Below are 288,358 nucleotides of genomic sequence, written 5' to 3'. Positions count from 1 at the left end.
CGAATCCTGCTTTGAGCAGGGGGTTGGACCAGATGGCCCAGGAGGTCCCTTCCAACTCTACGATTCTATGATTCTATGATAGGTAGTATAAAGGCCATTTTTGCCTGGTCCTTCTCTGATATGGGCTCTTGCCATTAGCCACTGGCGAGATCCAGCTTCGAGAAAAATTTGGCTTTCCCCAATACAGACAGAGATTCCGCAATCCGGAGCAGAGGGTATGAATCCCTCACGGTGCAGGTGTTGAGTTTACGGTAGTCTACACAGAACTTTAGTGTCCCGTCCTTCTTTCGCACCAGCACAATGGGGATGCCCACGGACTTTGGCTCTCCCTGATGATGCCCGCCTGTAGTATCTGACCGAACATCTCTCTTACTTCCTGATATAACTGAGGGGGAATCTGCCAATAACATTCTTGAATGGGTGCCGTATCCCCCGTTGGTGTTTTGTGGGTAATTGCTGTAGTGCAGCCAAAGTCATCCTCATGTTTCGCGAACATGGATTGGTATCGCCGCAGTAACTCTTCCACTTGTTGTACCTGGGTGGGGGTGAGTTCAGATAGTTTGGCGCACATCTGTTCCAGTATGCGTCGACCCTCCTGGATGTATTGAGGTTCGGCTGTCGGAGAAGTGGTGACCTTTACTGACCACAGGTTTTCTGGATTTACTGCCAACTGTATGGTCTGTGGATGTATAATTTCTTGAGGTTATTCCCACTACCCGTGCCACTTCACCCCTGTGTGGAAGGACAAATTCCTGATCTGTCAAATTAACACAGCATACAGGAACCGTCCCTTCATGCACCATGGCCAGTGTCCGGCAGGGCTGTGGAGTCGGAGTCATGGAGTCGGAGTTAGTTTTGGTCGGAGTTGGTAGAAATGTACCGACTCCGACTCCAGCTTTAAAAAAAAATGTATTAATATTTCATAATTGAACTTTCATCTGAATTTTATAAATGTTACTCAAATATATATGTTCTATCAAACTATGATCAACAGTGATAAGCAGTTCTGCTGGAAATAGAGACATTTCTTACTTCTTGTGTGTCACTGTTCTCCACTGCCCTTATCTAATCTTATACTTGGTTAACCTCATGCTGCCCCAACTCCCCTACTTACAATGTATGAAACTGAAAGTGAAAATGTGTTGCAAATTCTTAGTAGTAAAGCTCCTCCTCTAGACTAGATGTTTGGTGTGTGTCTTCCAAGCATTTCACAGCTGCTACTCAGAAGAGGAAGACAGTAAGAAGTATTATCCTTTCAACAAACTTTGCATCAGTTAACTGTGAGTACACGAGGAATAACAGTATTAATGACCACTATATCAGTTGTACGACCTGACAATTTTGTACAATTGTTTTTGGGAAAAACAATTGTCATTTGGATTGTGAATGCAGAATTAAAAACCTGAGATTGTCAAAGAAGCGTCACATTAAATCAGCTGTATTTGAACATTTCACCATCACTCAAGATAAAAAAACATTATGTCTGTCAGTGTATGACAAATGATCCAGACGAAAATAAATGCTGTGAAGCCAAGATCAGTGCATATTCAGGCAAAGATAAAAATGCTCCTACCAGAGCTTCTAATCTAAAGAGACATTTACAGCGCTTTCATCCAGAAGTACTGAAAGCAGTGGATGAGAAAGACTGCATCCAAACCAATGAACCAGTGCCCAGCTCTTCCAGCCAAACAAAGGAGCAGAGAACTTTGCAGCCATCAGTTGCAAGATATTTTGTCAGTGACAAAGTTACTGTGACAATGACAGTAGATACATTTAAAAAACAGATCATAGAGCTTGTTGTAAAGGATAGTGTGCCTATTTCATTATTTTCACGACCAGCTTTTATGTGTCTGAATGGGGAAATGGCCCGCAAGTTTGGTGTTTCTCTGGAGAGAGAGAGTATTAGAAAATTAGTAATCGAAGAAGCTTTAAAACAAAAGGAAGAACTTAAAAAAACTCTCAAGGGACGCTTTCTGTTTCTTAAAATGGATGCCTGTACACGTCACAGAGTGAACTATTTTGCCATCAATGTCCGATTTGTTTGTGACAAAAATGAAATAGTTACCAAGACATTGGCAGTAAAAGACACCAAAGCTCATCACACCAGTGAGTTTCTCCAGGTCTTGGTGGAAAAGGTTCTGCAAGACTATGAGCTTAAAAAAGAGCAAGTTCTTTCTGTCGTAACTGACAATGCTTCAAATATGATAAGTACTATTAAGCTATTGAATGAGTGTAATGATGGTGACCAGCAGCTAGAAGAACATTCTGGGTCCACAGACACAGAAATGTTTGAAATAGAGGAACACAGTATTGTAACTGAGGAGCAAACTGAAGTTGCTTCAGATGAACAGCAACATGATAGTTTAGATGATCTTGTTGAAACTGTGTCAATACGTTCTTTCATTCATCTCATGCGCTGTGTTGTGCATACTCTACAGATGGCTATAAGAGACAGTCTGCAAGAAGGACATGCTGCTGCACTGATTGGCAAGGTGAGAAAATTGGATACTGTTGCCAGAACCCCTAAAGTTGACTCAATTTTGAAGAGACGTGCTGGAAAAGGGGCAATTATTGATCAAGCCACACGATGGGGCAGTACTTACTTAATGATTCAGCGCTTGGTTGAACTGAAAACCTTTCTTGTAGACATGGCTAACCCTCAACTGACGCTAAATGAAAGTCAGTGGAATCAGGTGACTGAGCTGGAAAAATTGCTACAGCACCCATTTACAGTGACTAAAAAATTACAAGCAGAGGACTTAACTCCAGGTATTTTCTTAATGGAGTGGAAGAACCTGATGTTTCGCCTGTCCCAAAGAGGAGGGTTAATTGCAAGTGGCATTGCTACATCAATGAAACAGAGAGAGGAGCTACTATTACAAAATAACATTCTTTTGGCAGCTGTTTATGTAGACCCAATGCATCGGATTCTTCTAGATGATCAACAGCTAAGCAAAGGAAAAGAAGCTCTGTTTGAAATAGCAGTAAGGATGAAAGGGTTGCAGAACAGTCAGGAGGAACAAGAAGAATTTGGTCGTCCTGCCACATCTTCACCCTCATCATCAACTGATGAAGAATTTAATTTTGAAAAATATTTGGATCACAAGGACCGTGCAAAGCGTTCCTGCATAGAAGAAGAGTCATCCCCATCAAGGAACACAGCCAGTACATTTCAGCAGAATTTTTCATGTGCACTAAAAGAAATTGAGAAATTTGACCGTTCATCAAAAATAACAGTGCAACAAGCGATTCCTCTGTATCCTGACATTGTCAGAGATGTTGCCCGAGTGGTTACTGCTTTGCCACCAACACAAGTTAGTGTAGAGAGGTTGTTCTCTGCTCTCAAAATAATTAGATCAGATTTGAGGGCATCCATGAAGGAGGATCTGACAGAGGCAATACTTTTTCTGAGGACAAATTTATAGATTTCTTCTTATTAACTGCATAAAAGTGTTTATTGCATATTTACTTACAGTTTAGAAAAGTTTATAAAAGTTATTTGCTATATTCTAATTGTATTCTAATAAATGTAGTTTTTGCTCTAAGTGGTCTGATTACTTATATGATGGTGAGAAACTGAATAAGCACGATGTTTAATATTTTACAACAGTAAATTTGTTGTTATGAATTGGCCATTTATGAAGGAGTCGGAGTCGGAGCCGGAGTCGGAGTCGGAGCCTGATAAAATCCAGGAGTCTGAGTCGGAGTCGCAACTGTGGCTTACCGACTCCACAGCCCTGGTAAAGGTACAAAAAACACAACACTTGGTAAAGTACACAGGTGGTATAAAGGTAAAAAAACACAACACTGTTATTACCCTCAATTGGTGTAAAGGTATCAAAACTAAAAGAGGAAAAATTGCTAAAGTTTTTCAAAGGAACCTTGGTAAAAAAAAAAAAAAAATTATACCTTGTCATCTTGCCAGTCGACTCTTCCTTCTGGTGACAGAAAATAATCCACAAATGTGTCCCTCATTCTTGCCACTGAGCCAGTACTCCGAACACTTGTCTGCTGATAATCCCACAAGGTGGTTTGGCAAACATTTTCTTCCATGGAAACAGGTTCCTTTGAATGTACAAATTTGTGCAGGATGACACACGCCTTCACCACCTCATCCACAGTCTCAGTTTTAATTTTTATGGCCGTAAACAGCACTCTCCATTTTGCAGTTAAAATCCCAAAAGCGCACTCCACCACTCTGCGCGCTCTTGTCAATCGATAGTGAAATATTTTTTTGCGGTGTGTCAATCCACGACTACCATATGGCTTGAGAAGATGTTTGGAGAGTTGAAATGCGTCATCACCAACACACACAAATGGCATTGGTGGGCCTGTTGTTCCAGGGAGTGGTCTTGGAGGTGGGAAATCAAAATTGTCTCCATACAAACGACGGCCCATTGCGGACATCTTGAATCAAATCAAATCAATCAAATCAAATTTATTATCGCCAAGTACATATTACATATATACAAGGAATTCTTTGTGGCAAAGAGGCAACATAATATATAACAACAGATACAACAAGTAACATCTAACAAGACAGATACAGTATATAGTCTACACATGACGATTTAATTGTTGAACAGAGAGTGGATGGAAGCTGTTCATATGGCGGTTGGTGCTGCATTTGGGGACTCTGAAGCGACGTCCTGAAGGGAGTAGTTGGAATGAGGAGTGTCCCAGGTGAGAGGGATCGGATGAAATTTTCAATGCGTGGGATCGAATACTCTTATCATAAAGATCCTGGATTTTAGGCAGGGGGGAACCTATAATTCTCTCTGCTGTTCTGAAAGTCCTTTGTAAGCGGAGTTTGTCATGCGCAGTGGCTCCCCCATACCAGACTATCAGAGAGGAACAAATCACAGATCTGATGACAGCATTAAAGAATAAGATCAGCAGATTCTTAGACAAACCATATCTTTTCAGCTGACGCAGGAAGAACATCCTCTGTTGTGCTTTTCTTATAACAGCATCCACGTTTTTCCCCCATTTAAGATCATGAGAGATGATAACACCAAGGAATTTGGTCTCTGTGACCCTAAGAACCACTTCGTCATGGATGTAGATTGGAAGTATCTCATGTTGATCTTTCCTAAAATCCACAACCATCTCAGCAGTTTTTTTAGTGTTGAGTACAAGATTATTGGCTTTACACCAGTCACATATTCTTTCCACCTCACTCCGATACAAGTCTTCAGCATTTCCCCTGATGAGACCAATCAGTGTCATATCATCGGAAAATTTCAAGACTTTTACCGAGTCTGCTGAAGAGATGCAATCATTCGTATAGAGAGAAAACAGTAACGGGGACAAAACACACCCCTGAGGTGCCCCGATGTTTGTGACCAAGGTGTCCGAAGTGAATGGTCCAACTTTTACACTCTGTATCCTGGCTGTCAGGAAGTTATAAATCCACAAGCATAAGTTAAGAGGGACTCCAAGAGCTACCATTTTCTTATGAAGTAAATTCGGATCAATGGTATTGAACGCTGAGCTAAAGTCCATGAAAAGAATCCGGACATATGAGTGCCGTTCATCTGTATGATCCAAAATGTACTTCAGTGCCAGATTGACAGTGTCGTTTGCTGAACGATTCTCCTTATAGGCAAACTGAAGCGGGTCCCATAGCTTCTGCGTGAATTTTATCAGGTGGGACATCATAATTCTTTCGAAGACTTTCATAGCTACAGATGTGAGTGCTACTGGTCTATAGTCGTTCAACTCAGAGGATCCCACTTTCTTGGGGACAGGGATAATTGTGGAATTTTTCCAACACTGAGGTACAACGCACTCTTTCAGTGACATATTGTATATATTTGTCAGTATAGGGGCAAGCTGGGTAGCACATACTTTCAGACACATTGGAGATACACCATCAGGGCCAGGTGCCTTTTTGACCTTAAGTCCCTTCAGGATGCGTATCACCTCTGCCTCGGAGATCACTACTTGGGTGTTGCACAATGAATGATCACCTGAGAATCATTTGATCGACCATACGCACCAATGTCCACAGCAATAAATTTGCATTTGGAGTCTGCAATGGCCATCAGTACAATGGAGAAGAATTTCTTGTAGTTGAAAAATTCTGATCCAGATCCAATGGGTTTCACAATCCTGATATGCTTCCCATCCACGGCACCAACGCAAATTGGAAACTGGCAGATTTCTTGAAAGCTGTCCGCAATCTCCAGCCACCTCTCCTGTGTTGGCTCTGGGATGTACTCCTGGTGTAGACAATCCCACAAAGCCCGGCAGGTCTGTTGGGTAATTCCAGATATTGGTGAAATCCCAAGGCGGAACTGGTAATGGAGGGAGGTGAAGGATTCTCCAGTTGCCAGGAATCTGGTAAAAAAAGGGAAAAAAGTAAAATTAATACAAACTACAAGCCATAACATAACAATAAAAGCCTGCAGAATCTGAAAACATGTAAAAAATAGATCACTTACCGAAGGGTCACCATCAAACGCTCCGCTCTGCGTCTCTTTTGCGTTGGAGACGCAGGATTCGCAGTCTTCTTTTCTCCCTCTGGAGAGCAATAATTGCCAACCGATTGCAGTGAAAATCAAATTCCACACAGAAGCTGTTAATATTCGCAATAACTCCTTCCATCGCTGCCACTAGCTCTAAAACCTTTCAAAGATATTGTATTACAACACCATAGATATATTTCTCCCTAGTTTCCAGGAGCCAATCACATTTGGGAGCATTTTCCAAGAGCCAATCATATCTGGGAGCATCCCATTTTGGAGGTGTGGAAAAACGGATCCATCAGAAAACGGATCCAACGGATGCCAGCGGATGGTACGGATCCGTACAAAAATCAGTCTAGTGGATCCGTCAAAAAACGGATCCGTACCATCCGCTTGCATCAGTTTTGACACATTTTTAGCGGATCCGCCATTTTCACTTTTTGGCGGATTTTGACTGATCTGGAAAAACTGATGCGTGAAACAGGCCTTAGGGATCGTGACACTGTGGAAGAGGTGATAAAAATCTTGGAGGATATGCATGGTGACGCCACGGAGCTAAGGCACCTCAGCATGCCTTTTTTCTAGCGGGTCCAAGGGAAAAGTGAGACCATTGCTTAGTATGTTACTTCATGCTATGCACTGACGGTCCAGATCACCAAAAATACCCAAGATGGGAACTGAAGGCTGGGTCCCTTGGACAAAGTGATGCGGGACCAACTTGTTGCTGGACTGAAGGATCCCTCTCTGAAGCAGACTGTAATGCAGCTGCTCTGCATGTATGTACAGACTCCACTAGGGGGTGTTGGTGAGAGAAGAGAGGTCGCACCTGCAGCACAGTGCAGCTGCACAGTGCCACCAGGTGGCGATAGAGAGTGGTCAAAACGAGCCAAGTCAGTAAAGGTCAGTAAGGGTGGTGTTTAAAGGGGAAAACAGAACTCATGGTCAAATACAAGCTGAGGGTCTAAACTAGATGGAAGCAGAAGTACCAGAGATGTGAGACAGAGAGCGATGTCAGAGTTCAAGCTGAGTCATACACAGAGGGGAATACACCCCAGAATAACACTAAGTCTGGTATAGAGAACAGTCAGGCACAAGTAAGGGAAGGCAGAGGTAATAAGAACACTGGGGTATAACTGGAAGGCTGCTCAAGCCAAGGATCAAAGCTATCACTGACACAAGCTTCCTGCAAGAACACCACAAAATAGCCACCCCCAAACCAAAGAGAGGCAGAAATAGTTATCCCCGCCATGAAGAGGAAAAGAAGAAAGCAAAACCCGACCTGGGTCAGTACAAAGATCTTAAAGGAGCACCCATGCCTGAATTCCGGTCTGGGCTTTATTGAGGTCGGGGCCAAAGTTAGAGTCTTGGAGAGAGAGGCTCCAGTTCTCACCCTCGTGGTCTGGAGTCATGAAGGGGTCTGTTAAATATTAATAATTCGTTAAATATTTCTTATTACACCCAGTTCTGTAGAATGCTTTAGCTTACATGACATAGGCTATTTTTAAGCTTGGCTCATGGTAGAAATGTCAGCTCACTACATATTTAAGTTTAGCCTTGAGGTAAATGTCAAACTCCATATATGTAGAGACCACGTGCTTTAGGAGACGTATATAATTCATGGCTAACTGTAGAGGTCGCTCTTCTTCTTCCCACACCATCATGAGACACAGACGCAAGATGACATAACTCAACAGCTGGTATGTTACTTTATTACGAAGAAGCCGAACTGAGAGACAGACGCCATTTGCCATGTGAGATCCCGGAGAGAAAGAAGAATACATGCTGCTTTGCTATGAACAATGGACAATATCTCTTTCACTTATTTTTATTCACCTGTTTTTCTGTAATAACCTTTCTTTGATGGAAGAATCCAAATAAACCACTATATTTTTATCTGGTAACTAGTCCTGAGTATTTTACAGGATATGCATTATTTTACATTGGAGAGCCAGCCAGATCTGAATTTTTGTACTTTTTTGCGGATTTCCCTCAACTTGCCCACACGGGGGATTGGACTTTGCTAACGTCAAATCATATGTGCAAGTTATCGGGAATTCCACTACTTACAAGAATCACACAGAACCTAGAAGTAAGAATTGCCAGATAGATTGAGAAGTACTACAAGTGCCAAAGTGCCAGACGTGCTGAAACCAAGACAACAGGAACCCAGCGTTGTCCATCAAAGGAACAAGCTGAGACATTTCAAGGTAAGATAAAATGGATGTCATTAATTGTCTTGCTAAGCAGAGTAAATTGAAATTTAAGTCTGTAGACAATTCTAATTCAGAAGTTTTATGGTTAAGTTTATATGCCGAGTGTGAACTCGAGAATCAGAGGTTAGATTCTAAGTTTTTCAATAGAGAAAGAGAGAGATTAAAAAATATTCTACAGATGGTAGATATATTTCATAGATCTGTGTCAGAGAAATCTAAAAATGATTGTTGTGATGTTCCCGAGATTCACTGTAATGTGGAGAAACAGTTACAAGTAGCAGCTATTGAAGGTGACCTTGCAGACGTGGAACAAGATGGAGAAGTAGGAGGAGACTTCAGAACTGACGTAGAGGACGTACAAGGGAAAGACGTACCACTAAAAATAGACGACTCACAGGCCCAAATCCGAAGGAAAACTTTGATAAAGATATGCCAAATAATTCCTGCTTATGACAACAAAATAGATGTTTGTAGAAACTCTGAGATTTTTGAAAGTTGTGCTGATAAATTTGATTTATCTAACGAGGAGAAGAATCAGTTGTTCAAAATGTGGATCCCTGTAAATTTTGCTAGGAGATTGTCTTTAAAGTTATCTGGTGAAACACATGAGAATTTAACTGATAAAGACAGATTAAAAATTCTCATTTTTTGTTCATCAAATGAAAATCATCCAGATATTGATATTCTTCAAAAATTAAGAATTGGTCGGAAGGAATGTATTTTTACGTTCATGTCCATATATGAACGTTTGTACAAAATGCTGAGTGAGAATGTCAAAACACCGTCCCTCATAAGGAGTTTTGTAAGCAAATTTTGGTTTCTAAATCCTGCATCTCGTGTTATTGCGTCACAAAAAGATTCTTTGTTTGAATGTGCGCAATCCCTTGATTTTGCCAGAAAACACGAGAATCGTGAGAGGAAAGTAAATTGTGCTAATTTTGTAAAGACAGGCAGAGTAAAATCTTATCAGAAGCCTGTATTAGCAAAGCCTTCTAAAATGAGTTTTCCCCAAAATCAAATCTACGAAGAAAGAAAAAGAAAATCACATGTTTGTTATAAGCCATATGGAATGATGCAAAGGAACACCGAAAAGACACAAATGGAATTAAGAAAAATGATGAGTTCTGATTTTCTTTCTGTAACAAAGATGGCCGAATTTAACAGACAGAAACAGGTGGTGAGTGACATCATGGCCTGTAAACTGAATACTCTGCTCCAAGAATCTATCAGCTTTAAAATGGCAAGAACCTTTCAGGATATTTTTTGCAGAGAAATAAGTATAGGTGTAGGAATTGGCTAGGAAAAAAGTAATATATATTGTGTAACAGTGTTATACAATTAGTGAGTTATATGTAATTATTTTATAGAGTATAATCCTGTAGTTTTATGGTTTGTGGATATATACATAGTCATACAGTATATATAGAGTGTTTGTAGAAGTAGAAATAGTAGAACTGTATTTTTTAATGAAAATTAAAATCTACATCAGTAATAATATTTAGAATATGAATATGATATTAACCTTATTTTTTATGTTTCCTTAGAATTTTCATTTCAAAGCAGGACTTAATCGAGAAAAATTCTCTTCCAAGGATTTATGCCTTTATTTACACAGGAAGTTGCAATATTGCATGATTTTATATATCTAACCCTTAAAAGGAAATAACTAATTGCTTTTTAAAATGTTCTGGGTGTGTGCTTTACTGCATGGTTTGAATGACAACCACAGCAGGGGAATTTGAACCTTGTTCTAATAATACAAGTATACCAGTATACTATGTCCCTGTTCCTTAGGAAAAGAATTTTTAAGGGGGTCTCAACTTTTGCAAACCAATGGAATTTTTTTTCCAGGCCTAAATGTCAAGTATAGCTATACATATACATATATTTATGTCATGTGTATTTGGGGAATATTCAAAGAAATATTAAGAGACTAAATTGAAATAGTTTACAATGCATTGATAATTAGGATAATTTGGGTTAAAATACGTGTATTCATCACACCTTCATATGTGAGGTATTTGGTTTAAAGTTAATATGTGACACAGTCTGAGTGACAGTGACTGAGTGTATGAGCAGCTGCTGAGCGAGTAATGTGATACGTTTGTATGAGGCCTCAGGATTCTGAATGAGGAAAGAAAAAAAACCCCAAAAGCTTTTATCTTTAGGAGAAATATGCAGATCAGTTAAATTATTAGAATATTAGGATATATAATGAAATATTATCTATACAACATATATTTCTATATTTCTATAGTAATTATTATTTCTTGATTTAGTTAATTGTGGATAAGTGCAAAGTGCAATTGCACATCAAAATGGTTTATGCAAATTAATTTTTCCAAAGGATAATTTTATGATATTCAAATTAATTTTAATGGTTACACATCTTCAGACAAATAATGGTATAAGCAAGTATAAATTTACATAATTTATACATTAATTATTTTTAATTTTGGTTTTGATAAATGAATTATTTCATAGAACAATATTTTTTGGTATTAAGGGGGAAAATATGTTTTTGATCCTGACTACATCATCACATTTGATTAATACTTCTTCTTCACACATTTTAATAGGAAAAAATATTAATAAGGTGCAATGGTATAAGTATTGGGTATAATAACAAGTATTATAAAGAGTCATTTCTTTACACTAAGAGGAATTACATGCAAAGTTGCATAATTTGAATATTTTGGTAACACAAGTTTATGACAATTATGAAATAATCCAGATCATGGAAATATTAAGGGTATATGTTACTGAAGACATAACTACTCTGCATCAACATAAAGGCCTTATTCTTATTTTTATTCTTATTTTTCATTATTTTTAATTCTTTCACCAATATTTAGTAAAGTAATATCTACTGAGAATATTGCTTCATTAAATATAGCAATTATATGGTTCTATTACTAAGGAAAATGTTTCACTTCTGAGTTATATGCAACAATTCTTTTATTCATTCATTCGCTCACTCATATATTCTTATTTTGGTTCATGGCTTTACATTCCTACATATTATTAGTATAATGAATATATTCCTTATTAATAAAGATGATAACACTGGTTACATAAAACACAGTGACACCTATGGGTTGAAAAAGGTAATTACACCTATGACATAAAAAAAATGTTCTATCACATGAAAAATGCGGATAATAATGTATTATCGTTTATTATTTCAAATATTGAAATCCATATATGGTACAAATTCTGATAATAATTATATGGATATTACTGATTGCTATGGTACGCTGTGATATTATGGGATAGGGAAATTACCAGATTTGGTATAGAATAGGGAATGAAGACTTCAAGCAAGATACTGAAATTATGTTAATAAAGACTTTTCACATTTCTAAACTTCATTGATTTTTATCAGTTGCAAGAAGAAGAATGCCGCGATCCAGAAGTCCCAGAAGGTAACAAAGCTATGATTACTGAGTAATAGACTGTGTTAATTACAAATGCAGTATCCACCACCGACAGTCACAAGTGCAGTATCCACCACTGACAGTCACAAGTGCAGTATCCACCACTGACAGTCACAAGTGCAGTATCCACCACCGACAGTCACAATTAAAGTGTCTAACCTGACAACCAGAGGACGATGATCCTATGATGCTGAGATGAACGGTGTTATCACGTTCTTATCAAGTTCCAGAGGTTTTCAATCACCTGAAAAGCTTCAATGTAAAGCTGGTGAACAATGAAGGTAATTAACCCTGACTTGTGTCCTGTGCATTAGGACAAGGACTGGTTATGGTGCTATGTTTAGCAAGGAAGAGTCATTTTAACCCTTGCTTTGCTGACCAAAGACGTCACACCTGTTCAAAGACCAGTACCGATGGAGGATTCCAGAATATCCAAGGCGAGCCAATATAAGCCCAGGTTTTTAAAGATGACACTGCACAGATATTAAAGCTGCATAGACTTTGTTTTCGTATTAACATTTGAAATTATGGACTTTGATTTGATACACAACACAATTTCTATATGCTATAGAAAAACTGTGTTTTTAAAAGAACCAAGAAGAAGACAGAAGACATCAAAATGAAGACCAGATGACACCAGATGATGATGACTGGACCTGAGATGCTTCAATTTAGACTTAGGGAAGTATAATTATACATATTTTATATGAATATTGTTCACGGCTTACCATAACATGAATTCACATCAATTATGTCATTGAGTACTTATAACGGTAATCTAATATTATTATTATTATTATTATTATTGATATTAAATTATTTTGTCAAAGAAGAAGAAAAGAAGAAAAAAGATCATTATATTTGAGGGTTCCAATTAATGTCTGTCTCCCTCAAAAGGGGGAATTGTTAAATATTAATAATTCGTTAAATATTTCTTATTACACCCAGTTCTGTAGAATGCTTTAGCTTACATGACATAGGCTATTTTTAAGCTTGGCTCATGGTAGAAATGTCAGCTCACTACATATTTAAGTTTAGCCTTGAGGTAAATGTCAAACTCCATATATGTAGAGACCACGTGCTTTAGGAGACGTATATAATTCATGGCTAACTGTAGAGGTCGCTCTTCTTCTTCCCTCACCATCATGAGACACAGACGCAAGATGACATAACTCAACAGCTGGTATGTTACTTTATTACGAAGAAGCCGAACTGAGAGACAGACGCCATTTGCCATGTGAGATCCCGGAGAGAAAGAAGAATACATGCTGCTTTGCTATGAACAATGGACAATATCTCTCACTTATTTTTATTCACCTGTTTTTCTGTAATAACCTTTCTTTGATGGAAGAATCCAAATAAACCACTATATTTTTATCTGGTAACTAGTCCTGAGTATTTTACAGGATATGCATTATTTTACAGGGTCATGTCTGAGTCAACACGTACTGAGTCCGACTGGGTACGGGAGATATGTTAAGAGATTTGGGACATTCGAGGTGAGCTGTGCAGCAACAAGGGGACCCTTGCCGCCAATCCTCTAGCTGATAACCAGACCTCACGTGAGGGGAGGTCAGAGCGGGAAAGTCGCTCCTTTCAGAACACATCATGTCGCGTACGTAGCCCATCGGCGGAACGCAAGCGCGAGTGTTGAACCTGTGGTGGAAGGGGATACATTTCAAGACACTGTCCGAATCAAGAAAGGAGGAGATGGGGTGTCCATTAAACTAATGCAACCCACGGTTGTGGAGAATATTGTGGGGTTTCGAGACTCAGAGGGAGAAAAGAATTCTGAGGATATTGTCTCTGAGAGACCCATTGTCTGGGCTGAATTCAATGGGCAACGCATTCACTGTTTGATGGACACGGAGGCATATTTCTCGAAGTTGCTTGCTCCAGAAAAGAACACGGCATCCGAATGGTGGCATCTAATCAACTGCCTATCCCAGGAGCAGGAGTAGTGTGGATGTCTGTCCGGGTGTGCGGGAAGGATCTGGGCTGAGAAGGAATAGTGTTGACAAAGGGGTCCGGAGGCTGAGGACCCACTATTACCCTGGGCATGAATGTGCTAAAAGAAGTGGGCAATTCTTAGCTGAGGGCCCAGATAAACAATTGGACCCGTGCCACACATGACCTGGCAAGAAAGAAGGTGTTCCAGCAACTAGTGCGAGTCAGCAAAATTCAGAAGTTACCTGTTGCCTCCCATTTTGATACAGGAAAGATCTGAATATTTTTCTGCTGCCTCCTAGTATCTCGGCGAAGTACTGATACCAACAGAATCCACAGTGACACTATCAGTGGGACAGACTGTACTCACTATGCTATTACAGGCCCATGTATCCTTAGAGGATGTGGACATCCATATTGAGCCTATAGAGGGAGCCTATAGAGGGAGAAGAAGCGATCTCTGGATTATTGGTTGCCTGCACCCTGGCCAACGTGCAACAGTGACGAGTACCTGTGCGCTGTAAAAATTTAAGAGGAGCTATTCTACAGTTGGTGCCCTGATAAGAAGTGGCCCAAGTCTGTATAATGCTGGAAGATCTCCCCAGAGCTGAAGCTATAGGTCTGACACCTGTGGGAAGAGACCCATGGACCTTTGCGGTGTCGCATGATAGTCAGGAAAACCGAAGCGAACCACTGGCTGGACTTAACCCCTTGGAACAGATGGAGGCCAGCCTCACAGAGTTAGATAAGTTGTGCAGGCTGAACAGTTATTACAGAGATATTGAGATGTGTTGGCACAGCATCAAGATGCCTTAGGGTGCATCCATGCTATTCCTCATGCGATCCCTACAATTACCACTGCTCCCATTCAAGAGAGGTATCGGCAGGTCCCACCTCAGATGTACCAGGAGGAGAAAGAACTGTTGGCCCACATGCTGTGCAATGGTGTGATCTGTGAGAGTCAGAGTCCCTCGGCGGCCCCCCATTGTGTTCGTTCGGAAAAAGAATGGTAGCCTGCATGAGCCTCTGCATGGACTACTGGAGGCTGAAAGATTGTACTTCTAACCCTTGCCCAGAATTGAGGAGTCCCTATCTGTGTTAGGAAAAGCCAAATATTTTTCCTCACTTTATTTAGCCAGTGGCTACTGGCAAGTCCTGGTGGCTGAGAAGAACTGCCAGAAAACAGCATTTGTCCTCCCTATGGGCCTGTTCGAGTACAACCTGATGCCATTCGGACTGACGAATGTACTAGGAACCTTTCAGCGGTTTATGGAAAAATGCTCGGCAGGAAATTTGAAGCCACATTGATCTGTCTGGATGACAATCATTTATTCTGCCACGTTTGAAGAGCATCTTCACCGGCTGGAGTAGCTTAGCAAATTGGCCCACGCCTACCGACCTGAGAGAACTGTGAGCATTCCTAGTGCTGGCCGGCTACTACTGCAGGTTCATAAGGGACTTCGCCAAGATTGCGGTACCACTCAATGAATTGTTGCGGGGCATGGCTGGGGGAGCCAAATGTCAATCCATTCAATGGGGACCATGACAAGAGGAATCATTTCAGGCATTAACTTCTCACAGCTCTTCATGCTGTACACCGATGGAAGTCTATAAGGACTGGGGGCACTATTGGCAGAGTTACAATAAGGAAGAGAGCAGGTGATTATGTATGCCAGAAGGTAACAGAGACAAATAAGAATCCGGACAATTACAATTCGTTCAAACTGAAGATGCTGGCGCTGGTATGGACCATGACTGAGAAATTCACAGTATAAATACAGTATTTGTTGTGGTTAGAAATACACGTGTGGATGGACAACAACCCACTGGCCCACCTAGAAAATGAGAAGCTGGGAGCGCTAGAACAGCGTTCGGCCGCTAGGATGTCTAAATACCAGTACAAGATGTCCTAGCAGTCCCAGAATACTCAAGCAGACCACTTGTCCCGAATCACCCAAGCCGGACTGAAGACAGACATAGATGAAGAGCTTGAGGCACATCCTGGATTTTAGGCAGTTTGCTGCGACTGTAGTAACCACTCAGGAGTCTAGAGCAGAGCCCAGACCCATTCAAATTCTTGTCCGTTCAAGGGACTAAAGGATACACTTGCAATAGTCCGATTCGGAGCTGACAAGGCTGAAGAAGTGGGTCGCTCTGGTGCAAAGGCCTGATCAGGAAGCTAGCGCTGCTTCAGCCTCAAGTACCCTGCAGATCTTGGGCCAGTGGGAAAGGCTCTGCCTGAAAGATGGCCTGCTGTGTGGAAAGATTCAACTCCCTTGAGAATTTGATGTTACCTGGCAAGTAGTGGCCTCCAGAAGCGCTGATAGTACAGCTGGCTAAAGATGCTCATGAGAGGGGTGCCCACTTCAGTGTAGAGAAGACCCTTTAGGGCCCTGCAACAACTGGTCTATGGCCTCAACTGCGGCAGAAGGTCGAAGGAGTTTGACAAATATGTCACGGTTGTAAGCTGAACAAACCCCGGAACAGAGGGCTAATATTCAGGCAATCTGAACCTCTGCACCTTTAGAGGTCCTGATGATCGACTATCTGATGATTGGAACTTCATACAATGGCTACGGGTATTGATTGGTGAGGACTGATCACTTCATCTAGTTCATAGTGGTGACTCCCACCCTGGATCAGACAGCCGAAGTTAGAGCCATAGCCATCTGTCAGAACTTCATTGCATATATGGATGCCAGAAGCGAATTCATTCCAACCAAGGGACCTGCTTCCAGGGGCGAGTGATGGCTGAACTATATTCTAAGGAAATGACAAATCCAGAACCTGGTTGACCAGAAGTTTTGGGAAGTTGAATATTCAAATCGATCCCCAGTGTCAGGAGGACAACTTCAGCCAGGGGACTGGGTATTGGTGGAGGCCAAACGACCTGGGAACAAGTTGGATCATCGTTGGGAGGCGCTACCCTACCGAGTGGTGAGGAAGACTCACCCGAATAACTCAGTCTACAAGATTTTTCCTGAAGGAGATGATGTCGTAGCACCTCAGGTGTTGCACAGGAATAAGCTGCGACCCTGCTCTTCTGAAACAGAAGACAATAACGAGGCATGGCTCCCAACAGAAGTGACTGAGGTCACGCAAAGCGGAGTCTTAGAGGAAGAGAAAGAATGACTTGCATGGCCAATGAGTTCACTAGAGATGTCATTGCTGCTCTCGAGTGGGAGAGAAAACTAACTTGGAGTCAGTTTGCCACCTCCAGCGGCTGAGTCTCCAGGTACCCCAGACGCACCTCTACAGGAAGAGTTCAGGTGGACTGATCTGGCCAATGACGGAATTCCCCGTCTGGTCTCACATACATCAGAATACCAAGGAGTTCAACTGTTGGCCGAACTCGGCCTACCTGTGGGGAAACTCCGAACTCGAAAGAATTAGGCTATGTACACACGTTTCGGAATTGCCACAGAAATTTCCGCGGGAATTCCATTCCACTGGAAATATGCGAGAAAACCGCATTTTAATTCCCGCCTATTTCCCACAGAAAAACTAGCGATTAGCAAGCGTAATTAGCTTGCAAAATGTTTGCGTTTTCCAAGCGATCTGTAGCATCGCTTGGAAAACTGATTGACAGGTTGGTCACACTCTTCAAACATAGTGTTTGACTACTGTGACCAACTTTTTACTATTGAGGCTGCCTATGCGGCATCAGTAGTAGAAAGATCTAATGTTTAAAATAATTTTAAAAAAATCAATCGTGTTTTTCTCACCTTCCGATGTCCCGCGAAGCGTCCCGGTCATCGCGATGCTCCCGGCAGGTCCCGTTCCCAGTGATGCATTGCGCCAATGACCTTTGATGATGTCGCTGTCTCGCAAGACCGCTACGGAATCGTAAGACCGCGACGTCAAAGGTCATTGGCGCAATGCATTACTGGGAACGGGACCTGCCGGGAGCATCACTGAGGCCTGCTGAAGCTGCGAGGGACAGCAGAAGGTGAGCATGTGACGATCTTTTTATTTTAATTCTATTTTTTACAGGGACATGGTATCCAGTGCCTGGAGGAGAATCTCCTCTCCTCCAGACCATGGGTACCATCCGCAAATGTTCTGCTTACTTTTCGCATGGTGGGCACAGCCACATGCAGAACAATGCATTCCTATGTGTGAGGATTTTCCCGCGATTCCGAACAAAGAATGAGCATGCTGCATATTTTTCCACGATGCAATTCCACCGCGGAAAAAACCACAGCATTAGCACAGCATGTGTGGAATGCCATAGGATTGCATGGGATGCTCTTTTTTGCGTTTTAGCGTCAAAATCGCGCTTTTAAAATCACCACAAAAAGGCAAAAAAAACGCTACATGTGAACACAGCCTTACACTCACCCGAGGACTGGCAAGCAAAAAGGGGGAGGAATGTAACAAGAAGCCACAACATATCTGGAGACTCTTGCAGGAGGTGCCATTGATGAGAACAGGCTGCCATCTGCTGGTCATCTGAAATCAAGTGGAACCAAAGTATGCTAGAAGGTTTGCAAGTGGAGTGACCTCATATGCTGGACTGGATCAGGTGACCCACAGGAAAAACTTCTCTGCTATAAAAGCTCTGCGCACCCATACATGAGGAGATTTGGCACCAGGGAAGAGAGTGGGGCAGACATGCTCCAGAAACACCGCTGAGACCAGCGTTGCAGACCTCAGGGGGAGTCTACGCCACCCAGGTGTTGTTCACCACATGGCAAGGTCTGGATTCCCCAGAAGATATCCCCAAGAATGGCTTACACTGGTCAGATACAGAAGCTGCGCCCTGCGCTGGTCAATTCTGAGGCTCGACTATGCCTGTCAAGAGCTGAAGCCCAGTCCTCTTCACCTTGAGCCTGAGAGACTTCCGCCGATGGTCAAGCCGAGGAGAGCCGTGTGGAGAATGCGACAGGAGAGTCACGCCTGGGATTGAAGAGGAACGGTGCAAGTAAGCAGGGCCATCACTTCCAGTTATCGACAATGGTCAGCTGGGATTAGGAGTACAGGTTGGGAGGGGGACGGTTGGTGCGTGGGAGGCTCAATGGGCTTTAATAAACTGCATCAGGAAGAGACTTGCAACCTAGCGGGAAAACCCGGGGACCCCCACTAGGGCCAGAGCTTTGAGTGAGAACACACGTGGTGACTCCCAAGTCTAGGTGCACCACCTTTGTGAAAAGGACACAAGTGTTAAATAGTAAAAGACTTTCTTGTTTATTCTAATCCTGTTATTCCTTCTACTGAAAAATTGCACAGCTACTAACACTAACTGATAGTTACTGCTGTATATAAATAGCATTATATCACCCCCTGGCCGTTTCCACCTCGTGATCTCTGCTCGTTGCATCCAGACACCTGCATTACAATGTCATTTGACATCATCAGAATCTCTCACCTCTCCAGTGAGACGGAAGAGGATCTCTAGGGTGAGGTGTAACATCCTCTCCACCATCTTGTCTCTGTCCATATCCATCCTTGATGGGTCAAGGCAGATTGTGTTGTAGATGTCAATGTGAAAGATAATATTTATCAGGGACCTGAATGGAAGGATGGTGAGATTATGTAAAATCATACAAAATACTATGGAAAAAACCCCCAACAACTTACTGCGTTGATGATGCTAGCTGACAGCAATAACCTTATATGTAAAGTTCAGACTGTAACATCATTACAGGCGCCTCTTCATGGTCTTCCCTCTTCTTCCATGCAAGGACACCGGTTTGCTCTCCCTCCATGCAGGGACGCCGGCATATTCACCACCCCAGTCACGCAGAGTGGTCCCCGGCATGTTCCCTGTTTCCTGGCCTGTGTCTGCGCACCGCACCTCTCAGTGCGCGCTCCCCTGTTCTTAAGGGGGCAGCTGTTCCACATAGTAAAATGCCTCCAGACAACAGCTGGGAGGCATTTAGTTTAAGACTACACCTGCAAGAAGGATCCCAACCAATAGCTGGGAGACATCTTGTTTTAAAGGCACCTTCCCCAATAGGGTGATGTCAAGCACTACAGTGGATTATTAGTAAGCGAGGGGGTCTCTGAGGGAAATTGTGAGTTCCCCTGGTACTGATGTGGCCAATGTCCTGAACCCGTAGTCCCTGGTCCTGGTGAGGCCAGTTCCTGAACCTTTTCCTTGGTCCTAGTGCAGCCAGTGCCTGAACCTTGTCCACATCCTGTGAATGGCCAGTTCCTGAATCAGTATCCGAGACCTGTGTGTCTGAATGTGTGATATTAGAGTACCCCGTATACCCAGACTGCTACAACCAGTCTCCGAATTAGGCCGGGGAGTGTGATGTGAGAAACTCGCACGAGTCTCTCGCATCAATACCCGGCACTGCCACTGGCACTTGCGACTGGAGTGTACGGCTGTATGTATTTCTATGCAGCCGCACATTCCGGTTCCGAGTGCCGGCAGCAGTGTCGGGTATTGATGTGAGACTCATGCAAATTTCTCACATCACACTCGCTAGTGTAACTCCAGCCTTAGTCTGTGTCAGTAACCGTTCTATAGAGGATCCAGAACTTACTAGTCTGAAAGGAGCCCTAGTCCTATCCGTGTCTGCATATCTGACCCTTGGGGTAAGCAGCTGCAGTACCGTGGTACCTGGTGGCTACCTGCAGCCAAGACTTACTCCACCATCAGGAGCTCCAGTGAACACCTGGTATACCGCTACACCCCTCCTAGATAAGCCCGGCACAGTGGGCCCACGAACCACGTGCACCATCTGCGTGCATAACACAGACATTAAGTATCTTTCTCATTTCAGTTGGGATCACAAAAAAAGTTAAAAATGATTATAGAGTAAGGGAATATTGAACAATACAATTCAATACACGGCCTATTGGTTTCTGCTGGAAATCCAAAGAGAAAGCGGGACAAACTATGTATAGCCGCCACGGCAAAATTCCTGACATGCCTGTTGTGAGTTCATTTTCCCCTTTACCACTGAGGCCCGATGAACTCCCTCTTCTAGTAAAGAAAGATAGTGAGCCTGATTATCAGGCATCTGGGTCTAATGATGATGATTGGCTGAGTGGAGTTTCTGACTGGATATAAGGCTGTCCACGCCCGTCTGCTCTGCGGGTGATTTCTCTGTGGATCCTTGGATACCAGTCTGAATTCCTGCTCTCCAAGAGCTAAGTTTTCTGCTCTGCCGTTTGCATTTGTACGTTGTTTTTGTTTTGCTGGATTTCTGTCATTCCCTGCTGGGGTGATCTGAATTCCTTTAGCTCTGTCTTCAGAAAATACCTGAGTGCTGATATAGTTTTTGAAGCCTAGCTGCTTCAGGGCCTTTTTCCATATCAGCCTGTTGGCTTATGTCTTTTCAGGGTTTTTGCAGATTGCAGACAGCAGCTGTCCTATCCTGTCCTATTTTAGTGAGTTTGGGCCCCATTGTTTGCTCAGCCTATCTTTCTATCTGTGTGTGTGTTTTTTCATCTTGCTTCACCGTCATTATATGTTGGGGGCTGCCTTTTACTTTGGGGTCTGCTCTGGGGCAGTTTAGTTTTCCTTTTCTGTCTTTAGGCTATTTAGTTTCTCCGGCTGTGATCGAGGGGTCTAGGGCACCGTAGGAACCCCCCACGGCTACTGCTAGTTGTTGTTAGGTTCAGGGGTCTGCAATCTGATAGTTGCTAACTTCTCCGGTTTTCTGGACTTAGCTGCTATTTTTGTGTCTGCCTCCTACGGTGACTCATTCATAACAGAATCACCCGCCGAACCGCAGATCCTAGGGTACTCAATAGCAGGAAAGAATTGTAAAAAAAAAAAAAAGTGTGTATATTTTTTCCTCTATATCTCTGAGGCCGTAGGGGGGGGGATTTTTTTTTCTCTCAATGGAGATAAAGCAATTGTCTGATCGTGTGGAGCAGCTCGCTGCGGAAGTGCGGGGAATTTCCGCCTACCTTGCTCATTCTCATACTGCTGAACCAAAGATTCCCACACCTGATGTATTTTTTGGGGATCGGTCTAAATTTTTGAATTTCAAAAATAATTGTAAATTATTTTTTGCCTTGAAGCCTAACTCGTCAGGGATCTCCGCGCAGCAGGTTAAAATTGTCATCTCTTTGCTGCGTGACGATCCCCAGGATTGGGCGTTTTCTTTGAAACCTGATGATCCTATTCTGACTAATGTGAATGCATTTTTTCAAGCCTTGGGGTTGTTGTATGACGAACCTAATGCCATTGATCAGGCTGAAAAGACCCTGCTGGCATTGAACCAGGGTCAAGATTCTGCAGAATCGTACTGTCAAAAATTCCGAAAGTGGGCGGTACTTACTACCTGGAATGATAATGCCTTGGCTGCTCTCTTTCGGAAGGGTTTGTCAGAAGCCGTAAAAGATACTATGGTGGGATTTCCTGTTCCCTCTGGTCTTGACGATTCTATGTCATTAGCCATTCAGATTGATCGGCGTTTGCGCGAACGCAAAACTGCACGAGTGGTGTTGCCACTTGTTGAACGAGTGTCTGAGCCTATGCAATGTGAGTTTTGTCCAGAGAGCAGCGTCAGGAGTTCAGAAGGCGTAATAAGTTGTGTTTTTTCTGTGGAGATGCCTCGCATATTATTTCTGTCTGTCCTAAACGAGAGAAACGCTTTGCACACACGTTTTCTGTTGGTGGTGTTCAACCTAAGTTTCTTCTGGCTATTACTCTGATCTGCTCCCTGTCCACATTTTCCGCCAAGGCTTTTGTGGATTCGGGAGCAGCTCTAAACCTAATGGACTTGGATTTTGCTAAACGTTGTGGATTTCCGATGACACCTCTGCAGACGCCTATTCCTTTGAGGGGGATTGATGCTACTCCTTTGGCAAAAAATAAACCTCAGTTTTGGACCCAGGTGGTAATGCGGGTCGCCCCAGACCATCAAGAAAATGGCAGATTTTTGGTGTTGCATAATCTGCATGATACCATTGTTCTGGGGTTTCCCTGGTTGCAAATTCATAATCCAGTTTTGGATTGGAAATATGTGTCTGTGGTGAGTTGGGGTTGTCGGTGTGCCTTTAGTGAGGCTCTGGTGTTTTCCACCTCTCCTCAGTCGCATGATGTTCCTGATTATTTGGCGGACTTTTATGATGTATTTAGTGAGAATGAGTCTGCGTCTCTGCCTCCTCATAGAAGTTATGACTGTGCAATTGAACTGAGCCCGGGGTGTAAATTCCCCAAGGGTCGGCTCTTCAATTTATCTGTACCCGAGCACGAGGCTATGCGATCCTATATTAAGGAGGCGTTGGAGAAGGGTCATATTAGACCATCCTCGTCACCCTTAGGTGCCGGTTATTTTTTTGTAGCCAAAAAAGATGGATCATTAAGACCTTGTATTGATTATCGTGCCCTCAACAAAATTACTGTTAAATATCAGTATCCGTTACCCCTGATTTCGTATCTATTCTCTAGAGTTAAAGGTGCTTGTTGGTTTACCAAGCTTGACCTCAGGGGGGCGTATAATCTTATTCGCATTAAGCATGGGGATGAATGGAAGACGGCGTTTAATACTCCGGAGGGACATTTTGAGTACCTGGTGATGCCTTTTGGGCTCACTAACGCCCCTTCTGTCTTCCAGTGCTTCATGAACGATATTTTCCGAGATTTTGTCGATAAATTTTTGATTATCTAGCTGGATGATATTTTGATCTTCTCCAAGGATTGGGATTCTCATGTGGAACATATTCGGACTGTGTTCCGGATCTTGAGGGAGAATTCCCTGTATGTCAAAGGATCTAAATGCCTTTTTGGAGTACAGAGGATTTCTTTTTTGGGATTTATTTTGTCTCCGTCAACTATTGAAGTTTTTGGGTTTTGCTAATTTTTATTGGAAATTTATAGCAAAATGTTCTAGTATTGCCAAGCCATTGACTGATTTGACTAAGAAGGGTGCTGATGTGTTAAATTGGTCTCCAGAGGCTGTTTCTTCCTTTCAGGAGCTGAAGCGAAGATTCACCTCCGCCCCGGTTTTGCGGCAACCTGATGTCTCACTTCCGTTCCAGGTAGAGGTGGATGCTTCTGAGATTGGTGCAGGAGCTGTTTTGTCCCAAAAGGATCCTGTAACATCTAAAATGAATCCCTGTGCTTTCTTTTCCCGAAAGTTCTCTCCATCTGAACGTAACTATGATGTGGGGAATCGGGAACTGTTGGCCATGAAATGGGCATTTGAGGAGTGGAGACATTGGTTGGAGGGAGCTAAGCATCAAGTCGTGGTCCTCACTGACCACAAGAATTTGATTTACCTAGAGTCGGCTAAGCGCTTGAACCCTAGACAGGTGGGCCTTGTTTTTTACACGTTTTGATTTTGTGGTTTCTTTTCTTACTGGAACTAAGAATGTCAAGGCAGACACCCTCTCTAGGAGCTTCTTTGCTGATTCTCCTGTGGTGACCAAACCTGCTACCATCTTAGGCGAAGGGGTAGTTCTTTCTGCCATCTCGCCCGATTTGAGACGTGCTCTGGAAGAGTTCCAGGAGGACAAACCTGAGCGTTGTCCCAGTGGAAAGTTGTATGTTCCTGACCAGTGGAAGAGGAGAGTGATGTCTGAAGTTCATTGCTCTGCTTTGGCTGGTCATCCAGGTATTTTTGGTACTAGAGATTTGGTGAGTCGGTCTTTTTGGTGGCCCTCCTTGTCTCGTGATGTCAGGAATTTTGTGCAGTCCTGTGGGACTTGCTCCCGGTCTAAATCGTCTTCACGCTCTGGTGGGTTGTTGATGCCTTTGCCTGTCCCCAAGAGGCCATGGACCCATATTTCAATGGATTTTATCTCCGATATGCCTGTCTCTCAGAGAATGACTGTTATTTGGGTGATTTGTGATAGATTCTCTAAGATCGTCCATCTTGTACCACTCCCTAAGTTGCCGTCTTCCTCTGAGTTGGTACCCCTGTTTTTGCAACAGGTGGTTCGCTTGCACGGGATTCCTGAGAACATTGTATCTGACAGAGGGGTTCAGTTTGTGTCTAGATTTTGGAGAACTTTCTGTTCCAAGCTGGGAATTCAGTTGTCCTTCTCCTCTGCTTTTCACCCTCAAACCAATGGGCAGACAGAGAGAACAAACCAGACCTTGGAGTCATATTTGAGATGTTTTATTTCCGCTGATCAGGATGATTGGGTTTCATTTTTGCCCTTGGCCGAATTTGCTTTAATTAATAGAGCTAGTTCTGCCACTTTGATGTCACCTTTTTTTTGTAACTTTGGGTTTCATCCTCGATTTTCTTCAGGGCAGGTGGAGCCCTCTGCCTGCCCAGGTGTTGACACTGTGGTGGAGAGAATGCACTAGATCTGGGACCAAGTGGTGGATAAGTTATCTCTCTCCCAGGAAAAGGCCCAGCGGTTTTCCAACCGACATAGGACCATTGGTCCCCAGTTTAAGGTTGGTGATATGGTGTGGTTATCATCAAAAAATATTGCTATGAAGGTGGCTTCTCCTAAGTTTAAGCCTAGATTTATTGGACCATGTGACGAACAGCCCACGGCCGTTCGTCCACTTACGGGCGACGACTAACGGGGGTCCCGCTGCCACCAAAACGCGACGGACAGCGGACCCTGTGTCACCACTATGTCACGATCCCACCACTGACACCGGTGTATCAGCGGACGGAGGGACGTGACACAATGCCAGCACACGGCTATCACAGGCGCAGTGGGGCTTATCTTAGTTATCCCACCACTGGCACCATGTGACAAAAATATCCAGCCAGCTAATCTCGCTCTACAATTTGCCGCAGGGGGAGTTTAATTTGGATGCCCCACCACTGCTATCAATCTTCCAAGTACTGCGGGGATTTATGTATATCCCACTTTCTCAGTTCCACTTTGGAACTCGCAGCTCTCCGGCGCCCCCCTTACCCTCAGGTCAGTCAGGGAACTGCACCTAGGATAATTAGTCGCCGGACGGGCTGCCTGTTGTGAACCGGCAATTAGGCTTCTGCAGTAAGGGAATTATCAATGCTGTGGCTGAAGCCCCTTACTCAGCAATATAAGACCCTTCTAGACTGCCAGCAAGCCGTAATAGCCGTACACAACGCGCTGCCACCAGTCACGGTTACTTAATTCACAGTGTTAAATTAAGAGGGTCCATGGCAAACCCCTTGAATTAGTAGCGATTATCTATCAAAGGCGTATAGTTCGATTCTTAGAGCATGGAGACAGATCTAAATAATTTCATTTATTTTCCGAAAGAGGACAGTGATTACAGATAAAAGTTGCTATAAAATTGAGACATAAAATATGTACAGTACAGGTATAAAATAAAAGAGGAGAAAACAAAGAGATTACACTCACAGTTCCATATTGTTCCTTAGGCAGACCATGCGGCTTTAAGGGGGGAGGAGCCACACGTCTCCATTCATCTGGAGTTCTTGTCAGCACCGACTCTGCAGCTGTTCTGACCTGGTTTGCCCAGGAAATGCCTTATAGACTTTCCTATGTGACATCACGGAGAGGTGCATTCTGGGTTGATCCCACCTCTCTTATCCAAGTTATGTTTTGGCTACAAAACTTAGATTAGCTATAACTTTATGGGAGAAGCTGGTATGGACTCATCAGTGGTATCATGTTTCCCAGCGTAATGAGCCCATCAAGAAAACATCAAACATCTATGCGATATGACCGTCCATTTGGGCGCAAATCATATCTCATGTTCTGGGCAGGGTGGAACTTTGAAAGAGACACGGTATCGAAGCTGGGACCGCTCAGGTTACAAAAATATGATTTTCATATCTCTACTGGGTATGGTTTTCGTAATATGACTTTTATGTTTCCCATATACCGGCATACAGCCTGTGTTTTTCCGAACAAAGGGATCCCTTCCCCCTGCTCTTCGAGAGGAAGTTGGTTTAAGGTTTCAGAGCTAGCCCAGGCAGGGGGGCACTGGTCAGTGTGTGAGTGAGCCATGGGCGAAAAGAGGAGGGGGGAAGGTGCTGCATGAGCTGACAGCCTGCATTGGCATAGAGGGCTGGATTTTTCTGGAAAGTTACAACAGAAAACATCATATTTTGTAGACAAAACCCCATACCTCACAGACATTGTACATCACACCTCCCCCCTTAAGAGGGCGCTAAGGAGGCATTACCTCTCGGTAATCGGCCATGCGCACCTCAGCGGGTTCGCCCCGGCGGGACAACCCATCGGCATTGCCGTTTTCGCTGCCCTTCCTGTGTTTTACAGTGAAGTCGTACTGTTGAAGGGCAAGGCTCCAGCGGAGCAACCTTCCATTGGTTCCGGACACTGTGTGCAACCAGCTCAGAGGGTTGTGGTCGGTTACCACCGTGAAGGCGCGCCCATACAGGTAGGGCTGCAAACGCTGCAGTGCCCACACCATGGCCAGACACTCCTTCTCGATGGTCGAGTATGCCACTTCCCTCGGCAAAAGTTTCCGGCTCAGGTACAACACGGGGTGCTCTTGGTCCCCCGAGTCGACCTGGCTAAGCACAGCACCGAGGCCAAACTCGCTGGCGTCGGTCTGTACCAGAAACGGGCGACTGCTGTCGACTGCTCTCAACACTGGAGAGTTGCACAGGGCTGCTTTCAAAGCTTGGAAAGCCGCCTCACAGTCATCTGTCCAGTTGACTGTTTGGGGTAGCCTCTGCTTGGTGAGGTCAGTCAAGGGTTTGGCAAGGGCGCTATAGTCCTGTACGAACCGCCTATAGTACCCTGCAGTGCCCAAGAAGGACTTCACCTGTTTCTTGGTCCTGGGGGTGGGCCAGGACACGATTGCGTCCACTTTTTCTGGCTCCGGACTCATGGAACCCCCGCCTACCCGGTGCCCCAGGTAGTGGACCTTGTGCATGCCTATCTGGCACTTCCCCGGCTTGATGGTCAGGCCTGCCTGGTGAAGACGCTTGAGCACCTCCTGGAGGTGCTGAAGGTGTTCCTCCCAGGTGGAACTGAAGACGGCAATATCGTCTAAGTATGCCACGGCGTACTCCTCCAGTCCCCGAAGCAGGTGGTTGACCATCCGCTGGAAAGTGGCAGGGGCATTCTTCATGCCGAAGGGCATGACCGTGGACTCGTACAGTCCAAAGGGGGTGATAAAGGCGGATTTCTCCTGCGCCTCAGGGCTCAGGGGAATCTGCCAGTATCCCCGACTCAAATCCATGATGGATATGTAGTTGGCGTTTGTCAACCGCTCGAGCAGATCCTCGATGCGCGGCATCGGGTGGGCATCAGAGGTTGTGATGGCGTTGAGCCCCCTGTAGTCCACGCAGAACCGGGTGGTTCGATCCTTTTTAGGCACGAGGACTACAGGTGAAGCCCACGCACCTTTTGACCGTCGAATCACCCCCAGCCTTAACATCTCATCGATCTCTTGGCGCATGACTTGTTGCACCGTTTCAGAGATCCGATAAGGTGTTCGCCGTAATGGGGCATGATTCCCGGTGTCCACCTCATGAACCGCTAACTCCGTCCTCCCAGGACGGTTGGTGAACACGGGCCGGAAGAGTTCCAGGGTGGCCATCAACTGCAACCGCTGGGACACGGTGAGCGAACCACTTATCTCCATGTCCTCAATGGACCCATTGGCCTTGGCCTGGGCCAGCATGTCCAGGAGGGAATCTTCCTCCCCATCCTCTGGCAGATTGCAGACCGGTAGGACGCAAGCTTCACGTTCGTAGTGCGCCTTCAGCATGTTGACGTGAAAGGCCTTGCGCCTACCCCGAGCATGGTCAAGCGTGACCACGTAGGTGACCGGGTTGAGCTGTTGGTGGACGACGTATGGGCCTTCCCAGGCTGCCTGAAGCTTATCCGTTGGTACAGGGACCAGCGCCCACACCTTTTGACCCACCTGGTAGGTCCGCTCCCGGGCGTTCTGGTCGTACCAGTGCTTCTGGTCAGCCTGAGCCTGCGTCATGTTGTCATGCACCAACTGCGTCAAGGTCTGCATCTTGTCACGGAAGCGCATGACATAATCCACGATGGACACTTCTGTGGGGTTTGGCTCATCTTCCCAGGATTCTCTTATCAACCCAAGGGGTCCCCGGACTCGCCTGCCATACAGGAGCTCGAAGGGGGAGAACCCGGTCGAGGCCTGCGGAACTTCTCTGTAAGCGAACAGCAGGTGTGGGAGGTACCGCTCCCAGTCGCGCCCTTGGGTCTCAACCAGTATGCGGAGCATCTGTTTGAGGGTACCGTTGAAGCGTTCACACAAACCATTAGTCTGTGGGTGATACGGACTCGATACCAGGTGCGTCACCTGCATTTTCTCACAGAGAGCCTCCATTAGGCGAGACATGAATTGGGGCCCTTGATCGGTAAGCATCTCCCTGGGAAATCCTACCCTTGAAAAGATGGTCACCAGTGCGTCAGCCACCTTATCTGCCCTGGTTGAAGACAGAGCTACTGCCTCTGGGTACCGGGTAGCGTAGTCTACCACGGTGAGAATGTATCGCTTTCCGGAGCTGCTGGGGACGGACAGCGGTCCTACAATGTCCACCGCGATTCTCTGGAAAGGCTCCTCTATCACCGGCAAAGGAATAAGGGGAGCCTTAAGAGCAGGCCCCGCCTTACCCACTTTTTGACAGGTGGCACAGGAGCGGCAGTAGTGTGTTACATCTGTCCCCATCTTGGGCCAATAGAAGTGTTGAGACAGCCGTGCCTTTGTTTTGCTGATCCCCAAGTGTCCAGCGAGTGGAATCTCATGGGCAATCCGCAACAACTCAGTTCTGAACTGATAGGGGACGACCAGCTGTCTTTCCCTCAACCACTCCTTTTTAGGATCTCCGGGTACTGTCTCCCGGTACAACCTTCCTCGTTCCCAGAACACCCTCTCCTTATCAGACTTGGAGGTGGGCGTCTCGGCGAGACCTCTCAATTTCTCCAGGCTGGCATCTGAGTGCAGAGCAGCCTGGAACTCCATGCTGGAGGCTGCCAGAAGGGACGTCAGGGTCCCCTCTTTACTGGGACCCTCTGGAACCGGCTCTGGGTTCACCTCTGGTTCAGTCTCTCCTGTAGCAGCAGAGGGTCCAGAAGACAGTGCGTTACCTGCGATCTGGGCACTCTGACTGCGTGTGACAGCTGCTATGTATGCTGTCTCCCTGGGGATTTCTGCAGACCCACCAGCCGGTGCTGCCCTGGGCTCTACCTCCCCATCCACCCCCAACACTTTAGGAGCAGTGCTACTTATGGGCCAGTTACCTTCCTCGGTGGCACTGGTCAGCTGCATGGCATTACCTTCCTCATGGTCCCCATGCACCTCCCCATTCTCTTGAGCACCGTTGCTTGCTCCTGCCAGGGGTTCCTCAGCCGTCTCACTCCGCAGAGTGACGGGGCTGAGCACCTCGGTACCTGTGGACACATCTACCGTTTCAAAGAAAGGGTTAACGGGTTCAGTCGGCACAGATACATCAACATCATCATTCCTAGGAAAAGAATGGTTATCAGTTTGCTTTGGTACAATCACATCAGCATCATACCTTGGGAAAGAATGGTTGTTAGTTGCATCATTACTCATCAAGGCATTAGCAGGTAACACATTCAGTTTCCCATCATCAACATCATCAGGGTTAACGTTACCCTTATTATCAGTTTGGGGAAGGGTGTCAGGGACATAGTATGCAACCATCCTCCCCAAGTCAGTCCCCAATAAAACATCAGTGGGCAAATTTTCAGACACTCCCACCTCCCTCAACCCGCTCCCGGCACCCCAGTCAAGAAAAACTCGTGCCACTGGCAAGGGACAACGGGTGCCTCCAATCCCGGTGACAGTCAGGGTTTTCCCCTCAACAAACTCTTCAGGGGCCGCCAGTCCAGGACGGATGAGGGTTCGTTCAGCCCCGGTGTCCTTGAGGCCTGTAGCAAGACGGGCCCCCACCTGAACAGGTTGAACGTTGTCGTCAGCCCTCCCAACCACACCTCCCACCAAAAGAACAGAGGCGTTGGGCCCGGGGGCCTTGGCTGGGGGGTTCTTCGGCCTATTCGGACAGGTGTAAGAGAAGTGACCAGGCCGCTGGCAGTGGTGACACAGGCGACTGTCAGTAGCCGGCCTGTTGTTGGCAACAGGGACAGGGCCTCCGGAGGGACGGCCAGCTGGGGCATTGGGGTTGGTTGCTGGCTTACCCCCTTTCCAGCTGGTGGTGACTGGCCTCCGCGTCTCGGGCTTCCGGTTGGCCTCGTGGTTGTCGGCGATCTGCGCCGCTTTGTCCGCGTTCGTTGGTTCGCGGTCCAGGATGAACTGTCGGACCTCAGCTGGGCAGAGATGCAGGAACTGGTCTTTGATCATCAGGTCCCGTAGCTGCTCAAAGGTTTCAACGGACAGTCCATGGATCCACTGGTCAAAGTGGGTCCTGAGTCCTTGCACCACATCACTGTAGCTATCGTGTGGGCCACGTTGGAGGTGTCGGAACTTCTTTCGGTATACGTCAGGTGTCAGCCGGTATTTGGCGATCAGCGCCTGCTTTGTGGCGTCATAGTCGTCATCGGCTTCTGGCGGAAGAGAAGCAAATGCCTCCAGGGCTTTGCCTTTTAGCCCTGGGGTCAAGTACCTTGCCCATTGGTCTCTAGGCAGCTGGTACTGTCTGCAGGCTTTCTCAAAGGCTCGCAGGAACGTGTCCAAGTCCCCATCCTTTTCCATCACGGGAAAATGCTCTGGCCGGGGTTTAGGAGTCTGGACGCTGCTGGGCTCACGGCTTCGGGCTGTGGGGGCATTCCACCCCCGCTGGAGCATCTCCAGCTCATGGGCCCTCTGAGCTTCTGCATGGCGCTCACGTTCGGCTTGGGCCTCCTGCCGATATTGCTGGATCAGCCTCACCCGCCCATCCCTGTCTTCGGCGGGGAGTTCGTCCAAGGCCATTTGCAGATAGGGGTCCACCCCGTTCTGGTTGAATGTGGGGCCAGCGCTCAGGAGTGGAGCCTCTGCTGCAGCCCCATGGCAACTTGGGCCAACTTCTGCGCTCGCTGGATTCTGGTCGTTGTCCAGCTGCACTAGAGCCGCGATCATTTGATCTTTGGTTCCTCCTGCGGCGTCTATGCCTCGGTACGTGCATAACCCAGCAAGGGTGTCCTTTTTCTGCTTCTGTTACCACTCCACTGTCATCGCCGCCATGGTTGCCAAATAAAAGATAGAAAAAGAAAAACGAAGAAACGGGAGGGGGATACTTGCAAGTACACACTAATGTCTCAGGACTAGTAACCACTGAGTCTGTTCTCCAAAACCTATGATGCAGGATTCCCGCAGGAACCGTGCAGGTCTTTAGTGAGAGGAATGATTGCTCAAACCAAATCACTAATGCTCTAGGATTATCCCACCGCTCTGCCACCAATATGTGACGAACAGCCCACGGCCGTTCGTCCACTTACGGGCGACGACTAACGGGGGTCCCGCTGCCACCAAAACGCGACGGACAGCGGACCCTGTGTCACCACTATGTCACGATCCCACCACTGACACCGGTGTATCAGCGGACGGAGGGACGTGACACAATGCCAGCACACGGCTATCACAGGCGCAGTGGGGCTTATCTTAGTTATCCCACCACTGGCACCATGTGACAAAAATATCCAGCCAGCTAATCTCGCTCTACAATTTGCCGCAGGGGGAGTTTAATTTGGATGCCCCACCACTGCTATCAATCTTCCAAGTACTGCGGGGATTTATGTATATCCCACTTTCTCAGTTCCACTTTGGAACTCGCAGCTCTCCGGCGCCCCCCTTACCCTCAGGTCAGTCAGGGAACTGCACCTAGGATAATTAGTCGCCGGACGGGCTGCCTGTTGTGAACCGGCAATTAGGCTTCTGCAGTAAGGGAATTATCAATGCTGTGGCTGAAGCCCCTTACTCAGCAATATAAGACCCTTCTAGACTGCCAGCAAGCCGTAATAGCCGTACACAACGCGCTGCCACCAGTCACGGTTACTTAATTCACAGTGTTAAATTAAGAGGGTCCATGGCAAACCCCTTGAATTAGTAGCGATTATCTATCAAAGGCGTATAGTTCGATTCTTAGAGCATGGAGACAGATCTAAATAATTTCATTTATTTTCCGAAAGAGGACAGTGATTACAGATAAAAGTTGCTATAAAATTGAGACATAAAATATGTACAGTACAGGTATAAAATAAAAGAGGAGAAAACAAAGAGATTACACTCACAGTTCCATATTGTTCCTTAGGCAGACCATGCGGCTTTAAGGGGGGAGGAGCCACACGTCTCCATTCATCTGGAGTTCTTGTCAGCACCGACTCTGCAGCTGTTCTGACCTGGTTTGCCCAGGAAATGCCTTATAGACTTTCCTATGTGACATCACGGAGAGGTGCATTCTGGGTTGATCCCACCTCTCTTATCCAAGTTATGTTTTGGCTACAAAACTTAGATTAGCTATAACTTTATGGGAGAAGCTGGTATGGACTCATCAGTGGTATCATGTTTCCCAGCGTAATGAGCCCATCAAGAAAACATCAAACATCTATGCGATATGACCGTCCATTTGGGCGCAAATCATATCTCATGTTCTGGGCAGGGTGGAACTTCGAAAGAGACACGGTATCGAAGCTGGGACCGCTCAGGTTACAAAAATATGATTTTCATATCTCTACTGGGTATGGTTTTCGTAATATGACTTTTATGTTTCCCATATACCGGCATACAGCCTGTGTTTTTCCGAACAAAGGGATCCCTTCCCCCTGCTCTTCGAGAGGAAGTTGGTTTAAGGTTTCAGAGCTAGCCCAGGCAGGGGGGCACTGGTCAGTGTGTGAGTGAGCCATGGGCGAAAAGAGGAGGGGGGAAGGTGCTGCATGAGCTGACAGCCTGCATTGGCATAGAGGGCTGGATTTTTCTGGAAAGTTACAACAGAAAACATCATATTTTGTAGACAAAACCCCATACCTCACAGACATTGTACATCACAGACCTTACAAGATTTTGGAGATTATTAATCCAGTCTCTTTTCGTTTGGCTCTTCCTGTCACATTTAAAATCCATAATGTGTTCCATAAGTCTTTGTTGAAGAGGTTTGTTGAACCTGTTGTTCCTGGGGTGGCACCTCCAGACCTTGTATTGGTTGAAGGTAACATGGAATATGAGGTAGAGAAGGTACTGGATTCCCGTCTGGCTAGACGGAGACTCCAGTATTTGGTTAAGTGGAAGGGTTATGGTCAGGAGGATAATTCCTGGGTCTCTGCCTCTGATATTCTTGCCAAAAGATTGGTGCGTGCCTTTCATCGGGCTCACCCTGATCGCCCTGGTGGCGTGGTTGAGGGTTCGGTGACCCCTCCTCAAGGGGGAGGTACTGTTGTGAGTTCATTTTCCCCTTTACCACTGAGGCCCGATGAACTCCCTCTTCTAGTAAAGAAAGATAGTGAGCCTGATTATCAGGCATCTGGGTCTAATGATGATGATTGGCTGAGTGGAGTTTCTGACTGGATATAAGGCTGTCCACGCCCGTCTGCTCTGTGGGTGATTTCTCTGTGGATCCTTGGATACCAGTCTGAATTCCTGCTCTCCAAGAGCTAAGTTTTCTGCTCTGCCGTTTGCATTTGTACGTTGTTTTTGTTTTGCTGGATTTCTGTCATTCCCTGCTGGGGTGATCTGAATTCCTTTAGCTCTGTCTTCAGAAAATACCTGAGTGCTGATATAGTTTTTGAAGCCTAGCTGCTTCAGGGCCTTTTTCCATATCAGCCTGTTGGCTTATGTCTTTTCAGGGTTTTTGCAGATTGCAGACAGCAGCTGTCCTATCCTGTCCTATTTTAGTGAGTTTGGGCCCCATTGTTTGCTCAGCCTATCTTTCTGTGTGTGTGTTTTTTCATCTTGCTTCACCGTCATTATATGTTGGGGGCTGCCTTTTACTTTGGGGTCTGCTCTGGGGCAGTTTAGTTTTCCTTTTCTGTCTTTAGGCTATTTAGTTTCTCCGGCTGTGATCGAGGGGTCTAGGGCACCGTAGGAACCCCCCATGGCTACTGCTAGTTGTTGTTAGGTTCAGGGGTCTGCAATCTGATAGTTGCCAACTTCTCCGGTTTTCTGGACTTAGCTGCTATTTTTGTGTCTGCCTCCTACGGTGACTCATTCATAACACATGCCCATAACTGCACCCCAGACTCATTTACCATTTTTTCCTACCCTGCCAGGAGCATATGTGAGAAGGAGGCATGAAGGCAGAGACATTCAGCAGACTGCCCAGGATGACAGGACATAGACCTAAATCTGTGACTGTTCTGCTGTATTCGGGATGGTTGGGACTTATGGATTTATTGTTCATTCCTTCATAGTTGGAGCAGCCAGAAATTTTTCATTTTTACATAAGGTTCACTATATGAGGTTTTGCCTTTTGAGTGAGACGAGCTATAGTTTATTTTTTAAAGGCCATTGTGCTAAACACGTCTGTTAGGCTGTGTTCACACATAACCTGCAACGTTTAGGCTTTCACGCACTTCTTCTATATGGATGTAAGAATTCCCTGGACTTTCCTTTGTGCTTGTTTGCCCTGATCCAAGATGGAGTCTTGTATCTCGCCCTGTCATGGTACTTCCTGGTTATTATTAGCGGTCTTACCCCACTCTTCGGTCACTTAGAACATTTCCATATTGTGCTGAATTTTCCTTAATATTGCAGAAAGTGTACTGCCAGTTCTGCTTTACCTGCATTATTCCATATTGTGCTGTGTTACTGTGGCAGGAAGGGCTCTGTCTAGTTTTGTCACTCTTGTGCAATATACTAATTTACATCAACTTTGGTCTCAGTCTCATTGTCCCACGCAATCAGATTCCGTAGTACCCATATAATTATTACAATGGACGTGGGAAGGATGCCTAAGCTAAATGTTATTTTTTTTTACTATTTTGTGCTGTGTGACTACCTGGATTAAAAGTATAATTATTCAAAAATTGAAAATTGTTAATTTTTTTTTACATTTTAGTCAAAATGGCTAATTTTTTTTCATAAATAAAAGCAAAACATATTAACCTAAATTTAACGTTAAAAAAATGCAATGATTCATGAAAAAACAATCTTAAAACCACGGAAATCTGTGGAAACGTTTCCGTGTTTTGCCACATTCTGTAAATTGACATGTTAGATTTGAAAATTTTGGCTTGGTCAAAAAGCGGAAAAAGAAACTGCAATAAATCATTATTCTAATTGTTCTTTGTTATTTTATAGAAAGAAAAAAATCTCTGACTTTAATTTCAACTCTAGAATGCAAGTACATAGGAATACACTGGTATATAGAAATGTATCTCTGTGTACCAGTACAAGAAGTTGTGTGTTTGAATCACCAGGGCCCAGACTTGAAGAAAAGTGAAGAATGAGCTAATTACAGCACAGACATACCGGTATCCCCCAGAGTCATAGAAGGAACTACTGAGCACTAACCACAGTGAGCTGGAAGGAGGAGGCGGCAACTTACAGACACAGAGTGAAAGGCGGGACGTTACCCTGAACACCCGGGACAGCGCCCCCAAATTGGGACTGTGCTGATAGATGGTTGGAAGTAACGAATAATGGGGAATCTCCAGCACCGACTTCCACCCGCAGAGCCGCACTCCACATAGAGAATAATTGAGCCTCCAGCACCGGCCTCCACCCGCAGAGCCGCACTCCACATAGAGAATAATGGAGCGTCCAGCACCGACCTCCACCCACAGAGCCACACTCCACATAGAGAATAATGGAGCCTCTGGCACCGACCTCCACCCGCAGAGCCGCACTCCACATAGAGCATAATGGGGCCTCCAACACCGACCTCCACCTGCAGAGCCGCACTCCACATAGAGAATAATGGAGCCTCCAGCACCGACCTCCACCCGCAGAGCCGCACTCCACATAGAGAATAATGGAGCCTCCAGCACCGACCTCCACCCACAGAGCCACACTCCACATAGAGAATAATGTAGCCTCCAGCACCGACCTCCACCCGCAGAGCCACACTCCACATAGAGAATAATGGAGCCTCCAGCACCGACCTCCACCCACAGAGCCACACTCCACATAGAGAATAATGGAGCCTCCAGCACCAACCTCTACCCACAGAGCCGCACACCACATAGAGAATAATCGAGCCTCCAGCACCGACCTCCACCCGCAGAGCTGCACTCCACATAGAGAATAATGGAGCCTCCAACACCGACCTCCAACCGCAGAGCCACACTCCACATAGAGAATAATGGAGCCTCCAGCACCGACCTCCACCTGCAGAGCCGCAATCCACATAGAGAATAATGGAGCCTCCAACACCGACCTCCAACCGCAGAGCCACACTCCACATAGAGAATAATGGAGCCTCCAGCACCGACCTCCACCTGCAGAGCCGCAATCCACATAGAGAATAATGGAGCCTCCAGCACCGACCTCCACCCGCAGCCCGCACTACACAGAGAATAATGGAGCCTCCAACACCGACCTCCACCCGCGGAGCCACACTCCACATAGAGAATAATGGAGCCTCCAGCACCGGCCTCCACCTGCAGAGCCGCACTCCACATACAAAATAATGGAGCCTCCAGCACCGACCTCCACCCGCAGAGCCGCACTCCACATAGAGAATAATGGGGTCTCCAGCACTGACCTCCACCCGCAGAGCCGCACTCCCCATAGAGAATAATGGGGCCTCCAGCACTGACCTCCACCTGCAGAGCCGCACTCCACATAGAGAATAATGGAGCCTCCGGCACCAACTTCCAGTCGCAGAAGCCACACTCCACATAGAGAATAATGGAGCCTCCAGCACCAACCTCCACCCGCAGAGCCGCACTCCACATAGAAAATAATGGAGCCTCCAGCACCGACCTCCACCCGCAGAGCCGCACTCCACATAGAGAATAATGGAGCCTCCAGCACCGACCTCCACCCACAGAGCCGCACTCCACATAGAGAATAATGGAGCCTCCAGCACCGACCTCCACCCACAGAGCCGCACTCCACATAGAGAATAATGGAGCTTCCGACACCGACCTCCACCCGCAGAGCCACACTCCACAAAGAGAATAATGGAGCCTCCAGCACCGACCTCCACCCACAGAGCCTCACTCCAGATAGAGAATATTGGAGCCTCCGGCACCGACCTCCACCCGCAGAGCCACACTCCACATAGAGAATAATGGAGCCTCCAGCACCGACCTCCACCCGCAGAGCCGCACTCCACATAGAGAATGGAGCCTCCAGCACCGGCCTCCACCCGCAGAGCCGCACTCCACATAGAGAATAATGGAGCCTCCAGCACCGACCTCCACCCGCAGAGCCGCACTCCACATGGAGAATAATGGAGCCTCCAGCACCGACCTCCACCCGCAGAGCCGCACTCCACATGGAGAATAATGGAGCCTCCAGCACCGACCTCCACCCGCAGAGCCACACTCCACATAGAGAATAATGGAGCCTCCAGCACTGACCTCCACTCGCAGAGCCACACTCCACATAGAGAATAATGGAGCCTCCGGCACCGACCTCCACCCGCACTCCACATAGAGAATAATGGAGCCTCCGGCACCGACCTCCACCCGCAGAGCCGCACTCCACATAGAGAATAATGGGGCCTCCAGCACCGACCTCCACCCGCAGAGCCGCACTCCACATAGAGAATAATCGAGCCTCCAGCACCGACCTCCACCCACAGAGCCGCACTCCACATAGAGAATAATGGAGCCTCCAGCACCGACCTCCACCCGCAGAGCCGCACTCCACATAGAGAATAATGGAGCCTCCAGCACTGACCTCCACCCGCAGAGCCACACTCCACATAGAGAATAATGGAGCCTCCAGCACCGACCTCCACCCGCAGAGCCACACTCCACATAGAGAATAATGGAGCCTCCAGCACCGACCTCTACCCACAGAGCCGCACACCACATAGAGAATAATCGAGCCTCCAGCACCGACCTCCACCCGCAGAGCCGCACTCCACATAGAGATTAATGGGGCCTCCAGCACCGACCTCCACCCGCAGAGCCGCACTCCACATAGAGAATAATGGGGCCTCCAGCACCGACCTCCACCCGCAGAGCCGCACTCCACATAGAGAATAATGGAGCCTCCAGCACCGACCTCCACCCGCAGAGCCGCACTCCACATAGAGAATAATGGAGCCTCCAGCACCGACCTCCACCCGCAGAGCCGCACTCCACATAGAGAATAATGGAGCCTCCAGCACCGACCTCCACCCGCAGAGCCGCACTCCACATAGAGATTAATGGGGCCTCCAGCACCGACCTCCACCCGCAGAGCCGCACTCCACATAGAGAATAATGGAGCCTCCAGCACCGACCTCCACCCGCAGAGCCGCACTCCACATAGAGAATAATGGAGCCTCCAGCACCGACCTCCACCCGCAGAGCCGCACTCCACATAGAGAATAATGGAGCCTCCAGCACCGACCTCCACCCGCAGAGCCGCACTCCACATAGAGAATAATGGAGCCTCCAGCACCGACCTCCACCCACAGAGCCACACTCCACATAGAGAATAATGTAGCCTCCAGCACCGACCTCCACCCGCAGAGCCACACTCCACATAGAGAATAATGGAGCCTCCAGCACCGACCTCCACCCACAGAGCCACACTCCACATAGAGAATAATGGAGCCTCCAGCACCAACCTCTACCCGCAGAGCCGCACACCACATAGAGAATAATCGAGCCTCCAGCACCGACCTCCACCCGCAGAGCCGCACTCCACATAGAGATTAATGGGGCCTCCAGCACCGACCTCCACCCGCAGAGCCGCACTCCACATAGAGAATAATGGGGCCTCCAGCACCGACCTCCACCCGCAGAGCCGCACTCCACATAGAGAATAATGGAGCCTCCAGCACCGACCTCCACCCGCAGAGCCGCACTCCACATAGAGAATAATGGAGCCTCCAGCACCGACCTCCACCCGCAGAGCCGCACTCCACATAGAGAATAATGGAGCCTCCAGCACCGACCTCCACCCGCAGAGCCGCACTCCACATAGAGATTAATGGGGCCTCCAGCACCGACCTCCACCCGCAGAGCCGCACTCCACATAGAGAATAATGGAGCCTCCAGCACCGACCTCCACCCGCAGAGCCGCACTCCACATAGAGAATAATGGAGCCTCCAGCACCGACCTCCACCCGCAGAGCCGCACTCCACATAGAGAATAATGGAGCCTCCAGCACCGACCTCCACCCGCAGAGCCGCACTCCACATAGAGAATAATGGAGCCTCCAGCACAGACCTCCACCCACAGAGCCACACTCCACATAGAGAATAATGGAGCCTCCAGCACCGACCTCCACCCGCAGAGCCACACTCCACATAGAGAATAATGGAGCCTCCAGCACCGACCTCCACCCGCAGAGCCGCACTCCACATAGAGAATAATGGAGCCTCCAGCACCGACCTCCACCCGCAGAGCCGCACTCCACATAGAGAATAATGGAGCCTCCAGCACCGACCTCCACCCGCAGAGCCGCACTCCACATAGAGAATAATGGAGCCTCCAGCACCGACCTCCACCCGCAGAGCCGCACTCCACATAGAGAATAATGGAGCCTCCAGCACCGACCTCCACCCGCAGAGCCGCACTCCACATAGAGAATAATGGAGCCTCCAGCACCGACCTCCACCCGCAGAGCCGCACTCCACATAGAGAATAATGGAGCCTCCAGCACAGACCTCCACCCACAGAGCCACACTCCACATAGAGAATAATGGAGCCTCCGGCACCGACCTCCACCCGCAGAGCCGCACTCCACATAGAGAATAATGGAGCCTCCAGCACCGACCTCCACCCGCAGAGCCGCACTCCATATAGAGAATAATGGAGCCTCCGGCACCGACCTCCACCCGCAGAGCCGCACTCCACATAGAGAATAATGGAGCCTCCAGCACCGACCTCCACCCACAGAGCCGCACTCCACATAGAGAATAATGGAGCCTCCAGCACCGACCTCCACCCACAGAGCCGCACTCCACATAGAGAATAATGGAGCCTCCAGCACCGACCTCCACCCGCAGAGCCGCACTCCACATAGAGAATAATGGAGCCTCCAGCACCGACCTCCACCCGCAGAGCCGCACTCCACATAGAGAATAATGGAGCCTCCAGCACTGACCTCCACCCGCAGAGCCACACTCCACATAGAGAATAATGGAGCCTCCAGCACCGACCTCCACCCGCAGAGCCGCACTCCACATAGAGAATAATGGAGCCTCCAGCACAGACCTCCACCCACAGAGCCACACTCCACATAGAGAATAATGGAGCCTCCGGCACCGACCTCCACCCGCAGAGCCGCACTCCACATAGAGAATAATGGAGCCTCCGGCACCAACCTCCACCCGCAGAGCCGCACTCCACATAGAGAATAATGGAGCCTCCAGCACCGACCTCCACCCGCAGAGCCGCACTCCACATAGAGAATAATGGAGCCTCCAGCACAGACCTCCACCCACAGAGCCACACTCCACATAGAGAATAATGGAGCCTCCGGCACCGACCTCCACCCGCAGAGCCGCACTCCACATAGAGAATAATGGGGTCTCCAGCACCGACCTCCACCCGCAGAGCCGCACTCCACATAGAGAATAATGGAGCCTCCAGCACCGACCTCCACCCGCAGAGCCGCACTCCACATAGAGAATAATGGAGCCTCCAGCACAGACCTCCACCCACAGAGCCACACTCCACATAGAGAATAATGGAGCCTCCAGCACCGACCTCCACCCGCAGAGCCGCACTCCACATAGAGAATAATGGAGCCTCCAGCTCCGACCTCCACCCGCAGAGCCGCACTCCACATAGAGAATAATGGAGCCTCCAGCACCGACCTCCACCCGCAGAGCCACACTCCACATAGAGAATAATGGATCCTCCAGCACCGACCTCCACCCGCGGAGCCACACTCCACATAGAGAATAATGGAGCCTCCAGCACCGACCTCCACCCGCAGAGCCGCACTCCACATAGAGAATAATGGAGCCTCCAGCACCGACCTCCACCCGCAGAGCCACACTCCACATAGAGAATAATGGATCCTCCAGCACCGACCTCCACCCGCGGAGCCACACTCCACATAGAGAATAATGGATCCTCCAGCACCGACCTCCACCCGCAGAGCCGCACTCCACATAGAGAATAATGGAGCCTCCGGCACCGTCCTCTAGCATCCGCCGTCTATCCCAGCCACAATGGCGCCCCTTCCCTCCCGAGCCTGTGGGGTATCGGCACTCAGGAGACACGGCGCACTGTGCGGCCTCAGCGCTCCTGTCACCTTTAGGACAATGATACATTGGGGGGAAAGTCACATTTCTGTGAGGAAAACAGTAAAATTGTCATTTCTTCCTTCCACATTGCTGAAATTCCTGTCACACTGTCCGAATTCAGAGATTGTCCTGTCAGAAAGGAGAAGACAGGGAGCGAAAGGGTTAATAGGACTCACAGGAGGAATCGGCCCAGAAAGCAGAAGATCCAGGAGTGTCCGCCACATATATGACTGCTCTGTGCACACAGGACCTGTGATGAGGTCACAGGAGGGGAGGAGTCAGGGGTCACATGATCAGGGGCCTCAGTGTGTGCAGGACTCTGCTGTGCTGGTTGTCATGGTGCTGGATGAGGGGAAGTTTCTGTGTGGGGTCAGGAGGGGTTTACAGGGTGGATGTAGCAGAGCCGCGAGTGTACGAGGTGTACGGAGCGGAGCCGCATGTGTACAAGGTGTACGGAGCGGAGCCGCGTGTGTACGAGGTGTACGAGGTGTACGGAGCGGAGCCGTGTGTGTACGAGGTGTACGGAGCGGAGCCGCGTGTGTACGAGGTGTACGGAGCGGAGCCGCGTGTGTACGAGGTGTACGGAGCGGAGCCGCGTGTGTACGAGGTGTACGGAGCGGAGCCGCGTGTGTACGAGGTGTACGGAGCGGAGCCGTGTGTGTACGAGGTGTACGGAGCGGAGCCGTGTGTGCATGAGGTGTACGGAGCGGAGCCGTGTGTGTACGAGGTGTACGGAGCAGAGCCGTGTGTGTACGAGGTGTACGGAGTGGAGCCGTGTGTGCATGAGGTGTACGGAGCGGAGCCGCGTGTGTACGAGGTGTACGGAGCGGAGCCGCGTGTGTACGAGGTGTACGGAGGGGAGTTGTGTGTGTACGGAGCGGAGCCGCGTGTGTACGAGGTGTACGGAGCGGAGCCGCGTGTGTACGAGGTGTACGGAGCGGAGCCGCGTGTGTACGAGGTGTACGGAGCGGAGCCGCGTGTGTACGAGGTGTACGGAGCGGAGCCGCGTGTGTACGAGGTGTACGGAGCGGAGCCGCGTGTGTACGAGGTGTACGGAGCGGAGCCGCGTGTGTACGAGGTGTACGGAGCGGAGCCGCGTGTGTACGAGGTGTACGGAGCGGAGCCGCGTGTGTACGAGGTGTACGGAGCGGAGCCGCGTGTGTACGAGGTGTACGGAGCGGAGCCGCGTGTGTACGAGGTGTACGGAGCGGAGCCGCGTGTGTACGAGGTGTACGGAGCGGAGCCGCGTGTGTACGAGGTGTACGGAGCGGAGCCGCGTGTGTACGAGGTGTACGGAGCGGAGCCGCGTGTGTACGAGGTGTACGGAGCGGAGCCGCGTGTGTACGAGGTGTACGGAGCGGAGCCGCGTGTGTACGAGGTGTACGGAGCGGAGCCGTGTGTGTACGAGGTGTACGGAGCGGAGCCGCGTGTGTACGAGGTGTACGGAGCGGAGCCGCGTGTGTACGAGGTGTACGGAGCGGAGCCGTGTGTGTACGAGGTGTACGGAGCGGAGCCGTGTGTGTACGAGGTGTACGGAGCGGAGCCGTATGTACGAGGTGTAAGGAGCGGAGCCGTGTGTGTACGAGGTGTACGGAGCGGAGCCGTGTGTGTACGAGGTGTACGGAGCGGAGCCGCGTGTGTACGAGGTGTACGGAGTGGAGCCGCGTGTGTACGAGGTGTACGGAGCGGAGCCATGTGTGTACTGAATGGAGCCACGTGTGCTTTCATATGACAGCATGAGCTAGCAGCTGTGATTGGATGTAATAAGTTTACCTCCGGTCACTGGCGTCAGCTGATGGGACTACTGCTCCCATCAGCCCAAACCTGCTGCCGTTAACAGTATTCTTCCGCTGGCTCCTTTGCTGTAAATAAATATTTTAAAATATAGAATGGCGTGAGTTCCCCTGTATTTTTGATAACCAGCCAGGCAAAACTGACAGCTGGGGACTGCAACCCTTTAGCAAGGCTGGTTATTGAGAATAGAGGGGTCCCCATGCTGTTTTTTTTAATTATTTAAATAAATAATTGTAAAAAGCTGTGTGGGGTCCCGCCATTTTTGACAAGCAGCCTTGCTAAAGCTCACAGCTAGGAGCTGGTATTCTCAGGCATGTAAGGAGACATGAATATTGCCCCCCTAGACTAAAAATAGCAGCCTGCAGCCACCCAGAAAAGGCACATCTATTACATGCGCCAATTCTAGATGCTTTGCCCAGCTCTTTCCAGCCTTGTAGCGTTGGCTAGAAGGGTAATATTTGTGGGGTTGATGTCCCTTTGCATTGTCCAGTGACATCAAGCCCAGAGGTTAGTAATGGAGATGGTTAGTAATGGACACCCTATCCAGTACTGATCCTGGAAACAAGAAACCAGGTTGCATACTCATTGTGGTTACCGCGGGTCACTGAGGCTGCATTCCCAGCCAGGCCAATGAACTGCGGTGACCTCCCTCCGGTGAGATCACCGCTAGCACAGTGAAAAAAGTCTCATTGTCAGAGGCGAGTTCACCTCTGCACTTGCGATTGAACAGCGGGCGGGGAGGGGGTGGGTTATGCATGCGCTCCAATAGAGAGCTCGTAAGTGCCATCTTGGAAGTTGGCAATATTACAGAAAACCCAATGAAGTTCATGTATTAAGAAATCATTTACATATATCTGTTTATATCTACACCCCTCTATAATGCTATTTGTCCTAGTATTTATGCCTTCTTAAAGTAGAGTGTTATATGCTTCTTATTTGGTTGTAAATCGCCATCTTGTAGATCTCTTAGAGTGCTACAGCCATTATAAGGTATAACAAGTACAGTGCATAATAAACCATCATTTGTGGTCAGGCCCCACAAGAGCCACATGAATAACAGCCCCAGGAATATTAGATAGAAACGTCTGTGAAGATGGCGGCACATAGTGACTCCACACTAGCAGATCGCTGAGAGGTTTTGCCCTTTTTGGTGTTATGGAAGAATTGGGAGGTAAAATATTACTCAGCGCGGTATCAGAAAGTGAAACTGGCCGGTACCGTGTGAAGATGTCCGTCATTTCTCTGCAGGGTGCAGGGTAAGGTGTAATTAGTCTTACCTGCCTGTTAGTATTTCGCTGGGCTGGTATTAGGAGCCGCTCTCGTGGCTTTTGCCTGTTCAAGGCCTCGCTGATGTCATTTTTGTAGTGACAATCCACAATCTTCAATTCTAATGCTTGATGGTCAAAGAGTTTGTCTGTTGAGCAAATGTGATGTCACCTGTCCCTCGCATGTTGCCCCTCATTTACAAACATTAACGCACTCCCCCCGCAGTGACATCACTGGAATTAATTATATGCGAACACATGTAGTGGATCAATAAATTAGAATTTCAAAATATTCACAAAATTCCAAAATGTAAACATTGTTTCACATAGCAAACAGAAGAATGACATAAAGGCAAGAAGAAAAAATAATATAATATCATAATAAATAATGTAAAACAATAATCTAACATTAACCCCTTCACCACCCCTTGAGTTTTTTGTTTTCCGTCTTCCCAGAGCCATCACTTTTTTACTTTTCCATAAATATCGCCATGTGAGGGCTTGCTTTTTTGTGGGACAAGTTGTACTTTTGAAGGGCACCATTGGTGTTACCATATCATGTACTGGAAAATGGGGAAAAATTCAAAGTGTGACGAAATTGCAAAAAAAAAGTGCAACTTCACAATAGCTTTTTTTTTTACCGTGTTCTCTAAATGACCTGCCAATATGATTCTCCAGGTCATTACGAGTTTGTAGACACCAAACATGGATAAGTTCTTTTTTATTTAAGTGGTGAAAAGAATTCCAAAGTTCGTAAAAAAAATAAATAAATTGTCCCCATTTTCCCAGACCCATAGCGCCTCCATTTCTCGTGACCTTGGGCTGGGTGAGGGCTCAGTGTTTGTGTGCCGAGCTGACGTTTTCATTGATACCATTTTGGTGTAGATCCGATCTTTTTATCGTCAGTTATTGCATTTAATTCAATGTTGTGGAGACTAAAAAAATGTAATTCTGGTATTATGATCTTTCTTCTCACCACACCGCTTACAGATCAGATTCATTCTTTTTATATATTGATGGATCGGGCGATTCTGAATGTGTCGTTACCAAATATGTGTAATTTTTAATTGGTGTATTTTGAATGGATCAAAGGAGCGGGGATTTGAATTATATTTCTTACATTTTTTATATTTGTAAAACCCTTTCTCTTTACTGGCTCAGTAATCTGCGTGAGACACTAGAAGCTGCGATCATCCAATCGCCTCTGCTGCACATAGCGGCGCTCCAGCCTGCCGTGTGTAGCCACAACGCTCATCTGATCGGTTTTGTTTTATTCTTTTGCTTGCTGTGTGAAACAATGTTTACATTTTGGAATATTGTGGATATTTTGATATTCAAATTTATTGATCCACTTCATGTGTTTGCATATAATTAATCCTAGTGATGTCACTGCGGGGGGAGTGAGGTTTTTTTTATTAGATGATTTGACAATAATATGCAATCCAACATACACAGAAACCATACATTCTATGCATATATCCAGACAATACAATGTTACTCTCATCCACTTTCACTTTAACCCTTTGAATGTTAAAATACTTCATTTGAACCATATACAGAACTAGCGATGAAACTATAAACAGATATTAAGACCTCAAGATCCCCAAGTTACAAGCTACCTCCTCAACCTTGTGCCATATTGTACCTTTACATGCCACCATTAATTGCCTGATCTCTGCTTGTGGATAGCTACATTCAATAAAAGTCCTCCATTTTTGAAAAATGTTTCCGTATTCTTTTCTTTTTGGGATTCTGTATCTATTTCGTCCATCACCATTAGGGATTTTATAGCATCTATCAGTTCTGAAACACTCGGTGGTGTCTTCTCCAGCCAGTGTCTCAAGATACATTTCATAGCTGCCAGCAGAACAATATGTACGGCATCGGGAGCAGAACAATATGTACGGCATCGGGAGCAGAACAATATGTACGGCATTGGGAGCAGAACAATATGTGTGGCATCGGGAGCAGAACAATATGTATGGCATCGGGAGCAGAAGAATATGTACGGCATCGGGAGCAGAAGAATATGTACGGCATCGGGAGCAGAACAATATGTACGGCATGGGGAGCAGAACAATATGTACGGCATCGGGAGCAGAACAATATGTACGGCATCGGGAGCAGAACAATATGTGCGGCATCGGGAGCAGAACAATATGTACGGCATCGGGAGCAGAACAATATGTACGGCATCGGGAGCAGAACAATATGTACGGCATCGGGAGCAGAACAATATGTGCGGCATGGGGAGCAGAACAATATGTTCGGCATCGGGAGCAGAACAATATGTACGGCATCGGGAGCAGAACAATATGTTCGGCATCGGGAGCAGAACAATATGTGCGGCATGGGGAGCAGAACAATATGTACGGCATCGGGAGCAGAACAATATGTACGGCATCGGGAGCAGAACAATATGTACGGCATCGGGAGCAGAACAATATGTACGGCATCGGGAGCAGAACAATATGTACTGCATCGGGAGCAGAACAATATGTACGGCATCGGGAGCAGAACAATATGTGCAACATCGGGAGCAGAACAATATGTGCGACATCGGGAGCAGAACAATATGTGCGGCATCGGGAGCAGAACAATATGTACGGCATCAGGAGGACAATATGTCCGGCATCGGGAGCAGAACAATATGTCCGGCATCGGGAGCAGAACAATATGTACGGCATCGGGGGCAGAACAATATGTATGGCATCGGGAGCAGAACAATATGTACGGCATCGGGAGCAGAACAGTATGTACGGCATCGGGAGCAGAACAATATGTACGGCATCGGGAGCAGAACAATATGTGCGGTATCGGGAGCAGAACAATATGTACGGCTTCGGGAGCAGAACAATATGTGCGGCATTGGGAGCAGAACAATATCTACGGCATCGGGAGCAGAACAATATGTACAGCATCGGGAGCAGAACAATATGTACGGCATCGGGAGCAGAACAATACGTACGGCATCGGGAGCAGAACATATGTACGGCATCGGGAGCAGAACAATATGTACGGCATCGGGAGCAGAACAATATGTACGGCATCGGGAGCAGAACAATATGTGCGGCATTGGGAGCAGAACAATATCTACGGCATCGGGAGCAGAACAATATGTACAGCATCGGGAGCAGAACAATATGTACGGCATCGGGAGCAGAACAATATGTGCGGCATCGGGAGCACAATAATATGTACGGCATCGGGAGCAGAACAATATGTGCGGCATCGGGAGCAGAACAATATGTGCGGCATCGAGAGCAGAACAATATGTGCGGCATCGGGAGTAGAACAATATGTACGGCATCGGGGGCAGAACAATATGTACGGCATCGGGAGCAGAACAATATGTGCGGCATCGGGAGCAGAACAATATGTGCGGCATCGGGAGCAGAACAATATGTACGGCATCGGGAGCAGAACAATATGTGCGGCATTGGGAGCAGAACAATATCTACGGCATCGGGAGCAGAACAATATGTACAGCATCGGGAGCAGAACAATATGTACGGCATCGGGAGCAGAACAATATGTGCGGCATCGGGAGCACAATAATATGTACGGCATCGGGAGCAGAACAATATGTGCGGCATCGGGAGCAGAACAATATGTGCGGCATCGAGAGCAGAACAATATGTGCGGCATCGGGAGTAGAACAATATGTACGGCATCGGGGGCAGAACAATATTACCGGAATCGGGAGCAGAACAATATGTGCGGCATCGGGAGCAGAACAATATGTGCGGCATCGGGAGCAAAACAATATGTACGGCATCGGGAGCAGAACAATATGTGCGGCATTGGGAGCAGAACAATATGTACGGCATCGGGAGCAGAACAATATGTACGGCATGGGGAGCAGAACAATATGTACGGCAACGGGAGCAGAACAATATGTACGGCATCGGGAGCAGAACAATATGTACGGCATCGGGAGCAGAACAATATGTACGTCATTGGAAGCAGAACAATATGTGCGGCATTGGGAGCAGGACAATATGTACGGCATCGGGAGCAGAACAATATGTACAGCATCGGGAGCAGAACAATATGTACGGCATCGGGAGCAGAACAATATGTGCAACATCGGGAGCAGAACAATATGTGCGACATCGGGAGCAGAACAATATGTGCAACATCGGGAGCAGAACAATATGTCCGGCATCGGGAGCAGAACAATATGTACGGCATCGGGGGCAGAACAATATGTATGGCATCGGGAGCAGAACAATATGTACGGCATCGGGAGCAGAACAGTATGTACGGCATCGGGAGCAGAACAATATGTACGGCATCGGGAGCAGAACAATATGTGCGGTATCGGGAGCAGAACAATATGTACGGCATCGGGAGCAGAACAATATGTACGGCATCGGGAGCAGAACAATATGTGCGGCATCGGGAGCAGAACAGTATGTACGGCATCGGGAGCAGAACAATATGTACGGCATCGGGAGCAGAACAATATGTACGGCATCGGGAGCAGAGCAATATGTGCGGCATCGGGAGCAGAACAATATGTACGGCATCGGGAGCAGAACAGTATGTACGGCATCGGGAGCAGAACAATATGTACGGCATCGGGAGCAGAACGATATGCGCGGCATCGGGAGCAGAACAATATGTGCAGCATCGGAAGCAGAACAATATGTACGGCATCGGGAGCAGAACAATATGTACGGCATTGGGAGCAGAACAATATGTGCGGCATCGGGAGCAGAACAATATGTACGGCATCGGGAGCAGAACAATGTGTACGGCATCGGGAGCAGAACAATATGTACGGCATCGGGAGCAGAACAATATGTACGGCATCGGGAGCAGAACAATATGTACGGCATTGGGAGCAGAACAATATGTACGGCATCGGGAGCAGAACAATATGTACGGCATCGGGAGCAGAACAATCAGGAACTACATCAGGAACTGTAATCAGGAACTACATACTGTAATCAGGAACTACATCCCTGATTGTAGTCTGGATCTACCTGGTTTTGTTATCTACAGAGCTGACCGTGATTGTGTAGCTTCAGGTAAACAAAGGGGGGGTGGGGTATGTCTCTACATCAACACTAGCTGGTGCTGTGATGTTAACATACTGGGAAAAGGCTGCTCTCCAGATCTAGAGTACCTTGCACTCAATTGTAGACCATTTTACGCTCCAAGAGAGTTTTCATCTATGGTTCTGGTTGCAGTATATATTCCCCCTCAAGCATCTGTTAAAGCTGCTATTGGTGAATTAGCTTGCAAAATATCAGAATGGGAGAAAGGATCTCCTGAAGCATTTGTGATCGTAATGGGGGACTTTAACAAAGGAAAACTCAACCTGGATCTCCCCAAATTTACTCAACATATAAACTGCTTCACGAGAGAGAACAATACGCTTGATCACTGCTATACTGTCTTAAAAGGGGCCTACAGGGCAGTGAGGAGAGCAGCAGTGGGCTTTTCAGATCATTGTCTAATTCATTTAATTCCAGCCTACAGGCAAAGGTTGAAAACATCCAAACCTACAGTTTATACAAAGAAGACATGGTCTGAGGAGGCAAAATTGCAACTACAAGCATGCTTTGAATGCACGGACTGGGAGGTATTCCAGGAAACATGCTCGGGTCTGGATGAATGGGTTGATGCAGTGTCCTCATATATCCGTTTTTGTGAAGACACGTTTATTCCATCCAAATCTGTCCACTTTCGGGGAAACAACAAGCCGTGGTTTACAAATAAAGTCAGGTTGATCCGTAAGAGAAAAGAGGAGGCTTATAAAGCAGGCGATATTACTGAATTCAAGAAACTTAGGAACTCGCTATCTAAAGAGATCAAGTTAGCCAAACACGAGTATGCAAAGATTCTGGAGGAAAGGTTCTCATCAAAAGATACTAGATCTGCATGGAGAGGATTAAGAGAGGTCACCAATTATAAAAGCCACCCCACTATAGTGAACCCCAGCAGAAGTCTGGCAGCAGAGTTAAATGAATTCTACTGCAGATTTGAGGCAAGCTCTACACACAGTGGCTATTCATCTCTAAGCTCCTCAGTCTGTTCATATAAAGATCATTCATTGTGCAACACCCAAGTAGTGATCTCCGAGGCAGAGGTGATACGCATCCTGAAGGGACTTAAGGTCAAAAAGGCACCTGGCCCTGATGGTGTATCTCCAATGTGTCTGAAAGTATGTGCTACCCAGCTTGCCCCTATACTGACAAATATATACAATGTGTCACTGAAAGAGTGCGTTGTACCTCAGTGTTGGAAAAATTCCACAATTATCCCTGTCCCCAAGAAAGTGGGATCCTCTGAGTTGAACGACTATAGACCAGTAGCACTCACATCTGTAGCTATGAAAGTCTTCGAAAGAATTATGATGTCCCACCTGATAAAATTCACGCAGAAGCTATGGGACCCGCTTCAGTTTGCCTATAAGGAGAATCGTTCGGCAAACGACACTGTCAATCTGGCACTGAAGTACATTTTGGATCATACAGATGAACGGCACTCATATGTCCGGATTCTTTTCATGGACTTTAGCTCAGCGTTCAATACCATTGATCCGAATTTACTTCATAAGAAAATGGTAGCTCTTGGAGTCCCTCTCAACTTATGCTTGTGGATTTATAACTTCCTGACAGCCAGGATACAGAGTGTAAAAGTTGGACCATTCACTTCGGACACCTTGGTCACAAACATCGGGGCACCTCAGGGGTGTGTTTTGTCCCCGTTACTGTTTTCTCTCTATACGAATGATTGCATCTCTTCAGCAGACTCAGTAAAAATCTTGAAATTTGCCGATGATATGACACTGATTGGTCTCATCAGGGGAAATGCTGAAGACTTGTATCGGAGTGAGGTGGAAAGAATATGTGACTGGTGTAAAGCCAATAATCTTGTACTCAACACTAAAAAAACTGCTGAGATGGTTGTGGATTTTAGGAAAGATCAACATGAGATACTTCCAATCTACATCCATGATGAAGTGGTTCTTAGGGTCACAGAGACCAAATTCCTTGGTGTTATCATCTCTCATGATCTTAAATGGGGGAAAAACGTGGATGCTGTTATAAGAAAAGCACAACAGAGGATGTTCTTCCTGCGTCAGCTGAAAAGATATGGTTTGTCTAAGAATCTGCTGATCTTATTCTTTAATGCTGTCATCAGATCTGTGATTTGTTCCTCTCTGATAGTCTGGTATGGGGGAGCCACTGCGCATGACAAACTCCGCTTACAAAGGACTTTCAGAACAGCAGAGAGAATTATAGGCTCCCCCCTGCCTAAAATCCAGGATCTTTATGATAAGAGTATTCGATCCCACACATTGAAAATTTCATCCGATCCCTCTCACCCGGGACACTCCTCATTCCAACTACTCCCTTTAGGACGTCGCTTCAGAGTCCCCAAATGCAGCACCAACCGCCATATGAACAGCTTCTATCCACTCTCTGTTCAACAGTGAATCATCATGTGTAGACTATATACTGTATCTGTCTTGTTAGATGTTACTTGTTGTATCTGTTGTTATATATTATGTTGCCTCTTTGCCACAAAGAATTCCTTGTATATATGTAATATGTACTTGGCGATAATAAATTTGATTGATTGATTGATTGATTGAACAATATGTACGGCATCGGGAGCAGAACAATATGTACGGCATCGGGAGCAGAACAATATGTACGGCATCGGGAGCAGAACAATATGTACGGCATCGGGAGCAGAACAATATGTACGGCATCGGGAGCAGAACAATATGTACGGCATCGGGAGCAGAACAATATGTACGGCAGCACTATATATGTTATTATTTGATTCATTTATCAGGCTACTGAAATGAATAACACATGCCTGTACATTTTTGGGTATCCCAACCTTCCAGATTCTCTGTATGTAGATAATTACCTCGGCCCAGAATCTTTGAATAATTGGACATTGAAATAGCACAGAAAGAGGACTTAAAAATCCTCCAATAATAGAAAACAGAAAAAGAGCAAAAAGGTTTACCCGTCCAGGCCTCCAGACAAATGCCCTATCAGGATGCAGTGGACCCATATAGTTAAGATGGCGGCAACACAGGTGCAAGAATACCGATGACACAACCGCTCACAGCGGAGGGGGAGGTTGCCTGGTATGTTAATGCACAATAAAAAACTTTTATCCGGTGCTGTTCACACTATGGCAATGCACAGCATCCAGGCCAGCCTAGTAGTGACACCCTTCTATTAGCTTAGGCGGGCTGCCCAGCGCAATCAAAATGCATGCCATGTGAACAGACACCGCAGTTTACAAGACCAAATGGGCCCCACTGCACCCTGAATAAAAAGTGCAAAAAACACACTAAAAAATGTGGAGTATTAGCTGATATTTTGGCCAAAATACATGAGCCCGTAACCTACGCCAAAGGTCTTCACGTTTACGGGTACCTAACACTAAATCCTAACACTGAACTGCATCCTGCAAAAAATGAAATGATAAGTGCAAAAAATTAATGCATACAATGCACTCTTCATATCATTTTTTGCAGGATGCAGTCGGGCCTCTTTCTGTTGGCTTGGTCTATTGGGGCGTCTGTCACTGTGTGTTGCATATTTTAGTGCTGTAGCAGCCCGCCTGATAATACTATGGATATGCATAGGCAGCCTCAATAGTAAAAAGTTGGTCACACTTGTCAAACACTATGTTTGACAAGTGTGGCCAACCTGTCAATCACATTCCAAGTGATGCTACAGATAGCTTGGAATGCGCTTGAATTCTGCACGCAAAAATCGTGTGAAAAACAATTCGCATGCGTTTTTCCCACGGCGGGAGTTGCGGAAATGCTGTGGACATTTCCGCAACATTTCTGCAATGTGGGCACATAGCCTCAAAGTCATGCAAAACTAACCATTTTTAGCAAGTACATTCTCCCAAACAAAGAGAGTTTTAGATTTCTCCATCTTTCCAATTCTAACAATATTTTTTCAATTTAACTAGAATCATGTAATCTATATAGAGATCGAGCATCTCTCCCTATTTTCACCCCTAAGTAGGTTATATGTTTCTGTGCTACTGAGACTCCAGCAGTTTTCTCAGGATCAGCTATTTTTGTGTCAGATATAAGAGCTGGCTGTGACGGGAGTATTCTCCAGAGCAAGGAGGGACAACAGGCCTGGGAACGATCCAACAGATTTATTGACCAGAAAACAGGAACAACACGAAGGTAATTTGCAGAGTCCCAAAATAAGTCCACAGGAAACTGATTCGGGGGCACCTCCCGACAATCCTTGTGCCAGATCACAAAACCATAGTCCTTTAAGAGTCCCAGAAATCCACCACGATCACACAGAGGCCGAGGCTTCCTCAGACAGCCTCGACCTTCTCTTTTAGCATCCAACTCACATCTGATCTTAAAACAAGAATGTATTGTCAGGGCTCCTGGGATCAGCCCATCTGAAGGGGGGTAGGGGTCACACCTACTATTCAATGGTTTGGTCCATCAGAAGATTCTAGAAATTTAAGGGCTCCACTGAGTCTACAGGGTGTGTATTGTAGGTTATCTTCTGCTTAGGAAATCAATAGCCAAAGTTCCACTAGCTGTTGACACAAGCCTAAATTAGATTATGGTCCAGGTACATCACAAGACATTGCAAAGTATTGGGGGAAGGAGACATGGTTAATTTACAGCAAATGAACCAGAGAAAAGTTAAATGACATATTATACAAAATACAGGACAGGGCAAGACTACAAATCATGACAATCCCTTCCCCTCCCAATTTGTGTACGTACTAGGGACCTCTACAGGTCACTGGTTAAGTACACACAGGCATGGCTGACAGGACTCAGGGCTCCTCTTGCCTGGACAATCCATCTGCATTTTGGTGTTGGCTGCCTCTTCTATACTGTATGGTAAAGTTATAGGGCTGCAGTGCCAGGCTCCATCGTAGTAAGCATCCATTGTCCCCAGAGACTCTGTTCAGCCAGGTGAGGGGATTGTGATCAGTAACCACAGTGAATTCTCGTCCATACAGATACGGCCTTAGTTTCCTAAGGGCCCACATTACAGCCAGACATTCTTTTTCAACAGTTGCATAGGCCACTTCTCGGTCCAGCAGTTTCCGGCTGAGGTAGGCAATGGGGTGCTCGTCCCCAGCTGCATTCACCTGGCTGAGTACAGCTCCCAGTCCATAAGCAGAGGCGTCCATCTGCACAATGAATCTCCTCTTGTAGTCTGGAGCAGCCAGAACAGGGTCACAGACCAGAGCGTCCTTCAGCTGGTTAAAAGCCTCATCACAGGCTGGAGTCCAGATCACCAGCCGGGGCATCGTTTTCTTGGTCAGGTCGGTAAGAGGCTTGGCCACAGTGCTGAAATGAGAAACAAATTTTCGGTAATAACTGGCAGTGCCCAAAAAAGCCATAACTTGTTTCTTAGTTTGGGGTACAGGCCAGTCTCTAATAGCCTGGATTTTGGCAGGTTCGGGACGGAGCTTCCCTCCTCCTACTCTATGCCCTAGGTACTGAACTTCACCCATCCCCAATTGGCATTTATCTGGTCGAATGGTTAGGCCTGCTGCAAGAAGCAGGTCAAGAATAACGGCTACTTGGTTCAGATGTTCCTCCCATGTCTGGCTGAAGATGGCGATATCATCCAAGTAGGCACAAGCAAAGTCACCACATCCCCGGAGGATCTGGTCCATCATTCTCTGGAAGGTGGCCGGGGCATTCTTCATTCCAAAGGGCATATTTAGGAATTCATACAGACCAAAGGGGGTTATAAAAGCGGACTGTTCTCTCCCTTCCTCCGTGAGAGGGATTTGCCAGTATCCCTTACTGAGATCAAAGATAGTGACATATCGGGATCCAGCCAGTCGGTCTAGAAGTTCGTCAATACGAGGCATTGGGTAAGGATCACTGACGGTATGGTCGTTTAGTCGTCGATAGTCCACACAAAATCGAGTACTCCCATCCTTCTTGGGTACTAACACCACAGGAGAGGCCCAAGGGCTATGGGAGGCCTGGTTTACCCCAAGCTGTAACATCTCCTCCAGTTCGTGCTGCATGGTGTTTCGAACTGATTCAGGTACCCGGTAAGGAGCCTGTTGTATGGGACGGATGCCCTGAGTGTCCACATGATGTTGGGTGACGGTGGTTCAACCTGGTTGGGATGAGAAAGCAGCACGTCTCTGTTGAAGCACTCCCAGCATCTGGTTTTTCTGTAAGGAATCCAGGTGATCTCCCAGAGGAACCTGTTCCACAGTGGATGGGGCTCTCGCTGCTTCCACGAGATCAGGTAGGGAGTCCTCATCTTCTTGACCGTCCTCTGAAGCTAGCCGACAGCTTGCTATCATTGGAAGGGTCCGGTCATGGTACTCCTTAATCATACTCACATGGACAGTCTTTTGTCTTAGCCCCTGATCATCTAAAGCAAGAAGGTAATTGGTGTCATTCAGTTTTCTGAGAACCCGGAAGGGACCCTCCCATGTTGTCTGCAGTTTATTCTGCCGATGGGGAACAATCATTAAGACCTGTTGTCCTTCTACAAACTCCCGGTAGCGTGCTTTACGGTCATACCATGTCTTCTGTCTGGTTTGAGCCATCCGCACATGACTCTGGGCAAAACTAGCAAGTTGGGCCAGGGTTTCTCGCAGCTTTAGGACATAAGGGACAACAGGGGCCCCTGTATCTTCAACTTGCCCCTCCCAGTATTCCTTGAGCAGGGTTAAGGGTCCTCGGACCTTTCTTCCATAGAGTAGTTCAAAGGGGGAGAACCCAGTGGACTCCTGGGGAACTTCCCGATAGGCAAACAAGAGATGGGGTAGGTACTTCTCCCAGTTTGAATCTCTGTCAGTGAAGGCCCTCAGCATATTCTTTAGAGTGCCATTGAATCATTCACAAAGTCCATTTGTTTGGGGATGATACGGGGTCGTGCGGATCGCTCGTACTCCACAGGTGCGCCACAGACACTGGACCAGCTCTGACATGAACTGGGAGCCTTGGTCGGACAAGATCTCACTGGGAAATCCTACTCTGGTGAAAATGGTAACCAGGGCCTCGGCCACCTTGGCTGCAGAAATACTTGACAAGGCCACCGCTTCTGGATATCGGGTGGCATAGTCCACAACAGTGAGAATGTACTGCTTTCCAGATTTACTTGGTTTAGCCAGAGGTCCAATGATATAATAATAATAATAATAATAATTTTTATTTATATAGCGCCAACATATTCCGCAGCACTTTACAATTAAGCGGGGACATGTACAGACAATAAATTCAATACAAGTTAAGACAATTCAAACAATGACATTAGGAGTGAGGTCCCTGCTCGCAAGCTTACAATCTACCAACAGCTACTCTTTGAAAGGGTTCTTCTATTATAGGGAGCGGTTGCAGGGGTGCCTTTGGGTGATCTCTGGGTCGCCCTCTACGCTGACATATGTCGCAAGTTCGGCAGAAATGCGCCACTGCTTGGGAAATCCCAGGCCAATAGAAAGATTGAGTCAATCGCCTCTCGGTGCGGGTTTTGCCTTGATGGCCAGCAGTAGGAATATCATGAGCAAGGTGTAATAGGGGAATTCTGTATTTCTGAGGAACAATCAGCTGTTTGCTATAAGTCCAGGGCTTATCTAGGGAGTCGGCATTGGTAACCCGATACAGAAGTCCATTTTCTCTGATAATTCTTTCTCCATTCTCCCCTAGCTGCCCTATTTCAGCTCGAGCTCTAAAACTAGCTAGGGTGGGGTCAGTCTCCACTTCTTGTCTAAACTGAACTTTATCCCAGGTAACATTCATATTATCCCCACAAGAAGAATCACTCACCGGCTGTGACGGCGGTTCTGGGGGCCTCATTTCCATGGAAGGGTTGTACACGTCCACATTTGCTGCTCTCTTGGCTTGACTTCGGGTTACCGCACCGACAAAGTGGCAATGAAGATTCCCCACATCATTTCCTAGAAGAACATCTGCAGGGAGGCCACTCATCACACCGACCATGCATTGTTTGGCCCCAAAGTCATAATCCAGGGTCACACTCGCTCTTGGAATATATCTCTGGGTACCTCCAGCCAATTCAATGGCAATTCCTGGTCCCTTTTGAATTGCTTCTGGTTGAATTACTCGGGGATCGGCTATGGTGAGAAAAGCCCCAGTGTCACGGAAGCCAACAACTTTTTGACCATCCAGCACGACCTCCTGTAGATGTTTGTGCTGAAGATCAGAAGAACAGGTGGCTGGGGCTCGCACCCCATAGACTCCTGGTAGGGAAGCCAGGATATCAGAGTCACTTGGCAAGTCATCAGGCACTGAATCCATCTCTTCTCCAGGTGAGGGGGTCTGTAGATAATGAACAGGCAAAGGCGGTCTGTAGGTGTTCTGCCTCCGTACACCTGGACATTGGAATTGCATATGCCCGGGCTGCCCACATCCATAGCATCTGCGCTCTGGGATTCTTCCTCCACGTCGTAGTCCCAAAGGTGGAGCAGGAGTAATGCGAGGCACAGTCACACGAAGGTCACCATGAGTTGATGGTCTAGTGGGATGGTGAATATTGGGGGCAGAAGGACCAGGGGCCGCCAGCGTTGGGGGGCTGGTAGTGTTTTTCTCCCTGAGTAGTAATTTTTTCCACTGAGGCTTGATGGTGAGAGCCTCATCAGCTAGAGCTGCAGCTTCCTCCACTGTTGCTGGTCTCCTTTCACGCACCCATTCTCGTATCTCAGCGGGGCACTTAAAATAAAACTGCTCTTTTAGGATGACCTGCAGGAACGTTTCCCAGGTTATGGCCTCCTCTGCCTCCAGCCAGCGATGACATATATGTTTGAGTTTGTGAGCATACATCTTGAAGGACACTTCCTCATCACAGGCTAAAGTACGGAACTGAGTCCTGTAAGTGTCTGGGGTCACAGCATAATGTTCTAGAATAGTCTGTTTAATCTCCGCATACTCACAGTTCAACCGAGGGTCCATAGCTCTATAGGCTGCGGCAGCTCCACCCTCTAAGAGCCCCACAAGATGTCGGACGCGCTCCCTTTCCGGGACTTCCATTAATCGACACTGATGCTCAAAGTCCTGGAAGAAGCCCTCAATGTCACCGGAAGCCTCATTAAACGGCTTGAAGTCTTTGCGGGACACTCTGGGGAGTTCCCTCATGGGGGATGCTGTGGGTACAGTCTGTCTGGAGCTTCTCGCTGCCTCCAAAGCGATCTCCCTCTCCAGCATTGCCCTCTGCCCCTCCAGCAATGCCCTCTCCTCTATCCTGCGCTGCCTCTCCTCGGCTCTGCGCATGACCTCCATCTTATATTCTATGGAGACCTCTTCTCCCAGCAAGGCCATCTCCTCCTCGTACCACACAACCCACTGACTTTTTTGGGTATTTACCTCCGGCTGCCGTCTTTCCTCTCTTTGCTGTGAGGATCCTTCCTCAACATCATCTTGCAGGCGAACTGCTTCCAAAGTCTCAATCAGCTGCTCCTTGGAGAGTCCCTTGTAGCTGACTCCCAGTTCACGGGCCTTTGTTTGTAGGTTCACCGCAGTCCAGTTCTTGTACTCTGCGGTGCTGGTACCCGATGTTGATGGGCCGTTCTCCTACATTCCTTCTGCTCCGATCCCACCGCTGCCACCAGTTTGTGACGGGAGTATTCTCCAGAGCAAGGAGGGACAACAGGCCTGGGAAAGATCCAACAGATTTATTGACCAGAAAACAGGAACAACACGAAGGTAATTTGCAGAGTCCCAAAATAAGTCCACAGGAAACTGATTCGGGGGCACCTCCCGACAATCCTTGTGCCAGATCACAAAACCATAGTCCTTTAAGAGTCCCAGAAATCCACCACGATCACACAGAGGCCGAGGCTTCCTCAGACAGCCTCGACCTTCTCTTTTAGCATCCAACTCACATCTGATCTTAAAACAAGAATGTATTGTCAGGGCTCCTGGGATCAGCCCATCTGAAGGGGGGTAGGGGTCACACCTACTATTCAATGGTTTGGTCCATCAGAAGATTCTAGAAATTTAAGGGCTCCACTGAGTCTACAGGGTGTGTATTGTAGGTTATCTTCTGCTTAGGAAATCAATAGCCAAAGTTCCACTAGCTGTTGACACAAGCCTAAATTAGATTATGGTCCAGGTACATCACAAGACATTGCAAAGTATTGGGGGAAGGAGACATGGTTAATTTACAGCAAATGAACCAGAGAAAAGTTAAATGACATATTATACAAAATACAGGACAGGGCAAGACTACAAATCATGACACTGGCATTTACTTACATTTATTTGCATCCTGAAAATGAGCCAAAATATGTCAATTTATCGAGTAATCCCTGCAAGTATCTCCCCGTGTCTGCTATAAACAACAGCATATCGTCTGCAAAACATGTTAGTTTAACTTCTACATCCCCCATCTTTATGCCTTCGAAACACTCTGAATTAATCAAAAATCGGGCAAGAGGTTCTATGGCTAAGGTGAACAATACCGGTGATAGTGGCGCCCCTGCCTTGTTCCCTTTTGCAGGTGAATTGTCTCAGATAGAAAACCTGGGGGGTGAATCTTGGCCTGTGGTGCAGTATACAAAGCAGTAAGATAATTTCTACAAGTCCCTGTTATTCCAAACTTATCCAACACATTATATAACCATCCTCATTGTATGTTCTCAAAAGCTTTCTCAGCATCTAGTGCCAAGAGAGCTGAATTTTCCTTCCCTTTCCCTTCCCGATAGAGACGATCTTGGACCGCTAATACTGTTCTAATATTTAATACCGCTGCCCGTTTTTTATGAAACCTACTTGATGTGAGCCGATCAAGTCTGGGAATAATCCAGCGAGTCTATCCGCCAATATTTCTGACAGAATTTTTATATTCTGGTTTATCAGCGGAATCGGTCTACATGACCCTGGCTTTCTCATCTTTTCCTTGTTTGTGGAGAACTTTAATATAAGCCGTGTTTCCCGAGCAAAATGTTGTTTTGTAACGTGAAATTAAAAACTTCGACTAGAGTATTAGTTATATCATCCTTCAGCAATTTATAGAATTCCCCTGGAAGTCCATCCGGGCCGGGGCCTTATTACTCTTCACATGTGTCATCGTTTTGACTAGTTCTTCTTTCTTTATTAATCCGTTTATCTTCTCTCTGTCTGTTTCATTACGCTGAGGCAATTGTAAGGAGTCAAGAAAGCGAGTCCCCTCCGCCATATTCGCGTCTCCATCTTTGTATAAGGCTGAATAGAAATCGCTAAGAATTTTATTTATTTTTTGGGTCACCCTGTATAATACCCTCAGAGTCTCTTACATTATATAAGGGATGTGCCTTTTACCTTCTATCTCTATTGGAAACTGGCGGATTATTGATATATTCTGTGTAACTTACTCTAGTTTTCTGACTTGCTTCATTATAGGCTATCCTCGTTTTCTTTTATAAAGAATTGACATCTCCAATTATTCTCCCCCTCACAACAGCCTTTGCTGTATCCCGGTATAAATGCACTGAACCCCTATGTTCTCTATTATCTAAGTCAAATTCTAACCTCCAATTTTTTATGATTTTATGAAAATTTTCATCTTGTGCCAAGAACGTCGGAAATCTCCATAAGATATCAGAGCCTTTTGTGAAAGTGTCCTGCAAGGATAACGAAACCGGGGTATGATCCGAAATAATTGGATCTAGAATGTTAATATCATTCAGCCTATTCACCAAGTCATGAGAGATCAGAAAATAATCTATTCTAGACCAAGAGTTGTGAACCTGTGAAAAATGAGTAAATTCTCGATCTATTGGATGAGATGTACGCGAGATATCTACCAACCCCGTGCTTTCTAGGAATGGTGCCACCACTCTGTCACTTGATCTACTACTGTCTGTCTGTTTCACTCCAGATCTGTCTTCAATGTTACTCACAACTGTGTTACAATCACCACCATTGATTATCTTTTCCTCCTCGTCTTCCAATATTTGAGTTTCCAGCTCTCTAAAAATGCTTTATTGTTCCCATTTGGAGCATATATGTTATATAATCTAACCCTGCCCACCGGGGTGCCTAATAATACTCTTATCTTCCTTCCAGATTTATCTGAATCCCAAGATATTACTTTACACTTCGCCTGTTTGCTTACTAAAATCAGTACACCTGCTATCCTATTCACCGACGGAGATCCCAAAACAGAACCCACCCACATTATATCCATCCTGCAGAAATCTTGCTCTTTTATGTGCGTTTCTTGTAGCATCGCAATGTCTACTTTAAGTTTCTTAAGGTGTCTCAAAACTATCGTTCTTTTATGTGGGGACTGAAGCCCTTTGACATTCCGTGTTACTACTTTCATATTAAATGTATAAAAAGAAATTAAACATTTTTTAACGAAACAGTCTGTTGAATTAAACAGTTTAAAACCTAAAGAGTATTAAGTCTTTTTCTGACCTCACTTTTTTCGCACATGTATCTGTGGGCACTCTGTAAACCCAGCCTTTCTTTCACCAAAGCTAGACTTTCCCCCTCCTTTATAACAAAGCCTCCATCTCCTCCATTTTAATCCCCAAAATCAAACAATTTATTATTTTGCAATGCGTGCCTTAGGAGAAAAAAAAAAGAAAGAATTTGCCATCTTCTAACAGATTTTGCCATCACCTCTTCCTTAATACGACAGATTGTTATAGTCTCTCTCCATCTGGGTCTCATCCAGGGATTCGTCCGCCATTATTCTGAAGCAACTTCTTCATATATTCTCTGGCCATGTCCGGTGCATTAAAGCATCCTCTACCTCCTTCTGGGGGAAATATCTTCAGAGTAGCAGGAAATTGCAGCGCGAATCTGACCTTTTTTCCCACCAGTTCAGTACACAGATCACTAAATGCTCTCCTTTTCTTTGTGACTTCTACGGAATAATCGTTGCATAATAAACCTTTGTAGCGTCTAATAGTGATCTGAGTCGACTTTTTTCTGTCATGTTTTAGAAGGGCAGATTTATCCACAAAGTCCAGATATTTCACAATTACCGGTCTCGGTCTACTAGAAGGAGAGGGAGAATTGTGCTGCTGCGGCAGAGGTGGACCCACTCTGGGGGCTCTTTCTACTTTCATACTGTTTTCTATCCCCAATGATCTGGGAAGTTCCTCCATACAAATCTTCATTAAATGAGTAGGGGGGATAGATTCTGGGAGACGTATTATCCTTAGATTGTTTCTCCTCTATCTGTTTTCTAGATCATTTCCTTTTTCAGACAATTGCAGGCTCAATTTTGTGGCTTTTCTCAGCTTTAGTTGTATATTCTGAAGTTCATCCTCTGCTGCACTCAATCTGTGCTCAGCTATATCAAGCCTTTCAGACCGCTGGGTGATGGAAGCCTGCGGCTGCTGCAATGTTGCAGAAACTGTTTGTTCGAGACTTTTTTATGTCTGGTGCCAATATTTTAGCCACCTCTGCAGCCAGAGCTTTATATGGTATATTAAGTCCTGCTGGTAGTTCCCCCTCTTCCTCCCCCGTCTGTATCGTATGCGGTGCTGTGCCCGAGGACTTACTAGATTTCTTTGCTTTTGGTGCATCCGGCGCCATCTTGTTGCACGCCTCTAGTGGTGTGTGGGGATTAAAACTTTTCCGGGACCCGCTTCTGTTAAGAAATCTCTCCATACGCCGATGGAGATGTCTGGAGAGTCTCACTGACAGGCAATTAGCCAGTCGCAAGGTTGAATAGGTCCCAGGAATCACACTGGCAGAAGCTGGTTTATGGAGCTCTTGTCACACCGGAAGTTCCTGATATGTGTTTTAGCGCATTTATAAATATTTATATCCCTGTTCATTTTAGTTAACATTTAACAAAATTCAGTAAAAATACCTATTTGAATAAAAAGCATAGTGAGCTCCTACTTCACTGCCAGAAGAGCAAGCACCGAGAACGGAGAAAAAGAAGGAGCCGATCGCCACATCAGATGGAAGCTCTGGGAAGGAATTCCCCTTAGTGCCGAGCTCAAAGAGTAAGATCAACTCAATTCAATAATGTCTCACATTTCACTCTGCTCACAACAGCATGAACAGGAAACCAGAGAGGTAATATACCAGGGTCGTGGACAGGAAACCAGAGAGGTAATATACCAGGGTCATGGACAGGAAACCAGAGAGGTACTATACCAGGGTCATGAACAGGAAAGCAGAGAGGTAATATACCAGGATCATGGACAGGAAACCAGAGAGGTAATATACCAAGATCATGGACAGGAATCCAGAGATTTAAGATATCAGGATCATGGACAGGAAACTGGAAAGGTAAGATATCAGGATCATGGACAGGAAACCGGAGAGGTAAGATATCAGGATCATGGACAGGAAACAAGAAAGGTAATATACCAGGGTCATAAACAAGAAACCAGAGAGGTAATATACCAGGGTCATGAACAGGAAGCCAGATAGGTAATATACCAGGGCCGTGGACAGGAAACTAGAGAGGTAAGATACCAGGGTCATGAACAAGAAACCAGAGAGGTAATATACCAGGGTCATGAACAGGAAGCCAGATAGGTAATATACCAGGGCCGTGGACAGGAAACTAGAGAGGTAATATAACAGGGTCATGGACAGGAAACCAGAGAGGTAACATACCAGGGACATGAACAGGAGACCAGAGAGGTAATATAACAGGATCATGGACAGCACACCAGAAAAGTAATATACCAGGGTCATGGACAGGAAACCAGAGAGGTAATATACAAGGGTCAAGGATAGAAAACCAGAAAGGTAATATTCTAGGGTCATGGACAGGAAACCAGAGAAGTAATGTACCTGGGTCATTAACAGGATACTAGAAAGGTAATATATCAGGGTCATGGACAGGAAACCAGAAAGGTAAGATACCAGGATCATGGTCAGGAGACCAGAAAGGTAATATTCCAGAGTTATGGACAGGAAACTAGAGAGGTAAGATACCATGGTCATGGACAGGAAAACAGAGAGGTAATATACCAGGGTTATGGACAGGAAACCAGAGAGGTAAGATACCAGGGTCATGGACAGGAAACCAGAAAGGAAATATACCAGGGTCATGGACAGGAAACCAGAGAGGTAAGATACCAGGATCATGGACAGGATACCAGAAAGGTAATATACCACGGTTATGGACAGGAAACCAGAGAGGTAAGATACCATGGTCATGGACAGGAAACCAGAGAGGTAATATACTAGGGTCATGGACAGGAAACCAGAGGTAAGATACCAGGATCAAGGACAAGAAACCAGAGAGGTAAGATACCAGGATCATGGACAGGAAACCAGGGTCATGGACAAGAAGCCAGAGAGATAAGATACCAGGATCATGGACAGAAAACCAGAGAGATAATATACTAGGGTCATGGACAGGAAACCAGAAAGGTAATATACCAGGGTCATGGACAAGAAACCAGAGAGGTAATATACCAGAGTCATGGACAGAAAACCAGAGAGATAATGTACCAGGGTCATGGACAGAAAACCAGAGAGGTAATATACCAGGGTCATGGACAGGAATCCAGAGAGGTAATATACCAGGGTCATGGACAGGAAACCAGAAAGGTAATATACCAGGGTCATGGACAGGAAAACAGAAAGGTAATATACCAGAGTCATGGACAGGAAATCAGAGAGGTAATATACCAGGGTCATGGACAGGAAACCAGAAACGCAATAAACAAGGGTCATGGACAGAAAACCAGAGAGGTAATATACCAGGGTCATGGACAGGAAACCAGAGAGGTAATATACCAGGGTCATGGACAGGAAACCAGAAAGGTAATATACCAGGGTCATGGACAGGAAAACAGAAAGGTAATATACCAGAGTGATGGACAAGAAAAAAGAGAGGTAATATACCAGATTCATGGACAGAAAACCAGAGAGGTAATGTACCAGGGTCATGGACAGAAAACCAGAGAGGTAATATACCAGGGTCATGGACAGGAATCCAGAGAGGTAATATACCAGGGTCATGGAAGGGAAACCAGAAAGGTAATATACCAGGGTCATGGACAGGAAAACAGAAAGGTAATATACCAGAGTCATGGACAGGAAATCAGAGAGGTAATATACAAGGGTCATGGACAGGAAACCAGAAACGTAATAAACAAGGGTCATGGACAGAAAACCAGAGAGGTAATATACGAGGGTCATGGACAGGAAACCAGAAAGGTAATATACCAGGGTCATGGACAGGAAAACAGAAAGGTAATATACCAGAGTCATGGACAGGAAATCAGAGAGGTAATATACCAGGGTCATGGACACGAAATCAGAGAGTTAATATACCAGGGTTAGGGACACGAAATCAGAGAGGTAATATACCAGGGTCATGGACAGTAAGCCAGAGAGGTAATATACCAAGGTCATGGACAGTAAGCCAGAGAGGTAATATACCAAGGTCATGGACAAGAAACCAGAGAGGTAATATACCAGGGTCATGGACAGGAAACCAGAGAGGTAATATGCCAGGGTCATGGACAGGAAATCAGAGAGGTAATATACCAGGGTCATGGACAGGCTACCAGAGAGGTAAGATATCAGGCTCAAATTTATGAGGTCCAGAATAAATGTTTGAATCATTTCTTATGTACTGATGTGTATTTTTGTGGCAATTTAAATGTATAAATATTTTAACCATGTTAATATTATGTAGATTTTATTTTAGTTGTTTAAATGAAAATAATTATAAACTCAAACTTCACAGTGTGAGGAGCAGGTGCAGAGGGCAGTAAATCACCAGAATGAGCCGAACGCTGCATCACTTTCGAAATTGAGGTGAACGGAGTCCAATATTTTGGGAATTCGTTCTGCTCACTAATAGCAGTATGGGCCGGAGACCAGAAGCACAGTGTACTAGGGCACAGAGAGAAACATGGGTTCCAGGACATATGGGCCCCCGATGTCCTGTTAAAAAACTAGAAATCAGGAATATCAAGGAATTTATGGAAAAAAGAAGACAAGAGAAAATGTTGATGGGTAAGTTTTTCATATTAGGCTCAATATATACCTGGCTTGGTTTTAATAAGGTGGAAATATAATTTTCCCACCAGGTTCAGGAATTGTCAAGGAAGTTATCGATTGTAACCAGAACCTTTGAAATTTCGGTATATTACAGACCCACTTTTTAGTTTGACATATGTTAAATCTACCGATCTGAAAGAACAACTGCCCATAATAATATATAATATTCACCATAAATACTGGACGTGAGGCACCATGTATCTTATCAATGGTATCTAGTGGAGCAGAAGCTATCCTCCAGGAACAACAGATCGATATAGTATATCATTAATCTGCACAGAGTTTATCACTATAGTCGGATGGTAGATATAGATCTAGATGGGAAAAGATGGCTGGGGGGGAAAGGGTGAGGATGGAAGTAAGATGGGGAATTGTGGCCAGGGAGAGAGCACAGTAGGTGGTCATCCGCGCTGATTCTACCGGCAAGAATCTACTTATGGGAGACAAAGAGGGGGAAATACAATATATTTGATCATATATATTATATTTATACCTAATTTATAACCCACTTGCTGATTGTCTCTCTTAGGCCAGACACATCCACAATCACAGGGAGTGAGTGTGAGGACAAAATAGTATTGTGACCCGGTCACTGCTTCACATAGAGTCTTCATTGCTAGTGCACAAATCCAGAAGCAGGAGAACGTGGCGAACCCCACAATGTCCACATACCAAAGAGGCAGACACAGACAAGACCGATCTATAGAGATGGAACATTACCCAGAGGCGCTCTTTTAAGCACGTTTCGCTTGTAATGCTTCCTCAAAAAGGGGTTTCTACAAGAGAAACGCGGGTAATGTGCAGTTTGCCCCATTCTGCTGCTTCTGGATTTATGCACCAGCAATGAAGACTCTATGTGAAGCCGTGACCGTGTCATGCCCATAATGCCACACATGCCCTATGGAATCGGCTTTATTACATTCATTGTTTGTACTATTTTTTGATTGTTTCCATGAGCACTGTCACTTTATGAGTCTACAATGTAATATTTATTCCTGTGTGGATTGTAAACACGTTCTATATATTCTTTGTATCTGGATTTATTGTGAATTGCTATTTACAATTCGGCGGAGACCTTACACCTGAGATATGTGACGATATAGGATGATATGCTATATACAGTGCCTTGCGAAAGTATTCGGCCCCCTGGAACTTTTCAACCTTTTCCCACATATCGTGCTTCAAACATAAAGATACCAAATGTAAATTTTTGGTGAAGAATCAACAACAAGTGGGACACAATTGTGACGTTGAACGAAATTTATTGGTTATTTTAAATTTTTGCGGAAATGCAAAAACTGAAAAGTGGGGCGTGCAATATTATTCGGCCCCTGTAACTTAATACTTTTTTGTGCTCCCTTTTGCTGCGATTACAGCTGCAAGTCGCTTGCGGTATGTCTATCAGTTTTGTACATCGAGAGACTGAAATTCTTGCCCATTCTTCCTTGGCAAACATCTCGAGCTCAGTGAGGTTGGATGGAGATCGTTTGTGAACAGCAGTTTTCAACTCTTTCCACAGATTCTCGATTGGATTCAGGTCTGGACTGTGACTTGGCCATTCTAACTCCTGGATACATTTATTTGTGAACCATTCCATTGTAGATTTTGCTTTATGTTTGGGATCATTCTCTTGTTGGAAGACAAATCTCTGTCCCTGAGCCCCCCACGGCAGCGCAATGTGCAGCGCTGCTGCGGGGGACTCCTTTCCTCCAGGCCCCCGGGTCCAAGATGGCGACGGGGGCCTTCGGGGGCCTGGAGGAAGCTGGCTTCCTCAGTGCCTGCAAAGCGCAGGCATGAGGAAGCCTTGTGCACTGCCTGTGACAGATTGCTGATCTGTCACAGTGATCTGTGATGTGACAGATCAGCGATCTGTCACAGGACAGTGATGTCCCACCTGGGACTATGTAATAAAGTAAAAAAAAAATTAAAAAAAAGTGTAAAAATAATTTTAAAAAAAATCGCCAAATAAATTATTAAAAAAAAAAAAAATATTCCCCAATAAATTCATTTTTTGAAAATAAAAAAAACCCAAAACAATAAAAGTACACATATTAGGTATCACCACGTCCGTAACGACCCACCCTATAAAACTGTCCCATTAGTTAACCCCTTTAGTGAACCCCTTAAAAAATAAAAATGAAGCAAAAAAATAATGATTTATTATCATACCGCCAAACAAAAAGTGCAATAACGCGCGATCAAAAAGACGCATATAAATATCCATGGTACTGCTGAAAACGTCATCTTGTCCCGCAAAAAACGAGCCAAACACAGCATCATCAGCGAAAAAATAAAAAAGTTATAGCTCGCAGAATAAAGTGATGCAAAAATAATTATATTTTATATAAAATAGTTTTCATTGCATAAAACCGACAAAACATAAAAAAACGACCTAAATGAGGTATCGCTGTAACCGTACTGACCCGAAGAATAAAACCGCTTTATCAATTTTACCGCACGCGGAACGGTGTAAACGCACTCCCCCAAAAGAAATTCATGAAACGCTGGTTTTTGTTCATTCTGCGTCCCAAAAATCGGAATAAAAAGCGATCAAAAAATGTCACGTGCCCGAAAATGGTACCAATAAAAACGTCAACTCGTCCAGCAAAAAATAAGATCTCACATGACTCGGTGGGTCAAAATACGGAAAAATTATAGCTCTCAATATGTGGTGATGCAAAAACTATTTTTACAATAAAAAGCGTCTTTTAGCGTGCGACAGCTGCCAAAAATAAAAACCGCCATAAAAAGTAAATCAAACCACCCGTTATCACCCCCTTAGTTAGGGAAAAATAATAAAATTTAAAAAATGTATTTATTTCCATTTTTCCATTAGGGCTAGGGTTAGGGTTAGGGTTAGGGCTAGGGTTAGGGTTAGGGATAGGGTTAGGGCTAGGGCTAGGGTTAGGGCTGAGATTAGGGTTAGGGGTGTGTTGGGGTTCGGGTTGGAGTTAGAATTGGGGGTTTCCACTGTTTGGGCACATCAGGGGCTCTCCAAATGCAACATTGCGTCTGATCTCAATTCCAGCCAATTCTGAGTTGAAAAAGTCATATGGTGCTCCTTCCCTCCCAAGCTCTGCCATGCGCCCAAACAGTGTTTGACCCCCACATGTAGGGTATCAGCCTACTCAGGACAAATTGCAAAACAATTTTTGGGGTCCAATTTCACCTGTTACCCTTAGGAAAATAAAAAATTGGGGGCAAAAATATCATTTTTGTGGAAAAAAATGATTTTTTTTATTTTCATGTGCTCTCCACACATCTAGATAAGTTCCTTAGGGGTTCTCATTTCCAAAATGGGGTCATTTGTGGGTGTTTCCACTGTTTAGGTACATCAGGGGCTCTCCAAAGGCAACATGACACCCGCAGACCATTCCATCAAAGTCTGCATTCCAAAACGTCACTACTTCCCTTCCGATCCCTGACGTGTGTCCATACAGTAGTTTTCTCCCACATATGGGGTGTCAGCGTACTCAGGACAAATTGGACAACAACTTTTGGGGTTCAATTTCTCCTGTTACCCTTGGGAAAATAAAAAAATTGGGGACTAATTGATCATGTTTGTGGAAAAAATACAATTTTTTTATTTTCATGCCCTGGCATTATAAACTTCTGTGAAGCCCTTGGGGGTTCAAAGTCCTCACCTCACATCTAGATAAGTTCCTTAGGGGGTCTAGTTTTCAAAATGGGGTCATTTGTGGGGGGTTTCCACTGTTTAGGTACATTAGGGGCTCTCCAAAGGCAACATGACACCTGCAGACCATTCCATCAATGTCTGCATTCCAAAACGTCACTACTTCACTTCCGATCCCCGACGTGTTCCCATACAGTAGTTTTCTCCCACATATGGGGTATCAGCATACTCAGGACAAATTGGACAACAACTTTTGGGGTCCAATTTCTCCTGTTACCCTTGGGAAAATAAAAAAATGGTGACTAAAAGATCATGTTTGTGGAAAAAATACGAATTTTTTATTTTCACGCCCGGGCGTTATAAACGTCTGTGAAGCACTGGGGGGTTCAAAGTGCTCACCACACATCTAGATAAGTTCCTTAGGGGGTCTAGTTTTCAAAATGGGGTCATTTGTGGGGGGTTTCCACTGTTTAGGTACATTAGGGGCTCTCCAAAGGCAACATGACACCCGCAGACCATTCCATCAATGTCTGCATTCCAAAACGTCACTACTTCACTTCCGATCCCCGACGTGTTCCCATACAGTAGTTTTCTCCCACATATGGGGTATCAGCATACTCAGGACAAATTGGACAACAACTTTTGGGGGCCAATTTCTCCTGTTACCCTTGGGAAAATAAAAAAATGGTGACTAAAAGATCATGTTTGTGGAAAAAATACGAATTTTTTATTTTCACGCCCGGGCGTTATAAACTTCTGTGAAGCACTGGGGGGTTCAAAGTGCTCACCACACATCTAGATAAGTTCCTTGGGGGGTCTAGTTTCCAATGGTGTCATTTGTGGGGGGTTTCCACTGTTTAGGTACATCAGGGGTTTTCCAATCGCAACATGGTCTCCGATCTCAATTCCAGCCAAAAACGTCAAATGGCGCTGCTTCCCTTCCGAGCTCTGCCATGCGCCCAAATAGTGGTTTACCCCCACATGTGGGGTATCAGCATACTCAGGACAAATTGCACAATAACTTTTAGGGTGCTGTTACCCTTGGAAAAATAAGAATTGAGGGTGAAAAGATCATTTTTGTGGAAAAAATATGATTTTTTAATTGTACGGCTTTATGTTATAAACTTCTGTGAAGCCCTTAGGGGTTCAAAGTTCTCACCACACATCTAGATAAGTTCCTTAGGGGGTCTAGTTTCCAAAATGGTGTCATTTGTGGGGGGTTTCCACTGTTTAGGTACATCAGGGGTTTTCCAATCGCAACATGGTCTCCGATCTCAATTCCAGCCAAAAACGTCAAATGGTGCTGCTTCCCTTCCGAGCTCTGCCATGCGCCCAAATAGTGGTTTACCCCCACATGTGGGGTATCAGCATACTCAAGACAAATTGCACAATAACTTTTAGGGTGATGTTACCCTTGGAAAAATAAGAATTGAGGGTGAAAAGATCATTTTTGTGGAAAAAATATGATTTTTTAATTGTACGGCTTTATGTTATAAACCTCTGTGAAGCCCTTGGGGATTCAAAGTTCTCACCACACATCTAGATAAGTTCCTTAGGGGGTCTAGTTTCCAAAATGGTGTCATTTGTGGGGGGTTTCCACTGTTTTGGTACATCAGGGGTTTTCCAATCGCGACATGATGTCCGATCTCAATTCCAGCCAAAAACGTCAAATGGCGCTGCTTCCCTTCCGAGCTCTGCCATGCGCCCAAATAGTGGTTTACCCCCACATGTGGGGTATCAGCATACTCAGGACAAATTGCACAATAACTTTTAGGGTCCTGTTACCCTTGGGAAAATAAAAATTGGGGTGAAAAGATCATTTTTGTGGAAAAAATATGATTTTTTAATTGTACCGCTGTACGTTATAAACTTCTGTAAAGCCCTTGTGGGTTCAAAGTTCTCACCACATATCTAGATAAGTTCCTTGGGGGGTCTAGTTTCCAAAATGGGGTCACTTGTAGGGGGTTTCCACTGTTTAGGTACATCAGGGACTCTCCAAACGTGACATACTATGAAAAGTATAATATTACAGGGTATATACACTAGTCTCCTTAATACTGCGTTGATCCAGGGAGCTAGTCTGATTGCCGTATGTGGAGTCGGGAAGGAATTTTTTTCCCCAATGTGAAGCTTACTGTTGCCACATGGGTTTTTTTTGCCTTCCTCTGGATCAACATGTTAGGGCAAGTTAGGATAGGATATGGGTTGAACTAGATGGACTTAAAGTCTCCCTTCAACCTTAATAACTATGTTACTATGTTACTATGTTACATGGCGTCCGATCTGAATTCCAGCCAATTTTGCATTGAAAAAGTCAAACGGCGCTCCTTCCATTCTGAGCTCTGCCATGTGCCGAAACAGTCGTTCCCCCCCACAAATCAGGTATCAGCGTGCTCAGGACAAATTGCACAATAACTTTTGCAGTCCAATTTCTCCTGTTACCCTTGGTAAAATAAAAAAAATTGAACCTGAAGTTTTTTTTTGTGAAAAAAAGTTAGATGTTCATTTTTTTTTAAATATTCAAAAAAATTCCTGTGACGCACCTAAAGGGTTAATAAACTTCTTGAATGTGGTTTTGAGCACCTTAAGGGGTGCAGTTTTTAGAATGGTGTCACTTTTGGGTATTTTCTATCCTATAGACCCCTCAAAGTGGCTTCAAATGTGATGTGGTCCTAAAAATAAAATGGTGTTGTAAAAATGAGAAATCGCTGGTCAACTTTTAACCCTTATAACTTCCTAACAAAAAAAAATTTTGGTTCCAAAATTGTGCTGATGTAAAGTAAACATGTGGGAAATGTTAGTTATCAAGTTTTTTGTGTGCCGTATCTCTGTGATTGAAGGGCATAAAAATTCAAAGTTGGAAAATTGCGAAATTTTCAAAATTTTTGCCAAATTTCCATTTTTTTCACAAATAAGCGCAAGTTATTTGAATGAAATTTTACCACTAACATGAAGTACAATATGTCACGAGAAAACAGTGTCAGAATCACCAGGATCCATAGAAGCGTTCCAGAGTTATGACCTCATAAAGGGACAGTGGTCAGAATTGTAAAAATTGGCCCGGTCATAAACGTGCAAACCACCCTTGGGGGTGAAGGGGTTAAGAGTTGATTTCAGTAGAAAACATTTCCCACATTAAGAACAGGAAAAAGGTTTCTCCCCTGTTTGAGTTTTTTTGCCCTGATGACATTCACCCTCGGGTATTATGGGAGTTAAGCAATGTGATAGACAGGCCTCTATTCCTTATATTTAAAGACTCTATAGAAACAGGGTCTGTTCCTTTTGATTGGCGGCAAGCAAATGTGGTACCAATATTCAAAAAGGGGTGTAAAAGGGAACCTGGAAACTATAGGCCGGTAAGCTTAACATCTGTTGTGGGTAAAATTTTTGAAGGGTTTCTAAGGGATACCATTATGGAATATCTCAATGTTAATAAATGTTTAACTCCATATCAACATGGATTTATGAAGGATCGCTCCTGTCAGACTAACCTGATCAGCTTCTATGAGGATGTAAGCTCTCAAATGGACCCAGGAGAATCATTGGATGTCATTTCTCTCGACTTCACTAAAGCATTTGACACTGTCCCACATAAAAGATTGGTAAGTAAGATGAGAAAGCTTGGGCTAGGGGAAAATGTGTGTAGATGGGTAGGTAGCTGGCTTAGTGATAGAAAACAAAGAGTGGTTATTAATTGTGCATACTCAGATTGGGCCAGGTGTTATGAATGAGTCACCGGAGGAGGAAAAAACAAAAATGCAAGCTAAGTCCAGAAAACAGGAGAGGTTGGTAGCTAGCGGATTGCAGACCCCTTGTTAGGAATCTGTGTCCTGCCATACGTATGCAGAGATCCAGATCCTCACATTTGTCTCCAGAGGCTAAGTCCTTTCAGCCAGCTTCTGTGCATGCTCCCATTGGAGTTCAGGAGTCAGTTGCTCAGGTCCTGCTTCTGATTCCATTGGTTCAGCTCAGGGCTCTGGAGATTTCCGGAAGGTCCCGGTCACTATAAAAAGTGCACATGGCTGTTCCGCCATGCGCTAGTATTTTTCATACTGCTGCTGTGTGTATGGTGATGGATGCTTGGACTGGTGACTGACATTATGAAACCCCTTCCCTCTGATAATACGTTTGTGTGAGTGATTGGGCATCAGTCAGTATTAGCGCCAGCGCGCTCAAGCTTCATCTTTGCCAGCAGCTAGCGTCGTGCATTGTGCTTGCAGCATAGCCATGCTTTTCCTGCGGCTCAGCTATCGCTGCGCTGCGGTTGCAGTTTGTTGGACGTTCGCAGTTGCGACGTTCCGCTTTTCAGTTTACGGTAGGTCTAGATGGAAAGTCCTGACGTCTAAGGCTACTCCTGTGACTTTTAAATACCGTGTCCGCTCCGCTGGAGTCTGTGACCTAGAACAGACTCAGTGGTTTTGCATGCTTTAAAGCTTGCAGCTCTGTGTCTCTAACAGAGCTTGCTTTAGTGCACTGGGTGCAGTTAAAACCCTGTGCACATTACCGCCCTTGTGATCTGCCCCTCTAGCATCGGTTTTTACACCTGCCACACGGTGGACCCCGGGCGGCGAACACGCTTTATTTATATTTTTATTTAGCGTGTTCCGCCGTCCCTAACACAATACTAGCGCCAGGGTCTGGCTAGAGATGGCAGATCAGCAGCAGCTGTTACAGCTTGTGCGTCAGCTCGAGGCTCGTCTTGCTACCCTGGAGAGGTCTCTCGCAGCTGCGCAGGCTACAGATGCTGCCGTACAGGCACTCACAGATGCGGTAGGACGTATGTCCATGTCCGCCCTTGCACCGACAGTTACGCGCCTCCCGTTGCCCGATAAATATGCTGGGGATGGCGCCTACTGTAGGGGTTTTATCAGCCAGTGCTCGATACACCTGGAGCTGCTGACTGCGCAATTCCCTACGGAGCGGGCTAAGGTGGCTTTTGTTATCTCCCTACTGTCTTGCAAGGCGCTGGAATGGGTTACGCCTCTGTGGGAGCTTGGTGACCCCGAGATTCGGTCCCCGGCTAACTTGCTTACTGCCATCAGGCAAGTTTTTCTCGGTCCTCGGGTCACGCATGATACGTCCCTGCAGTTACTCGCCCTTACTCAGGGGTCACTCTCGGTTAGCCAGTATGCCGTCCATTTTCGGACACTGGCGTCTGAGTTGGAATGGTCCGACAAGGCCCTAATCCCCGTTTTTTGGCGAGGTCTAGCGGAGCATATGAAGGATGCTCTCTCTACTAGAGAGATTCCCACTAGCTTGGAAGAGCTAATCTGAGTCTCCTCACGTATCGATCTCCATTTTTCGGAACGCGGTATGGAGCGGGCTCACTCCAAGCACAAATCCGTTTCGGCTTCCAAATTTTTTGTACCCCTTGAGTTAGACGAGCTGGAGGTTCTACCTCCTGAGCCCATGGAGGTGTCTCGCACCAACTTTAATACAGACTCTGACCAGGAATCCATCTGCGGTTGTCACCATGTCTGTGCGGTTTCTCCGGAAGCCAGCTCCCCACAAAGGTTGGAGTCTGAACCGGCTGTCGAGACCTTTGTCCCTCCTCATCTCAGGGCTCAGGTGCTCACCTGGGCGCATGCGCCTAACACGCACCACCATCAGGGCTATATGCAGATCTCAAAACTGTTGGCTGATGTGTATTGGTGGCCCCATAGAGTTCGGGACATAAAAAAATTTATTCAGGCTTGCACCTTATGTGCTCAGTCTAACCCTCCTAGACAGAGGGTGGTGACATCTGCCGACACACGGCAGCGTGCCTCTGTCACTCCCGCTCCTACTATCTCCCAAGTGTCCCTCTTGAAATCTGGTGACCTCGGTTCCTCTGATGCCTTCCAGGTGTCTCGGGTTACTATAACCCCTACCTGGACACCAAGCTCGCCCTCAGACGAGTTTGAGCCCTATGCCACCGTAGGGCACAAGGTATTCCGGAGGGCTCGGGGAGGAGGGGGCCTTAGGAGGGGGGGTAATGTTAGGAATCTGTGTCCTGCCATACTTATGCAGAGATCCAGATCCTCACATTTGTCTCCAGAGGCTAAGTCCTTTCAGCCAGCTTCAGAGCATGCTCCTGGAATGTACTCCCATTGGAGTTCAGGAGTCAGGTGCTCAGGTCCTGCTCCTGATTCCATTGGTTCAGCTCAGGGCTCTGGAGATTTCCGGAAGGTCCCGGTCACTATAAAAAGTGCGCATGACTGTTCCGCCATGCGCTAGTATTTTTCATACTGCTGCTGCGTGTATAGTGATGGATGCTTGGACTGGTGACTGACTTATTATGAAACCCCTTCCCTCTGATAATACGTTTGTGTGAATGATTGGGCATCAGCCAGTATTAGTGCCAGCGTGCTCAAGCTTCATCTCTGCCAGCAGCTAGCATCCTGCATCGCGCTTGCAGCATAGCGGTGCTTTTCCTGCGGCTCAGTTATCGCTGCGCTGCGGTTGCAGTTTCTTGGACGTTCACAGTTGCAACGTTCCGCTTTTCAGTTTACGGTAGGTCTAGATGGAGTAGTCCTGACATCTAAGGCTACTCCAGTGACTTTTAAATACCGTGTCTGCTCCGCTGGAGTCTGTGACCTAGAACAGACTCAGCGGTTTTGCATGCTTTAAAGCTTGCAGCTCTGTGTCTCTAACAGAGCTTGCTTTAGTGCACTGGGTGCAGTTAGAACCCTGTGCACATTACCGCCCTTGTGCTCTGCCTCTCTAGCAGCACTTTTTACACCTGCCGCACGGTGGACCCTGGGTGGCGAACACCCTTTAATTATATTTTTATTTAGCGTGTTCCACCGTCCCTAACCCCCCTGATCCTATTCACAACAACTAACAGTAGCCGTGGAGCGTTCCTATGGTGGTCCAAGATGCCTCTTCACAGCCGGAGAACTAAATAAGCCTAAAGAAAGAAAGGGGAAATCTAAACTGCCCCAGAGCAGACCCCAAAGCAATAGACAGCCCCCAACATGTATTGTCAGTGAAAACAGATGAAAACACAAACACAGACAGAAAGACAGGCAGAGCAAACAATGGGGCCCAACTAACTAGATAGGAAAGGACAGAAAAGATGCTGGCTGCAATCCGCAAAAACCCTGCCAAAAATGTCCCAACACGTCTGAGAGGAAAAAGCGGCCCTGAAGTCACTAGACTTCAAAATCCCTATATCAGCACTCCGATATATTCTGAAGACAGAGCAAAAGAGATTTAACCGATCAGGGACAAAAATGGAAATTCAGCAGAGCCCCAGCCGGGGCTGGCAGAACACAAAACTAAGCAAATCAGACAAAATCTTATGGAACAATAACAGAGCAAAACTTAGCTTTAGAAGACAGGAACTGAACTGGAGGCCAGAGCTCAGAGCAGAGAAATCACCAGCAACCCTACAGGGCGTCGGCTGCCTTATATCCACTCAGAGATTCCGGATGTCCAATCGCAATCCCCCTGTTCAGGTGACAGGTTTCTCCCATCCAAATCAGTTTCACCACCTCCTTTCACCAGCAGAGGGAGTTCATCGGACATCAAAGGTGAACGAGAAAATGAGCTCACAACAGTACCACCCCCTTGAGGAGGGGTCACCGAACCCTCATCCACGCCACCAGGCCGATCAGGATGGGCCCGATGAAAAGCACGAACCATTCTTTCGGCATGAATATCAGATGCTAAGACCCAAGAATTATCCTCCTGGCCATAACCCTTCCACTTAACCAGATACTGGAGTCTCCGTCTAGCCAGACGAGAATCCAGTATCTTCTCAACCTCATATTCCACAATACCTTCAACCAATACAGGGTCAGGAGGTGCCACCACAGGAACTACTGGTTCAACAAATCTCTTCAACAGAAACTTATGAAACACGTTATGGATCTTAAATGAAACAGGAAGAGCCAATCGAAAAGAGACCGGATTAAGAATCTCCAAAATCTTGTAAGGTCCAATAAATCTAGGTTTAAACTTTGGAGAAGCCACTTTCATAGAGATATTCTTTGATGACAACCAAACCATATCACCCACCTTAAACCGGGGACCAATCGTCCTATGCCGGTTGGAAAACCGCTGGGCCTTTTCCTGGGAGAGAGACAACTTATCCACCACTTGGTCCCAAATCTGGTGCATTCTCTCCACCACAGTGTCAACACCTGGGCAGGCAGAAGACTCCACCTGCCCTGAAGAGAATCGAGGATGAAACCCAAAGTTACAAAAAAAAGGTGACATCAAAGTGGCAGAACTAGATCTATTATTTAAAGCAAATTCGGCCAAAGGCAAAAATGAGACCCAATCATCCTGATCAGTAGAGATAAAACATCTCAAATAAGACTCCAAAGTCTGGTTTGTTCTCTCCGTCTGCCCATTGGTCTGAGGGTGAAACGCAGAGGAGAAGGACTACTGAATTCCCAGCTTGGAACAAAAAGTCCTCCAAAATCTAGAGACAAACTGAACTCCTCTGTCAGATACAATGTTCATAGGAATCCCATGCAAGCGAACCACCTGTTGCAAAAACAAGGGCACCAACTCTGAGGAAGATGGCAACTTAGGGAGTGGTACAAGATGGACCATCTTAGAGAATCTATCACAAATCACCCAGATAAGTCATTCTCTGAAAGACAGGCAGATCAGAAATAAAACCCATTGAAATATGGGTCCATGGCCTCCTGGGCAAAGGCATCAACAACCCACTAAAGCGAGAGCAAGGTTTAGACCGGAAGCAAGTCCCACAGGACTGCACAAAATTCCTGACATCACGAGATAAGGCGGGCCACCAAAAAGATCGACTCACCAAATCTCTAGTACCAAAAATACCTGGATGACCAGCCAATGCGGTGCAATGAACTTCAGACATTACTCTCTTCCTCCACTGGTCAGGAACATACAATTTTCCAATGGGACAACGCTCAGGTTTGTCCTCCTGAAACTCTTCCAGAGCACGTCTCAAATCGGGCGAGATGGCAGAAAGAACTACCCCCTCACCTAAGATGGTAGCAGACTTGGTCTCAATAGGAGAATCAGTAAAGAAACTCCTAGAGAGGGCGTCTGCCTTGACATTCTTAGTGCCCGGAAGAAAAGAGACCACAAAATCAAAACGTGTGAAAAACAAGGCCCACCTAGCCTGTCTAGGATTCAAGCGTTTGGCCGACTCAAGGTAAATCAAATTCTTGTGGTCAGTGAGGACCACGACTTGATGTCTAGCTCCCTCCAACCAATGTATCCACTCCTCAAATGCCCATTTCATGGCTAACAGTTCCCGAATACACACATCATAGTTGCGTTCAGATGGGGAGAACTTTTGGGAAAAGAAAGCACAGGGATTCATTTTAGATGTTACCGGATCTTTTTGGGACAAAACAGCTCCTGCACCAATCTCTGAAGCGTCCACCTCTACCTGAAACGGGAGTGAGACATTAGGTTGCCGCAAAACTGGAGCAGAAGTGAACCTCCGCTTCAGCTCCTGAAAAGAAGAAACAGCCTCTGGAGACCAATTCAGCACATCAGCACCCTTCTTAGTCAAATCAGTCAATGGTTTGGCAATACCAGAAAAATTAGCTATAAATTTATGATAAAAATTAGCAAAACCCAAAAACTTCTAGACAGCCTTCAAAGAAGTGGGCTGAACCCAATCATAAATGGCCTGTACCTTGGCCGGGTCCATTTCAATAGTTGACGGAGACAAAATAAATCCCAAAAATGAAATCCTCTGTACACCAAAAAGGCATTTCGATCCCTTGACATACAGGGAATTCTCCCTCAAAATCCGGAACACAGTCCGAACATGTTCCACATGAGAGTCCCAATCCTTGGAAAAGATCAAAATATCATCCAGATAGATGATCAAAAATTTATCCACAAAGTCTCGGAAAATATAATTCATGAAGCACTGGAAGACAGAAGGGGCATTAGTGAGCCCAAAAGGCATCACCAGGTACTCAAAATATCCCTCCGGAGTATTAAACGCCGTCTTCCATTCATCCCCATGCTTAATGCGAATAAGATTATACGCCCCCCTGAGGTCAAGCTTGGTAAACCAGCAAGCACCTTTAACTCTGGAGAATAGATCAGAAATCAGGGGTAACGGATACTGATATTTAACAGTAATTTTGTTGAGGGAACGATAGTCAATACAAGGCCTTAATGAACCATCTTTCTTGGCCACGAAAAAAAAACCAGCACCAAAGGGAGAAGAGGATGGTCTAATATGACCCTTCTCCAACGACTCCTTAATATAAGATCGCATATCCTCATGCTCGGGTACAGATAAATTGAAAAGTCGACCCTTGTGAAATTTACACCCAGGGCTCAGCTCAATTGCACAGTCATAACTCCTATGAGGAGGCAAAGACGCAGACTTATTCTCACTAAATACATCATAAAAATCAGCCAAATAGTCAGGAACATCATGCGACTGTGGAGAGGTGGAGAAAACAGGAGTGTCACTAAGAGCACACTGACAACCCCAACTCACCACAGACACAGATTTCCAATCCACAACTGGATTATGGATTTGCAAACAGGGAAACCCCAGAACAATGGTATCATGCAAATTATGCCACACCAAAAATCTGCAATTTTCTTGATGGTCTTGGGCGACCCGCATTACCACCTGGGTCCAAAACTGAGGTTTTTCTTCGCCAAAGGAGTAGCATCAATACTCCTCAAAGGGATAGGAGTCCGCAGAGGTGCCATAGGAAACCCACAAAGTTTAGCAAAATCCAAGTCCATCAGGTTCAGAGCCGCTCCTGAATCCACAAAAGTCTTAGCGGAAAATGTGGACAGGGAGCAGATCAGAGTAATTGCCAGAAGAAACTTAGTTGTGCACACCCACAGCAAATGTGTGTGCAAAATGTTTCTCTCGTTTAAGGCAGACAGAAATATTATGAGAGGCATCTCCACAGAAAAAACACAGTTTATTATGCCTTCTGAACTCCTGACGTTGCGCCCTAGACAAAACTCTATCACACTGCATAGGTTCAGACATTTGTTCAACAGGTGGCAACATTTCTCGTGTAATTTTACGTTCACGTAAACGCCGATCAACCTGAATGGCTAATGACATAGAATCATCAAGACCGGAGGGAACAGGAAATCCCACCATAGTATCTTTTACGGTTTCTGACAAACCCTTCCGAAAGAGAGCTGCCAAGGCACCATCATTCCAGGTAGTAAGGACCGCCCACTTTCAGAATTTTTGACAGTACAACTCTGCAGAATCCTGACCCTGGCTCAATGCCAACAGGGCTTTTTCAGCTCGATCAATAGCATTAAGTTCATCATACAACAACCCCAAGGCTTGAAAATATGCGTCCACATTAGTTAGAATAGGATCATCAGGTGTCAAAGAAAACGGGGATCGCCGTGCAGCAAAGAGATGACAATTTTAACCTGCTGCGCAGAGCTCCCCAATGAGCTAGGTTTCAAGACAAGAAATAATTTACAATTATTCTTAAAATTCAAAAATTTAGACCGATCCCCAAAAAACACATCAGGAGTAGGGATCTTTGGTTCAGCAAAACGTGAATGAGCAAGATAGGCAGAAATTCCCCACACTTCAGCAGCGAGCTGCTCCACACGATCAGAAAAAATTCCTCCTACGGCCCCAGAGAAAAAGAGGAAAAAAATATACATTAAAAAAAAAAAAAATTCTGACACTTTTTTTTTTTACAATTCTTTCCTGCTATTGAGTACCCTAGAATCTGCGGTATGGCTGGTGATTCTGTTATGAATGAGTCACCGGAGGAGGAAAAAACAAAAATGCAAGCTAAGTCCAGAAAACAGGAGAGGTTGGTAGCTAGCGGATTGCAGACCCCTGATCCTATTCACAACAACTAACAGTAGCCATGGAGCATTCCTACGGTGGTCCTAGATGGCTCTTCACAGCCGGAGAACTAAATAAGCCTAAAGAAAGAAAGGGGAAATCTAAACTGCCCCAGAGCAGACACCAAAGCAATAGACAGCCCCCAACATGTATTGTCGGTGAAAACAGATGAAAACACAAACGTAGACAGAAAGACTGGCAGAGCAAACGATGGGGCCCAACTAACTAGATAGGAAGGACAGAAAAGATGCTGGCTGCAATCCGCAAAAACCCTACCAAAAATGTCCCAACACGTCTGATAGGAAAAAACGGCCCTGAAGTCACTAGACTTCAAAATCCCTATATCAGCACTCAGGTATATTCTGAAAACAGAGCAAAGAGATTTAACCAATCAGGGACAAAAATGGAAATTCAGCAGAGCCCCAGCCGGGGCTGGCAGAACACAAAACTAAGCAAATCAGACAAAATCTCATGGAACAATAACAGAGCAAAACTTAGCTTTAGAAGACAGGAACTGAACTGGAGGCCAGAGCTCAGAGCAGAGAAATCACCAGCAAACCTACAGGGCGTCGGCTGCCTTATATCCACTCAGAGATTCCGGATTTCCAATCGCAATCCCCCTGTTCAGGTGACAGGTTTCTCCCATCCAAATCAGTTTCACCACCTCCTTTCACCAGCAGAGGGAGTTAATCGGACATCAAAGGTGAACGAGAAAATGAGCTCACAACAACCAGGGTTACTAGTGGGGTACCACAGGGTTCTGTATTGGGCCCCCTACTATTTAATATATTTATTAATGATCTAGTGGATGGCTTACACAGTAAAATATCAGTATTTGCAGATGATACAAAACTATGTAAGGTAGTTAACACAAAGGACAGTTTGCAACTACAGACAGATTTGAGTAAATTGGAGAATTGGGCTGAAAAATGGCAAATGAGGTTTAACACAGATAAGTGTAAGGTTATGCACATGGGAAGGAGAAACAGATGCTACAATTACTTACTAAATGGGAAACTGCTGGGGAAATCAGGCATGGAAAAAGACTTAGGCATCTTAGTCAATAAGAAGCTAAATTGGAGTGCCCAGTGTCAGGCAGCTGCCACCAAAGCAAATAGGGTCATGGTATGCATTAGAAGAGGTCTGGGGACACGAGATGAAAACATAATTCTCCCTCTGTACAAATCACTCGTCAGACCACACTAGGAGTATTGTGTGTAATTTTGGACGCCGATGCTCAAGAAAGACATTACTGAACTTGAAAGGGTTCAAAGGCGGGCTACTAAAATGATAAATGGAGTTGGTTCACTACAATACCCAGAAAGGTTATCAAAATTAGGTCTATTTACTCTAGAAAAGAGAAGACTTAGGGGAGAACTAATAAATATGTTCAAGTATATCAGAGGGCAATACAGAGATCTCTCCAATGAACTGTTTGTACCAAGGACTGTGACAAGAACAAGGGGGCATTCTCTTCGTTTGGAGGAAAGACAATTTCTGCACCAGCATAGAAGAGGGTTCTTCACGGTAAGAGCAGTGAGGCTCTGGAGTTCTCTTCCTGAGGAAGTGGTGATGGCCAACTCACTGAATGAATTTAAGAAAGGAATGGATGCTTTTCTTGTGAGTAACAGTATAGAAGGTTACGAATAACAGAATATTATAGGTAGATGGTTGACCCAGCTTAGGGGAAGGAATTTTTTTCCCTATGGAGAAAATTGGCTTCTACTCTGTGGGTTTTTTGCCTTCCCCAGGATCAACAATGCAGAACAGCTGCACTAAAAATAGGCTGAACTAGATGGACATAAGGTCTTCCTTCAGCCTTCAAAACTATGTTACTATGTTACTATGACTAAGAAGAGATGATTTCCTCACAAAACATTTCCCACATTCTGAAGAGGAGAAAGGATTCTCCCCCGTGTGAGTTCTTTGATGCTTAAACAAATCTGATTTCCAGTTAAAATACTTCTCACATTCTGAACAGGAAAAAGGCTTCTCCCCTGTGTGTGTTCTTTGGTGCTTAATCAAATTTGATTTCTGGGTAAAACATTTCCCGCATTCTGAACAGGAAAAAGGCTTCTCGCCTGTGTGGGTTCTATGGTGACTAACCAAATCTGATTTCTGGTTAAAACATTTCCCACATTCTGAACAGGAAAAAGGTTTCTCGCCTGTGTGAGTTTTATGGTGAGTAACAAAATGTGATTTATGTGCAAAACATTTCCCTCATTCTGAACAGGAAAAAGGCTTCTCCCCTGTGTGAGTTCTTTGGTGCTTAAACAAATCTGATTTCTGGATAAAACATTTCCCACATTCTGAGCAGGAAAAAGGCTTCTCCCCTGTGTGAGTTCTTTGGTGCTTAAACAAATCTGATTTCTGGATAAAACATTTCCCACATTCTGAGCAGGAAAAAGGCTTCTCCCCTGTGTGAGTTCTTTGGTGCTTAAACAAATCTGATTTCTGGCTAAAACATTTCCAACATTCTGAACAGGAAAAAAAGCTTCTCCCCTGTGTGAGTTTTCTGGTGTGTAACAAAATTAGATTTCTTGTTAAAACATTTCCCACATTCTGAACAGGAAAAAGGCTTCTCCCCCGTGTGAGTTCTTTGGTGCTTAAACAAATCTGATTTCTGGATAAAACATTTCCCACATTCTGAGCAGGAAAAAGGCTTCTCCCCTGTGTGAGTTCTTTGGTGCTTAAACAAATCTGATTTCTGGCTAAAACATTTCCAACATTCTGAACAGGAAAAAAGCTTCTCCCCTGTGTGAGTTTTCTGGTGCTTAAACAAATCTGATTTCTGGCTAAAACATTTCCAACATTCTGAACAGGAAAAAAAGCTTCTCCCCTGTGTGAGTTTTCTGGTGTGTAACAAGATTCCCTTTATGGTTAAAACATTTCCCACATTCTGAACATGAAAAAGGCTTCTCTCCTGTGTGAGTTTTCTGGTGTGTAACAAAATTAGATTTCTGGTTAAAACATTTCCCACATTCTGAACATGAAAAAGGCTTCTCCCCTGTGTGAGTTTTCTGGTGTGTAACAAAATTAGATTTCTGGTTAAAACATTTCCCACATTCTGAACATGAAAAAGGCTTCTCTCCTGTGTGAGTTTTCTGGTGTGTAACAAAATTAGATTTCTTGTTAAAACATTTCCCACATTCTGAACATGAAAAAGGCTTCTCCCCTGTGTGAGTTATTTGGTGTGTAACAAGATTCCCTTTATGGTTAAAACATTTCCCACATTCTGAACATGAAAAAGGCTTCTCTCCTGTGTGAGTTTTCTGGTGTGTAACAAAATTAGATTTCTGGTTAAAACATTTCCCACATTCTGAACATGAAAAAGGCTTCTCTCCTGTGTGAGTTTTCTGGTGTGTAACAAAATTAGATTTCTGGTTAAAACATTTCCCACATTCTGAACATGAAAAAGGCTTCTCCCCTGTGTGAGTTTTTTGGTGACTAAGAAGAGATGATTTCCTCACAAAACATTTCCCACATTCTAAACAGGAAAAAGGCTTCTCCCCTGTGTGAGTTCTTTGGTGCCTAACCAAATCTGATTTCTGGTTAAAAAATTTCCCACATTCTGAACAGCAAAAAGGTTTCTCCCTTGTGTGAGTTCTTTGGTGCTTATCCAAATGTGATTTCTTTGTACAGCATTTCCCACATTGTGAACAGGAAAATCTATTGTCTGTTATGTGAATTTTTTCATGTGTAAGACAAGTCTTTTCAAGAAAACTATTTCCATATTCTGAATATGAAAATAGCTCCTTTCCTTTAGAATCAATTAATTTTTTAATGCTTATATCGTGACTTTGATTTTTCTTAGTAGTTGGTAATGAACCAAAAGATGGGACCTGTTTCAAAGTATTAGATGACAGATCTTGGCTATGAAGGGATGATGGTATATCTGGAGTAATGGCATTAACTTCAATTGGGTCCTGTGATATCTCAAGATCATCAGATTTAAAAATTGAAGATGTCAGCGTTCCCTCTGATCTCCTGGTACAGTCATCTGCTAAAAATAAAACCAATTAATAATTTTGAATAAAATATCTTCACATTTTATACTTTTGAACATTTCTACTTAAGCTGTCCATAAAAAATACAAGCTTTTTAAAAATACTGAATTATTCTCCAAGACAATGACAGTTCACAGTCTAATCGAAAGCCTCATAGCATGAACCAGCGCATCATGGTGTTCAATGGTTTGTTCATTCTGCTTCCCAAACATGGAATAAAAAGCCACCAAACAATGTTATATAGGTAAAAATTATACCAATAAAACTTCTACTCATCTCACGGAAACACAAGACACCACTAAGGTCCATCATCTGTCAGAGGAAAACCAAAAGGTTTCCACAATATTTGTGGGTCAAAAGCTCTTGAAAAGCAACATGGCTTCCATAAACCGATCCAGCAATATCCGCTCTCCCAAAGTCAAATATCCACTCTCTTCTGAGCCTTGTAGTGCGCCCAAACCATATTTAGCATCCGTATATTTGGCATTACTATAGTGAGAAGAACCCACTTAATTTACGGTGTGTGTTTCCTGGAGCACAATCTGGGCATTATGTGTTGGATAATAAAATGGCAAATGTGCAATTTTCATGTTGCAACATCCAGTGCGAGCTAATTTCTGGAAAGTGTCACTACTCCCATAGAATAATTCACTGAGGGTTATATTTTCCATAATGGAGTCACTTTATGGGGATTTCTACTGCTTTAGTTTCCTGTAATTTTGTTATATTAGGGCATCTGCAGATGGTGTGTCCCCTCTCCACTGGAATCTGCTCCTGCGATGTTTGATTCCATCACCAAGCAGCGCCTTATTTATTGTGCAGGCGTTGCTGGTAATAGAAGAGACGTCGAAACCAGAAGCTCTGGGTGGCGCTGGCTCTGTCCAGCCACTAAGATTAGGGTGCCTGAGACCAGTAGTTTCATCCAGCCTGGCAGTATGGGTTTATGTGCTGTCCAGCAATCTGGTAGCAATCTACTACCCGCTTAAGCCAATTAGAAAGCACCAAACCCTACTAAAGCTTGAAGCCTATTCCCGGAATCTGCCAGATACAGCCTTGTTCTCCTCTGGTTCAGTCCTCTGTGCTCAGCTGGTGTATTTGTTTCCTGGTGTAATCCCAGCCCGCTTACTGACTACACTTGTGTCTTCTGATTTTGTATTTTCTCTGCCCTCCTGGTTATGACTAACTACCTGACTATTCTTCTTGCCATCTCACTCCACAGAGTAGCAGGTAACACCATGGTCCAAGCCTAGGGGTCTCTGTGTAAGTCCAGATCCATGAAGAGGGGTTAAAGGATGATGAGCAAGGCAATCACTGGGATCTGGAAAATAGAGTAGATGGAGCCAAGCCTTCTCATGGTGGCCATCTTCTGATCTGCCAGGTGATCACTAACAGTGCTCCCAATACATCGTGTGTGTAAACTATTCCATCAAGATCTGTGTGCGAATAGCTAAATGGCGCTCCTTCCTTTCTTACCCCTACCATGTGCCCAGAAAGTAGTGTACAACCATATATAGGGGATTGTTGGATTGAAGAGACATTGGGAAATAATTTGTAAGGTCCATTTGTTTCCTATTATCCTGGTGAAAACTCTCTGGGTAATTAGAGTATGGGGCTCGGTGGTTCTTGGCAATCTAAACTATCGTAAGGGCCAATATTTTCTGTCAGATGAGTTTCAAGAAGAAAGATTAAACATTCATAGAGAACTTTTTATAATAGTGCAGAGCTGATGTGTCTTAAATTTAGATCTCAGCCATTTGGCAGAGGTAATGGAGACCTTATTTTAAAGGCTACCAGGTAGTTGCAGACTCACATAAGTGAGGCAGGCCGATCCCACCATCATCAGACTACCATACAAAATGAACCTGTACAAAAAGAACTAGAATAAAAAAACATGTTGGAGGTATTTTTTGGATTATAAGACGCACCCCAAATTTTGAGGAGAAAAATAGGAATATTTTTTTTTAATAACATGGTGGCGCTTCTTATAATCCATGCGTCTTACTGCTATGGTGAAGCGGGGTCCCAGGGTCACTGCTGGAGGAGGCAGGAGTGGGGAGTGATGCTGCAGGCCGCAGGGTGGGATGAGGGGGTGTCCGATGAGCAGTGCCCCGCTGCGAGTGTTTGGTGCTGCTGGGGTGCCTGGCGCTGCTGCCTGGGGTGGCCACCGCCAATGCTGCTGCCGCTGCTCTGGGTGTCCGCCGCTGCTGCTGCCTGGAGAGTCCGCCGCTGCGGGGAGACTCTGCTGACTTTTCGTGAAAGTCCAGAGCCCCCCGCATGTCCGTGGTTTCCTCCTGTGTGGTGGACTCTGTGAATATGGCTGCTGGGGGGCGGCACATGCGCAGATGGAGATCTCGGTAACAAGATCTCAGGATATGAGATTTCAGCCCTGAAATTAGATCTCAGGATTCTATGAAGCCAACAGCATCATTACCCTCCGCTTTCTCTTATAGGCCAATCATAATATTTTTCATCAAGTGATTTTCTAACTTGTCAGCACATTCTACATACGCTGTCATTTGGCTTTATAGTTACATATCTGGGCAGGTAACGGTCAGCGTCTCCTAATCCCAGGGGGTAGGTGGATCCTCCAGGTTGTAAGTTCTATAGAAAAGGGCTTTCAATGTCCAAAGTCATTTGAACAGTTTTGGGTGGAGGAGAATGTTGTGGTCTAGAGGCAAAATGGTGACCATGGTAATACGGCCGGACTACACCACCGATAAAGCAGCCACAGCCGGTGACTGAGAGGAATCTGTGACTTCTCTGCATTCAGTGGTTACTACTCACCTGGGTAGTCATATGTGGGAATCTCCTCTTTACACCACTCATCACCCCTCACATATGTCTCTGTAGTATTAATATGGGTCAGATCTTCACCCTGAAACAAATATTGTAAAAGTCACAGACAGATGGAGAAGTCCCATCTATGATCAGCTCTAATCCTGCCATCTCCACCGTTCTCATTACACAAGTATAAAACATATAATACTGGTGGATAAAACAAGACTGAGCACAAGACCTTCACAGCCGTCTACACATCATAGGGGAGATCTCCTGACACCTTCTCTCATCTACCTGATGATCCTGAGGAGCACTGGGATCTTCTTGGTTACAGTCCTGTGGAAGAAGAGGACGGGGACATCTCTCTGGTGTTGTCCTCTTACTGGATAGATCTGGAGGAAACACATACAGGGACTGAATTCATTCTCTACATACAGATAATTATAGGCCGTGTGTATTTAGTCCTGTCTATTACCTGGAGATGTGAGGGGCTGGGGAACCTCCATTATGACGTTCTTGTACAGATCTCTGTGTCCTTCTAAATACTCCCACTCCTCCATGGAGAAATAGACAGCGACATCCTGACACCTTATAGGAACCTGACACATACAATGATACCGTCATCCCCCCGATCCCTTCATAGTGTTACAGTATAATGTCCCAGCAGTGTCACCTCTCCAGTCAGCAGCTCAATCATCTTGTAGATGAGTTCTAGGATCTTCTGGTCATTGATGTCCTCATGGATCAGGGGGTGAGGTGGAGGCCCCGTGATTGGGCTCAGGGGTCTTCCCCATCCCTCAGACACAGGGTCCTGACAGCGATCACTAGAGGTCTTCTTCACCACTGTGTAATCCTGGTTATGGAGAGACACAGTAATAAATCTCACTACAGACATTCCCAGAGTCCTCACCTCTCCAGTTCTGTCCATCTGTTATTCCCATAGATAAGAATGATGTAATGTGACGTCCTCAGAATCTCTCACCTCTCCAGTGAGACGGAAGAGGATCTCTAGGGTGAGGTGTAACATCCTCTCCGCCATCTTGTCTCTGTCCATATCCATCCTTGATGGGTAAATCAGGAAAATTCTCTTTTGTAGAAGATCTTCACTGAGAGGATCCGATATTGTAGAGACCTGAATGAGAAGAAGATGATCCGATGTAACATCATAAGAATCCTGTGTAATAATACAATTACTGGAGATAATAAGGGAAACATATGAGGAGATTTATTATCTTACAGGGTTTAGTTTTCTTCCCTGACATCTACTAATAAAACCTATATATTTAGGCCACAGACAACAAGCAGTTTCCTCCTCGGAGTCGGCAGCTGAACACGTTCCTCATAGACTCATCTTCCATAACGCTAATTCTCGTCTCATTACCGGCACTGGAATCGGCATTAGCAATACTGCAGGAGATATTCATTACACGCGACATGAGAAATAACTCCTTCATGATGAGGACAACATCTTCATCTTCTACTGCGGCTCTAGAGACAGATTTGGCCAGAGTCGGTCACTGCCTCCATCCCCACCGGCCGTCTATATGAAGGTTTCCCGTCTTCCCCGCACTGGAATCTTCTCTCCCGTTAGATCTCAGCTCTGAGTCACACACAGAAGTTTGAGGCTTTTCTGGAAGAACAGGACAGGAGAGATCTGAGGCCGATGTCTCCATGTACAGGGTTTCCCCTCGGGATAAGAGGCTTTTCTATCCCTTTCCCCCAATTAGAGGGGACACCTGTGGATATCGGGGTCTTTACCGGCTGCAGTCCTGGGGGGATTTACTCGGTAACGTGGACGTTGGACAAACGTCACCATCAATTCCCATCAGAGTGAAGGAACATCGCTCCTCTATTCAGCTCTATGGATCCAGGATGAAATCCACTGCGGCCCCTGCAAGAAAAGAGCGAAGTCTGGTGAGACCCCCGAGGCCGGAGATTTCTACAGCTGCTCTGTGCGCACAGGACCTGTGATGAGGTCACAGGAGGGGAGGAGTCAGGGGTCAGGTCACATGATCAGGGGCCTCAGTGTGTGCAGGACTTTGAAGTTTATGTGTGGGGTCAAGAGGGGTTTACAGGGTGGATGTAGAAAAGCCGTGTGTGTACGAGGTGTACGGAGCGGAGCCATGTGTGTACGAGGTGTACGGAGCGGAGCCATGTGTGTACGAGGTGTACGGAGCGGAGCCGCGTGTGTGTGGGGAAGGTGACTTTACGGACAGATGTGACTGGTAGAAGGAGGGGACGGTTTGTGCACTAGGGACAGAGATTGACAGGTTAGAGAGGTAACAGTAGGGAAAGACAGAAAAGGGAGTGCAGTACTGTGAAATGACCACAAGATGGCAGGGGAGAGTAGTACAGGACTTTACATCAGCTTAGGGCTATAGAAACTGCATAGTCATGGGGGGCGGGGAGATAGGAGCCGGGGTGGGAAATTCCCCTGTGAGAGGGGATAAATAGAAGAAGGCGGGGCTCCAGGAGAGTCTAGTCCCGGGAGGAGCTCAGAAGAAGACGGAGAAAGTGAGAAGAGCTTGGCCAGGGGGACGGACAAATGAGAGACAGTCAGGGGGTGGCCCTGACCTGACGGACTGCAGGACAGGCAAGGAGAAGAGACAGTCAGGGGGAGACCCTGACTCAACGGACCGCAGGACAGACGAGGCCCCGGGGGTACCGATTCGAAGACGACCTCGGGCAGGTGAAGCGCTGGGGGTAGATTGGTCTAGGACAGCCCCCAGTGAAAGATCCGCGAGATGCATTACTGGAGCTGAAGAATAGGTACCCGGGCCTGGTGATACAGTGGTGTAAAGACGCTGCGGTGCATGTTTGGTGGTCGTCAGAGGACGACAAATAAATCCGGAACTGTTACAAGTGGAAGTGGAAGCTGTCTCCGTCTCGTCTTTGCCTCGTCTGGTAAGCAGTGGTCCACCCCCCTAGCCCAGCCCCCTACCACATGTGTACGAGGTGTACGGAGCGGAGCCGTGTGTGTACGAGGTGTACGGAGCGGAGCCGTGTGTGTACGAGGTGTATGGAGCGGAGCCGTGTGTGTACGAGGTGTACGGAGCGGAGCCCTGTGTGTACGAGGTGTACGGAGCGGAGCCGTGTGTACGAGGTGTACGGAGCGGAGCCCTGTGTGTACGAGGTGTAAAGAGCGGAGCCGCGTGTGTACGAGGTGTACGGAGCGGAGCCGTGTGTGTACGAGGTGTACGGAGCGGAGCCGCGTGTGTACGAGGTGTACGGAGCGGAGCCGTGTGTGTACGAGGTGTACGGAGCGGAGCCCTGTGTGTACGAGGTGTACGGAGCGGAGCCGTGTGTGTACGAGGTGTACGGAGCGGAGCCGTGTGTGTACGAGGTGTACAGAGCGGAGCCGTGTGTGTACGAGGTGTACGGAGCGGAGCCCTGTGTGTACGAGGTGTACAGAGCGGAGCCGCGTGTGTACGAGGTGTACGGAGCGGAGCCGTGTGTGTACGAGGTGTACGGAGCGGAGCCGTGTGTGTACGAGGTGTACAGAGTGGAGCCGCGTGTGTACGAGGTGTACGGAGCGGAGCCGTGTGTGTACGAGGTGTACGGCGCGGAGCCGTGTGTACGAGGTGTACAGAGCGGAGCCCTGTGTGTACGAGGTGTACGGAGCGGAGCCGCGTGTATATGAGGTGTACGGAGCAAAGCCGCGTGTGTACGAGGTGTATGGAGCGGAGCCGCGTGTGTACGAGGTGTACTGAGCGGAGCCGTGTGTACGGAGCGGAGCCGTGTGTGTATAACGTGTACAGAGAGGAGCCGCGTGTGTACGAGGTGTAAGGAGCGGAGCCGTGTGTGTATAACGTGTACGGAGAGGAGCCGTATGTGTACAAGGTGTGCAGAGCGGAGCTGTGTGTGTACGAGGTGTGCAAAGTGGAGCCGTGTGTGTACGAGGTGTACTGAGCAGAGCCATGTGTGTACAGGGTATACAGAGCGGAGCCGCCTTTGTGCGGACACCTCTTTGTACTATGTATATCCCCATCTTCAGTTACAGACTCTTGTGTACACTATACACCCGTATACCCCCAGCTTCAGTTGCAGACCCCTGTGTACACTATACACCCGTATACCCCCAGCTTCAGTCGCAGACCCCTGTGTACACTATACACCCGTATACCCCCAGATCAGTCGCAGACCCCTGTGTACACTATACACCCGTATACCCCCAGATCAGTCACAGACCCCTGTGTACACTATACACCCGTATACCCCCAGGTTCAGTCGCAGACCCCTGTGTACACTATACACCCGCATACCCCCAGCTTTAATCGCAGACCCCTGGATACACTGTACACACCCGTATACCCCCAGGTTCACTCGCAGACCCCTGTATACACTGTACACACCCGTATACCCCCAGCTTTGGTCGCAGACCCCTGTATACATTGTACACACCCGTATAGCCCCAGCTTCGGTCGCAGACCCCTCTGTGTACGCTGTATATACCCGTATACCCCCATCTTCAGTCACAGACCCCTCTGTGTACGCTGTATAAACCCGTATACCCCCATCTTCAGTCACAGACCCCTCTGTGTACGCTGTATAAACCCGTATACCCCATCTTCAGTCACAGACCCCTCTGTGTACACTGTATACACCCGTATACCCCCAGCTTCGGTCACAGACACGTGTACACTGTATACACCCGTATACCCCCAGGTTCAGTCGCAGACCCCTGTGTACACTGTATACACCCGTATACCACATCTTCGGTTGCAGACCCCTCAGTGTACGCTGTATACACCCGTATACCCCAGCTTCGGTCACAGACCTCTCTGTGTACACCGTATACACCCGTATACCCCCAGCTTCAGTCGCAGACCCCTGTATACACTGTATAAACCCGTATACCCCCAGGTTCGGTCACAGACCCCTGTGTGTGCACTGTATAAACCCGAATACCCCCATCTTCAGTCACAGACCCCTCTGGGTACGCTGTATAAACCCGTATACCCCCATCTTCAGTCACAGACCCCTGTGTACACTGTATACACTCGTATATCCCCAGGTTCGGTCACAGACCCCTCTGTGTACGCTGTATAAACTCATATACCCCCATCTTCAGTCACAGACCCCTCTGTGTACACTGTATACACCCGTATACCTCCAGCTTCGGTCACAGACCCCTGTGTACACTGTATACACCCGTATACCCCCAGGTCCAGTCGCAGACCCCTGTGTACACTGTATACACCCGTATACCACATCTTCGGTTGCAGACCCCTCAGTGTACGCTGTATACACCCGTATACCCCCAGCTTTGGTCACAGACTCCTCTGTGTATGCTGTATACACCCGTATACCCCCTGCTTCGGTCACAGACCCCTCAGTGTACACTGTATTCACCCGTATACCCCCAGCTTTGGTCACAGACCCCTCTGTGTACACTGCATACACCTGTATACCCCCAGCTTCAGTCACAGACTCCTCAGTGTACACTGTATGCACCCGTATACCCCAGCTTCGGTCACAGACACCTGTGTACACTGTATACACCCAGCTTCGGTCGCAGACGCCTGTGTACACTGTATACCCAAAGCTTCGGTCACAGACCCCTCTGTGTACACTGCATACACCTGTATACCCCAGCTTCAGTCACAGACCCCTGTGTATGCTCTATATACCCATATACCCCCAGCTTTGGTCACAGACCCCATGTCTCACACACTGTAGAACTGATGCCAGACACACGGTGAAACTGCGGTCGTCCGTCTCTCGTCTCTCGCACTTATACTGATAACATAAGATGGAGTCAGACGAACCCTCCTACAAAACGTGAGAACAAAGTCATTACTACAGGACTGTGTGAGAAAGGGATTTATTCTACAAGAAACGCTGGGGCCACAAAAGAGGGAATCCGGGCCCCGTGGCTGGATACTCCGGACCCCCAGCGTGTTAGGACCAGACGGGGTCTTTGTCCCTGGAGCTTCTCTACTCAGGATAATGAGACTCTGATCTTGGTCATCCGTATGGACAATGGAAATGGAATTACAAAGCTTCTCATAGACTTTCCATGTTAAGCACGGACGGCACATGTACAGCACACGGATGGCACATGTACAGCACACGGACGGCACACGGACAGCACACGGACGGCTCATGTACAGCACACGGACAGCACATTTACGGCACACGGGAGGCACATGTACAACACACGGACGGCACACGGACAGCACACGGACGGCTCATGTACAGCACACGGACAGCACATTTACGGCACACGGGCGGCACATGTATGGCACACGGGCGGCACATGTATGGCACACGGACAGCACATGTACAACACATGGACGGCACACGTACGGCACACAGACGGCACATGTACAGCACACGGACGGCTTATGTACGGCACACGGACGGCACACATACAGCACACGGACGGCACACGTACAGCACACGGATGGCACATGTACAGCACACGGATGGCACATGTACAGCACACGGATGGCACGTTTACACGGACCCATAGACTTGTATTGGCCCTTTGTCATCTGTGCTGCTGGGGAAACACGGACATGAGAGCAGCACCATAAGTCAAATAGGGGACACGTGGCATCTGTGATAAACATGATAGGTCGTGTGAAGGGGCCGTACAGTCACATAATATAAGGTGAAGCCACAAGACCCCTGCAGCTCAGTGCTGAGACTGATGGAGACCCCCACAGCCACAAGACCCTGGCAGCCTATTGCTAAGACTGATGGAGACTGCCAAAGCCACAAGACCACTGCAGCCTAGTCCTAAAACTGACTGAGACTCCAGGAGCCACAAGACCACTGCAGCCCAGTGCTGAGACTGACGGAGACTGCCCGAGCCACAAGACCACTGCAGCCCAGTGCTAAGACTGCCAGAGACCCCCGGGGCCACAAGACCACTGCAGCCCAGTGCTGAGACTGCCAGAGACCCCCGGGGCCACAAGACCACTGCAGCCCAGTGCTGAGACTAGCAGAGACCCCCGGAGCCACAAGACCCCTGGAGCCTAGTGCTGAGACTGGCAGAGACCCCCGGAGCCACAAGACCACTGCAGCCCAGTGCGGAGACTGGCAGAGACCCCCGGAGCATCAGTGCTGGAGCCGTGGGGGATTTATCAGTTCATGCTAATTATTTTTACATTCTCAGAAATCCCCTGTTGTGTCTGTTCACACTCACCATTGTTGCTGTGGATTGATCTACAGTGTTGGCAGGAAATTTTCTGCTTTTTTGCAGCCTTTTCACTTGCATTTTTGTGTCCCATTCATTTGAACAGGGAAAAAAATGATGCAGAAATGCTGAAAGACGACAGCAACAGATTTATAAAAAAAAAGTGACGGTGTCCATGTCTGGCCGGTGTCCTTGTCTGGCCGGTGTCCGTGTCTGGCCGGTGTCCGTGTCTGGCCGGTGTCCGTGTCTGGCCGGTGTCCGTGTCTGGCTGCTGTACGTATCTGGCCGGTGTCCGTGTCTGGCCGCTGTCTGTGTCTGGCCGCTGTCCGTGTCTGGCCGGTGTCCGTGTCTGGCTGCTGTACGTGTCTGGCCGGTGTCCGTGTCTGGCCGCTGTCCGTGTCTGGCCAGTGTCCGTGTCTGGCTGCTGTACGTGTCTGGCTGGTGTCCGTGTCTGGCCGGTGTCCGTGTCTGGCCGCTCTCCGTGTCTGGCCGCTCTCCGTGTCTGGCTGCTGTACATGTCTGGCCGGCATCCGTGTCTGGTCGGTTTACGTGTCTGGCCGACATCCGTGTCTGGCTGCTCTCCGTCTCTGTCCGCTGTCCATGTCTGGCCGGTGTCCGTGCCTGGCTGCTGTCCGTGTCTGGTTGCTGTCCGTGTCTGGCTGCTGTCCGTGTCTGGCTGCTGTCCGTGTCTGGCTGCTGTCCGTGTCTGGCTGCTGTCCGTGCCTGGCTGCTGTCCGTGCCTGGCTGCTGTCCGTGCCTGGCTGCTGTCCGTGCCTGGCTGCTGTCCGTGCCTGGCTGCTGTCCGTGTCTGGCTGCTGTCCATGCCTGGCTGCTGTCCGTGTCTGGCTGGTGTCTGTGTGAATTTGTTTTTTTTCTGAAATTGACTGATTTATTTCCTTAGGCCGGGTGCACACGATCAGGAATTGGCAGCGCTTTGGATGCAGCACATGTCCGCTGCCGGCTATTGAACATAGGTGACTCCACATGTGATCACTGAACCGTGCGGATTCACTGCATCCAATACATTGTACGGGTGAGGTTTATCACATCTCCAAAAGATAAATAGACATGTTGTGATCTGGAAAGACGCGCCCCATGTCCGTCTCTAAAGATAGGGAATGTAGATTGTGAGCCTCATTGGGGACAATGCCACTAATGTCTGTAAAGCGCTGTGGAATTAATAGCGCTATATAAATGAGTAAAAATAAATATATAAACTGCGGGGGCTCTGGCCTTCCACAAAATGTCGGCAGAGCCCCCGCAGCACCATACACCCACAGCGACACTACACCTATTATTGCGACTAGAGATGAGCGACTTTGCCTTTTTTCGGGTCGAGTCGGGTTTCGCGAAACCCGACTTTCTCAAAAGTCGGGTCGAGTGAGATCGGCCGACTAACGGAAAAAGTCGGGTTTCGTACAGACTGAAACACGAAACCCAATGTAAGTCAATGGGGAAGAAAAGTCGGGAGTGAGAAAAAGACAGGAAACACACCTACAGTGCCCATTTGAATGCCAAAACCATAAATTCTTATTCCTGAAGCTTGTCACCCTTTATTTACTTCATAATACAAGTTACGCATTGAAAAATGGGGGTTATTTGGTTAAAGTTGCGGGGGGGGGGTAGGGCTGGCTCCAGGATTTCATGTGCCCTGGGCCAAAGAGCGTCCCTTTAACACATACCACAACTCATGATGCTCTGATACGGCAGAGAAATAGTGGTATAGTACAATGAAAAATACTTCACTTCTTACATCTCATGACTGATATCCATTTAAAATTCTCCAATAGCTCCAAAAGTGGACAGTATATTACTCCATACAGTATTATGGCCACCGCATAGTGCACTATACAGAGTAATGAGGCCCATCTATTTCTCCCTACAGAATCATTGATCCCATATAATGTTTGAAACAGTATATGATGAGCTCCACATAATGCTACAGTATATGTTGGTCCACATGGATGAAGCTCCACTGTCTTATGGGCCCAAATAATGCTCCATACATAATGGACCCTATTTCTAATGCTCTAGTGTATAATGGGCCCTGTACATGCTGCTCCAGTGTCTGATGTCCACCTTTGAAATGTTCCAGTGTATGGTGGGCCCCATCTATCATTCTCCAGAGTATAGTGCTCCCCAAAAATAGCAGTCCCAACATTGAAAACAATGAAATAAGTCTCCTCGCTATGGAATCCCTGTACTAGTCAGGACTCCTTGTCGTCCCCATCTTCCATCCCACTGCACTTGGCTGTTTAGGCAGAGGGCATACAGACGTGATGTCATTGCGCTCTCTGATCAGAATATCAGTGTCAGGAAACGCGGAAGACGTCATGGCGGTGGAGCAGGGAGAGGTAAGTATTTCAACCTTGCAAGTGCTGTGATCCTGAGCAAGCAGGGGGGGCCCACTCGTTGGCGACGGCACTGGCACAGGGCCCCTGATAGTACGGCGGTGTTTCTGACGGCAGGTGGGCTGAACCTGTATTTTCATCTGCAGCTTCCTCTTTGTCACCGTGTAAGGTGGAACATTATATGAGAAGTGTAACCTGAGTTTCATCAGGGTCAGATTCAGGCTGTGTAGAGTGCGAGGGGAATGTAGTGGTCTGGGTCAATGTACCAGCAGAATCATTGAGCAGTGGCTGGGCATCAGTGCACTTGTGGCGCCCCCAGGAGTATGGTCGCCACAGTGGCATAACCTTCCTCCTAGGGAGTGTGATGTCATGCTTGGGAGCAACGAAGGATCTCTCTAGCAGGTTAACTGACTGGGCGGCATGATTCCCATGACTCACGACCCTCCAAACAGCGTCCATGAAGGCAACATTTTTGTTTGACGTGGCCAGTATGGTTGCAAAGCTGAACCTTAAAGGAATGTCCAGAAGGGCACCACCAGGAGTGGAGCCTGCGGCGTAATTGGACTCAACACGGGCAACCTCAACCTTGCTCTGCTGTGCTGTAATCGGCCCCTTCCCACTCACTCTCAACTTCTAACCTGACTGTAGGGAGAAAGAGAGAAGGGGGCTGGAGGGGGGTTTGGGAGAGACGCTCTGGGACTACAGGGGATGCACAGCGTTATTCACTGCTGTACACCCTCTACTATAGAGCGAAATTGGGATTTATATCATTGTAACCGGTTGTTGTATTGTTTACTGGTTTTTATTTTTTTTATTATTTTTCTCACAATGTTTGTATAAGAAAAACAAAATGTTAGTAATTCTTTGTTTTGTTCAATAAAAATTATCTGATTGAAAAAAGAAAGACGATAAAGTTGTTAATAGATGAAACGTATAGAAAATACCAAGATCACATGAGAAGGTACTCGTACGAATCCACAGATAAATGTGGTCTCTCATTGGCAAGGAGGTTATATCCATGCATGCAAGGGACATACGTATGTATCCAAAATAAAGAAAATAAAGCTGAGGCATGTTGTTGCTGTTATAGCTCGCTCTATAATATCCATGGATAATACCACGACATGCCACCTAATATTCTGGAAAGACAAATTGACAAATATATTATGGACGCTGCTCTTCCTTCCTTACAGACCCCTGAGCTGGAGGAACTAGACAAAGCTGTCACTGAGGAAGAGATCGGAGAGGCCATTAAATCATACCCTATCGGGAAGAACCCTGGGCCAGATGGAGGCAATAATAGATTTTATAAGAGGTTTGCACCCCAGTTATTACCATTTTAGGAGAAGTGTTCAGTAATATCTCAGAAGACTCCCTCTCTGCCCCTTAATTACTTGAGGCTGACATAACATTGTTTTTGAAAGCCTGGAGAAGAACCAAATGTCTGCCCTAATTTTCATCCAATATCACTAATTACTGTAGATGTGAAAATATTCTCTAAAGTGATTACAGCCCGGCTCTCCCACTACCTGCCCCCAATTGTTACCGACCATCAGGTTGGCTTTATTAAGGACAGAGAAGCTTGTGAGAAAACATTGTTATTAATGTCAAATGCGGAAACCCCGGGGATCCCAATGTGCCTTGTTTCTGCCGACACTGAAGAAGCGTTGGACATAGTGCCCGGACTTTCTTCAAGATCACTCTATGACATATTGGGTTGGGACTTTTCTTGTTATGTATCATTCTCTCCTTATACACTGACCCTAAACTGATAATTAGGGGAGACGGCCTTCTATCCGACACATTATCTATTAATAATGGGACGAGATGTTAAATATTAATAATTTGGTTGTTAATTTCTTATCACACTCAGTTCTGTTCTGGCAATTGCCTTCCACTGACACTGCATGTGCTATTTTAGCAAATGGTAAATGTCAACTCCACTACATATGTAAGATTAGCTCATGGTAAAAGGTCAACTCCATATGTGGAGATCACGTGCTTTGAAAGATGTATATTTAAGGTGGGGGCTTACTCTAGAGGTCGCTGTTGCTCCCTCCCCATCTTGAGACACAGACGCGAAGATGTCATCTCTGCACGTACATAGCATTGAATGGACAGACAGCTGATATGTAACTTTACTACGTAAGAAGCCTAAGAGAGACAGACGCCATTTGCCATGTGAGATCCCAGAGAGGAAGAATACATGTTGCTTTGCTATGAACTAATGGACAATCTCTCTTTCACCTATTTTTTATGTTTTTCTGTAATAGTTATTTCTCTGATGGAAGAATTCAAATAAACCACTACATTTTTATCTGGTAACTAGTCCTGAGTATTATACAAGAATACGCATTTTTTACATTGGCGAGCCAGCCAGGATCTGAATTTTTGTACTTTTTTTGCGGATTTCCCTCAACTTGCCCAAAAGGGGGATTGAACTTTGCTAACGTCAGTCATATGTGCAAGTTATGAGGAACTCCACTACTCACAAGAATCAGACAGAACCTAGAAGTGAGGACTAAGAATTGCCAGATGGATTGAGAAGTACTACAAGTGCCAGACGTGCTGAAGCCAGACGTGTGAAGACAAGAGCCCAGCGTTGTCCATCAAAGGAACGACAAGCTGAGATATTTCAAGGTAAGAAATATGGATGTCATTACTTGTTATTCTAAGCAGAGTAAATTGAAATTTAAGTCTGTAGATGAGTCTAATTCAGAAGTATTATGGCTCAGCTTATATGCAGAATGTGAAGTGGAAAATCTAAAGATAGATACTAAGCTTTTCAATAGAGAAAGAGATTAAAAAATATTCTACAAATGGTATATTTCATAGGTCGGTGTCAGAGAAATCCAAAGATGATTGCTGTGTGAAGGAAAATAGTGATGTTCCCGAGATTGGCTGTAAAGTTAGGGAGATTGAACAAGACTGTAATCAAGTGTCTGTAGCAGCCATTCAAGGTGACCTTGCAGACGTGGAACAAGATGGAGAAGTAGGAGGAGACTTCAGATTTGATGTAGAGGACGTACAAGGGAAAGACGGACCACTAAGAATAGACCACTCAGAGGCCCAACTCTGAAGTAAAGTAAGGAAAAATGTGTTAAAAATATGCAAAATCATTCCTGCATGTGATAACAAAATCCATGTTTGTAGAAACTCTGAGGTTTTTGAAAGCTGTGCTGAGAAATTTGATTTAACTAACGAAGAGAAGAATCAGTTGTTCAAAATGTGGATCCCTGTAAATTTTGCTAGGAGATTGACTTTAAAGTTATCTGGTGAAACACATGAGAACTTAAATGATAAAGACAGATTAAAAATTCTGATTTTTTGTGCATCAAATGAAAATTATCCAGATATTGATATTCTTCAAAAATTAAGGATTGGTCGGAAGGAATGTACCTACACATTCATGTCCATATATGAACGCCTGTATAGAATGCTGAGTGAGAATGTCAAGACACAGTCCCTCATAAAGACTTTTGTAACCAAATTTTGGTTTTTAAATCCTGCATCTCGTGTTATTGCGTCACAAAAAGATTCTTTATTTGAATTTGTAGAACTGTATTTTGTAGTGAAAATTAAAATCTACTCCAGTAATATTTAGAATTATGAATATATTAACCTTCTCTTTTATTTTTCCTTAGAATTTTCATTTCAAAGCAGGACTTAATCGCGAAAAATTCTCTTACAAGGATTTATGCCTTTATTTACACAGGAAGTTATAATAATTGCATGATTTTATATATTTAACACTTAAATAATATTCATATAACTAACAATTTAAAATGTGTTCTGTGTGTATGCCTTTACTGCATGGCATGAATGACAACTACAGCATGTGAAATTTGAACTTTGTTCTAATAATAAGTATACCAGTATACCATGTCCTTGTTCTTTAGGAAAAGAATTTTTAAGGAGTCTCAACTTTTGCATATCAAAGGAATTTTTTTTCCTAGGCCTAAAGTTTCAAGTATAGCTATACAACATATATTTATGTCATGTGTATTTGGGGAATTTACCAAGAAATATTAAGATACTAAATGTAATAGTTTACAATGCGCATTGATAATTAGGATAATTTGGGTTAAAATACACCTTCGTATGTGAAATCTGTGGTGTGAACTTATATGTGACACAGTCTGAGTGACAGATGATGCGTGTATGAGCAGCTGCTTAGGAGTAATGTGATACATTTGATGTATGAGACGCCTCGAGGTTCTGTATGAGGAAAAACTTTGTCTTTAGGAGAAATATGCAGATCAGTTAAATTCTTAGAATATTAAGATATAATGAAATATTATCTACACAGCATATATTTCTAGATTTCTTTAGTAATTATTTCTTGATTTAGTTAATTGTGGATAGGTGCAATCGCACATCAAAATGGTTTAAGAAAATCTACATTTAAATTAATTTTTCCAAAGGATAATTTTATGATATTCAAATTAATTTTAATGGTTACACATCTTCAGACAAATAATGGTATAAGCAAGTATAAATTCACATAATTTATAAATTAATTATTTTTCATTTTGGTTTGATAAATGAATTATTTCATAAAACAATATTTTTTGGTATTAAGGGGGAAATATGTTTTTGATCCTGACTTCATCATCACATTAGATTAATACCTCTTCTTCACACATTTTAATAAAAAAGAAATATTAATAAGGTACAATGGTATAAGTATTGGGTATAATAACATTAAGTATTATAAAGAGTCATTTATTTACACTGAGAAGAGTATTACATGCAAAGTTGCATAATTTGGATATTTTGGTAACAAGTTTATGACAATTATGAAATAATCGAGATCATGGAAATATTAAGAGTATATGTTACTGAGGACATAACTACTCTGCATTTGGTATCAATATAAAGGCCTTATTTTTATTCTTGTTTTTCATTTTCAATTTTATTATTCTATTTTTATTTGAATTCCTAAATTTTTATTTTTTCTGTCAATCAAGAAAAAAACCATCAATATTTAATAAAGTAATGTCTAGTATAGAATATTGCTTCATTAAATATAGCGATGATATGGTTCTATTACAAAGGAAAATGTTTCAGTTCTGAATTCTATGCAACAATTCTTTTATTCATTCATTCATTTATATATTCTTATTTTGGTTCATGGCTATACATTCCTACATATTATTAGTATAATAAATATATTCTATTAATAAAGTTGAATAATAAAGATGAAAACACTGGTTACATAAAACACATTGACACCTATGGGTTGAAAAAGGTAATTACACCTATGACATAAAAATGTTCTAACACATGAAGAATATGGATAATAATGTATCATCACTTATTATTGGTTTATTATTGTTTTTGAAATCCATATATGGTACAAATTCTGATAATAATTATATGGATGTTACTGATTGCTATGGTACGCTGTGATATTATAGGTTAGGAAAATTACCAGGTTTGGTATAGAATAGGGAATGAAGACTTCAAGCAAGAACTGAAATTATGTTAATAAAGACTTTTCATATTTCTAAATTCAATTGATTCTTACCAGTAGCAAGAAGAAAAACACCGCGATCCAGAAGTCCCAGAAGGTAACAAAGCTATGATTTCTGAGTAATAGACTGTGTCAATTACAAGTGCAGTATCCACCACTGACAGTCACAAGTGCAGTATCCACCACCGACAGTCACAAGTGCAGTATCCACCACCGACGGCCACAAGTGCAGTATCCACCACAGACGGTCACGAGTGCAGTATCCACCACTGACAGTCACGAGTGCAGTATCCACCACCGACGGCCACAAGTGCAGCATCCACCACCGACGGCCACAAGTGCAGTATCCACCACAGACGGTCACGAGTGCAGTATCCACCACAGACGGTCACGAGTGCAGTATCCACCACCGACGGCCACGAGTGCAGTATCCACCACCGACGGCCACGAGTGCAGTATCCACCACCGACGGCCACAAGTGCAGTATCCACCACCGACGGCCACAAGTGCAGTATCCACCACCGACGGCCACAAGTGCAGTATCCACCACCGACGGCCACAAGTGCAGTATCCACCACCGACGGCCACAAGTGCAGTATCCACCACCGACGGCCACAAGTGCAGTATCCACCACCGACGGCCACAAGTGCAGTATTCACCACCGACAGTCACAAGTGCAGTATCCACCACCGACAGTCACAAGTGCAGTATCCACCACCGACAGTCACAAGTGCAGTATCCACCACCGACAGTCACAAGTGCAGTATCCACCACCGACAGCCACAAGTGCAGTATCCACCACTGACAGTCACAAGTGCAGTATCCACCACTGACAGCCACAAGTGCAGTATCCACCACTGACAGTCACAATTAAGTATCTAACCTGACAACTAGAGGACGATAATCCTATGATGCTGAGATGAACGGTGTTATCACGTTCTTACCAAGTTCCACCTGAAAAGCTTCAATGAAGGCTGGTGAACAATAAGGTAATTGTCAGGAAGCTACAACCCTGACATATGTCCTGTGCATTAGGACTGAGCAGTGGCAGATTAAGTGGACTATGGGCCCGGGGCTGTTCATAAAACCTGGGCCCCTGTACCCCCCTTCCCACCTGAGCGCTGCGGTCCCCGTGCGGGAATTGACAGCCGTACGGACCGCAGCACTTGGTTTGCTGCGGGTCCATACGGAAAACCCGCCACCATTCCACCACGTGTGGACACGGCCTAAAAAGACGTTGCACATAAGCTGTAGGCCTATGGCCAATACGCACAAAATCGCCCAACGTGATCCTGGCCATAGGGGATCCACTTTAATGTCCCCACTTTAATTTGAAGTCCCCTTACTTCATCCATTGCAGTCCCCTATCACCCACTCACTTCATCTGCAGTGCCGCTTCATCATTTGCAGCCCCTTATCCCCCCTTCCATTTCATCATGTGCAGTCCCCTTCCCCCCCAACTTCCTGTGCAGCCCCACTCCCCCATCATCATGTGCAGCTAATTTTACCCCCACTTCATGTGCAGTCCCCCTTACCCCCACTTCATGTGCAGTGCCCCTTACCCCCAATTCATCATGTGCAGTCCCCCTTACCCCCAATTCATCATGTGCAGTCCCACTTACCCCTTAATTCATCATGTGCAGTTCCCCTTACCCCCAATTCATCATGTGCAGTCCCACTTACCCCTTAATTCATCATGTGCAGTCCCACTTACCCCTTAATTCATCATGTGCAGTTCCCCTTACCCCCAATTCATCATGTGCAGTCCCACTTACCCCTTAATTCATCATGTGCAGTCACACTTACCCCTTAATTCATCATGTGCAGTCCCACTTACCCCTTAATTCATCATGTGCAGTCCCCCTTATCCCCCACTTCATCAAGTGCAGCCCCACTTATCCCCCACTTAATCATGTTCAGCCCCACTCACCCCCCTTCATCATATGCAGCCCCACTCACCCCCCCTTCATCATGTGCAGCCCCACTCACCCCCCTTCATCATGTGAAGCCCCCACTCATCCCCCCTTCATCCTGTGAAGCCCCACTCACCCCCTTCATCATGTGAAGCCCCCATTCACCCCCTTCATCCCGTACAACCCCAGTCACCCCCCCTTCATCCTGTACAGCCCCACTCACCCCCTTCATCATGTGAAGCCCCCACTCACCCCCTTCATCATGTACAACCCCACTCACCCCCTTCATCATGTCTAGCCCCACTCAACCCCCTTCATCCTGTGTAGCCCCACTCACCCCCTTCATCACGTACAGCCCCCAGTCACCCCCTTCATCATATACAGCTCCAGTCACCCCCCTTCATCATATACAGCCCCCAGTCACCCCCCTTCATCATATACAGCCCCCAGTCACCCCCCTTCATCATATACAGCCCCCAGTCACCCCCCTTCATCATATACAGCCCCAGTCACCCCCCCTTCATCATATACAGGCCCCAGTCACCCCCCTTCATCAGATACAGCCCCCAGTCACCCCCTTCATCATATACAGCCCCCAGTCACCCCCCTTCATCATATACAGCCCCCAGTCACCCCCCTTCATCATATACAGCCCCCAGTCACCCCCCTTCATCATATACAGCCCCCAGTCACCCCCCTTCATCAGATACAGGCCCCAGTCACCCCCCTTCATCAGATACAGCCCCCAGTCACCCCCCTTCATCATATACAGCCCCGTCACCCCCCCTTCATCATATACAGCCCCCAGTCACCCCCCTTCATCATATACAGCCCCCAGTCACCCCCCCTTCATCAGATACAGGCCCCAGTCACCCCCCTTCATATACAGGCCCCAGTCACCCCCCTTCATCAGATACAGGCCCCAGTCACCCCCCCTTCATTGTGTACAGCCCACTCACCCCCTCCCCCATTTAATTCATTTTATAAATAAAAAAGTTCCCCATACTTACCTCACAGCCGGCTCGCTCCCCAGCAGCGCCTCTGCTTTCAGCATCCTCCGGGACATGTCGGGCGTGCACGATGACGTCATTGCGCATGCCCGACATCTGACCCGGAAGTGCAGCCGGAGGGAGCCGGAGCTGAGCAGCCGAAGATGACTGCGACGGCCGTGCACAGCTCCCGGACCCGGCCGGCCCCATAGACTGACGCGGGCGGCTGTCTGCTGCCGGCGGCGTCACAGCACAGGGCACGGCCGGCCCTGTACAGGTGCTGGGGGAGTGGCCCGGGGGGGGCATTTGCCTCTCTGCCACCCGGCCCAGCCCGCCCCTGCTCCCTGGGCCCCCAAAAAACCTTGGGCCCGGGGCGACCGCCCCATCCGCCCCTATTAAGATCCGCCACTGGGACTGAGGACTGGTTATGGTGCTATGTTTAGCAAGGAAGAGTCATTTTAACCCTTGCTTTGCTGACCAAAGACATCACAGCTGTTCAAAGACCAGTACCGATGGAGGATTCCAGAATATCCAAGGCGAGCCAATGTAAGCCCAGGTTTTTAAAGGTGACACTGCACAGATATTAAAGCTGCATTTCATCTATAGACTTTGTTATCAACATTTGAATTTATGGACTTTGACTTGACACAACACGATTTCTACAACATCTATATGCTATCGAAAAACTGTGTTTTTTAAAAGAACCAAGAAGACATCAAAATGAAGACCGGATGACATCAGATGATGATGACTGAACCTGAGATGCTTCAATTTAGGTTTAGGGAAGTATAATTATACATATTTTATATGAATATTGTTCACGGCTTACCATAACATGAATTCACATCAATTATGTCATCGAGTACGTATAACAATAATCTGATATTATTATTATTGATATTAAACTATTTTATCAAAGAAGAAGAAAAGAAAAAAGAAGATCTCATTATATTTTGAGGGTTCCAATTAATGTCTGTCTCCCTCAAAAGGGGGAATTGTTAAATATTAATAATCCGTTAATTTCTTATTACACTCAGTTCTGTGCTGAACAGTGCCTTCCGCTGACACTGCATGTGTTATTTTAGCATGTTTAGCTCATGTTAAATGTCAACTCCACTACATATTTAAGTTTAGCTCATGTTAAAGACAACTCCATATGTGGAGATCACATGCTTTGAAAGATGTATATTTAAGGTGGGAGTTTACTCTAGAGGTCGCTGTTGCTCCCTCCCCATCATGAGACACAGACGCGAAGATGTCATCTCTGCACGGACATAGCATTGAATGGACAGACAGCTGAGATGCAACTTTACTACGTAAGAAGCCTAAGAGAGACAGACGCCATTTGCCATGTGAGATCCCAGAGAAAGAATACATGCTATGAACTAATGGACAATCTTTCACCTATTTTTATGTTTTTCTGTAATAATCTTCTTTGATGGAAGAATTCACATAAACCACTACATTTTCATCTGGTAACTAGTCCTAAGTATTTTACAAGAATACGCATTTTTTACAGGCAGAGAGTTCCAGAGTATGGGGGAAGCACGGGAGAAGTCTTGTATGCGGTTGTGGGAAGAAGAGATAAGGGGGGAGTAGAGAAGGAGATCTTGAGATGATGGAAGGTTGCATGCGGGTAGGTACCTAGAGACCATGTCACAGATGTATGGAGGAGACAGGTTGTGGATGGCTTTGTATGTCATGGGTAGGGTTTTGAATTGGAGCCTCTGGGCAATAGGAAGCCAGTGAAGGGCCTGGCATAGGGGGGGGCTGGGGAATAGCGGGGAGACAGGTGGATTAGTCGGGCAGCAGAGTGTAGGATGGACTGGAGCGGAGCCAGAGTGCTAGAGGGGAGCCAGAGAGTAGGAGGTTGCAGTAGTCGACGTGGGAGATGATAAGAGCATGCAGCCCAGCACAGCCTCCAGGTGATATATACATTTGCCTGAATTTTTATATCTACACATGGTTTACACAAATTATATTTTCTTGTCGTAACTCTATACTATTTACCATTAGAAGCTGTGTATTTTTGTAATTGTATGTATACTGTACATGATTAATTACTTTTGTCTCTGTAAAAACAATCCCCTCTCTGACATCGGGCGTAAATGTACTTCCTCCATTTGATGTGGGCTCCGGGGGTGAGCCCACATCTTTTCCGGCACATGTCAGCTGTTTTGAACATCTGCCATTTGCCCCTAACAGCCTCTGACAGCGGCACTTCCAGCCAGATTTCCGGAAATCCCACCATCGGTGACCTCGTCACCGATGGGCTGGCATGACAACCAGAGGTCTCCAGCAGACCTCTATGCTTGGCACTGCCGGAATGCTATGAGCGCCGCCCGCTAGCCAAAACCACATGGACCAGGCATTGTCCTGCTGAACTCCCGCTCTCCTTTTAACATGTTCAAAACGCTACTCAGACAACACAGGGTGAGGATAAAAGTGTGGCAATGCTTTATTGAACTACAAAACAGGCAGATAACACAAAGAACAGTCCCAGCACAGTACCCAAGATGGTGGACATTACAGAGTCTCACCCTCCACTAACCCGCCGGGATAATAGCAGCTGTGACTTCAGACCTTCCAGGGTCACTACCCCACCTGTGGCACGCACACAGAGAGGAGGTAACAACAAGTGTAGGAAGATGACAGTCCATACAAGGCCAGTTGATCCAAGGATCACAACCTGGCTTCATCTTCCAGGGTCGACTACTCCACCTGTGGCCCGCACACAGAGAGGATGTAACAATAAGTGTAGGAAGATGACAGTCCATTGAGTCCATACAAGGTACAAGGCCAGTTGATCCAAAGACCACAATCTGGCTTCTCCGAACGTATCCATGGTTCAGTGATGGTCAATGGAGCAGATCTGTATTCTTCCAACCAAGGCTGAAAACCCCTAGGTTGTTTCCTATAGAATGATAGGTCCATGTCCCTTGTGAAAATATGGCTGCTGTCCTGTCTCTTGTCCTTTGGATGTATAGATGTCTTGGCAGAATCTCTCTGGCTGTTTCTCTCTCTCAGTCTCTTTATACAGAGGCATGTAACCTATTTTTAGACTTAACAAGTGTCCCTCATTCAGTGTTTACATAAAGGGTAAGAATGGAGATGAGATTATTGCATTACTTGATTATTTAAACTATTTGCATAGTTTTTCCCTCTCTGCTTTAGAAGTCAGCAAACTGGCTCCATAACACAATGCATAATTAGCATATCAGCAAACATCACTAGTGATCAAGGATAAGCGCACAATAAAAGTCAATATTACCGGCTTACACAAGCAAAAGTCTGTTTTCTTGACCAACCAGAAATCAGCACTTAAATTTAAAGCCAACATACAGATAACATTCTATTATTTTTCGTTTGCTAAAAATAGTCATCTGGTTAATTAAGATACAATGCTGTATGTCTTCACAATGCCAAAAGTAGAAAAAAATGTTTTTAAAAATACTAAAATATAAAAGTTCAAATCACCCCCCTTTCGCCCCTTTCAAAATAAAACAATAAAAAATCAAACATACACATATTTGTTATAGCCGGATTCAGAATCGCCCGATCTATCAATATAAAAAAGAATTAACCCGATCGCTAAATGGCGTAACGAGAAAAAATGTCAAAACCCCAGAATTACTTTTCTTGGTCACCGCAACATTAAAATTCAGTAAAGGACGACCAAAAGATCGTATCTGCACCAAAATGGCATCCATTAAAAAAGTCAGCTTGACATGAAAAATAAGCCTTCACCCAACTTGAAATCATGAAAAATGGAGAAGCGACGGATATCGGAAAATGGCGCAATTCTTTTATACTTTACCTAATAAAGAGGAGTTATTTTTACTGATACAGTGGGTATGGAAAGTATTCAGACCGCTTTAAATTTTTCACTCTTTGTTTCATTGCAGCCATTTGGTAAATTCAAATTCATACTATCTATTCCTGACACTGGAGGGGCTTATAACCTTCCGAAGTATATAGTTTGAGGTCTGGGATCTGCCAATATGTGGCTAGTTTTCTGACTGTTCTGAATAACATGATACATGATTATAGTTTTTTTTTTCGCTTAGTCTCGCTTGAATATAGGTCAATATTAAATAGTCTCTTGATGAGTCGCCTTTGGTGAGGACGATGAAACCCGCAGAAATGAGAGGCTTGGAGAGTGAGTGTGTAAACCTCACCTCACCCTATATACTGAGATGTGGGGTATATGTTTTTTCTATTAGTCACCTTCTGACTAATCTTCAGGGGGTGAATTATGGGTATAGCTTTATATTTGGAATTAATAAAGTTTAGTTTTATCCTTTTGTCAGCAAACATGAGGAATGACAAGAGACAACCCATTTAAGAACATTTAATTTTGGTTAAAACTATTCCAACATTATGAATATAAAAAAAGGCTTCTCCCCTATGTGACATCTCTGATGTTTATTAACAGTTGATTTCCAAGTAAAATATTTCCTACATTAAGAAAATGAAAATGGCTTCTCCTCTGTGTGACTGCTCTGATGGCGATCAAGAAGCGCTTCCTGGTTAAAAAATTTCCCACATTAACAGGAAAAAGGCTTCTCCTGTATGTGGGTTCTCTGGTGCTTAACACAATTTGATTTCCTTGTAAAACATTTCCCACATTCTGAACATGAAAAAGGCTTCTCCCCTGTATGAGTTCTATGGTGTTCATCAAGACTCCCTTTCTGGTTAAAACATTTCCCACATTCTAAACATGAAAAAGGCTTCTCTCCTGTGTGAGTTCTCTGGTGTTTAACACAATCTGATTTACTGTTAAAACATTTCCCACATTCTAAACATGAAAAAGGCTTCTCTCCTGTGTGAGTTCTCTGGTGCTTAACACAAGCTGATTTACTGATAAAACATTTCCCACATTCTGAACATGAAACAGGCTTCTCCCCTGTGTGAGTTTTATGGTGTTCATCAAGATTCCTTTTAAGTTTAAAACATTTCCCACATTCTGAACATGAAAAAGGCTTCTCTCCTGTGTGGATTCTATGGTGCTTAGCACAAGCTGATTTACTGATAAAACATTTCCCACATTCTGAACATGAAAAAGGCTTCTCTCCTGTGTGGATTCTATGGTGCTTAGCACAGGCTGATTTACTGCTAAAACATTTCCCACATTCTGAACATGAAACAGGCTTCATCCCTGTGTGAGTTCTATGGTGTTCATCAAGATTCCTTTTAAGGTTAAAACATTTCCCACATTCTGAACATGAAAAAGGCTTCTCCCCTGTGTGAGTTCTCTGGTGCTTAACACAAACTGATTTATTGATAAAACATTTCCCACATTCTGAACATGAAAAAGGCTTCTCTCCTGTGTGAGTTCTCTGGTGCATAACACAATCTGATTTAGTGTTAAAACATTTCCCACATTCTAAACATGAAAAAGGCTTCTCTCCTGTGTGAGTTCTCTGGTGCGTAACACATTCTGATTTAGTGTTAAAACATTTCCCACATTCCGAACAGGAAAAAGGCTTCTCCCCTGTGTGAGTTCTTTGGTGGGTAACAAAATGTGATTTATGTGCAAAACATTTCCCACATTCAGAACAGGAAAAAGGCTTCTCCCCTGTGTGAGTTCTTTGGTGGGTAACAAAATGTGATTTATGTGCAAAACATTTCCCACATTCTAAACATGAAAAAGGCTTCTCTCCTGTGTGGATTCTCTGGTGCTTAACACAAACTGATTTATTGATAAAACATTTCCCACATTCTGAACATGAAACAGGCTTCTCCCCTGTGTGAGTTCTATGGTGTTTAACAAGATTCCCTTTATGATTAAAACATTTCCCACATTCTGAACATGAAAAAGGCTTTTCGCCTGTGTGAATTCTTTGGTGTTTAACAAGATTCCCTTTATGATTAAAACATTTCCCACATTCTGAACATGAAAAAGGCTTCTCCCCTGTGTGAATTCTCTGGTGAGTAACAAAATCTGATTTCCGTGTAAAATATTTACCACATTCTGAACATGAAAATGACTTCTTTGCTTTAGGAGCAGTTTGTTTTTTAATGCCTCTTTTGTGACTTTGATTTTCCTTAGTAGTCAGTAAAGAATCAGAAGATGGGACATGTTTCATAGGTTCAGATGACAGATCTTTGCTGTGAACGGATGATGATGTGTCTGGAGTAACGGCATTCATTTCAGGTGTATCTTGTAGGATATCAAGATCATCAGATTTAAAAATTGAAGATGTCAGCTGTCCCTCTGATCTCCTGGTACAGTCATCTAACATAATAAACAATTTTTTTAAATAAAATATCCTTGAGGTTTATATTTTTCAACACTTCTACTTAAAAAATGGCAAGCTATGTAAAAAACTTTATTTACCAAGACAATGACAGTTCACAGTCTAATTGAAAACCTTGTTGGATGAGCCAGTAGTGTGCGGTGTTCAACTGTTTGTTCATTCTGCCTCCCAAATGTATATATATAATTGCCTTAAATTGTCTGTCATCCACTTCCATCTGGATGTCCCCGAATCCCACAATCCACTGCGCCGCACCGGAAGTACGCCGACCGCTATTTTGGTACACCCAAGTGATGCCGCTCAGATCCAGGACGCAGCTGCGATCCTGAATACCCCTGGGATCCCAGCTGCCGCTTATATCCAGGCTGCCACTGTGATCCCTACCGGCGCTGGGATCCCAACCGCTACTCGGATCCCGGCCACCGCTCGGATCCCGGCCATCACTGCGATCATGAGGCTGTTAAAGGGGTGTAACGAGGGGGTATAAAGAGAGGGGTGTAATAAAGGGGGTATAATGAGAGGGTGTAATGAGGGGGGAGTAATGAGAGGGATGCCACCGCCAGACCCCCGCCAGGACCCACTGTCTGACTACATGCGCCGGATCCCACCGCTGCCTCCCCACCCACCTCCATGCAGTCACAGTCACCAGGAAAGACTGCGACTTGAGGCCTGTGCTGGAGATTGGGTGCGGCCACCCTCTGGAAGCACCGCACACCATCTCCAGCACAGATCGCAAAACAAAGTCTTTCCTGCCAGTTGTGACTGCATGGAAGTGGGTGGGCCGCCACCCCCAGCACCACAAAGCTGCCCCCATCGTGATGTTACTGCCCTCCCGATGCGATAGCATCGGGCACACATCTAGTATCAAATATAAAGAAACCAATCAATGTTATGTAGGCGAAAATAACACCAATTCTCATCTCACAAAAAACAAGTCCTCACTCAGGTCCATCATCTGTCAATGGAAAAACAGAGGTTCCCGCACTATTAGTGGCTCAAAGGCTGCTGAAAAGCAACAAGGTTTCCATAAACCAATCCAGCAAAATCCGCTCTCACTTCTGAGTCTTGCAGTGTGCGCAAACAACATATAGGCTGCGTGCACACGTTGCAGATTTTGCCGCGGATTTTTCCGCACAAAATCCACAGTTCTTGGGAGAAAACTCAGTTGCGTCTTTGATGCCTTTTTGCTGCGGTTTTTCAGGCGGATTTGTATGCGTTTTTGTAAGCTAAATAAAGATATCTTATTTAACAAAAAAAAAAGATTTGTGATGTCATTTCTGTCCAACCTCCTCATTTACATTTGTCCAACCCACACTCCATAACACACAGATACATAGATAATAGATAGAAGGATAAATAGATAGAAGGATAAATAAATAGAGAAATAGATAGATAGCTATAGGATAGATAGATAATAGATAGATAGATAGATAGATAGATAGAAGGATAGATAGATAGAGAGATAGATAGAAGGATAGATAGATAATAGATAGATAGATAGATAGAAGGATAGATAGATAGATAGAGAGATAGATAGAAGGGTAGATAGATAGATAATAGATAGATAGATAGAGAGATAGATAGAAGGGTAGATAGATAGATAATAGATAGATAGATAGATAGATAGATAGATAGAAGGGTAGATAGATAGATAATAGATAGATGGTGGCTTTTGTCCTCAACAGGATAAAATTTAGACTTAGCAGGTACGTTCAGGTGAAACCATTCATCTGTTTCTTCAGTATTTTCTGTGTTGGTTGGAGGGTTGGATTTATTTTCCTTAATAAAGAAATGTCTTTTAAAGTTTAATTTCCTTATGAAAATTTGTAAATCTAAAAATAAATTAAAATCCTTAGGTTTGTTGGAGAGACAGAAGGACAATCCTCTAGATAGGAGGGATTCCTCACTTTCAGAGAGTTTGTAGTCAGAACGATTACAAATATTAGAAGTTAATTCATTAGCGATGGAGGGGTTAAGGTGGTATTTTTCCTCTTTTTCTCCCTCCCCTAGTTCCTCTGTAGTGCTTTTTATTTTTACGGTTTTGGGTACAAAAAATTGGTTCAGTTGGGAGTTTTTTTATTGCCCGGGGTAAAAGAGGAACCGTCCCGGATTTAGAGGCATCTGAATGATCCACTACAATAGTGTCATTGGTGGGGCTGGTGGAGTGGAGGTATCAGGGTCGTCAGGACCTAATGAGATAGTGGTTAGTGAAGGTACCAACATGCTTGGAGTGGTATCATGAATGGATAACTCAAGAAGTGAAAGAGGGAGAGAACTGGACAGATCCGAATTAGAGTTGGCTCCTTTGGTCCCAGATTTATTATTACCTCTCAGTGTCTTCGGGGCAGCAGTGGTTTTATCTTTAAATTAGATTAATTTGTAATTTAATCTTTTCTTGATGTTTCTTGGCTTCGGATAGTGTTTGAGAATGATTTGGTACAATATTTGTGGTATGTCCTGATGAAGGGGTCACCTGAACCCCCCAAACACGTAGAAGAAACCACGTTAACACCTCTACAATTTCTGGAATTCTTCTTGCAGCAGCGCGGGGATGATCCTTCCTTCCAATCTAAGTGTATAAGCACTGACAGTGTAGCAGGCATAGCCCGATGGGACTTGTAGTACACACAGCCCCGCAGACCGCCCAATGACCCCCGCACAGCCCCGACATATGCCTAATGACCCCCGCACAGCCCGGCAGACCGCCCAATGACCCCCGCACAGCCACGGCGTATGCCTAATGACCCACGCACAGCCCAGCAGACCGCCCGATGACCCCCGCACAGCCCCGGCATATGCCTAATGACCCCCGCACAGCCCGGCATATGCCTAATGACCCCCGCACAGCCCCGGCATATGCCTAATGACCCCCGCACAGCCCAGCAGACCGCCTGATGACCCCCGCACAGCCCGGCAGACCGCCCAATGACCCCCGCACAGCCCCGGCATATGCCTAATGACCCCTGCACAGCCCAGCAGACCGCCCAATGACCCCCGCACAGCCCCGACATATGCCTAATGACCCCCGCACAGCCCGGCATATGCCTAATGACCCCCGCACAGCCCCGCAGACCGCCCAATGACCCCCGCACAGCCCCGGCATATGCCTAATGACCCCCGCACAGCCCGGCAGACCGCCCAATGACCCCCGCACAGCCCCGGCATATGCCTAATGACCCCTGCACAGCCCGGCAGACCGCCCAATGACCCCCGCACAGCCCCGACATATGCCTAATGACCCCCGCACAGCCCGGCAGACCGCGCAATGACCCCCACACAGCCACGGCGTATACCTAATGACCCACGCACAGCCCAGCAGACCGCCCGATGACCCCCGCACAGCCCCGACATATGCCTAATGACCCCCGCACAGCCCCGGCATGTGCCTAATGACCCCCGCACAGCCCCGCAGACCGCCCAATGACCCCCGCACAGCCCCGACATATGCCTAATGACCCCCGCACAGCCCCGGCATATGCCTAATGACCCACGCACAGCCCAGCAGACCGCCCGATGACCCCCGCACAGCCCCGACATATGCCTAATGACCCCCGCACAGCCCTGACATATGCCTAATGACCTTCGCACAGCCCGGCAGACCGCCTGATGACCCCCGCACACACAGGCCCATACACGCACACAGTCACCGCCCACACACATACACAAGCAGACAGTCTCCGCCGACACGCCGCCCCCACTCTTCCCCCCCCTCCCGATCTGCAGCGTTTCATCCACAGCAAAAACGCAGATATTTTTTAGATCTGCGGTTTTGCTCCGGATATGCCCGACTTAATGCAAGTCAATGGGTGCAGAAACGCAGCAGATCCGCACAAAGAATTGACATGAACCCGCAGCGTTTCCACGCAGATTTTTCTGCAGCATGTGCACAGCGTTTTTCAATTTACATTCACTTTCATGGTACTGTACAACGCAGCTAACCTTATATAAGTCAGTTCAGATATGGTGTACCAAGATGGCGTCTGTGTCTTCAGACAACACCTTGGAAGGAATCCTTGGAATGCAGAAGCTGAGATACTGGATACCATATATGGAAGTGAAGCTGAAATGGACCTATCATAGACTGACACTGGCTACTCAGAAGATGGTGTGACACCCATTTCCCGTCTCTTTGTCTTGAGAATAAACTTCAGTTGTGTGCAAGCCTTTGCTGAGAAAGGAGTAGACATCTAACTCTGTGTTCGGTGTGACTCTTTAAGCGCGCACTCGGCCTATATTGGGTTAGGTACAAGTAATCATATAGATCTCTCTTTAAGGGATCACCCTCACACTAATACCAGGGGGTAGGAGGATCCTCCAGGTTTTAAGTTCTATAGAAAAGGGCTTTCACTGCCCAAAGTCATTTGAACAGTTTTGGGTGGAGGAGAATGTTGTGGTCTAGAGGCAAAATGGTGATCATGGTAATACGGCCGGACTACACCACCGATAAAGCAGCCACAGCCGGTGACTGAGAGGAATCTGTGACTTCTCTGCATTCAGTGGTTACTACTCACCTGGGTAGTCATATGTGGGAATCTTCTCTTTACACCACTCATCATCTCTCACATATGTCTCTGTAGTATTAATATGGGTCAGATCTTCACCCTGAAACAAATATTGTAAAAGTCACCGACAGATGGAGAAGTCCCATCTATGATCAGCTCTAATCCTGCCATCTCCACCGTTCTCATTACACAAGTATAAAACATATAATACTGGTGGATAAAACAAGACTGAGCACAAGACCTTCACAGCCGTCTACACATCATAGGGGAGATCTCCTGACACCTTCTCTCCATCTACCTGATGATCCTGAAGAGCACTGGGATCTTCTTGGTTACAGTCCTGTGGAAGAAGAGGACGGGGACATCTCTCTGGTGTTGTCCTCTTACTGGATAGATCTGGAGGAAACACATACAGGGACTGAATTCATTCTCTACATACAGATAATTATAGGCCGTGTGTATTTAGTCCTGTCTATTACCTGGTGATGTGAGGGGCTGGGGAACCTCCATTATGACGTCCTTGTACAGATCTCTGTGTCCTTCTAAATACTCCCACTCCTCCATGGAGAAATAGACAGCGACATCCTGACACCTTATAGGAACCTGACACATACAATGATACCGTCATCCCCCGATCCCTTCATAGTGTTACTGTATAATGTCCCAGCATTCCCAGCAGTGTCACCTCTCCAGTCAGCAGCTCCATCATCTTGTAGATGAGTTCTAGGATCTTCTGCTCATTGATGTCCTCATGGATCAGGGGGTGAGGTGGAGGCCCCGTGATTGAGTTCAGGGGTCTTCCACATCCCTCAGACACAGGGTCCTGACAGTGATCACTAGAGGTCTTCTTCACCACTGTGTAATCCTGGTTATGGAGAGACACATTAATAAATCTCACTACAGACATTTCCAGAGTCCTCACCTCTCCAGTTCTGTCCATCTGTTATTCCCATAGATAAGAATGATGTAATGTGACATCATCAGAATCTCTCACCTCTCCAGTGAGACGGAAGAGGATCTCTAGGGTGAGGTGTAACATCCTCTCCGCCATCTTGTCTCTGTCCATATCCATCCTTGATGGGTAAATCAGGAAAGTTCTCTTTTGTAGAAGATCTTCACTGAGAGGATCCGATATTGTAGAGACCTGAATGAGAAGAAGATGATCCGATGTAACATCATAAGAATCCTGTGTAATAATACAATGACAGCAGCAATCTGCAGAGTCGGGAGATATGACTCTGCCAAACATATATATATACACATACACACATATATACAGAATATATCTATATATATAATTTCACCATCAAAGAAAGTAAGGACTGAAGCACTCACCGATCCATATTGAAAGTCCGTAGTTTATTTGTAGCAAAAGTTTAAAACTTCATGGCCGGGAGGCTGAAGAAAGGAGTGAGTAAACTCTGATGACGGCCTATCAGCGCTTCCACGGGTCAGCTATATATAACATATATATATATATATATAATCGTCTAACTCTGTCTGTCTGTAACGGAAATCCCGTGTCGCTGATTGGTCGTGGCCGGCAGGCCGCAACCAATCAGCGACAGGCGCAGTGCGCAGGCGCAGTACGGAATTTGAAGGACACGCCACCGCTACCGTCGGGAGATCAGCGGCGCTAGGAGTCGGGAGACTCCTCTGGACCGTGGGTACCATAAACCTGTAAAAATAGAATTAAAGCAAAAAATAGTGATATACTCACCCTCCGACGGCCCCCGGAGCTCTCCCGCCTCTAACCACGCAGCCGGCATCTTCCGTTCCCAGTAATGCTTTGCGAGAAAGACCGCTGATGACGTCGCAATCTCGCAAGCATCGCGCTCTCGAGAGTGACGTCATCTCCGGTAATTCGCGCTAAGCATAACTGGGAACGGAAGATGCCGGGAGCGTGGAGAGGAAAGAAACAGTCCGGGGACCGTCGGAAGGTGAGAATAACCTTTTTTTAATTTTTTTTTATTCTTTTTTACATGCTATCTTTTACTATTGATGCTGCATAGGCATCATCAATAGTAAAAATACACACTTGCGGACAAAAAAGAATATTACTCCTTCTTATCCAAAATGAAGCGAACCACAATTATATTAAAAACATGTAACTTTATTAAACAAAACAGAGATAATTGTCTGCTGTTTTTTTCCCCTTTTGGGGTAGGTTATCAGGAAACAATGAATATGTAGCCAATTTTAAATGTCTTTATTTTGTTTAATAAAGTTACATGTTTGTAATATAATTGTGGTTCGCTTCATTTTGGATAAGGAGTAATATTCTTTTTTACCCGCAAGTGTGGATTCATGTGTTGAAGTGCCTATTTAAATACTTGCAAAAAATTGTGGTTTCAATCAATAGTAAAAAGTTGATCACAATTGTCAAAAACACTATGCTTCACAAGTGTGACCAACCTGTCAATCACATTCCAAGCGATGCTTCAAATCGTTTGGTATGCGCTTGAATTCCGCGCGTGAAAAACGCATGTTTTCTGTGGCAAAACGCATGCGAATTTGGCCATATTCTAGAATACCCGATGCGTTAGAATTGGGCCACCATCTAGTATATACATATATTCGTCTAATTCTGTCTGTAACGGAAATCCCGCGTCGCTGATTGGTCGCGCCCGGGGACGACACTGAAGGTGGAGGAAGATGGCGCCGCAGCAGTCCTCCACAGGAACTTCACCAACGATGTGCCCTGCCTTAACTTGAGCAGAGGAGGGCGAAAAACCCCCGGTCGGCAAAGATCAAGCCTAAGGCAGGACGCAGATACTGTTCAGAAGGAAATCTCCACACCGGCCGAACATCGGGTAGCGGTGACGTCACCACAAAGGAAGAAGATGGCGCGTGCAGCAGGCAGAGAGGGAACCTTCACCAGCGGTGTGCCCAGGGAAAACAAGGTCAGATGAGGGTCCAGCCCCCCAGGTCTGCAAGGGGCAATCCCAAAGTCGATTCCAGAAGCCTTTCCAAAGCAATTTTCTACACCGCCCGAACATTCATTGCATTATTCTTAAATCTTCATAAATAAACTACATACATATTCTAGAATACCCGATGCGTTAGAATCGGGCCACCATCTAGTATAGTATAATTATATATATATATATATATACATATATATATATACATACATTATAGCAGAGTCATATCTCCCGACTCCGGAGATTGCATGCTGTCGTTGTAGGCCCAGACCAGATAGTATGGAGATGAATGAGGGAGACCAAAGTTAAAAAATAGACTTTCCTTCACTTAACAAGAACTTGATGAGAAGTATATACATCAGATGGCAGGCACAACACTTTTGCTGATTTAATAGCAGAATATAGCCGATCATGCACAGCACAAAAGCCGGTGTTTCCCAAGCTGTGTGAAGGTGCGGTAAACACCGGTGTAGCGCTTCTGATTGGCGGTAAAATCATCCCCGCCGGTCACAGAGCCGTGGTTCCCACGTTGTCAGAACACAGCATAACCGCTCAGCTGTGATTGGAGGTAAAAAGTTTACCTCCGGTCACTGGTGTCAGCTCTAATCCTGCCATCTCTACCGTTCTCATCACACAAGTATAAAACATATAATACTGGTGGATAAAACAAGACTGAGCACAAGACCTTCACAGCCGTCTACACATCATAGGGGAGATCTCCTGACACCTTCTCTCCATCTACCTGATGATCCTGAGGAACACTGGGATCTTCTTGGTTACAGTCCTGTGGAAGAAGAGGACGGGGACATCTCTCTGGTGTTGTCCTCTTACTGGATAGATCTGGAGGAAACACATACAGGGACTGAATTCATTCTCTACATATATTATATGCGGTGTGTATTTAGTCCTGTCTATTACCTGGAGATGTGAGGGGCTGGGGAACCTCCATTATGACGTCCTTGTATAGATCTCTGTGTCCTTCTATATACTCCCACTCCTCCATGGAGAAATAGACAGCGACATCGTGACACCTTATAGGAACCTGACACATACAATGATACCGTCATCACCCGATCCCTTCATAGTGTTACTGTATAATGTCAGTCTGTCATTCCAAGGATGTCGTTCTAAGGATAACATCTGAAATATGCCTGAAAATGACTCCCTTGCTCTAGATGCTTCATTATTATTATTACTATGCTTCACTATTACTATCACTCTGACAATTGATCTGCTTCATCCACAGGTATGTGTTCTGGCTGCAATAACATCATCACCCATCTTTCCTGAACCACAATCACCCCTGTATCTGTCTGCTATCAATGGTATGTATCCCGGCTGCAATACCATCATCACCCCTGTATCTGTCTGATATCAATGGTATGTATCCCGGCTGCAATACCATCATCATCCATCTTTCCTGAACCCCAATCACCCCTGTATCTGTCTGCTATCACTGGTATGTGTTCAGGCTGCAATACCATCATCACCCAGCTTTCCTGAACCCCAATCACCCCTGTATCTGTCTGCTATCACTGGTATGTGTTCTGGCTGCAATACTATCTCCCTTTGCATTTCCTCTTGTGACTTTAATTAATCGTCTCCTGTGTCTGCATCCAGTCTCCCTACTGCTCCTCCCTTTCTGATCACACCTGGGCCCTTTCATGTGCTGTTAAGTTAGTATAAATTCAGACTAAGAGGTCTGTCTGACCTCGGTCTGTCATTGCAAGGATGTTTTCTAAGGATAACATCTGAAATGAGCCTGAAGTGACCAGAAGGTATGACTAACTGCTGCATTTAGATGTACTAAATTTCTTTTGCCTTTTATATTACTCTCACCATGCTGACATACGCACTAACAGTTTTGGCTCCACTACTCCTCACTCTCCTTCGCTATCCGCAAACCCCATCACCCGCTAACCAAATAATAATCTCTCCTTCCCTCTTGCCTCCCCACCTGACCTCCTCTGCTGACCTGCTCCTTGACCTCAGAGCTCTCCTAATAAAATACAAAACAAGCCACCCACCCTCCTTCTCCCACATGCTCTCCCTCTCTCTGCTTCTCCTCACTGCTGACGATATATCTCTCAACCCTGGACCCCCACAGCCCATACCTCCCATTATTACCCCCTTCTATCGTTCCCAAATCAACACAAACACCAGAAATCTTTCCCACCTCAAATCCATGCCCTTGACACCCACCACCCTGCTCCCACTCTTTGGATCACTCTGGAATGCCAGCTCCATCTGCAATAAACTCCATGTGATTCACGACCTCTTTACCTCTCGTAATTTTTCCTTCCTTGGCCTCACCGAAACATGGCTGACACCCTCCGACACTGCCTCCCCTGCTGTGCTAGGTTACGGCGGCCTCCACTTCACCTACACTCCTCGCCCTGGCAACAGACATGACGGGGGAGTGGGCCTTCTCCTTTCTTCCAATTGCAGCTTCAACCCAATCCAACCTCTACCCTCCCTTATCCTCCCCTCTTTTGAAGTCCACTCTGTCCGCATCTACTCTCCCTCCAACCTCCAAGTGGCCGTCCTATACCGACCTCCAGGTCCGACCACTGCCTTCATTGACCAATTCTCCACCTGGTTCCTTCACTTTCTCTCTGCTGACATTCCCACCATCATCATGGGTGACTTCAACATCCCCATTGACAACCACCATTCAGCAGCCTCCAAACTCCTGTCCCTTACATCATCCTTTGGACTTACTCTGTGGTCCTCCTCAGCCACCCACACAGACGGACATACATTAGACCTGGTTTTCACCCGCCTCTGCTGTCTTTCTAACTTCACCACCTCCCCTCTATCTGACCACCATCTACGCACTTTCTCATCCCTGTCCTCCTCACCTGTCACCCATGTCCAGCAGCATGCGCACCCCCACAGAAACCTCACACATCTAGACACTCACAAACTCTCTTACTCTATTCTACCACTGTCCTCCATATCTTCACTCCACGACACAGACACTGCCACTAGTTTCTACAATGCCACTCTTGCATCAGCCATCGACTAGGTCGCCCCTGTCATGCATAACAGAGTGCGACGAATCAATAGACAACCCTGACACAATAACACCACTAAAAAGCGTCGGCAAGCATTCAGAATTGCAGAACGGCGCTGGAAGAAAACGCATTCGCAAGACGACTTCACTGCACTCAAACAAGCAACACTTGCATTCAAATCTGCCCTCACCTCTGCTAAACAGGCCTACTTTACATCCCTTGTATCTTCCTTATCCCACAACCCCAAACAGTTGTTCAGTACTTTTAACTCCCTCCTCCACCCACCACTGCCCCCTCCAACCTCCCTCATCTCTGCCGAGGACTTTGCGCACACTTCAAAAACAAGATGGCCCAAACATGGCATGTCTTTATTGCTCAACCACCACAACCCCTTTACACACCAGACCAAAGCCCAAACCCCATAACCTCCCTATATAACATCACTGAAGGGGAGCTTGCTCATCTCTCCAAATCACACCTCACCACTTGTGCACTTGATCCTATGCCATCTCACCTCCTCCACAACCTCGCCACCACTCTTATTCCATCCCTAAACCACCTCTTCAACCTATCATTTACTTCTGGTACCTTCCCTTCTGCTTTCAAACATGCCACAATCACGCCTATCCTTAAAAAGCCGACCCTCGACCCAATAGCCACATCTAGCTATCGCCCAATATCGCTGCTCCCATTCGCTTCTAAACTCCTGGAGCAGCATGTCCACGCTCACCTTTCCTCCCACCTCTCATCTAACTTGCTCTTTGACAATCTACAATCTGGCTTCCGCCCCCATCATTCCACTGAGACAGCCCTGACCAGAATTACCAATTACCTACTTACAGCCAAATCTATGGGACAACACTCTATACTCCTCCTTCTAGACCTGTCCTCTGCTTTCAACACAGTTGACCACTGCCTCCTACTACACATCCTCTCCTCCTTCGGCATCAAAGATCTCGCCCTATCCTGGATTTCCTCATACCTTTCCAACCGCACATTCAGCGTCTCCCACTCCCACACTACCTCCTCATCCCACCCTCTCTCTGTTGGAGTTCCCCAAGGCTCTGTTCTAGGACCCCTACTCTTCCCAATCTATACACTTGGCCTGGGGCAACATGGAGTCCCATGGATTCCAGTACCACCTTTATGCCGATGATACTCAGATCTACCTCTCTGGCCCAGACGTCACCTCTCTGCTCTCCAGAATCCCAGAGTGTCTATCAGCCATATCCTCCTTCTTCTCCTCTCGCTTCCTCAAACTCAATGTGGACAAATCTGAACTCATCATCTTTCCCCCATCTCACAGATCTTCCTTACCCGACATTTCTATAACAATTGACATCACGCTTTCCCCCCTACCCAAGGTCCACTGCCTGGGAGTAACCCTTGACTCTGCCCTGTCCTTCAAACCGCACATCCAAGCTCTCTCCACCTCCTGCCGCCTCCAGCTCAAAAATATTTCCAGAATCTGTCCCTTCCTCAACTCTCAATCTACTAAACTACTTGTGCATGCCCTCATCATCTCCCACCTCGACTATTGCAACATCCTTTTCTGTGGCGTCCCTGCTAACACCCTTGCATCTCCCAAGTCCATCCTTAACTCTGCCGCCTGACTAATTCATCTCTCTCCTCGCTACTCCTCTGCTTCTCCCCTCTGCAAATCTCTTCACTGGCTCCCATTCCCTCAGCGTATCCAATTCAATTTACTAATACTGACCTACAAGGCCATCTATAACCTGTCTCCCCCATATGTCTCTGAACTAATCTCCTGATACCTTCCCTCACGTAATCTCTGGTCCTCCCAAGACCTCCTTCTCTCCTCCACACTTATTCGCTCCTCACCCAACCGCCTCCAAGACTTCTCCCGAAGTGTCCCTATTCGCTGGAATTCTTTGCCCCAACACGTCCGGCTATCAACCACACTCGGATCCTTCAGACGGAACCTGAAAACCCACCTCTTCAAAAAAGCCTACAGCCTGCAATGACTCCACTACCTCTTAACCACTACCGCAGATATCACCTCAACCAACACCGGAACTGCTGCAACCCCCCCAACCTACTGTCTCCTTCCCCACCATCCTGTAGCATGTAAGCCCGAAAGGGCAGGGTCCTCTCTCCCCTCTGTATCAGTCTGTCATTGTTAGTTTGTTTACTGTCGGTGATATCTGTAATTCTATGTAACCCCTTCTCATGTACAGCACCATGGAACCAATGGTGCTTTATAAATAAATAGTAATAATGTCCCAGCATTCCCAGCAATGTCACCTCTCCAGTTAGCAGCTCAATCATCTTGTAGATGAGTTCTAGGATCTTCTGGTCATTGATGTCCTCATGGATCAGGGGGTGAGGTGGAGGCCCCGTGATTTGGCTCAGGGGTCTTCCCCATCCCTCAGACACAGGGTCCTGACAGCGATCACTAGAGGTCTTCTTCACCACTGTGTAATCCTGGTAATGGAGAGACACATTAATAACTCTCACTACAGACATTTCCAGAGTCCTCACCTCTCCAGTTCTGTCCATCTGTTATTCCCATAGATAAGAATGATGTAATGTGACATCATCAGAATCTCTCACCTCTCCAGTGAGACGGAGGAGGATCTCTAGGGTGAGGTGTAATATCCTCTCCGCCATCTTGTCTCTGTCCATATACATCCTTGATGGGTAAAGCAGGAAAATTCTCTTTTGTAGAAGATCTTCACTGAGAGGATCCGATATTGTAGAGACCTGAATGAGAAGAAGATGATCCGATGTAACATCATAAGAATCCTGTGTAATAATACAATTACTGGAGATAATAAGGGAAACATATGAGGAGATTTATTATCTTACAGGGTTTAGTTTTCTCCCCTGACATCTACTAATAAAACCTATATATTTAGGCCACAGACAACAAGCAGTTTCCTCCTCGGAGTCGGCAGCTGAACACGTTCCTCATAGACTCATCTTCCATAACGCTAATTCTCGTCTCATTACCGACACTGGAATCGGCATTAGCAATACTGCAGGAGAGATTCATTACACGCGACATGAGAAATAACTCCTTCATGGTGAGGACGACATCTTCATTTTCTACTGCGGCTCTAGAGACAGATTTGGCCAGAGTCGGTCACTGCCTCCATCCCCACCGGCCGTCTATATGAAGGTTTCCCGTCTTCCCCGCACTGGAATCTTCTATCCCGTTAGATCTCAGCTCTGAGTCACACACAGAAGTTTGAGGCTTTTAGAAAAGATTTTTTGTTTCCACAATCAACGCGGACAGAAATGATCTGATCTCAAAGTCTCCATGTACAGTGATTTATGGGGATTATTTCTGGCCTTAGGCTTTCCTATGTTACAAGAAAAACTCCAGAAAAAGCCAAAATTTAAATGTTTCTAAGGAAAATTGGCTCCAACAATTCTTGTAAGAAGAAAAAAATATTTAAAAAGCAAAACACATTTTATAGTTTTTAACATGTTAAACATTTATTAAAAAGAAATTAATCTTTTTGGGCCCCAGAACATAGATGTACACCGCAGGGACGGCACAGATGAGGCTGCAACAAAAACCCTGAAAAGCAAACATGACATCTAAGAAGGTGTGACAGAGTTTGGCTGAATGCCCCCCGCCTCCAAGTACTCGATAGTATGGGGCGGCCTAGTTACTGCGATACTTACATGCCTAATAACGGGGTCTGGGCTGCAATGTATGAAGGTCTATTAGGTCGGGCCAGAGGCAGCGTCCAATAAGTTACCTTATAACGCCCCCATACACATTAGACTAAAGTTCCATGAAAGCACTGACTTCGGGGGGTTTGGCCGACCATACAATGTATTTGGGGGCCTCCAGACAGATGATGTCAGGGCAGAGAAGGATCCGGCATCCTGAATTTCAGAGGATAATCCGTTTGTTCTTCCTGTAGATAATCCTCCTCTAGAGGAGTCTGGAGGCGACTCTCTCATACAGACCACAGGAAAGCTGGAATATTTGTGTGTATGGGGGAGTCGGGAGAGATCGCCGTCTGCCAAATGACCGTTCAGCCAACTCTGATCTCATGTGTATGGGGCCGTTAGTATTACACTGACAGGCAGTGATGATACACGGCACTACAGTAGTACAGGGCATCACCGGAGCCATCAGAGGCTTGTATGTTGTATGATCGCACTGATCAGAGGGGTTTAAAAAAAGGTTTGAAGTGGAAAAAAAAATCACAGTTTCATCAACAAGAAATATCCATCACTATATGGAAAGCAGAGTCACTGCACAATGTTAGTTACGTCTCGTCCATAACTACTTTATTATACTCTATTATCCTGTACACAGTGGAGTAGATAGAAATCACAGATCCCACAGCAATAGCTGGAATTGGACCCTCCAATGCAAAGAAAAAAAATCTATCTATCTATATACACTGTTCAAAAAAATAAAGGGAACACTTAAATAACAGAATATAACTCCAAGTAAATCAAACTTCTGTGAAATCAAACTGTCCACTTAGGAAGCAACACTGATTGACAATCAATTTCACATGCTGCTGTGCAAATGGAATAGACAACAGATGGAAATTATTGGCAATTATCAAGACACCCTCAATAAAGGAGTGGTTCAGCAGGTGGGGACCACAGACCACATCTCAGTACCAATGCTTCTGGATGATGTTTTAGTCACTTTTGAATGTTGGTTGTGCTTTCACACTCGTGGTAGCATGAGACGGACTCTACAACCCACACAAGTGGCTCAGGTAGTGCAGCTCAATCAGGATGGCACATCAATGCGAGCTGTGGCAAGAAGGTTTGCTGTGTCTGTCAGCGTAGTGTCCAGAGGCTGGAGGCGCTACCAGGAATAGGCCAGTACACCAGGAGATGTGGAGGGGGCCGTAGGAGGGCACCAACCCAGCAGCAGGACCGCTACCTCCACCTTTATGCAAGGAGGAACAGGAGGAGCACTGCCAGAGCCCTGCAAAATGATCTTCAGCAGGCCACAAATGTGCATGTGTCTGTACAAACGGTTAGAAACCGACTCCATGAGGATGGTCTGAGGGCCCGATGCCCACAGATGGGGGTTGTGCTCACAGCCCAACACCGTACAGGACGCTTGGCATTTGCCACAGAACACCAGGGTTGGCAAATTCACCACTGGCGCCCTGTGCTCTTCACAGATGAAAGCAGGTTCACACTGAGCACATGTGACAGACGTGACAGAGTCTGGAGACGCCGTGGAGAGCGATCTGCTGTCTGCAACATCCTTCAGCATGACCGGTTTGGCAGTGGTCAGTAATGGTGCGGGGTGGCATTTCTTTGGAGGGTCACACGATGTTGGGCTGCGAGCACAACCCCCATGGAGACACAATTGTGCCTTTACCTGGAGATAAATTCCCAGTGGGGGCAATTTCCAAAATGCAATAACTTAAGTGGGGAATTCAGCTCTTTTCTCACTTAACGGATCTGTATATGGAGTCTACAAACTACAGTGGGGAAAATAAGGATTTGTTACGCTGCCAATTTTGGGGCTAAAGTCACATTTTTGTGAGGAAAAAAGTAAAATTGTCATTTTTTCCTTCCACATTGCTTAAATTTCTGTCACACTGTCCGAATTCAGATATTGTCCTAGTCAGAAAGGAGAATACAGGGAGCGAAAGGGTTAATAGGACTCACAGGAGGAACCGGCCCAGAAAGCAGAAGACCAGGAGTGTCTGCCACATATATGACTGCTCTGTGCACACAGGACCTGTGATGAGGTCACAGGAGGGGAGGAGTCAGGGGTCACATGATCAGGGGCCTCAGTGTGTGCAGGACTCAGTGTGCTGGAGCGCTCCCGATAATCAGCTGCGTGTGTCGCGCTGTGTGATAGTCACAGCACCTGCATGGAGAGCGACACATGCAGCTGATTATCGGGAGCGCTCCAGGGATCCGGGGTCCCGATGCAGCTATCCGGTAAGCGATATTAGCCAATAACAACTTCTCCGACAATATTCGCTCATCTCTAGTAATAACAGCTCAAAGAAATTAACCGAAATTTTCATTAAGATTAATAGCAAGACCCTATTAAATATTGAGCACCAGTGGGATGAAGCATTGACAGCGGCATGTAAAAGTGTGGGCGCCCCTGGTCAAAATGACCGTTATTGTGAGCAGTAGTAAGATGAAGATGAAATGATCTCTAAAAGGCCGAACCTCTAAGATGACACATGGCCTTTGTATTTTAGGCAACAATAATAAAAATATATATATATATATATATAGACAATTTCATAATTGCAAAAAGTAAAAGGGGCGATGCAAAACTTTGGGCACATTTAGAGATTTGTGTACTGAGATAATTTTGATCAAGATTTCACACCTTAATTCGCTTGTTAGGGTTATGGTGAGATCACATGGTGACCAGGAGCTACAGTCTGAGGAAAGGGCTAAAAAGCCTTCACTAGACCCCTGTACAGCTGTATAATGAGGCCCAGGCTTTATAGTGAAAGGTCAGGAGTGAGGGCCTGTTCCCAGGAGCTACAGTCTGAGGAAAGGGCTAAAAAGCCTTCACTAGACCCCTGTACAGCTGTATAATGAGGCCCAGGCTTTATAGTGAAGGGACAGGAGTGAGGGCCTGATCTCAGGAGCTACAGTCTGAGGAAAGGGCTAAAAAGCCTTCACTAGACCCCTGTACAGCTGTATAATGAGGCCCAGGCTTTATAGTGAAGGGACAGGAGTGAGGGCCTGTTCCCAGGAGCTACAGTCTGAGGAAAGGGCTAAAAAGCCTTCACTAGACGCCTGTACAGCTGTATAATGAGGCCCAGGCTTTATAGTAAAGGGACAGGAGTGAGGGCCTGTTTCCAGGAGCTACAGTCTGAGGAAAGGACTAAAAAGCCTTCACTAGACCCCTGTACAGCTGTATAATGAGGCCTAGGCTTTATAGTGAAGGGACAAGAGTGAGAGCCTGATCCCAGGAACTACAGTCTGAGGAAAGGGCTAAAAAGCCTTCACTAGACGCCTGTACAGCTGTATAATGAGGCCCAGGCTTTATAGTAAAGGGACAGGAGTGAGGGCCTGTTCCCAGGAGCTACAGTCTGAGAAAAGGCCTAAAAAGCCTTCACTAGACCCCTGTACAGCTGTATAATGAGGCCTAGGCTTTATAGTGAAGGGACAAGAGTGAGGGCCTGTTCCCAGGAGCTACACACTGAGGAAAGGGCTAAAAAGCCTTCACTAGACCCCTGTACAGCTGTATAATGAGGCCCAGGCTTTATAGTGAAGGGACAGGAGTGTGGGCCTGATCCCAGGAGCTACAGACTGAGGAAAGGGCTAAAAAGCCTTCACTAGACCCCTGTACAGCTGTATAATGAGGCCCAGGCTTTATAGTGAAGGGACAGGAGTGAGGGCCTGATCTCAGGAGCTACAGTCTGAGGAAAGGGCTAAAAAGCCTTCACTAGACCCCTGTACAGCTGTATAATGAGGCCCAGGCTTTATAGTGAAAGGTCAGGAGTGAGGGCCTGTTCCCAGGAGCTACAGTCTGAGGAAAGGGCTAAAAAGCCTTCACTAGACCCCTGTACAGCTGTATAATGAGGCCCAGGCTTTATAGTGAAGGGACAGGAGTGAGGGCCTGATCTCAGGAGCTACAGTCTGAGGAAAGGGCTAAAAAGCCTTCACTAGACCCCTGTACAGCTGTATAATGAGGCCCAGGCTTTATAGTGAAGGGACAGGAGTGAGGGCCTGTTCCCAGGAGCTACAGTCTGAGGAAAGGGCTAAAAAGCCTTCACTAGACGCCTGTACAGCTGTATAATGAGGCCCAGGCTTTATAGTAAAGGGACAGGAGTGAGGGCCTGTTTCCAGGAGCTACAGTCTGAGGAAAGGACTAAAAAGCCTTCACTAGACCCCTGTACAGCTGTATAATGAGGCCTAGGCTTTATAGTGAAGGGACAAGAGTGAGAGCCTGATCCCAGGAACTACAGTCTGAGGAAAGGGCTAAAAAGCCTTCACTAGACGCCTGTACAGCTGTATAATGAGGCCCAGGCTTTATAGTAAAGGGACAGGAGTGAGGGCCTGTTCCCAGGAGCTACAGTCTGAGAAAAGGCCTAAAAAGCCTTCACTAGACCCCTGTACAGCTGTATAATGAGGCCTAGGCTTTATAGTGAAGGGACAAGAGTGAGGGCCTGTTCCCAGGAGCTACACACTGAGGAAAGGGCTAAAAAGCCTTCACTAGACCCCTGTACAGCTGTATAATGAGGCCCAGGCTTTATAGTGAAGGGACAGGAGTGTGGGCCTGATCCCAGGAGCTACAGACTGAGGAAAGGGCTAAAAAGCCTTCACTAGACCCCTGTACAGCTGTATAATGAGGCCCAGGCTTTATAGTGAGGGGACAGGAGTGAGGGCCTGTTCCCAGGAGCTACAGTCTGAGGAAAGGGCTAAAAAGCCTTCACTAGACCCCTGTACAGCTGTATAATGAGGCCCAGGCTTTATAGTGAGGGGACAGGAGTGAGGGCCTGTTCCCAGGAGCTACAGTCTGAGGAAAGGGCTAAAAAGCCTTCACTAGACCCCTGTACAGCTGTATAATGAGGCCCAGGCTTTATAGTGAAGGGACAGGAGTGAGGGCCTGTCCCCAGGAGCTACAGTATGAGGAAAGGGCTAAAAAGCCTTCACTAGACCCCTGTACAGCTGTATAATGAGGCTCAGGCTTTATAGTGAAGGGACAGGAGGGAGAAAAGTGGGGAAAGGAGAAAGAAGAGCTGGACTGCCGATCACTAACCTGCAGAGCCACACGCCACATATATGGCTGCTCTGTGCACAGGACCTGTGATGAGGTCACAGGAGGGGAGGAGTCAGGGGTCACATGATCTCCGGAGTGCAGACCACCATGGAGCCTTCTCCTCAGTCAGTGACATTCCCGCCATTATTCGCCCCTCACTACTGGCACAATTACCCCGCGCCGCCTTCTCTACACAGTGTTATGTGTGGAATGTAACGTGTGATTTCTCTGGAGGGAAATAGACCCCACACAGGAGGGAATTCTCACCAGTTACCGGCCGTCTACTATATGGCGGCATATGATTGTGCTATCGACTCCACACCAGGAGCTAAAATGCCCAAATCTCTAAAGTAACCGCTATAAGAGAAGATGTAACAAATTTCCCCTAAACTCACACAGCGGAGGAGGCCTCACTTGGAGCAATGTGACTCGCGCACAGAAAATCTATTCCCGGTTCTGTGATAAGTTAGCGGCCAACAGGAAGAAGAAAGGTCTGAATTACAGCCCAGACTGGAGGAGAAACTGCAGGAGTTAGAATTGGCCAATCAGCGATCTTCACCCCTATACTTCTCTACACAAATACAAGATATGAAATGACAATTAGACGCCATTCTCACCACCAGAACGGAGAGGCGCTAACTTGGAGTAAAGCCGCGTTTTATCACCATGCCAATAAGCCTAATAAGATGCCGCTCGTAAGCTCAGAATGAGAGAGTCACTGGATATAATCTCCTCTATAAAAGACCCTAAGGGTCAGATCTCAGCCCACCCCGATGTCATGTATAGCACTTATAATGAATACCCCCAGAATTTGTATTCCCCCCACAATCACCCCCCCCTCACTACTGGAGTCATTCCTTCACACACTACATCTACCTAACCTGACTGAGTCCGCGGCACAACAACTCCATTTACACATCTCTGAGGAGGAAATAGTTTCAACAATCAAAAAACTAAAAAGAGGAAAGGCCCCGGGGCCGGATGGTCTTACAGCAATATATTATAAAAAATGCAGCGATGTGCTGACACCACATATAAAAACCTCTGTAATTCACTACTAAATGGCTCACAGCTGCCCCCTGAGCTCTACGTGGCGCATGTAACCGTAATCCCTAATCCTAAGAAAGATCATCTCACAACAAATTATAGACCTATATCCCTCTTATACATTGACTTCAAAATCTTTACATCCATTGTGACTAACAGGATCAATCCTCCCTCACCTCATCCATCGGGATCAGGTTGGTTTTATACCAGCGCGACAGGCCCCAGATAATATTAGGAGAGGGTTAAATATTATTCATACAACTAACCTACAGCGAAAGCGACTTCTCCTGCTTGCATTAGATATTGAGAGGGCTTTCGATTCGGTGTCCTGGTCGTATCTCTTTACGGTTCTATCGGAAGTCGGATTCTCCCCTAAACTTATAAAGTGCCTCCAATTGTTATATGATAGCCCTATCTCTTATGTAAAACTCCCATCACCACATCCCCCTCCAATTAATATTCAGAGGGTACCAGGCAGGGCTGTCCTCTATCTCCGGATCTTTTTGCACTTGCAATGGAACCCATTGTGGAAGCAATAAGGAGAGATCAGAATATCCTTGGCCCTGAGAATATGGGAGACCACTATAAAGTCAGCCTCTTTGCGGATGATCTCCTGCTAACATTAATAAGTCCCCACACTACACTCCCTCACTTGTTTTCCCTCCTTCACGAATTTGAGATGATCTCAGGGTTAAAGATTAACATTGATAAATCCAAAGCATTTTTTGTAAATTTTCCTAAGACAGAGCAAACTAATATAGCCTCCCATTTTGGGTTTATAGACAAAGAACATTACTGTATTTTTCGGACTACAAGACGCACCGGACCATAAAACGCACCCCAATTTTCAGAAGGAAAATAGGGAAAAAAATAATAATGTGTCAAATGGGGGTCCGTCTTACAGTCCGAATTCAGCTTACCTGGGAAGGGATCCGGCACAGGTGGAGGAGTATTCACAGGGGTCATTCAGTGGTCCAGGCTCGTGCGGTGACGGCTCTGTGCTGGGGCAGGTTGGTTATGCTGGGCAGCTGTGCTGGGGCAGGGGCAGCTGTGCTGGGGCAGCTGTGCTGGGGCAGGGGCAGGTGGCCTGTGCTGGGTGAGGGTGGTGGCGGGCTGTGCTCCGGTGCAGGGGCGGCGGCTCCGCCGGCATTTCCTCGCAGCCCGGAGTCCCCCGCACATCCCTTGCTGGCTGCCGCCATGTTGCGGTGGCCTCCGGGAACATGGCTGCCGGAAAGATGGCCGCCGGTCCGGGGACGGCGCATGCGCGGGTTCAGATCTCGCCGCCACCCTGCACCGCAGAGCCCCGCCCGCTGCCACCACCGCACCGCAGAGCCCCGCCCGCTGCCACCACCGCACCGCAGAGCCCCGCCCGCTGCCACCACCGCACCGCAGGTTAGTATATTGCGACCATAAGATGCACCCCCCACTTTCCCCCAAAATTTTGAGGGAAAAAAATGCGTCTTATGGTCTGAAAAATACGGTATCTAACATATCTGGGTATCAACTTAACAGCCAACAGGTCACCTCTGTTTCGGTGGAATTACACTCCACTGATCCAAAACTTCCAGAGGGACCTGGATAGATGGGCTTCCTCAAAGTTATCCTGGCTCGGCAGAACACATGCATTAAAAATGGTGTCACTGCCTCGCTTCTTATACAGTCATATGTTAAAGTTTGGGCACCCCTATTAATGTTAGCCTTTTTTCTTTATAACAATTTTGTTTTTTGCAACAGCTATTTCAGTTTCATATATCTAATAACTGATGGACTCAGTTATATTTCTGGATTCAAATGAGGTTTATTGTACTAACAGAAAATGTGCAATCTGCATTTAAACAAAATCTGACCGGTGCAAAAGTATGGGCACCTCAACATAAAATTGACATTAATATTTCGTAGATCCTCATTTTGCAAAAATAACAGCCTCTAGTCGCTTCCTGTAGCTATTAATGAATTCCTGGATCCTGGATAAAGGTATTTGTGACCATTCCTGTTTACAAAACAATTCCAGTTCAGTTAAGTTTGATGGTCGCCGAGCATGGACAGCCCACTTCAAATTATCCCACAGATGTTCAATGATATTCAGGTCTGGGGACTGGGATGGCCATTACAGAACATTGTAATTGTTCCTCTGCATGAATGCCTGAGTAGATTTGGAGCGGTGTTTTGGATCATTGTCTTGCTGAAATATCCATCCCCTGTGTAACTTCAACTTCGTCACTGATTCTTGCACATAATTGTCAAGAATCTGCTGATACTGAGTTGAATCCATGCGACCCTCAACTTTAACAAGATTCCCGGTGCCGGCATTGGCCACACAGCCCCAAAGCATGATGGAACCTCCACCAAATTTTACTGTGGGTAGCAAGTGTTTTTCTTGGAATGCTGTGTTTTTTAGCCTCCATGCATAACGCCTTTTTGTATGACCAAACAACTCAATCTTTGTTTCATCAGTCCACAGGCCCTTCTTCCAAAATGTAACTGGCTTGTCCAAATGTGCTTTTGCAGACCTCAGGCGACTGTTTGTGGTGTGCTTGCAGAAACGGCTTCTTTCGCATCACTCTCCCATACAGCTTCTCCTTGTGCAAAGTGCGCTGTATTGTTGACCGATGCACAGTGACACCATCTGCAGCAAGATGAGGCTGCAGGTCTTTGGAGGTGGTCTGTGGATTGTCCTTGACTGTTCTCACCATTCTTCTTCTCTGCCTTTCTGATATTTTTCTTGGCCTGCCACTTCTGGGCTTAACAAGAACTGTGCCTGTGTTCTTCCATTTCCTTACTATGTTCCTCACAGTGGAAACTGACAGGTTAAATCTCTGAGACAACTTTTTGTATCCTTCCCCTGAAAAGCTATGTTGAATAATCTTTGTTTTCAGATCATTTGAGAGTTGTTTTGAGGAGCCCATGATGCCACTCTTCATAGGAGAATCAAATAGGAGAACTACTTGCAAGTGGCCACCTTAAATACCTTTTCTCATGATTGGATACACCTGGCTATGAAGTTCAAAGCTCAATGAGGTTACAAAACCAATTTAGTGCTTCAGGAAGTCAGTAAAAAGTAGTTAGGAGTGTTCAAATCAAGAAAATGATAAGGGTGCCCATACTTTTGCACCAGTCAAATTTTGTTTAAATGCAGATTGCACATTTTCTGTTAATACAATAAACCTCATTAAAATCCAGAAATATAACTGAGTCCATCAGTTATTAGATATATGAAACTGAAATAGCTTGTTATAAAGAAAAAAGGTTAACATTAATAGGGGTGCCCAAACTTTTACATATGACTGTATCTATTTAGGTCCCTCCCAATTATGGTACCAGCCAGAACGTTCACTCATTTACACTCTATGATGTCTAAGTTTCTTTGGCTCGGAAAACAACCCAGAATTGTGCAAAAACTTATGTTCCGTCACAGAAAAGAAGGGGGTTTATCCCTCCCTAATTTTACACTTTATTACAAGTCGGCACAGATTGCTCCATTAATAAGTGCATGTTGATATCCCAATAGTCCGAGATGGGTTATTCTGGAATCATTTCTCTCCAAACCATTCTCTTTATCAGGCCTAATGTGGACCACAGACCGACTTCCACGGGGGGTTAATGAATGTGGCTCCTTTTACAGTCCACTCGTTGCTTCTTTGGAGGAAAGTTTAAATATAACTTACAATCAAGCCCTTCTCCCCTGACAGCTATATTACACAACCCCATGTTCCCGCCAGGTCTTGAGCCACAAATGTTTTCTTGGTGGAAGCTGAAAGGTATTCATATACTTAGGCTGTGTTCACACACAGCGTTTTTATCGCGGTTTTTCCCGCGGATTTTTTGGCAAACGCGAAAAAGAAGCTTCCCATTAATTTTGCACTTTTTGTGCACATTGATGCGTTTTTTACCGCGAAAAAAAAAACCGCATCGCGGTAAAAAACGCAGCATGCTCATTAATTTCGCGTTTTGTTCCGCGTTTCTGGCTTTTTCCATGTGTCTAGAAACTACGCGGAAAAAAACGCAAAAAAACCACGCGGAAAACGCGCAGAAAAAAAGTGCGGTTTCTGGAAAGGGAGTCAGGTTTTTCAGCAGAAAACTTCTGCTACGTGTGCACATAGCCTTAAACATTTGTGTTCCCCATTTAATATCTTAGGCTAAGTGCACACGTAGCAGAAATTTTCTGCTGAAAAACCTGACTCCCTTTCCAGAAACCGCGCGTTTTTTTCTGCGCGTGTTTTTTGTGCGTTTTTTTTCTGCATTTTCAAAACGCATATAACTAGCCAGAAACGCGGAAAAATCTGCGTAATTATTGAGCATGCTGCGTTTTTTACCGTGATGCGGTTTTTTTCGTGGTGAAAAATGCATAGAAATGAATGGGAAGCTTATTTTTAGCGGTTTTATTGGAAAAACCGCTAAAAATACCGCTAAAAAAACGCTGTGTGTGAACACAGCCTTACTTGACAGACAGGAATTTGTTCAAATATTTGACCCTCCAGTTAGGGACATAATGCGATTGAACCAGATCTCCCACTTTGCAAAGCAGATCCTCCCGAGCGGTACTACTCTCAGGGCAACGAGTTTTGAAAATTAATGTCTAAATGATCCTTTGGGCAGGGGAACGATCTCATTGATCTACTATGCTATAAATTCTCCACAAGATGATAAAAAATTGAAGTATATGTTACAGTGGGAGGAGGATTCAGGGTTTGAACAGTCAATTGATGAATGGTATCGTAGCTGTGACACCCTATCATGAGGTAGTCACCAGACTTCCCTTGTGGAGACCTCCTTAAAACTATTGCACAGAGTCTATTATGGACCAGAAAAAATTCACAGGATTTTTCCCAATATCTCGGGAGACTGTTTTGGGGCTGTGGAATATCTGGTGACATGAGACATATTTGGTGGTCTTGTACGGTGGTTTCTGGGCTTTGGGAGAAGGTGAAGCGTCTGATAGCACAGATGTATGGTGGACCGGTTAATCTGGAACCTTCTACCCTTTTACTGGGAACCAGGCCTTCCCGGCTTCCAGAAAGATTTCAGAAGCTAGTAAACTACTTATGTATGGCCACTAAAATCCACATTGTGGCAAAGTGGAAGTCGCCCTCACTGCCAATATCTATGGTGAAAGAGAAGATGAACGACATTATGTTATATAAAAGAATAGAAGAAACTAGAACCGACAGGTGGGATTCTTTCTTCAGGGTTTGGCATCCCTGGATGGAGCTTCACTCAGATACTCGACTGGATCAGGCATGGAGGCTCTCTCTGTAGCCAACTGAGAACTGATCACGGCCTGGGACGGGATTCAGATATGATCCTACAATAGTGAGTTGCATAACTGCTTTAATCGCCCTGGATTGGTTATTGATGACACCATTATAGATTATTGGATATCGTATAATTATATCCTTTGTGCCTTTCCCTACCCTGTCTATGTCCTGTCTCCCTTATATTATTTGAAGTTTATTGAATGTATGGTAAATTGTTAGCTTATGCTCCCTTGCATGGGAGATCATAACTTGGACTTGGTTTAATAAGTTTCTAAATAAAAATTTATTGAAACTAATCTGCTGAAATCTCGTTTATTTCCTCCCTTCCAGAGACCGACTGAGGCTCATATACGGCCATGCTCCTCTCCGGTCACCGTGGGGGGTTTGGTAGAAGGATGGAGGGTTGTGCCTGTGAGTCACGGTTCACCTTCCCTATCCTTTACCCCTTATACCTGACCTGTTTATCCAATTATCCTGAGCTAAATGGTTTTACAAACTTACTGTGACACACAGGGCCGGTTTTAGGCAAAGTGGGGCCCTAGGCAAAGTTTAAAATGGGGCCCAAATGCTGACATATGGCACATCACACAGGAGCATTTCGGTTGTAGTTGCATGCGCTGAGTTCAGGCCGCTAAACAAGCATGATCGACAATATTGAAATCGTTCCACACTTGTTTCCCGGCCTCTTTCCACTGGCTGAGGAATAATGATGGGAACAGAACAATCACTATTAGATGAATCTGTCCCCAGACAGTATCATGTTATCAGCAGCACATCTACAGTTTACACCGGCGATGTGCTGCTGAGAACAATGATTTTTCTTCCGGCATAAACAATCCAATCACTCAATGAATATGCAGCATTTTGCTTGTTTAGTATTATTCACACCATAGTCCGACATATATTATAATGTGCAGTCCTCCATATTGTAAAATCCACACCTCATAGTCCTCCATATAATATGTGCCCCATAGTCCTCTATATAGTATAATACACTCCCTATAGTCCTCCATATATTAAAATACACTGCTCAGTCTTCCATATAGTATTATACACTTCCCATAGTCCTCCATATAGAATATAATGTAGCCCACATAGTATATAACACAGCCTCCCCCATAGAATATAATATACCCCCCAATAATATTATAACACAGCCCACATAGTATATAGCACAGTCCACATAGTATATAACACAGCCCACATAGTATATAGCACAGTCCACATAGTATATAGCACGGCCCACATAGTATATAGCACGGCCCACATAGTATATAGCACGGCCCACATAGTATATAACACAGTCCACATAGTATATAGCACGGCCCACATAGTATATAGCACGGCCCACATAGTATATAGCACGGCCCACATAGTATATAGCACGGCCCACATAGTATATAACACAGCCCACATAGTATATAGCACAGCCCGGATAGTATATAGCACAGCCCACGTAGTATATAACACAGCCCACGTAGTATATAACACAGTCCACGTAGTATATAGCACAGCGACATAGTATATAGCACAGCCCACATAGTATATAGCACAGCCCAAATAGTAAATAGCACAGCCCACGTAGTATATAGCACAGCGACATAGTATATAGCACAGCCCACATAGTATATAGCACGGCCCACATAGTATATAGCACAGTCCACATAGTATATAGCACGGCCCACATAGTATATAGCACGGCCCACATAGTATATAACACAGTCCACATAGTATATAGCACGGCCCACATAGTATATAGCACGGCCCACATAGTATATAGCACGGCCCACATAGTATATAGCACGGCCCACATAGTATATAGCACAGCCCACATAGTATATAGCACAGCCACATAGTATATAGCACAGCCACATAGTATATAACACAGCCCACGTAGTATATAACAGTCCACGTAGTATATAGCACAGCCCACATAGTATATAGCCCAGCCCACATAGTATATAACATAACACAGCCCACGTAGTATATAACACAGCCCACGTAGTATATAACACAGTCCACGTAGTATATAGCACAGCGACATAGTATATAGCACAGCCCACATAGTATATAGCACAGCCCACATAGTATATAGCACAGCCCACATAGTATATAGCACAGCCCAAATAGTATATAGCACAGCCCAAATAGTATATAGCACAGCCCACATAGTATATAGCACAGCCCACATAGTATATAGCACAGCCCACATAGTATATAGCACGGCCCACATAGTATATAGCACAGTCCACATAGTATATAACACAGCCCACATAGTATATAGCACAGTCCACATAGTATATAGCACGGCCCACATAGCATATAGCACAGCCCACATAGTATATAGCACAGCCCACATAGTATATAGCAGGGCCCACATACTGTATATGGAGTACACAAACTACAGTGGGGAAAATAAGTATTTGTTATGCTGGCAATTTTGCAAGTTTTCCAACCTACAAAGAATGAAGAGGTCTGTAATTTTTATTGCAGGTACACTTCAACTGTGAGATAAAAATGTAAAAATAAAAAACAGAAAATCACATTGTATGTTTTCTAAATAAGTAAATTAAATTTTATTGGATGAAAGTAGTAAAGTAGTATTTGATCACCTGCCAACTAGCCAGAATTCTGGCTCTCACAGACCTGTTAGTTTTTCTTTATGAAGCCTCCTACTCTGCACTCATTACCTGTATTAATTGCACCTATTTAATCTTATTACCTGTATACTAGAAACCTGTCCACACACTCAATCACACTCCCAACCTCTCCACAATGGCCAAGACCAAAGAGCTGTCCAAGGACACCAGGGAAAAAATTGTAGACCTGCACAAGGCTGGGATGAGCTACAGGACAATAGGCAAGCAGCTAGGTGAGAAGGCAACTGTTGGTGCAATTATTAGAAACATTGAAGAAATACAAGATGACTGATCTTCCGTAGTCTGGGGCTCCATGCAAGATCTCGCCTCGTAGAGTAAGGGTGATTCTGAGAAAGGTCAGGAATCAGGCCAGAACTACATGGGACGAGGACCTGGTCAATGACTTGAAGAGAGCTGGGACCACAGTCTCAAACATTACAGTTAGCAATACATGATGCTGTCATGGATTAAAATCCTGCAAGGCACGGAAGGTTCCCCTGCTCACGCCAGCACATGTCCAGGCCTATTTGAAGGTCGCCAATGACCATCTGGATGATCCAGAGGAGGCATGGGAGAAGGTCAAGTGGTCAGATGAGACCAAAAGAGAATTTTTGGGTATCAACTCCTTACATATGTGAGGAGGAACAAGAAGGATGAGTACAACCCCAAGAACACAGTCCCAACCGTGAAGCCTAGTGGGGGAAACATCATACTTTGGGGGTATTTTTCTGCAAAGGGGACAGGACAACTGCAACGTATTGAAGAAAGGATGGATGGGGTCATGTATCGGGAGATTTTGGCTAACAACCTCCTTCTCTCAGTAACAGCATTGAAGATGGGTGGAGGCTGGGTCTTTGAGCAGAACAATGACCCAAAACACAGAGACAGGGAAACTAAGGAGTGGCTACTAAAGAAGAATGTCAGGGTCCTGGAGTGGCCTAGCCGGTCTCCAGACCTGAACCCAGCAGAAAATCTTTGGAGGAGCGGAAACTCAATGTTACCAAGCGACAGCCCCGAAAACTGAAATATCTGGAGAAGATCTGTAGGGGGGGGGGGCAAAAATCCTGTTTCTCTATTGTGTCAAATACTTATTTCATGCAATAAAATTCACATTAATTCCTTAGAAATCATAGGGTGTGATCTTCTGTTATTTATTGTTAGATTCTGTCTCTCACAGGTGAAGTCTTCCTACAATAACAATTACCGACCTCTCCATTCTCTGTAGGGGGAAACCTGGAAAATCGGCAGAACATCAAAGACTTATTCTCCCTACTGTATCCTGAGAAAATGTGTTCTCCAGGAATCCAATAGCGTCTTCCCTCCCAAGCCTCGCCGGGTGGGCATGAAGCGCTGGACAGTCATCGGGAATTGTCGGACACATTTTGGGGCCATTCTTACCTATTTCCCCTTGTATAAAGGTAAACTCTGGGGAGAAAACTGTTTTTTTGTGGTAAAATGTAATTATTTTGTCTTCGTCGCCCAATGGTATAAAATTCTGGGAGACAGATGAGTAATTGAGAGGTGGGGGGTGTAACATGGCGCCTCTTATTGGGGGCTCTGATAATGTGACATGGTCCCTAACACCATAAGAGCAGACTCTGCCCTGTCAGACGGCGCTCCTTCCCTCCTGAGGAGTGTCCGGCCCCTTATGGGGTATCGGCACTCAGGGGAAATTGTGGAACAAGTGGTTTCTGTTTTCTCCTCTTCTCCCGTGTGATAATTACAGACTCGGGGACAGAGCGACATTTTAGTGGGAACATTTCATTCCTCCGCTCAATGTTACATAATTCTGTGACCCCTTGAGGGTTAATAATCCTCCCTGCCCCCTAGATGAGCCCCCAGAGGTGGAGGGGGTAACATGGGGCCACTTGTGGGGTCTCTGCTGTTCTGGTGTCAGAGCTCTTCACACGTCACACGGCGTCCGCCGTCTATCCCAGCCACAATGGCGCCCCTTCCCTCCCGAGCCTGTGGGGTATCGGCACTCAGGAGACACGGCGCACTGTGCGGCCTCAGCGCTCCTGTCACCTGTAGGACAATGATACATTGGGGGGAAAGTCACATTTCTGTGAGGAAAACAGGAAAATTGTCATTTTTTCCTTCCACATTGCTGAAATTCCCGTCACACTGTCCGAATTCAGAGATTGTCCTGTCAGAAAGGAGAAGACAGGGGGCGAAAGGGTTAATAGGACTCACAGGAGGAACCGGCCCAGAAAGCAGAAGATCCAGGAGGGTCCGCCACATATATGACTGCTCTGTGCGCACAGGACCTGTGATGAGGTCACAGGAGGGGAGGAGTCAGGGGTCACATGATCAGGGGCCTCAGTGTCTGCCACATCCCCGCCTAACCGGAAGACATGACATCTGAATAGACGGTACAGGACCTGCGGTGACGTCACGACCATGTGGCGCAATGGGGGAGGAGCCAGAGAGTTTTGCAGGCTGGAAGCTGCAGGAGATCGGAAACTTGTGAGAGGTAATGGCGGGAACAGGGAACATGGGGAGGACAGGGGGTGTGTGATAGAGGGGAGCAAGAGGGGGCAGGGGGTGTGTGATAGAGGGGAGCGAGAGGGTGCAGGGGGTGTGTGATAGAGGGGAGCGAGAGGGCGCAGGGGGTGTGTGATAGAGGGGAGCAGGGGGTGTGTGATAGAGGGGAGCAGGAGGGTGCAGGGGGTGTGTGATAGAGGGGAGCAAGAGGGTGCAGGAGGTGTGTGATAGAGGGGAGCGAGAGGGCGCAGGGGGTGTGTGATAGAGGGGAGCAGGAGGGCGCTGGGGGTGTGTGATAGAGGGGAGCGAGAGGGCGCAGGGGGTGTGTGATAGAGGGGAGCGAGAGGGTGCAGGGGGTGTGTGATAGAGGGGAGCGAGAGGGCGCAGGGGGTGTGTGATAGAGGGGAGCGAGAGGGTGCAGGGGGTGTGTGATAGAGGGGAGCGAGAGGGTGCAGGGGGTGTGTGATAGAGGGGAGCGAGAGGGTGCAGGGGGTGTGTGATAGAGGGGAGCGAGAGGGCGCAGGGGGTGTGTGATAGAGGGGAGCGAGAGGGTGCAGGGGGTGTGTGATAGAGGGGAGCGAGAGGGCGCAGGGGGTGTGTGATAGAGGGGAGCGAGGGTGCAGGGGGTGTGTGATAGAGGGGAGCAGGAGGGTGCAGGGGGGTGTGATAGAGGGGAGCGAGAGGGTGCAGGGGGTGTGTGATAGAGGGGAGCAGGAGGGTGCAGGAGGTGTGTGATAGAGGGGAGCGAGAGGGCGCAGGGGGTGTGTGATAGAGGGGAGCAGGAGGGCGCTGGGGGTGTGTGATAGAGGGGAGCGAGAGGGTGCAGGGGGTGTGTGATAGAGGGGAGCGAGAGGGTGCAGGGGGTGTGTGATAGAGGGGAGCGAGAGGGCGCAGGGGGTGTGTGATAGAGGGGAGCGAGAGGGCGCAGGGGGTGTGTGATAGAGGGGAGCGAGAGGGTGCAGGGGGTGTGTGATAGAGGGGAGCGAGAGGGCGCAGGGGGTGTGTGATAGAGGGGAGCGAGAGGGCGCAGGGGGTGTGTGATAGAGGGGAGCGAGAGGGCGCAGGGGGTGTGTGATAGAGGGGAGCGAGAGGGCGCAGGGGGTGTGTGATAGAGGGGAGCGAGAGGGTGCAGGGGGTGTGTGATAGAGGGGAGCAGGAGGGTGCAGGGGGGTGTGATAGAGGGGAGCGAGAGGGTGCAGGGGGTGTGTGATAGAGGGGAGCGAGAGGGCGCAGGGGGTGTGTGATAGAGGGGAGCGAGAGGGCGCAGGGGGTGTGTGATAGAGGGGAGCGAGAGGGTGCAGGGGGTGTGATAGAGGGGAGCAGGAGGGCGCTGGGGGTGTGTGATAGAGGGGAGCGAGAGGCTGCAGGGGGTGTGTGATAGAGGGGAGCGAGAGGGCGCAGGGGGTGTGTGATAGAGGGGAGCGAGAGGGTGCAGGGGGTGTGATAGAGGGGAGCAGGAGGGCGCTGGGGGTGTGTGATAGAGGGGAGCGGGAGGGTGCAGGGGGTGTGTGATAGAGGGGAGCGAGAGGGTGCAGGGGGTGTGTGATAGAGGGGAGCAAGAGGGTGCAGGGGGTGTGTGATAGAGGGGAGCGAGAGGGTGCAGGGGGTGTGTGATAGAGGGGAGCGAGAGGGCGCAGGGGGTGTGTGATAGAGGGGAGCGAGAGGGTGCAGGGGGTGTGTGAGAGGGGAGCGAGAGGGTGCAGGGGGTGTGTGATAGAGGGGAGCAGGAGGGTGCAGGGGGTGTGTGATAGAGGGGAGCAGGAGGGTGCAGGGGGTGTGTGATAGAGGGGAGCGAGAGGGCGCAGGGGGTGTGTGATAGAGGGGAGCAGGAGGGCGCTGGAGGTGTGTGATAGAGGGGAGCGAGAGGGTGCAGGGGGTGTGTGATAGAGGGGAGCGAGAGGGCGCAGGGGGTGTGTGATAGAGGGGAGCAAGAGGGCGCAGGGGGTGTGTGATAGAGGGGAGCGAGAGGGCGCAGGGGGTGTGTGATAGAGGGGAGCGAGAGGGTGCAGGGGGTGTGTGGTAGAGGGGAGCAGGAGGGCGCAGGGGATGTGTGATAGAGGGGAGCGAGAGGGCGCAGGGGGTGTGTGATAGAGCAGGAGGGTGCAGGGGGTGTGTGATAGAGGGGAGCGAGAGGGTGCAGGGGGTGTGTGATAGAGGGGAGCGAGAGGGCGCAGGGGGTGTGATAGAGGGGAGTGAGAGGGTGCAGGGGGTGTGTGATAGAGGGGAGCGAGAGGGCGCAGGGGGTGTGTGATAGAGGGGAGCGAGAGGGCGCAGGGGGTGTGTGATAGAGGGGAGCGAGAGGGCGCAGGGGGTGTGTGATAGAGGGGAGCGAGAGGGCGCAGGGGGTGTGTGATAGAGGGGAGCGAGAGGGCGCAGGGGGTGTGTGATAGAGGGGAGCGAGAGGGCGCAGGGGGTGTGTGATAGAGGGGAGCGAGAGGGCGCAGGGGGTGTGTGATAGAGGGGAGCGAGAGGGCGCAGGGGGTGTGTGATAGAGGGGAGCGAGAGGGCGCAGGGGGTGTGTGATAGAGGGGAGCGAGAGGGCGCAGGGGGTGTGTGATAGAGGGGAGCAGGAGGGCGCAGGGGGTGTGTGATAGAGGGGAGCAGGAGGGCGCAGGGGGTGTGTGATAGAGGGGAGCGAGAGGGCGCAGGGGGTGTGTGATAGAGGGGAGCGAGAGGGCGCAGGGGGTGTGTGATAGAGGGGAGCGAGAGGGCGCAGGGGGTGTGTGATAGAGGGGAGCGAGAGGGCGCAGGGGGTGTGTGATAGAGGGGAGCGAGAGGGCGCAGGGGGTGTGTGATAGAGGGGAGCGAGAGGGCGCAGGGGGTGTGTGATAGAGGGGAGCGAGAGGGCGCAGGGGGTGTGTGATAGAGGGGAGCGAGAGGGCGCAGGGGGTGTGTGATAGAGGGGAGCGAGAGGGCGCAGGGGGTGTGTGATAGAGGGGAGCGAGAGGGCGCAGGGGGTGTGTGATAGAGGGGAGCGAGAGGGCGCAGGGGGTGTGTGATAGAGGGGAGCGAGAGGGCGCAGGGGGTGTGTGATAGAGGGGAGCGAGAGGGCGCAGGGGGTGTGTGATAGAGGGGAGCGAGAGGGCGCAGGGGGTGTGTGATAGAGGGGAGCGAGAGGGCGCAGGGGGTGTGTGATAGAGGGGAGCGAGAGGGCGCAGGGGGTGTGTGATAGAGGGGAGCGAGAGGGCGCAGGGGGTGTGTGATAGAGGGGAGCGAGAGGGCGCAGGGGGTGTGTGATAGAGGGGAGCGAGAGGGCGCAGGGGGTGTGTGATAGAGGGGAGCGAGAGGGCGCAGGGGGTGTGTGATAGAGGGGAGCGAGAGGGCGCAGGGGGTGTGTGATAGAGGGGAGCGAGAGGGGGCAGGGGGTGTGTGATAGAGGGGAGCGAGAGGGGGCAGGGGGTGTGTGATAGAGGGGAGCGAGAGGGGGCAGGGGGTGTGTGATAGAGGGGAGCGAGAGGGTGCAGGGGGTGTGTGATAGAGGGGAGCGAGAGGGTGCAGGGGGTGTGTGATAGAGGGGTGCACCCTCTCGCTCCCCTCTATCACGCACCATCTCGCTCCCCTCTATCACACACCCCCTGCACCCTCTCGCTCCCCTCTATCACACACCCCCTGCACCCTCTCGCTCCCCTCTGTCACACCCCCTGCACCCTCTCGCTCCCCTCTGTCACACCCCCTGCACCCTCTCGCTCCCCTCTTTCACACCCCCTGCACCCTCTCGCTCCCCTCTATCACACACCCCCTGCACCCTCTCGCTCCCCTCTATCACACACCCCCTGCACCCTCTCGCTCCCCTCTATCACACACCCCCTGCACCCTCCTGCTCCCCTCTATCACACACCCCCTGCACCCTCCTGCTCCCCTCTATCACACACCCCCTGCACCCTCTCGCTCCCCTCTATCACACACCCCCCTGCACCCTCTCGCTCCCCTCTATCACACACCCCCTGCACCCTCCTGCTCCCCTCTATCACACACCCCCTGCACCCTCTTGCTCCCCTCTATCTCACACCCCCTGCCCCCTCTCGCTCCCCTCTATCACACACCCTCTGCACCCTCTTACTCTCCTCTACCACACATCCCCTGCACCCTCCTGCTCCCCTCTGTCACACCCCCCCTGCACCCTCCTGCTCCCCTCTATCACACACCCCCTGCACCCTCTTGCTCCCCTCTTTCACATACCCCCCTGCACCCTATCACACACCCCCTGCACCCTCTTACTCTCCTCTATGACACACATCCTGTGTGTGACACAGTCCGTGTGTCATCAGTGTACGGTCTGTGTGTCATCAGTGTACGGTCTGTGTGTCATCAGTGTACGGTCTGTGTGTCATCAGTGTACGGTCTGTGTGTCATCAGTGTACGGCCTGTGTGTCATCAGTGTACGGCCTGTGTGTCATCAGTGTACGGCCTGTGTGTCATCAGTGTACGGCCTGTGTGTCATCAGTGTACGGCCTGTGTGTCATCAGTGTACGGCCTGTGTGTCATCAGTGTACGGCCTGTGTGTCATCAGTGTACGGCCTGTGTGTCATCAGTGTACGGCCTGTGTGTCATCAGTGTACGGCCTGTGTGTCATCAGTGTACGGCCTGTGTGTCATCAGTGTACGGCCTGTGTGTCATCAGTGTACGGCCTGTGTGTCATCAGTGTACGGCCTGTGTGTCATCAGTGTACGGCCTGTGTGTCATCAGTGTACGGTCCGTGCGTCATCAGTGTACTGAGGGGAGCACACACCCTGCAGCCTCTCGCTCCCCTCTATCACACACCCCCTGCAGCCTCTCGCTCCCCTCTATCACACACCCCCTGCAGCCTCTCGCTCCCCTCTATCACACACCCCCTGCAGCCTCTCGCTCCCCTCTATCACACACCCCCTGCAGCCTCTCGCTCCCCTCTATCACACCCCCCCTGCACCCTCCTGCTCCCCTCTATCACACACCCCCTGCACCCTCTTGCTCCCCTCTTTCACATACCCCCCTGCACCCTATCACACACCCCCTGCACCCTCTTACTCTCCTCTATGACACACACCCTGTGTGTGACACAGTCCGTGTGTCATCAGTGTACGGCCTGTGTGTCATCAGTGTACGGCCTGTGTGTCATCAGTGTACGGCCTGTGTGTCATCAGTGTACGGCCTGTGTGTCATCAGTGTACGGCCTGTGTGTCATCAGTGTACGGCCTGTGTGTCATCAGTGTACGGCCTGTGTGTCATCAGTGTACGGTCCGTGCGTCATCAGTGTACTGAGGGGAGCACACACCCTGCAGCCTCTCGCTCCCCTCTATCACACACCCCCTGCAGCCTCTCGCTCCCCTCTATCACACACCCCCTGCAGCCTCTCGCTCCCCTCTATCACACACCCCCTGCAGCCTCTCGCTCCCCTCTATCACACACCCCCTGCAGCCTCTCGCTCCCCTCTATCACACACCCCCTGCAGCCTCTCGCTCCCCTCTATCACACACCCCCTGCAGCCTCTCGCTCCCCTCTATCACACACCCCCTGCAGCCTCTCGCTCCCCTCTATCACACACCCCCTGCAGCCTCTCGCTCCCCTCTATCACACACCCCCTGCAGCCTCTCGCTCCCCTCTATCACACACCCCCTGCAGCCTCTCGCTCCCCTCTATCACACACCCCCTGCAGCCTCTCGCTCCCCTCTATCACACCCCCTGCACCCTCTCGCTCCCCTCTATCACACACCCCCTGCACCCTCTCGCTCCCCTCTATCACACACCCCCTGCACCCTCTCGCTCCCCTCTATCACACACCCCCTGCACCCTCTCGCTCCCCTCTATCACGCACCCTCTCGCTCCCATCTATCACACACCCCCTGCACCCTCTCGCTCCCCTCTATCATGCACCCTCTCGCTCCCCTCTATCACACACCCCCTGCACCCTCTCGCTCCCCTCTATCACACACCCCCTGCACCCTCTCGCTCCCCTCTATCACGCACCCTCTCGCTCCCCTCTATCACACACCCCCTGCACCCTCTCGCTCCCCTCTATCACACACCCCCTGCACCCTCTCGCTCCCCTCTATCACACACCCCCTGCACCCTCTCGCTCCCCTCTATCACACACCCCCTGCACCCTCTCGCTCCCCTCTATCACACACCCCCTGCACCCTCTCGCTCCCCTCTATCACACACCCCCTGCACCCTCTCGCTCCCCTCTATCACACACCCCCTGCACCCTCTGGCTCCCCTCTATCACACACCCCCTGCACCCTCTGGCTCCCCTCTATCACACACCCCCTGCACCCCCTGGCTCCCCTCTATCACACACCCCCTGCACCCCCTGGCTCCCCTCTATCACACACCCCCTGCACCCTCTGGCTCCCCTCTATCACACACCCCCTGCACCCTCTGGCTCCCCTCTATCACACACCCCCTGCACCCTCTGGCTCCCCTCTATCACACACCCCCTGCACCCTCTGGCTCCCCTCTATCACACACCCCCTGCACCCTCTGGCTCCCCTCTATCACACACCCCCTGCACCCTCTGGCTCCCCTCTATCACACACCCCCTGCACCCTCTGGCTCCCCTCTATCACACACCCCCTGCACCCTCTGGCTCCCCTCTATCACACACCCCCTGCACCCTCTGGCTCCCCTCTATCACACACCCCCTGCACCCCCTGGCTCCCCTCTATCACACACCCCCTGCACCCCCTGGCTCCCCTCTATCACACACCCCCTGCACCCTCTGGCTCCCCTCTATCACACACCCCCTGCACCCTCTGGCTCCCCTCTATCACACACCCCCTGCACCCTCTGGCTCCCCTCTATCACACACCCCCTGCACCCTCTGGCTCCCCTCTATCACACACCCCCTGCACCCTCTGGCTCCCCTCTATCACACACCCCCTGCACCCTCTGGCTCCCCTCTATCACACACCCCCTGCACCCTCTGGCTCCCCTCTATCACACACCCCCTGCACCCTCTGGCTCCCCTCTATCACACACCCCCTGCACCCTCTGGCTCCCCTCTATCACACACCCCCTGCACCCTCTGGCTCCCCTCTATCACACACCCCCTGCACCCTCTGGCTCCCCTCTATCACACACCCCCTGCACCCTCTGGCTCCCCTCTATCACACACCCCCTGCACCCTCCGGCTCCCCTCTATCACACACCCCCTGCACCCTCTTGCTCCCCTCTTTCACATACCCCCCTGCACCCTATCACACACCCCCTGCACCCTCTTACTCTCCTCTATGACACACACCCTGTGTGTGACACAGTCCGTGTGTCATCAGTGTACGGCCTGTGTGTCATCAGTGTACGGCCTGTGTGTCATCAGTGTACGGCCTGTGTGTCATCAGTGTACGGCCTGTGTGTCATCAGTGTACGGCCTGTGTGTCATCAGTGTACGGTCCGTGCGTCATCAGTGTACTGAGGGGAGCACACACCCTGCAGTCTCTCGCTCCCCTCTATCACACACCCCCTGCACCCCTCTATCACACACCCCCTGCACCCTCTTGCTCCCCTCTATCACATACCCCCTGCACCCTCTTGCTCCCCTCTATCACACACACCCTGCAGTCTCTTGCTCCCCTCTATCACACACACCCTGCACCCTCTCGCTCCCCTCTATCACACACCCCCTACACCGTCTCGCTCCCCTCTATCACACACCCCCTGCACCCTCTCGCTCCCCTCTATCACACACCCCCTGCACCCTCTGGCTCCCCTCTATCACACACCCCCTGCACCCTCCTGCTCCCCTCTATCACACACCCCCTGCACCCCTCTATCACACACCCCCTGCACCCTCTTGCTCCCCTCTTTCACATACCCCCCTGCACCCTATCACACACCCCCTGCACCCTCTTACTCTCCTCTATGACACACACCCTGTGTGTGACACAGTCCGTGTGTCATCAGTGTACGGCCTGTGTGTCATCAGTGTACGGCCTGTGTGTCATCAGTGTACGGCCTGTGTGTCATCAGTGTACGGCCTGTGTGTCATCAGTGTACGGTCCGTGCGTCATCAGTGTACTGAGGGGAGCACACACCCTGCAGTCTCTCGCTCCCCTCTATCACACGCCCCCTGCACCCCTCTATCACACACCCCCTGCACCCTCTTGCTCCCCTCTATCACACACCCCCTGCACCCTCTTGCTCCCCTCTATCACACACACCCTGCAGTCTCTTGCTCCCCTCTATCACACACCCCCTGCACCCTCTCGCTCCCCTCTATCACACACCCCCTGCACCCTCTCGCTCCCCTCTATCACACACCCCCTGCACCCTCCTGCTCCCCTCTATCACACACCCCCTGCACCCCTCTATCACACACCCCCTGCACCCTCTTGCTCCCCTCTATCACACACCCCCTGCACCCTCTTGCTCCCCTCTATCACACATCCCCTGCACCCTCTCGCTCCCCTCTATCACACACCCCCTACACCGTCTTGCACCCCTCTATCACACACCCCCTGCACCCTCTCGCTCCCCTCTATCACACACCCCCTGCACCCTCTCGCTCCCCTCTATCACACACCCCTGCACCTTCTCGCTCCCCTCTATCACACACCCCCTGCACCCTCTTGCTCCCCTCTATCACACACCCCCTGCACCCTCTTGCTCCCCTCTATCACACACCCCCTGCACCCTCTTGCTCCCCTCTATCACACACACCCTGCAGTCTCTTGCTCCCCTCTATCACACACACCCTGCACCCTCTCGCTCCCCTCTATCACACACCCCCTACACCGTCTTGCACCCCTCTATCACACACCCCCTGCACCCTCTCGCTCCCCTCTATCACACACCCCCTGCACCCTCTCGCTCCCCTCTATCACACACCCCCTGCACCCTCTCGCTCCCCTCTATCACACACCCCCTGCACCCTCTTGTTCCCCTCTATCTCACACCCCCTGCCCCCTCTCGCTCCCCTCTATCACACACCCTCTGCACCCTCTCGCTCTCCTCTATCACACATCCCCTGCACCCTCTTGCTCCCCTCTGTCACACCCCCCCTGCACCCTCCTGCTCCCCTCTATCACATACCCCCTGCACCCTCTTGCTCCCCTCTTTCACATACCCCCCTGCACCCTCCTGCTCCCCTCTATCACACACCCCCTGCACCCTCTTGCTCCCCTCTTTCACATACCCCCCTGCACCCTATCACACACCCCCTGCACCCTCTTACTCTCCTCTATGACACACACCCTGTGTGTGACACAGTCCGTGTGTCATCAGTGTACGGCCTGTGTGTCATCAGTGTACGGCCTGTGTGTCATCAGTGTACGGCCTGTGTGTCATCAGTGTACGGCCTGTGTGTCATCAGTGTACGGCCTGTGTGTCATCAGTGTACGGCCTGTGTGTCATCAGTGTACGGCCTGTGTGTCATCAGTGTACGGCCTGTGTGTCATCAGTGTACGGCCTGTGTGTCATCAGTGTACGGCCTGTGTGTCATCAGTGTACGGCCTGTGTGTCATCAGTGTACTGAGGGGAGCACACCCCCTGCACCCTCTCGCTCCCCTCTATCACACACCCCCTGCACCCTCTCTCTCCCCTCTATCACACACCCCCTGCACCCTCTCGCTCCCCTCTATCACACACCCCCTGCACCCTCTCGCTCCCCTCTATCACACACCCCCTGCACCCTCTCGCTCCCCTCTATCACACACCCCCTGCACCCTCTCGCTCCCCTCTATCACACACCCCCTGCACCCTCTCGCTCCCCTCTATCACACACCCGGTCCGCGCGCCATCGGTGTCCGCGCGCCATCGGTGTCCGCGCGCCATCGGTGTCCGCGCGCCATCGGTGTCCGCGCGCCATCGGTGTCCGCGCGCCATCGGTGTACGGTCCACGCGCCCGTTTTTACCATCAGTTATCGTCCGTGGTTCTCACAGATGGATAAATAAATGATGGAGCCTCTGTTATACTTCGCAGTGTTAATCACAGGCAGCACACGGATGGCGCACACGCTGTATACTAATACTACCCGTGTGATAGGTTTTCTGGACCCATAGACTTGTATTAGCACTTTTCATATGTTGTACTGTAAAAAAACGGAGAAATCTCTGTAAGTTTTGCCCAGGCGCACAGTGAGAAATCACCTCCATGTGGCATCATAGACTATAATGGTGTCCTGTAGGTGTGAAAACTCCGGATAGAATTTGTCCGTGTGACACTGACGGCTGCAGGAGACTGTTGCCTGACTTCCCAATAGGGGGAGCGACCACTCACAGCTCCTCGGGCAGCATCAATGCCAAATACGGCGCCGGGTTGTGTCGTCCTTCCCACATATAAATTCTGACATTAGCATATAATCACATATAGGCCGGGGTCAGACATGAGATAAACTCGCACGAGGCGCACACCTCAATACCCGGCACTGCCACCGGCACTCGGGACCGGAGCGTTCAGCTCCATGGATTTCTATGTGCTGCGGTCTGAGGGCCGGGGCAGTGCCGGGTATTGAGGTGCGAGTTTCTCCCAAGTGTGACCCCGGCCTCAGCCGGACTCTGGAAGGAGGAAATAACCGAGATTTGGGCATTTTAGTTCCTAGTGTGGAGTCGATAGCACAATCATATGCCGCCATATAGTAGACAGCCGGTAACCGGTGATAATTCCCTCCTGTGTGGGGTCTATTTCCCTCCAGAGAAATCACACGTTACATTCCACACATAACACTGTGTAGAAAAGGCGGCGCGGGGTAATTGTGCCAGTAGTGAGGGGCGAATAATGGCGGGAATGTCACTGACTGAGGAGAAGGCTCCATGGAGGTCTGCACTCCGGAGATCATGTGACCCCTGACTCCTCCCCTCCTGTGACCTCATCACAGGTCCTGTGCACAGAGCAGCCATATATGTGGAGTGCGGCTCTGCAGGTGGAGGTATGTGGAGATTCCCCCCCATTACTGAGCGCGGGGGACATTAACCCCTTCTGCACTGAGACTCTATAAGAATCCTCACGTTTCTGTTTCCTGTAATAGATACATACGACCCCACTATGGAGGACAGGCAGTGAGGAGACGGAGTGTTCCCATAGTACAGGGCCCCTTTCTTGGCCCCACACAGTGTAATGCCCCCATTATTATTATTATTATTATTATTTATTGTTATAGCGCCATTTATTCCATGGCGCTTTACATGTGAGGGGGGTATACATAAAAACAAGTACAATAATCTTAAACAATACAAGTCATAACTGGTACAGGAGGAGAGAGGACCCTGCCCGCGAGGGCTCACAATCTTCAAGGGATGGGTGATAATACAGTAGGCGAGGGTAGAGCTGGTCGTGCAGCGGTTTGGTCGATCGGTGGTTACTGCAGGTTATAGGCTTGTCGGAAGAGGTGGGTCTTCAGGCTCTTTTTGAAGGTTTCGATGGTAGGTGAGAGTCTGATATGTTGTGGTAGAGAGTTCCAGAGTAGGGGTGATGCGCGAGAGAAATCTTGTATGCGATTGTGGGAAGAGGAGATAAGAGGGGAGTAGAGAAGGAGATCTTGTGAGGATCGGAGGTTGCGTGCAGGAAAGTACCGGGAGACGAGGTCACAGATGTATGGAGGAGACAAGTTGTGGATGGCTTTGTATGTCATGGTTAGGGTTTTGTAATGGAGTCTCTGGGCAATTGGGAGCCAGTGAAGGGATTGACAGAGGGGAGAAGCTGGGGAATAGCGGGGGGACAGGTGGATTAGTCGGGCAGCAGAGTTTAGAATAGATTGGAGGGGTGCGAGAGTGTTTGAGGGGAGGCCGCAGAGCATGAGGTTGCAGTAGTCAAGGCGAGAGATGATGAGGGCATGGACTAGGGTTTTTGCAGATTCTTGGGTGAGGAATGAACGGATGCGTGAAATATTTTTGAGTTGAAGTCGGCAGGAAGTGGAAAGGGTTTGGATATGTGGTTTGAAGGAGAGATCAGCATCAAGGATTACTCCGAGGCAGCGAGCTTGTGGGACTGGGGAGAGTGGGCAGTCATTTACTGTAATTGATAGGTTCGTAGGGGGGGTCACGTGAGATGGGGGAAAGATGATGAATTCTGTTTTGTCCATGTTGAGTTTCAGATATCTAGTGGAGAAGAAGGATGAAATAGTGGACAGACATTGAGGGATTCTGGTTAGTAGGGAGGTGATATCTGGTCCAGAGATGTAGATCTGTGTGTCATCAGCATAAAGATGATACTGAAAGCCATGAGATTCTATGAGCTGTCCCAGGCCAAAGGTGTAAATAGAGAACAGCAGGGGCCCTAGGACTGAACCTTGTGGGACTCCGACAGATAGGGGGCGAGGTGAGGAGGTGGTGTGTGAGTGGGTGACGCTGAATGTCCGGTCTGTTAGGTATGATGAGATCCAGGAGAGGGCCAAGTCTGTGATGCCGAGGGATGAGAGGGTCTGTAATAATAGGGAATGGTCCACTGTGTCAAAGGCAGCCGACAGGTCCAGGAGGAGGAGGACAGAGTAGTGTCGCTTGCTCTTGGCAGTTAAGAGGTCATTGGTGACCTTAGTAAGGGCAGTTTCAGTGGAGTGGTGTGACCGGAAGCCAGATTGTAAGCGGTCGAAGAGGGAGCAAGAAGAGAGATGGGAGGACAGTTCAAGGTAGACGTGTTGTTCCAGTAGCTTGGAGGCGTATGGGAGAAGTGATATAGGGCGATAGCTAGATACAGAGGATGGGTCAAGAGAGGGCTTTTTGAGGATAGGTGTGATGGAGGCATGTTTAAAGCTTGAGGGGAAAACACCAGTTGTTAGTGATAGGTTGAAGAGATGGGTTAGGGTTGGGATGAAGACTGTGGTGAGGTTTGGGATGAAGTGGGATGGGATCGGGTCGAGTGCACAGGTGGTGAGATGTGATCTTGAGAGTAGAGTGGAGAGTCGATCTTCTGTAATGGTGGAGAAGTTGGTTTTGAAGGTGGAGGGCTGGGAAGTCGGGAGGAAGGGCTCTGGGGGTTGTTGACCAAAACTGTCCCTGATGTTATCAATTTTCTGCTTGAAAAATGAGGCAAAGTCTTCAGCTGAGATGAGTGGGGAGGGAGGAGGTGCTGGGGGGCGGAGGAGAGAATTGAAGGTGTTGAATAACTGTTTAGGGTTGTGAGACAGGGAGGATATGAGAGATGAGAAGTAGGTTTGTTTAGCTGTGGCGAGTGTGGTCTTGAAAGTAGTGAGGGACTGTTTGAATGCGATGAAATGCTCGTTGGAGTGGGATCTTTTCCATCTGCGCTCAGCAGCCCTGGAAGCTCGCCTCAGCTCTTTGGTCAGGCTGGTGTGCCAGGGCTGTCTGTTGATTTTGCGAGTTTTGGTATGTGTAAGTGGGGCAGCGGATTCCAAAGCTACAGCTATTGTGGTGTTATATAGAGCGGCAGCGTCATCCGCATTGTGTAAGGAACTTATATCTGTAAGAGGGAGGAGGGATTCGGAGAATGAGTGTAGGTCAAGGTGTTTAAGATTCCTGCGAGGGTGTGAAAGTTTGTGGGGTGGGGATTGTAGACATGGAGTGAAGAGGGAAGAGAATGTGAGCAGGTTGTGGTCAGAGAGAGGAAGAGGTGAGTTAGATAGGGAGCAGAGGCGGGTGAAGATGAGGTCCAGTGTGTGGCCATCTTTGTGGGTGGCTGTAGAAGACCATTGAGTGAGGCCGAAGGAGGAAGTGAGAGATAGAAGTTTAGTGGCAGCTGAGAGGGAAGTGTCAATGGGGATGTTGAAGTCGCCCATGATGATAGTAGGGATGTCCGCGGAAAGGAAATGAAGTAACCAGGTGGTGAAGTGGTCAAAGAAGGTGGTGGCTGGCCCTGGGGGGCGGTAGATGACAGCCAGTTGGAGGGGGAGTAGATGCGCACAGAGTGCATTATGCCCCTGTAAGCAGGGTTCTGCCCCACACCCAGCTGCCTCGGGCACTTTACCATGGCCGGTACCTCAGATTCCTCCTCGCACCCCTTTCCTTTGGGGCAATGGCCTTTATAATAACATTAAAGTGCGTCATCAAGGTCAACTGACCTGGTGCACCATCTAGACTCTTCCTTCCTGAAACTCTCCCTCTTCCCATTGATTCCACATGGTCCCGTCTGGACGGCAGATGGCAGTCTATGTACAAATGCCGCACAGCCCTGAGGATTTGTACTTATGACTCTCCTTCTAACACCCATTATGCCGTATATATGATGCCGCTCACACGGTATAATGTGTCCACAGTACTGGCATCTCACACAAAAGATATTTCCAAAATATCACCATCCCACCACACACAGTATAATCTCACAGTATCACCATCCCACCACACACAGTATAATCTTTTCACAGTGTCACCATCCCACCACACACAGTATAATCTTCTTACAGTATCACCATCCCACCATACACAGTATAATCTCACAGTATCACCATCCCACCACACACAGTATAATCTCACAGTATCACCATCCCACCACACACAGTATAATCTTCTCACAGTATCACCATCCCACCACACACAGTATAATCTCACAGTATCACCATCCCACCACACACAGTATAATCTTCTCACAGTATCACCATCCCACCACACACAGTATAATCTTCTCACAGTATCACCATCCCACCACACACAGTATAATCTTCTCACAGTATCACCATCCCCCCACACAGTATAATCTTCTCACAGTATCACATCCCACCACACACAGTATAATCTCACAGTATCACCATCCCCACACACACAGTATAATCTCACAGTATCACCATCCCACCACACACAGTATAATCTCACAGTACCACCATCCCACCACAAACAGTATAATCTCACAGTACCACCATCCCACCACACACAGTATAATCTCACAGTATCACCATCCCCCCACACACAGTATAATCTCACAGTATCACCATCCCCCCACACACAGTATAATCTTCTCACAGTATCACCATCCCACCACACACAGTATAATCTTACAGTATCACCATCCCACCATACACAGTATAATCTCACAGTATCACCATCCCACCACACACAGTATAATCTTCTCACAGTATCACCATCCCACCTCACACAGTATAATCTTCTCACAGTATCACCATCCCACCACACACAGTATAATCTTCTCACAGTATCACCATCCCACCACACACAGTATAATCTTCTCACAGTATCACCATCCCCCCACACAGTATAATCTTACAGTATCACCATCCCACCACACACAGTATAATCTCACAGTACCACCATCCCACCACACACAGTATAATCTTCTCACAGTACCACCATCCCACCACACACAGTATAATCTCACAGTATCACCATCCCACCACACACAGTATAATCTTCTCACAGTATCACCATCCCACCACACACAGTATAATCTTCTCACAGTATCACCATCCCACCACACACAGTATAATCTCACAGTATCACCATCCCCCCACACAGTATAATCTTACAGTATCACCATCCCACCACACACAGTATAATCTCACAGTACCACCATCCCACCACACACAGTATAATCTTCTCACAGTACCACCATCCCACCACACACAGTATAATCTCACAGTATCACCATCCCACCACACACAGTATAATCTTCTCACAGTATCACCATCCCACCACACACAGTATAATCTTACAGTATCACCATCCCCCCACACACAGTATAATCTCACAGTATCACCATCGCACCACACACAGTATAATCTTCTCACAGTATCACCATCCCACCACACACAGTATAATCTCACAGTATCACCATCCCACCACACAGTATAATGCTCCCAAAGTACCGCCATCCCCCTACATAGTAAAATTAAAATGTTCCCACAATAGCAGCTTGCCATACACACAGCATAATGTTTGCACAGTACTGCCTTCCCCCCCCACTTTCTAATGTTCCCACAGTACTGCCCCCTACATGCACAAGATGGTACCATCCACCCCACCGACAACCTCACAGCTGTTTAACAAATACTCACTTAGCCTCATTCTTGGTGCAGATACTAATGAACCCAGGATCTATGAGATATTTACCATACAGTAGTTGGATATGCAGGAGTGTATCATCCATAAAGGTAGCCCACTCGGTTACTATGACGCCCATACATTGAGAGGGCTCGTGGGGTTTGGTATTGGTCACCCTCTCATTCCCATCATCACAATTTCAGCGATATCCACACTCCCATGACGGTGATACCATTGAATAGAATAGTGAGTCAGGGAGTCCAAAGCTCCTGATCCTCCATTCAGCCTTCACCTGTGAGTCTGAGACTCCCTGCACTGCAGGCACAATGACGTCACTACATCACACCTGTAGTATGGAGCCTCAGTGCTCACACCGCACAGACCGGAGCAGTTCACCGCGGGAACTGGGTTGGGTGAGTAGTGTGTGTGTTTTTTTTAAATCAGGAATTGTTGAGGCTTAATATTAAGAGATGAGCTGTTGGGACTCTCATACTGAATGTGTGGCTGGTACGGGCCATAAAGTAAAGGGTTGTGATGGACTGTAAATTCCTCCATACTGACTAGGGGTCCTTATTTTCTGTAGCAGGGTGTGGTGGCCATAATACTGTGTGAGGTGCTGTGGGGGCCGTGATACTGTGTGGGAGACCTCATACTGAGCTACATGGGCACACAGGAGAACAATGTCCTTGTGATTAGTGACCTTTGGTCTATCTGATTGCAGACCTTAATTGATATGGTGTTGTGTGTCAGGAGGGAGACATCAGATAGTACGTTCTGATGTAAAGCAAAGATATAATGGCAGTGGGAATCTGGATTCCAGGCAGGGAGCATAGCGAAGACAAAGAGTAGGGTGAGATCCTTAGCTCAGGTATGCTGGACTATTGTGACTTATAACAAAAATTATGTACCGCCACAGGAAATGGGAAAGTTCCTGACTCTGCATAATGCAGAAGAAGCAAGTGTTACAACCGTAATGTGATGTATATGCTTCTCATCAAGTTCTTGCTATGTAAAGGAAAGTTTATTTTTGAACTTTTGGTCTCCCTCATTCATCTCCATAACCTCTGGTCCGGGCTTACCAAGTACAACACCAGCATGCGATCTGCAGAGTCGGGAGATATGACTCCTCCAAATATATATATGTATATACCGGGTCGGACTGGGGTGTCTGGGGCCCACAGTGGGAATGGACCCTAGGGGCCCACCCTACAGCTATATGCAAATATTTGTCAGTCGTTATCCTGATTATAGTGGACCATCGACTGTAAAACACAGGCGGCTCCTGCACATCTATTGTGCGCCCCCATAACTGGGATGTATAATTGTGGTAGATTACATTAATGGGGTTCTTTGGTTAAAGCAAGTTATTATTGATCCATGGGTTCCACAAGATAGGTGATCACTTAGATCCGACCATTAGAAACTGCACCGATCAGAAGAATGAGGAAGTTTTATTTTTGATAGGACACTTATCTCCATTTTAAAATGGAGTGGCAGGTCTGATGTCATGATCAAAGTCGGGGTTTGTTTCTTGCTATTCTCTCCCTGGCCTGGTCGTGTGGGGGTTAACTTTCTCTGCATCGTTTTGGGATCTGTTTGACTATTTCAGTTCCCTGCTGCCTGCAGGCAGCGTCAGTTATAGTTCCTGCCCCTGGCTTCACCGGCTGACTCCGTTACACCCTGATTTGTCCTCTGCCCGTTTCCTGAGCACCCATGCCTTCCCCACTCCTGCTACCCTGCTCATCTTCGTGTTTGCTCCCTGTGCTGTGACCTCTTGGTATTTGACCCGTCTTGTCCTCTGACCTGTGTTACTGTCTCACGTCTCTGGCATCTCTGCTCCCGACTGGCTCTGACTTCTCTGGCTTGTAGCTGACCACATGTATTGCTCTTTCCTCTTGTACTGTGTTCCTTGTCCATTAATGACCCAGCTCGTCTGACCACTCTCTTGCCACGTAGTGGCACCTGTGCTGCTGCACTGTGGTGCTATGCTGTGAGTGCAACCTTTCTTCTCTCATCAGCACCCCCTGGTGGGGGTTAAGCACTACTGCGCTACAGCAGCATTACATTATAACTGACTAGTATATTTAAAGGTGTTTATCATTTTTTTCCCATGGTTATGGATCTGCTTCGTAACTTGGCGGATCAGGTGTCCAGTTTGACTCAGATGTTGCGGGAATTGTTGGTAGAACACTGGGCCCTGGCCACGTCCCATATTCAATTGCAGAAAGAGTTGATGGAGACTACAAGACTGTGCTGGATGCCCCCCCATGTTGTTGGTAAGACTGGTGATTCTGTAGATGTCGCCTTGCACTCTCCCGAACCCTCAGTCAAGCTGCCTGACACCTTTTCTGGTGAGAAGGATAAGTTTCGTACGTTCAGTGAGAGTTGCAAATTATTATTTGACCTTGATCCTGTGGGGATGAGTCAGCGGGTGAGGATAATTGTATCTTTGCTCAGGGAGGATCCTCAGTCCGGGGCTTTTTTGCTGCCCCCTACTGCCCCTGAACGGATGTCGGTGGATAGGTTTTTTTGAGTCCTTAGGACTTATCTATGACGAACTGGACCATGTCAGGTTGGCAGAGGACACTATCATGGATCTTGTTCAGGGAAAGCACTCAGCCGAGTGGTATTGTTCGGAGTTTAGATGACAGTACCCCGAGGTGTCCTGGAACGACTCTGCTCTCAGGTGCCAGTTCCAGAGGGGACTGTCTGATCATCTGAAGAATGCTCTGGCTCTCCATCCACCACCTAATTCCTTGGAGGAGGCTATGACTCAGTTTATCCGGATAGATCGAAGACTATGGGAGAGGGGTGTTATCCAGCTGGAAGTTCCATTACTTCCAATTAATCTCAACGTTACATTACATTCCGAGCCCATGGAGGTGGGGGCCACCACTGTCAAAGAAAAGGAGAGGAAACGACTATGGAAAGAGAGACTCTGCTTCTACTGTGGTAGTCCGGGACACTGGAAAATGGACTACCCCTCCTCCTTTTCCCAATGTGCCGGGAAACGCCTAAGTCTGGGTAACTATTGAGAAGGTTGCCCAGACTCTCAGGTACCTTTTTCCTTATTGTTTAAGTTACTGCTGGAAGTGGAACTTTATGTCCAGAACTGTTGTACTCCCACTTCGGCTTTTGTGGACTGCGGGTCATCTTTGAACTTGATTGACTCTGAATTGGTGGCCAAATGTAAGTTAGGGACAGTCAGGTTGGGAACTCCCATTAATATCGTGGCTATTGATTAGACACCTCTTGCTAATAATGTTATTAAGTTTGTCTCAGAGGAGATTATCCTCAAGGTGGGGTCCTGTCATCAAGTACGTATTACATGTTTTGTTCTGGACCATCTTCCTGCGGGATTGATGTTGGGGTTTCCCTGGTTATGAATACAAAACCCGATTATTGACTGGGAATCCCAGGACATTGTTAATTGGGGTCCTAATTGTTTGAAGGGGTGTATTGTTAATGTATCAGTTTGTGTCTAAGTTCTGGAGGGCTTTTTGAAAAAAGGCTGGGTATCAGTTTGACCTTTACATTAGTCTATCATCCCGAGACCAACGGTCAGACTGAAAGGAACAATCAGTCTTTGGAGCAGATTTTAGGTGTCTTCCACATCTTGACAGGATGATTGGTGCTCTTCTTTACCCATGGCAGAATTTGTGTTGCGTTTAATAATCGTGTCAATCAGTCACTCGTACTTTCCCGTTCTTCTGTAATTATGGTTTTCACCCTCATTTTGGTGAGTTTTCCCAGCTTGATTTGGAGTGTCCAGGGGATGATTCGACCATTCTGCGGTAGGTGGAGGTCTGGAGGGAGGTCCAGAGGAACATTGGGGAGGCTCAGGGCAAGTATAAATTTATTGCGGATAAACTACGCTTGGTGGGGCCGGCATTCCAGGTGGGGGATAAGGTATGGTTATCCACCAAGAATATAAGGTTGAAGGTTCCTTCTGCTAAGTTGGGTCCCAAGTTTATTGGACCTTACGAAATTTTAGAGGAGGTTAATCCTGTTGCTTTTTGCTTGCGCTTGCCTCCGTTGTGCAGATCCCCAATGTACAGTATTTCCTAAAAAGTAAATTATATTACAGTAGTAATAATGTCCCTAATTGGACCCTAAAAAAATTATGTTTCCCACTTATCACCATAAACTAATATAGCGTGTTCCTCATTCTGGCCTTCAAGCAGTAATTTAGTCCCTCATCCTGGCCCCCTTTATTTAATAATCTCGCCCAGCCTGGCCCCATTTATTTTATAATATGCTCCAACCTTGCCCACTTTATTTTATAATATGCCCCATTTTGATCCCCTTATGTCCCTTGTCCAGCCTGGCCCCCAGATAAACATCCTGCACCCCCAGCTATACATACTGGCCCTCATATAGTTGTGACCAAAAGTATTGACACCCCTGCAATTTTGTCAAATAATTCTCAGTTTCTTCCTGAAAATTATTGCAAACACAAATTCTTTGGTATTATTATCTTCATTTAATTTGTCTTAAATGAAAAAACACAAAATGAATTGTCCTAAAGCCAAATTGGATATAATTTCACACCAAACATAAAAAAGAGGGTGGACAAAAGTATTGGCACTGTTTGAAAAATCATGTGATGCTTCTCTAATTTGTGTAATTAACAGCACCTGTAACTTACCTGTGGCACCTAACAGGTGTTGGCAATAACTAAATCACACTTGCAGCCAGTTGACATGGATTAAAGTTGACCCAACCTCTGTCCTGTGTCCTTGTGTGTACCACATTGAGCATGGAGAAAAGAAAGAAGACCAAAGAACTGTCTGAGGACTTGAGAAACCAAACTGTGAGGAAGCATGAGCAATCTCAAGGCTACAAGTCCATCTCCAAAGACCTGAATGTTCCTGTGTCTACCGTGCGCAGTGTCATCAAGAAGTTTAAAGCCCATGGCACTGTGGCTGACCTCCCTAGATGTGGACGGAAAAGAAAAATTGACGAGAGATTTCAACGCAAGATTGTGCAGATGTTGGATAAAGAACCTCGACTAACATCCAAACAAGTTCAAGCTGCCCTGCAGTCCGAGAGTACAACAGTGTCAACCCGTACTATTCGTCGGCATCTGAATGAAAAGGGACTGTATGGTAGGAGACCCAGGAAGACCCCAATTCTTACCCCGAGACATAAAAAAGCCAGGCTTGAGTTTGCCAAAACTTACCTGAAAAAGGCTAAAATGTTTTGGAAGAATGTTCTCTGGTCAGATGAGACAAAAGTAGAGCTTTTTGGGCAAAGGCATCAACATAGAGTTTACAGGAGAAAAAAAGAGGCATTCAAAGAAAAAAACACGGTCCCTACAGTCAAACATGGCGGAGGTTCCCTGATGTTTTGGGGTTGCTTTGCTGCCTCCGGCACTGGACTGCTTGACTGTGTGCATGGCATTATGAAGTCTGAAGACTACCAACAAATTTTGCAGCATAATGTAGGGCCCAGTGTGAGAAAGCTGGGTCTCCCTCAGAGGTCATGGGTCTTCCAGCAGGACAATGACCCAAAACACACTTCATAAAGCACTAGAAAATGGTTTGAGAGAAAGCACTGGAGACTTCTAAGGTGGCCAGCAATGAGTCCAGACCTGAATCCCATAGAACACCTGTGGAGAGATCTAAAAATGGCAGTTTGGAGAAGGCACCCTTCTATATCAGGGACCTGGAGCAGTTTGCTAAAGAAGAATGGTCTAAAATTCCAGCAGAGCATTGTAAGAAACTCATTGATGGTTACCGGAAGCGGTTGGTCGCAGTTATTTTGGCTAAAGGTTGTGCAACCAAGTATTAGGCTGAGGGTGCCAATACTTTTGTCTGGCCCATTTTTGGAGTTTTGTGTGAAATGATCAACGTTTTCCTTCATTCTTTTTTGTGTTTTTTTCATTTAAGACAAATTAAATGAAGATAATACCAAAGAATTTGTGTTTGCAATCATTTTCAGGAAGAAACTGAGAATTATCTGACAAAATTGCTGGGGTGTCAATACTTTTGGCCACAACTGTATATGTGTTTTAGGCCGGGGTCACACTGGCGAGGAATACGGACGAGTGAGAGGCGCTAAAAGCACGCATTACACACGGACCAATTATTCTCTATGGGTTTGCTCCCAACAGCCGTATATTTCTCGGTCGTATTCTACGGTTCGTGCCAATCGCAGCATGCTGCGATTGTCAGCGTACTACGCCCGTAATACGCCAATGCAAGTCTATGGGTGTGCTAAAAATACGCATTACACACGGACAACACATGTGACTTGCGAGATATACGCACCCGGTGTCTTTTACTCACACTGACAGGTTTAATATAGAAAGAAAGAATAGATATATACACACAATTCTTGGTGACAAATGCGTGGGCTTCCCATTGCCCTATATTGGTGGCGAGTGGGTTAATCTAACAAAGGGTTAATGTCACCATTCGATTGTAAGGTGACATTAACCCTTTGTTGGATTAACCCATTCGCCACCGCTACAGGACAATGGGAAGCCCACGCATTTTTAGCAACGAATTAACCCCTTAAAATAACTACATCTCCAAAATTTTGCACACAAACCCTCATCTAATTATTAGTCAAGGACATATAAAAAAAACATGAAATGAAATGGTTTACTGAATGTAAACCATGTGTCATTTCATGTCGGGTTGGGGAAGGATTTGATAGAAGCCGGCAATTTAATTAACGGCTATTCTGCTATGAAGAACTCTGTGAAATATATAAATATACATATATGTGTATATGTGTGTGTATATATATATATATATATATATATGTTTATCTCAATGACTTGTGTGTGTGTATATGTGTGTGTGTATGTATGTATGTGTGTGTATATATACACTCACTGGCCACTTTATTAGGTACACCTGTCCAACTGTGTGTTAAGACTTAATTTCTAATCAGCCAATCACATGGCGGCAACTCAGTGCATTTAGGCATGTAGACATGGTCAAGACAATCTCCTGCAGTTCAAACCGAGCATCAGTATGGGGAAGAAAGGTGATTTGAGTGCCTTTGAACGTGGCATGATTGTTGGTGCCAGAAGGGCTGGTCTGAGAATTTCAGAAACTGCTGATCTACTGGGATTTTCACGCACAACCATCTCTAGGGTTTACAGAGAATGGTCCGAAAAAGAAAAAAAATCCAGTGAGCGGCAGTTCTGTGGCCGGAAATGCCATGTTGATGCCAGAGGTCAGAGGAGAATGGGCAGACTGGTTCGAGCTGATAGAAAGGCAACAGTGACTCAAATTGCCACCCGTTACAACCAAGGTAGGCAGAAGAGCATCTCTGAACGCACAGTGCGTCGAACTTTGAGGCAGATGGGCTACAGCAGCAGAAGACCACACTGGGTACCACTCCTCTCAGCTAAGAACAGGAAACTGAGGCTACAATTTGCACAAGCTCATCGAAATTGGACAGTAGAAGATTGGAAAAACGTTGCCTGGTCTGATGAGTCTCGATTTCTGCTGCGACATTCGGATGGTAGGGTCAGAATTTGGCGTAAACAACATGAAAGCATGGATCCATCCTGCCTTGTATCAACGGTTCAGGCTGGTGGTGGTGGTGTCATGGTGTGGGGAATTTTTTCTTGGCACTCTTTGGGCCCCTTGGTACCAATTGAGCATCGTTGCAACGCCACAGCCTACCTGAGTATTGTTGCTGACCATGTCCATCCCTTTATGACCACAATGTACCCAACATCTGATGGCTACTTTCAGCAGGATAATGCGCCATGTCATAAAGCTCGAATCATCTCAGATTGGTTTCTTGAACATGACAATGAGTTTACTGTACTCAAATGGCCTCCTCAGTCACCAGATCTCAATCCAATAGAGCATCTTTGGGATGTGGTGGAACGGGAGATTCGCATCAGGGATGTGCAGCCGACAAATCTGCGCCAACTGTGTGATGCCATCATGTCAATATGGTCCAAAATCTCTGAGGAATGCTTCCAGCACCTTGTTGAATCTCTGCCACGAAGAATTGAGGCAGTTCTGAAGGCAAAAGGGGGTCCAACCCCTTACTAGCATGGTGTACCTAATAAAGTGGCCAGTGAGTGTGTGTGTATATATATATATATATATATATGCATTCTATGTGTCTATATCTATTATTTTGTTTCTGTTAGAAACCCTGTCGTAGGGCTCCATTATATGTCCATTTTGCAAGGCGGCGAGAAAATCTCGGCATACGGATGCCATACGGATTACATACGGATGCTGACATGCGCAACATACGCAACCACACCTTGCTTACGGATGACATACGGAGCACTATTTAGGGGTCAGTCATCCGTATTACGCCTGTAAACTACGGACCGTATTTTGCGTCGGTTAGTGTGACCCCGGCCTAATCCTGTGTCTCCCATATATCTTTCCTGGACCCCCATATATCCTTCCTGGTCCCTTTTCCTGGCTCCCCATATACAGTATATGAATCCTGGACCACCATGTATGTGCATCCTGGACACCCATATATATGCTTCTTGGTCTTTTGTCCTGCCCCCCATATATGCAACCTGCCCCCCCATATATATCCATCCTAGCCCCTCCCCATGTGTCTCCTTCCTGGCCCCCCATGTGTCTCCCTCCTGGCCCCCATGTGTCTCCATCCTGGCCCCCATGTGTCTCCAGCTTGACCTCCATGTGCCTCCATCCTGTCCCCCCCATGTGTAACTATCCTGTCCCCCCATGTGTCTCCATCCTGGGCCCTCATGTGTAGCCATCCTGGCCCCCCATGTGTCTCCATCCTGCCCCCCCCCATGTGTCTCCATCCTGGCCCCCCCATGTGTATCCATCCTGGCCCTCCATGTGTCTCCATCCTGGCACCCCCCATGTGTATCTATCCTGGCTTCCCATGTGCATTCATCCTGGAACCCCATGTGTATCCATCCTAGCCCCTCATGTGCCTCTATTCTGGCCCCTATATGTATACAGCCTGACCCCCATGTGTATCCATTCTGCCATCCCATGTGTACCCATCCTGGCCCCCCATGTGTAGCCATCCTGCCCCCCATGTGTATCCATCCTGGCCCCTCCATGTGTACCCATCCTGCCCCCCATGTGTATCCATCCTGCCCCCCATGTGTATCCATCCTAGCCCCTCCATGTGTATCCATCCGGGCCCCTCCATGTGTATCCTGGCCCCCCCATGTGTCTCCATCCTGCCCCCCCATGTGTATCCATCTTGGCCCCCCATGTGTCTCCATCCTGGCCCCGATTTTTATCCATCCTGGTCCCCCATGTGTATCCATCCTAGCCCCTCATGTGCCTCTATTCTGGCCCCTATATGTATACAGCCTGACCCCCATGTGTATCCATTCTGCCATCCCATGTGTACCCATCCTGGCCCCCCATGTGTAGCCATCCTGCCCCCCATATGTAGCCATCCTGGCCCCTCCATGTGTACCCATCCTGCCCCCCATGTGTATCCATCCTGCCCCCCATGTGTATCCATCCTAGCCCCTCCATGTGTATCCATCCTAGCCCCTCCATGTGTATCCATCTTGGCCCCCCATGTGTCTCCATCCTGGCCCCGATTTTTATCCATCCTGGTCCCCCATGTGTATCCATCCTGCGCCCCCCCCCCCATGTGTATCCATCCTGGCCCCCCCATGTGTTTCCATCCTGGCCCCCCCATGTGTATCCATCCTGGCCTCCCATGTGTTTCCATCCTGCCCCCCCATGTGTAGCCATCCTGGCCCTTTGTCCTGGCTTCATGTACAGAGTTGAGGGGACAAAAAAAAAAGATTCCTCTTACCTTCCTGCGCTTCCAGCGCTGTACAGCGTCCTCCTCAGGTCCAGAGCGCACAAAGTAAAATGGCCGCCGACATAGCAGAGGCCGGCGCTGAATGACACATGACACTGATGTCATATGCCGGTGATGACGGGCGCACACTCTTCAGTATTGATCGAGACGCTCGGCACAGTGGTTCATGTAATGACTGCTGCGTGCGCGCACCCCTGCACATACTCTGCCTGTGCTTTTAAAGGGCCCGCGCCCCTAAAAACTAGACATTTTTTTCTTCTTCTCTTCTTCTCCTTTCCTTCCCACAACCAAGGGCCCACTGGGGATTTCCCCGATACCCCCCAGGCCAGTCCGACCCTGTGTGCATGTATGTACGAGTATGTACAATAAAATTGATAAGGTCCTGACATAACTAACATTGTGCAGTGACTCTGTTTTCCATATAGTGACGGATTATTTCTTTTTTTTAAACTCTTTTTATTGAAAGATTCCACAAAATAAGATGACAAACATATGACAATGCAGTGTAAGATCAGAATAATCCGTATAATCACCGTCCACAGGGACAGAGATATAATATCACACTTTCTATAATAAACAAAACGAATGAGACATAGCATTCACCATAATGTGCTCTATAAAGCATTGCTCCTCCTCACCAACAGGATCATTATCAGAGTTATGAGCTCGTACCAGGTCAGGTTATAATAGACACATATTCTCAAGCCCACACATATCATCACTCTCATACTCTGGAAGGGATATACATCAGGGACTGTATCCGAGATGGAGGAGACCATGGCATTAGGAGCCAAGTGTGACATGGGTGAGTTACACCACCTTTCCCAAATCCTACGGAACTTCTGGGGACATCCTCTGTGTCTATATAATATGTTTCCATAAGGAATTATATCGTACGGTTATGTTACCGACTAGCGGCATGACCACAGATTCACTCCAATTAATTTTAAGACTTGACAATTCTCCAAAACGATTGATAAGGTGAATTGCTCTTGGAAGAGAGTGCTCTATTTTATCTAGAAAGAGAACCAGATCATCAGCATATAATCCCACCTTGTCCACCCTAGAATTAACATTAATTCCTTCCACCAAAAGATCTTGTCTAATCCTAAGTGCAGTTGGTTCAATCGCGAGGGCAAAGAGCATTGGGGATAGTGGGCGGCCCTGTCTAGTCCCTCTACCCAGATTAAAATACTCAGATAGCGAGCCATTAACAAGTATATTCGCTCTCGGCATGTAAGAGAGTCGTTCAATCCACTTGTAAAATTTGTCAGAGAAGCCAAATTTCAGAAGCACACGTTGCAAAAATTTCCACTCCAATGAATGAAAAGCCTTGGCTGTATCTAAAGAGGCTATCGCCCGAGGTTTCCTATATTTGTGGCCTATCTGCATTAGAACCTGTACCCTTCTAACATTAGAGGAAGTAGATCTTCCTGGCATAAAGCCGGATTGATCTTCGTGTACAATGCTTAGTATTACCGCTTTCTATTAGCTATAAGTTTAGTGAGTATTTTATAGTCTGTATTAAGCAGGGATATAGGGCGATAAGCACCACACTCCTCAGAAGGTTTATCTGGCTTTGGAATTACCTCTACAGTGGCATCATAAAAGGATTGGGGAAGCGAGTGTTTTACAAGTGCTTCGGAGAGGGTTTGCAGCAGACCCGGCCCTGTCTGATCGATGTATCTTTTATATAGTTCTATGGGCATGCCATCAGGGCCCGGAGTGTTCCCATTGGAGAGAGACATGGCCGCTTCCCGAATTTCCTCCAACGTGATATCTCTATCCAAGAATGCCCGATCCTCACCAGAAAGTTTAGGAAATTCTATATGGTCCAAGTCCTCATCAATCTCTTCTATAGTGGGATTCAGTTGAGAGTCATATAACTCAGGGCTGTGGAGTCGGTAAGCCAAACCTGCGACTCCGACTCCTCAATTTCCCTTACACCGACTCCAACTCCGACTCCCACACATATTGCTTATATTTAAGTGAAAAATTTATTGTAGTACAATGTGAACCTCAGACATTTAATCATTTTTATGATCCAATAATCAAGATATTTAGATAGAACAGAATATACACTCACTGGCCACTTTATTAGGTACACCTGTCCAACTGTGTGTTAAGACTTAATTTCTAATCAGCCAATCACATGGCGGCAACTCAGTGCATTTAGGCATGTAGACATGGTCAAGACAATCTCCTGCAGTTCAAACCGAGCATCAGTATGGGGAAGAAAGGTGATTTGAGTGCCTTTGAACGTGGCATGATTGTTGGTGCCAGAAGGGCTGGTCTGAGTATTTCAGAAACTGCTGATCTACTGGGATTTTCACGCACAACCATCTCTAGGGTTTACAGAGAATGGTCCGAAAAAGAAAAAAAATCCAGTGAGCGGCAGTTCTGTGGCCGGAAATGCCTTGTTGATGCCAGAGGTCAGAGGAGAATGGGCAGACTGGTTCGAGCTGATAGAAAGGCAACAGTGACTCAAATTGCCACCCGTTACAACCAAGGTAGGCAGAAGAGCATCTCTGAACGCACAGTGCGTCGAACTTTGAGGCAGATGGGCTACAGCAGCAGAAGACCACACTGGGTACCACTCCTCTCAGCTAAGAACAGGAAACTGAGGCTACAATTTGCACAAGCTCATCGAAATTGGACAGTAGAAGATTGGAAAAACGTTGCCTGGTCTGATGAGTCTCGATTTCTGCTGCGACATTCGGATGGTAGGGTCAGAATTTGGCGTAAACAACATGAAAGCATGGATCCATCCTGCCTTGTATCAACGGTTCAGGCTGGTGGTGGTGGTGTCATGGTGTGGGGAATTTTTTCTTGGCACTCTTTGGGCCCCTTGGTACCAATTGAGCATCGTTGCAACGCCACAGCCTACCTGAGTATTGTTGCTGACCATGTCCATCCCTTTATGACCACAATGTACCCAACATCTGATGGCTACTTTCAGCAGGATAATGCGCCATGTCATAAAGCTCGAATCATCTCAGATTGGTTTCTTGAACATGACAATGAGTTCACTGTACTCAAATGGCCTCCTCAGTCACCAGATCTCAATCCAATAGAGCATCTTTGGGATGTGGTGGAACGGGAGATTCGCATCAGGGATGTGCAGCCGACAAATCTGCGCCAACTGTGTGATGCCATCATGTCAATATGGTCCAAAATCTCTGAGGAATGCTTCCAGCACCTTGTTGAATCTCTGCCACGAAGAATTGAGGCAGTTCTGAAGGCAAAAGGGGGTCCAACCCGTTACTAGCATGGTGTACCTAATAAAGTGGCCAGTGAGTGTATATTGGTGTACTACCCGGTTTTCATTCTTTTTGGTACAGATACGATATGGATAGACAGATATGGATAAATGGATAGATAGAGCAGATTTCTAATCTGCTTTTGCTATTGAAAACATTATCTATGAGCTCAAAAACCTTTCAGGTGATGCAGTTTTTTAAAAAGATGATCAGCTTTTGCCTGCTGAAAAACGTATCCTCAAAAAACGCAGCAAAAACGCTGTGTGTGAATGTAGTCTTAGATCAGGAATATAACAGCCATTTATAGGACATTTCATAACTTTCCCAAACTCCTATGAAAAAATATTCAGCACATCCTGCATTGAATTACTGTACCCAATTTATTATATATTTTAGGAGTCTGAGTCGGTCCATTTTATACCGACTCAGACTCCACCAAAATGAGCTCCGACTCCACAGCCCTGATATAACTCTCTAAAGTATTCTTCACATCTGTCTGCGATTTGGTCAGATTTACCGTATATACTCGAGTATAAGCCGACCCCCCTAATTTTGCCACAAAAAACTGGGAAAACTTATTGACTCGAGTATAAGCCTAGGGTGGGAAATGCTCCATAGATTATTCCCCATATGCTGCCCCCATAAGAAGCTCCATAGATTATTCCCCCATATACTGCCCCCATAAGAAGCTCCATAGATTATTCCCCCATATACTACCCCATTAGAAGCTCCATATTGTTCCCCCATATACTGCCCCCATTAGAAGCTCCATATTGTTCCCCCATATGCTGCCCCCATTAGAAGCTCCATATTGTTCCCCCATATACTGCCCCCATTAGAAGCTCCATATTGTTCCCCCATATATCTTGGATTTTCCCAGGCTCCGGCAAAATGACCGGTATCCTGCCCAGCGCTGCTCCAATGCTCCTCGTGACGCGCCCCATCAGTGCCCGGACCCCGTCTGAGGTCGTGGTGAGTGGAATTGCGGGTTTCCCCCACCGTTAGTTGCTGCTGGGGCCCGGAGCTAGCGTTCTCTGCGCCCACTCAGCTCCTCATCCAGACATGCCCCCCGTGTCCTCTCTTTATATAAGCTATTCATCTATAAGTGCACAGGATCTATTCCCCTCATACACTGATATCCAGTGATAGATCTACAATCCGGTTACATATATCTATGTATGGATTTATCTTACACTCAATAAATACGGTGCACTTATCTCATCTCCACCTTGATAGTGACGCTCTCTTAGGATACATGTTACTCTATGATGGCACTTTTGCACATGGCCACTAGATGGCGCTACAACATTTGACATTTGCCTGAATTTTTATATCTACACATGATTTACACAAATTATATTTTCTTGTCTTAACTCTTTACTATTTACCATTAGAAGCTGTGTATTTTTGTAATTATCTGTATGTATACATGATTGATTACCACTTCTGTCTCTGTAAAAACAATCTCCTTTAACCCCTTTCTGACATTGGGTGTAAATGTACTTCCTCTCTTTGATGTGGGCACCGGCGGTGAGCCCACATCTTTTCCAGCACATGTCAGCTGTTTTGAACAGCTGCCATTGGCCCCTAACAGCCTCTGACAGTGGCATTTAATGCGCACTTCCAGCAAGCACTGGAAATCCCACCCATTGGTGACCTCATCATGTGATCATGGGTGACCGATGGGTTGACATGACAACCAGAGGTCTCCAGCAGACCTCTATGCTTGTCACTGCCGGAATTGATCCACCGGGATAATAGCTGCTGTGACTTCAGATCTTTCAGGTTCGCTACTCCACCTGTGGCACGCACACAGAGAGGAGGTAACAAGTGTAGGAAGATGACAGTTCATGGAGTCCGTACAAGGTACAAGGCCAGTTGGTCCAAAGATCACAATCTGGCTCCTCCGAATGTATCCATGGTTCAGTGATGGTCAATGGAGCAGATCTGTATTCTTCCAACCAAGGCTGAAAACCCCTAGGTTGTTTCCTATAGAATGATAGATCCGTGTCCCTTGTGATGATGTTGTGTCTTCTGTCCTGTCTCTGGTCCTTTTGGGATGTATGGATGTCTTGGCAGAATCTCTCTGGCTGTTTCTCTCTCAGTCTCTTTATACAGAGGCATGTAACCTATTTTTAGACTTAACAACTGTCCCTCACTGAGTATTTACATAAAGGGTAAGAATGGAGATGAGATTATTATAGCATTGCTTGATTATTTAAACTATTTGCATAGTTTTTCCCTCTCTGCTTTAGAAGTCAACAAACTGGCTCCATAATACAATATATAATTAGCATATCAGCAATCATCACTAGTGATCAAGGATAAGCGCACAATAAAAGTCAATATTACCGGCTTACACAAACAAAAGTCTGTTTTCCTGACCAACTAGAAATCAACACTTAAATTTAAAGCCAACATACAGATAACCAGGGCTGTGGAGTCGGAGTCGTGGAGTCGGAGTCGGTGCTCATTTTGGTGGAGTCGGAGTTGGAGTCGGTATAAAATGGAGCGACTCCGACTCCTAAAATATATAATAAATTGGGTACAGTAATTCAATGCAGGATGTGCTGAATATTTTTTCATAGGAGTTTGGGAAAGTTATGAAATGTCCTATAAATGGCTGTTATATTCCTGATCTAAGGCTACATTCACACACAGCGTTTTTCCTGTGTTTTTTGAGGATACGTTTTTCAGCTGCAAAAGCTGATCATCTTTTTAAAAAACTGCATCACCTGAAAGGTTTTTGAGCTCATAGATGTTTTCAATAGCAAAAGCAGATTAGAAATCTGCTCTATCTATCCATTTTTCCATATCTGTCTATCCATATCGTATCTGTACCAAAAAGAATGAAAACCGGGTAGTACACCAATATATATTCTGGTCTATATAAATATCTTGATTATTGGATCATAAAAATGATTAAATGTCTGAGGTTCACATTGTACTACAATAAATTTTTCACTTAAATATAAGCAATATGTGTGGGAGTCGGAGTCGTGGAGTCGGAGTTGGAGTCGGAGTCAGTGTAAGGGAAATTGAGGAGTCGGAGTCGGAGTCGCAGGTTTGGCTTACCGACTCCACAGCCCTGCAGATAACATTCTATTATTCTTCGTCTAAAAAATAGTTGTCTTGTTAATTAAGATACAATGCTGTATGTCTTCACAATGCCAAAAGTAAAAAAAAAAAGTTTTTAAAAATATTTTAAAAAATATAAAAGTTCAAATCACCCTTTCAAAATAAAACAATAAAAAATCAAACATACACATATTTGTTGTAGCCGCATTCAGAATCGCCCGATCTATCACTATAAAAAAGAATTAACCCGATCGGTAAATGGCGTAATGAGGAAAATGTCAAAACGCCAGAATTACTTTTTTTTTGGTCGCCGCAGCGTTGTATTAAAATGCAAAAAAGGAAAGATCAAAAGATCGTATCTGCACCAAAATGATCTCCATTAATAACGTCATCTCGGCACACAAAAAATAAGCCCTCACCCAACCCGAGATCATGAAAAATGGAGACGCGACGGGTATCGAAAAATGGCGCAATTCTTTTATACTTTACCTAATAAAGAGGAGTTATTTTTACTGATACAGTGGGTATGGAAAGTATTCAGACCCCTTTAAATGTTTAAATTGTTTTATTGCAGTCATTTGGTAAATTTAAATTCATACTATATATTCCTGACACTGGAGTGGCTTATAAACTTCCGAAGTATATTTTTTAAGTTTGGGATCTGCTAATATGTGGCTAGATTTCTGACTGTTTAGAATAACATGATTCATGATTTTAGTTTTTTTTTATCGTTTAGTCTCACTTGAGTATATGCCAATATTAAATAGTCTCTTAATGAGTCGTCTTTGGTGAGGACGATGAAACTCATAGTAATAAGAGGCTTGGAGAGTGAGTGTGTATACGTCACCTCACCCTATATACTGAACTGTGGGGTATATGTTTTTTCTATTAGTCACTTTCCGACTAACCTTCAGGGGGTGAATTATGGGTATAGATTTACATTTGGAAGTAATAAGGTTTAGTTTTATCCTTCTGTCAGCAAACATGAGGAATGACAAGAGACAAACCATTTAAAAAGATTTAATTTTGGTTAAAACTATTCCAACATTATGAACATAAAAAAGGCTTCTCACCTATGTGACATCTCTGATGTTTATTAACAGTTGATTTCCAAGTAAAATTTGTCCCACATTAAGAAAATGAAAATGGCTTCTCCTCTGTGTGACTGCTCTGATGGCGATCAAGAAGCACTTTCTGGTTAAAATATTTCCCACATTCTGAACATAAAAAAGGCTTCTCCCCTGTGTGAGTTCTCTGGTGCTTAACACAATCTGATTTATGCCTAAAACATTTCCCACATTCTGAACATGAAAAAGGCTTCTCCCCTGTGTGAGTTCTCTGATGGGTAACAAAATTTGATTTCTGCGTAAAACATTTCCCACATTCTAAACATGAAAAAGGCTTCTCTCCTGTGTGGATTCTCTGGTGCTTAACACAATCTGATTTATTGTTAAAACATTTCCCACATTCTGAACAGTAAAAAGGCTTCTCCCCTGTGTGAGTTCTCTGGTGCTTAACCAAATCTGATTTTTGGCTAAAACATTTCCCACATTCTGAACATGAAAAAGGCTTTTCCCCTGTGTGCGTTCTATGGTGAGTAACAAAATTTGATTTACGTACAAAACATTTCCCACATTCTGAACATGAAAAAGGTTTCTCCCCTGTGTGAACTCTATGGTGTTCATCAAGACTCACTTTCTGGTTAAAACATTTCCCACATTTTGAACATGAAAAAGGCTTCTCCCCTGTGTGAGTTCTCTGGTGCTTAACACAATCTGATTTATGCCTAAAACAATTCCCACATTCTGAACATGAAAAAGGCTTCTCCCCTGTGTGAGTTCTCTGATGGGTAACAAAATTTGATTTCTGTGTAAAACATTTCCCACATTCTAAACATGAAAAAGGCTTCTCCCCTGTGTGGATTCTCTGGTGCTTAACACAATCTGATTTATTGTTAAAACATTTCCCACATTCTGAACAGTAAAAAGGCTTCTCCCCTGTGTGAGTTCTCTGGTGCTTAACCAAATCTGATTTTTGGCTAAAACATTTCCCACATTCTGAACATGAAAAAGGCTTCTCCCCTTTGTGAGTTCTATGGTGAGTAACAAGCTGTGTTTTACGTGCAAAACATTTCCCACATTTGGAACAGGAAAAAGGCTTCTCTCCTGTGTGAACTCTATGGTGTTCATCAAGACTCACTTTCTGGTTAAAACAATTCCCACATTTTGAACATGAAAAAGGCTTCTCCCCTGTGTGAGTTCTATGGTGAGTAACAAGCAGTGATTTATGTGCAAAACATTTCCCACATTCTGAACATGAAAATGGCTTCTTTGCTAAATGAGCAGTTTGTTTGTTAATGCCTCTTTTGTGACTTTGATTTTCCTTAGTAGTCTGTGATGAATCAGAAGATGGGACCTGTTTCATAGGATCAGATGACAGATTTTTGCTGTGAATGGATGATGATATATCAGGAGTAACAGCAATCACTTCAGTTGTATCTTGTAGGACCTCAAGATCATCAGATTTAAAAGTTGAAGATGTCAGCTGTCCCTCTGATCTCCTGGTACAGTCATCTGCTAAGATAAAAATAATTTTTATTAATAAAATATCCTTGAGTTTTATATTTTTGAACACTTCTACTTAAACTGTCCATAAAAATGGAAAGCTATGTAAAAAACTTTAATTATTTCCCAAGACAATGACAGTTCACAGTCTAATAAAAAACCTTGTTGGATGAACCAGTAGTGTGTGGTGTTCAACTGTTGGTTCATTCTGCCTCCCAAATATTGAATATAAAGAAACCAATCAATGTTATGTAGTCGAAAATAATACCAATTCTCATCTCACAAAAGACAAGTCCCCACTCAGGTCCATCATCTGTCAATGGAAAAACAGATAAGTCAGGTTAGAGTTAATGCTATAGTTAGGGTTTATTCTAAAGTTAGGGAAGAATTAGGCTTTTCTCAATTGTCTCCCCAATAATTTGGTCACATCAGAGTTTTCTATTTCCAGGGAAAAAAAATAAAAACGAATAAAATGGCCGGTCAGTATTATGGTGCAGAGGAGGCTTATGCACTTTTATGGTCTGACAGTGAAGAAAGTGCAGTGTCAGATGATGATGTGGATTTCGAGGGCTTTAGTAGCAGCGACAGTGATAGCTCAGAAATGAGCAGTGATTCTGGTCCATCCTCACACACAAGGACCAGTACAACAAGAAGGACAAATAGCGCTTCTGGAGAAATGTCTCCAACTCAGGGAACAATGCCCAGTACTAGCGCTGTCCCTAGTGCTCGTGAATTGGCGCACACCAATGTCCAAGGGGCTTTGCCTCTTGATGTAGCATTTCCCAGATGGGAGGCTTCGGATTCGGCTACTCCATTCATCCATAATTTTAATGCCATTCCTGGTATAAACGTGGAGGTGGAAAAATTTGGACCAATTAATTTTTTTAATTTGTTTCTGACAGATAGCTTTCTAGAGCATATTGTCCTACAAATTTATATGCGTCCCAATTCATCAGCCAGAATCCACGATCCTATTATGCTAGGTCAAATTTATGGACACCAACTAATGTCCTAAAAATGAAAAAAATTTTAGGACTTACATTCAATATGGAACTTGTTAAAAAAAAATGACCATTCTGTCCTATTGGTCCAACTGCCCTGATCAAGCCACCCCTATGTTTTCTGCCGTTCTTCCTAGGACCCGTTATGAAAGGCTCATGAGATTTTGGCATTTTAATGACAATAGTCAATGCCTGCCCAGAAATGCCCCAGAACATGACAGACTATTCAAAATCAGACACATCATCAAAGACTTGACAGAAAAGTTCTGAAAGCTCTACACCCCAACAGAAAACATTTCCATTGATGAGTCCCTTGTAAAATTCTAAGGAAGACTGCACCTCAAGCAATTTATTCCTTCTAAGAGGGCAAGGTTCGGAATAAAGCTCTATAAAATGTGCGAGAGTTCAACCGGATACACATCAGCTTTTCACATTTATGAGGGGAAAGACAGCGAACTAAACCCACCAGGAGGCCCTACTTATCTGGGGACACCTGGAAAAATGGTTTTGAGCCTTTTTTTTACAAAAAGGCTACAATCTGTATGTTGACAACAACTACACCAGCATACCTCTATTTAAAAGTCTGGTTGAACATAACATAGGGGCTTGTGGGACTATTCGCAAAAACCATCAGGGGTTTCCACAATCATTGGTCAAAGAAAATTTCCGAAAGGGGCAGTCAGGGGCTTTACACAATGGAGAGCTGCTTGCCCTTAAGTATAAGGATAAAAAAGATATTTTTATCCTGAGCTCGATCCACACAGATGCCACAAGGGCCACTGCAGACCAACAGGGATCCACTACTCCAAAACCTGTGTCTGTCATTGACTACAACAAATATATGGGGTGTGGACCTTGCAGATCAGGTTCTACAGCCATACCAGGTATCAAGAAAATCATATATCTGGTATAAAAAGTTAGTCATGTATTTGTTTCAGGTGGCCACATATAATTCTTTTGTGTTATACAAAAAAGCCGGAAATGCAGATACTTTCCTTGATTATCAGGAAGAGGTCACTGAAAATCTTGTTTTTGATAATTTTGTCCCCGCCAATCCTTTAGTATGTGAAGATGTGAGAAGACTCACTGAGCGACATTTTATTGCACTCATCCCAGTAACTGAAACAAGAAAGAACCCCCAGAGAAGATGTCGTGTATGTTCCTAGAGAGGAATGAGGCATGATCCCCGCTATTATTACCCACAATGCCCATCATTGCCAGCCTTATGCCTCCATGACGACTTTACAATATTACACACAGAACCACGTTTTTGAACTGTTTTGACATTCAAGCATTTGGTTTATTTAGTGACAGACACATTTGAGTAGAGCTGACTTAACAATTTCCGGTGGTAGGTGGGGGGAGGTCTCCAGAGACACAAGCTGGGCACAATATATTGGGCACTACAATGACATTTTTGCAATTTTTGCTCTAAAACTTCCACTACGAGTTTCTGGAAATCAACCATGTAGTGAAAATGGTCACTATATCCATAGATGAATTCCCAGAGGGGTGTCATTTCCAAAATGGTGTCACTTCAGGGGGGATTCTGTTGTTCTGGCACTTAGCGGCTCTCCAAAGTGCCATAAAAGCAGATTCCCCCCGAAGTGACCCCATTTTAGAAATGACACCCCTCTGGGAATTAGAAATGACCCCCCTCTGTGAATTCATCTCTGGGTGTAGTGACCATTTACCTATCTACCTAATTTCCAATGTAAAATCTGGGGTTAAAACAACATTTAGGGATAAAAATGTACCATATTTTTAGGACTATAAGACGCACTTTTTGCCAAAAAATTTAGTGGGGAAATGGGGATGCGTCTTATAGTAGGAATTTACTTACAAATGCTGTGGCGGCTGCGCTCTGTGCTGCGTGTCGGGCTCCACTGGAATTTTGTCAAAGTCCAGAGACCCCTGCAGTTTCATTGCTACGATGCGGTGGTCTCCAGAAAAATGGCCGCTGTGAACGGCGCATGCTCAGATTCAGATCTCGCCCCGAGATCTCGTTGCCGAGATCTAAATCTGAGCATGCACCGCCCCCAGCTGCCATTCTCCCGGAGGCCATCACAGCAATGGAGCTGCAGGGGCCTAAGGCTTTGACAAAATGGCGGCAAAGCCCCCCACGCAGCACAGAGTGCCGCTGCCCCAGCACAGAGTGCTGCCGCCGCCACAGGTGGAGCGCTGCCGACCCAGCACAGAGCACTTCCACCCAAGCACAGAACGCTGCCACTGCCCCAGCACAGAGCACCGCTGCCACACCAGCCTGGAATGGGAGTTTCCGGAGGCCACCGCACCAGCCTGGACCACCGAACAACGTCTGTGACCACTCTTGCACCTGTGCTGATTCCACCCCCCCCCCCCCCGGTAAGCTGAATTCGGATGTAAGATGGACCCCCATTTTGCACATTTTTCTCCCCTATTTTCCGTTGAAAATTTGGGGTGCGTCTTATAGTCCGAAAAATACAGCAATTATTTTTTCTTCACTGCCCAATGGTATAATTTTCTATGGAACAGCAGTGGTGTCAGTATACTCACTGCACCACGAGAAGAATTCATTCAGGGAGGTATTTGGTAAAATGCGGTCACTTGTGGGGGCTTATGCTATTTTGGCACCTCAGGGGCTCTGACAATGTGACATATCACCCACAAACACTTCCAGCAAAATCTGCTCTCCAATACGGCGCTCCTTCCCTTCCAAGCTCTGCCATGCGCCCAAACAGTAGTATTTTCCCACATATGGGGTATCGGCGTGCTCAGGAGAAATTGCACAACAAATTTTATGGAGCAATTTCTCCTGTTACCCTTATGAAAATGCAAAATATGGAGCTAAAAAGATTTATTTGTGAAAAATCGTATTTTTTTTTATTTGCATGGCGCCATGTTATAAACTTCTGTGAAGCACCTGTGGGTTCAAGGTGCTCAATACACATCTGGATAAGTTCCCTAAGGGGTCTAGTTTCCAAAATGGTGTCACTTGTTGGGGGTTTCCACTGTTTAGGCACATCAGGGGCTCTCGAAACGCGACATGGCAACCACTAATTATTCCAGCATACTGTATTTTACATTCAAAAAATCAAATGGCGCTCCTTCCCTTCCGAGCCCTGCCGTGCGCCCAAACAGTAGATTTCCCCCACATATGGGGTATCGGCATGCTCAGGAGAAATTGCACAACAAAACGTATAGCCCATTTTGACCTGTTACCCTGGCGAAAGTAAAAAAAAAAATAGGGCTAAAGGAAAATTTTTGTGAAAGAAAATTAAAGTAAATGTTTATTTTTTCCTTCCACATTCCATTCATTCCAGTGAAGCACCGGAAGGGTTAAGTAACTTCTTGAATGTAGTTTTGAGCACCTTGAGGGGTGCAGTTTTCAGAATGGTGTCACTTAGGGGTATTTTCTGTCATATTGACCCCCCAAACTCACTTCAAATGTGAGGTGGTCCCTAAAAAAATGGTTTTGTAAATTTTGTTGTAAAAATGATAAATCGCTGTTTAACTTTTAACCCTTATAACTTCCTAAGAAAAAAATTTGATATAGTTGATATAGATGTTACTGCGCAGGAGCCGCCATCACCGGTGACATTGTGCTGGATGTAATTTCTTTCTAAGCCTCACAATAGCCACAATATTATAGGCATTATCACCAATAATATCAATGCTATTATATGCATTATGTAATAATGGGGGGCAGGTCAGTGAGGGGTCAGCGACCTGTCATAAGCCAATATAGATGAATATGTAATCAGAGCACCACATAAAGCCCCGCCCACAGCCCCGCCCACAGCCCCGCCCCAGAGCACGAGAATCTCATTAACTGAAAACTACAAATACAGATTACACAACAGTAAACCAGAGTTGCCCTCATTTATGGTGGAGCATTGGAGCTACTATGAATCCTGAGCAGAAGATTAAAGGAAATAATATTGCTCCCCATTTCAGGAGAGATTGTGCAGGAATCTGAATTCAAAAACAATGTAATGTATGACGAGGATTGAATCCATGACACCAGGGCTGGAGCCAACACATCTCCTGCAGGCGGGAATAAATGTATATTACAGGTAGGTTGATCCTCCAGGTTGTAAGTTCTATAGAAAAGGGCTTTCAATGCCCAAAGTCATTTGAACAGTTTTGGGTGGAGGAGAATGTTGTGGTCTAGAGGCAAAATGGTGATCATGGTAATACGGCCGGACTACACCACCGATAAAGCAGCCACAGCCGGTGACTGAGAGGAATCTGTGACTTCTCTGCATTCAGTGGTTACTACTCACCTGGGTAGTCATATGTGGGAATCTCCTCTTTACACCACTCATCACCCCTCACATATGTCTCTGTAGTATTAATATGGGTCAGATCTTCACCCTGAAACAAATATTGTAAAAGTCACCGACAGATGGAGAAGTCCCATCTATGATCAGCTCTAATCCTGCCATCTCCACCGCTCTCATTACACAAGTATAAAACATATAATACTGGCGGATAAAACAAGACTGAGCACAAGACCTTCACAGCCGTCTACACATCATAGGGGAGATCTCCTGACACCTTCTCTCCATCTACCTGATGATCCTGAGGAGCACTGGGATCTTCTTGCTTACAGTTCTGTGGAAGAAGAGGACGGGGACATCTCTCTGGTGTTGTCCTCTTACTGGATAGATCTGGAGGAAACACATACAGGGACTGAATTCATTCTCTACATACAGATAATTATAGGCCGTGTGTATTTAGTCCTGTCTATTACCTGGAGATGTGAGGGGCTGGGGAACCTCCATTATGACGTTCTTGTAGAGGTCTCTGTGTCCTTCTAAATACTCCCACTCCTCCATGGAGAAATAGACAGCGACATCCTGACACCTTATAGGAACCTGACACATACAATGATACCGTCATCCCCCCGTTCCCTTCATAGTGTTACTGTATAATGTCCCAGCATTCCCAGCAGTGTCACCTCTCCAGTCAGCAGCTCAATCATCTTGTAGATGAGTTCTAGAATCTTCTGGTCATTGATGTCCTCATGGATCAGGGGGTGAGGTGGAGGCCCCGTGATTGGGCTCAGGGGTCTTCCACATCCCTCAGACACAGGGTCCTGACAGCGATCACTAGAGGTCTTCTTCACCACTGTGTAATCCTGGTAATGGAGAGACACATTAATAAATCTCACTCCAGACATTCCCAGAGTCCTCACCTCTCCAGTTCTGTCCATCTGTTATTCCCATAGATAAGAATGATGTAATGTGACGTCATCAGAATCTCTCACCTCTCCAGTGAGACGGAAGAGGATCTCTAGGGTGAGGTGTAATATCCTCTCCGCCATCTTGTCTCTGTCCATATCCATCCTTGATGGGTAAATCCGGAAAATTCTCTTTTGTAGAAGATCTTCACTGAGAGGATCCGATATTGTAGAGACCTGAATGAGAAGAAGATGATCCGATGTAACATCATAAGAATCCTGTGTAATAATACAATTACTGGAGAGAATAAGGGAAACATATGAGGAGATTTATTATCTTACAGGGTTTAGTTTTCTCCCCTGACATCTACTAATAAAACCTATATATTTAGGCCACAGACAACAAGCAGTTTCCTCCTCGGAGTCGGCAGCTGAACACGTTCCTCATAGACTCATCTTCCATAACGCTAATTCTCGTCTCATTACCGACACTGGAATCGGCATTAGCAATACTGCAGGAGATATTCATTACACGCGACATGAGAAATAACTCCTTCATGATGAGGACGACATCTTCATCTTCTACTGTGGCTCTAGAGACAGATGTGGCCAGAGTCGGTCACTGCCTCCATCCCCACCGGCTGTCTATATGAAGGTTTCCCGTCTTCCCCGCACTGGAATCTTCTATCTATATGTAATATATGGGTACTACTTTCCATACAGACCTACGCATTGGAAGCGCCCTGTCTCCCCCTTTTCTTTTTACAACCCCAAGAACACAGTCCCAACCGTGAAGCCTAGTGGGGGAAACATCATACTTTGGCGGGGCTTTTCTGTAAAGGGGACAGGACAACTGCAACGTATTGAAGGAAGGATGGATGGGGTCATGTATCGGGAGATTTTGGCCAACAACCTCCTTCTCTCAGTAACAGCATTGAAGATGGGTGGAGGCTGGGTCTTCGAACAGAACAACGACCCGAAACACAGAGACAGGGAAACTAAGGAAAGAATAACACAGGGACCGAAAGGGTTAATACGACTCACAGGAGGAACCGGCCCAGAAAGCAGAAGGTCCAGGAGCGTCTGCCACATATATGGCAGCTCTGTGCACACAGGACCTGTGATGAGGTCACAGGAGGGGAGGAGTCAGGGGTCACATGATCAGGGGCCTCAGTGTGTGCAGGACTCTGCTGTGCTGGTTGTCATGGTGCTGGATGAGGGGAAGTTTCTGTGTGGAGTCAGGAGGGGTTTACAGGGTGGATGTAGCAGAGCCGTGTGTGTACGAGGTGTACGGAGCAGAGCCGTGTGTGTAAGAGGTGTACGGAGCTGAGCTGTGTGTGTACGGAGCGGAGCCATGTGTGTACGAGGTGTACGGAGCGGAGCCGTGTGTGTACGAGGTGTACGGAGCGGAGCCGTGTGTGTACGCGGTGTACGGAGCGGAGCCGCGTGTGTACGAGGTGTACGGAGCGGAGCCGAGTGTGTACGAGGTGTACGGAGCGGAGCCGTGTGTGTACGAGGTGTACGGAGCGAAGCTGCGTGTGCACAAGGTGTACGGAGTGGAGCTGCGTGTGCACAAGGTGTACGGAGTGGAGCTGCATGTGTACAAGGTGTACGGAGTGGAGCCGCGTCTGTATGAGGTGTACGGAGCGGAGCCGTGTGTGTACGAGGTGTACGGAGCGAAGCCGCGTGTGCACAAGGTGTACGGAGTGGAGCTGCGTGTGTACAAGGTGTACGGAGTGGAGCCGCGTCTGTATGAGGTGTACGGAGCGGAGCCGTGTGTGTACGAGGTGTACGGAGTGGAGCCGTGTGTGTACGAGATGTACCGAGCAGAGCTGTGTGTGTACGAGGTGTACGGAGCGGAGCCGCGTGTGTACGAGGTGTACGGAGCGGAGCCGCGTGTGTACGAGGTGTACGGAGCGGAGCCGCGTGTGTACGAGGTGTACGGAGCGGAGCCGTGTGTGTACGAGGTGTACGGAGCGGAGCCGTGTGTGTACGCGGTGTACGGAGCGAAGCCGCGTGTGTACGAGGTGTACGGAGCGGAGCCGAGTGTGTACGAGGTGTACGGAGCGGAGCCGTGTATGTACGAGGTGTACGGAGCGAAGCCGCGTGTGCACAAGGTGTACGGAGCGGAGCTGCGTGTGCACAAGGTGTACGGAGTGGAGCTGCGTGTGTACAAGGTGTACGGAGTGGAGCCGCGTCTGTATGAGGTGTACGGAGCGGAGCCGTGTGTGTACGAGGTGTACGGAGTGGAGCCGTGTGTGTACGAGATGTACCGAGCAGAGCTGTGTAAGTACGAGGTGTACTCCCAGCTTCGGTCGCAGACGTCTCTGTGTATGCTGTATACACCCGTATACCCCAGCTTCGGTCTCAGACCCTTGTGTACACTGTATTAACCCATATACCCCCAGCTCCAGTCGGAGACGCCTCTGTGTATGCTGTATACACCCGTATACCCCAGCTTCGGTCTCAGACCCGTGTGTACACTGTATACACCCATATACCCCCAGCTTCGGTCACAGACCCCTCTGTGTATGCTGTATACACCCGTATAACCCCAGCTTCGGTCGCAGACCACTCTGTGTATGCTGTATACCCACAGCTTCAGTCTCAGACCCCTATTTGTATGCTGTATACACCCGTATACCCCCAGCTTCGGTCACAGACCCCTCTGTGTACGCTGTATACCCCCAGCTTCAGTCGCAGACGCCTCAGTGTACGCTGTATACACCCGTATACCCCCAGCTTCAGTCTCAGACCTCTCAGTGTACGCTGTATACACCTGTATACCCCCAGCTTCAGTTGCAGACCCCTCTGTATGCTGTATACACCTGTATTCCCCCAGCTTCGGTCGCAGACCCCTCAGTGTGCTCTTTATACACCCGTATACCCCCAGCTTCGGTCGCAGACGCCTCTGTGTACACTGTATACACCCGTATACCCCCAGCTTCCGTCACAGACCCCGCGTCTCTCACACTGTGTACACCCGTATACCCCCAGCTTCAGTCTCAGACCCCTGTGTGTATGCTGTATACCCCCAGCTTCTGTCACAGACCCCTCTGCGAACTCTGTATACACCCGTATACCACCAACTTCGGTCACAGACCACTCTGTACGCTGTATACACCTGTATACCCCCAACTTCGGTCGCAGACCCCTGTGTACGCTGTATACACTCGTATACCCCCAGCTTTGGTCGCAGACCCCTGTGTACTCTGTATACACCCGTATACCCCCAGCTTCGGTCGCAGTCCCCTGTGTATGCTGTATACATCCGTATACCCCCAGCTTCGGTCGCAGTCCCCTGTGTATGCTGTATACACCCGTATACCCCCAGCTTCAGTCGCAAACCCCTGTGTATGCTGTATACACCCATATACCCCCAGCTTTGGTCACAGACCCCTCTGTGTATGCTGTATACACCCGTATACCCCCAGCTTCAGTCGCAAACCCCTGTGTATGCTGTATACACCCGTATACCCCCAGCTTTGGTCACAGACCCCTATGTATGCTGTATACACCCGTATACCCCCAGCTTTGGTCGCAGACCCCTCTGTGTATGCTGTATACACCCGTATACCCCCAGCTTCGGTCACAGACCCCTCTGTGTATGCTGTATACACCCGTATACCCCCAGCTTCGGTCACAGACCCCGCATATCTCACACTGTAGAACTGACGCCAGACACACACGGTAAAACTGCGGTCGTCGGTCTCTCATCTCTCGCACTTATACTGATAACATAAGATGGAGTCAGACGAACCCTCCTACAAAACGTGAGAACAAAGTCATTACTACAGGACTGTGTGAGAAAGGGATTTATTCTACAAGAAACGCTGGGGCCACAAATGAGAATAACATAATGTCGTTCATCTTCTCTTTCACCATAGATATTGACAGTGAGGGCGACTTCCACTTTGCCGCAATGTGGATTTTAGTGGCCATACATAAGTAGTTTACTAGCTTCTGAAAGGTTTTTGGAAGCCGGTAAGGCCTGGTTCCCAGTAAAAGGGTAGAAGGTTCCAGAACAACCGGTCCACCATACATCTGTGCTATCAGACACTTCACCTTCTCCCAAAGCCCAGAAACCACCGTACAAGACCACCAAATATGTTTCATGTCACCAGATATTCCACAGCCCCTAAAACAGGTTCCCGAGATTTTAGGAAAAATGCTGTGAAATTTTTCCGGTACATAATAAACTCTGTGCAATAGTTTTAAGGAGGTCTCCATGAGGGAAGTCTGGTGACTACCTCATGATATGGTGTCACAGCTACGATACCATTCATCAATTGACTGTTCAAACCCCAGATCCTCCTCCCACTGTAACATATACTTCAATTTTTTATCATTTTGTGGAGAATTTATAGCACAGTAGATCAATGAGAGATCGTTCCCCTGCCCAAAGGGTCATTTAGACATTTATTTTCAAAACTGGTTGCCCTGAGAGTAGTACCGCTCGGGAGGATCTGCTTTGCAAAGTGGAAGATCTGGTTTAATCGCATTACCTCCCTAACTGGAGGTTCAAATTTTTGAACAAATTCCTGTCTGTCAAGTAAGATATTAAATGGGGAACACAAATATTTAAGTATATGAATACTTTTCAGCTTCCACCAAGAAAAAATTTGTGGTTCAAGGCCAGGCAGGAACATGGGGTTTTGTAATATAGCTGTCAGGGGAGAAGGGCTTGATTGTAAGGTATATTTAAACCGGACTTTCCTCCAAAGAAGCAACGAGTGGACTGTAAAAGGAGCCACATTCATTAACCCCCGTGGAAGTCGGTCTGTGGTCCACATTAGGCCTGATAAAGAGAATGGTCTGGAGAGAAATGATTCCAGAATAACCCATCTCGGACTATTGGGATATGAACACGCACTTATTAATGGAGCAATCTGTGCCGACTTGTAATAAAGTGTAAAATTAGGGAGGGATAAACCCCCTTCTTTACTGTGACAGAACATAAGCTTTTGCACAATTCTGGGTTGTTTTCCGAGCCAAAGAAACTTAGACATCATAGAGTGTAAATGAGTGAACGTTCTGGCTGGTACCATAATTGGGAGGGACCTAAATAGATATAAGAAGCGAGGCAGTGACACCATTTTTAATGCATGTGTTCTGCCGAGCCAGGATAACTTTGAGGGAGCCCATCTATCCAGGTCCCTCTGGAAGTTTTGGATCAGTGGAGTGTAATTCCAGCTAAACAGAGGTGACCTGTTGGCTGTTAAGTTGATACCCAGATATGTTAGATAATGTTCTTTGTGTATAAACCCAAAATGGGAGGCTATATTAGTTTGCTCTTAGGAAAATTTACAAATAATGCTTCGGATTTATCAATGTTAATCTTTAACCCTGAGATCTTCTCAAATTTGTGAAGGAGGGAAAACAAGTGAGGGCGTGTAGTGTGGGGACTTATTAATGTTAGCAGGAGATCATCCGCAAAGAGGCTGACTTTATATTGGTCTCCCATATTCTCAGGGCCCAGGATATTCTGATCTCTCCTTATTGCTTCCACAATGGGTTCCATTGCAAGTGCAAAAAGATCCGGAGATAGAGGACAGCCCTGCCTGGTACCCTCTGAATATTAATTGGAGGGGGATGTGGTGACGGGAGTTTTACATAAGCGATAGGGCTATCATATAACAATTGGAGGCACTTTATAAGTTTAGGGGAGAATCCGACTTCCGATAGAACCGTAAAGAGATACGACCAGGACACCTAATCGAAAGCCCTCTCAATATCTAATGCAAGCAGGAGAAGTCGCTTTCGTTGTAGGTTAGTTGTATGAATAATATTTAACGCTCTCCTAATATTATCTGGGGCCTGTCGCGCTGGTATAAAACCAACCTGATCCCGATGGATGAGGTGAGGGAGGATTTTATTGGTCCTGTTAGTCACAATGGATGTAAAGATTTTGAAGTCAATGTATAAGAGGGATATAGGTCTATAATTTGTGGTGAGATGATCTTTCCTAGGATTAGGGATTACGGTTACATGCGCCACGTAGAGCTCAGGGGGCAGCTGTGAGCCATTTAGTAGTGAATTACAGAGGTTTTTATATGTGGTGTCAGCACATCGCTGCATTTTTTATAATATATTGCTGTAAGACCATCCGGCCCCGGGGCCTTTCCTCTTTTTAGTTTTTTGAGTGATGAAACTATTTCCTCCTCAGAGATGTGTAAATGGAGTTGTTGTGCCGCGGACTCAGTCAGGTTAGGTAGATGTAGTGTGTGAAGGAATGACTCCAGTAGTGAGGGGGGTGATTGTGGGGCGAATACAAACTCTGGGAGTGTTCATTATAAGTGCTATACATGACATCGGGGTGGGCTGAGATCTGACCCTTAGGGTCTTTTATAGAGGAGATTATATCCAGTGACTCTCTCATTCTGAGCTTACGAGCGGCATCTTATTAGGCTTATTGGCATGGTGATAAAACGCGGCTTTACTCCAAGTTAGCGCCTCTCCGTTCTGGTGGTGAGAATGGCGTCTAATTGTCATTTCATATCTTGTATTTGTGTAGAGAAGTATAGGGGTGAAGATCGCTGATTGGCCAATTCTCACTTCTGCAGTTTCTCCTCCAGTCTGGGCTGTAATTCAGACCTTTCTTCTTCCTGTTGGCCGATAACTTAATCACAGAACCGGGAATAGATTTTCTGTGCGCGAGTCACATTGCTCCAAGTGAGGCCTCCTCCGCTGTGTGAGTTTAGGGGAAATTTGTTATATCTTCTCTTATAGCGGTTACATTAGAGATTTGGGCATTTTAGCTCCTGGTGTGGAGTCGATAGCACAATCATATGCCGCCATATAGTAGACGGCCGGTAACTGGTGAGAATTCCCTCCTGTGTGGGGTCTATTTCCCTCCAGAGAAATCACACGTTACATTCCACACACAACACTGTGTAGAGAAGGCGGCGCGGGGTAATTGTGCCAGTAGTGAGGGGCAAATAATGGTGGGAATGTCACTGACTGAGGAGAAGGCTCCATGGAGGTCTGCACTCCGGAGATCATGTGACCCCTGACTCCTCCCCTCCTGTGACCTCATCACAGGTCCTGTGCACAGAGCAGCCATATATGTGGAGTGCGGCTCTGCAGGTTAGTGATGGGCAGTCCGGCTCTTCTGGCTCCTTTCCCCAGTTTTCTCCCTCCTGTCCCTTCACTATAAAGCCTGGGCCTCATTATACAGCTGTACTGGGGTCTAGTGAAGGCTTTTTAGCCCTTTCCTCAGACTGTAGCTCCTGGGCACAGGCCCTCACTCCTGTCCCTTCACTATAAAGCCTGGTCCTCATTATACAGCTGTACAGGGTTCTAGTGAAGGCTTTTTAGCCCTTTCCTCAGTCTGTAGCTCCTGGGCACAGGCCCTCACTCCTGTCCCTTCACTATAAAGCCTGGGCCTCATTATACAGCTGTACAGGGGTCTAGTGAAGGCTTTTTAGCCCTTTCCTCAGTCTGTAGCTCCTGGGCACAGACCCTCACTCCGGTCCTTTCACTATAAAGCCTGGGCCTCATTATACAGCTGTACAGGGGTCTAGTGAAGGCTTTTTAGCCCTTTCCTCAGTCTGTAGCTCCTGGGATCAGGCCCTCACTCCTGTCCCTTCACTATAAAGCCTGGGCCTCATTATACAGCTGTACAGGGGTCTAGTGAAGGCTTTTTAGCCCTTTCCTCAGTCTGTAGCTCCTGGGATCAGGCCCTCACTCCTGTCCCTTCACTATAAAGCCTGGGCCTCATTATACAGCTGTACAGGGGTCTAGTGAAGGCTTTTTAGCCCTTTCCTCAGACTGTAGCTCCTGGGATCAGGCCCTCTCTCCGGTCCTTTCACTATAAAGCCTGGGCCTCATTATACAGCTGTACAGGGGTCTAGTGAAGGCTTTGTAGCCCTTTCCTCAGACTGTAGCTCCTGGGAACAGGCCCTCACTCCTGTCCCCTCACTATAAAGCCTGGGCCTCATTATACAGCTGTACAGGGGTCTAGTGAAGGCTTTGTAGCCCTTTCCTCAGACTGTAGCTCCTGGGAACAGGCCCTCACTCCTGTCCCCTCACTATAAAGCCTGGGCCTCATTATACAGCTGTACAGGGGTCTAGTGAAGGCTTTTTAGCCCTTTCCTCAGACTGCAGCTCCTGGGAACAGGCCCTCACTCCTGTCCCCTCACTATAAAGCCTGGGCCTCATTATACAGCTGTACAGGGGTCTAGTGAAGGCTTTTTAGCCCTTTCCTCAGACTGCAGCTCCTGGGAACAGGCCCTCACTCCTGTCCCCTCACTATAAAGCCTGGGCCTCATTATACAGCTGTACAGGGGTCTAGTGAAGGCTTTGTAGCCCTTTCCTCAGACTGTAGCTCCTGGGAACAGGCCCTCACTCCTGTCCCCTCACTATAAAGCCTGGGCCTCATTATACAGCTGTACAGGGGTCTAGTGAAGGCTTTTTAGCCCTTTCCTCAGACTGCAGCTCCTGGGAACAGGCCCTCACTCCTGTCCCCTCACTATAAAGCCTGGGCCTCATTATACAGCTGTACAGGGGTCTAGTGAAGGCTTTTTAGCCCTTTCCTCAGACTGTAGCTCCTGGGAACAGGCCCTCACTCCTGTCCCCTCACTATAAAGCCTGGGCCTCATTATACAGCTGTACAGGGGTCTAGTGAAGGCTTTTTAGCCCTTTCCTCAGACTGTAGCTCCTGGGATCAGGCCCTCACTCCTGTCCCCTCACTATAAAGCCTGGGCCTCATTATACAGCTGTACAGGGGTCTAGTGAAGGCTTTTTAGCCCTTTCCTCAGACTGTAGCTCCTGGTCACCATGTGATCTCACCATAACCCTAACAAGCTAATTAAGGTGTGAAATCTTGGTCAAAGTTATCTCAGTACACAAATCTCCCAGGGTGCCCAAAGTTTTGCATCGCCCTTTTTCCTTTTTGCAATTATGAAATTGTAATAATTGTCTCACTATATATATGTATTTATTATTATTATTTTTGCCTAAAATACAAAGGCCATGTGTGATCTTAGAGGTTCGGCCTTTTAGAGATCATTTCATCTTCATCTTACTACTGCTCACAATAATGGTCATTTTGACCAGGGGCGCCCACACTTTTACATACCGCTGTCAATGCCTCATCCCGCTGGTGCTCAATATTTAATAGGGTCTTGCTATTAAACTTAATGAAAAGTTCGGTGAATTCCTTTGAGCTGTTATTACTAGAGATGAGCGAATATCGTCGGAGAAGTTGTTATTGGCTAATATCGCTTACAGAATAGCTGCATCGGGACCCCGGATCCCTGGAGCGCTCCCGATAATCAGCTGCATGTGTCGCTCTCCATGCAGGTGCTGTGACTATCACACAGCGCGACACACGCAGCTGATTATCGGGAGCGCTCCAGCACACTGAGTCCTGCACACACTGAGGCCCCTGATCATGTGACCCCTGACTCCTCCCCTCCTGTGACCTCATCACAGGTCCTGTGCACAGAGCAGCCATATATGTGGCAGACACTCCTGGATCTTCTGCTTTCTGGGCCGGTTCCTCCTGTGAGTCCTATTAACCCTTTCGCTCCCTGTATTCTCCTTTCTGACAGGACAATATCTGAATTCGGATAGTGTGACAGGAATATAAGCAATGTGGAAGGAAAAAATGACAATTTTACTTTATTTCCTCACAAAAATGTGACTTTAGCCCCAAAATTGGCAGCGTAACAAATCCTTATTCCCCCACTGTAGTTTGTAGACTCCATATACAGATCCCTTAAGTGTGAAAAGAGCTGAATTCCCCACTTAAGTTATTGCATTTTGGAAATTGCCCCCACTGGGAATTGATCTCCAGGTAAAGGCACAATTGTGTCTCCATGGGGGTTGTGCTCTCAGCCCAACATCGTGTGGCCTCCAAAGAAATGCCACCCCGCACCATTACTGACCACTGCCAAACCAGTCATGCTGAAGGGTGTTGCAGGCAGCAGATCGCTCTCCACGGCGTCTCCAGACTCTGTCACGTCTGTCACATGTGCTCAGTGTGAACCTGCTTCCATCTGTGAAGAGCACAGGGCACCAGTGGTGAATTTGCCAATCCTGGTGTTCTGTGGCAAATGCGTCCTGTACGGTGTTGGGCTGTGAGCACAACCCCCATCTGTGGACGTCGGGCCCTCAGACCATCCTAATGGAGTCAGTTTCTAACTGTTTGTGCAGACACATGCACATTTGTGGCCTTCTAAAGATCATTTTGCAGGGCTCTGGCAGTGTTCCTCCTGTTCCTCCTTGCACAAAGGTGGAGGTAGCGGTCCTGCTGCTGGGTTGATGCCTTCATACGACCCCCTCCACATCTCCTGGTGTACTGGCCTGTCTCCTGGTAGCGCCTCCAGCCTCTGGACACTACGCTGACAGACACAGAAAACTTTCTTGCCACAGCTCGCATTGATGTGCCATCCTGGATGAGCTGCACTACCTGAGCCACTTGTGTGGGTTGTAGAGTCCGTCTCATGTTACCATGAGTGTGAACGCACAGCCAACATTCAAAAGTGACCAAAACATCAGCCACTCCTTTGAGGGTGTCTTGACAATTGCCAATAATTTCCATCTGTTCTCTATTCCATTTGCACAACAGCATGTGAAATTGATTGTCAATCATTGTTATTCCTAAGTGGACAGTTTGATTTCACAGAAGTTTGATTTACTTTGAGTTATATTCTGTTGTTTAAGTGTTCCCTTTATTTTTTTGAACCATGTATATAGATAGAGAGATAGATAAATAGATTTTTTTTTCCATTATGTTGGAGGGCCCAATTCCAGCTATTGCTGTGGGATCTGTGATTTCTATCTACTCCACTGTGTACAGGATAATAGAGTGTAATAAAGTAGTTATGGACGTGACGTAACTAACATTGTGCAGTGTCTCTGCTTTCCATATAGTGACAGATATTTCTTGTTGCTGAAACTGATATATTTTCCCCCTTTAAACCTTTTTTAAACCCCTCTGATCAGTGCGATCACACAACATACAAGCCTCTGATGGCTCCGGTGATGCCCTGTACTACTGTAGTGCCGTGTATCATCACTGCCTGTCAGTGTAATACTAACGGCCCCATACACATGAGATCAGAGTTGGCTGAACGGTCATTTGGCAGACGGCGATCTCTCCCGACTCCCCCATACACACAAATATTCCAGCTTTCCTGTGGTCTGTATGACAGAGTCGCCTCCAGACTCCTCTAGAGGAGGATTATCTACAGGAAGAACAAACGGATTATCCTCTGAAATTCAGGATGCCAGATCCTTCTCTGCCCTGACATCATCTGTCGGGAGGCCCCCAAATACATTATATGGTCGGCCAAACCCCCCGAAATCAGTGCTTTCATGGAACTTTACTCTACTGTGTATGGGGGGTTATAAGGTAATTATTGGACGCTGCCTCTGGCCCGGCCTAATAGACCTTCATACATTGCAGCCCAGACCCCATTATTAGGCATGTAAGTATCGGAGTAACTAGGCCGCCCCATACTATCGAGTACTTGGGGGAGGGGGGGGGATTCAGCCAAACTCTGTCACACCTTCTTAGATGCCATGTTTGCTTTTCACAGCAGCAAGTGGTAAAACTGTCAGGGTTTTTGTTGCAGCCTCATCTGTGCCGTCCCTGCGGTGTACATCTATGTTCTGGGGCCCAAAAAGATTAATTTCTTTTTAATAAATGTTTATCATGTTAAAATTTATAAAATGTGTCTTCTGCTTTTTGCATTTTTTTTCTTCTTACAAGAATTGTTGGAGCGAATTTTCTTTAGAATCATTTTAATATCGGCTTTTTCTGGAGTTTTTCCTGTAATATGGGAAAGCCTAAGGCCAGAAATAATCCCCATAAATCACTGTACATGGAGACTTAGGGATCAGATCATTTCTGTCCGTAGTGTTTGTGGAAACTAAAAATCTTTTCTAAAAGCATCAAACTTCTGTGTGTGACTCAGAGCTGAGATCTAACGTCGATAGAAGATTCCAGTGCGGGGAAGACGGGAAACCAGGGCTGTGGAGTCGGTAAGCCACAGTTGCGACTCCGACTCCGACTCCGACTCCTGGATTTTATCAGGCTCCGACTCCGACTCCGGCTCCGGCTCCGACTCCGACTCCTTCATAAATGGCCAATTCATAACAACAAATTTACTGTTGTAAAATATTAAACATCGTGCTTATTCAGTTTCTCACCATCATATAAGTAATCAGACCACTTAGAGCAAAAACTACATTTATTAGAATACAATTAGAATATAGCAAATAACTTTTATAAACTTTTATAAACTGTAAGTAAATATGCAATAAACACTTTTATGCAGTTAATAAGAAGAAATCTATAAATTTGTCCTCAGAAAAAGTATTGTCTCTGTCAGATCCTCCTTCATGGATGCCCTCAAATCTGATCTAATTATTTTGAGAGGAGAGAACAACCTCTCTACACTAACTTGTGTTGGTGGCAAAGCAGTAACCACTCGGGCAACATCTCTGACAATGTCAGGATACAGAGGAATCGCTTGTTGCACTGTTATTTTTGATGAACGGTCAAATTTCTCAATTTCTTTTAGTGCACATGAAAAATTCTGCTGAAATGTACTGGCTGTGTTCCTTGATGGGGATGACTCTTCTATGCGGGAACGCTTTGCACGGTCCTTGTGATCCAAATATTTTTCGAAATTAAATTCTTCATCAGTTGATGATGAGGGTGAAGATGTGGCAGGACGACCAAATTCTTCTTGTTCCTCCTGACTGTTCTGCAACCCTTTCATCCTTACTGCTATTTCAAACAGAGCTTCTTTTCCTTTACTTAGCTGTTGATCATCTAGAAGAATCCGATGCATTGGGTCTACATAAACAGCAGCCAAAAGAATGTTATTTTGTAATAGTAGCTCCTCTCTCCGTTTCATTGATGTAGCAATGCCACTTGCAATTAACCCTCCTCTTTGGGACAGGCGAAACATCAGGTTCTTCCACTCCTTTAAGAAAATACCTGGAGTTAAGTCCTCTGCTTGTAATTTTTTAGTCACTGTAAATGGGTGCTCTAGCAATTTTTCCAGCTCAGTCACCTGATTCCACTGACTTTCATTTAGCGTCAGTTGAGGGTTAGTCATGTCTACAAGAAAGGTTTTCAGTTCAACCAAGCGCTGAATCATTAAGTAAGTACTGCCCCATCGTGTGGCTTGATCAATAATTGCCCCTTTTCCAGCACGTCTCTTCAAAATTGAGTCAACTTTAGGGGTTCTGGCAACAGTAGCCAATTTTCTCACCTTGCCAATCAGTGCAGCAGCATGTCCTTTTTGCAGACTGTCTCTTATAGCCAGCTGTAGCGTATGCACAACACAGCGCATGTGATGAATGAAAGAACATATTGACACAGTTTCAACAAGATCATCTAAACTATCATGTTGCTGTTCATCTGAAGCAACTTCAGTTTGCTCCTCAGTTACAATACTGTGTTCCTCTATTTCAAACATTTCTGTGTCTGTGGACCCAGAATGTTCTTCTAGCTGCTGGTCACCATCATTACTCTCATTCATTAGCTTAATAGTACTTATCATATTTGAAGCATTGTCAGTTACGACAGAAAGAACTTGCTCTTTTTTAAGTTCATAGTCTTGCAGAACCTTTTCCACCAAGACCTGGAGAAACTCACTGGTGTGATGAGCTTTGGTGTCTTTTACTGCCAATGTCTTGGTAACTATTTCATTTTTATCACAAACAAATCGGACATTGATGGCAAAATAGTTCACTCTGTGACGTGTGCAGGCATCCATTTTAAGAAACAGAAAGCGTCCCTTGAGAGTTTTTTTAAGTTCTTCCTTTTGTTTAAAAGCTTCTTCGATTACTAATTTTCTAATTCTCTCTCCAGAGAAACACCAAGCTTGCGGGCCATTTCCCCATTCAGACACATAAAAGCTGGTCGTGAAAATAATGAAATAGGCACACTATCCTTTACAACAAGCTCTATGATCTGTTTTTTAAATGTATCTACTGTCATTGTCACAGTAACTTTGTCACTGACAAAATATCTTGCAACTGATTGCTGCAAAGTTCTCTGCTCCTTTGTTTGGCTGGAAGAGCTGGGCACTGGTTCATTGGTTTGGATGCAGTCTTTCTCATCCACTGCTTTCAGTACTTCTGGATGAAAGTGCTGTAAATGTCTCTTTAGATTAGAAGCTCTGGTAGGAGCATTTTTATCTTTGCCTCAATATGCACTCATCTTGGCTTCACAGCATTTGTTTTCGTCTGGATCATTTGTCATACACTGACAGACATAATGTTTTCTATCTTGAGTGATGGTGAAATGTTCAAATACAGCTGATTTAATGTGATGCTTCTTTGACATTCTCAGATTTTTAATTCTGCATTCACAATCCAAATGACAATTGTTTTTCCTAAAAACAATTGTACAAAATTATTGCCAGGTCGCACAACTGATATAGTGGTCAGTAATACTGTATTATTCCTCATGTACTCACAGTTAACTGATGCAAAGTTTGTTGAAAGGATAATACTTCTTACAGTCTTCCTCTTCTGAGTAGCAGGCAGCTGTGAGATGCTTGGAAGACGCACACCTAGTATGATCTAGTCTAGAGGAGGAGCTTTACTACTAAGAATTTGCAACACATTTTCACTTTCAGTTTCATACATTGTAAGTAGGGGGGTTGGGGCAGCATGAGGTTAACCAAGTATAAGATTAGATAAGGGCAGTGGAGAACAGTGACACACAAGAAGTAAGAAATGTCTCTATCTCCAGCAGAACTGCTTATCACTGTTGTTCATAGTTTGATAGAACATATATATTTGAGTAACATTTATAAAATTCATATGAAAGTTCAATTATGAAATATTAATACATTTTTTTTTAAAGCTGGAGTCGGAGTCGGTACATTTCTACCAACTCCGACTCCGACTCCAACCAAAACTAACTCCGACTCCGACTCCACGACTCCGACTCCACAACCCTGCGGGAAACCTTCATACAGACGGCCGGTGGGGATGGAGGCAGTGACCGACTCTGGCCACATCTGTCTCTAGAGCCGCAGTAGAAGATGAAGATGTCGTCCTCATCATGAAGGAGTTATTTCTCATGTCACGTGTAATGAATATCTCCTGCAGTATTGCTAATGCCGATTCCAGTGTCGGTAATGAGACGAGAATTAGCGTTATGGAAGATGAGTCTATGAGAAACGTGTTCAGCTGCCGACTCCGAGGAGGAAACTGCTTGTTGTCTGTGGCCTAAATATATAGGTTTTATTAGTAGATGTCAGGGAAGAAAACTAAACCCTGTAAGATAATAAATCTCATATGTTTCCCTTATTATCTCCAGTAATTGTATTTTTACACAGGATTCTTATGATGTTACATCAGATCATCTTCTTCTCATTCAGATCTCTACAATATCGGATCCTCTCAGTGAAGATCTTCTACAGAAGAGAATTTTCCTGATTTCCCCATCAAGGATGGATATGGACAGAGACAAGATGGCGGAGAGGATGTTACACCTCACCCTAGAGATCCTCTTCTGTCTCACTGGAGAGGTGAGAGATTCTGTTGACGTCACATTACATCATTCTTATCTATGGGAATAACAGATGGACATAACTGGAGAGGTGAGGACTCTGGAAATGTCTGTAGTGAGATTTATTAATGTGTCTCTCCATAACCAGGATTACACAGTGGTGAAGAAGACCTCTAGTGATCGCTGTCAGGACCCTGTATCTGAGGGATGTGGCAGACCCCTGAGCCCAATCACGGGGCCTCCACCTTACCCCCTGATCCATGAGGACATCAATGACCAGAAGATCCTAGAACTCATCTACAAGATGATGGAGCTGCTGACTGGAGAGGTGACACTGCTGGGAATGCTGGGACATTATACAGTAACACTATGAAGGGATCGGGGGATGACGGTATCATTGTATGTGTCAGGTTCCTATAAGGTGTCAGGATGTCGCTGTCTATTTCTCCATGGAGGAGTGGGAGCATTTAGAAGGACACAGAGATCTGTACAAGGACATCATAATGGAGGTTCCCCAGTCCCTCACATCACCAGGTAATAGACAGGACTAAATACACACGGCCTATAATTATCTGTATGTAGAGAATGAATTCAGTCCCTGTATGTGTTTCCTCCAGATCTATCCAGTAAGAGGACAACACCAGAGAGATGTCCCCGTCCTCTTCTTCCACAGGACTGTAACCAAGAAGATCCCAGTGTTCCTCAGGATCATCAGGTAGATGAGAGAAGGTGTCAGGAGATCTCCCCTATGATGTGTAGACGGCTGTGAAGGTCTTGTGCTCAGTCTTGTTTTATCCACCAGTATTATATGTTTTATACTTGTGTAATGAGAACGGTGGAGATGGCAGGATTAGAGCTGATCATAGATGGGACTTCTCCATCTGTCTGTGACTTTCACAATATTTGTTTCAGGGTGAAGATCTGACCCATATTAATCCTACAGAGACATATGTGAGAGATGATGAGCGGTGTAAAGAGGAGATTCCCACATATGACTACCCAGGTGAGTAGTAACCACTGAATGCAGAGAAGTCACAGATTCCTCTCAGTCACCGGCTGTGGCTGCTTTATCGGTGGTGTAGTCCGTCCGTATTACCATGATCACCATTTTGCCTCTAGACCACAACATTCTCCTCCAACCAAAAATGTTAAAATGACTTTGGGCAATGAAAGCCCTTGTCTATAGGACTTACAACCTGGAGGATCCACCCCCCCTGGGATTAGTGTGAGGGTGATCCCTTAAAGCAAGATCTATATGATTGCTTGTACCTGACCCAATATAGGCCGAGTGCACACTGCAAGAGTCACACCGAACACAGAGTTAGATGTCTACTCCTTTCTCAGCAAAGGCTTGCACACAACTGAAGTGTATTCTCAAGACAGAGACAGTAAATAGGTGTCACACAATCTTCTGAGTAGCCAGTGTCAGTCTATGATAGGTCCATTCACCTTCACTTCCATATATGGTATCCAGTATCTCAGCTTCTGCATTCCAAGGATTCCTTCCAGGATGTTGTCTGAAGACACAGACGCCATCTTGGTACACCATATGTGAACTGACTTATATAAGATTTAATAATTGATTTCATTAGCCATTCTCTCCTTCACATTAGGAGACACTGACCGTCACCTGCCCAGATCTGTGACTATAAAGCCAAATGACAGCGTACGCAAAATGTGCTGACAAGATAGAAAATCACTTGAAGAAAGGTATTATGTGCTTTATGTGGTGCTCTGATTACATATTAATCTGTATTACATCCAGCAAAATGTCACCGGCGATGGCGGCGCCTGCGCAGTAGCGTCTATAAGTAATTGATAGAGGCTACTGCGCTGGCGCCGCTGATGACAATTTGCTGGATGTAATTTTTTTTCTAAGCCTCACAATAGCCACAATATTATAGGCATTATCACCAATAATATCAATGCTATTATATGCATTATGTAATAATGGGGGTAAGTCAGTGAGGGATCAGCGACCTGTCATAAGCCAATACAGAGGAATATGGAATCAGAGCACCACATAAAGCCCCGCCCACAGCCCCGCCCCAGAGTACGAGAATCTCATTAACTGAAAACAACAAATACAGATTACACAACAACCACAAGACGGATTTCATCACCAGGTATCACTGTAATCAGTATAACGGTGCTGACCTGACAGTGTCTGTAGGTTACTGAGCACAATCCTGCTGACAGGTTCCCTTTAAGACATCTCAGCTCTGCACTATTATACACAGTTCTCTCTAAATGTGTAATATTTCTCCATGAAACTCATCTGACAGAAAATATTGGAGCTTACGATAGTTTAGATTGTGACGTCACCGAGCCCCATACTCTAATTACCCCAGAGAGGTTTCACCACTAGCTGCTCATTTATTACTGATGGAGACTGTGGAGCTTGATCATTTCAGTAGATGTTATTGTCTATAGTCACAGTGTTTGATTACAGTAGTCTCCAAAATCCTCTGATTTAACCTCTTCCTGCAGTCAGTTTTGTGTTCCTAATCAGGCCCCATTATTAATATCTGACGTGTGTCACTTTATGTGGTGATAAATTATTCACAGAGGATAATAGGAAACAAATGGATCTTACAAATTATTTTCCATCTTTGCACTATACCCTACATACGATTGTACACTACTGTCTGGGCACATGGCAGTGTTCAGAAGGGAAGGAGCGCCATTTAGCTATTTGAATACAGATCTAGCTGGAATAGTTTGCAGACACAATGTATTGGGAGCACTGTTCATGGTCACCTGGCAGCTCAAAAGATGTCCACCATGAACATGCTTGGCTCTATCTTCTCTACTCTCCATATCCCAAGGATTGCCTTGCTCATTGTCCTTTAACACCATTACATGGAATCTGGACTTACACTGGGACCCCTAGGCTTGGACCATGGTGTTACCTGCTATTCTGTGCTGTTTAGAGTTGAGCGATACCAGCCGATACTTGAAAATATCGGATCGGAATGGATCGGCCGATCTTAAAAAAAAGTATCGGTATCGCCGATTCCGATACCGGGAACCAATGCAAGTCAATGGGGCCAAAATATCGGAATTAAAAAAAACCCTTTCTTTCCTTGTAGGTTAATTCTACATGAAGAAAAACAACTAAGAATAATGTAGAATGTATTGTGGGAGGTGGAGGAGACATTAAAGCCATAGAGGTTTAGCCCAATCAAATGGAATAGCAGGAATTAAACTTTTTTTTAAAGACGTTAGGAGTTACAAAGATATTGACTATGTTAGCCTCATTTATATTTTGCCAGACATGTATGTCTTCTTCTTCTTTCTTCTTTCTTCTTCTTTCTTATTCTTCTTCCTTTTTTTACATTCTTCTTCTTCTTCCTTTTTTTACATTCTTCTACTTCCTTTTTTTACATTCTTCTTCTTATTCCTTTTTTTACATTCTTCTTCTTCTTCCTTTTTTTAAATTCTTCTTCTTCTTCCTTTTTTTACATTCTTCATATTCTTCTTATTCAACAATTATTATTCTACATATTCAACTTCTTCATCTTCTTCCTATTCTTCTTCATCATATTCTTATTTGTGTCAGGCATTCCTGTAGTTGTTATCTAGAAAAGTTAGAAGTTTACACCTTCCGTTCTGCCTGTCACAAAAGATTTACAACAGGATTTGTCCGCGTTCAGTTTGGCCTGCAGCAGCAGGCCTTTTCCAGGGGCACCACGAGGAGGAACGGACTCACCCCCATACACTGCTTAGTCTTCTTCTGCTTATAAATAAGATAATATCATTTGCTCAGAGTATTAGTCTTATGCTTAATGTTCTTCTGCTTTGTTTTTTTATGCTTCTTTGTCTTCTCTCTCTTGTTGTTCTGCATCTTGGTGGTTGTCTTCCTGTTCTTTGTCCTCTTGAACCAGCTGACGGTACTGGCACCCGGAGGGGCAGCAGAAGGAACAAGAGCCAATGGCACTACCGAGGACCAGCTGACGGTGCTGGAACCCGGTTACTAAGCAGGAGGTACCTGTGCTACAAAGCACTACCAAGGACCAGCAGACGTTGCCGGAACTCGGATACCGAGATGGAGGCACCTAGGCCAAAGGCTCTGCCGAGAACCAGCTGACGGTGCTGGAACCCGGATGGGTAGCATAAGCTGCAAGAGCAAATGGAAATAGCGAGGACCAGCTGACAGTGCTGGCACCCGGAGGGGCAGCAGAAGGAATAAGAGCCAATGGCACAACCGAGGACCAGCTGACGGTGCTGGAACACGGTTACTAAGCAGGAGGTACCTGTGCTACAAAGCACTACCAAGGACCAGCAGACGTTGCCGGAACTCGGATACTGAGATGGAGGCACCTAGGCCAAAGGCTCTGCCGAGAACCAGCTGACGGTGCTGGAACCCGGATGGTTAGCATAAGCTACAAGAGCAAATGGAAATAGCGAGGACCAGCTGACAGTGCTGGCACCCGGAGGGGCAGCAGAAAGAATAAGAGCCAATGGCACAACCGAGGACCAGCTGATGGTGCTGGAACCCGGTTACTAAGCAGGAGGTACCTGTGCTACAAAGCACTACCAAGGACCAGCAGACGTTGCCGGAACTCGGATACCGAGATGGAGGCACCTAGGCCAAAGGCTCTGCCGAGAACCAGCTGACGGTGCTGGAACCCGGAGGGGCAGCTGAAGTTACCCCTGAAAAGCAAAGTTGGCATGCCGCAAGCTGGCCGCAGTTACCGAATCACACAGTCCTACAGGGGGTGCTTGTCCTACTGGCAATACGGAACAAGCCTTTCTTACCAGAACCCGCAGTCCACATAGGAAGCACCTAAACTGCTGGCACCCTAGCCTCGGCTAACCCAACCGCAACACGACATGGCAACTTGGGGTGGCAAACTGACATTGACACTTCCCGGAAACAGCAGGCAGGGCTGGAACCAAGCTGGGCAGGAGGGAGTACCCGTGCCAAAGTCAGTTATGAGCAGCAACTGGCGATGTTGGAGCCCAGGGACAAGCACTTAGCAGGCTGAGGCCTGATATGCTGTCAATTGTGAGGCAGCAGGACAGATTGCCATCAAAACAGCAGGGGAACAGCTGACGTTACTGAACCCCACAAACACAGGAGCTAGTGTTTTACTCTGTGAAGACGGCACTTCCGAGCAACAACTGGCTGTGTTGAAGCCCAGGGACAAGCACGGAGCAGGCTGAGGATGCATTGAAGAAATTTTAAGATCGGTTGTAGACTTCTACTAATTTTAACCAAGCTCCACTTAGGCCTGTGGCTTCACTGATTTTCGTATTTCCCCTGTCCTCCAACCCCGCCAGTTACAGCTCCGAAGTGGCGTCTGCACAATCCACACTTGTTCCTGTGTTACAGGTGTTCAGTCCGGTCAGTTAATCCCCTGATGTGTGTCCGGCAATGTCGCCTGCTCTGTCCACATTCCCATAACTAGTTGAAGCCCAGGAAATAGGAGGGTGTAGCCAGAGGCCTACTGTCTTTGGAATGCGGAGACAGCAGGAGATACTGCCATCCACACAGCAGGGGAACAGCTGACGTTACTGAACCCCACTGAGACACGGGAGCAAGTGTCTCTTTCCGTGTGGACGGCACTTCCGAGCTACAACTGGCTGTGTTGAAGCCCAGGAAATAGGAGGGTGTAGGCAGAGGCCTACTGTCTTTGGAATGCGGAGACAGCAGGAGAGACTGCCATCCACACAGCAGGGGAACAGCTGACATTACTGAACCCCACTGAGACACGGGAGCAAGTGTCTCTTTCCGTGTGGACGGCACTTCCGAGCTACAACTGGCTGTGTTGAAGCCCAGGAAATAGGAGGGTGTAGGCAGAGGCCTACTGTCTTTGGAATGCGGAGACAGCAGGAGAGACTGCCATCCACACAGCAGGGGAACAGCTGACGTTACTGAACCCCACTGAGACATGGGAGCAAGTGTCTCTTTCCGTGTGGACGGCACTTCCGAGCTACAACTGGCTGTGTTGAAGCCCAGGAAATAGGAGGGTGTAGGCAGAGGCCTACTGTCTTTGGAATGCGGAGACAGCAGGAGAGACTGCCATCCACACAGCAGGGGAACAGCTGACGTTACTGAACCCCACTGAGACACGGGAGCAAGTGTCTCTTTCCGTGTGGACGGCACTTCCGAGCTACAACTGGCTGTGTTGAAGCCCAGGAAATAGGAGGGTGTAGGCAGAGGCCTACTGTCTTTGGAATGCAGAGACAGCAGGAGAGACTGCCATCCACACAGCAGGGGAACAGCTGGCGTTACTGAACCCCACTGAGACACGGAAGCAAGTGTCTCTTTCCGTGTGGACGGCACTTCCGAGCTACAACTGGCTGTGTTGAAGCCCAGGAAATAGGAGGGTGTAGGCAGAGGCCTACTGTCTTTGGAATGCGGAGACAGCAGGAGAGACTGCCATCCACACAGCAGGGGAACAGCTGACGTTACTGAACCCCACTGAGACACGGGAGCAAGTGTCTCTTTCCGTGTGGACGGCACTTCCGAGCTACAACTGGCTGTGTTGAAGCCCAGGAAATAGGAGGGTGTAGGCAGAGGCCTACTGTCTTTGGAATGCGGAGACAGCAGGAGAGACTGCCATCCACACAGCAGGGGAACAGCTGACGTTACTGAACCCCACTGAGACACGGGAGCAAGTGTCTCTTTCCGTGTGGACGGCACTTCCGAGCTACAACTGGCTGTGTTGAAGCCCAGGAAATAGGAGGGTGTAGGCAGAGGCCTACTGTCTTTGGAATGCAGAGACAGCAGGAGAGACTGCCATCCACACAGCAGGGGAACAGCTGGCGTTACTGAACCCCACTGAGACACGGCAGCAAGTGTCTCTTTCCGTGTGGACGGCACTTCCGAGCTACAACTGGCTGTGTTGAAGCCCAGGCAAAATCTGGGTGTAGGCTGAGGCCTACTGTCTTTGGAATGCGGAGACAGCAGGAGAGACTGCCATCCACACAGCAGGGGAACAGCTGACGTTACTGAACCCCACTGAGACACGGCAGCAAGTGTCTCTTTCCGTGTGGATGGCACTTCCGAGCTACAACTGGCTGTGTTGAAGCCCAGGAAATAGGAGGGTGTAGGCAGAGGCCTACTGTCTTTGGAATGCGGAGACAGCAGGAGAGACTGCCATCCACACAGCAGGGGAACAGCTGGCAGTGCTGAACCCCACTAACACTTGAACGAATGTGTTTGGCTCTGTGGAGATGACACTTCTGAACACCAACTGACGCTGTTGGAGCCCAGGATTAGGCGAGGAGCAGGCTGGGGCCTGTTGCTTTTGGCAGGTGAAGGCAGCAGGAGACTTGCCATCTCCACAGCAGGGGAACAGCTGGCAGTGCTGAACCCCACTAACACTTGAACGAATGTGTTTGGCTCTGTGGAGACGACACTTCTGAACACCAACTGATGCTGTTGGAGCCCAGGATCAGGCGTGGAGCAGGCTGGGGCCTACTGGATTTTGGCAGGTGTAGGCAGCAGGAGACTTGCCATCTCCACAGCAGGGGAACAGCTGGCATTGCTGAACCCCACTAACACTTGAACGAATGTGTTTGGCTCTGTGGAGACGACACTTCTGAACACCAACTGATGCTGTTGGAGCCCAGGATCAGGCGAGGAGCAGGCTGGGGCCTACTGGATTTTGGCAGGTGTAGGCAGCAGGAGACTTGCCATCTCCACAGCAGGGGAACAGCTGGCATTGCTGAACCCCACTAACACTTGAACGAATGTGTTTGGCTCTGTGGAGACGACACTTCTGAACACCAACTGACGCTGTTGGAGCCCAGGATTAGGCGAGGAGCAGGCTGGGGCCTGTTGCTTTTGGCAGGTGAAGGCAGCAGGAGACTTGCCATCTCCACAGCAGGGGAACAGCTGGCAGTGCTGAACCCCACTAACACTTGAACGAATGTGTTTGGCTCTGTGGAGACGACACTTCTGAACACCAACTGATGCTGTTGGAGCCCAGGATCAGGCGTGGAGCAGGCTGGGGCCTACTGGATTTTGGCAGGTGTAGGCAGCAGGAGACTTGCCATCTCCACAGCAGGGGAACAGCTGGCATTGCTGAACCCCACTAACACTTGAACGAATGTGTTTGGCTCTGTGGAGACGACACTTCTGAACACCAACTGATGCTGTTGGAGCCCAGGATCAGGCGAGGAGCAGGCTGGGGCCTACTGGATTTTGGCAGGTGTAGGCAGCAGGAGACTTGCCATCTCCACAGCAGGGGAACAGCTGGCATTGCTGAACCCCACTAACACTTGAACGAATGTGTTTGGCTCTGTGGAGACGACACTTCTGAACACCAACTGACGCTGTTGGAGCCCAGGATTAGGCGAGGAGCAGGCTGGGGCCTGTTGCTTTTGGCAGGTGAAGGCAGCAGGAGACTTGCCATCTCCACAGCAGGGGAACAGCTGGCAGTGCTGAACCCCACTAACACTTGAACGAATGTGTTTGGCTCTGTGGAGACGACACTTCTGAACACCAACTGACGCTGTTGGAGCCCAGGATCAGGCGTGGAGCAGGCTGGGGCCTACTGGATTTTGGCAGGTGTAGGCAGCAGGAGACCTGCCATCTCCACAGCAGGGGAACAGCTGGCAGTGCTGAACCCCACTAACACTTGAACGAATGTGTTTGGCTCTGTGGAGACGACACTTCTGAACACCAACTGACGCTGTTGGAGCCCAGGATTAGGCGAGGAGCAGGCTGGGGCCTACTGGATTTTGGCAGGTGTAGGCAGCAGGAGACTTGCCATCTCCACAGCAGGGGAACAGCTGGCATTGCTAAACCCCACTAACACTTGAACGAATGTGTTTGGCTCTGTGGAGACGACACTTCTGAACACCAACTGACGCTGTTGGAGCCCAGGATTAGGCGAGGAGCACGCTGGGGCCTACTGGATTTTGGCAGGTGTAGGCAGCAGGAGACTTGCCATCTCCACAGCAGGGGAACAGCTGGCAGTGCTGAACCCCACTAACACTTGAACGAATGTGTTTGGCTCTGTGGAGACAACACTTCTGAACACCAACTGACGCTGTTGGAGACCAGGATTACGCATGCCGCATGCAGAGGCCAATGGGCAGCGGTTTTTATGGAGGTTGTTGACTACTACTGATTCTAACCATGCTCCACTTAGGCCTCTGGCTCCACTGTCTCTACTATTTACCCTGGCCTCCAACCCCGCCAGCTACATCTCTGAAGTGGCGTCAGCACAATCTACACTTGTTCCTGTGTTACTGGTGCTCAGTCCCGTCAGTTGATCCCCTGATGTTTGTCCGGCAAGTTCGCCAGCTCTGTCCTCATTCCCACTACTGGTTATGGGAATGTGGACAGAGCAGGAGACCTTGCCGGACACACATCAGGGGATAAACTGATGGGACTGACCACAGGAACACAGGAACAAGTGTAGATTGTGCTGATGCCACTTCAGAGATGTAGATGGCGGGGTTGGAGGCCAGGGGAAATAGTAGAGACAGTGGAGCCAGAGACCTAAGTTGGGCACGGTTAAAAATCAGTAGTGGTTTGAATGTTGATGGAGCTGGTGACTTTGCCGTCCACACAGCAGGGGATCAGCTGGCGTTACTGAACCCCACTAACACAGGAGCTAGTGTGTTTCTCTGTGCAGACGACACATCTGAGCGACAACTGGCTGTGTTGAAGCACAGGGATTATAGTTCAGGTGGTAGAAAAATGAACACACCAGCAGACCTGGATACAGTTGCCAACCACTAATTTAGTCTGTAAGAGGAATGGCAAAGTCTTTGGAGATCCAGGCCTTGTTCATTTTCAGAAAAGTCAGCCGGTCAACATTATCGGAAGATAGTCGCGTGCGACGGTCTGTTAGTACACCACCTGCGGCACTAAAGATGCGTTCCGATAATACACTGGCAGCAGGGCAAGCCAGCACCTCCAATGCATACTGGCTAAGCTCTGGCCATGTATCCAGCTTAGAGACCCAAAACTTGAAGGGGGAAGAGCCATCTGGGAGTACAGTGACAGGGCAAGACATGTAGTCTGACACCATCTGACGGAAGCGTTGCCTCCTGCTGACTCGAGGCGTCGCTGATGGTGTAGACAATTGTGGTGGACACACAAAACTTTGCCACATTTGGGCCATAGTGGTCTTGCCTTGTGCTGCGGCGCTGCCTCTGCTCCCTCTTTGTGCAGAGTTTCCTCCACTGCCTCGACGCACAGAGCTGCTTTGTAAAGCACTAGCAACAATGCTGTCGGGTGGAATGGAAAACATTATGGACTGCACCAGTGACTCTTCGTACTCCCGCAGTTTATGCTCCCAGTTCAACGTTGGTATGAGCCTTTGTACGCTGTCCCGGTAGCGAGGATCTAGGAGGGTGTACACCCAATAATCAGCCGAGACGAGAATGTGGGCGATGCGGCGGTCGTTTCTCAGGCACTGCAGCATGAAATCAACCATGTGCTGCAGACTCCCAACTGCCAAAGAACCGCTGTCCCCTGTTTGAGGCGTGACCTTGGCCTGCTCTGCATCACCCCACCCTCACTGTACATACTGAGTAGAGGTTTGTGTACCTCCCTCCTCTGGAGAGATGTCTTCCTCCTCCATCGACTCCTCCTCATCCTCCTCACAAAGTGTCCCCTGCCTAGGCCTTTGTGAGGAAACACGTAGCGCAGACTGTCCAGAAGCAGATGGCATTTGGGACTCCTCATCCTCCACCTCTTCCGAAACCTCATCCCTTAGTGCTTGCAGTGTTTGTTGAAGCAGGCAGATAAGGGGGACAGTCATGCTGACTAGTGTATCATCTGCACTCGCCATCCGCGTGGATTCATCGAAGGCACGCAAAACGAGGCAGATGTCCTTCATAGAGGCCCACTCAATGGTGCTGAAGTGTGAACGGCGCACAGTGCGACTTGTTTGCGCCTGATGCAGCTGGTACTCCATGACTGCTGCCTGCTGCTCACACAACCGCTCCAACATATGTAACGTTGAATTCCACCGGGTGGGTAGGTCACATATGATGCGATGTTCCGGAAGGCCAAATCGTCGCTGCAGAGCAGCGAGGCACGATCTTGCCGTGCTGGAACGCCGCAAGTGAGCGCACTCTATGTGGACCTTGTGCAACAGTGCATCAAGATCCGGATAGTCCCTCAGAAAGCTCTGCACGACCAAGTTAAGCACATGTGCCAGACATGGGATGTGTGTGAGGTTGCCTAGGCCAAGAGCTGCCACCAGATTTCGGCCATTGTCACACACTACCAAGCCCGGCTGGAGATTCGCTGGCCCAAACCACACATCGCTCTCCTGCTTGATAGCATTCCAGAGCTCCTGCGCTGTGTGGCTTCGATTCCCCAAAGAAATTAATTTGAGTACAGCCTGTTGACGTTTGGCCACGGCTGTGCTCATATCGGTCATAACAGGCTCCTGCTCTGCTGTTTCTGAGGAACTTGAGTAGGAGGAGTCTATGTGTACAGACTGGAGTCCTGCAATCCGTGGCGTTGGAAGAACTCATACAGCGCCACTCTCCAGATCTGTACCCGGCTCCACAACATTGACCCAGTGGGCAGTGAGGGAAAGGTATCGTCCCTGTCCATGGTTACTGGTCCACGCATCGGTGGTCAGGTGGACCTTGCTACTAACGGCGTTTAGTAGCGCATGTTTTATTTTGCCCTCAACATGTTTCTGCAGGGCAGGGACGGCTCGCCTGCTGAAATAAAAGTGGCTGGGCACGTTGTATTGGGGGACTGCCAATGCCATTAAGTCCCGGAAGGTGTCAGTGTCCACCAGCCTGAATGACAGCATTTCAACTGCCAGAAGTTTGGCAATGCCAGCATTCAGAGACTGTGCTCAGGGATGGTTTGCCGAGTAAGGGCGCCTTTTATCCCATGCCTGTGCTACCGATGGCTGTGATGGATGGGAACGTGCTGCTATGGGTGGAATCTGACAGGGTCTCCGGACAACAGTGGCAGAGGTTCTTCCTTGGCGATCCTGTGAGGAAGCCGAACCAGCAGTGTGTGAGCTGGAGGAAGAGGCCCCAACACGAACTGAAGAGGTGGTAGGTGGTGCTGTACGTTGGCCTACGTCTTCAGGGTGTCTCTGCAACTCCAACTCGTGCTTGGTGCGCACATGTTTCCACATATTTGTGGTATTGAGGTTGCTAACATTTCTCCCTCTTTTGACTTTCTGATGACACAGCTTGCATTTGACAAAGCAAATGTCATCTGCAACTGTGTCAAAAAAGGACCACGCACTGCAAGTCTTGGGAGCGCCCGTTTTGCCTTTGGAATGAGGAATGCTCCTAACGGGTGCCGAAGTGGAGGGTACAGGCAACCAAGTCTTCCCCCTCCCTCTGCCTCCTGTTTTGGCCGGTAGGGGAATCTCTTCCTCCGAGCTGCTCCCACCACCTTCCTGTTCCTCACGCCATGATGGGTCAAGGACCTCATCATCTTCCCTCCCCTCTTCAAACAGCTGCTTCTCCGGGGTTGTCTCGCCAGCACCGTACGCACCAGAAAGTGGCAACTGAGTCTCGTCATCATCTGATGTGTACTGAGGTGTGCTGACAATAGGCACTGGCCCACTCGCCTCTTCAGATTCAGAGGGACAAAGAAGTTGTGCATCATTGCATACTCCCTCTTCTTCACATTCAGGAATGCTGCTTGGCTGGCCCCCTCTTTCCAAGCCAACAGATTCCGAGAACAGAAGTAGAGACTGTGATGGCTCCTGTCCATGTCTCTCTGACTGCCTGGGCACTTTGGCAGGTGGTGAAGAGACAGATGGTTGCTCTTCGGTGCTCTGGTCCTGAGAGGCTGTGGAAGTAATTGAAGTCGATGCGTTAGCTGCCATCCATCCGACAACGGCTTCAATTTGTTCCTCCCGCAGCAGTGGGGTACGTTGAGGTCCTACAAAGCTGCGCATAAAGGACTGTTGCCTGCTAAAACTGGGGGATGCTGATCCACTGGTGCCCGCAGCAGGCCCAGAATCCCCACGTCCTCTACCTGCAGAATCCCCACGTCCTCTCCCTGCAGAATCCCCACGTCCTCTCCCTGCTGAAACTCCACGCCCACGCGCCTTACTCCCTGCCTTCTTCATCTTGCCAGACTGCTTAAGATAGGCAGAAAAGTACAAAGGGGGGCCTTAGTGTGCTTATTCCTGAACAGCTGGTTACAGGTACAAGAAACACTAATTTTATGAAGTGTGTGTGTGTGGACTACACTTTAATAGGAGCTGATGTGGCCTACACAAGTTCCAAATGTAGTGTTTGGTGAACTTTTTTTGTGGTTTCTTTGTTGGAAACAAACTCAAAGTATGTGAACAAAGAATTGAAACTGATAGTATCACCAACTTTTTGGAGCTATTACAATGCAGGCAGGTAACCTACAATGCAAAAGATGAGGCTCCAAAAAAATTGGGTAATACTAATCTGGCTGCGCCGGCAGGGCACAAGCCAGAAAAAAAGGCTCCTCTATCTACTCCTATATAGTGTTTGCAACCAACCAATGTTGATGGATACGGATGGATGCACACTAATAGGAGAAGAAAAAATGAGCTGCACTCAAAGACAAATATGTGTGAGGCAGTGACGCACGTTGAGCGTCCTACAGCCAGACGTAGCTGCAGGACACTCTACTCAGCGTGAGCTGCACTCACACACAGTCAAGTGACCTCTCAGACAGCCGTGAACAGTGCAGCTAAGTGGGCACTGGCACTGACAGGCTGCAGAAAGGCTCCGCTGTGTACTCCTATATAGTGTTTGCAACCACCGTAGATGGAGACGGATGGATGCACACTAATAGAAGAAAAAATGAGCTGCACTCAAATAAAAATATGTGTGAGGCACTGACGCACGCTGAGCGTCCTACAACCAGACGTAGCTGCAGGACACACTACTCAGCGTGAGCTGCACTCACACACAGTCAGAGACCTCTCAGACAGCCGTGAACAGTGCAGCAAAGTGGACACTAGCACTGAAAGGCTGCAGAAAGGCTCCGCTGTCTACTACTAGTGTTTGCAACCAACGTATATGGATACGGATGGAAGCACACTAGATTGAAATTATGTAAAAAATGCAGCTCAAAAAATAAAAGATGTATGAGGCAGCAGTGCTCACACTGGGTGGCCTACAACCTGACGTGGCTGCAGGACCCACTCCACAGCGTGAGCTGCACTCACACAGCCATTGCAGACAGATGTGAACACTGCTGCTAGGGCAAAGAAGGCTACAGTGGTGGTTTATGTAGCCTGGGTAAAGCACTAGATGTTTGGTAGAATCGCTATTTCTAACTGTCCCTCACAGTCTTCTACAGCAGCCTGTCCCTAACTGAATTCACAGCAGAGTGAACCAGTAATGGCGGCTGCGGTGGCTTTTATAGTGCATCATGACATCATTTCGGCAGCCAATCACAGCCATGCCAATAGTTAACATGCCTACATGCCTAACAGGATGTGCCCACACTTCGGAGGATTCCCATTGGCTTAATCAAAGCAAGCAGGCTCATAGCATGATGGGAACTTCCGATTCCGATTCCGGTATCCGATATGACAAAAGTATCGGAAGTCAGTATCGGAATTCCGATACCGCTAATATCGGCCGATACTTGCGGTATCGGAATGCTCAACACTAGAAATGAATATTCACTGCATTCCACGCCCATGGGCTTGGAGGGCAATGAATATTCATTTATCTTTAATAATAGTATCTTGATATGATTAGCCCCCAACCCCAGTCCTGGTATGCATGGCCCCATCCTTATAATTGGCCCACACCCCCATCCCCATCCAAATCTTTGTATGCATGGCCCCATCAGAAAACATTTAAAAACAAATCATTACACTTACTTACCCCGCGCTCCCTCACAGCGTCCTGCTCCGGTGCCAGAAACCGCTATATGCTTGTAAGTAGCACATGGCAGGGACGTCACGCGCTGCTCACAAGCAGAGAACAGCTGCCTGGACTGTGCACACAAAGGGCAGTGAGTATTCATTGCTCTTCAGTAGCACGCAGTGTCAGCCACTGGCTTCCTGCTGCTACCGGCGGTCACGTGTGCCGCTACTTAAGAGACTTGAATTTTCATGAATACTCACTATTCTCAGCGCTGCTTACAAGCATAATGCAGTTGCTGGCACCGGAGCAGGATGCTGCAAGGGAGCGCCGGGTAGGAAAGTATAATGTTTTTTTTTTAATGTTTTTTGATGGGGCCACACATATCAGGATAGGCATGGGGGTGGGGGCCACTTATAAGGATGGGGTCCTGCGTACCAGGACGAGATGGGGCCCTGCATACCAGGATGAGATGGGGCCCTGCATACCGGGACAAGATGGGGCCATGCATACAAGGACGAGATGGGGCCATGCATACAAGGACGAGATGGGGCCCTGCATACCAGGATGAGATGGGGCCCTGCATACCAGGACGAGATGGGGCCCTGCATACCAGGACGAGATGGGGCCCTGCATACCAGGATGAGATGGGGCCATGCATACCAAGACGAGATGGGGCCCTGCATACCAGGACGAGATGGGGCCCTGCATACCAGGACGAGATGGGGCCCTGCATACCGGGACGAGATGGGACCATGCATACAAGTACGAGATGGGTCCCTGCATACCAGGACGAGATGGGGCCCTGCATACCAGGACGAGATGGGGCCATGCATACCAGGATAAGGATGAGTTGCAATGCATACTAGGATGAGATATGGGACCATGCATACTAGGACAAGATGGAGGCCCTGCATACCAAGATAAGGATGGGGCCATGCACACCAGAATAAGGATGGGGCCATTCATACCAGGATAGGGATGGGGCCCTGCATACAAGGATAGAGATGGGGCCATGCATACCAGGACAAGATTGTGTCCCTTCATTCCAGGTGTCACGGGGCAGTAAGGGGAAAACAGGGGATATGGAACCACGGCCCCTGAACTGCCTCTAAGACTAAGGGGGTGCTCTGACTTTCCTTAACTTGGGGGTACGCTTAATGGTAGTGAGGCCCAAGTCTCCGACCTGTCCCTCTCCTGCAATGCTCTAGGACAGCAGAGTTAGCCACTTGAAAACAGCAGACAACTGAAGATCCACAGGACTCTGTCAGCTCCTGAACTCCAGCTTGGTTGGTCTCCAAGGAGAAACAATATCACCAACAGTTGGTGCACCTGGTGAGCTTATGTAGGACGGTGGGAGTGGTTTCCGCCTGCATAGGTAATTAATCACAATGCAGTAACACCAGCGGCCACCAGGGGGAAAAACTCACCAGAAGACCAACTAAACATGCAGTAACACCAGCTGCAAAAACTAATATTAACCCCCGATGACCTGAAAAATGGATCGTGACGCCAGGATAAGGATGGAACCATGCATACCAGGATGGGAATGAGGGGGCCATGCATATCAGGAGAGGGATGAGGGGGCCATGCATACCAGGGTAGGGATGAGGGGGCCATGTGTATCAGAATGGGGATGAGGGGGCCATATATACCAGGATAGGGATGAGAGGGCCATATACACCAGGATAGGAGATATTAAGTACAGAATTGACCACATGTTTTGCTTCATTTTTTTCCCCTAATTTCCTCTAAAACCTAGGTGCGTCTTATAGTCCACAAATACGGTAATTTCAAGGAGGATTGTGATAATCTACAGGACAAACATTCCACCTGTGCCCTGATAGATCTCTAAGCTGTGCGTGGCTGATGGCTGTAATATACATTTATTCCCGCCTGCAGGAGATGTGTTGGCTCCAGCCCTGGTGTCATAGATTTACTAAACGTCATGAATTCCATTATGTTTTCCATCCTAAGGAATTCAGATTACTGCACAATCGCTCCTGTAATGGGGGCGCTAATACTTTCTCTACTCTTCCGGTCAGGACTCATAGTGGCTCCAATGGTCCACCATAAATGAGGGCAGCTCCAGTTTAGTGTTCTTCCCTTGTACATACGTTGTTGTTGGGGATGTAACATTTTTTTTATTCTGTCTTTTTCTACCTGTTCCTTCTGTATGATAGTTTGATTGTGGTGGGATCGGCCTTCCTGCCTAATGTGAGTCTGTAACTCCCTGATAGTCTTCAAAAAATCTCTCCATTGCCTCTTCCAAATATCTAAGATCTAAATTTAAAGTGCCCCTGTCAGCAGGATTGTGCACAGTAACCTACAGACACTGTCAGGTCAGCGCCGTTATACTGATTACAGTGATACCTGGTGATGAAATCCGTCTTGTGGTTGTTGTGTAATCTGTATTTGTAGTTTTCAGTTAATGAGATTTTCGTGCTCTGGGGCGGGGCTGTGGGCGGGGCTTTATGTGGTGCTCTGATTACATATTCATCTGTATTGGCTTATGACAGGTCGCTGACCTCTCACTGATCTGCCCCCCATTTTTACATAATGCATATAATAGTGTTGATATTATTGTTGACAACGCCTATAATATTGTGGCTATTGTGACGCCTAGAAAAAATTTTTTACAAGGGACACCAGCGGCGCCTGTCCAGTAGCATCTATCTCTTATAGTTTTTACTGCGCAGGAGCCATCGCCGGTGACATTTTTCTGGATGTAATTTTTTATGTAAAATAGGGGGCAGGTCACTGAAGGATCAGTGTTGTAAGCCAATACAGATGAATATGTACGCATAGCACCACATAAGGCCCCGCCCACAGCCCAACCCACATCCACTCCCACAATCCCACCCCGAAGCATGAGAATCTCATTTACTGAAAACTACAAATAAAGATTAAACATTAACCAGCCCAAGCAAGGCACATCTATTAGATGCGCCAATTCCGACACTTTGCCCGACTTTTCCCACTGGCCCTGTAGTGGTGACAAGTGGGGTTCATATTTGTGGGGTTGATGTCACCTTTGTATTGTCAGGTGACATCAAGCCCAGGACTTAGTAATGGAAAGGTGTCTATACATCTAATATATAAAGCTGAATGTGTGTGTGTGTGTATGTATGTGTGTATGTCCGGGATTGGCATCTGCACCGTCGCAGCTACAGCCACAAAATTTTGCACAGTCACACGTCTGGATCCCAAGAGTGTCATAGCCTATGTTGTGAGGTGAAATTTTAACCCTGCGCGTTCCAATTCACCAAACAATTTTGCCTATTATTCTTATCATTTCTATGGTGTTATCGTCCTTCTGTAAAGCTGGAAAAAACACAATTTATTACCGTGCCAACACAGACCTCCCACTGACACAGACTGCAGTGGGAGCCCAGTATCACACAGGATAGGATTAGATACACGGCTCAGCAGTCAGTATCACACAGGATAGGATTAGATACACGGCTCAGAAGTCAGTATCACACAGGATAGGATTAGATACACAGCTCAGCAGTCAGTATCACACAGGATAGGATTAGACACATGGCTCAGTATTCAGTATCACAGAGGATAGGATTAGATACACAGCTCAGCAGTCAGTATCACAGAGAATAGGAGTAGATACACAGCTCAGCAGTCAGTATCACACAGGATAGGAATAGATACATGGCTCAGCAGACAGTATCACACAGGATAGGATTAGATACACAGCTCAGCAGTCAGTATCACACAGGAGAGGATTAGACACATGGCTCAGCAGTCAGTATCACACAGGATAGGATTAGATACACAGCTCAGCAGACAGTATCACACAGGATAGGATTAGATACACAGCTCATCACACAGTATCACACAGAATAGTATTAGATACACGGCTCAGCAGACAGTATCACACAGAATATGATTAGATACATGGCTCAGCAGTCAGTATCACACAGGACAGGATGAGATACATGGCTCAGCAGTCAGTATCACACAGGATAGGATTAAGTACACGGCTGAGCAGTCAGTAACACACAGGATAGGGTTAGATACACGGTTCAGCAGACGGTATCACACAGGATAGGATTAGATACACGGCTCAGCAGTCAGTATCACACAGGATAGGATTAGATACACGGCTCAGCAGTCAGTATCACACAGCATAGGATTAGATACACTGCTCAGCAGTCAGTATCACACAGCATAGGATTAGATACACAGCTCAGCAGTCAGTATCACACAGGAGAGGATTAGATACGCAGCTCAGCACACAGTATCACACAGAATAGGGTTAGATACACGGCTCAGCAGACGGTATCACACAGGATAGGATTAGATACATCGCTCAGCAGTCAGTATCACACAGGATAGGATTAGATACACAGCTGAGCAGAAAGTATCACACAGTAGAGGATTAGGTACACAGCTCAGCAGACATTATCACACAGGAGACGATTAGTTACACAGCTCAGCAGTCAGTATCACACAGGATAGGATTAGATACACAGCTCAGCAGTCAGTATCACACAGGAGAGGATTAGATACGCAGCTCAGCACACAGTATCACACAGAATAGGGTTAGATACACGGCTCAGCAGACGGTATCACACAGGATAGGATTAGATACATTGCTCAGCAGTCAGTATCACACAGGATAGGATTAGATACACAGCTGAGCAGAAAGTATCACACAGTAGAGGATTAGGTACACAGCTCAGCAGACATTATCACACAGGAGACGATTAGTTACACAGCTCAGCAGACATTATCACACAGGATAGGGTTAGATACACGGCTCAGCAGTCAGTATCACACAGGATAGGATTAGATACACGGCTCAGCAGACATTATCACGCAGGATAGGATTAGCTACACGGCTCAGCAGTCAGTATCACACAGGATAGGATTAGATACCTGGCTCAGCAGTCAGTATCACACAGGAGAGGATTAGATACGCAGCTCAGCAGTCAGTATCACACAGGATAGGATTAGATAAACGGCTCAGCAGACATTATCACACAGGATAGGATTAGATACACGGCTCAGCAGTCAGTATCACACAGGATAGGATTAGATACACGGCTCAGCAGACAGTATCACACAGGATAGGATTAGATACACAGCTCAGCAGTCAGTATCACACAGGATAGGATTAGATACACGGCTCAGCAGACAGTATCACACAGGAGAGGATTAGATACGCAGCTCAGCAGTCAGTATCACACAGGATAGGATTAGATACACGGCTCAGCACTCAGTATCACACAGGATAGGATTAGATACACGGCTCAGCAGACAGTATCACACAGGATAGGATTAGATACACAGCTCAGCAGTCAGTATCACACAGGATAGGATTAGATACACGGCTCAGCAGACAGTATCACACAGGAGAGGATTAGATACGCAGCTCAGCAGTCAGTATCACACAGGATAGGATTAGATACACGGCTCAGCACTCAGTATCACACAGGATAGGATTAGATACACGGCTCAGCAGACAGTATCACACAGGATAGGATTAGATACACAGCTCAGCAGACATTATCACACAGGAGAGGATTAGATACGCAGCTCAGCAGTCAGTATCACACAGGATAGGATTAGATACACGGCTCAGCAGACATTATCACACAGGATAGGATTAGATACACGGCTCAGCAGTCAGTATCACACAGGATAGGATTAGATACACGGCTCAGCAGACAGTATCACACAGGATAGGATTAGATACACAGATACACATGTTGTTTATCAAAAGGCTCTTGAATGAGTTGAAATTAAAATACTATCAATACTTTGGTAATCGTTTAGGCTGTGTGCCCACGATGTGATTTTTAAGCATTTTTGCCGCGAAAACGCTGTGAAAACATTTAAAAATCGTGTACAGAACGCCCCCCATGCATTCCTATGGCATTCCGCACATGCTGTGCTTTTTTCCGCGGCGGAATCGCGGTAAAATCGCGGTGAAATCGCGCTGAAAAAAAAGTGCGATTTCTGGGAAGGAGTCCGATTTTCACTGTGCGTTTTAAAACGCTACGTGGGCACATAGCCTTAGTTAATTTGTGTTGCAAATCTGTAGTGTTGAATATATGATGTGAAATGTTTTTATGTGCAATATAATCATTATAATTTGTGATAACTAACCACAGTTGGTTACTATGCCCGGGCAGCGCCGAGCCCTTCAGCTAGTGGTAAATAAAGACACAGCCAGAATAAAGTCTGTTATTAGAAATAAAACAAAACAGTTTTCCTTTTTTATTTAAAAATAACAAACACAGTTATACTCACCTAACGCATATTTCCACCGAAGACCTCGTTCTCCTGTAATAAAAATAAAAATCAACACTATACCATACCTAATAACCAACAAACCAGACGAATACACATATTTACCAATAAATCTCATGGGTCATGTACATATGGATTAAATACGCCCATCATCAAAATACAGATGAAGCTCAACAAAAAGATGATTTATAGGCAATAATTGTATATAGCAAAGTAAGTTTATTAGAAAACCATTTAAAACCACATGCCAAGATATGGGGAAAGAAGGGAGTGGGCTATAGGCTCACCGCCATGATCATAAATAAACGTGCATAGCCAGTCAACAGACGGTACAATAATATATAATATATAAGAGAGATAATGTGTCTGCCATAAATAATTAAATCAACATCATACCATAATAACATGGACAATTTCAAATGAGACCCTCATCTCCTTATGATAGTAACACCTGTGCACCCTAGGTAACATATAGCCAAACGGCATAACAGAAAAAAATTCCTTTCCTAATGATAAAATTACCTCCAAGGGATAACACAGCAGTACCGCTGTCGGCTGGGGGCTACACGTTCGTTCTCGCGGGATCGCGATGTCTCGCGGTGATTCGCGATGACATCGCGCGAATGACCGCGAGACTTCGCAATCCCGCGAGAACGAACGCCATCGCGGGCATTTTCGCAAAGGACTACTGGGAACGGATGTGTGGAGAGGCGGGAAGGCTGCGCGGGACGTCGGAGGGTGAGAATAACAATATTTTTTATTTTTAAATTCTATTTTTTACAGGGATATGGTGCCCAAAGCCCGGAGGACAGTCTCCTCTCCTCCGGACCGTGGGTACCATCCGCAATTGTTCTGCTTACTTCCCGCATGGTGTGCACAGCCACATGCGGGAAGTAAGCGGAACAAAAAAGATGGCAGCACAGGAATCGCTGCAATACTCGCATCCCCATTCATTAACATTGGACTCGCTAGACTCGCATCGAGTAGCGAGTTTCCGAGTCAGACTCGTTAGAGTCTAGCGATTCCAAGTATTTCAGGATTCGCCCATCCCTAGCGGTGACATCATCGAGGTTTCCAGCCAGGCTGAACTGCAGTGACCTCAGGACCGAAGGAAAAAGGCAGTGATGAGGTCACCACAGTTCAAGCTAAGTGACTTCACAGCAGATCACCGTGAGAATTCTCTGTGTTATTTTTAAATAAAAAATGAAAACTGCGTTTTGTTTTATTTCTAATAAAAGACTTTATTCTGGCTGTGTCTTTATTTACCATATAACTATAGGATTAGTAATGGAGAGGTGTCTTCTAGACACCTCTCCATTACTAAGCCGTGGGCTTGATATCACCTGACAATACAAGGGTAACATCAACCCCATAAATATGAACCCCACTTGCCACCACTACAGGGCAAGTGGGAAGAGTCAGGCAAAATGCCAGAATTGGCGCATCTCATAGATGTGCCTTTTCTGGGCAGCTGCAAGCTGCTTTTTTATCCTGGGAGGGTCAATATCCATGGCCCCTTACAAGCCTGAGAATACCAGACCCCAGTTGTCAGCTTTAGCAATGCTAGTTGTCAAAAATGGGGGGGACCCCATGCTGTTTTTTTAAATTATTATTTAAATAATTAAAAAAACAGTGTTGGGACCCCTCTATTCTTGATAACCAGCCTTGCTGAAGCTGACAGTTGAGGGTTACAGCCCCCAGTTGTGAGTTTTGTCAGACTGGTTATAGAAAATACAGGGGAACCCACACTGTTTTTTTCATTCATTTATTTAGTTATAGTGCAGGCAGTGGGTGAGGAATACTCCCTTCATCCGCTCCTGCTGTCACTGGTCTTAGCAGCAGCAGGTGTAGGTTGATGGGAGTAATAGTCCCAAAAGCCCCCACCTGCTGTCATCATTCTGACTTTAATATAACTCTCATCATTCTCCCTGCCGGCAGAGCAGAGGAGAATGATGAGAGCGTCTTCAGCACCCGCCACCGGGGAACAGCGCTTACTGTACCGCTTCTTCCATGTGGCCATCCATGTGGTACTGATGCTGCACACGGATGTCACAAGTGTTACACACATGTGCCACAATTGTTACACACATGGACATCTCCGGTACCAGAAATATCAGGACGAGTGAAACCGGCCTTATACACAGTTCTCTTTAATTGCCTAATATTTCTTTTTGAAACTCATCTGACAGAAATATTGGAGCTTAGGATAGTATAGATTGTGAAGTCTCCGAGACCCATACTCTAATTACCCCAGAGAGGTTTCACCACTAGTTTCTCATTTATTACTGATGAAGACTGTTGAGTTTGATCATTTCAGTAGTTCCTAATCAGGCGCCATTATTAATATCTGACGTGTGTCACTTTATGTGGTGGTAAGTTTGGAATTCTTCACAAAGAATAATAGGAAACAAATGGATCTTACAAATTATTTTCCAGCTTCGCACTATACCTTACATACGGTTGTACACTACTGTCTGGGCACATGGCAGTGTTCAGAAGGGAAGGAGCGCCATTTAGCTATTTGAATGCAGATCTAGCTGGAATAGTTTGCAGGCATAATGTATCGGGAGCACTGTTCATGGTCACCTGGCAGCTCAAAAGATGTCCACCATGAACATGCTTGGCACTTTCTTCTCTGCTTTCCATATCCCAAGGATTGCCTTGCTCATCCCCCTTTAACACCATTACGTGGATCTGGACGTACACTGGGACCCCTAGGCTTGGACCATGGTGTTACCTGCTATTCTGTGGTGTTAGATGCCAAGAAGAATAGACAGGTAGCCGGGTCAGAACCAGAAGGACAGAATACAAAATCAGAAGACACAAGAGTAGTCAGTAAACGGGCCACGGTCACAACAGGGGATAAATACACAAGCCGCAAGCTGAGCACAGAGGACTGAACCAGAGGAGAACAGCGCTGTATCTGGCAGATTCCGGCCAACGTGCTTTGCGCTTTAGTAGGGTGTGGTACTTTCCAATTGGCTGAAGTAGTGAGCAAATTACTCCAGCTGGACAGCAGGAACAGATCCCAGATGAGATTGGACACACCATATGCAGAAGCCCTAATATAACTAAATGACAGAAAACCAGAATAGTAGAAATCCCCATAAAGTGATTCCATGTTATAAATTAATTCACTGAGGGTTATAATCTATAGGAGGAGTGAATATTTTGACTCCACAGCCACTTTCTGGAAATTAACACACAGTGGATGTTGGAGAGTGAAAATTACACATTTGCCATTTTATTACCCAGCACATAGTGCCCAGATTGTGCTCCAGGAGACACCGCAAATTAAGTGGATTCTTCTCACTATAATGTTGCTAAATACAGGGATCCTAAATGTTGTTTGCGCACACTGCAAGACTCCGAAGTGAGAGCGGATTTTGCCGGATTGGTTTATAGAAACCTTGTTGCTTTTCAACAGCCTTTGAGCCACTAATAGTGTGGGAACCTCTGTTTTTCCATTGACAGATGATGGACCTGAGTGGGGACTTGTTTTTGTGAGATGAGAATTGGTATTATTTTCACCTACATAACATTGATTGGTTTCTTTTTATTTGATATTTGGGAGGCAGAATGAACAAACAGTTGAACACCGCACACTACTGGTTCATCCAACAAGGTTTTCTATTAGACTGTGAACTGTCATTGTCTTGGTAAATAATGAAAGTTTTTTACATAGCTTGCCGTTTTTATGGACAGTTTAAGTAGAAATGTTCAAAAATATAAAACTCAAGGATATTTTATTAAAAAATAATTGTTTTTTATCTTAGCAGATGACTGTACCAGAAGATCAGAGGGACAGCTGACATCTTCAGTTTTTAAATTTGATGATCTTGAAATCCTACAAGATATAACTGAAGGGATTGCTGTTAGTCCAGATATATCATCATCCATTCCCAGCAAAGATCTGTTATCTGGTCTTATGAAACAGGTCCCGCCTTCTGATTCATTACTGACTACTAAGGGAAATCAAAGTCACAAAGGAGGCAATAAAAAACAAACTGCTCCTAAAGCAAAGAAGCCATTTTCATGTTCAGAATGTGGGAAATGCTTTAACAAGAAATCTAATTTTGTTATACACCAGAGAACTCACACAGGGGAGAAGCCTTTTTCCTGTTCAGAATGTGGGAAATATTTTGCACATAAATCAAATTTTGTTACCCACCACAGAACTCACACAGGGGAGAAGCCTTTTTCTTGTTCAGAATGTGGGAAATATTTTGCACAGAAATCAAATTTTGTTACCCACCAGAGAACTCACACAGGGGAGAAGCCTTTTTCCTGTTCAGAATGTGGAAAATGTTTTGCACATAAATCAGATTTTGCTACCTACCAGAGAACTCACACAGGGGAGAAATCTTTTTCATGTTCGGAATGTGGGAAATGTTTTAACACTAAATCATATTGCGTTAAGCACCAGAGAACTCACACAGGGGAGAAGCCTTTTTTCTGTTCAGAATGTGGGAAATGTTTTAACAATAAATCAGATTGTGTAAAGCACCAGAGAACTCACACAGGGGAGAAGCCTTTTTCCTGTTCAGAATGTGGAAAATGTTTTACCAATAAATCAAATTGTGTTAAGCACCAGAGAACCCACACAGGGGAGAAACCTTTTTCCTGTTAATGTGGGAAATATTTAACCAGAAAGCGCTTCTTAATCGCCATCAGAGCAGTCACACAGAGGAGAAGCCTTTTACATTTTCTTAATGTGGGAAATATTTTACTTTTAAATCAACTGTTAATAAACATCAGAGACGTCACATAGGGGAGAAGACTTTTTTCTGTTCATAATGTTTGACTAGATTTAACCACAATTAAATCTTCTTAAATGGGTTGTCTCTTGTCATTCCTCATGATTGCTGACAAAAGGATAAAACTATATACAAAGAATGGTTGCACTCTATCATGCTAAGGCATGTCAATGTGGAATATATGTAATTAGATTTGCAATACAGCTTTAGAATTATAGAAAAAATATATGAGACTCTTAGCATAAAATTTGGCCAAATATCTGCCCACCAGCCATCGTCAAGGCAGCCTCAAATCTGATGGGTACCTACACTGTGTGAATATGTGACAACTCTGGGCTAATACGTCCAAGAGTGGACCCTCTGGGTCGTGGATCAGGAGCCCCTGGGCCGAGCGCACCTGGTGAAGACCGACCTCTGTACAGGGATCGTTAGGGGCAGGACCACAGGGGGCAGAACCGCGACAGCCGGTGCCAGGAGGGACGACTCGATGGACAGGCAGGTAGAGCAAGGATAGCGGGATGGGATAGCGGAAAATACGGGCCAGGAGTACACAGGGAAGGTTCAGAGAAGGGCCACAGGGCAGAGACAGACAGAGGGGAGTGGAGCAGGCCACAGAGCACACAGGGGGAACAGCAAAGGATAGGCAGGGTACACTAGAATAGGTATGGGCCGATGGGTGCAAGGAGTCACACACAATCACCAGGCGCCCTCAGAATAGAGCGGACGCCTGATATATCCAGAGGCCGGAAGTACGCCCTACAGACCCTCCCCTCAGCGACGCCCCCTACTAGCAGAAGAGAGCGGGGGAACGTGCGTGCGCGGCCTAAGGCCGGCGCAGTTACCCGCAGCAGAGCGGGGAGCAGAGCGGAAGTGCGCGTGGACAGGAGGACGCAGGTGAGGGGGAGCTGCGGCGGGCACCGCCGCTGAAGGGGCATCGGCGGGCACGGCCGCCGATGTCACAGTACCCCCCCCCATATGTCCTCCCCTTCTGAGGTTGGTCAGAAATCTTTTCATGATAAGGGGGGCATCGACATTCTCTCGGGGCTCCCAGGACCTCTCCTCTGGACCAAAACCCTTCCAGTCGATAAGAAAAAGAGTTTTACCCTTGACCCTTTTCATAGCCAAAATGTCCTTTACTTCAAAGACATCGTTAGAACAAATTGGCGAGGGAGGGGACATGGAGGTTGGTTTGAACCGATTCAAAACTACAGGTTTAAGGAGCGAGATATGGAAGGCGTTAGGGACCCGGAGCGATGCCGGCAACCTCAATTTGTAGGCTACTTCGTTAATGCGCCCAAGTACTTCAAAAGGCCCGATGTATCGAGGACTTAATTTGTAAGCAGGGACTTTCAGGCGGATATGTTTGGTAGAAAGCCAGACTTTGTCCCCGGGACGGTACGGGGGTAGATCCCTTCGTCTCTTGTCTGCGTGTTTCTTAATTCGGATGCTGGCTACCTCGAGCGCCTCCCTGGTCTCCTTCCAAATTTGCGAAAATTCCTTGGCGAGAGTATCTGCTGCAGGGACTCCAGATGATGCAGAAAAGGGCAACGGAACCCCAGGATTTAGCCCAGTTACCACAAAGAACGGCGTCTTGGACGTTGATTCGCTGGGATGATTATTATGAGCGAATTCCGCCCAAGGTAGGAGTGAGACCCAATTATCCTGATGGGCGTTAGAAAAGTGGCGTAAGTAGGTGGTCAGAATTTGGTTAATCCGTTCCACTTGGCCGTTGGTTTGAGGATGATACGCTGAGGAGAAGTCGAGAGACGTGCCCAGGAGCCGACAGAGGGCCCTCCAGAATCGGGAGGTAAACTGGACCCCTCGATCGGTTACGATTCGTAGAGGAAGACCATGCAGCCTGAAAACCTGGTGGATAAAGATCTCGGCCAACTTTGGAGCAGATGGCAGTCCGAACAAGGGAATAAAGTGGGCCATCTTGGAGAAGCGGTCTGCGACGACTAAGATGGTAGTACATCCAGCAGAGCGAGGCAGATCAGTCACGAAATCCATGGCGATTTGCTGCCAAGGGGCCTCTGGCACAGGCAACGGATGAAGGAGACCGGAGGGCAGAGTCCTTGGAACCTTGTTCTGGGCACAGGTCCTGCAAGAGGCTACAAAGTCCTTTGCATCCTGGTGGAGAGAGGGCCACCAGTAATACCGGGAGAGGAGCAAAAGGGTCTTCTTAATCCCAACGTGCCCAGCAACCTTGGAGGAATGTCCCCAGCGCAGCACTTCCAGACGTTTGTTTGAAGGAACGAAGATAACTTTGGCCGGCTCGATAATATATGATGGATCCTCCTCCTTTTCAGGTGGCTGCAAAGACCTGGAAAGCGCATCAGCTTTGATGTTCTTACTGCCGGGCCGGAAGTGGAGCTTAAACTCAAAACGGGAAAAATACAGGGCCCACCTGGCTTGTCTGGAGTTGAGTCTCTGGGCAGATTGCAGGTAGGCCAAGTTCTTGTGGTCCGTGAAGATAGTAAAGGGATGCACTGCCCCTTCGAGCAGATATCGCCATTCCTCCAGCGCCATCTTAATGGCCAACAATTCCCGGTCCCCAATGGAGTAGTTGCACTCCGCAGGAGAAAAGGATTTGGAGAAGAACCCGCAGGGGACTAGACGTCCGGATGGAGCCTGTTGGGAAAGAACCACCCCAGCTCCAGTGGAGGAGGCATCAACTTCCAGGATGAAGGGCCTACTAGCCACTGGGCGGTGTAGGATCGGAGCAGAGGCAAACGAGCGTTTCAGGGCAAGAAAGGCGTCCTCGGCTTCGGAAGACCAGACGTTAGACTTCGTCCCCTTACGGGTCAGGACCGTGATGGGCTTGGTGACTGTAGAAAAGTGGGGTACAAACTGTCGGTAATAGTTAGCGAAGCCGAGGAAACGCTGGATGGCCTTTATGCCAACTGGACGAGGCCACTGGAGTACCGCGGACAGCTTCTCCGGATCCATCTTAAGGCCGGAATCCGTGATGATATATCCCAAGAAAGGTAACGCTGTTTGCTCGAAGAGGCACTTCTCAATCTTGGCGTAAAGACGATTTTCTCGAAGGCGCTGCAGGACCATGTGTACACTTCTCCGATGGGAGGAGAGATCGGCCGAGAAAACGAGGATATCATCCAAATACACCACCACGCAGGAATAGAGTAGGTCCCGGAACACCTCATTTACGAATTCCTGAAACACCGCCGGAGCATTGCAGAGACCGAACGGCATGACCAAGTATTCATAATGGCCGTCCCGAGTATTGAAGGCCGTCTTCCACTCGTCCCCCGCTCGGATTCGGATTAAGTTGTAAGCTCCCCGCAGATCCAACTTCGTGAAGATTCTGGCCCCCCTCAGCCGGTCGAAGAGTTCAGGAATCAGCGGGAGCGGGTACCGGTTTTTAACAGTGATGTTGTTCAGGCCCCGGTAATCAATACAGGGTCGCAGGGACCCATCTTTCTTCCGGACGAAGAAGAAACCTGCGCCCGCAGGGGACGAGGATTTCCGGATGAACCCCTTGGCCAGATTCTCCTGTATGTATTCCGTCATAGCCGTGGTCTCTGCTGGGGATAGAGGATAAGTTCTCCCTCTGGGAGGGTTGGCTCCGGGGACCAGGTCGATAGGGCAGTCATAGGAGCGATGAGGTGGTAAGGAGTCCGCCTCCTTTTTGCTGAACACATCGGCAAACATGTGATAGGGTGCGGGTAGGCCCGGAAGGTCGGCAGGCTTCGAGCATGGACGGGGACGAGTGAGAGCCCGTAGGCAGTGTTCCTGGCAGGAGTGCCCCCAACGGAGAACTTCCCCAGAGCGCCAGTCAATCACCGGCTCGTGCCGTCTGAGCCAGGGTAGCCCTAGAAGAACAGCATGGGCTAGTTGTGGCAGGACATAAAAGGCTATCTTCTCGAGGTGGAGTGCTCCGATTTGAAGGTCTACTTCGACGGTAACCGTGGTGATGAGTCCGGGTAAAGGTTTACCATCAACGGAGGAAATAGCGCGAGGGTTCCTCAATACAATCACCAGGATCCGGAGTTTATCGACCTCCTCCTGGCGGATAAAATTACCAGCAGCACCCGAGTCCACATACGCCTCCACAGATCCACGCTCCCGACCTGTAATTATCAAAGCTGAAAGGGTAAGGGGGAGAGAGGAATTTTGATCACCTAGGGGGTCCTCTCTTACCTGACCTAGGTGGAGGCATTTCCCGACCTCTCTGGCTTCTCCGGACAAGAACGCACAAAATGGTTGGCACCTCCGCAGTACAGGCAGAGTCCCTTGGTCATCCTCTCCCTGCGCCGTTGCTCGGACAGTCTGACACGATCAATCTGCATTGGCTCAGGAGCGGTACTAACAGGAGATGCAGAGAAACGAGGGACAGGAGCCTGGTACAGCCTAAAGGACCTTCTCTCTCCGACCGCCTCTCGAGCGCGCTCCTGAAAGCGTAGATCAATACGAGTGGCCAGCGAAATAAGGTCCTCCAGAGTGGTGGGGGTGTCTCGCCCGGCAAGCTCATCCTTGATCTTACTGGAGAGGCCTCTCCAAAAGGCTCCCACAAGAGCCTCATTGTTCCACCCCAACTCTGAAGAGAGGGTCCGGAAGCGGATGGCGTATTGCCCCACTGTGAGGGAACCCTGGCGGAGGTTAAAAAGGGCCTCCGTGGAGGATGCTAAGCGACCCGGTTCATCGAATACCTTGCGAAAGGTTTCCAAGAAGGCCTGAATGCTTAACACTACGGGGTCATTCCTCTCCCACAAGGGGTTCACCCAGGACAGAGCCTCACCCTCGAGATGGGACACAATGAACGCCACCTTGGCGCGGTCAGTAGGATACTGAAGGGGGGCAAGCTCAAAATGTAGCCTGCATTGATTCAGAAAACCCCGGCATAACTTAGGGTCTCCGCTGTACCTGGGGGGTTTACCCAGACGGGGAGCCGGGGCAGAGACTACGTCAGGGGGGGAAGTTGCTGCGGCAGCAGAGGATTGCAGAGCAAGCAATCGATCATCCACGGATGCCATGTAACCTAAGATGTGGGATTGAGCGTCGCGCTGCTGCGCGAGCTCCTGCTGAAGGCTGACTAGGAGGGGAGCGTGCCCGGGGTCAGAGGTCTGCAGGGCGGATAGCCGGGTGTCCATAGACTTCATAAAGGACATTATCCGGGTCTGATTTTCACGAAGGAAAAGTAATTCCTTTTGTGTGGCGGCTGCGGCACCGGCGGGATCCATGGCCTGGTGATACTGTGACAACTCTGGGCTAATACGTCCAAGAGTGGACCCTCTGGGTCGTGGATCAGGAGCCCCTGGGCCGAGCGCACCTGGTGAAGACCGACCCCTGTACAGGGATCGTTAGGGGCAGGACCACAGGGGGCAGAACCGCGACAGCCGGTGCCAGGAGGGACGACTCGATGGACAGGCAGGCAGAGCAAGGATAGCGGGATGGGATAGCGGAAAATACGGGCCAGGAGTACACAGGGAAGGTTCAGAGAAGGGCCACAGGGCAGAGACAGACAGAGGGGAGTGGAGCAGGCCACAGAGCACACAGGGGGAACAGCAAAGGATAGGCAGGGTACACTAGAATAGGTATGGGCCGATGGGTGCAAGGAGTCACACACAATCACCAGGCGCCCTCAGAATAGAGCGGACGCCTGATATATCCAGAGGCCGGAAGTACGCCCTACAGACCCTCCCCTCAGCGACGCCCCCTACTAGCAGAAGAGAGCGGGGGAACGCGCGTGCGCGGCCTAAGGCCGGCGCAGTTACCCGCAGCAGAGCGGGGAGCAGAGCGGAAGTGCGCGTGGACAGGAGGACGCAGGTGAGGGGGAGCTGCGGCGGGCACCGCCGCTGAAGCGGCATCGGCGGGCACGGCCGCCGATGTCACAGAATACCTCTCTAAGGCCGGGGTCACACTAGCGATTAAAACGGTCGAATGCAATGCGATAAAAAAATCGCATTGCATTCGAACCCATGTTATTCTATGGGGCAGCTCCCATCATGCGATTTTTTATCGCATCCGATCCTCTGACCGAGACAATCGCAGCATGCTGCGATTGTCACCGATTTTCGGATCGGATTCGACAATGCATGTCTATGGGGGCGAGAAAAAATGGAAGTAAAAACGGAACCGATGTGTGAGTTGCGATAAAAATCGCACCAAAAGCCGGCAATTTTTTTTCCCTAAAGACAGTAAAATCACAGTGTTCAGTTAAATAAAGCAACGAATTAATAGATATAGACACATTAAATAAATATATATATATATTTTATACATGTTATAGAGACACATTAATATCTATATTTCTAGTTCATACAGTTCTTAATTGCAGAATAGCCGCTGACACATTAGCCGGCTTTTGTATAATTCTGCTCCTGCCCGACATGAAATGACACATGGTTTACATATAGTTAACCATTTCATTTCATGTTTTTTATTTTATGTCTCTCACTATTAATTATATGAGGGCTTGTGGGTTAAATTTTGGGCTTGTAGGGGTTCATTTAAGGGGTTAATTTGTTGTAAATTACGGGGACTCTCTGCAGCCTCAGTGACGTCAGCGGGAGTCTCCGCAATTTAATACAACGAATTAACCCCTTAAATGAACCCCTACAAGCCCAAAATTTAACCTACAAGCCCTCATATAATTAATAGTGATAGACATAAAAAAAACAAAACATGAAATGAAATGGTTAACTATATGTAAACCATGTGTCATTTCATGTCGGGCAGGAGACCCTGATGGGCCTAAACAGTGGAAACCCCCCACAAGTGACCCCATTTTGGAAACTAGACCCATTAAGGAACTTATCTAGATGTGTGGTGAGCACTTTGAACCTTCAAGTGCTTCACAGAAGTTTATAACGTAGAGCCGTGAAAATAAAAAATCCATTTTTTTTCCACAAAAATGATCTTTTCGCCCCCAAATTTTTATTTTTACAAGGGTAGCAGGAGAAACCATACCCGCACAGTTGTTATGCGATTTGTCCTGAGTACGCCGATACACCATATGTGGGGGGGAACCACTGTTTGGGCGCATGGGAGAGCTCGGAAGGGAAGGAGTGCCATTTTGGAATGCAGACTTTGATGGAATGGTCTGCGGGCATCATGTTGCGCTTGCAGAGCCCCTGAAGGGCCTAAACAGTGGAAACCCCCCACAAGTGACCCCATTTTGGAAATTAGACCCCCTAAGGAACTTATCTAGATGTGTGGTGAGCACTTTGAACCCCCAAGCGCTTCACAAAAGTTTATAAACGTAGAGCCGTGAAAATAAAAAGTCTTTTTTTATTTCCACAAAAGTGATTTTTTAGACCCCAATTTTTAGACCCCCAAAGTTGGCAAATAGTGGAAACCCCTCAATTCTTGCTCCAACCCTAACCCCAACACACCCCTAACCCTAATCCCAACCCTAACCCTAATCCCAACCCTAATCCCTAATCCTAATTCTAACCCTAATTCTAGTTCGCCCTAACCCTAATTCTAACCCTAGTCATGACCCGAGCCCTAACTCTAGCCCTAGCACAACCCTAACCCTAGCCTAACCCTAGCCCTAACCCTAGCCCAACCCTAACCCTAGCCCAACCCTAACCCTAACCCTAGCCCAACCCTAACCCTAGCCCAACCCTAACCCTAGCCCTAACCCTACCCTAACCCTAGCCCTAACCCTAACCCTAGCCCAACCCTAACCCTAACCCTAATGGAAAACTGAAAAAAAAAATATTTTCTTTATTTCATTATATTGGCCTCTATAAGGGAGTGATAAACGGGGAGGTTATGTACTTTTTTTTTATTTTGATCACTATGATCGTTTATCATAGTGATCAAAATAATGAATGGAATCTGCCAGCCGGAGCCGGCAGATTCCCGGCGGGCGCACTGCGCATGCGCCCGCCATTTTTCAAGATGGCGGCGCCCATCGGAGGATGCCGGCGGGACGTGGGACCACCGGGAGGGGATGGAGGGCCACGGAGAGGTACCGGGGGGGGATCAGGGACCCTATTTCTCTCTCCTATGATGTGCGATCACATCAGATGAGAGAGAAATTAAATGTAAAATCGCGGCTTTTTTTTTTTGCGGTCGCCGTTATAGGGTTAATAACGGCGATCGCAAAAGTGGGGGTCGGTAAAAACTGACCGATTCATGTTCTCTGGGGTCTCGGCTACCCCTAGCAGCCGAGATCCCGGAGAAAATCCGACACTGGGGGGCGCTATTCACTTAAATCACAGCGCCGTGAATTAACGGCGCTGTGGTTTTAGTACCCTTAATTACCGCCATTAAAAGGCGTATCGGCGGTCGTTAAGGGGTTAATAACAGTGATGGATAATAAAATCTATGGGAAGTGTTTGTGGTGAAGTGTATACACTCCTAGAAATGTTTCCTCTACAATATAGAGATATAAATGATCAGTATTAGGACGTGTAACAAAGAGGAATCTGTTATTATATAGAGAGAATGTAATGAGCAATAAATGACGGGAATAATCGGGAATGAAATTGTTATTAATAATATAATGAGATCCCAGCACCTGACACTTCCCGGGATATATGGGCTTATATTAGAATCCCAATTACCAACTGGAAAGATAACAACAAAGGGAAAAGGGCGGAACAAAAAACAAGCCCCAAACACCTCATAACCCACAATGTAAGGGCAGAAAAATACCGGAAATATAAGTGTCTATTCACACTGCAATATTAGTCACCTGTGATCTGTGTCTCTCCCAGAAGAGAAGTCATCACAGCGTCATTCCCCGTAATAACCGTATAGAGGAGGAAATGATGGCGGAGAGAGCGTCCATTGTTAGAATAGTGGGGAGACACAGGTGGGATCCAATGCTCCTGACTGTCCGGATGTCTAGAGGATCGTCACCATCGGAGAGTAAAGTGCAGATCGGCGATCTTGTGACCGTTGTATTATGGGGAAATAAGAAACAAATAAGACACATTGAGTCAGAGAAAACTGTTCTATGTAATAAAGAGTGTAGAGAACGAATTCCACCAAACCCCCTATAGGAAAGGGGAGAAGCGGAGAACTTCATCTACACCATTGGGATGTCAGGTATTTAATTGCCGGATCCATTTAGTCTGTAATTGTGACCAGATCTTTTCCCAGTCGCCCCCTATTGGTAACCAGGACCCTATCGGTGCCAGAGACACGGAGTAAGCTGGAATCACAGGTATGTGTTTTATAGTCAACTCCTCTAAATCAGAAGCCATGAACATAACGCTGACCTGACACAACTAATTTCTAACTTTCCCTGTAAGTGGCAGAAAGACGCAATTAACCCCTTCATGCCGCGGCCCATTTTCATTTTTTGTTTCTATTTTTTCCTTCTCTTCTTCCCAGAGCCATAACTCTTTATCTCTCTGGCCACATAGACATATGAGGCTTGATGTTTGCGGGGCGAGTTGTACTTTTCAATGACTCCCTTAATTTTACCACATAGTGCACTCAAAAACGAGGAAAAAATTCCAAGTGCAGTGAAATTGTGAAAAAAACAATTCTGACATTGTTTATTGTGAACTGTTTTTGTACATTTTGTGGTATAATTGACCGTGTAATATGATTCTCCTCATCACTATGATTACGGCAACACCGAACATGTCCAGTTTTTATTATTCTTTTAGTGGAGAAAAAAAATCTGAGGTTTGGAAAGAAACATTTTTGGAGCAGTTTCTCCATTTCCCGAGCCCCGTAACATTGTTATTTTCCTCCGGTGGAGCTGTATGATGGATTATTTTCTGCAGGACGAGATAACGTTTTTATTAGTACAATTGTGATCGCTCGTTACAGCATTTTTTGTGGAATTGTGCCATCCATAAATACGTAATTTTGGTAATTCTCACATTTTTCCTATTTCCGGTGTTTACTGATCGGGTTAATTGTTTTTATGTTTTTTACAGAGGGGTAAAAGACACACAGGCAGTGCTGTACAAAAACAACAGATAATGTAACAAAAAAGAACAGCGAGCACTGAAGGAGATAAAGACTGCCAAGATCCTGTTATTAGAGAAGCCGATAAAGGCAATAATGTAGTGTTAATAGCAATGGACAATATAGTAAGGAGCAGAAAGACAGCGATCAGAGAGCAGCACAGAGAAAACAAGCGCTGATCCCACAAATAACGAGAAGGAACAACTAAGATCTTCTCTGAGATTTCACATAGAGAAGGGACGATTGTCTAATATCAGAGAAACTCTTCCCTGAATTTCCACACAAGCCGCATTGGTGTTATATTCCTAAAGTCCACAAAGACGCAGCGCCCCCACCAGGCCACCCGATAGTGTGCGGGGTCGGATCAGTAACAGAATCTTTCTCTACATTTATAGACCGGTGTCTGAGACCATTACTGAGAATAGCACCTGCTCACATCAAGGACACCGGAGATTTATAGAGAATTGTGTCCGGTATAGATTGGCAGGAGGGTTATAAATTGGCTTTGATCGACATCGGGAGCTCCTGTGACTCAGCTCCACCAGCGCTGCCGATCCCCCCCCCCGGGTTTACTGAATTCAGACTGTGGGACAGACCCCCATTTGACACATTAACTTTTGCCCTATTATCCTTCTGAAAATTTGGGGTGCGTCTTATGGTCCAGTGCGGCTTATAGTACAAACCAATGAAGGGACTGCTTGAACCGTAATGGGGTCCATCTGAGACCCCCATGCAGAAGCCAAATGTCCTGAGAACTGGACCTGCTGGACCACAAATTGACATTTCTCCAGGTTACGAAATAAATAGTTGTCACGTAGAACTTGGAGAACCTCTCTGACATGCTCAACATGCTCCTCCGGAGAACGCGAGTAACTTAATATATAGTGTTGAGCATTCCGATACTGCAAATATTGGGTATCGGCCGATATTCGCTGTATCGGAATTCTGATACCAAGTACCAATATTTTTTCAATATCGGATACCGGTATCGGAAGTCCCCATAATGCAATGAGCCACTGTTGTGGCTGTGATTGGCTGCTGAAATGATGTCATCATTATGCGCGGTCTGTGCTGACTGCGGGGGGTCTGCGCCTACAGCGGGGGTCTGTGCCGACTGTCGGGGGTCTGTGCCGGCTGCCGGTGGTCTGTACATGCCTCTCGGGGGTCTGTACAGGCCTGTCGGGGGCCTGTGCCGGCTGCCGGTGGCCTGTATGGGCCTCTCGGGGGCCTGTGCTGGCTGCCAGTGGTCTGTACGGGCCACTTGGGGGGCCTGTGCCGGCTGTCGGTGGTCTGTGCTGGCTGCCGGGGGCCTGTGCCGGCTGCCGGTAGTCTGTAGGGCCTCTCGGGGGCCTGTGCCGGTTGTCGGTGGTCTGTGCCAGCTGCCGAGGGCCTGTGCCGGCTGCCGGTAGTCTGTACGGGCCTCTCGGGGGTCTGTGCCGGCTGCTGGTGGTCTGTACATGCCTCTCGGGGGTCTGTACAGGCCTGTCAGGGGCCTGTGCCGGCTGCCGGTGGTCTGTATGGGTCTCTCGGGGGCCTGTGCTGGCTGCCAGTGGTCTGTACGGGCCACTAGGGGGCCTGTGCCGGCTGTCGGTGGTCTGTGCCGGCTGCCGGGGGCCTGTGCCGGCTGCCGGTAGTCTGTACGGGCCTCTCGGGGGCCTGTGCCGGCTGTCGGTGGTCTGTGCCAGCTGCCGAGGGCCTGTGCCGGCTGCCGGTGGTCTGTGCGGGCCTGCCGGGGGTCTTGTGTGTGTGAAGGCATCATCCGATGGGACTACAAGTCCCATCGGGCGATGCCTGCTACAATGACAATGATTGACATATTAGCCAATGATGGGACAGTAGTAGTCCCATCATCCGGCTAATGTGTTGAATGTAAAAAAAAAAAAATACTACATGCATACTACATATATACTACATTCATACAACATACATACATACTACATACATGCTACATACTACATATATACTACATTCATACAACATACATATATACTGCATTCATACAACATACATGCATACTACATACATGCTACATATATACTACATTCATACAACATACATATATACTACATATATACTACATTCATACAACATACATACATACTACATGCATACTACATTCATACAACATACATACTACATATATACTACATTCATACAACATACATATATACTACATACTACATACTACATATATACTACATTCATACAACATACATATATACTACATATATACTACATTCATACAACATACATACATACTACATACATGCTACATATATACTACATTCATACAACATACATATATACTACATATATACTACATTCATACAACATACATACATACTACATGCATACTACATTCATACAACATACATACATACTACATATATACTACATTCATACAACATACATATATACTACATATATACTACATTCATACAACATACATACATACTACATACATGCTACACATATACTACATTCATACAACATACATACATACTACATGCATACTACATTCATACAACATACATACATACTACATATATACTACATTCATACAACATACATATATACTACATATATACTACATTCATACAACATACATACATACTACATACATGCTACATATATACTACATTCATACAACATACATATATACTACATATATACTACATTCATACAACATACATACATACTACATACATGCTACATATATACTACATTCATACAACATACATACATACTACATACATGCTACATATATACTACATTCATACAACATACATATATACTACATATATACTACATTCATACAACATACATATATACTACACATATACTACATTCATACAACATACATACATACTACATGCATACTACATTCATACAACATACATACATACTACATATATACTACATTCATACAACATACATATATACTACATACTATATACTACATATATACTACATTCATACAACATACATATATACTACATATATACTACATTCATACAACATACATACATACTACATATATACCACATATATGCTACATATATACTACATTCATACAACATACATACATACTACATGCATACTACATATATACTACATTCATACAACATACATGTATACTACATTCATACAACATACAAACATACTACATATATACTACATTCATACAACATACATACATACTACATACATGCTACATATATACTACATTCATACAACATACATATATACTACATATATACTACATTCATACAACATACATACATACTACATGCATACTACATTCATACAACATACATACATACTACATATATACTACATTCATACAACATACATATATACTACATATATACTACATTCATACAACATACATACATACTACATACATGCTACACATATACTACATTCATACAACATACATACATACTACATGCATACTACATTCATACAACATACATACATACTACATATATACTACATTCATACAACATACATATATACTACATATATACTACATTCATACAACATACATACATACTACATACATGCTACATATATACTACATTCATACAACATACATATATACTACATATATACTACATTCATACAACATACATACATACTACATACATGCTACATATATACTACATTCATACAACATACATACATACTACATACATGCTACATATATACTACATTCATACAACATACATATATACTACATATATACTACATTCATACAACATACATATATACTACACATATACTACATTCATACAACATACATACATACTACATGCATACTACATTCATACAACATACATACATACTACATATATACTACATTCATACAACATACATATATACTACATACTATATACTACATATATACTACATTCATACAACATACATATATACTACATATATACTACATTCATACAACATACATACATACTACATATATACCACATATATGCTACATATATACTACATTCATACAACATACATACATACTACATGCATACTACATATATACTACATTCATACAACATACATGTATACTACATTCATACAACATACAAACATACTACATATATACTACATTCATACAACATACATACATACTACATACATACTACATACATACAACATACATACATGCATACTACATACATACTACATACATATATACTAATCCAAAACAAACAAAGAGACCTGCACTAAAAGGATTAAATAGAGGCAGCAAAAGTGGACAAATGATGTACAAAGGCACCTAAGTAAACATGTACCAGTTCAATAAAGGTACAAACTATAAATACTATACATAATCACACATAAAACAATAGCACTAAACACTCATCATCAAGGAAACAAGCATGCACTCACCAGAAAAAAGGGGGATGATGATGAAGAAATGGCCGGAGTGAGCCTCCCGACCCCCTGGAGGAGGCGTGGGCAGAGGCCATCATGACGGGGGGTTGTAAGTTTAGTGAGGGAAGGCTTAAAGGGGAGGGGGAGCTAGGGGGTATTTAAGACGGTGACTGGGGGGTGCCCGCCCTCTGTTCCTGTTTCTCCCAGCACCAGAACAGTCCCACCCTCCCTCCCTTTTTCTTTTGGGACAGTGGTACGTGATTCTATTTTGAGTCATGGCGGTTTTGGGGGAGGGGGGAGTCCTTGAAGTCGGCGGAAATTGGTTTTGGAGACTGTGGGTAGGGTCTCCTTTGTTTAAAGGTATGCTGGTCGTGATCTGGTGAAAGGTGGATGCGGAGTTTTCTGTTGGAAGAGGGCGGATCTCCAAGGAGTTTGTGGACAACATCTATTGGTGTGCTGGTGCTCCCGAGCCTGTGGGGTAACGGCTGGGAGCAAATGGTCGGGGGTTGTTCACAATATTTTGGACTATTTCACCATGATCTTGTGGCTTCAAGGACTTCTCCTTCCAGGGTTAAATTCATTGTACTCATGTTATTTATGATACAGTGTTTATTGTTTGTTTGTTGTTATAATAAAAGGCTGCTGTGGCCATAAAATTCCAAAAGAAATACCGGTGTCTGTGTATTAGTTGGCGCCGAGGTGGTGGTGGTGGTTTTATGGTCACGGTGGGGTTTTTGGGGGTAAGTCAAGATGCTTGTTATCCCCACGAGGTAAATACTTGACAATACCAACGTCATGAGAGCTGCAGAGGGTCAATCACACAGTGGCGGTAACAATGCTGATTTGTGCATGAAACAACACTGTGGAAAAAAAGCTGAGTGTGTCTCGGAATAAACAAGGACATATATTACAAAGACAGCAGGGGTTACATACCAGGCAGAAGTGACTGGAGCACAGTACAGGACGATAATGACTTAGGAAGTCCGTGCACAGATGGCGTGCTGCCAAAACAAGAAGCGTGTGCACAAGGCACAGGGGAGAGCAGGAAGTGAAAGGAGCGGGAAGGGAAAGCCCTGGCCGAAGGCTTCCCTGGAAACCCGCTTAGAAACGGCCACCCGAGAGTACCTGGGCGTTTGACATCACAGCCTGTACGGGGCAGTAAACAGGCCAAAAAGCAAACCAACGCATTTCGAAGGCGCAAACTGCCTTCTTCATCAGGGACATATATACTACATATATACTACATTCATACAACATACATACATACTACATACATGCTACATATATACTACATTCATACAACATACATACATACTACATACATGCTACATATATACTACATTCATACAACATACTACATACTACATACATGCTACATATATACTACATTCATACAACATACTTACATACTACATACATGCTACATATATACTACATTCATACAACATACTACATACTACATACATGCTACATATATACTACATTCATACAACATACATGCATACTACATACATGCTACATATATACTACATTCATACAACATACATATATACTACATATATACTACATTCATACAACATACTTACATACTACATACATGCTACATATATACTACATTCATACAACATACATACATACTACATACATGCTACATATATACTACATTCATACAACATACATATATACTACATACATGCTACATATATACTACATTCATACAGCATACATATATACTACATACTACATACATGCTACATATATACTACATTCATACAACATACATATATACTACATTCATACAACATACATACATACATACATGCTACATATATACTACATTCATACAACATACATATATACTACATTCATACAACATACATACATATATACTACATTCATACAACATACTTACATACTACATACATGCTACATATATACTACATTCATACAACATACATACATACTACATACATACTACATATATACTACATATATACTACATTCATACAACATACATACATATATACTACATTCATACAACATACATACATACTACATACATGCTACATATATACTACATTCATACAACATACATGCATACTACATACATGCTACATATATACTACATTCATACAACATACATATATACTACATATATACTACATTCATACAACATACTTACATACTACATACATGCTACATATATACTACATTCATACAACATACTACATACTACATACATGCTACATATATACTACATTCATACAACATACATGCATACTACATACATGCTACATATATACTACATTCATACAACATACATATATACTACATATATACTACATTCATACAACATACTTACATACTACATACATGCTACATATATACTACATTCATACAACATACATACATACTACATACATGCTACATATATACTACATTCATACAACATACATATATACTACATACATGCTACATATATACTACATTCATAAAGCATACATATATACTACATACTACATACATGCTACATGTATACTACATTCATACAACATACATACATACTACATACTACATACATGCTACATATATACTACATTCATACAACATACATATATACTACATTCATACAACATACATACATACATGCTACATATATACTACATTCATACAACATACATATATACTACATTCATACAACATACATACATATATACTACATTCATACAACATACTTACATACTACATACATGCTACATATATACTACATTCATACAACATACATACATACTACATACATACTACATATATACTACATATATACTACATTCATACAACATACATACATATATACTACATTCATACAACATACATACATACTACATACATGCTACATATATACTACATTCATACAACATACATGCATACTACATACATGCTACATATATACTACATTCATACAACATACATATATACTACATATATACTACATTCATACAACATACTTACATACTACATACATGCTACATATATACTACATTCATACAACATACATACATACTACATACATGCTACATATATACTACATTCATACAACATACATGCATACTACATACATGCTACATATATACTACATTCATACAGCATACATATATACTACATACTACATACATGCTACATGTATACTACATTCATACAACATACATACATACTACATACTACATACATGCTACATATATACTACATTCATACAACATACATATATACTACATTCATACAACATACATACATACATACTACATACATGCTACATATATACTACATTCATACAACATACATATATACTACATTCATACAACATACATACATACTACATACATACTACATATATACTACATATATACTACATTCATACAACATACATACATACTACATATATACTACATTCATACAACATACATACATACTACATATATACTACATTCATACAACATACATACATACTACATATATACTACATTCATACAACATACATATATACTACATACATAATACATATATACTACATACTACATACATGCTACATATATACTACATTCATACAACATACATACATACTACATACATGCTACATATATACTACATTCATACAACATACATACATACTACATATATACTACATTCATACAACATACATACATACTACATATATGCTACATTCATACAACATACATACATACTACATATATACTAAATTCATACAACATACATATATACTACATACATACTACATATATACTACATTCATGCAACATACATACATACTGTAAAAAAAATAGTCCCTGGTCTCACTTTATGGCAAAAGCTGCGTGGGAACTTTCTCACACAGCAATGCCAAAAGTGAGACTAGGGACTATTTTTTTACAGTGGCGGAGGAATACAGTGCGGAAGGATACCTACCTCCCATCATTGGATTATTGAAGCCCCTAGAGAGCGGTCGCATCAGCTGATGCTGCTGTTCTCCACGGGAAATCGGCGTGGGACACTCGTGGATTTCTGCGGATCAGGAAGTATATCGGTTGTTTGTTATTTTCTAATTTTTTATAGATGACACTGGCTTCGGGGATCAAAGCGACAAGTGATGGTGAGTATGTACTCTATGTTATATGTACTGTATGTCTATATGTATGTATTGTATGAATGTATGAATGCATTGTATGTAGTATGTATGTAGTATGTTGTATGTAAGTTGTATGTCTGTAGTAGTATGTACTATGCATGTATGTTGTATGAATGTAGTATATATGAAGCATGTATGTAGTGTGTATGTATGTATGTATGTAGTATGTATGTATGTATGTAGTATCTATGTATGTTGTATGAATGTAGTATATATGTTGTATGTCTGTAGCATGTAGTATGTAGTATGTATGTATGTTGTATGAATGTAGTATATATGTAGCATGTATGTAGTATGTATGTATGTTGTATGAATGTAGTATATATGTAGTATGTATGTAGTATATATGTATGTATGTTGTATGAATGTAGTATATATGTAGTATGTATGTAGTATATATGTATGTTGTATGAATGTAGTATATATGTATTATGTATGTAGTATATATGTATGTTGTATGAATGTAATATACATGTAGTATGTATGTAGTATATATATATGTTGTTTGAATGTAGTATATATGTAGTATGTACAGTATGTAGTATATATGTATGTTGTATGAATGTAGTATACATGTATGTATGTAGTATATATGTATGTTGTATGAATGTAGTATACATGTAGTATGTACAGTATGTAGTATATATGTATGTTGTATGAATGTAGTATACATGTATGTATGTAGTATATATGTATGTTGTATGAATGTAGTATATATGTAGCATGTATGCAGTATATATGTATGTTGTATGAATGTAGTATATATGTAGCATGTATGTAGTATGTAGTATGTATGTATGTTGTATGAATGTAGTATATATGTAGCATGTATGTAGTATATATGTATGTATGTTGTATGAATGTAGTATATATGTAGCATGTATGTAGTATATATGTATGTTGTATGAATGTAGTATACATGTAGTATGTATGTAGTATATATGTATGTTGTATGAATGTAGTATATATGTAGCATGTACGTAGTATGTAGTATGTATGTTGTATGAATGTAGTATATATGTAGCATGTATGTAGTATGTAGTATGTATGTATGTTGTATGAATGTATTATATATGTAGTATGTATGTAGTATATATGTATGTTGTATGAATGTAGTATATATGTAGCATGTATGTAATATATATGTATGTTGTATGAATGTAGTATATATGTAGCATGTATGTAGTATGTACAGTATGTATGTTGTATGAATGTAGTATATATGTAGCATGTATGTAGTATGTATGTATGTTGTATGAATGTAGTATATATGTAGTATGTATGTAGTATGTATGTATGTTGTATGAATGTAGTATATATGTAGTATGTATGTAGTATGTATGTATGTTGTATGAATGTTGTATATATGTAGCATGTATGTAGTATGTATGTATGTTGTATGAATGTAGTATATATGTAGTATGTATGTAGTATATATGTATGTTGTATGAATGTAGTATATATGTAGAATGTATGTAGTATGGATGTATGTTGTATGAATGTTGTATATATGTAGCATGTATGTAGTATGTATGTATGTTGTATGAATGTAGTATATATGTAGTATGTATGTAGTATGTATGTATGTTGTATGAATGTTGTATATATGTAGCATGTATGTAGTATGTATGTATGTTGTATGAATGTAGTATATATGTAGTATGTATGTAGTATGTATGTATGTTGTATGAATGTTGTATATATGTAGCATGTATGTAGTATGTATGTATGTTGTATGAATGTAGTATATATGTAGTATGTATGTAGTATATATGTATGTTGTATGAATGTAGTATATATGTATTATGTATGTAGTATATATGTATGTTGTATGAATGTAATATACATGTAGTATGTATGTAGTATATATACACTCACTGGCCACTTTATTAGGTACACCATGCTAGTAACGGGTTGGACCCCCTTTTGCCTTCAGAACTGCCTCAATTCTTCGTGGCAGAGATTCAACAAGGTGCTGGAAGCATTCCTCAGAGATTTTGGACCATATTGACATGATGGCATCACACAGTTGGCGCAGATTTGTCGGCTGCACATCCCTGATGCGAATCTCCCGTTCCACCACATCCCAAAGATGCTCTATTGGATTGAGATCTGGTGACTGAGGAGGCCATTTGAGTACAGTGAACTCATTGTCATGTTCAAGAAACCAATCTGAGATGATTCGAGCTTTATGACATGGCGCATTATCCTGCTGAAAGTAGCCATCAGATGTTGGGTACATTGTGGTCATAAAGGGATGGACATGGTCAGCAACAATACTCAGGTAGGCTGTGGCGTTGCAACGATGCTCAATTGGTACCAAGGGGCCCAAAGAGTGCCAAGAAAAAATTCCCCACACCATGACACCACCACCACCAGCCTGAACCGTTGATACAAGGCAGGATGGATCCATGCTTTCATGTTGTTTACGCCAAATTCTGACCCTACCATCCGAATGTCGCAGCAGAAATCGAGACTCATCAGACCAGGCAACGTTTTTCCAATCTTCTACTGTCCAATTTCGATGAGCTTGTGCAAATTGTAGCCTCAGTTTCCTGTTCTTAGCTGAGAGGAGTGGTACCCAGTGTGGTCTTCTGCTGCTGTAGCCCATCTGCCTCAAAGTTCGACGCACTGTGCGTTCAGAGATGCTCTTCTGCCTACCTTGGTTGTAACGGGTGGCAATTTGAGTCACTGTTGCCTTTCTATCAGCTCGAACCAGTCTGCCCATTCTCCTCTGACCTCTGGCATCAACAAGGCATTTCCGGCCACAGAACTGCCGCTCACTGGATTTTTTTTCTTTTTCGGACCATTCTCTGTAAACCCTAGAGATGGTTGTGCGTGAAAATCCCAGTAGATCAGCAGTTTCTGAAATTCTCAGACCAGCCCTTCTGGCACCAACAATCATGCCACGTTCAAAGGCACTCAAATCACCTTTCTTCCCCATACTGATGCTCGGTTTGAACTGCAGGAGATTGTCTTGACCATGTCTACATGCCTAAATGCACTGAGTTGCCGCCATGTGATTGGCTGATTAGAAATTAAGTCTTAACACACAGTTGGACAGGTGTACCTAATAAAGTGGCCAGTGAGTGTATATGTTGTTTGAATGTAGTATATATGTAGTATGTACAGTATGTAGTATATATGTATGTTGTATGAATGTAGTATACATGTATGTATGTAGTATATATGTATGTTGTATGAATGTAGTATACATGTAGTATGTACAGTATGTAGTATATATGTATGTTGTATGAATGTAGTATACATGTATGTATGTAGTATATATGTATGTTGTATGAATGTAGTATATATGTAGCATGTATGCAGTATATATGTATGTTGTATGAATGTAGTATATATGTAGCATGTATGTAGTATGTAGTATGTATGTATGTTGTATGAATGTAGTATATATGTAGCATGTATGTAGTATATATGTATGTATGTTGTATGAATGTAGTATATATGTAGCATGTATGTAGTATATATGTATGTTGTATGAATGTAGTATACATGTAGTATGTATGTAGTATATATGTATGTTGTATGAATGTAGTATATATGTAGCATGTACGTAGTATGTAGTATGTATGTTGTATGAATGTAGTATATATGTAGCATGTATGTAGTATGTAGTATGTATGTATGTTGTATGAATGTAGTATATATGTAGTATGTATGTAGTATATATGTATGTTGTATGAATGTAGTATATATGTAGCATGTATGTAATATATATGTATGTTGTATGAATGTAGTATATATGTAGCATGTATGTAGTATGTACAGTATGTATGTTGTATGAATGTAGTATATATGTAGCATGTATGTAGTATGTATGTATGTTGTATGAATGTAGTATATATGTAGTATGTATGTAGTATGTATGTATGTTGTATGAATGTAGTATATATGTAGCATGTATGTAGTATGTATGTTGTATGAATGTTGTATATATGTAGCATGTATGTAGTATGTATGTATGTTGTATGAATGTAGTATATATGTAGTATGTATGTAGTATTTTTTTTTTTACATTCAACAAATTAGACGGATGATGGGACTACTACTGTCCCATCATTGGCTAATGTGTCAATCACTGTCATTGTAGCAGGCATCGCCCGATGGGACTTGTAGTCCCATCGGATGATGCCTGCACACACACAAGACCCCCGGCAGGCCCGCACAGACCACTGGCAGCCGGCACAGGCCCCCGGCAGTCGGCACAGGCCCCCGAGAGGCCCGTACAGACCATCGCCACAGGCCCCCAGCAGCCGGCACAGACCACCGACAGCCGGAACAGGCTCCCGAGAGGCCCGTACAGACCACCGGCAGCCGTCACAGGCCCCCGGCAGGCTTGTACAGACCCCCGAGAGGCCTGTACAGACCACCGGCAGCCGGCACAGGCCCCCGACAGGCTTGTACAGACCCCCGAGAGCAGGGGCGTATCTAGGGGGGGCAGCCGGGGCAGTTGCCCCGGGCGCAGCCAGCAGGGGGGCGGAGTCGGGCCGCCTAATGCAGCGGTCCGCAGTGTCCTCCTTGGCGGCTGCGTTCTGCCGCCCCCCGCCTGAGAGTCGGCGGTTCTCTGTGTCAGCTATCAAGCTGACAGCCGGGGCAGAGAAGGAGGCCGTGCCGGCTCCCAGGGAACAATTGTACTGGCGTCTATACAGACACCAGTACAATTGAAGCTCTGACCGCCGGGCCAGAGCGACGTCAGCAGCGTGATCAGGTCATGTGATCACGCTGCTGACGTCACTCCCCGGCGCCCAAAGCAAACGCTGGTGGTAAGTGTGCTCCTCTGTGGAGCTGAAGAACCACCGAAGATGGGAGATCAGGGGGAGTTAATGAGTGGAGATGGGGGGGGATTTGTAGAGGGGATGGCGGTTAATGTGTGGGGGTATTTAGAGTGGGGATGGGGGTTAATGAGTGGGGATGGGGGTTAATGTGTGTGGGGGTTAATGAGTGGGGATTGGGTTAATGTGTGCGGGGGTTAATTAATGGGGATGGGGGTTAATGTGTGGGGGCGTTAATGAGTGGGGTTGGGGTTAATGTTTGGGGGTATTTGGAGTGGGGGTGGGGGTTAATGAGTGGGGATTGGGTTAATGTGTGGGGGGATTTGGAGTGGGGATGGGGGGTTATTTAATGTGTGGGGGGGATTTGGAATGGGGATGGGGGTACTTAATGTGTGTGGGGGATTGGGGATGGGGGGATTTAATGTGTGGGGAGATTTGAGGACACAAAATAAAGAGTATGTATGAGGAAACAGTATGGGGGATTGGTGCAGACAGTATGGGGAGCGAATGGGTTAATGTATGTGGATGGACACAGTATGGGGAGTCAGGGATATGTGTGAGCAGACAGTATAGCGAGTGAGGGGGTAAATATATGAGGAGACAGTATGGTGAACAGGTGGGATGTTAGAGGGGAATAGTGTGAGGTGACAGTATATTGCAGACATTTTTATTTAGGAGCATTATAATGACACTTCTATCTTTAAGGGCGTCGTGTGGAGATTTTCTGCAGAAGACCGGAGAAGATGGAAGTCTGCAGAAAAGAGATGTGGATGAGAAAACTCATCATGGGGTCTAGAAGAAAAGGTGACTGACTGCAGAGACGACGTCATCTATAAGGTACCTGGATGTAAATGTTATTTGTGATACTGACTAATTCTCATGTTTTTATTTGTCAGGAACATTAAAGGGGTTGTCCAGGTTTGTGCTGAGTCTGCAGTCATTCCTTGTGACTGCAGACTTCTGAATTCTCACAGTGCTCACTGAACGCTGTCAGGATTCTCTCATGCTGGTAATTTACATACATGCAGTCACATGCTGACTAGACGTGTGTGGCCTCACTCAATGAAAATGAACGGAGCGAGGCCGGGCACGTCTAGTCGGAATGTGGCCAGAAGTATATAAATCACATACTTGTGCTGACATGACTGTACATCGGCCAGGGAGAATCCTAAAAGTGTGCAGTGCATTCGTTGTGAGAATTCAGAAGCTGCAATGTCAGGATTCAGCTCTGCAGGTTCCAGTAGTCGTCACACGGACACTTCACTCATATGCGATTTTCATACTTATGGTCCTGTGACAACGAGCTTCTCTTCCTGCTTTCAGTTTTTTACTGAACATTGAGAGCATTAGGGAGAGCAGCTCGCAGGTACATGGCTAAGTGTGCAAGTCGCATATGTACTTGGGCGGGGGGGGGAGCCGAACCGAATTCTTGCCCCGGGTGCCAGAAAGCCTAGATACGCCTCTGCCCGAGAGGCACATACAGACCACCGGCAGCCGGCACAGGCCCCCGACAGTCGGCACACACCCCCGAGAGGCCCACACAGACCCCGCCCGCACACACAGACACGCACAGTGTCCGTCCATGCACCGCCCACACTCTTCCCCCCTCCCGAACAGGATGTACAAGGCAAGAAAGGGTTTTTTTTAATTCCGATATTTCTGTCCCATTGACTTGAATGGGACTTCCGGTATCGGAATTGGCGTTACCCATACTTTTTGGGATATCGGGCCAATCCAATCCGATCCGATATTTCTGAATATCGGATGGTATCGCTCAACACTATCACTATATCATCCAGGAAAATTACCACAAATCTACCAATCACTGAGAAAAATACAATTACTGACATTGTCACAGACTGCCGGAGCATTGGTTACCCCGAATGGCAGCATCAGGTTGGGTTTTCTTACAACGAATATCCGATTTATGTTGGGGCCCCCTGTCCCTGACAGCCGGTGTCGTTCCCCTACAGAGGATAATCCACAAGGGCCCTGAGGTGCGAGACTCGGGCGAGTTTCTCCCAAGTGTGACCCCGGCCTCAGCCGGACTCTGGAAGGGGGAAATAACCGAGATTTGGGCATTTTAGCTCCTGGTGTGGAGTCGATAGCACAATCATATGCCGCCATATAGTAGACGGCCGGTAACTGGTGAGAATTCCCTCCTGTGTGGGGTCTATTTCCCTCCAGAGAAATCACACGTTACATTCCACACATAACACTGTGTAGAGAAGGCGGCGCGGGGTAATTGTGCCAGTAGTGAGGGGGAATAATGGCGGGAATGTCACTGACTGAGGAGAAGGCTCCATGGAGCCTCTTCACTCCGGAGATCATGTGACCCCTGACTCCTCCCCTCCTGTGACCTCATCACAGGTCCTGTGCACAGAGCAGCCATATATGTGGAGTGCGGCTCTGCAGGTTAGTGATGGGCAGTCCGGCTCTTCTGGCTCCTTTCCCCACTTTTCTCCCTCCTGTCCCTTCACTATAAAGCCTGGGCCTCATTATACAGCTGTACAGGGGTCTAGTGAAGGCTTTTTAGCCATTTCCTCAGACTGTAGCTCCTGGGAACAGGCCCTCACTCCTTCCCTTCACTGTAAGTCCTGGGCCTCATTATACAGCTGTACAGGGGTCTAGTGAAGGCTTTTTAGCCATTTCCTCAGACTGTAGCTCCTGGGAACAGGCCCTCACTCCTTCCCTTCACTGTAAGTCCTGGGCCTCATTATACAGCTGTACAGGGGTCTAGTGAAGGCTTTTTAGCCCTTTCTTCAGACTGTAGCTCCTGGGCACAGACCCTCACTCCTGTCCCTTCACTATAACGCCTGGGCCTCACTATACAGCTGTACAGGGGTCTAGTGAAGGCTTTTTAGCCCTTTCCTCAGACTGTAGCTCCTGGGAGCAGGCCCTCACTCCTGTCCCTTCACTATAAAGCCTGGGCCTCATTATACAGCTGTGCAGGGGTCTAGTGAAGGCTTTTTAGCTCTTTCCTCAGACTGTAGCTCCTGGGAACAGGCCCTCACTCCTGTCCCTTCACTATGAAGCCTGGGCCTCATTATACAGCTGTACAGGGGTCTAGTGAAGGCTTTTTAGCCCTTTCCTCAGACTGTAGCTCCTGGGAGCAGGCCCTCACTCCTGTCCCTTCACTATAAAGCCTGGGCCTCATTATACAGCTGTGCAGGGGTCTAGTGAAGGCTTTTTAGCTCTTTCCTCAGACTGTAGCTCCTGGGAACAGGCCCTCACTCCTGTCCCTTCACTATGAAGCCTGGGCCTCATTATACAGCTGTACAGGGGTCTAGTGAAGGCTTTTTAGCTCTTTCCTCAGACTGTAGCTCCTGGGCACAGGTCCTCACTCCTGTCCCTTCACTATAAAGCCTGGGCCTCATTATACAGCTGTACAGGGGTCTAGTGAAGGCTTTTTAGCCCTTTCCTCAGACTGTAGCTCCTGGGCACAGGTCCTCACTCCTGTCCCTTCACTATAAAGCCTGGGCCTCATTATACAGCTGTACAGGGATCTAGTGAAGGCTTTTTAGCCCTTTCATCAGACTGTAGCTCCTGGGCACAGGTCCTCACTCCTGTCCCTTCACTATAAAGCCTGGGCCTCATTATACAGCTGTACAGGGGTCTAGTGAAGGCTTTTTAGCCCTTTCCTCAGACTGTAGCTCCTGGGATCAGGCCCTCACTCCTGTTCCTTCACTATAAAGCCTGGGCCTCATTATACAGTTGTACAGGGGTCTAGTGAAGGCTTTTTAGCCCTTTCCTCAGACTGTAGCTCCTGGGAACAGGCCCTCACTCCTGTCCCTTCACTATGAAGCCTGGGCCTCATTATACAGCTGTACAGGGGTCTAGTGAAGGCTTTTTAGCCCTTTCCTCAGTCTGTAGCTCCTGGGAACAGGCCCTCACTCCTGTCCCTTCACTATGAAGCCTGGGCCTCATTATACAGCTGTACAGGGGTCTAGTGAAGGCTTTTTAGCCCTTTCCTCAGACTGTAGCTCCTGGGAACAGGCCCTCACTCCTGTCCCTTCACTATAAAGCCTGGGCCTCATTATACAGCTGTACAGGGGTCTAGTGAAGGCTTTTTAGCCCTTTCCTCAGACTGTAGCTCCTGGGAACAGGCCCTCACTCCTGTCCCTTCACTATAAAGCCTGGGCCTCATTATACAGCTGTACAGGGGTCTAGTGAAGGCTTTTTAGCCCTTTCCTCAGACTGTAGCTCCTGAGCACAGGCCCTCACTCCAGTCCCTTCACTATAAAGCCTGGGCCTCATTATACAGCTGTACAGGGGTCTAGTGAAGGCTTTTTAGCCCTTTCCTCAGACTGTAGCTCCTGAGCACAGGCCCTCACTCCAGTCCCTTCACTATAAAGCCTGGGCCTCATTATACAGCTGTACAGGGGTCTAGTGAAGGCTTTTTAGCCCTTTCCTCAGACTGTAGCTCCTGGGAACAGGCCCTCACTCCTGTCCCTTCACTATAAAGCCTGGGCCTCATTATACAGCTGTACAGGGGTCTAGTGAAAGCTTTTTAGCCCTTTCCTCAGACTTTAGCTCCTGGGAACAGGCCCTCACTCCTGTCCCTTCACTATAAAGCCTGGGCCTCATTATACAGCTGTACAGAGGTCTAGTGAAGGCTTTTTAGCCCTTTCCTTGGTCTGTAGCTCCTGAGCACAGGCCCTCACTCCTGTCCCTTCACTATAAAGCCTGGGCCTCATTATGCAGCTGTACAGGGGTCTAGTGAAGGCTTTTTAGCCCTTTCCTCAGACTGTAGCTCCTGGGAACAGGCCCTCACTCCTCTCCCTTCACTATAAAGCCTGGGCCTCATTATACAGCTGTACAGGGGTCTAGTGAAGGCTTTTTAGCCCTTTCCTCAGACTGTAGCTCCTGGGCACAGGCTCTCACTCCTGTCCCTTCACTATAAAGCCTGGACCTCATTATGCAGCTGTACAGGGGTCTGTTGTGAATTCACTTTCTGGCCTACCTCTGGTTGCTCCTGAGGTCTTAGTTTCCAACTTTCCAGCTCAGTCCCTGCATGCTCAATCTAAGTGTTCTTTTGCTATTGTTCACATTTGATTTGGTTTTGTCTATTTCAGTTTTGTGTGGTCAGCCAGTCTCGGCTGGGGCTGTGCTGAATTTCCTTCATTATGTTACTGCTTGTGCCAGTTTGTTTTTGTCCCTTATTAGATTGACCTCTCTTTGCTCTGTTTTCAGAATATACCAGATTGCTGATATAGTGGGCGAAGTCTAGTGACTTCAGTATTTTTTCTATCAGACGTGTTGGGCATTTTTTGCAGGGTTTTTTGCATGATTGCAGACAGTGTCTTTCCTTTCCTGTCCTGTCTAGTTAGTTTCGGCCCCATCGTTTGCTCAGCCTATTTTCCTACCTGCGTTTGTGTTTTCATCTTGTCTCACCGACAATATATGTTTGGGGGCTATCTATTCCTTTGGGGTCTGCTCTGGGGCAGTTTAGATTTCCCCTTTCTTGCTTTAGGCTTATTTAGTTCTCCGGCTGTGTCGAGGCATCTAGAATCATCGTAGGTACGCTCCACGGCTACTGCTGGTTGTGTGGATAGGATCAGGGGTCTGCAATCCGCTTAGTTACCAACCTCTCTAGTTTTCTGTGGATTTGCTTGGTCTTGCTTTCTTCCTCGGTGACCCAATCATAACAGGGGTCTAGTGAAGGCTTTTTAGCCCTTTCCTCAGACTGTAGCTCCTGGTCACCATGTGATCTCACCGTAATCCTAACAAGCTAATTAACATGTGGAATCTTGGTCAAAATTATCTCAGTACACAAATCTCCCAGGGTGCCCAAAGTTTTGCATCGCCCCTTTTTTCTTTTTGCAATTATGAAATTGCAAAAAAGTCTATATAAATATATGTTTTATTATTATTGTTGCCTAAAATACAAAGGCCATGTGTCATCTTAGAGGTTCGGCCTTTTAGAGATCATTTCATCTTCATCTTACTACTGCTCACAATAACAGTCATTTTGACCTGGGGCGCCCACACTTTTACATGCCGCTGTCAATGCTTCATCCCGCTGGTGCTCAATATTTAATAGGGTCTTGCTATTAAACTTAATGAAAAGTTTGGTGAATGTCTTTGAGCTGTTATTACTAGAGATGAGCGAATATCGTCGGAGAAGTTGTTATTGGCTAATATCGCTTACCGAATAGCTGCATCGGGACCCCGGATCCCTGGAGCGCTCCCGATAATCAGCTGCATGTGTCGCCCTCCATGCAGGTGCTGTGACTATCACACAGCGCGACACACGCAGCTGATTATCGGGAGCGCTCCAGCACACTGAGTCCTGCACACACTGAGGCCCCTGATCATGTGACCCTGACTCCTCCCCTCCTGTGACCTCATCACAGGTCCTGTGCACAGAGCAGTCATATATGTGGCAGACACTCCTGGATCTTCTGCTTTCTGGGCCGGTTCCTCCTGTGAGTCCTATTAACCCTTTCGCTCCCTGTATTCTCCTTTCTGACCAGGACAATATCTGAATTCGGATAGTGTAACAGGGATTTCAGCAATGTGGAAGGAAAAAATGACAATTTTACTTTATTTCCTCACAAAAATGTGACTTTAGCCCCAAAATTGGCAGCGTAACAAATCCTTATTTCCCCACTGTAGTTTGTAGACTCCATATACAGATCCCTTAAGTGCGAAAAGAGCTGAATTCCCCACTTAAATTATTGCATTTTGGAAATTGCCCCCACTGGGAATTTATCTCCAGGTAAAGGCACAATTGTGTCTCCATGGGGGTTGTGCTCACAGCCCAACATCATGTGGCCCTCCAAAGAAATGCCACCCCGCACCATTACTGACCACTGCCAAACCGGTCATGCTGAAGGGTGTTGCAGGCAGCAAATCGCTCTCCACGGCGTCTCCAGACTCTGTCACGTCTGTCACATGTGCTCAGTGTGAACCTGCTTTCATCTGTGAAGAGAACAGGGCGCCAGTGGAGAATTTGCCAATCCTGGTGTTCTGTGGCAAATGCCAAGTGTCCTGTACGGTGTTGGGCTGTGAGCACAACCCCCATCTGTGGATGTCGGGCCCTCAGACCATCCTAATGGAGTCAGTTTCTAAACATTTGTGCAGAAACATGAACATTTGTGGCCTGCTGAAGATCATTTTGCAGGTCTCTGGCAGTGCTCCTCCTGTTCCTCCTTGCACAAAGGGGGAGGTAGCGGTCCTGCTGCTGGGTTGTTGCCCTCATACAGCCCCCTCCACATCTCCTCATGTACTGGCCTGTCTCCTGGTAGCACCACCAGCCTATGGACACTACGCTGACAGACACCTCAAACCTTCTTGCCACAGCTCACATTGATGTGCCATCCTGGATGAGCTGCACTACCTGAGCCACTTGTGTCGGTTGTAGAGTAAGTCTCATGCTACCACAAGTGTGAAAGCACAACCAACATTCAAAAGTGACCAAAATGTCAGCCAGAAAGCATTGGTACAGAGATGTGGTCTGTGTTCCCCACTCCTTTATTGAGGGTGTCTTGATAATTGCCAATAATTTCCATCTGTTGTCTATTCCATTTGCACAGCAGCATGTGAAATTGATTGTCAATCAGTGTTGCTTCCTAAGTGGACAGTTTGATTTCACAGAAGTTTGATTTACTTGGAGTTATATTCTGTTGTTTAAGTGTTCCCTTTATTTTTTGAACAGTGTATATAGATAGATAGATTTTTTTTTTTCTTTGCATTGGAGGGTCCAATTCCAGCTATTGCTGTGGGATCTGTGATTTCTATCTACTCCACTGTGTACAGGATAATAGAGTATAATAAAGTAGTTATGGACGTGACGTAACTAACATTGTGCAGTGACTCTGCTTTCCATATAGTGACGGATATTTCTTGTTGCTGAAACTGTGATATTTTTTCACTTTAAATCTTTTTTAAACCCCTCTGATCAGTGCGATCATACAACATACAAGCCTCTGATGGCTCCGGTGATGCCCTGTACTACTGTAGTGCCGTGTATCATCACTGCCTGTCAGTGTAATACTAACGGCCCCATACACATGAGATCAGAGTTGGCTGAACGGTCATTTGTCAGACGGCGATCTCTCCCGACTCCCCCATACACACAAATATTCCAGCTTTCCTGTGGTCTGTATGAGAGAGTCGCCTCCAGACTCCTCTAGAGGAGGATTATCTACAGGAAGAACAAACAGATTATCCTCTGAAATTCAGGATGCCGGATCCTTCTCTGCCCTGACATCATCTGTCGGGAGGCCCCCAAATACATTATATGGTCGGCCAAACCCCCCGAAATCAGTGCTTTCATGGAACTTTAGTCTAATGTATATGGGGGCGTTATAAGGTAACTTATTGGACGCTGCCTCTGGCCCGGCCTAATAGACCTTCATACATTGCAGCCCAGACCTCATTATTAGGCATGTAAGTATCGTAGTAACTAGGCCGCCCCATACTATCGAGTACTTGGAGGCGGGGGGCATTCAGCCAAACTCTGTCACACCTTCTTAGATGCCATGTTTGCTTTTCACAGCAGCAAGGGGTTAAACTGTCAGGGTTTTTGTTGCAGCCTCATCTGTGCCGTCCCTGCGGTGTACATCTATGTTCTGGGGCTCAAAAAGATTCATTTCTTTTTAATAAATGTTTAACATGTTAAAAATTATAAAATGTGTCTTCTGCTTTTTTTCTTCTTACAAGAATTGTTGGAGCCAATTTTCTTTAGAAACATTTTAATATCGGCTTTTTCTGGAGTTTTTCTTGTAATATAGAATCATAGAATCATAGAGTTGGAAGGGACCTCCTGGGCCATCTGGTCCAACCCCCTGCTCAAAGCAGGATTCGCTAAATCATCCCAGTCAGATGTCTGTCCAGCCTCTGCTTGAAGACTAAGGAAAGACTAAGGCCAGAAATAAACCCCATAAATCACTGTACATGGAGACTTTGGGATCAGATCATTTCTGTCTGTTGTGTTTGTGAAAATAAAAAATCTTTTCTAAAAGCCTCAAACTTCTGTGTGTGACTCAGAGCTGAGATCTAACGGGAGAGAAGATTCCAGTGCGGGGAAGACGGGAAACCTTCATATAGACGGCCGGTGGGGATGGAGGCAGTGACCGACTCTGGCCAAATCTGTCTCCAGAGCCGTAGTAGAAGATGAAGATGTCGTCCTCATCATGAAGGAGTTATTTCTCATGTCGCGTGTAATGAATATCTCCTGCAGTATTGCTAATGCCAATTCCAGTGCCGGTAATGAGACGAGAATTAGCGTTATGGAAGATGAGTCTATGAGGAACGTGTTCAGCTGCCGACTCCGAGGAGGAAACTGCTTGTTGTCTGTGGCCTAAATATATAGGTTTTATTAGTAGATGTCAGGGAAGAAAACTAAACCCTGTAAGATAATAAATCTCATATGTTTCCCTTATTATCGCCAGTAATTGTATTATTACACAGGATTCTTATGATGTTACATCAGATCATCTTCTCATTCAGGTCTCTACAATATCGGATCCTCTCAGTGAAGATCTTCTACAGAAGAGAATTTTCCTGATTTACCCATCAAGGATGGATATGGACAGAGACAAGATGGCGGAGAGGATATTACACCTCACCCTAGCGATCCTCTTCCGTCTCACTGGAGAGGTGAGAGATTCTGATGACGTCACATTACATTATTCTTATCTATGGGAATAACACATTGTTAGGTGCCGAATTTCTCCCACTGTACAGGGAGAATCTCAAGCCATGTCCTCTGCGGTCTCCCATTCCTCTGCAGCCGCAGAGATTCCTGCTCAGCAGAGGCATCGGTCCAGGCGTCTTGCCCAGGCTGATGCTAGGCATCTGGTTTCTCCTTCTGGCTCTGCTATAACTCCATGCTTGAGTCAGCAGCAAGGAGACACTTCTGGGACTAAGTCCTGTCTTTTGGGTACTGAGCATGCCTGTGGGACGACCTCTCATTGGAGGTCAGAGGTCACATGCGCAGGTCCCGTTCCTGCTCTGATTTGTCCACTACTGGGAAGGTCACCGCTATAAAAGAGTCGCATGGCCACTCGGCCATGTGCTAGTATAGACTCTTGTGCCTTATGGTGTGTATGATGACGGATGCTTGTTACTTCGAATGACTCATGAAACCCCTACCCTTGATTGTGTATGTTGTTAGGGTCTAGTGGTTGAAGTCAGGTCTGTCAGTGGCCAAGCTATATGCCACAGTGCATCCCAGTCCTCTGCACTTGCTAGCTTCCGACTGTGCCTCTCTGCCTAGGGCACTGTCCTACCACGCCAGGTAGCAGTAACCGCCAGTGCGGCACCATGCGCAAAACTATCGCTTACCTCCCCACTCTCGGTGGTTAGTAGCTTCCGCCAGACTGGTGCAGTGCACACTGGTGCGTTATCTCTCGTTTGGTCTCTTGCTGGCTCCACTACAGTGGCACCGAGCGCTAGAGGGGCTCTAACCCCGTGTCCTTGGGGCGGAGTCCTGTGTCTGTATAATAGTGCTCATCCGGCCAAGCCCTGTGAGTTTAACAGGCTTCGGCACCTACATTGTGCTGTTCTGTGAATCAACAGAACTCGCTCCTGTACACACTAGGTGACGCTAACCCTCGTGTGTCTCTTTATTATTTGCCGCATAGTCACCGCCATTACAGCGCAGCAGGTTTCCTTCTCTGCACGGTGGACCCCGGGATGTTAACGCACCACATACCACCATACCGTTCCGCCAGCCCTTAACATAGATAGACAGAACTAGAGAGGTGAGGACTCTGGAAATATCTGTAGTGAGATTTATTAATGTGTCTCTCCATTACCAGGATTACACAGTGGTGAAGAAGACCTCTAGTGATCGCTGTCAGGACCCTGTGTCTGAGGGATGTGGAAGACCCCTGAGCCCAATCACGGAACCTCCACCTCTCCCCCTGATCCATGAGGACATCAATGACCAGAATATCCTAGAACTCATCTACAAGATGATTGAGCTACTGACTGGAGAGGTGACACTGCTGGGAATGCTGGGACATTATACAGTAACACTATGAAGGGATCGGGGGGATGACGGTATCATTGTATGTGTCAGGTGCCTATAAGGTGTCAGGATGTCGCTGTCTATTTCTCCATGGAGGAGTGGGAGTATTTAGAAGGACACAGAGATCTGTACAAGAACATCATAATGGAGGTTCCCCAGCCCCTCACATCTCCAGGTAATAGACAGGACTAAATACACACGGCCTATAATTATCTGTATGTAGAGAATGAATTCAGTCCCTGTATGTGTTTCCTCCAGATCTATCCAGTAAGAGGACAACACCAGAGAGATGTCCCCGTCCTCTTCTTCCACAGGACTGTAACCAAGAAGATCCCAGTGCTCCTCAGGATCATCAGGTAGATGGAGAGAAGGTGTCAGGAGATCTCCCCTATGATGTGTAGACGGCTGTGAAGGTCTTGTGCTCAGTCTTGTTTTATCCACCAGTATTATATGTTTTATACTTGTGTAATGAGAACGGTGGAGATGGCAGGATTAGAGCTGATCATAGATGGGACTTCTCCATCTGTCTGTGACTTTTACAATATTTGTTTCAGGGTAAAGATCTGACCCATATTAATACTACAGAGACATATGTGAGAGATGATGAGTGGTGTAAAGAGGAGATAACCACATATGACTACCCAGGTGAGTAGTAAACAATGAATCCAGAGAAGTCACAGATTCCTCTCAGTCACCGGCTGTGGCTGCTTTATCGGTGGTGTAGTCCGGCCGTATTACCATGATCACCATTTTGCCTCTAGACCACAACATTCTCCTCCACCCAAAACTGTTCAAATGACTTTGGGCATTGAAAGCCCTTTTCTATAGAACTTACGACCTGGAGGATCCACCTACCTCCTGGTATTAGTGTGAGGGTGATCCCTTAACCCCTTCACCCCCAAGGGTGGTTTGCACGTTCATGACCGGGCCAATTTTTACAATTCTGACCACTGTACCTTTATGAGGTCATAACTCTGGAACGCTTCCATGGATCCCGGTGATTCTGACATTGTTTTCTCGTGACATATTGTACTTCATGTTAGTGGTAAAATTTCATTCAAATAACTTGCGTTTATTTGTGAGAAAAACGGAAATTTGGCGAAAATTTTGAAAATTTCGCAATTTTCCAACTTTGAATTTTTATGCCCTTAAATCACAGAGATACTGCACACAAAAAACTTGATAACTAACATTTCCCACATGTTTACTTTACATCAGCACAATTTTGGAACCAAAATTTTTTTTTGTTCGGAAGTTATAAGGGTTAAAAGTTGACCAGCGATTTCTCATTTTTACAACACCATTTTATTTTTAGGACCACATCACATTTGAAGCCACTTTGAGGGGTCTATATGATAGAAAATACCCAAAAGTGATACCATTCTAAAAACTGCACCCCTTAAAGTGCTCAAAACCACATTCAAGAAGTTTATTAACCCTTTAGGTGTGTCACAGGAATTTTTTTGAATATTTAAAAAAAAATGAACATCTAATTTTTTTTCACCAAAAAAATACTTCAGGTTCAATTTTTTTTATTTTACCAAGGGTAACAGGAGAAATTGGACTGCAAAAGTTATTGTGCAATTTGTCCTGAGTACGCTGATACCTGATATGTGGGGGGGAACGACTGTTTCGGCGCATGGCAGAGCTCAGAATGGAAGGAGCGCCGTTTGACTTTTTCAATGCAAAATTGGCTGGAATTCAGATCGGACGCCATGTCACGTTTCGAGAGTCCCTGATGAACCTAAACAGTGGAAACCCCCTACAAGTGACCCCATTTTGGAAACTAGACCCCCCAAGGAACTTATCTACATATGTGGTGAGAACTTTGAACCCACAAGGGCTTTACAGAAGTTTATAACGTACAGCGGTACAATTACAAAATCATTTTTTCCACAAAAATGATCTTTTCACCCCAATTTTTATTTTCCCAAGGGTAACAGGACCCTAAAAGTTATTGTGCAATTTGTCCTGAGTACGCTGATACCCAACATGTGGGGGTAAACCACTATTTGGGCGCATGGCAGAGCTCGGAAGGGAAGCAGCGCCATTTGACGTTTTTGGCTGGAATTGAGATCGGACATCATGTCGCGATTGGAAAACCCCTGATGTACCAAAACAGTGGAAACCCCCTACCAATGACACCATTTTGGAAACTAGACCCCCTAAGGAACTTATCTAGATGTGTGGTGAGAACTTTGAACCCCCAAGGGCTTCACAGAAGTTTATAACATACAGCCGCACAATTAAAAAAATCATATTTTTTCCACAAAAATGATCTTTTCACCCTCAATTCTTATTTTTCCAAGGGTAACAGGACCCTAAATGTTATTGTGCAATTTGTCCTGAGTACGCTGATACCCCACATGTGGGGGTAAACCACTATTTGGGCGCATGGCAGAGCTCGGACACCATTTTGTAAACTAGACCCCCCAAGGAACTTATCTAGATGTGTGGTGAGCACTTTGAACCCCCCAGTGCTTCACAGAAGTTTATAACGTCCGGGCGTGAAAATAAAAAATTTGTATTTTTTCCACAAACATGATCTATTAGTCACCATTTTTTTATTTTCCCAAGGGTACCAGGAGAAATTGGACCCCGAAAGTTGTTGTCAAATTTGTCCTGAGTATGCTGATACCCCATATGTGGGAGAAAACTACTGTATGGGCACACGTCGATGCTCGAAAGGGAAGTAGTGACGTTTTGGAATGCAGACTTTGATGGAATGGTCTGCGGGTGTCATGTTGCCTTGGGAGAGCCCCTAATGTACCTAAACAGTGGAAACCCCCCACAAATGACCCCATTTTGAAAACTAGACCCCCTAAGGAACTTATCTAGATGTGAGGTGAGCACTTTGAACCCCCAAAGGCTTCACAGAAGTTTATAATGCCAGGGCATGAAAATAAAGAAATCGTATTTTTTCCACAAACATGATCAATTAGTCCCCAATTTTTTTATTTTCCCAAGGGTAACAGGAGAAATTGAACCCCAAAAGTTGTTGCCCAATTTGCCCTGAGTACGCTGACACCCCATATGTGGGAGAAAACTACTGTATGGGCACACGTCAGGGCTCGGAAGGGAAGTAGTGACGTTTTGGAATGCAGACTTTGATGGAATGGTCTGCGGGTGTCATGTGTGTTTGGAGACCCCCTGATGTACCTAAACTATTGAAACTCCCCACAAGTGACCCCATTTTGGACACTAGACCCCCCACAGAACTTATCTAGATGTGTGGTGAGCACTTTGAACCCCCAAGTGCTTCACAGAAGTTTATAATGCTCGGATGTGAAAATATAAAAATCATTTTTTTTCCACAAAAATTATATTTTTGCCCCCAATTTTTTATTTTCCTAAGGGTAATTTGTCCTGAGTAGGCTGATACCCTACATGTGGGGGTAAAACACTGTTTGGGCGCATGGCAGAGCTTGGAAGGGAAGGAGCACCATTTGACTTTTTCAACTCAGAATTGGCTGGAATTGAGATCAGACGCCATGTTGCATTTGGAGAGCCCCTGATGTGCCCAAACAGTGGAAATCCCCAATGCTAACTCCAACCCGAACCCCAACACACCCCTAACCCTAATCTCAGCCCTAACCCTAACCTTAACCCTAGCCCTAACCCTAGCCCTAACCCTAGCCCTAACCCTAGCCCTAACCCTAATGGAAAAATGGAAATAAATACATTTTTTTTATTTTATTATTTTTCCCTAACTAAGGGGGTGATAACGGGGGGTTTGATTTACTATTTATGGCGGTTTTTTATTTTTGGCAGCTGTCGCATGCTATAAGACGCTTTTTATTGAAAAAATAGTTTTTGCATCACCACATATTGAGAGCTATAATTTTTCCGTATTTTGACCCACCGAGTCATGTGAGGTCTTATTTTTTGCGGGACGAGTTGACGTTTTTATTGGTACCATTTTCGGGCACGTGACATTTTTTGATCGCTTTTTATTCCGATTTTTGGGACGCAGAATGAACAAAAACCAGCGTTTCATGAATTTCTTTTGGGGGGGTGCGTTTACACCATTCCGCGTGCGATAAAATTGATAAAGCAGTTTTATTCTTCGGGTCAGTACAGTTACAGCGATACCTCATTTAGGTCGTTTTTTTTATGTTTTGTCGGTTTTACGCAATGAAAACTATTTTATATAAAAAATAATTATTTTTGCATCGCTTTATTCTGCGAGCTATAACTTTTTTATTTTTTCGCTGATGATGCTGTCTGGCAGCTCATTTTTTGCGGGACAAGATGACGTTTTCAGCGGTACCATGGATATTTATATGCGTCTTTTTGATCACGCGTTATTACACATTTTGTTTGGCAGTATGAAAATAAATAATTATTTTTTGCTTTGTTTTTATTTTTATTTTTTAAGGGGTTCGCTAAAGGGGTTAACTAATGGGACAGTTTTATAGGGCGGATCGTTATGGACGCGGCGATACCTAATATGTGTACTTTTATTGTTTTTTTTTATTATTTCCAAAAAATGGATTTATTTGGGGGAATATTTTTTTCTTTTTTCTAATTTATTTGGCGATTTTTTTAAATTTATTTTAAAACTTTTTTTTATTTTTTTTTAACTTTATTAAATAGTCCCAGGTGGGACATCACTGTCCTGTGACAGATCGCTGATCTGTCACATCACAGATCACTGTGACAGATCAGCGATCTGTCACAGGCACTGCAGAAGGCTTCCTCATGCCTGCGCTTTGCAGGCACTGAGGAAGCCAGCTTCCTGCAGGCCCCCGAAGGCCTCCGTCGCCATCTTGGATTCGGGGCCCTGCAGGAAAGGAGCCCCCCGCAGCAGCGCTGCACATTGCGCTGCCGTGGGGGGCTCAGGGAAGCACGGAGGGAGCCCCCTCCCTGCTGATGCTTCCCTTTAACCCCCCGGTACACCGCGATCATGTTTGATCGCGGTGTGCAAGGGGTTAACGTGTCGGGGACGGTCCGTGACCGCCCCTGACACATTGTGCTCACCACGTGGGCGCCACTGATCGCGGTAGACGTACTATCCCGTCCATGGGCATAGGGGCCCGGGTCCCATGGACGGGATAGTACGTCTGATGTCAGGAAGGGGTTAAAGTAAGATTTATATGATACCGTTACCTGCTCAGATCTATAAACTACAAAGCCAAATAACAGCGTACGTAGAATGTGCTGACAGTGTTCAGAAGGGAAGGAGCGCCATTTAGCTATTTGAATAAAGATCTTGCTGAAATAGTTTGCAGACACAATTAGTGATGAGCGAGTATACTCGTTGCTCGGGTGTCCTCCAAGTATTTTGGCGTACTCGGAGATCTAGTTTTCGTCATCTCAGCTGCATGATTTGTGACTTGTAGACAGGACAAATACATGTGGGAATTCCCTAACAAACAGGCATTACCACATGTATTCAAGCTGTCTAGCAGTCGCAAATCATGCAGCTGAGACGACAAAAACTAAATCTCCGAGCACACCAAAATACTTGGAGGACATCCGAGCAATGAGTATACTCGCTCATCAAAAGATATCCACCATGAACATGCTTGGCACTACCTTCTCTGCTTTACATATCCCAAGGATTGCTTTCCTCATCGCCCTTTAACACCGTTACATGGACCTAGACTTACACAGGGACCCCTAGGCTTGGACCATGGTGTTACCTGCTATTCCGTGGTGTTAGATGGCAAGAAGAATAGTCAGGTAGCTGGGTCAGACCCAGAAGGACAGAATACAGAATCAGAAGACACAAGAGTTGTCAGTAAACGGGCCACGGTCACAGCAGAAAACAAATACACAAGCCGGGAGCTGAGCACAGAGGACTGAACCAGAGGAGAACAACGCTGTATCTGGCAGATTCCGGCCATGTGCTTTGGGCTTTAGTAGGGTGTGGTACTTTCCAATTGGCTGAAGTAGGGAGCAGATTACTCCAGCTGGACAGCAGGAACAGATCCCAGATGAGATTAGACACACTATATGCAGAAGCCCTAATATAACTAAATGAGGCTGGTTTCACATTTGCGTTTTTTTGCGCTGGAAAAAACGCATACGTGCGCATGCGTTTTTTCCCCTATATTTAACATGGGTGCGCTTACGTGCGCATTGGCATACGCACATATGCGTTTTTTGTGCGCTGCATTTTCTGGGGTGTGCGATTTTAATTTCAAGATGCAACATGTTGCATTTTTTGGTCCGACCAACTGCTTAAAAAGAAACGCATGCGCACGTTTTGCGCAAAAATTGACCATTATGGCCTATGGATGAGCATACGTGCGCATTGGCAAGCGCATGTATGCTTTTTTTGGCGCATGCGTTTTTTTTGGTGTCCACTAGTTAGACTAGTTATAAAATTCCCAACCTAAAAAAAGGCTATATAAAGGAGGTGTCTGCCAACACTGTACCACAACTATACAGACACACTGGAGAGCAGAAATTCTGCAAGAAACGAACCCATCTTCAATCCCAGCTTCAGCGTCAAGAATGTGAGTATTATTACATATAATAATGTATGCCTGTCCTTTTAAATTGTATATGTACTAATGCGTTTTATTATTTTTACATGCAGTATGTCTTCGGAATCTGAATATTCCCCATCCCGGCAGGAACTGGCGCAAGCAGACCGTGAGGTGATTATTTTCGTGCGTTTGGTAAGTATATCTGCTGCTTCTCCAAATCTCTTACGTTTTTTTTTTTTTTTCAGACATCGTCATCTTCTGCGGACGTGACTACTGAGGGCGAACAGCAGGAGCAGCCAAGCCAAGTCCCGGTGGTGATACGTAATGTAAGTATCAAATTATTTGTGATGTTCTTTATTTTTTATCTTCTATATTTCCTCTTTTCTGTATCTCTTTTATAACTTTTTATTCACTCAAAATTCGAATATTCTAATGAATGTGTTTTGTCTAGGTTCCACAACGAGATGAAGACGTTTGCCTGGATAATGAGCAGCTTATCCGCCTGGTCCAGGAGCGTGGTCCGTTGTGGGACAGCTGTGACCGGCTGTACAAGGACAATGTGGTGACCCGGCGGCTATGGAATGAGGTGGCCGCAGCATTGATGGATGGCTGGGACAGCGCCACTGCAGCCTCCAAAAGGGCGTTTTACCTGCTCTGTTATGCTGCAGTGACTAAATGTCATGGGAAGCCTAGGTAACTTTAGGCTGAAACCCTGGGGCCCCTGCGGTGTCCCTCAGACTAGGGGAAACCCTGTCTGTCCCTCAACCCAGGGTTTATACTGAAGGTGTGCCTGCCTGGGCCTCCACCCTGTCCTTGTCTCCTGTCCAGCCCTAAGCTGAACCCACCACCCTCCACCCAGTGAGGAGACCAAACACCAGACCCCACAAATAAGTATGGACAGGGATAACGGAAATACACTACACCGCGTACACACAGGGGAATACAGTAATGTGCAAGGGCAACCAAATAATACAACACAGGGAGGCAAAATGGCAACAATGGAATATACTACTCCAGCAACCGTATGCTCCTTAGACCACCACTCCAGACCGGTATCGCTTAGCACATGGCAAGAGCTATAGTAGGCGACGCCCATAGTCACACAGGGCAATTTAAAGACAGAGGGCGTGGCTAAGCCCTCAGCCAGAATGACAACCTGGTTAACCCAATCCAAGCCGGATCGGAAGACCAACCAGCGCCGCTGAGAACCATGTGGTAGGATGGGGTATTACCGCTGTCTGCCGGACACCCTGGTGCGAACAGTATCCGACATGACAGTACCCCGCCTTCTACGAGGGACCCCAGGAACCTCACAATGTCGAGGACCCGGCTTGTCCGGATGGCGGCGATGAAACACTGTAATCAGTCGGTCCGCATGTATGTCCGAGGCCGGCACCCAAGTCCTCTTCTCAGGACCATAGCCACGCCAGTGGACCAAGTACTGTAGAGTGCGACGCACTACCCGAGAGTCAACCACCTTGGACACCTCAAACTCCAATGTGCCATCCACCAAGATGGGAGGTGGTGGCACGGGAGAAACATCAACAGCACCCACGACTTTCTTAAGTAACGCCTTGTGAAACACATTGTATCTTGTATACGGCAGGTAACTCTAAATGAAATGCCACAGGGTTAATAATTGCGGAGAATGATCCTAAAAGGACCAATGAACCTGGGCCCCAACTTAAGCGATGGTATTTTGAGTTTGATGTTCCTTGTAGACAACCACACCCAATCACCCACACACAGGTCCGGACCAGGCACACGTCTACCGTCAGCCACACGTTTATACCTAGAACCTACATTCAGCAAGCGCTGCTTTACTCTCCTCCAAACGGATGACAATTGTGCTCCCAACTGGTCCTCCTCAGGGACACCTGCAGAGCTCCCTTGGCGCAAGGTACAGAATTGGGGATGTTGACCATAAACACAAAAGAAAGGAGATTCCCCAGACGATTCCTGATAATGATTGTTTATCGCGAATTCAGCCAGAGGAAGAAACGCCGACCACTCTTCCTGATTGTCAGACACAAAACAGCGTAAGTATTGTTCTAGGTTTTGGTTCATACGCTCAGTATGCCCATTTGACTGAAAGCCGATGAATGAGACAATTTAATCCCTAGGCGTGAACAAAAAGCTCTCCAAAATTTTGCCACAAATTGTGTACCTCTATCAGATACAATGTCAGATGGGACACCATGAAGTCTGACCACCTCGCGAATAAATACCTGAGCAAGGGTCTTCGCATTGGGCAAAGATGGCAAAGCAACGAAATGCGACATTTTAGAGAACTGATCAACTATTACCAGAATGACCGTGTTCCCAGCCGAGGAGGGCAAATCCGTAATGAAATCCATGGAAATCTCAGTCCATGGCTTACTGGGCACACAGAGAGGATGCAATGTGCCAGCAGGACGGGAGCGTGGTGTCTTGGCCCGTGCGCACGTGGTACAGGCTGACACATATGAGGCCACGTCCTGCCGGATTTTGGGCCACCAAAAACGACGTGATACAAGTTCCAGAGTGCCCTTAACTCCTGGGTGACCTGCCAGGACAGTATCGTGATGTTCCCCTAACACTTTTAAGCGTAGGTGTAGTGGCACAAACGATTTATTAGGAGGCAGATCTGGCGGTACCTCCTCCTGAGCATCAGCAATCTCTGCCTCAACCTCTGTCGTGAGAGCCGAGACCACAACTCCCTTTTGGAGTATAGGCACCGGATCCTCATGTGGCTCTCCACCCGGGAAACATCTGGACAAGGTATCCGCCTTAGTATTCTTAGAACCTGGTCGGTGTGTCACAAAAAAATTGAACCGGGTGAAGAATAGCGCCCAGCGAGCCTGTCTGGGTGACAGGCGTTTAGCAGACTCTAAATAAAGCAGATTCTTATGGTCTGTTATAACAGTAATATGATGGACAGCCCCCTCCAAGAAGTGTCGCCATTCCTCAAATGCCAACTTGATGGCCAACAATTCCCTGTTACCAAAATCGTAATTACGCTCGGCCAGCGACAGTTTCTTGGAGAAGTAGGCACACGGATGCAATTCGCCCAAGGATGGACCCTGAGACAGTACCGCCCACACACCAACCTCTGATGCATCCACCTCCACGGTAAATGGTAGGGAGACATCAGGCTGAACCAAGATGGGAGCTGAAGCAAAACTGTTTTTGAGGAATTCAAACGCGCGCACAGCAGCCTCAGACCAGTCAAAAAAATTGGTACCTTTTTTCGTCATGTCGGTGAGCGGGTTAGCAATCATAGAAAAATTCTTAATAAATTTCCTATAATAGTTGGAAAAACCCAGGAATCGCTGAAGAGCCTTGAGATTATCAGGCCGTTCCCACTGCAGCACCGCTTGCACCTTAGCGGTGTCCATTTTAAACCCTGAGGTGGAAATTACATAACCCAAAAAAGGTAATTCTTGGACGACAAATACACATTTCTCAAGCTTGGCATAGAGCTTGTTTTCCCTGAGCAACTTCAACACCTGCCTAACATGCTCTATGTGTGCATCACGGTCGCGTGAGTAAATAAGACTGTCATCAAGGTATATAATAACAAATTTCCCCAAGAGATGAGAAAAGACATCATTTATGAAATGTTGAAATACTGCTGGCGCGCTCGTCAACCCAAATGGTATCACCAAATTCTCAAAATGACCCTCAGGGGTATTAAATGCCGTCTTCCATTCATCCCCTTGACGGACTCTTATGAGATTGTACGCCCCCCTGAGGTCAAGCTTGGAAAACCATTTGGCACCAGACACCTGGTTGAACAAATCGGGTATCAGTGGCATCGGGTAGGGGTCATGAACCGTAATCTGGTTGAGTTCCCTGAAATCCAGACGCGGGCGTAATCCGCCATCTTTCTTCTTGACAAAGAAGAACCCCGCCGCCAATGGAGATGATGAAGGCCTGATGTGCCCTTTGCTTAGACTTTCTGCAATGTATTCTTTGAAAGCTTGCCTCTTAGGACCTGAGATATTAAACATCCTGGCTTTTGGTAACTTGGCCCCCGGTTTTAACCTAATAGCACAGTCATAGGGTCGGTGCGGTGGCAGCTCTGAACAACCTCTTTCAGAAAATACATCAGCAAAGTCCAGCAGTGGCTCCGGGATGCTGGGAGTCACAGCGGAGATACACGTGGCCAGACAACTCTCCTAGCAGTATCTGCTCCACTGAATTATGTCCTGGGTTTTCCAATCAATCACCGGATTGTGCATAGACAACCATGGAAACCCCAGAACTATCAGCAGGTAAATTACTGAGCACCTTACATGTTACCCGCTCAGAGTGTAGGACCCCAATGTGGAGTTTTACATCAGCCACAAACTCTTTAATCTCCCCTTGTGAGCGAGGGGAGGCATTGATGGTAACCACCCGGATAGGATTAGGCAGCGTCTCCACCTTAAATCCCGCAGTACGCGCAAACTTTTCATCAATGAGATTAGCGGCTGAACCACTATCTACAAATACAGTAATCGACAGCTCTTGGCCCCCGATAACTACCTTGGCAGGGAGCATACACTGGGAGACCACCACGGAGGATATGCAAAGGCTCAGACTAGACTCCTCCAAACCCTCTGAGCCTAGCAGTTTTCCGCCGGCATGTCTTTCTTAGGTACCAGGGGGCAAGCATTAATAAAATGTCCTTTTTTGCCACAAAAAAAACAGACCCCTTGCTTTCTGGGCAAGGGACATTTATGCTTGTTATTATGTGTATGTGATATACCAGCAATCTGCATAGGTTCCACGGATTCACCTGGGGCGACCTCACCAGAGACTGCCCCTCCCCCCACAGGCTATGTCTCCTGCGACCTCTGACGAAAACGGCGATCAATGCGTACAACAAGTACCATAGCAGCCTCCAGAGAGGCGGGAGTCTCATACATTAGCAGAGTTTGTTTAACCCTTCCAGAAACCCCATGCAAAAATTGACTCCTTAGTGCAGGGTCATTCCATTGAGTGTCCACAGCCCAGCGACGAAATTCCGTACAATAATCCTCCGCCAGTCGCTCACCCTGGAGTAGAGAGTGTATTTTAAACTCTGCTAACTCCAGTCTGTCAGGATCGTCATAGATTAAACCCAGAGCAGAAAAAAAAGGTCTGCAGACTCAAATGCTGGTGAATCAGAAGGTAGTGAAAACGCCCATGCTTGTGGGTCACCACCCAGCAAGGAAACTACCAAGCCCACACGCTGAGCCTCATTTCCTGAGGAGAGAGGACGCATGCGAAAATACAATTTGCAGGATTCACGAAATACAACGAACTTACAGCGATCACCAGAGAATCATTCAGGGAGAGGTAACTTAGGTTCAGCTGCCCTGACTGCTGCCTCAGTTTGCACAGCAGGAACTGAGAGGCCTTGTTGCTGGACCGCCCCCCTCAGTTCAGTGACCTGAATGGACAGAGCCTCCAGCTGCTTGGTTATGGAGACTATAGGATCCATGGTAAATAATCCTCTTTTTTTTTTCTTTTTTTTTTTGGGCCGACTATAATGTCATGGGAAGCCTAGGTAACTTTAGGCTGAAACCCCGGGGCCCCTGCGGTGTCCCTCAGACTAGGGGAAACCCTGTCTGACCCTCAACCCAGGGTTTACACTGAAGGTGTGCCTGCCTGTGCCTCCACCCTGTCCTTGTCTCCTGTCCAGCCCTAAGCTGAACCCACCACCCTCCACCCAGTGAGGAGACCAAACACCAGACCCCACAAATAAGTATGGACAGGGATAACGGAAATGCACCACACCGCGTACATACAGGGGAATACAGTAATGTGCAAGGGCAACCAAATAATACAACACAGGGAGGCAAAATGGCAACAATGGAATATACTACACCAGCAACCGTATGCTCCTTAGACCACCACTCCAGACCGGTATCGCTTAGCACAAGGCAAGAGCTATAGTCGGCGACGCCCATAGTCACACAGGGCAATTTAAAGACAGAGGGCGTGGCTAAGCCCTCAGCCAGAATGACAACCTGGTTAACCCAATCCAAGCCGGATCGAAAGACCAACCAGCACCGCTGAGAACCATGTGGTAGGATGGGGTTTTTCCGCTATCTGCCGGACACCCTGGTGCGAACAGTGTCCGACATGACACTATTGTCCTTGATGGCACTGTTGGGTTTCGGGCTAGATATATTCTAGCAGGAAACCCAACAGTGTCATCTTGCTCAACAGTGACTGCTTTGGGTATTGTATTGCTGTATTTTGCCGCTGTGACTATTGTCCTTGATGGCACTGTTGGGTTTTGGGCTAGATATATTCTAGCAGGAAACCCAACAGTGTCATCTGGCTCAACAGTGACTGCTTTGGGTATTGTATTGCTGTATTTTGCCGCTGTGACTATTGTCCTTGATGGCACTGTTGGGTTTCGGGCTAGATATATTCTAGCAGGAAACCCAACAGTGTCATCTGGCTCAACAGTGACTGCTTTGGGTATTGTATTGCTGTATTTTGCCGCTGTGACTATTGTCCTTGATGGCACTGTTGGGTTTCGGGCTAGATATATTCTAGCAGGAAACCCAACAGTGTCATCTGGCTCAACAGTGACTGCTTTGGGTATTGTATTGCTGTATTGTGCCGCTGTGACTATTGTCCTTGAAGGCACTGGTGGGTTTTGGGCTAGATATATTCTAGCAGGAAACCCAACAGTGTCATCTGGCTCAACAGTGAATGCTTTGGGTATTGTATTGCTGTATTTTGCCGCTGTGACTATTGTCCTTGATGGCACTGTTGGGTTTCGGGCTAGATATATTCTAGCAGGAAACCCAACAGTGTCATCTGGCTCAACAGTGACTGCTTTGGGTATTGTATTGCTGTATTTTGCCGCTGTGACTATTGTCCTTGATGGCACTGTTGGGTTTCGGGCTAGATATATTCTAGCAGGAAACCCAACAGTGTCATCTGGCTCAACAGTGACTGCTTTGGGTATTGTATTGCTGTATTTTGCCGCTGTGACTATTGTCCTTGATGGCACTGTTGGGTTTCGGGCTAGATATATTCTAGCAGGAAACCCAACAGTGTCATCTGGCTCAACAGTGACTGCTTTGGGTATTGTATTGCTGTATTTTGCCGCTGTGACTATTGTCCTTGATGGCACTGTTGGGTTTCGGGCTAGATATATTCTAGCAGGAAACCCAACAGTGTCATCTGGCTCAACAGTGACTGCTTTGGGTATTGTATTGCTGTATTGTGCCGCTATGACTATTGTCCTTGATGGCACTGTTGGGTTTTGGGCTAGATATATTCTAGCAGGAAACCCAACAGTGTCATCTGGCTCAACAGTGAATGCTTTGGGTATTGTATTGCTGTATTTTGCCGCTGTGACTATTGTTCTTGATGGCACTGTTGGGTTTCGGGCTAGATATATTCTAGCAGGAAACCCAACAGTGTCATCTGGCTCAACAGTGACTGCTTTGGGTATTGTATTGCTGTATTGTGCCACTGTGACTATTGTCCTTGATGGCACTGTTGGGTTTAGTGATAGCATATGTCGTGCATGAAACACAATTGTTCATGTTGTTGGTTTGTTTTTCCAACAGTGGACAAAGTCCGAACACGTTGGCGCTCGATCAAGGACCGCTTCAACAGTGATGTTCGTGCTGAGGGCCAGGTTCGCAGTGGATCTGCGTCAAGGACAAGAACAAGATACCGTCACTATCACGCGTTGCAGTTCCTAAGTCCGGTCCTTGCCACCAGATCGTAAGTATTATAATTTTTGGGTTTTTATTTATATTAATCTGTGTTTTTCTAATCCACAGCTGATGCTTCTTGTAAAGGCATGATAGTAATGATTTTCCTTTCTTCCACAGCACCTGGAGCAGCACCCTGCAACCTGGCCCTGGAGCGGTCCTTCATCGGACGTCCTCTGACCTGTCCCAGCCATCCGACAGCCAGGAAGCACCTTGCAGGTCAGCCACACAGACAGCTAGTGACCAGGAAGCTGGTCCATCAGGTGTTCCCCTGTCCCAGGTCTCTGCCACTGGTTATGCAGGCACTACCTGCCAGCGGCAGAGGGCCTTGGACAGGAATGTCTTGCCTGAGTTTATGCACTTGAGCGAGGCCTTTAATGCCAGCCTCAAGTCGCTGTCCGACAGATAGGAAAACGGTTTTTCACTCATGGAACGTGGTTTTAACCACATGCAACACCACTTCCTTTCTGTCGAACAGCGCCTTGACCGTCTGGAGGCCGACCTCAACAGACCAGCGCACCATTTTTTTAGTAAGATTGAAAAGGGCATGGCGGAACACCTTAGTCCTGAGCAACAGCTGATTGTGCTGCAGGCCTGCAACAATGCTTTCTTGCAGGCTATGCAGCATAATCGGTATGGGCAGCAGTCAGTGGTGTCATTTCCACCTGTGCCACCATTGACTCGCTTCACCTCACTACCGACTTGTGCTGCATACCACTGCACGGACACCTCTATTCAAAGCCAGGACACCCACCATTACACCACCACAAGTCTGAGTGCAGCTGGTCACTTCACCAACACCACCATGGCAAGCGCTGCTCCTGTCTGGAGCACCACCGCCACCCCCATGCATGCTTGGAGCACAGCCACCACTACGCAAATGTGGAACAGCCCTGCCACAAACACTACAACATGTAGTAGCCCTGCCACCACCACTCCGCAAACCTGGACCATCACTGCCGCCACCAGTCCTCCTGCAAGGACGAGCACTGCCACTGCCACCACAGAGCATCAGCAGCTGCAGCAGCAGCCACAGCAGCAGCCACAGCAGCAGCAGCCACAGCAGCAGCAGCCACAGCAGCAGATGGGGGACCCACATTCGTTATTTGCTCTAAGTTCAATGCGCCAACAATCAAGGCGGGCATTGGGCCCAAATAGGTCCAGGCAGAAAAGTTTGTGTAAACAAGCACTTCGGACCAATGTACCTGAACCTCTTTCATCTCCTCAACCTTTTCTACTTCAAGTCCCATAACTGGACTCCCTTCCCCCACAAGTTTTGTTGCCCCTTCCCCTAGAACACCTTCTTCAACTGTAAGTTCTGCATCTTCCCTGCATACCCCCAACTTGCAACCATCTACCCCCAAACGCAGAAAAAAATAAAGTTTTGTTTAATTTTTCTGTTTCAAAATAAATTCAAATTTCTGGTTCACCATAAGTTTGATTAATGTTTTTGGCGCCGCTCACACACACTGCACCGTACACACAATGCGACTTTAACTTTGCAAGGTGTCATAAAAAATGTTTGGAGGATTGGCTGTTTTTACCATCCTCATTTCACTTACTGTGATTCTAGGCAAGGGGGATTATTGATATACCTTGTAATTAACAACATACTCTTGTGTGTTGAATCCACTCATGGGTAAAATACACATCATATGTTAAATACCAAGGCCTAGTATAGTCATACCAAGGCCTAGTATAATTGTTAAATACCAAGGCCTAGTATTATAACTAGAGTTTTAACGACTAGGATCTGGTTTTCGGGCCAAAAAAAGGCAAGTTTATTGCGAAACATTACCACAATGGGAAATAAAAGTTGGAATTGAGCTGATTACATTCATCCATTCAATGCAGACTTTTATTCCCCATTGACTTGCATTCGGGTTAGGTTTTGAACAAATCCTTTTTTAACACTAGTTGTACAAGTTTCATTTGAAAAAAATTTGGTTTCCTGAAACCCGATCCTACCAAAGTCGCTCAAATGTCATAATCATAACTATTTATCTATCAATCATGGCCTGGTTATATTGATCAATCATGGCCTGGTTAATACACATATCATATTTAACCTGCAGCTTTGCTTACGTACCAATATATTTCACGCAGACTAGCGATGCTGCATTTTAACTCATATGTGTATTTACCTGCCCAGGTGTGAGAACATCATGAATTCACAGGTATACATGGGAATTTTTTTATTTTATTGGAGTGTAAAAAGCATAGTGCACTCGGTACTGGTAGCAAATCAGGTTTTTTATTAACATTAACAAACAAAAACATTTACACCATTTCATCTTGCCAGTGCACCCGTCCTACATCAGAGACAAAGTAGACCGCAAATTGGTCCCTCATTTGGCCAACTTCAACGGATGACCTGAGAGGGTGCTGAGTGAATTCAGGCAATGGGTTAGGAGCATCATCATGGAGTTCAAAGGTCGGGTGCTCTTTAGCTATCACAAAATTATGTAGAACCACACAGGCCTTCACCACCTCATCGACTGTTTCAAGTTTAAGATTAATGGCTGTGCCGAGAATTCGCCATCTTGAGACAAGAATCCCAAAAGCACACTCGACAGTTCTTCTGGCCCTGGTCAGCCTGTAATTAAATATTTTTTTGGTGTGGTCCAAGTCCCGGCTGGAGTAGGGTTTCAATAGGTTTGCGCACATTTGAAAAGCCTCATCCCCAACCATTACAAAGGGCAGTGGCGGAGCTTCGGTGTGGGGAAGAGGCCGTGGCATAGGGAAATTAAATTGTTTGCCATACAACCTCCGGCCCATGTCTGAGTTTTTAAAAGCCTGTGAGTCATTACCATGGCCAAATGCTCCAATGTCCACTGCTACAAACATACATCCGGCATCCGGATGTTTTCCAGGTGCAAAAATTAAAGATGTGTCTGACAGGATATCAGGACTCTTCAGACCTACAGATGACTACCCATTCCTGCTACTACATGTGGGGACAAATGACACGGCAAGAAATGACCTGGAAACCATCTGCAGAGACTTTGAAGACTTAGGCAAGAAAGTGAAAGAACTGGGAACGCAGGTGGTCTTCTCTTCCATCCTCCCAGTGGATGGCCATGGAACAAGGAGGTGGAATAAGATTCTGCAGGTGAATAACTGGCTACGTCGATGGTGCCATCAGCAACGATTTGAATTTATGGATCACGGAGTGAATTACCTTTACGATGGACTACTTGCTAGAGATGGGGTGCACCTTACGAAGACTGGAAAACATGTATTTGGAAGTCGCCTTGCTACACTTGTAAGGAGAGCTTTAAACTAGAACAACATGGGAAGGGAAGCAAAAGACCAGAAAAAGCCATACACCTGACAAATGCTATTGAGAACTCTGCTATTAGAAGTGGAAAGGAAGAACAAAGACGAAAGAATCTAATTAATAAAAATATTGGAGAAAGAGAAACCAATCACAAACTATAATGTTTCTATACTAATGCACAAAGCATGGGCAACAAACAAGGAGAATTGGAACTACTAACACAGGAAAAGAAATATGATGTCATTGGAATCACTGAAACTTGGTGGGACAATACACATGATTGGAATACAAGACTAGAAGGATACAACTTATTTGCAAGAAACAGACTTGATAAACGAGGAGGAGGTGTTGCATTGTATGTTAGAAACGCGTATATCTGCACAGAGATTGAAGCTTCAGAGGGAAGAATACAAGGATAGAACAATGGAAAGGACACCATTGTAGGCATTTACTACAGGCCGCCTGTGCAAGCTGAAGATATGGATGAACTCTTTATGCATCAAATGGCCAAGTTCTCCAAAAAATATGACGTAGTTGTCATGGGAGATTTCAACTATCCAGACATTTGTTGGGAATCTCTCTCAGGCAAAACTAACAGGTCAAGGAAATTCTTATCCTCTCTTGCTGACAACTTTATCTTCCAAAAGGTAGGGGAGAAAACAAGGGGAACTGCTACCTTGGATCTAATCCTTATAAACAGGGAGGAAATGGTTGAGGAGGTAAAAGTGGCTGGGACCCTAGGAGGTAGTGACCATGCTATTTTAGAATTTTGGATAACTAGAGGAGGAAGACCTGTGAAGACTCAGACGTCAAGGTTAGATTTCAGAAAGGCAGATTTTAAGGGATTCAGAAAGAGAATTGGAGGGATCCAATGGCTGGATATCCTTAAAGACAAAAATGTCCAGGAAGGATGGGAAATTGTTATGATTGAGTCACCGAGGAGGAAAAAACAAAACACAAGCTCAGCCCAGAAAATCAGAGAGGTTGGAAATTAGCGGATTGCAGACCCCTAATCCTATCACACAACTAGCAGTAGCCGTGGAGCGTTCCCACGGTGATCCTAGACACCTCGTCACAGCCGGAGATCTAAATAAGCCTAAAGAGAGAAAAGGGAAAAACTGACTGCCCCAGAGCAGACCCCAAAGCAATAGGCAGCCCCCAACATATGACGGTGAAATAAGATGAAAACTCTAACACAGATAGAAAGATAGGTTGAGCAAACGATGGGGCCCAAGCTAACTAAAAAGGACAGGACAGAAAAGCTGCTGTCTGCAATCCGAGAAAGCCCTGCTAAAAATATTACCAACACAACTAATAAGCAAAAAGGATCCTGAAGTCACTAGACTTCAAACCCTATATCAGCACTCAGAATATTCTGAAAGCAGAGCAAAAGAGAACACTGATCAAGGAATAAGAATACAGCACATCCCCAGCCGGGGATGGCTGAACTCAAAAAACAAGGTAAACAAAACCAAAACTAATAAGTTCAATAGCAGAGCAAAAACTTATCTTTGAGAAGCAGAAATCAGACTGGTCTCCAAGAATCCAGCAGAGAAATCACCAGCCACTCAGAAGGGCGTCGGCTGCCTTATATCTAATCTGAAGTTCCTGTTACCCAGTCACAATCCACCTGATCAGGTGTTTGATTTCTTTCATCCAAATCAGCCTCACTACATTCCTTCACCAGAAGAGGGTGATCCTCGGACACAAACGGTGAATGTACAGATAAGCTCAATACAGAAAATCTTGAAAAATGAAATTCTCAAAGCACAATTGTTAACAATTCCGAAAAGACGGAAGAATAGGAAGCATTTAAGGAAACCAGGATGGATGAACACAGAACTTAAGCACATGCTAAAAAGGAAGAAAAAAATGTTTATAAAATGGAAAGAGGGAGGCATATCTAAAGAAGAATATAATGCTGCCTGCAAAACCTGCAGGGCACAAATCAGATTATCTAAAGCTGAAAATGAATTGAGGCTTGCAAGAGATGTCAAAAGCAATAATAAAGGATTTTGGGGATATGTCAAAAGGAAAAGAAAAGTCAAAGATGCTATAGGATTTTTACAGGATGAAAATGATGAAATGGTAAGACAGGATGTTGAGAAGGCCGAAATTTTAAATTCCTATTTTGCATCTGTTTTCTCTCAGAAAGGAAATGTAACATCAACTGTTCTTCACTGTCCTATTAAGGGAATAGAAGAATCCAGGATATCTATAAACAGAAAGAAAGTGAGGAAACACTTAGCTAACCTATATGAATTCAAGTCTCCAGGTCCAGATGAATTACACCCCAGAGTACTGAAGGAGATAGCAGAAGAAATTTTTGAACCCCTCTCCATAATCTTTGAAAATTCTTGGAGAACAGGAGAAGCCCCAGAAGACTGGAGAAGAGCAAATGTTGTTCCTATCTTCAAAAAGGGGAAGAAGGTGGACCCAGGCAACTCTAGGCCGGTGAGTCTGACTTCTATACCAGGAAAGATGTTTGAACAAATTATTAAACAACATGTATGTCAGTACCTGGATAAGAATGAAGTGATTAAACAGAGTCAGCATGGGTTTGTAACTAATAATAAGTCATGTCAGACTAACTTAATTTCCTTCTATGACGGAATCACTGATTGGATGGATCAAGGAAATGCTGTAGATATATTATATCTTGACTTCAGCAAAGCATTTGACAAAGTATCTCACACAATCCTTATTGAAAAAATGACTAAGTATGGAATGGACAAGGCAACTGTTAGGTGGATTCATAACTGGCTTAGTGATCGGACCAAAAGAGTGGTCGTAAATGGCTGCACATCCAGTTGGACGAAGGTCTCAAGTGGGGTACCACAGGGCTCTGTCCTGGGCCCTGTATTGTTCAACATCTTTATCAATGATTTAGATGAAGGAATTGAGGGTAAACTGATTAGATTTGCTGATGACAAAAAGCTAGGAGGGATAGCTAATACTAGAGAAGAGAGAGAGGATTCAAAAAGATATAAATAAACTGGAGAAGTGGGCAGCAACTAACAGAATGGTTTTTAATAGGTTAAAATGCAAAGTACTACATCTGGGCAATAAAAATGAAAAAAGCATATACAGAATGGGAGGAATAGGGCTAAGCAACAGCACATGTGAAAAAGACTTGGGTATACTAATAGATCACAAACTGAATATGAGTCAACAGTGTGATGCAGCAGCAAAAAAGGCAAATACAATTCTAGGATGTATTAACAGAAGCATACAGTCTAGATCACGTGAAATCATTATTTCCCTCTACTCCTCTTTGGTCAGACCTCATCTGGAATATTGTGTCCAGTTTTGGGCACCACATTTTAAAAAAGACATCAAGAAACTGGAGCAAGTTCAGAAAAGAGCGACCAGAATGGTGACCGGTTTGCAAACCCTGTCTTATGAGGAAAGATTGCAGGATTTGGGAATGTTTAGTTTGCAAAAGAGAAAACTGAGAGGAGACTTAATAGCAGTCTACAAATATCTAAAGGGCTGTCACATTGTAGAAGGATCAACTTTATTCTCATTTGCACAAGGAAAGACTAGAAGCAATGGGATGAAACTGAATGGGAGGAGACACAGATTAGATATTAGAAAAAACTTTTTGACAGTTAGAGTGATCAATGAGTGGAACAAGCTGCCACGAGAAGTTGTGACTTCTCCTTCAATGGAAGTCTTCAAACAGATGCTGGACAGACATCTGACTGGGATGATTTAGCGAATCCTGCTTTGAGCAAGGGGTTGGACCAAATGGCCCAGGAGGTCCCTTCCAACTCTACGATTCTATGATTCTATGATTCCGAAATGGCCATGAGTACTATTGAAAAGTACTTTTTGTAATTATAGTACTCAGATCCAGTCCTTTTGGGCTTGATTATCCGGATGTGTTTACCATCAACAGCTCCCAAACAGTTGGGGAAATTGCAGCCTGTCCAGAATTTGTCAGCAATTTCCATCCACTTTTCAGTGGTGGGCAGGGGCATAAATTCTGGACAAAGAACATTCCAGAGAGCCCGGCAGGTGTCCGCAACAATTCCAGACAAGGTAGAGATTCCAATACGGTACTGGAAGTGGAGTGAAGATAGGGTTTCTCCAGTCGCCAGGAATCTGCAAAACAGAGAAAGAATTAAAATTAATATTTCTGTATATGGTTTTGTAAAACTATAAAATAAAATATTAGTACATTCACGAAAAATAATTAGCCAAGATTTTGAATAGTACATGTAAAAAAAAAAACTATCAGACCCAACCACTTGGTTTTTAAAAATATTACGTACCGTAATGTCACCAGTAGCCGTTCCTCAGGAGGAATCGCACGACGGAACTGTGTGTCCTGTCTCCGTATGGATTCTTGGACACGACCAAGCAAATCCCTGAAGCTTTCTTGGGACATCCGGATATAATCTGTTAATTTCTCCGGGTTTGCCTGTAGCTCACTGTAGACGGTGTGGTATGCGCCATGGCTCTCCCGGAGTTCAACAATCGGATGTATCCACATACGCCACCGCTGCCGTCTTCACTGCCTCTCTCTCTTCCTTTGTTCATGGCAAGCAACTGCATACGCCTGAGCCATCGCGATGTCCAAATCCAAGTTGAAGTGAAAACTCTTCCAGCGCAGATCCATGTTGACACGAGAAAAATCAAGCAAATGTGAAGAATACTGTAGACATAGTCTATATATTAACATACCACACCGCCACTGATGTCCCATTGGTCGGGTGTGTTGGCAGATTGTTTTTTTTTTTTTTTTTGGGTGTGGACAAACAATCTTGAAAAAACGCATATGCACTAAAAACGCACTAAAAACGCATACAAACGCATAAAAACGCTGCGTTTTTTCCTGCATGCGCTTAAAAATGCTTGAAAAAAATGCAGCGTTTGTATGCGTTTTTTCCATGCGTTTTTATGCGCAAAAAACGCGCAGCAAGAAAACTCAAGTGTGAAAGTAGCCTGACAGAATAGTCAAAATCCCCATAAAGTGATTCCATTTTATAAATGAATTCACTGAGGGTTATAATCTATATACATGTGGTCAAAATTGTTGTTACCCCTCATTTAATGACAGAAAAACCCACAATGGTCACAGAAATGACTTGAATCTGACAAAAGTAATAATAAATAAAAAATCTATGAAAATGAACAAATGAAAGTCAGACATTGCTTTTCCACTATGCTTCTACAGATTTTTAAAAAAAAAAAATAAAATACATGAAATGGGCCTGGACAGAAATGATGGAACACCTGAAAATAATGTGACAAAAGGGACATGTTACATCATGGTGTGTCCACTAATTAGCATCACAGGTGTCTACAATCCTGGAATCAGTGAATGGCCTGTATAGAGGGCTACAGATACTCACTGTGCTGTTTGGTGACATGGGGTGTATCACACTCAACATGGACCAGAGGAAGCGAAGGAAAGAGATGTCTCAGATTAGAAAAAAAATTATAGACAAACATGTTACAGGTAAAAGTTAAAAGACCATCTCTAAGCAGCTAATGTTCTTGTGAGTACAGTTGCACATATTATTCAGGAATGTAAGCTCCACGGGACTGTAGCCAACATCCCTGGACGTGACCGCAAGAGGAAAATTGATGACAAATCAAAGAGACGGATAATATGAATGGTAACAAAAGAACCCAGAAAAACTCCTAAACATATTAAAGGTGCACTTCAAGCTCAATGAACATCAATTTCACATTGCACCATCCATCAGTATATGAGCCAAAGTGGACTTCATGGGAGACGACCAAGGAGGACACCATTGTTGAAAATAATCATAAAAAAGCCAGACTGGAATTTGTCAAACTACATGTTGACAAGCCACAACGCTTCTGGGAGAATGTCCTATGGACAGATGAGACAAAAATTGAACTTTTTGGCAAAGCACATCAGCTCTATGTCCTCAGACAGAAAAATGAAGCATATCACGAAAAGAAGACTGTCCCTACTGTGAAACATGGAGGAGGCTCTGTTATGCTCTGGGGCTGCTTTGCTGCATCTGGCACAGGGTTTCTAGAATGTGTGCAGGGAACAATGAAATCTCAAGACTGTCAAGGGATTCTAGAGAGAAATGTGCTGCTCAGTGTCAGAAAGCTTGGTCTCAGTCGCAGGTCATGGGTCTTGCTACAGGATAACAACACAAAACAGACAGCTAAAAACATGCAAGAATGGCTAAGAGGAAAACAATGGACTATTCTGAAGTGGTCTTCTATGAGCCCTGACCTAAATCCTATTGAGCATCTTTGGAAAGAGTTGAAACATGTCGTCTGGAAAATGCAACCTTCAAACATGAGACAGTTGCTCTTGAGGAGTGGGCCAAAATACCTGTCGAGAGGTGCAGAAGTCTCCTTGGCAGTTACAGAAATCGTTTGATTGCAGTGATTGCCTCAAAAGGTTGTGCAACAAAATATTTTAGTTAAGGGAACCATCATTTCTGTCCAGGCCTATTTCATGAGTTTTATTTTTTTAAATTCTGAGGAAGCATGGCTGAAAAGCAATGTCTGACTTTCATTTGTTAATTTTGATAGATTTTTTATTTATTATTACTTTTGTCAGATTCAAGTTATTTCTGTGACCATTGTGGGTTTTTCTGTCATCAAGCGAGAAGTACCAACAACTTTGACCACGTGTGTAGGAGGAGTGAATATTTTGACTCCACAGCCACTTTCCAGAAATGAATATGCAGTGGATGTTGGAGAGTGAAAATCACACATTTGCCATTTTCTTACCCAGCACATAGTGCCCAGATTGTGCTCCAGGAGACACACACCGCAAATTAAGCAGATTCTTCTCACTATAATATTACTAAATACAGGGATCCTAAATGTTGTTTGCGCACACTGCAAGACTCCGAAGTGAGAGCGGATTTTGCTGGATTGGTTTATGGAAACCTTGTTGCTTTTCAACAGCCTTTGAGCCACTAATAGTGTGGGAACCTCTGTTTTTCCATTGACAGATGATGGACCTGAGTGGGGACTTGTTTTTTGTGAGATGAGAATTGGTATTATTTTCGCCCACATAACATTGATTGGTTTCTTTTTATTCAATATTTGGGAGGCAGAATGAACAAACAGTTGAACACCGCACACTACTGGTTCATCCAACAAGGTTTTCTATTAGACTGTGAACTGTCATGGTCTTGATAAAAATAAATAAAGTTTTTTACATAACTTGCCATTTTTATGGACAGTGTAAGCAGAAATGTTCAAAAATATAAAACTGGGATATTTTATTAAAAATAATAATTGTATTTTATCTTAGCAGATGACTGTACCAGGAGATCAGAGGGACAGCTGACATCTTCAATTTTTAAATCTGATGATCTTGAGATCCTACAAGATACAACTGAAGTGATTGATATTACTCCAGATATACCATCATCCATTCACAGCAAAGATCTGTTATCTGATCCTATGAAACAGGTCCCATCTTCAGATTCATTACCGACTACTAAAGAAAATCAAAGTCACAAAAGAGGCAATAAAAAACAAACTGCTCCTACAGGAAAGAAGTCATTTTCATATTCAGACTGTGGGAAATATTTTACATGGAAATCACATTTTGTTAACCACATGAGAATTCACACAGGGGAGAAGCCTTTTTCCTGTTCAAAATGTGAGAAATGTTTTGCACGTAAATCACATTTTGTTACTCACCATAGAACACACACAGGGGAGAAGCCTTTTTCCTGTTCAGAATGTGGGAAATGTTTTAACCAGAAATCACATTTTGTTAATCACCAGAGAACTCACACAGGGGAGAAGCCTTTTTCCTGTTCAGAATGTGGGAAATGTTTTAGCAATAAATCAGATTGTGTTAATCACCATAGAACTCACACAGTGGAGAAGCCTTATTCTTGTTCAGAATGTGGGAAATGTTTTGCACGTAAATCACATTTTGTTACTCACCAAAGAACTCACACAGGGGAGAAGCCTTTTTCCTGTTCAGAATGTGGGAAATGTTTTAACAATAAATCAGATTGTGTTAAGCACCAGAGAATCCACACAGGAGAGAAGCCTTTTTCCTGTTCAGAATGTGGGAAATGTTTTAACAATAAATCAAATTGTGTTAAGCACCAGAGAATCCACACAGCAGAGAAGCCATATTCATGTTCAGAATGTGGGAAATGTTTTAAATGGAAAATAAGTCTTGATAGCCATCAAAGAACCCACACAGGGGAGAAGCCTTTTTCCTGTTAATGTGGGAAATGTTTTAACCAGAAAGTGCTTCTTGTTAGACATCAGAGCAGTCACACAGAGAAGCTTTTTTCATTTTCTTAATGTGGAAAATGTTTTACTTGGAAATCAGTTGTTAATAAACATCAGAGACTTCACATAGGGGAGAAGCCTTTTTTATGTTCATAGTGTTGGAATAATTTTAACCAAAACTGAATCTTCTTAAATGGGTTGTCTCTTGTCATTCCTCATGTTTGCTGACAAAAGGATAAAACTAAACTTTATTCCAAATGTAAAACTATACCCATAATTCACCCCCTGAAGGTTAGTCAGTAGGTGACTAATAGAAAAAACATGTACCCCACAGTTCAGTATATAGGGTGAGGTGACGTATACACACTCACTCTCCAAGCCTCTCATTTCTACGGGTTTCATCGTCCTCACCAAAGGCGACTCATCAGGAGACTATTTAATATTGACCTACATTCAAGCGAGACTAGACAAAAAAAACTAAAATCATGTATCATGTTATCCGAAACAGTCAGAAAACTAGCCCCATATTGGCAGATCCCAGACCTCAGACTATATACTGTGTAAGTTTATAAGCCAGTCCAGTGTCAGGAATAGATAGAATGTGACAATACAGTATAATTCTTGTGTTTTTCTCCTATAGGGACTGCCCTAGTTTGGTAATGTAACTGCTGTTAATTAGTAGTGCAGACAAATTGTCCTAGACTAAACTCAGTCTTCAGACGGCCCAATATGTACCACTCAGGGAAAACTTACCTGCTCCAAAGATCATTAGCAGCTTCTAACTAATGGCCATGCTGCAGTCTGTCAGGGAATGAGTGCAATATCGTTATAGAGACTAGAGATATGTGCAATCATAATGTCTGGGAGATCTGTGCCATTATTTAGTATGAATATGGAAATTATCTCTGACAGTTAAGTGTTCCCTGAGTGGTATATATTGTATTGTCACATACTATCTATTCCTGACACTGGAGGGGCTTATAAACTTACACAGTATATAGTCTGAGGTCGCCCAATATGAGGCTAGTTTTCTGACTGTTTTGGTTAACATGATACATGATTTCAGGGTTTTCTTCGTCTAGTCTCGCTTGAATATAGTTCAATATTAAATAGTCTCCTGATGAATGAATGAATCCAATGAATATTCATTTCTCTTAAGTAGCGGCACACGTGACCGCCGGCAGCAGCAGCAGGAAGCCAGTGGCTGACACTGCGCGCTACTGAAGAGCAATGAATAATCACCGCTATCTCCAATGAACAGTCCCGGTAAGTACTCCGGCAGCTGTGCTCTGCTTATGAGCAACGCATGACGTCCCTGCCATGTGCTGCTTACAAGCATGAGGCTGTGTGCCCAAGTTGCATTTTTTAAGCGTTTCTGCCTCGGCGGAAAAACTTAAAAAACGCTATAAAAACGCATTCCCATGCAATCCTATGGGAATCACCAATTGCTGTGCCCATGCCGCATATTTTTTCTCTACGGAATCACATCGCGGTAAAATCCGCAGCATGTCCATTAATTTTGTGGAATCGCGGCAATTGCGCCACCATAGGATTGCACTGAAACGCTCACTTTACGCATGTGGCTATGCCCACCATGCGTAAAGTGAGCGCTTCATGTGCGGATGGTACCCAGGGTCTGGAGGAAAGAAGACTCTCCTCCATGCCCTGGGTACCATATTCCTGTGAAAAATAGAAGTAAAATAAAAAATCGGGATATACTTACCCTCTGTCAGCCCCCGGAGTCCTCCCGGCCCTCAGCGGCGTGCCAGCAAGTTCCGTTCCCAGGGATGCATTGCACAAATGACCTTTGCAACATCACGGTGACATGACCGCTACATCATCAGACATCATTCGCGCAATGCATCCCTGGGAACGGAAGTTGCTAGCAGCATCACTAAGGACCGAGAGGACTACGGGGGCCGACAGAGGGTAAGTATATATCTATTTTTTTAAAATTATTTTTAACATTCTGATGGGGCTATGCATACCGGGATGGGGCCAATCATACTAGAATAGGGATGGAGCCCTGCAAACCAGGACAGGATGGGGGCCCTGCATACCAGGATAAGGATGGGGCTCTGCATACCAGGGTGGGGGTGGGGGCCAATTATACGAGGATAGGGATGGAGCCATGCATACTCATTCCTGCCAGGATAGTGATGAGGGATCCATGTATAAAAGAGTAGGGATGAGGGGGCCATGTGTCTCCAGATGGGGGTGAGGGGACCATATATCATAATCCGCTGGCGTGCTGGCTCCGCTTCAGTGGTGTTGAGACTCACTGTTCCGGGGCTTATGTGAGGTTGTCACATCACATGAGCCCTGCAGGCAATCAGAGGCAGCTTCACTGTTCCTTCCTTCAGACATATTGAACATCAATAGGAAGCCAGGGCTGCGGCTGCTCTCTGACGGCCTCATGATGC

General features: G+C 46.2%; 2 protein-coding genes and 1 long non-coding RNA gene across 3 annotated transcripts; 2 read left to right on the top strand and 1 right to left on the bottom strand.

The window, feature by feature from the left end:
- Nucleotides 1-83,936: 83,936 nt before the first annotated feature.
- Nucleotides 83,937-184,787, bottom strand: LOC141047180 (uncharacterized). Its single transcript, XM_073542135.1, is given in 14 exon segments — nt 83,937-84,980; nt 85,138-85,458; nt 85,460-86,626; nt 111,822-113,506; nt 118,040-118,130; nt 121,697-121,794; nt 121,873-121,996; nt 126,237-126,416; nt 126,546-126,695; nt 178,474-178,631; nt 183,889-183,979; nt 184,178-184,275; nt 184,359-184,482; nt 184,566-184,787. Coding segments are annotated over 14 exon segments (5,052 nt in total). The 3' UTR covers nt 83,937-84,437.
- LOC141047096 (uncharacterized) lies at nt 99,751-102,412 on the top strand. The gene is made up of 3 exons (XR_012219751.1): nt 99,751-100,205; nt 101,164-101,530; nt 101,726-102,412. It is a non-coding gene; the product is annotated as an uncharacterized lncRNA (long non-coding RNA).
- Nucleotides 184,788-200,146: 15,359 nt separating the features above from the next.
- LOC141047178 (uncharacterized) lies at nt 200,147-286,257 on the top strand. The gene is made up of 9 exons (XM_073542133.1): nt 200,147-200,293; nt 200,423-200,602; nt 200,685-200,808; nt 200,892-200,989; nt 201,187-201,277; nt 225,090-225,937; nt 274,436-274,454; nt 274,565-274,663; nt 284,989-286,257. Exons 1-9 carry the CDS (start codon nt 200,216-200,218, stop codon nt 285,924-285,926), a joined length of 2,475 nt encoding a protein of 824 aa, XP_073398234.1. The 5' UTR covers nt 200,147-200,215; the 3' UTR covers nt 285,927-286,257.
- The last annotated feature ends 2,101 nt before the right edge of the window (nt 286,258-288,358 follow it).

This window comes from Dendrobates tinctorius, unplaced genomic scaffold, assembly GCF_039654945.1.
Source record: "Dendrobates tinctorius isolate UK_male_01 unplaced genomic scaffold, ASM3965494v1 ptg000126l, whole genome shotgun sequence".
In the NCBI taxonomy this organism is placed as follows: Eukaryota; Metazoa; Chordata; class Amphibia; order Anura; family Dendrobatidae; genus Dendrobates; species Dendrobates tinctorius.
This window is presented reverse-complemented; position numbering and strand designations above follow the sequence as displayed.

Bases quoted from the DNA above. Each gene is read 5' to 3' on its own strand.
- LOC141047178 (XM_073542133.1), top strand. From the start codon at position 200,216: ATGGATATGGACAGAGACAAGATGGCGGAGAGGATGTTACACCTCACC. The intron at 200,990-201,186 runs GTAGATGAGAGA...TATTTGTTTCAG, and splicing joins GTGTTCCTCAGGATCATCAG to GGTGAAGATCTGACCCATAT. The intron at 274,664-284,988 runs GTCAGCCACACA...ATTTTATCTTAG, and splicing joins AGCCAGGAAGCACCTTGCAG to CAGATGACTGTACCAGGAGA.